At 36.9% G+C, this 288,134-nt stretch overlaps 1 long non-coding RNA gene, 2 other non-coding genes and 1 pseudogene across 3 annotated transcripts; 3 read left to right on the forward strand and 1 right to left on the reverse strand.

Annotated features, from left to right (window-relative positions):
* Window positions 1-121,229: 121,229 nt before the first annotated feature.
* On the reverse strand, window positions 121,230-243,495 carry LOC138813520 (uncharacterized). The gene is made up of 3 exons (XR_011367834.1): window positions 243,415-243,495; window positions 157,178-157,311; window positions 121,230-122,267 (listed from the first exon to the last, which is right to left on the reverse strand). It is a non-coding gene; the product is annotated as an uncharacterized lncRNA (long non-coding RNA).
* LOC138814390 (U6 spliceosomal RNA) lies at window positions 216,625-216,731 on the forward strand. The gene has a single exon (XR_011367970.1). It is a non-coding gene; the product is annotated as a U6 spliceosomal RNA (small nuclear RNA).
* Window positions 225,859-226,854, forward strand: LOC138813591 (small ribosomal subunit protein eS1-like; annotated as a pseudogene).
* LOC138814369 (small nucleolar RNA SNORA33) lies at window positions 235,162-235,287 on the forward strand. The gene has a single exon (XR_011367954.1). It is a non-coding gene; the product is annotated as a small nucleolar RNA SNORA33 (small nucleolar RNA).
* Window positions 243,496-288,134: the final 44,639 nt, after the last annotated feature.

Here is a 288,134-nt window from a genome sequence, read left to right on the forward strand (position 1 = left end):
CTTTTTCTTTCAGTTCTGCATCATGTAATGATGAGGATATGACCTGATCTCAAGATACATATGGAGAATGCATCATTAGGTGATGTCCTATCTGAGTGACGATTACAGAATGAGCTTACATAAACCTAGATGCCTAGAACACACAGCACTTGTAGGCTCTGTGGTACAGCTGATTGCTCCCAGGCTACAAACCTGAGCAACATATTACTGTGCAGAATAGTGTAGGCAGTTGTAACATCACGGTACATATTTATGCATCTAGACATATCTTAATAGGAAAAAGATGCAGTAAAAACACTCTGTACAAACCAATACTCCTGTAAAGAGTACTTACTCAAATGGAGTTTGCAGATTGAAGTTGCCTGGTGTGAGTCAGGGAGTGCATGATGAGAGCAGGTGAAGGCACGGGATATTATTGCATACTACTGGAGCCTTTATAAATGCTCCATGTTAGCCGGGCGCTGGTGGCTCACACCTGTAATCCTAGCTACTCAGGAGGCTGAGATCTGAGGATCGCGGTTCAAAGCCAGCCTGGGCAGGAGAGACCGTGAGACTCTTATCTCCAATAAACCACCAGAAAACCGGAAGTGGCGCTGTAGCTCAAGTGGTAGAGCGCTCGCCTTGAGCTGAAGAGCTGAGGGACAGCGCCCAGGTCCAGAGTTCAAGCCCCAAGACTGACAAAAAAAAAAAAAAATGCTCCACGTGTAGGCTACATTGAATTTATTTTAGAAAAATAACTCTGGTGTGGTCATATATACTTTTAATCTCTACATTCAGAAGACTGAGACAGAAAGATCAAGAGCTTGAGTCTAGTCTTGGCTACATATTGAAGCCTTGCCTCTCAAAACAAAATGTTATCTGGGTACAAGTGGCTCACTACTGAAACCCTAGCTACTCAGGAGGCTGGAGTCTGACATTTATGGTTTGAAGCCAGATCAGGCCTAAAAGTCCATGAGACTCTCATCACTAACAAGCAAATTGCTAGAAGTGAAGGTGTGCCTCCGGTGATAGAGGCTCAGACTTGATTGGAAAGGCTAAAGGAGCATTGGCCCCGAGTTCAACCTCTGGTACTAGTATACACACACACACACACACACACACACACACACACACACACACACATTATTTTTCCTTTAATGATAAATTAATTTTAGCTTCCTGTAACTTTTGAATTTCAGAAACTTATTTTTTTAACTTTTTGTTTCTTTTTAATGACATAGAACTAAAAACAAATTGATTATGCAACCTCACAAAACACTTTTTTATTTTAAAATTATTTTTCTTACTTTTCAAATATCTTTGTTAAAAAGCAAAACATAGAGCATGAATATTGGCCTTCACCTACCCAGGGTCAGGAGCATCGGTAGCACTGTCTCCCACCTGCACTTATGTCCCACAAGAAGGTTTTCAGGGGCAGTGGCACGCATAGAGCTATCATCTCTAATGACAACACTGTTTTTGGAACACAGTCTGAAGGAAATGCCTGCAGCTATTTTATAGGTAAGCTTATTTTTTCCTAAGGAGAAAGAGTATACTCTAAAATGATGAGGAAGTATAGCAAAATAATTATACCAGCCAGTATGATAGGTGTTTATTATCATGTACGATGTATTGTACCTGATTGTATGTACCATACTGTTAGACAGCCAGAGCCACTGCAAAGGTGTTATTGAGCCATACCAAGTATTATGACAGCTACTGTGTAATTAGGAGATACAGAATTCTCAACTTCATCGTAATCACAAGAACAATAATCAAGCATGCAGTCTGTCATAGATGGAAATGCTGCTATGTGATTAATACATGTCCTTATTTCCCTCTGTATTCTTCTGCCTAGTTTTGTCTGTATTTCTTTAGAATTCTTGTTTTTCTCCTGTTTTGTTTTCTTTCTCACCTGTTTAGTATCCAAAAATTTGTTTAATTCCCAACATTCTTTCTTAGTCTATTACTTCATATAATTGATCTTTTTTGCTATTTGTTTTTCCTCTCTGTCTCGTACTTCCAAAGAAAACCACAATCTTTTCAAGAATGAAACACAATCCTGGAGAAGATCTGAGTAAGAACTCAGAATTCTTTTAGATAATTCCTTCTTTTCGATGTGTATACCAAATAGAATTCTCTATTTGGGGAGTGGATGTATGCTTTCCTGAATGAATTTACATACTGAATATACAAAGATTCAATAAACGTATGACAACATAATGTAAATATTAACTTATGAATTATGGAAAATGCATGAAGCAAAATCTAAATATTTAGCAAGAATTAAAATGGGCTTGAGCATGGAGAAAATGATGCTGGAATTCTGAATAGGAAATTCTGACACAGGAAAAAGAACTGAATACATTTGCTTCTCCCTCAAGTTTATATGTAGAAGCTCTAATCGCTAATGTGACTACATTTAGAGATAGAGCCTTGTGAGGATGTAATAAATGTTAAATGAGACTGTGAGTGTTAGGTGGTAATTTAACAGACTGATGTCCTAATAAGAGGAGAAAAGTAATAGAGTCCCCAATATCTTTCTTTCCACCATATGAGAGCACCGTGAAAAAATAGTCACTGGCAAGCATAAATGAAGTTTCTCACCAGTTGCTGGACTGGTCAGTGCCTAGATTTAGGGCTTTCAGTATTTAACAAAATAAATTCCTATTATTTAACCCACACAGTTGACATATTTATTAATGGTAGGGCAAGCAGACAAAAAACAACTTCTGAGGTTCATATTGGACTTTGATCTCCAGAATTGTTAAGACAATGAATTTGTGTTAAATTCTAAATTTGTGGTTATAGGAAATTGTGGTGATGGGAAAACTAATTGCCTATCATTAAATTTCCAACAATATCTTAGCTATCATATCGTTTGTCATCATACCATGCTATTTTTTATCTTTTAATTATCTTAGCATATAACATGTTCTAATTGGAGTATTCACATAGACTGTAGATCAGTAATGCAGTAATAGAAGTGACATATGGCCCATAATTACAAGCATAGTACTATACAGTTGAAGGCAAAGCTCTGAAAAAGCAATAGTTTAACTAGGGATACAGGTGGACTCATTGCAACAATGAGATGTACAAGTCATTATGTTGAAAAACGAACTTTACAACTTTTGTGTGGGGGGGGAAATTGGGTGGGGGGAAGGGGAGAGTATGGGAAAGGATGAGAAGGGAAAACAAAGAGGAGGCAACAATGCTTGATAAGAAATGTACTCGTTATCTTGCCCATGTAATTATAACTCCTCTGTACAGTATTCTCACAATAAAAAAAAGCATTATTGCTCTCATTTGGTAGTTTTGAGTTGTACACATTTTGCTTCCCCCAAAAAAGTGCTTTTCAAAAAGACAATGATATAACAGTTTTCCTTTCTAGAATAATCTGTTGATTTGGCAACTCAAATTCTGTAAAAGTGTTTAGAAAAATCAAATGATATGGTAAATCATTGCTATTTGCGGGATGCTTCACACCTATAATTTTATCTGAAGGCCATAAATATTTTTCTGCTTCTTGTGAAGCACGCATAAGGTGCAGAATTAGCATTTAGAAGAACATCAAGGTGGAACATCTACTTTGACAGAAACTAAGAAAAATTTAATACAAATACAAAAATCTAAAATAATGCTAATGAAACATTTTGACATTAATCAACAGCTGAAAAACCAGTACGTGCAAAGATAAACCCTCCTGGAATCAAACAGTCCAAGAGTTTGGAAGTTTGTAACTTAGTTGTTCTCAGGCTAAGATCTTCTAGTCCTACCAAGTAAGAGTTAAATAGCTTTGAGCAAATATTTTAACTCTTCTTTAAAATTTAATGACCTTCAATGTACTACATTAAATAACAACTCATTTTAATATTTGGTAAAATATTATGTTTTATCTTATGTTTATCTATGTAAAGCATTTTATATTGTATTACTATCATTATAGTATTTTTGTTAGCTAATAGGTTTTCTTTTGTTGCTGTTAACTGTTAGTTAACTTTATTTAGCCAGGGACCAGTGGCTCATGACTATAATCCTAGCTACTCAGGAGACTGAAATCTGAGGTTCACAGTTCAAAGCCTGCCCAGGCAATGAAGTCTGTGAGACTATATCTCCAGTTGACAAAAAAGCTGGAAGTGGAGCTGTGGCTAAGTGGTATAGTGCTAGCCTTGAGCACAAAAGCTTAGGGATAGAGCCAGACTTAGTTCAAGCCCTAATTCTGGCGTGCTCACGCATGTGCACACACATTAATTATATTTATTATCTACTATTATTATATACCAGTTGTTTAATTGTAGTAGTATTGTATTAGTATATATCAGTTGTATTAGTTATCTTTTGATGTACCTTTAAAACAACCCTAAAAATACACTGGATTAAAATCATTTATATGTATTTAGTATCAAATTTTATATGTTGGTCCAGTGGTTGTTTTTAGTCAGTTGATGCAGTGGGTTCTGCTGGATTTGTGCCTGTTGTTGGATTGCTTTATTCTCATTTCTGACAGGTTGTCTATCCGGGCAGAGGGGGATTAGCCTAGTGATAGACCAGAGGAATCGTCATCCAGAAGGTTGGCCTGGATCTCAGTATTTGGTGGTCATTGAAAAGCTTTCCAGGCAAAGTAAGATGGCCAACATCATTGTATATATGATCTATTGACAGGACATTTGCTTGTCAATGTCCCATTGGCCAAGTAAGTGTCTACCTAGTACCGGGAGTCATGAATGCAGATGTAATGACTTTCTTCAGCTTCAGACTCACTTGTGATGTTTTACTACACATCACCATGTAGATATCTTACATATTACTCAATCTGATGTATAATATCTAAAGATAAGCGTGCTCCTTCTCTAAGAGCACACAGACAGGTGGACAGATGATAGATAGATAAATACATACATACTACTTTCTAATAAGTCATTCATGTAAAACATTAGAATTCATCTATGACTACTGCTTGCCCTTTCTTCAATATCCAGGCATTTATTCATTGATTTTGCTTGTATCCTATGCAAGTCTTTTTAATTCATCTAGTCTCTTCCTCTCCACAACTACTACCCAAATCCAGGCCATTCTCACCTCTTTCTGGGAGATGGAACTTGTCAACTGTAGTAGTTGTAGAAGTTGACTCCACACTTCTATCCACAACCCTTCTTCTATTCAATCTTCTCCCATAGTACACAGTGCATATTATGAAATACAAATCTAATGCATTTATTGCTGTATGAAAAATCTATACTGGACTCATAGGTTTGGAAAACTGAGGGTAGGCGAGAGGTACAAAACTCAGAAAACTTTTTCAGGAGAGAAGGCAATAATAAATTTGTGGGGGGGGTGGGTGTGGGTGTGTGTGCATGTGCGTGTGTGGGTGTGTGCATGCATGAATGCACATGTGTGACTATTTTTAGGTGAGAAGATATGAGGATGCTTGTAAGTAAGTAGGGATTCTTAGAACGAGAGTGTTTGCAAGTAAGTGGAGCTTCTTGTAATTAGGATGTTTATAAACAGAGATTCTTGGAATGAAGGTCAGGCAGAATCACGGGAACAACTTCCAAAAAGCGGCTAATGAGGTGAAATACAGAACATAAGAATGGATGTTATGTTGATTGAGGTCATGCAGGTTCAGAAAGACAAAGGACATATGTTTGCTCTCATCTATGGATGTTAGATCACATGCAGGGACATGTACATATAAACAGCATCAAACTGACTAAAGGATGTATGCAGGGGTAGGTTTTCATGGTGTAACTCCTTTGAACCATTAACAGGAAGCTTAGCAAAAGAAATACCAGGAAGTTGAAATGAGTCTTGTCTGAGAAGGGTAGGGCTTAAGAGAAGAGGATGGGCCGGGCGCTGGTGGCTCACGCCTGTAATCCTAGCTACTCAGGAGGCTGAGATCTGAGGATCACGGTTCAAAGCCAGCCCGGGCAGGAGAGACAGTGAGACTCCTATCTCCAATAAAACCACCAGAAAACCGGAAGTGGCGCTGTAGCTCAAGTGGTAGAGCGCTCGCCTTGAGCTGAAGAGCTAAGGGACAACGCCCAGGCCCAGAGTTCAAGCCCCACGACCGACAAAAAAAAAAAAAAAAAAAAGAGAGAAGAGGATGGACAAATTGTGAAGGAAATTGGGGGTGAATTCAGAAACAAAACTCAATGTACCTGTGTAAAAGTGGAACTAGGAAACCTGAGGTAGATGGGGTTGAGATAGACGTGGGGGACATCAGGCAAGATGCAGTCTACTCATAAATGGACATGGTGAATTGAAATCCCTTTATACAACTATTTAAAGATAATAAAAATGATGAAGTGATTTTAATTATTCAAACCTTTAAACAAGAAATTGGTTAAAATAAAGTAACAAATGGAAATTATAGAAGTGAAAATGCAATAATCAAAACATTAAAAACTTAGTGCACTGGCTTTGTAGTAGAGTGGTAGTGATGGTGGATAGGCTCTGAATCTCAAGGCAGAATAAGAATTCGTACAGCCTGAGTAAGGGAAAATATTGATTGAAAAATAAAGAACAGATCCTCAGGGATCCATAATACAATAAGAAAAGAAAAAAAATCATTCTTATCCCTTAAGTCCCAATAAAAGCAGGAAAGATGAGAAAATAAAGCACTTGAAAAAAGAAACAAAGGCTGAAATTTCTCAAAAGGACACAAACTAATAAATAAATCCACAAAATTGAAGAAACCGATATTAAGACATGCTATTATTAAACTTCTGAAACTAATGACACGCAAGAGATCTTGAAAAAAGCCAAAGCAAAATGACATTTCCTGAAACGATAGTGGACATAAGGAAAAGCACTTGTCACATCAAATACCTGCCCATTGCAAATTCTATATCCAGTGAAACTATCCTCCAGAAGTGAAAGGGCGATAAATACATTCTCTGACTAAAACCAGAGGCACTTGTCCCTAGCAGACTTACCTTAGAAACAGGCTAAATAAAAGTTGATTTTTAAAAATATATTGTGTATCGATCTCTGTAGCAACTTACCCTCCATTATTGTAAATTCCATTGTAGGAAGCTACATTCTGACAGTTTCAGCAACATCGAATGAAGTGAAATGGCTGGGCCATCCCAGGTGCAATGGGGAACGGAGGATGGGGAGCCTGAGGCTCAGCCATTAGCACCCAAAGGAGAGAATGCACAGGTCTTCAGAGTAATGAGCAGGAAATGATCAAGAACAGGGAAGGGAACAAAGGACCCTGGAGACTGAGCCAGAGCAGAAATCAGATTAACACAGCTGGTAGGGTGCTTAGCAAAGCACTGTGAACAGGAGGAATTTCACAGTGGAAAGACCGGAGTAAAGTCTCCATTGCAGATCCTCTTCTGAACAGCCAGAACAGATGTGATGTATGGAAATGAAAAACATGCAAGCTGATTGATTTTAAGTGAAAGGTAGCCATCCAGTTATCAAGTTATTTTACCTACTAGAAAAATAGACGAAAACATCAGCGATTACCCTATGGGTATCTTATTGCTTCTGTGATGACAACACTCTCAATTTCTTTCTAAAATAGTCACATCTTTTACTCTTTGTCTTTATTTTTTTATTGTTTTTATAAAGGTGATGTTCAGAAGGGTTATAGTAATGTAAGTCAGATAAAGAGTACACTTCTTTTGAACAATGTTGCCCCTTCCCTCTCCCAGTTTTTCTTCCATCCCCACCCACAAGTTGCAGAGTTCATTTTCAACATAGCATCTAGAGAGTGCCACTGCTGCATTTGTTCACCCTTTGTCCCTCCATTTCTGTGATCTTCCCCTTACCCTCCCTAATACAGGTAAACTGATTGTATAAAATAATATTTATCAAAAAGAACTCCAAAAAGTAGAAACAAGAGGTATTTTTCTTGGTGGCTGTTGTTCTTTTCTTTTTGTCTTGCTTGTTCATTAAATCTTTTCTAAATATTCAAATGACATATTTGAAGCTTAAAGAAAAAAGTAAACCAAATAATTAGTTTATAATAGTTATTTTCTTCTAGTATGCCAAAGATTTATATGCTGTCTCTTTTATTTGAGAAAAAAATACTGCTTCATAGTAAAACTTTTTGCAATTTAACTACCAGAGGAATTTTATGTTTTGCACTAAAAACACAATGCATTTTGTAAGCTTGTCATTTTATGTACAAATGTTTGTTTTCCATCAAAGTGAATATGTATCTGTCTGTGATATACTCAATAAAATCTAATGAGAATATTTGAGTTTATGGAATTCCTGGTATATAACTTGTGGCACTTCAATAGGTAATGAATGACTACCAAGTGCCTTCTGAGTCACAATACAATAAAACACCTCCCACATATGCCTAAAGTAAGTAGATCTATAGCCAAGGAAAATTCATAATTTGTTTAAGTCATGTAAGTTTACTTTAGGAGAAAAATAGTTTTAGCTCAACTTTTAAATACCTCTTCTTTATAATAATATTGAAATCACTATTATCTATCTATCTATCTCTATCTATTTATCTTCTGTCTATTACCTTATTCTCTTTCCCTCTCTCTTTCCTAAGCAGCTATATGGCCAATTTCAATCACATATATTTCTTAAATCCTCTGTTTTACCTCATATTGCTATAGTCGAATGATCATCATTTGTTATCTTACTATCACAGTATATTTCTCAAAACCCTAGAGCCCTAGTTTTGTCCTTCAGACTGTCCCCAGAAGACTAAAAATATAAAAAAGGTCTTCTGTTGTTACTGTAGTAGTTTTGAGGCAGGATATTGTTATGTAGCCTAGGCTGGCATTCAGTTGTATATTCCCTTGTTTCAGCTTTTTTAATATGCTGGGGTTACAGGCATGTGGAGAGGGTGTGGAGAGGGCTTTCTAATGCATTGGTCTCATTATAAGGCTCAATAAGTTCCTTTTGTAACATTTAAATCCTATCACATGGTACCAAATACTCCTTCTGGTATATACCTCAAATTACAAATTCTTTTTGTCTTTCGTCATACTGAAATACTTCAACTTAATCATTGAATTCTACTTCTCCATCACGTAGGATTTTCTCTGTACATATGACTGCATATCTTAGCTATAGTGGTACTGGAATAAACATGGGTGTACAGGTATCTCTTCACCATGCCACAGGATGAACAAGATGGTGGACTAGAAACTTTCTTTGTTAGACTGAGTGAATTAGAAGAGTCTGATCATGAAAGAAAGACTGTATTTGGAAGAGTAATATGGAGGAAGAGCACTATGGAACACAAAGTACAGCTGAAAAGTGTGTCAAGATAGGAGAGCAAATGAGCAAACAGTTTGCAGCTCCAGCCGTGGTACCCCTAGCAGGGAAGAGATGCAGAAGCCTGTACTACAAGGTAAGCCTGGGGGGCCCTAAACAGACTTGCAAATCTCTACCTCATACAAACCCCATGTTGGGGAGCATGGGGTTTGATGGGACCTTGAATCCCCCAATGTGTCAGACCAGCATTAAAGAAGACTACCATTCAGAGTTGCATGAGGTGTCTTCTAGAAGGAGGGCCTCCTGCTGGAGGCACTCAGATTACATCATCAAGTACAAGCAGCCTTCGGGTAGGCAGGCTTCAAGACAACAGCATAGCTAGAGGTTAGGAAACCAAGAAACTATCATTGATCAGGGAGTTAGTTGTGGGACACCCAGTTAGTGTCCAGGTGGAAGCCACCCTTCCTCCCCCTGAGTTGGACACACAGAGGAGATTTCTGATTCACGATCAACAGCAGTCAGTGGCTTTGCATAGCACTGTGAGAGCAACTTTGTTGTCAGAGGACCACGTCACTGAACAAAGCATGTGAATATTGACCGTGTTTTTCTATCAATCTTAAACGATATTTTAGTAACTTTTAAAATAGAATGCATGTGAAGGTAAATTTGTGAATTTGTATTCTCAAATTACCCAGTAGTCCACAAGTTTAGGAACTGTAAGTTTGCCTCTGTTTTCTACCTGATATCTCTTTGAAACTTTGGTCTTGTTCTTTGCAATGTAGATATAAGAGTAGAGAAGTTGACTACAAAGGATACTACAAATGGTGTTTGCATAAAGGGTGAGAGTGTTTTCAATAACAATCTGATATAGATCAGGAAGATTATGGTAGAACTAAAAAAGGATCCAGGAACAGTTTAGCTGGGATTCAAATAAATTGAACAAGAATATAATATATTCATTTCTTTTCCTCATGATCAGACTATTCCATTACAGAAAACAAAATAAAAGATAAATTAAAGCATTGGAAATCTCCATTATCTACTAACCTTTAAGGTCTTGTTTACCTAATTGGATTATAATGAAACATAAACAATGAGTGTCTGCCCATGACATTGCGCAGATGTAGCTATCAGCTGGGTTCCATTGCTGGGAAAACTTCCAAGAGAAAGTTCCCGAGATCACTCACAAGATGCTAATTCTCTCCCTGAGGGAGTCAATATTTCTAAATGACAAATCCAAAATGATGAATTATATTTCAAGGTTAACTCACTGTTCACTAATTAAAGACATGATCTTCCTTTGGAAACTATGGTCTGCTTCTACCTGACTATTTTTAGTGTTCACTTAATTATATTTACATTTAAGCACAAAATGTGTCTAGCTGAGTGTCAGTGGCTCATACCTGTAATCCTATCTAGTCAGGAGGCTGAGATTTTAGGATTGCAGTTCAAAGCAAGCAGGGCAGGAAAGTCCATGGAACTCTTATCCTCAATTAACCACCAGAAAACCAGAAGTGGTACTGTGACTGAAAGTTGCAGAGCCCTAGCCTTGAGCAGAAAAGCCAAAGGACAGCACCCAGACCCTCAGTTCAAGCCCCATGACTGACAAAAAAAAGATGTCCATAAATTTCCTCCACCTATTCCCCAATGCCTAGCAGAGTGTCAAACACATAATAAGTGCTTGAAGAGTGGATATCAATGAATAGATATCTATTTGGAAGTTTTTTTTTAAATTTCTCCATTTCACAAACATTATAAAATGAGGTTTCCAAAGCACTTCAAAGTAATATTTCCCATACATTATGAAATAAATTAGATGTCTGACTTAATGGCCATCTTGAAAATAAATAGGAGTCATTTTCAAGTGAAGGCCCTGTCTCCTGTCTCTCATCATAAAAATAATGGCCCTGAGCTTCACATGTCATGGAGAGATTTGTCTACCCAGTGGAAATGCCCATCAGTAGGTAAAGCACTGGAGAAAAGTATCTTAGTCCACTGTTTTTCTACTATGTTGTTACCTTTTGTTTGAAGTGGTATAGTAGCTCTCAGACTAGTCTCCCTACACTCATGTCAATGTGTTTTTCTTGAGTCTAAAAGTAGCCTTTTTTTAAAAAGGCAAATCTGGTTTTGCCACTGCCCTGCTTCTGGATTTAAAGGCTTTCCATTCCTCTAAGAATAGATATCACAACCCAATGGCTATCAGTGACCTGCTCCCCCAAGCCCTGCCACCTACTTCTTATCTAGCATCACACTCCCTCCCCTCCACTCAGCCATGATGGACTTTGTTAAAATTGCCTGCTAAGCTCTGGGCACCCAACCCTAACCCAGTTTGCTTCATGGACCTTGTGTCCTGACCCTGCCAAATTGTCAGGCCTCAGCACCCTGTCTCTTCTTCAAGAAAATTTCGTACTCCTCAAAGTTTGCATTATATTTCCAGGAGAACTGGAAGTATTTCCTCTGGTAGAGCCAAACATACTCATATTTGTTCACAGGTTTCATTGGTGTTCACCAGCCTCACACCTAGTCTAGCTCATTGATAAATCCCAAGTGCCAATCATGTGCACAGCACTGACTAGTCATGACTTAACATATGTTGGAATTCAGCCTTAGGCTGAAGTAATGATTCTAGAAAAAACTGATTTATGTGTTTCTTCTGGTCTTAGATAACCTTCCCATAACTCTCAGGAAAAGCCCCAAACCCCTAAGCCTGGAAGTTGAACTTTCCTATGTCCCGCCCTACTGTACCCTCAATATTTTGCTTTCTTCCGTAGATTTATGTTTTATGTCCATTAAGCTTGTTCTATTTCTTTCCTCTCTTCCCTTTAATATTTGCATACTCTGGAATCTTGTCTGCCACCCCCTTTTTCTACCCTGTTTTAACTTATTCCTTATTTGGGACTCCATTAGGCATCAGCTAAAAAGAATGCCATTTCTGAATTTGATGTTTGAGAGAAAATAGCTGAAATATGTATTATATTTTGAAAGTTATAATTACATGCCAGTACATTATGATTATTTATATATGACTATAACAAAGAATGGTAAAAATTATTTGAGATAAACATGTGTTTTTGTGCAAGATTATGTTAATTTGATACAATTTTTCACAACCAAATGTTATTTGTAAAAATTGTTGTGAAACCTCATCAAGTCATAAATATCTCTTCAACAGGGACAACATATATACCACAGCATTAGATTTCTGTGCACAGAGCTGACAGACCATAGATAAGGTCTCATTGATTCTTAGTGACTTCCTGAATATGAACATTGCCAACATATTCTTTAATAAAGTTCACATACATTTAAGATTCACAATTTCTACAAGTCACACTCTATATTAATTGTGTACTCTCCCAGGAAACGTAAGTGAAGCCATTTTTTCAATAGCTGAATTTATATAAATGTTTCATATTTTAAAATGTTTGACTTTATAGATTGACACTCCATGGAAACATTTGAGCAGCTTAAATATGTTTAGTGTAGGAAATAAATACTTGGGGGAGAAAATCTACAGTTACAGAATGTGTGATTGTAATACAAACAATAGAACAGGTGGATAATCATTTGGTATTCAAAAAATGAAATTCTTTTCCAGGTTGAAGCAATTATACATTGTAGACAGTTCAGAAAAATCTAATGAGGAATTGAAACCTCATTAGATTAATAATATCATAATATAAAGTTAATTGAATAGAACATCAGAAGTTTATTATGTTCTCATAAATATGTGTATATGTGTGTATGCATATGTATGTTCAGGCAGATAGTTATAGTAATTTTAATATTTCCTCTTTTAAAGCCATATTTTATTTATTAGAATTATCTTTTTTTAAAAATTTTATTTTATTTTATTTGAGAACATACTGTACAGAGGGGCTACAATTACATGGACAGGATAATGCATACATTTCTTACCAAGCATTGCAGCCTCCTCCTTTTATTAGAATTATCTTAAGAGACAACTATCTAAGAAGTTTTTTTCTCTCCTTTAGAAAACATGTGCAAGGGGCTGGGAAGGTGGCTCAGTGGTAGAGTGCTTGCTTTGCATGCATGAGGCCTTGGGTTCGATTCCTCAGCACCACATAAGCAGAAAAAAAAAGCCGGAAGTGGCGCTGTGGCTCAAGTGGTAGAACACTAACCTTGAGCTGAAGAGCTGAGGGACAGCACCCAGGCCCAGAGTTCAGGCCTCAAATGTATGAGTCAAGTGGAAAAGGTCAGATAATGTGATGTCAGGAAAATGAACCCTTAGATGTGTATTTTAATGTTTTTTTCTTTCATGCATGTGTTTCTAACGCATTTATAAGATTATCTCTTTGTTGCTTTGTATGTCCCTCCCCCACAGTATAACCCCTGCTTTCACTATATTTGATGTCAGTATAACTTGTGGAGGAGATGGGGAAAAACGAGTTGTTTAAGGATACAGGTGGACCTGTTGCAACAATGAGAAGTACAAGTTGTCATGTCCAAAACGAGCTTTACAACGTCGGGGGGGGGGGGGAGGAATAGGATTGGGATGGGGGGGAGGGGGGAGGCTGGGAAGGGATGTGAAGGGTAAACAAAGGAGGAGGCTGCAATGCTTGGTAAGAAATGTATGCATTATCCTGCCCATATAATTGTAACTCCTCTGTACAGTATGTTCACAAATAAAATTAAATTAAATTAAAAAAAAAAGAAAGAAAAGAAAACATGTGCAAAACATAGTTTTTCTTTGAAAACAAAGATTACTTAGTACATAAGTATTATAATTATATTCAGTTTTTTGACTAATTATCTAATTTTTGAGTACTCAAATAATGCCTACAGTCTAATATTATAAGTAGCAAAAATTATTTCTCAAAAAATTCTTTTTTTTCTTTTATTTTCTCTTTTCTGTATTTGAGATTGAATCAAGAGCTTTATGCAGGCCAGAGAAGAGCTCTACTCCTTCCTCTGACAAAATCACTAGCCCTGCATTTCTTAAATAATCAGTTTACATTATTGTTGCAATACAGGTGTCCTAAAGGGGATTACAATTACACGAGTCAGGTAATGCATACATTTCTTTTCATATAGTGTCTCAAAACTTCTGTATACAATGTTTGCCTGTTGTGTTAGCATGTTTACCTACATGTGTAGCTATTAGTTTAAAAATTGTGCACTCTGCTAATTCTTGGGAAATTAATGTCAACCAGCTTTCTCTAATAGCAAAGAGGATAAACTTTAATCATTTATTTGTTAGAACACCACTGAACAACTTATGCTTGTCAAATATTATGGCAACTTCATATGGAAAAAGTAAACTTTAAGTTTAAAATAAAACAACAAAATAAGAAAATCCATGCCATTTATACATAGTTGAAAAGGGTTAACTGAGAATAATGACTACATTGTTGTTCACCTATGATTTTTCTTTTTGAAAATATTCCCCAAGAGAAACATTCTGTGCTGAAATAAATAAGAGCTACTCCTACTTTTAGGTACATTGCATTTACATACACATGCATACGCAGCACACACACTAGAGTGGACACATTCAGTTTCCAGTACAGCCATAAAATCAAATATATGGTACATTCATGAAATCTAATATCTAAAAATGTCTAAAAAGCGGTTATTGTTTATTTGACGCTGAATACCTTCCTATTGGATGAAAACAGACAATATGGAATTCTGAATTTGTAAGTGTTCACAAACAATGTAAACAAGTAAAAAAATCAGGAATCACTACATTTATTTCTCTGCATGTGTGATGAAAGAGTTCATATTTTTCTTCTTCAAATAAATCATTTAAGATAAAAATGAAATGCCAGTAATCTGTGTTCTGTGTATTTTAATGATGGCAGAGAATGGAGCATTAGCATTAGCAAGTATCTGTGGCTGAATAGAGGATAAATAAATGTAAATCTTCTCTTTACAGTTTTGGTAGCAAGCAGATAATTGTGTTCATCATGCTTCAGAATTACATGTGCCTGTTGAGAAAGAAATCTAGACATGATGGAAGAGCCAAGGATTCGGTTCCGATGAGGTTTCTGGTAATAATTCTTACAAGGAGGCATTTTGGTAGAGGAATGGACACTTATTTGCTTCTGTTTGGTCAAGATGGACTCTGGGGCCATTGTGAAGCGGTGTCAAGCACGGTATGAAATATTACCAGTAATTGCAATAGGCAATGAAAGTATCTCAGCATACTAAAAGTATACAATTTGCTAGAATACCAAATAAGTAATATACTATCTCTGACTTTTGTAACTCCTGAATTAAATTTTAATTACAATTTAACAACCATAGACATATTCATGGTAAAATTTTAATTCCAATAAGAGTGTCAGCTGCTTACTACTTATGAGCCATCATAACTTAGTTCCTAAAATTAAGTTCCAGTTTCTTCATGTATAATGTGAAGATAAAATCATAATGAATTCACATGGTGTCTTGAATGTTGAAAAGTGTAACATATTTAAAGTATTTAGCAGTGTGGGAGGCACTTAGTGTTTCAGAATTATTACTTATTACTTGACGCTAAGTCAAATCATCTGATCCATTATTTCTCAATACCATTTTCAGTAAAATACATGTGATATTTTATTGTACATTAAGAAGTATTGTTATGGTTTCATAGATATTTAGACCTTGTAAAATGCCTGTATTCTTTGGATTTTTAAGTACAAGTATTATATAACAAAGACAGTTTTTTCATATTATGCTTAAAGACCATGAAACCAGTTTTATAAAAGAAAATCACACTTCTAACTATGCCTATTGTACAAGATTGAATAGGTTGAAAGATAGATGGATAGATAGATGATAGATAGATATGCGTAGACATTGAGAACTAATTTTTAGAACGAGTTAGTTAATATTTCCACTAATTTACATGGTTACATTTGTGTGTGACAAGAATACTTAAAATCTATTCACTTTGCTAATTTTAAGTATATAATACATTATTAAGAATAGTCATCTCATCCTGTGATTCAACCTCCAGAATTCATTCATTTTACATAACTGAAACTTCCTGCCCTTTAACCAATATTTCACCATTATGCGTTTCTCTAGTCCCTGGTAACCTGCTAATCAATGTTTCTATGAATTCAACTTTTTCCAATTCAACAAAAGTGAAGGTACGTGCAGTGTTTGTCATAGTGTTGGACTTATTTCACATAGTATAATGCTCTCTGGGTTCAACTATGTGGTTTAAATGCCACGATTTCGTTCATTTTTAAGCCTTAATAATACCTTATTTTATGTCTATTGAATGTTTTCTAAAGAATTGAGGCAATAAAATTTTATTTGAGTTGGGTGATGATGGCTCATGCCTGTAGCTACTCAGGAGGCTGAGATCTGAAGATCATGACTTGAAGTCAGCCCAGGTAGGAACTAAGTTATGATGGCTCATAAGTAGTAAGCAGCTGACACTCTTATTGGAATTAAAATTTTACCATGAAATGTTTCTATGTCTATGTCTGTTAAATTGTAATTAAAATTTAATTCAGGAGTTGCAAAAGTCAGAGATATTATATTACTTATTTGATATTCTAGCAAATTGTATACTTTTGTTTTAGTATGCTAAGATACTTTCATTGCTTATTGCAATTATTGGTAATATTCCATACTATCCATCTTGACCAAACAGAAGCAAATAAGTGTCCATTCCTCTACCAAAATGCCTCCTTGTAAGAATTATCTCCAACAAACTACTCAGAAAGGCTGTGGCTCAAGTCATAGAGCACTAGCCTTGAGCAAAATGAAGCTCAGGGACAACACCCAAGCCCAGAGTTCAAGCCCCAGGACTGACCCCCAAAAAATTTTGGAAAAATAATAGTATTTTGGTCTATATCTCCATTAAAATATAAAACATTTTAAGATATAGGTTATTGTTTGTGGTATTAAAAACAGTCATCCTGCCAGGCACCGGTGGCTCACACCTGTAATCCTAGCTACTCAGGAGGCTGAGATCTGAGGATCGTGGTTCAAAGCCAGCCCAGACAGGAAAGTCTGTGAGACTCTTATCTCCAATAAACCACTAGAAAACCATTAGTGGCACTGTGGTTCAAGTGGTAGAGCGCTCACCTTCAGCTGAAGAGCTGAGGGATAGCCCAGAGTTCAAGCCCCACAACTGACAAAAAAAAAAAAAAAAAAAAAAGATCATCCTCTAAATGTGTCAAATCTGTTTCACAAATCTACTAGATCATTATTACACAATGAGAAACTTTGTTCTTTTATATATATATAATATATATGTATATATAGTAAAGATACTGTACAAAGAGCTTACAGTTACATGAGTAAGGTAATGAATACATTTCCTATTGAGCATTGTTACCCCCTCCTTTGTTTTTTCCCTACCATTCCTTCCCACCCACCTCCCCAACTTCTCCCTCTCCCCATACCCAAGCTGTAAAGTTCGTTTTCAACATAGTGTCTTGTACATCTCATTGTTACAATGGGTCATCCTGTATCCTTGTTTCAGCATTTTGTTATTTCCCTTCCCCTCCCCAAATTAGAAACTTGTATATACAAGATGCAGAGCAGTGAAAACAGGTTATACCATGGGGGAAGGACTTAATCTTTTAATAATGGTATTTCTCACTACTTTTTTTTTAATAATCTGAGACATTTAAAATCTACAGAGGGAAACGGGAAAACATACAACAGCAGGACCCATCAACTGCACTGGTCATTGATCAAAATGAACTCAATGGCAGCGATGGGAGGGAGGGAATGAGCAGGAAAGAGGGAACAGCTGACACTAAGCTAAAGGAAAGAAATGTACATATCACACGAAGTGGAAGAAATAATTATATTATCAAAGCTCATAGAACTCATAAACTTTATAGACCACGATAAAGACAATTTGCCCCATGAAGGTGAGAATGTGTTTGTGACTTTAAGTATCACTATCCTACCATACTGTGAAATTTGTGAAATTTATGTAATCATTTATTCACAAGAAAAAATTGCTATAATTTTTTTAGATCTACAGTTTTGAGAGGAAAAGTTTCATACGTTAAGGCTCTAAGTTTAAATGATTTACCTGTAAAATATTCTTAAATTTAAGTTCTACTTGCTCAGTCTTAAAAATTCATTTTAATTAGCTTCATCAACAAATTATTTCAACCCAAATACAGGTAAAGCCATCTTCATGGTTCATGAACAGGTTATGGTCCGAACTTCAGTGTTTAAAATTTAGAAACAATTTTCATAGGAAAGAGATCCATAGTCACGTGATTAAGAATACAATTTGCCCTGTTTCCAGGAATGCAGGATCCTGAGTCCTTTGTCAAGCAAAGTATATTGGAATGTCTGAGGGTGGGTGCCAAGAATTTCTAGTTTAGACAACCTAGGATATTTCCTCATTCAAATATCAGATGAAAGAGTTTATTGTACGCTCTTCGGCTTGGGCGATTTTGTGAGTGAGTAGGGGCCTGAGTGGGAAGGCAGTAGGCCTCAGTGCAATTCCTCTGCAGTGAGCAACTTGTGGCTGAGATAATACAATTTTTGTCAAAGTCAGAAAGTTCTGAGGCTCTGGAGGAAATTCTATTACTTCAAACTTACTTCTAGCCCATCCCTGGAGGGCATGACTCTGGAATAAGATACCCAAGAAGGGATCACTACAAAACAGAAAGCATAAAAATGATGCCCTGAAAACAGATGATTGCTTTATTTAATTACTGCATTGATGTCTCTCTGAATTATACAATGTTTCTGGGATGGCCAGTAAACAAACAGTTCTAATTAAATTAGATGATGAACAGGCGTATGCCTGTTTTTATGTTTACTTTTTTGTTTACCTTTTTGGGGGTCAAAAACAGAGACATATATCAAAACCTTGTGTGAGTCAATCAGTATCATCAAATTGAAAGGCAGTGATCATCACACAGTAGATGCACAGATGCCGTGAAAACACTTCCCAGCAAGCTGGGGATGTTTATCTTATGAGCCTAGCCTTACACTTTACTGATTAGTGATCAGCTATAAACTGAATCACTAACATACATTCCTTTATTCTTCATGGTTTGTGTAATCATCTGCCTATAGATAGAGGGATAGGAAACTTTTTTTTTTCTACCAAGGGCCATTTGGTTATTTGTAACCTCATTCCAGGGCCATATAAAATTATCACTATAAGCAGATGGGCCCAAAGAAGCTGAGGAGAAACATATGGGTCTGTAGTTTCCAGTACCAAATGATTTTGGGGCCTTGCACTGTTCACAGGCTAAAGGCTTCCCATTCCTGCAAGACAGAGCAGATATTACCACATCCTTGAATTTTCAGCCTTAAAATCAAACAAGTGGTCTGTTTATTTCCTAGATGCTGAATTGTCAGCATTATTTTTTTGTCAGTGAGGTTGTATGAATCTGACCCTTTAAAGTCACCTTATACTATTTGTATTGAGCCTTTTCTTTAAACTTTTTTTTAACATCAGAGTGAAATTGAATCAGAAACGCCATATGACCACAACTCAGGTCCTCCAGATACTGTGCTATAAAAGTGGGGTCCCATTTATCATTGGGACTAAGGTAGCCTTGATTGTAGTTAAAAGTCTTTTGGAAAGAATTGAATTGAAAAGCAGGTGGCCTAAGATCTCTGCAAACAGAGGCTAGAAGACATTTTGACAAGAAAAAGCAGATAAAAAAGACAAGCAAAGTGATTTTTAATTTATACTGGGAAAGACACTCAACTATTTAAGAGGCTCTCGGTGACCATTCATTAGTTAATCCTAATCACCTCTTGACAGACTACATCAAAGTTACTACCATTTATTACAGCAAAACTTGGAAAACTGTAAGATGAAGGGGCTTCAGCAAGACTTGAAAGGTAATGAGTGGCACAGGAAAAATTAGAACTGAGTCTCTGTTGGGCAATTCTGCCTGGTGCCCACCAGCGCAGAGTCTCTATAGTATGTCAGCATACAGCCCCAGGATTGCAGAAAAACATTCTGAGGAAAGCCAGCTCCATAAGAAAGGACAGATCAAAGCTACTTGGAAACCTAAATGAAAGGCGAAGTCCACACAAGCATGGCAATAGATGCTATCTCCGCCAAAAGCTTTATGGAGAGAAAAGACATGTTTCACTTTCTCCTGAAAAGAAGAAAATAAATAGTTGATCTCAGAAAGGGTCTCCAGATTTTATCCACTCACAGGAAGAGTAATAGACAGGCATAAGACTTTTTAAAAAAAGCTTTTATGTTGGTACTGGACTTTTTTTCAGAATAATTACATCAATATTTTGAGACAAATAGTGTATTGGGATCATCACAAAAAAAGACATTGCAGTTTTCTTCAAGTCAGAATGGGAGAAGCAGCTGCTCTCTTGTAACGGAAGCTCGGAATTGGTGAGCTATTTGGTGTTCTATTTCACAGTACCAACCAGTAAATTTCCAGTCAACTTCCTGAAGACACATGATGAGACAATGCTGTGGTAGGAAAGAAAATTAGACAGAAGTTTTCTAAAAAGTTTATTCAAATAGTCTCAGCATCTAGAAGCTCCTAGACAGGTAAAATTTTTTCTAGCTTTATAATATTTTGGGTTAGGGATTACTTGAGAAGAAATGATGGACCACCTACTTGCATCAACATAGGTACCAGATATATTACCAATTTAAGTAATAAAATAAAAGTACTAGAAAAAACACACATGATTCTAAATAATTATGAAATGGAAAATTTTTCTTAAGCACATGACATAAATAGGCATAAATGATGACCATTGATAAGCTATTATGTAACTATAAAAACAAGGTAAATAAAACCAATAGGAGTAATTTGGAAAAAATTTATAGAACATCAACAGTATCATTAACATCATTAATATACAAAATAAAATTCTTACAAATCAATAACATAGACAAAATTCTTTAGAAAGATATATCTCTTAGAGGAAATATATTCAACTACTGAAAAATACCTAACCTCAATAGAAACTCAAGAAATTTAAATATTAAAGTACAGAATACATATATGATACAAAAATTAATTTTGCAAAGAGGAAAATATTAATAGGTAATGTTAACATGTAGATACATCAAAGTTATACCCTAAAAATAGAATTGTTTGTTAGTAATAAGTGTTTCAGGGAAAACAACAGTAGAATTGTCAAAAGCTTAAAAGGTATATATGCATTTGGGATCAGATCTGCTAGTTAAATTTTATTATTGACTTACCAAAGGAAAATCTAAGTACAAGGATGCTTAACACAACACTCTGTACAGTATTATAGATAATAAATAAAATCGTGCTTAGCTTACTTTTGAATAATATACTAATTAAGTGAAATGCAGAACTTATCTTTTAGATAAAGTGCACAACAGTAAGTGTTCAGTATATCCTCTCATTCTACCTTCTGAATATATCCTCAATCATAACTGTCTTTTCATCTCCACTGATCTTATCTAATCACACTCTAATACAACCCTAATTATCCTCTACTCCAACTACCATCCTTCAACCTGGGCTATTGCAATGCTCTCCATCTTAGTTCCTCTTTCACGCCATATTTTACTTATAAGTAAGTTACTACGAGTCCTCACAGTTTATATACATGAATGGGACAAGATGCATCACTCTGGTTATTTTGCCCTATTTTTGTATATTTTGACATCTTAATTTTTGTCTCTCTTCAAAGTAATCACTGTTTTTTTTATTATAAAGATACTGTACAGAGGGGTTACAGTTACATGAATAAGTGAATGAGTGCATTTCCTATTGAGCATTGTTACCCCCTCCTTTGTTTTTCCCCTACTATCCCTTTCCTCCCCACCTCCCCAACTTCTCAACTATTTATTGCTACATCCCTAGCATCTAGAGTAGGTCAATAAGTACACATATGGTAACAAAATATAAAATATATATATTCAGTGAATAGTATTCATTCTCTTGGTGAACTGTACTAGTAGAAAGAGCCTGTCTCAGATACATATTAAGAATAAGGTAAGACAAACACTGGTACTCACACCATAATCCTAGCTATCCAAGAGGCTGAGATCTGAGGAGTGAGGATCAAGAAGCCAGCCTGGGCAGAAAAGTCCCCGAGAGACTCTTATCTCCAATTAACCACTCAAAAACTGGATGGAAGTGGTGCTATGGCTCAAATAGTTGAGTCCTAGCTCATGAGCACAAAGAGCTCAGGGACTGAGTTCAAGCCTCACAACCGGAAAAAAAAAAGAATAATGTAGATGAATTGAACATACAAATATAAACAAGTAGTTTTTGGTTTCTAGCTACTCAATGATTTGGTATAATACTAATAAAGTACTAGTCATGGTTTGCAGAGAGCTTCCCATACTACCACCTGATCCTCAAAACTATACAGACAGGTATGACACATATCCCTTTTCATAGATGAGAAAATCTTGCCAAAAGGTTAAGGCTACTGGCCCTTACTCAAGCAGAAGTGATGTGGCAAGATAACAGTAGGTGAAAGCTATTGTGTTTTCAAGGTATGCTCAGTTCTACTTAAGTTCTTAGGAGCCACATCAATGATTCCCACCAGAACCCACTTAGGATCTTATGGTCTCTCTGCTCACAACTGAATGGGGAACTGACATTTAGGTAAAATTATGAATGAGTTCCCTTAGGATTCAAAAGTGAGCAGTGTGTTTTCTTTTTTCTCATTTGTGATTCAGTTGCTTCACTTTGGCCTTGAGGTCATCTGTTCTACTTTCTCACCTGCACTGTCTCCAATATGGAGCCTTCCTTTTAGATAGAATTGAAATTTTGGAGAAACACTGAATGCACTTGAGTAGGATATGAAGTTACTCTGCTCAACATGTTAGAGAAAGAAGAGGTAACATATTTTTAGAAGTTTCCCTGTAGAACATTTTAAATATCATTCAACATTTAATGCTCTTTCCCATAGATATTTATTTTTTCAAATACAGGTAGAGACCGTGCTCACAGAGACCACAGAAAACATTGTGTATTCAAATGTTTGACATATTAGATTATTGTTGCTCACACATAGTAAGAAAATGTCTTACCTCAGATACTCAGTTTCTTGTATTACACTTGGAAACAGCAAAGAGTTGAGTCTTATTCTGAGTAATTGTATGATGTACTAAATGATTAACATAGATTCATAAACCAAACTGTTCCAAAACCATGGTGTAATAAATGATCATTAAAATGAGATCCCATAGCAAATTCTCGGGTGATGAATTTTACATACATTTGTTTATTTACAATATTAAAGAGAAAGGAGGGAGTTTGGGATTTTCTGTCTTATTAATGAGATTTTCTGGGCTTTGATTACTTCCTTGTGGAATTTTATTTTTTGTAAAGGTGATAAGTCACTAAACATATGCTGTGTGACTCATGTTGCTTGGTGAAAATGATAAAATTGATGAGCCCAGATGGCCCCTAGCAAACCAGACAAAAGCCCCAAAATTGTAATAATGCCTGCTAATCAAATGCATGTATTAAAGAGGTAGGTCAGAGGACTTTCTCACAATCAGTCATTCATTTACCAACAAGTGTTGTGTGCCTGTATGTACTGTGCTATGAATGTAAACCTGGGACTCAGGGATGAGTAAGAATCCTAGACTTAAAAGAGTTTATATTCTATTGTACTCAAATTTCTCTTCATAAATTCAATTTTTATTGTGGGAAAATGCATACAACAAAACTGATCATTATAACCATTTTAAATAGGTGCTGCTGAATACATATATAATGTGCAACCATTATGATCATCTGTTTTTGTAACTACTCACTTATAAAAAACAAAATTCATTCCTATTCTCCCCAGACCCAACAAACACCATTTTACTTTCCATCTCTGATGTTTTTTAATACTTGAAATTTTCACATTAAGTGACTCGTAGAGAAAGGAGAAATGGAAGCATGGAGAGTAAATGATACATGTGTGACAAGTGCACACATTTTGATCTTGCTGGTGACAGAGCTTACTTCATCCTCTTTACAGAGTACTTCCAAATAGTGATCTTTCATGAGATAATGAAAAAAGATAAATAGGTAGTATTCCAACAGAGATCTCTCAAATACAAAGCATTGTTCTTCCTATGCATTAAACATTCAGTCAAAGTTAATGACTCGGTAATATTTTTATTTATATATTGGTTTTTATTATAAGAAAATTCTACTAATTGCAGATTAGAATCAAGCTAACTAGAATTTATCAGGAAAGGATCATTATCATCTTCCAGGAAACTCCCATTGAAATATTTACCATCATGTTCATTTATTTTATTACCATTTTTATTATGCAATTGCATAATAAAAGGTATGAGATTTCATGACACGAAATAGCAAGTGCTGGTGAGGGGATGAAGTAAAGGGCGGTCACTGCTGGTAGGTAAATTAGTACAGCCACTATGGAAATCAGTGTGAAGGACTCTCAAGAAATTAAGCATACAGGCTGGACTCCGGTGGCTCACACCTGTGATCCTAGCTACTCAGGAGGCTGAGATCTGAGGATTGCAGTTCAAAGCCAGCTGGGGCAGGAAAGTCCATGAGATTCTTTAATAAACCACTAGAAAAATGGAAGTAGTGCTGTGGCTCAAGTGGTAGGGTGCTCACCTTGAGCTGAAGAGCTCAGGGACAGCGCCCAGGCCCAGAGTTCAAGCCTCTCGACCCACAAAAAAAAAAAAGAAAGAAAGAAAGAAAGAAAGAAAGAAAGAAAGTAAACATAGATCTAGCTCTCCCACTTCTGAATACATATGCAAAGAAAATGAAATCAGTATACCAAAGAGATCCCTGCATGCCCTTTTTTTTTTTTTTACTATTATCTTTAAACGGTTGTATAAAGGGATTTCAATTCAATATGTCAGTGTGTGATTGCAATGCATCTTGGTCATTGTCACCCCTTCTAACATTCTCCCCCCCCAACCCAATCCACTTTCTCAATATCATTTTCCTATATCATTGTAGCACTTTTCATTATACCTAAGATGGAATGAAGCAAGATACCCAGCAACCATAAATAGAAAAAAAATGTTATGTATGTAATGGAATATTATTTACTGATCAAATAAAAGTAATAACCTTTCAGGTAAAGCAAAATGGATGTTTTTTAAGTGTATTACATTATGCTTATTTGTTTGTGCAGTCCTAGGTCTTGAACTCAAGGTCTGGGCCCTATCACTATTCTGTTTTGCTCAAGTCTGGTGCTCCACCACTTGAAAGCAAAAGGTTTTTTGGCAGTTAATTGGCGATAAGAGTACCATGGACTTTCTTGCTCAGGATGGCTTTGAGCCATAATCCTCAGATCTCACCCTCCTGAGTAGCTAGGATTACCACCAGTGTCCAGTTTATTCTGCTCATTTCTTGTTGGTAAACAAGCATTATTTATTCTATTTTGTCTCTCCCAAAGAGAAAAATAAGAAGTTATTCTTTTCTGTGGTTTGATTTCTCAATGCTTTGAATCTGATTAAAGTAATTTGGCCCTAATCATTGCTATGAACATATAAACATTTCAAAATAATGGTGCCATGATATTAAGTAACAATCAGATAAGGTGTTAGAGGTCCCTGTTAGTCCCCTGTGTAAGGTATTAAGAGTATATATTCCAAAAGAGGGAGTCCTTCCCAGATATGCATACTAATAACTATTTATTGTATCACTACTAGATGTTACTAGATGTTGTTGTTTTGCAGGCTAGGAATGATGACATCTAAAATCCATTAGTCTCCCAAAATTTTAATCTATTATTTGCCTTCATTAGACATTCTTATTGGGGAAGATTCTGGTAGTAACCCTCAAGTACTATTTTCCCTCCAAATGACAAACAGTTATCAAAAAGGACAGCAAGAGAATTTCATCTCATTAATATTGAAAACATTTAAAATTTAATGGTTTGAATGTCATTACTCAGAAATATTTAGAGAATATAAATAGGTCAATGACATATAATAATATTTCTACTCACCTATAAGTCTAAAATGATCAACATTTCATTAAAAAAGAAGGAGGAGAAGAGGAAAACAAGGAGGTGATGGAGGATATGGAAGAGGAGGAGAAAGCAAAATGGTATAGCTACATTCTGTGTAACTAGACAAATAATATTTCAATATCTTTTGCCTTGATTTTTTGTCACCTTTCTGAGTCTCTTAGCAACCATCATTTTTATACTCAGAGACAAAGATAAAATAGTCTGGTATGAGATACTGGGATAGTTGTTAGTTTGTTTTTCTTTATAAATCTAGATTTATTGTGGTTAGAAACATGGGGTAAAGGCAGGTTATACAGTCTCCTTTCTGAGATGGTAAAGAAAACAATCTTGAAACATAATTGGAAGCAGAGCAGTGAAAGTATAATCTTCATATAGAAGGAACACAGGGCTCCCAAGCTTCCCTAGAGCTAATTACTGCTAAATTGACAAAACTAGCTAGAATTGCTTTGATAGTGATTTTGATGTGCTGCAGATCAATGTAATTTTATTAGTTCTGGGTATTTAGAGCCGTGAAGAGTTTAAGTTGTTTCTCAGCGCTATCAATAATAAAATTTCAAAACTACATGATTAAAAAAGAGAGAGAGGAAGTAGAAAAAGTATAAGAGGAAAACAGATTTGTTTCTAGACTAAGTAGCCTCTGCTGTCAACCAAAAATTTACCTTCTAGTGTTCCTAGAGCTGCTGTTGACATTGAACAACCAATATTTGTGTGTGTGTGCATGTGTGTGTGTGTGCGTGTGTGTGTGTGTGTGTGTGTGTGTGTGTGTGTGTGTGTGTGTGTGTATGTGTGTGCCTGGGCTTCAACTCAGGACTATGGTACCCTCTCTTAGCTTTTTTGCTCAAGTTTAGTGCTTTACTACTTGAGCCACATCTCCACTTTGGGCTTTTACTGGTTAATTGGGGCTAAGAATCTCACCAACTTTTCTTTCCAGAGCTGCCTTTGAACTATGATCCTTAAATTTCAGCCTCCTGAGTAGCTAGAATTACAAGGATAAGCCAACAGTACCTTGTTAGAATCTTTAAGAAGGGGACCTAGTGTGAGTTCCTTAGACTAATGGAATGAAAAAAATGAAATGCATTGTGGGGTCCTAATACCTTTCTGGTATCTTCTTTCTTTTTGTTTCTTGGCCATGAGGTAAGCAACTTGTTCTACCATCTATCCATGAAAAATCCCTCCTCCAGAGGCCTAAAAGCAATCAGTAAATTTACACAAATTTTTGTTCTCAAATTGTGAACCCAGAATGAATATTTTCTCTCCATAAGTTGATTGTCTCATGTATATTTGTCATAGTGATAGAAAGCTGGCTGACACACCTACTGTTACTGCTTTTCTCTCTCTCTTTCTCGGTCTCTCTCTCTTTCTCTCTCTCTCCTTGAGAAGAAAAAATGCCTATCACACTCAGGGATAAATAAGCATGTATTTGAGGAAACTGAAAAAATAGACAGAGATTCTCAGCATGTATATAATTTATGTCATGCGCTCTGATATGACATTTTTGTAAGGTGGTGGAAGAAACTAATAATTTTACAAACAATCATTATATAATTTGAGATAAATGTCAAGAATGAGACTTACTATAATGATGTAGCCAAAGCAGCAACCTAACAGAAACACAGTTAGAAGAAATAAAATTTATTTTAGTAGACCAAAAAGGACAGTAAAGTTTTACATGGAAATGAAAAAAGTTCCAAACAAGTGTAACATTTGGAAAGCAAAATATCTTGAAATGTCTTTGAAAGTATAGATGAATTTATTGCATGAGACAAAAAAAAGCATTAGGAAAAATTCCAGGGTTTTATATTTTTATGTCCTTTGAGAAATGAAATGAGTTAAAACAAACAGGTTGATCAATTCAATAAAATGTCATTCAGTCTTAAAAAAGGAAGAATTCCTGTCACATACTACAATATGAATGGATTGTAAATGCATTAAACCAGTTAGAAAGAGACATGTACATTTTTCTACTTTCAAAAATCAAATTCATAGTAGAAAACAAAATAGTTACCAGGGCTTATAAGGAGTAAGAGGTATTAATTGATATAGAGTTATAGTTTTGCAAAATAAAAACGTTCTGGAGAACTATTATATAGCTTTTTTTTTTAAGGTCGTAGGGTCTTAACTCTCAGCCTGGGCACTGTCCTTCAGCTCTTCAGCTCAAGGCTAGAGCTCCACCACTTGAGCCACAGAGCCACTTCTGGATTTTTCTGCTTATGTGGTGCTGAGGAATCCAATGCATGCAAGGCAAGTGTTCTACCACTGAGTCACCTTTATTCTAAATATTACCAAACTATACAATTAAAATTGCTTAAAGATGGTGGAGTAGCAATAGGGAAACAATCCTAATTGTCTGTAATCAAATAGAGACTTAGGGTCCCAGCAGGCACTTTACCTCAAAAGTAAAGTCAGTCAAACTATAAATGGACATCAGTCAAACTATAAATAGACAGAGACACATTCTGGCAAAGAAGAATTTACACCAAGGGCACACAAGGACAGAGAGCAGCGAAGTGACTAATGCTGCACAGCCATAAGGCAGCTCAGGATCCTATCCAGCACTGACCATGTCACACCTGACATCACATCTAAGGGAAAAAAGACAGAAAGAGGATCTTGACATCTACATGTCCAGATGCAGACATCTCAAAGGACACTGCTGGACAACTCAGTACAAATTCGAGGAACCATAAGTACTCCATTGGCACCCCTCCTTGGAAGATCAGCTTCTTGGTAACCCAGAGCACCCAGACTAGGTCTCCACCAAAGAACTGAAACCATATTTGAAAAAGGAAAAGAAGCAAACTGTTTTCCCACACCTCCATGGCTACTTGAGACAACTCCACCCCTGCACCAGGGAACTACAACTCCCAACACTCCCCAAAACTCCTGCTAGTGCCAGCAAGGCTCCTTGGAGCTGCACATAGCCAGGGCAACCAATACTAGGTTGTGGGCCTGCCCCCATACCAGGAAACATGCTGCAAACAGAGTCATCCCCCAACCTAGACTGTCTAGTGGGAAAAAAAAATCCACACAGCTCCAGTAGCAATCAGAGTAAACTTGCAACTGTGAATTAAGGAACTGCCTCTAGTACAGCCCTAACTCAGATTTAGAGATGGGCTGCAGACCACTGAGGGAAACAAAAAGGGGTCAATCCTATAGAAACAGCAGTTATAGAATACTTATCTTTGACACACTGACTAGAGAGCCTCTCTGGTTTTTTTTTCCTTTCCGTGAATCTCCCAGTTAGATGTTCTAGGTTTATTCATCTGTTGATTTGAAATATTTATATGTGTGTGTATATATATACACACATATCTGTATATATATATGCATTTATGTATGTATGTGTATATGCACACGTATATATATATATATATATATATGTATAGATGTGCATAGATGTATATATATGATTTGAGATATGTGCATATATAAAATATGCTTGTTACATATACACATCCTATTGTTCTTCATATTGTCTTTCTCTGTTCAAAATAGAATTATATTTAGATAGAAGAGTGTCAGCGATTAACTTAACACTTTTTAGTGTAGACAGGATTTGCTCAGGTATTTGAATCAATTTCTATTCAACTTCCTTCTTCAATGTAGGATATGTATTTTTCTACCCCCATTGCACACACTCTATGTCCTCTCCCTTCTTTTCTCTTCTAACTCTCTTATAAACTTATACTCCTTTCATACACACACACACACACACACACACACACACACACACACACACACACACATGCTCAACACCACAACTGAACACTGTATCAACACTCAGTGGTCTCAACAAGCTCTGATCCCAGCCATCTAAATTTCAGCGAAGGATCAAAACATTAGCTGCCTTCAACTAAGAACACAGAGAATTATTGTCTATTCAGAAGATCACAGATGCTGAAAAGATAAAACCAGAGTCATTAAATGGGCAGAACACATCAAGGAAATGCTAAAAATATACAAATCCAAGGAAATACAACTCTAGCAGAGAAAAGCCAGACAACAGAGCAGACAAACAGGGACCTAGAAGACACCTCACAAGATGCATTAAAAACTGCTGATTTCAATTGATGAAAAGTTTGAAAACATACAAAATATTATTTGTGAGTTTGATGAGACTAACCAAAGAATAATGGAAGAATGCATGGAAAATAAAAACAAGAAGCTAAGTGAAGTCCAGGAGATAGCCAATGAGTCCACTAAATAAGCAGCTCCACAGTTAAAGATTAAGGAAAAGATAATAAATTAACTAGGTAAAGATGTCCTTACAAATCCTAAAACAGAACTCCAACAAAGAGGAATAAGCCCTTAGAAATAACCAAATATAAAAGAGTGAAATAAAGAATAAAGTAGAAAGTCTCTGGCATAGAATAGATGATATGTAAGACTGAGTATCAGAGGTAGAAGACAGAGAAGATATAATAGAGCAAGAGGAGGTAATTAAACAGAAAAATCCAAAGAACAAGAAAGGAGCCTGCAAGTTCAGGACTCAACCCAAGGATCAAATATGTAGATGATAGGTATTGAGGAAGAAGATGAGCAGGCAATTAAGGGGATAGGAAACATGTTACAGAATTCTAGCACAGAAGTGCCCCAATATCCTTGAAGATACAAGAAGCCAAAGAGACCCAAAAGACCAGACCAGAAAAGAACATCTTACTGCCATATTACAATCTACACAGAATCAATAGAGACCAAGCAAAGGATCCTTAAACCTGTCAGATTGATTACTTATAATAAAAAAAACTATCAGAATAATTAGAGATTTCTCAGCTGACACCAAGAAAGCAAGAAAAGCTTGGCACGATGTATTCCAAACACTAAAGGAAAACAATAATCAACACAGAATACTAACCCAGCAAAGTTCTCCTTTATAACAGAAGGACAAATAAATACTTCCCATAACAACAACAAAAAAGATACAATTAATTTTACCAAACCAGCATTACAGAAGATACTTACAAATGTCCTATCTACAGAAAATCAAAAAGAATACAATATGGGCAGAGACAATGTTCCTTATAAGAGAACCAGATAAAGATAGTAAGAATACATGAGGCACAGACTCTAAGAAGGCACGTAACATGGAAAATACTGTCAGACACTTCTCAGTCCTAACTCTGAATATCAATGGATTTAACTCTCCAATTAGACATGGAGTGACTAGTTGGGTCAAAAACCAAGACCCATCCATCTGTTTACAAAAGACACAACGTACTGATAAAAGCAGACACATTTTCAATGTGAAAGGTTGGAATACAATCTTTCAAGTAAATGACTCCCATGAACAGGTCAGAGTAGTAATCCTAATATCATATAAAATAGATTTCAAATTAAAATTAGTAAGAATAGACAAAGAAGGACATTACCTATGAATAAAAGGAAGTCTGCTCCAAGAGGACATGACATTTCTACATATCTGTGCACCAAATACTGGAGCACCCAACTTCATCAAACAAACAATACTTAACCTAAAATATATAGATCCAAACACAGTGATTGGTGGTGACTTCAATATATCATTGTCACCTCTGGATAGATTACCCAGGCAAAAATTCAGCAAAGAAACCTCAGACCTAAATAATGGCACTGACCAACTAGACTTGACAGACATCGTTAGAATATTTCACCCAGCAGTAACTGAATACACATTCTTCTCAGCAGTCCATGAATTAGTCTCCAAAATAGATCCTATTTTAGGTCACAAGCATATCTGTGCAAATTGAAAAAAAATTATAATTATTCCTTGCTCCCTGGCAGACAACAGTGGAAAGGATTAGAAAAAGCAGTCATAGAAAACTCTCATACATGGAGTTTGAAAAAAACATTGTTGAATCATCAGTGGGTTATTGAAGAAATTAGAAAGGAAATTCAACTGTTAATGGAATTTAACAACAACGAACACACAAAATACCAGCTTCCCTGGAACACAGCAATGCCAGTACCCAGAGGAAAATGTATAGCTCTGAGTGCCTACCCCAACAAATTGGAGAAATCTCAATTCAACACTTTGAAAAAAGGAAACAAGCAAAGCCTAAACAAGTATGATAACAAATAATGAAAATTGCATAAGAAATAAACAAATTAGAGATTAAAAAAACATAAAAAGAATTAACAAAAAAAGAATGATACCTTACTGTTTGTAAAGAAATGGACTTGGAAAAAGTAATGTGAAATGAAATAAGTCAGGCCCAGAGGGACAAAGAATATATTTTTCTCTTCATATGTGGAAGCTAGATTTAGCTTACAATCTCACAAGTAAATACATTGGGTGCTATGCACCTGTATACAAATTTATTAACTGAAATATGGTATATGCAAGAGAGATCTCGAATAGTGTAATTTTTTAGAACTATAATATAGTGCAATTTGAATTATTTTCTAATTCATATCCTGGCTTGTTTTGCCATATGGCATTTTTCACCACTTGACATAAATTTTTTATTTACTTTCTATTTTTTTCTACCAGAATTGTAAATGACATCACAAGATAGGGTTTTGTTTGTCTTATTGACTGTTCATTGTTTTAGAACCAAGTTCTGTGCTAGAGTCATCTATGTCCACAAAAATACTTTTCCCAACCTCCATCAGTTGTTTTGATTCCTATTAAAATAAAGAACAAAATATTATTTAATGCTGAAAAAATTTAACTTTTGACAACATGGATGATAATTTACATTACTAAAAAGGAGCCTGGTAGATTATGTTTGCTTTGGACTGACTGTTTGCTCAAGACTAGCACTGTACCTCTTGAACTATACCTCCAACTTCCAGACTATGTTTAAAGATAGAATCATCTGAAGTTATGAACTTTAAATAATTGATTTATATAATGTCATAATACATTATATTATAACAAAACACAAAGTATGTAAAATACATATTCATTTCACAGTTTTTTCTTGCACATAAACCTATCCAGAAAACCTTACTTTGTTCTTCATATTTTAAAGTAGACATTAGATTTGAGATATATGTTGCTCAGTGGTAGCACACTTCCCTACCAGGAATAAGCCCCTATATTCAGCCTCCAGGATGAAAATAATAAAAAATAAATAAAATAAAAAAGTAAAATTGACATTAGTGTATTCACTGTAACCTTTCAAATCCAAGAGCACATATAACCAAATCCAATGATTTTTTAAACATATTTACAAAAACAAGTGTTTGCATTTGCTTGAGAACTCAAATAGATTCAATTCATATTGCAAACCTCTTTCATGTTCCCAGTCCTTCACTCTAGATATAATACCCTCCACAGATGGTGGATGTCATTTGATCCTGGCCCTTTCTAGCAAATTCACATATGTCAGCAAATGAGCTTAAAACAACTCCAGGTTTCAAATGCAAAACATTTGTAAATTGCACTGATTCATAATCAGGACAACATAACAAACTATAATCTAGTCATTCTCAGCGGGCCTTATTCAGCAGAAAGAAAAAGCTATAGAATAGAAGCCAAGAGAGGATGTTGAGCTTGGCTCTTCCAGTACTAGATTTTGGATATTCAATTACTCACATGTGGAAAGTACTAGAATGCCAATCTTGATGAATAAGAATGCTCATCATTTCAGAATACAGAATAAAAGACCAGGCTTGCATATTAATATAAAGGCCTGCCAAGAAAATCAACTTCCAAAAATCTCTATTACCCAACATGGAGCCAACACTTTTATAGGCAACATGTACATTATCCGCACTAGTTTTGGTTATTAATTCAATATCATTTTTATTCATATGTTTGTATCAACCAAGTTGAAAACTAGCTGTACAGGAAAATATTTATATAAAGTTCAGGTCTGGCATTAGGAAGAAATTTGAAATGAAACTGATAAAGAAATAACAATATATTTGTAATAACTACTTATATATTTATCTATATTATCTATGTATGTCTGTCATCTATAACCTACCTATCATCTATCTATCTATCTATCTATCTATCTATCTATCTATCTATCTATCTATCTATCTATCTATCTATCTATCTATCTATCTGTCTGTCTGTCTGTCTGTCCATCGTCCGTCTGTCCATCCATCCATCTGCCCATCCATCCATTGGTCCATCTTTTCTGTCCTCCTTTTTACTCATGGGTGATTGCACCATGCTTCCTTGTGGGCAGGAAGGATGCCCCATGCAGAGGCTTTGTACTTTGAAACCCATTTGATTTTACAGTTTTCTACTTAATTTCATTACTAGTTATTGCAGAAATAGCTTTGTTTACCCCTCATGGAAATTTTTGGTGATTTACTCTGGCAACTACAGTCAACAACAAGTTTTCACCAATTAACTTTTGAACATCCATAGGTGTTTTCTTGTGTCTAAAAAGAATTTACTCTAATAAGGTCAGGATCATGGTTACCAAGCAGCTTGTTAAAGCAATGTCATCCAACTTTCCAGTTGATGTGAAAAAATGAAGAAATTTTACCGTGAAAACAAAGATATCTTTCAATTACTCAAGCACTCTGTTTTGGGAGCAAATCAAAAAAGGGCAAGCCTCCATCAGAAAGAATGACATTGCCTCATTTGTTAGGAAGTGGAAAGACTTGGAAAAAATTATATTAAGTGAAGTAAGCCAGGCCCAAAGAAACATAGGTCCCATGGTTTCCCTTATTTGCAATAACTAGTATATGTCTGAGTCAAGCAGAAAAGGTCAGATAAGTTGATGTTAGGTGAAATGAACCCAAGATAAGGATTCAAATGTTTTGGTTTTTCTTTTCTTTCTTGCGATTGTTTCTAACATATTTATAAGGGGATTCCTTTGTTGTTTTGTATGTCCCTCCCCCACGGTATAACCCATGTTTTCAAGGTATTTGATGTTGGTATAATTTGGGGAGGGGAAGGGAAAAAACAAATTGTTTAAATAGGGATACAGGTGGAGCCATTGCAACAATGAGATGTACAAGACGTTATGCCGAGAGGGACAGGGATGGGAAAGGATGGGAAGGGATGGGAAGGGGAAACAAAGGAGGAGGCAACAATGCTTGATAAGAAATGTACTCATTATCTTGCCCATGTAATTGTAACCCCTCTGTACAGTATTTTCACAATAAAAGAAAAAGAAAAAAAGGGCAAGCAGCTTATCTATATCTGTGCCACAGAATATTAAAGTTGAATGCCCAGTCCATCACCTTAAAAATAAAGACAAAAATGAGCAAAAGTTGAACGTTGTTTTTCAAGAAGCAAGTCTCTGTTGTAATTCTATAATATTTAATATCCTGAAGAGAATGGCTGTGGTTGAAGATAGCCTGTAAGTTCTCAGAGATTCCAAAATGACACATGGCAGCAGAGTTTCAGCAATTTAGATTAAGTTTGGCTGTAACAGACAAAAAGAGTGTAGATAAGGAAAATAGGAGGTTATTACTTTTTTCTGCTACAGAAGTCCAGGGGTGAGCAAGTTAGGGCTGATGTGGTAATGCCATGTTATTGCCAGGGACCCTGATTCCTTCCTTTCTACATCATCATGTTGATACAAAGTGTCAGCTATTTCTAAGGTGTTTCCATGTTCGGAGTGACAGCTAGAGATCCAGCCCCATTTTGGCTTTGAGACCAGATGAAGAACAAAAGATGGAATAAAAAAAATGTCCCTCCTAAATAATTTGAACCCATAAGCAGTCTTCCTAAAATTTCACACATTTCCGTATTTCCAGTCTACCTGGCAATGACTTATATGAGCAATTACTTATGTGACTTCAAGAGAACTTGAGAAATGTCCCTACTTGTTTGTTTGTCATTTTTTAAAATTCCAGCTGGTGACTCCAGCCTGCATGATATTAAAAGTTTTGTTAGTAGTCAATGGAGAGAATGAATTTCTATTCTGGTAACTAGAAGCTTCTGTCCCGAACCTACATGGAGACAAGATCTTGAAAAAGAAAAGGCTTAGTTGTGGCCTTCAGCTTAAATTAGGTAGAGAAAAGAACCAGATGTATAGTGCTATTCCTTAAAATCTTGACCCACTATGAAAAAATACCATTTTTCTTTGCCCATTTTTATAACACCAGAATGATAACAAATTTGGAACTGTTTTCATAGTGTTTGTTGTAGGTTCATCCTGTAGGTTTCTTTTTTTTTATTGTGAAAATACTGTACAGAGAGGTTACAATTACATGGGCAAGATAATGAGTACATTTCTTATCAAGCATTGTAGCCTCCTCCTTTGTTTCCCCTTCTCATCCATCCTGTAGGTTTCTTAACTTGGTATATTTGACTGGCTAGTATGCCAAATATGTGGATAATACTTTGTCTACTTTATACAATTAGACGTGTAGATCCATGATGCATACCCAGGTACTTACACTTCAGAGTCTCATTCTTCATCACCATGCTGTGATACTGTATTTCCTGTGCTGTATCTTTAACATAAGCAAGACCATAGTGAGTGAATTAACTTCAGTCCTGGGCAAACCATTTAAGATGTCAGCATCATTTGTCAAGATAAGTTATATTTTTGTAAAGATGTTTAAATGAATATTAATATAAAATTATTTTTTGTTTTTATTATTTTAAGTAGTTTTACAAAGGAGTTGTCATTCAACTCAACAATTTGTGAATAAAATGTGTCTTTCTCATTGTTATCCTTTTAATATTCTTACCTGTCCCTCTTTTCTTACTTCTATTTATTTTGTAGGATATACACTAAATTATTGACTTCATTTTCCCCTCAAAAAATTTCTTATGAAAAAAAAATCCCAAACTTTAATGAAAATATGAGCAAGTGAAGCAGGAAAATAAATTCCCTATGACTTTTGGTCCCTTAAAAAAATACTTGCATAATTTGTGGAGGGGAAGGGAAAAAACAAATCGTTTAACTAGGGATACAGGTGGACCCATTGTAACAATGAGATGTACAAGTCATTATGTCCTAAAACGAACTTTCCAACTTTGGTGGGGGACGGGGGAGGTTCGGGTGGGGGAGGGGGGAAGTATGGGAAGGGATGGGAAGGAGAAACAAAGAGGAGGCAACAATGCTTGATAAGAAATGTACTCGTTATCTTGCCCATGTAATTGTAACTCCTCTGTAAGGTATTTTCACAATAAAAAAAAAAATACTTGCGTACAATCTAGGCTAGGGTTTATCAAGAACAGCACTATTGACAATTTAGCTAGAAAATTCTTTTTCATGGGAGTGATGCTGTTCTGTACATTGTATGAGGCTTAGCAGCATTCTGAAAGCATTCAACAGATGCCAATGACATCCACTTAACTTTCAACAAGCAATGATGTCTCCAGATACTGCCAAGTTTTCCATAAAGGATAAAGTCACCCTGTTTGAGAACTGATCTAGATACATCTGCTTTATTTTTCCAGGATTATTATTATTGTATTTTTATTGTTGTTTTCTATTTTTGGTAGAGAGGATTTTGTTAAATATAATTTCAAAGCTCTAAACCTTCCACACTTTTTTGTAGCACACTTTCATCTCAGAAATGTATTCAATGATTTTATGAGTGTTGTTTATCTATACAAGCCTACTGAACCTATATAATGACTTTATCCTTTGAGCCACTGTGATTTAAATAGTCCTCTGTAACTTGATTATTTGCTACTTGAGGAAGAGCAAGGCACTTAGGTGAGTTGAAGTGCTATTATTTCTCCATTCGACAGCAATTAATTTTTCCATTTTTTACTTTACAGATTCTTATTATTCATACTGAAGCTCCCAAGACTCATTAAACAAACAGTTAGAAGAAAAAGGAAGAGAAGAAACAGGATCAGGAGGGGTAAAGGGAAGAGGGAAAGAAAGCAAGAGCAAGGGAAGAGGACCTGGAAGGGTGTACAGGTGCACAGCATCATTTCTACTGTGTATCTATGGGTTTTGGAGCCTCCCTGACCTAGCTGTAAATCCTGACTTGTTCTTACCTCAACTGGGTGATGTAGGACAAGTTAATAATCTCTTTGTAAAATGTGTTCAATAATTCAAATCTCTCATGGGTTCTAGGCAGATTAATTAAGATAAAAGTGTCTGGAATTGCTCCAGACCCAGACTGGCCATGCATATTAGTTTCCATTATCTTTTCCTGTTTGTGTTCTGATGACTTCTTTCCTCACTGAATTCTGGCCATCCTTTTATATGCTCCTGGAGCCTGGGAATGTAATGTAGAACAGCTTATTCTCCACACAAAATTTAAGTTGGTTGTGTTTATGATTATTTATGCCTGATGTTACTGTGTAGCTCATCAATTCCTCACTAGATAAAGTTGTTCTAGTCTTTGACTACTGAGATAAGTGGATCTCATACCAAGAAATCTTATCAGATTTCCAGAACGCAGGACAGTAGAGTGAATGGAGGAATGGTTCAATATTAGAGTTCACAATCGTAGGGGCTGGGAAGGTGGCTCAGTGGTAGAGTTCACAATCGTTCTCAATCTATTCTACTTCTAGTTTAGATAATTGATACTCTGTGTATTCTTCTACTATATAAAAATTGCTTACTTGAAGTATTTATCTAATGTGTTTCACAATGAATGTCTGAATAATCATTTTTTCTTTTCAGATTGAGAAATGTACATTGAAATATTCTTCAGAAACTTTGTCAGAATGTCTATAGTTTATAATTGTTTATAAGCTTTCTATTTAACATTATATATTGTAAGCTAAATTTATTCAGCAATATCTATTATTCTTTTTATCTCTTGATCTCAGCTCTTTTTCACACTTAAAGCAATGAAATTTCAATGTTTTCTATTTAATGGTGTGCTTTGCTTAAGCTAAAATATAATGTGCTTTAAAATAATGCTGTTTCTATGAATAAAGAAACTTCAGAGAATGGCTATAGTATATTCAGAGGATGGGTATAGTATATAACACTTGAAATAATACCATCTCACCACACCATTCAATGTCCACTTAAATAACCTGTCAAAACTGTTAGGTAAACTCAAATTATTTGCAAACATTGACTTTTTAAAAATACATTTATCCTGGGAAGCCATAAATAACACACTCAATTTACTTAAATAGACAATCCATTTAATGAATCAGTAAAATGTAGACAAGCAATTTTACTTGAGTTTATACTACATGAGGGAAAGAAGCTATAAATGCAACATCAGAAAAAATATTCTGTCAGGGCAATCAGAGGAATTTCATGATTGGAAATTGGAAAGAACATGGTGCTAGAAATTCAGATGAGTAATGTATGCCCCAATAAAAAGAAAGAGGTATTATCACTGTTTGTTCCAGGTTGGGCAGTCAGCCAGGTAGACTCAGAGAAATAGATTAGCATGGAGGAAGTTTACGGGGAAGTTCTCTTGGCATTTATACCTGGAGAGGAAAGGAAATAAGCAGGATTGGGCAGGGGAATATTGTTGGCTATGATGCATTACAATTGCAGGTTATAATTAGACCTATTGGGGTGTTTTTCATTAAAATAACACTTGAAAAGTTTTCAGGAATTCAGTGTGGTGGCTAAACCTTTACACCTCAGAGTCAAGGGCTCATGACCTAACGTGGTTTTCACAACAGAGGCAATTCTGAAGAGGGATGATGGATGAAAGATGTTAAGGTACACCCAACAACAGAAACACTGTTCCTTCATTTCTAAAGGAGAATCTAGATGACACACCACAACAGCAACTACTATTCTGCTGCTTTTTTCTTTAATATTTTTCTTAAACTCTTTAATAAATAAATGCTTATCATCATCAGTGTTTCCAAGAGAGATATAAAATAGGCTGCTTGGAAAAGCCATACACTTAGGTTACAGTTGTTTTAATGACTGCGACTCTTGTCCAGTGCAAACAGTTAGCATATGGAGACAGTGAGGTATGAGGAAGTGCTGTTTTAGAACAAAAATCACAGTGGTGTTTTATCTACACTCAGGTCTTTATGCCTCCCATTGTTGACCCTATAAAACCCTACACATAGAGCTTCTTTCTCACTGAGTCATAGTCCATTTTCTAGCAGTCTTAGAATAAATAGATCTACAGGTGTAGATATCACTGTGAGAATCCCTGCATACAGCCCTAAAAATGTAGAAAGAGCAATGCACTGGAGCCAGCAAGGCTGTGGGATGGAATTGCCCAAGGCTTCAGAGCCTACATCTCACCACTATGTGTATCAGATGCTGGATAGGAAACTATAGAATTCAATGTTCTGCCCTGCTGGGTTTCAGTTTTGCTTTGGTTTGACCCCACTCTCCCGCCCTTGTTCTTTTTCTGTTCCTGCCTTTGAGAATAGAAATGTTTGCCCTGTGATTGTTCTATTAGATCTTAGAAACACAAAACTTGTTTTTTGATTTCTTACAGGAGATCAAAGTTCTCAGTTTGCCTTAAGTCTGAGTGGAAACTTTGGAACTAGACTTCTGAGCAATGTTGGAACAGCTAAGTCCTGTTGAGATGGACCATATACACTGTACAAAAGAGGATAAGCATAAGCTATCAGAGACCAGAGGAAAACTGCTATGGTTTAGATCTGAAGTATCTCCCAAAGCCCCATGTATTAAAGATTTGCTTTCCAGAAATAGTACTACACTGGGACAATTTAGGTGTTGTAGAAACTTTTGAGAAGTGGGACTAGTGGGAGGTTAAAAGTCCTGGCAGGAATGCCCTTGAAGGGGTTTGTAGATCCCTAACCATTTTGTCCTTTTCACTTCCTTTGCTATGAGATGAGGACTTTTTGTCTGCTTTCTGCTCCCCACCCAATATATTAGGCAGCTACAGACCCAAAAGCAATGAAACCCATTGACCATGATGTAGAAACTCTGAAACAGTTATCCCAAACAAATAAGCAATACTCTTTTACTTGTGTAAGTTGAGTATCTCAGGTAACTTTTTTATAATAATAGAAAGCTCACTATCACTGACTATTTCATCCTCTTAATTGCTCTGATGTGTCAGAATTAGAGCAAGTGTTGATAGCATGTTTATAAGCGTTTATGCATTTCTCTAACCCTGTGAGATCCATTTAGTTGCTGTTCTAGAGTAGTATTCACCTAGATTGTTACACCTGGAATGAATCCCTTGAGGGTTTAGGGTCCCATACATTCTGCCACAGGCATTTTCTGATATTACATAGATTACCCAGGACACTGAAGGATTTCTGGCAAAAATAATTTTTATGATTTCTTATCACACATGAAGCAGTCCATGTAGTTCCCTCTCTACATCTGGGTTCAGTTTCCAAAATTAAAATACTCAACCCAAAAGTTAGAGAGAGGCATGGTAACTAAACTATTCCAACCTCTTCAAAGAGAAACCAAAACTTGTAAACAAGCTTGGTATAGAGTGGTGGCACATGTGTAAAATCCCAACAGTTGGGAGTGTGAGACAAGAAGATTGTAAATTCAAGGCCAGCTTTGGTTAAATAGCATGCTCACCAAACTGAGATCCTGTCTCATAAAAACATTTAAAAAATTAAGTAAATAAATAAACACAAAAATGGAAACCAAATCCAGACTTACCAGAAAGTATACCATGGTATCAAAAATATATTCACCAAGGCTGCCTTACAAGTCTCAGTATGGACCTGAATGTTCATCGTAGAATGTCCACAGAGTGTTCTTCTTGCCTTGTGTACTCTACCTTATCAGCCATATGAAACGAAGAAATCATCCATGGATGAATGTTGATAAATGGAATTTCAGGAATACCTTAGCTCCTATAGATCGGAACAACAGACATCATGATGTTCAACAGGTAGAGCTGTTAGGGATAGTATGTCTGATGGTAGCCACTATGAACGATATTGACTAGGCAATGTGGAGCATAGACACCAGACAGCCTGATCAGTTACAGCCTGAACTGTTTGTTGAAGGTGATACATAATGTACCAGCTTTCAATTTGCTTTGAATCTTGAGAGTTACAGATTTGGGGTAATATTTAGCCTTTTAAAAAGTTAGTCATGCATATAGTCAGAATATTTGCCCCCTACAAAAAAAGAAAAAGAAAAGAAAACCTTGAAATTAAACATGGTGTGAAAATGTTTGAGTGAAAGGTGCTCGCCCAGCCAAAACTCATTTAGAAGGGAGATCCATGTTTAATTCTAAGGCAGAAGGCATCCTACTTAAATGGATAGGTCAATCGGATTTTTTAAATTGAATGACAAGGTAATTTTGATGCTCTCATCCTGGGTCGAAGACCAATAGGCAAGTTGCCCAACTAGAATGCTGAGTTTGGCAGACTGAGCACACAGAAATTGCTTAAATCTTAACCCCACAAAGTCAATCACTTTTGCTAATTTAATTATAAGCTCTTCCCTAGCAGGTGAAATCTTTACCCACAGTCAACATTATTCAGCACATTTTACAAATTCTATTTCATTTTATTGAAGCATGTTTCAGGAAGTAAGGGAGAAAATAAAGCAAAATGTATCTAAGACTACATACCCCATAGACTAGATTCAAGTGGGCCCAAACTCTTAAGTTTCATGACATCAGTTCAGCAGATAATATTAGCTAATTAAATTTTAGAATGAAGGTGTGGAAGGTGAGTCTCAAAACAGATTTCTAATATCCCCTAGTCATCTCACTGGTGGCTACATTAGAAGGAAATTGGTCAATGCATTCTTCTATGGTCACTTAATTCAACAGACAACTGAAACATGAGTGATGGAAGATGAGCATTCTGATAGCGACATTTTGATTTCTGCAAATCCTAAGGTTCACTCTAAATCCTGATTCTCCCTCTGATTTGAGGCAGCCTGTCACTGTGAAAAATACTACAAAAATATTAAAATCCTACTTTCTCTCATAAAATACACATGTCTAATTCAGTGCTTCATGAGACTAATATATAAATAGGGGAATGCCTTTAGAATTGTAAAAGAAGAACATGCCCTAATTTCTAGATTCTGCTAGACTTCATTTATAAAATATGAAGGCTGCAATGGGATGATAACCAAGACTTCTGAACTCTATCAAGCAGCGATTTCACATTTACAGCCTCGAAGAGTCTTAAAGATATGGTGCTAGTTCTTCAATCTACGACCTTTACAACTTGAAAGGAGGGGAATTGAGGAGAGGGAGAGGAAGTGGGAGGGAATGAGGGAGGGGGTCACAGTGTGAGACAAGAAATGCAATCATTACCTCATTCATGTAACTGTAATCCCTCTGACATCACATTTATAAAACAATCTATGTTCTTCCCTCTTTTCACCGCCAACTAAGTCCAAGTTCCCATTATCTTTTTTAAAAAATGGTTATTGTAAAGGTGATGTAGAGAGGGGTTACAATTATATAAATCAGGTAATGAATACATTCTATTTTTGAACTATATCACCTCTTCCCTCATTTCCTCCCATTTTTCCCCTCCAGACTCTCCTCCCCAACAAATTGAATAGTTCATTTTCAACATGGTATCTAGTGAGTATCACTGCTGCATTAGTTTACCCTTTGTCCCACCATTTCTGTGCTCTCCAATACCCCCACCAAAACAGATAAATTTAAATATAAGACAAAAGGTACAGAAATCAAAAACCACCACAAAGGAGAAAACAAACAAACAAAAAGCAAATAACAAAAAAATCTTGCTTCCGTTCTTGGAGTTCATTTCAATAAACATGACTTTATATAATCATTTGATAGCTAGTGTGTCTTTGTGATTCTCTCTTAAGAATATCCTCCTTCGGTTTCACAGTGTGAATGTTTAGAGACCTGTTTAATTTATCATGCCCAAGTGTAATTTTCTATCTTTTACCATCCATTAAGTTTACTTGTAGATTATAGGCACATTCTTATTACTCAAATGAGGGAAACCATGCAACCTATGTTCCTTTGGCTCTGGCTTGCTTCCCTTAGTACAATTTTTTCCAAGTCTTTCCATGTCCTTACAAATGGTACAATATCATTCTTTCTGATGGATGAGTAGAATTTCATTATGTATATACACCACATTTTCTTGATCCATTCACCCGCTGAGAGGCGTCTGTACTGATTCCATATCTTGGTGGTAACCATGCTGCAATGAACATAGTTGCGCTGGTAGTTTTAGCCCAGAAATGGAATTGCTGGATCATAGGGAAATTCTATGTTTAGTCTTTTGTTCTGGGCTGTGTGGCAGTAACTTTTTCTGTTTTTTTTTTTTTGTGTAGTCTTTTGTGGAAGCTCCATACTGCTTTCCAGAGTCATTGAACAAATTTACCTTCCCACCAACAGTGTAGTAGTTCCTTTTTGCCACATCCCTACTAGCATCTGTTATTGTTAGTTTTCTTGATAATGGCAATTCTAACTGGGGTGGAATCTCTATGTTGCTTTAATTTGCATTTCTTTTATGACTAGAGATGTTGGAACATTTCTTCATGTGTCTATTGGCCACTCTTACTTCTGAGAAATCTCTCCCTAAATGTCAGCCCAATTATTAATTGTGTTGTTGTTCATTTGAAGGTTTATTTTTGTGGGTTTAATTTATTGAGCTCTAAGTATATTTTAGATATTACGCCCTTGGAAGTGGCGCTGTAGCTCAAGTGGTAGAGTGCTCGCCTTGAGCTGAAGAGCTGAGGGACAGCGCCCAAGCCCAGAGTTCAAACCCCACGACCGACCAAAAAAAAAAAGAAGCTAGATATTACGCCCTTGTCTGATGCATAGCTAGTAAAAGATTTTCTCTCATACTATGGGCTTTCTATTTATCTTGTTAGCTATGTCCTTTCTCTTTTGGAAACTCTTCAGTTTGATGGAATCCCATTTATCCAGCCTTTCTTTTGATTTGTTGTGATTCTGGATTTTTACTTAGGAAGTTTTTACTCCTGCCTAGCAGTCCTAGAGTTTCCACTAACCATTCCTGTAATATTTTCATGGTATATGTACTTATTTGAGATCTTTGATCCATTTGAAATTGATTCTTTTGAAAGGTGATATATAAAGATTTAGGTTCAGTTTTCTGCATGTGTACAGCCATTTGTGCCAGCACCATTTGTTGAATAGACTGTCTTTCTTCCATCGTGTGGTTTTGGCTCCCTTATCAATTATTAGGTGGCAGGTTTTATTACTCTGGCTTTGTAATTGAGTTTGAAGTTTAATATTAATATTTTTCTAACACTATTTTTCTGGCTAAGGATCATTTTTGCTATTTGGGGGTCTTTTATTATTCCATTGCCATTATGTTTTAGTGAATTTATAGCAATACATTTCTAGCTGCTCTGAATATATTTGGATTCCAATTATCTGGCTTTCAACTTCTCTTTCTACTTTCAGTGGAATCTTATTGTTTTAAGGGTTGAGGTTCAAAGATTGTAATATAACCTAAAAGATTCAGTGCTATCTGGACACTCCCAAAGATTTGTCAAGTTATTCCATCACAGTTTTGTAGTGATGCTTAATTTTATGTGCCAATTGGGTTAAGGAATAACCAAATGATTGAGTTACACTTGGATGTTGGAGCTTCTAATTCTCTAGTTCTTTTTTTTAAATTTTTTTATTGTGAAAATACAGTACAGAGGGGTTACAATTACATGAGCAAGATAATGAGTACATTTCTTATCAAGCATTGTTGCCTCCTCCTTTGTTTCCCTTTCCTATCCCTTCTCATCTCCCCCAGCCCCCCCCCCCCCCGCAAAGTTGTAAAGTTCGTTTTTCGATAACGACTTGTACATCTCATTGTTGCAATGGGTCTTGTGTCTTCACATTTCCTACTTAACCAGCAGATTTCAGCAGATTTTACACCAGCACCTTTTTCCTGCTTCTCATGACTTTGGTCATGAACTAGGAGTTTTACCATTGGCTGAATCCTATTACCAGCTTTCTTAGTTTTCCAGATTTCAAAGGGAACATTGCAAAACTTCCCTGCCTACATAATTGTATGAACCAATTTCCATAACAATTCTTCTATCTACATATTTATAAAATATCTTATTCATTTATTTCTCTAGAAACCCTGGAAAATATACTTGTCAAGTACTGCATCCAGTTTTATTGGAAATCCTCCACATCTCGGGGCCTTCTAACAGAAGACTGCTCATTAATGTGCTAATTTAGACTCTAATCTCCTTTTTACTCATATGTACACACACACAAATCTGAAGTTATTTTATATATAATATTTACTTTTCCTTTCTGAAATATTTTCTATTTAGAACTTGATTTTAACATGCAAATGTATTGTAAGATTGCTGTAGGATAAGACATTTTGTATACATTTCTTCTTGCTTTTAAAAATCAAATACAAAATATCTGAGAAGTTAATCGCAATGCCATTTGAAAGTTCAAAATTGCTATGCATGGAGGCCTGGGGACAGGTTTCAACAGAGTTTTTAAAAAAATAAAACTAATTCAAAATAGTTTGAGAATTCAAGGCTCAGAGCTGATTTGTATTTTCTTCTTTAAAATGCTAGAGATTTTACACTAGACAGTGTTTAGAGCATAGCAGCAGAACCAGCATTTCCATAAATTGGTCCACTTGAGGGGATTTTGGAGCTTGCTTTCCTAACTTTTCTAAACTGCTTGTTTCAGAGGGTCAAAAAAACTCAGGGTTCAAAAAAGTGATCTACTGAGACTGTGGATTTGTCACCATGGCAACAAGCAAAATAAATCAGTAAGCAAAGCCCACCTAAAAGATTGTTTCTTGTTTCAAAACAATGTACCAGAGAAACAGAACTCTTTCAAGACAGGTTCATAATCCTCTTGTAAAGAGGACCAATATTATTTCTGATCTTCTGGCATTATCTTTCTCTGAACTAAAACTCAAATTGTTGAGATGACAGACTATCAGTTGTGAGAAAGATCATTCTTTAACTACCCTAAATTGCAGTGCCACCTATTAATGCCAATTTCTAATCTTAATATACCAATGATTCAAGATCAGATTAAGTAAAATTGGAAGTTAATTACTGTTCATCAATTTGAATTGAAATATTGGAAATGAAAGAGAATTTAATTAGCAAGTAGGAAACACCGGACAAATATAAAACCCTTTGTACTCCACCAAGCAGGCTTAAGAATGTAGATGTCTAGACAGAAAGCATCAACTCACTGATTCTAGAATGAAAGGAATTAGACCAGGCATTGGGAGTTCCACCTTCTCTCATTGTTAGGAAGGGCTCTGCTAATGATACATCTAGACAGCCTTACAAGGCAGACAGTGATGTGGATGAAGATGGAATAGCTAGCTGCTAGCATCAGAGCTCTTGGCAGGCTAGATGGCTCAACACAGGTTTATTTTCAGTAGAATAAAGAGACCTTGAAGAATACATGGAGTTAGTGATAAGAAGGCTCACTTCACAAGTGGAATAGAAGACTGGGTTGGAGAAGTGCTTTATGATCCCAGTCTCAAAATGAATTTACAGCTAAGAAATCTTTTCTGCTCCCAAGACTGGCAAAATCTTGAATTGTAACTTCCATATTTTCATAGTGCTAATATAAAGAAGCCAACACCTCTTACCTTGTTGCCTCTCTCCTTTGATTATCTGAGTTGAATTTAGGTTAGACTTAAAGAAAAGAGTGGTCTGTCTCATTTCATAGTGAGGGTAAATATACAGAGGAGAGCCAGAGAAGAAGAAGGTGCTAATGTCCTATAAGGAACTGGTAGAATGTCCACCGAAAAGGCTGGTTAAGTCCCAGTGGTGGCAATTTCTTTTAGAACATGCTTTTCAATAGTGACCACAATAACTTTCAGTTTCCATGCCTCCCAAGTATTATTACTCCACATACACAAGTATATTCTATTTCCTGTAGAACTCAACTGGCTACAGCCAGCAAGAGGTGATGTGTGAGATTTCCCAGGTAAGGTCATAACAGGCAAGACGTTCTGCTTGGATGTCCTTCACATGAGATTCTTGCCCTTGGAAGTCAAACATCAACATATGAGGAAGCCCAAACTCTCCCCTGAAGAAAGACTACATCTAAAAGATCCATATCCAGAGGATTCATCACCATTGATTATGAGCCTTCAGATGAATAAGATATTATCTTATGTCAGTATTACAGAATAAGACAAATCATCCCCACTCTCTTCTTTCCAAATTATTAACTGAGAAATACCTGGACATGATCATTGTTCTTTAATTGAGATAATTCAATATTCATCAAAAGTAAATCCATGGGCTGCAGCTGGAATCTAATTTGTATTAGAACTACTGGAATATTGTTATAGATAGAACATATAATCTGATCTATATTGAAGGATATCTCTTCAGATGAGAATTTAACAAATGCATTGAAGGTGAAAGGAATAGAAGAGACTTAAGAGCTCTACTACATGCACTTTTATTGTGTGAGTTCTGGGGTTTGAATTCAGGGCCTGGGCACTGTCCTGTCCTGTTCTTCACTATATCACTTGAGCTACACTTTCAGGCTTTTTAGTGTTTAATTGGAGATGAGTCTCGTAGACTTTCCTGCCAAGGCAGGAGAGTCTTGTGAGAACAGCATACTGTACTGTACTTACATAAACTAAGATGGCTACCACATACCTAGGTAATATCCTCCTTGGGACCATCATCCTATCTGTAGTCCACAATGAACAAAATATCATAATATATAACCACATTGTCACTTGACTCAAAGGAAAGAAATAGAGACTTTAGAGGAATTCCATTAAATTCTTCTTCTTCTCATCAACGCACTAAAGTAACATTTTAGAGATCTACATATACTACTGCATTTCTCTATTAGATAAGTAAACCAAAAGGACTATTACAGTAAAGATTATGTAGGATTTTCTCTATCCTCTCAAGATGTCTATAAATGAAATAGTTTGCTGAGCATATTGATAAAAAGCTTATGATAACACAAATTAGGAATGAAAGAATCCCAGGGGGCTGGAATATCAGAGTACACATATAATCTGCACATATTACCTTTTTAATAATTGCCTACAAAATGACTCTGACTGAATTTCCAAAGTGCACAGGAAGTACTTAGGAAGCCAGGAATTTAACTCTTTGTCTCCATATCTGTTTTACACAAACACATTTCAGAACATCAGAGAAGAACACTTGTCATTATAGACCATGTGGCCAGCCCAAATCCACATGGATCAATGCTCCTGGTTATTAACATTTTATATTGTCATTTGCCCATTTTTGTTACATGCTTTTTAACTGCCATTTTTCTTCTCTACTTAAATAGTAGTTTTTGTAAATGCACAGAAAATCTGACATAACACTTTTTTTTAAATTTAATTTTATTTTATTTGTGAACATACTGTACAGAGGGGTTACAATTACATGGGCAGGATAATGCGTACATTTCTTACCAAGCATTGCAGCCTCCTCTTTTGTTTACCCTTCACATCCAACACTTTTTTTCTTTTGCATTGCAAATTTAAAATGAAAGTCATGATTGTGTTCTAAGCCACAGTTTGAATTAGTTTTTTTCTGATATGATGCTGGCTTTTTTGAAAAAAAAAAAGTCAAGTACCACTTTATCAAATCATCATCCATTTACCTATTGCATTTGAACAGGAGGTTGGATATAAAGTATTTTAAATTTTCTACACAATTATTTTTTTAATGGAGAGCTTGTTTTTTTCATTATTATTTAGAATTAAATTTACTAACACTTATGTGGATATTTAAAGCTCAAATTTTAAAAATAGGATAAGAAAAATAAAGGAGAAGTGTTAAAAGCGAGGTAGAGAAATAGGAATCTTCACAGTACACCTTCCTTCAGAAAACAAACAACATAATTGCTGTAGAATGTTGTATAGTTTCTCAAAAAAATTAATACAGAAGTATAGTATAATCTACCATCTCATTTTATCATTTAAAAGAATTGACACCAGGAATTCAAAGAGATAAATGAACTCCTATGTTTCTTCAACTACTCTTCACAATAATTGAGATGTGGAAACAGCCTAACTACCCACTGGCAGATAAATTAATAAAGAAAATGTGCATACTATAGAGTATGTTATATTTGCATACAGTGGAATACTGCTTAGCCTTTCAAAAGAAATAATTTCTTCAATGTGGAACATAGATTAACACTGAGCACATATGTTAAGCAAAATGTTAGTCAAGCCTGCGGCTGGTGGCACACACCTGTAACCCTAGCTACTCAGGAGTCTGAGATATTAGGATCACAATTTGAAGCCAGCCTGAGAAGGAAAGTCTGTGAGACTCTTCTGTCCAGTTAACCACCAGAAAACCAGAACTGGAACTCTGGCTCAAAGTGGTAGAACATTCGCCTTGAGCAAAAAAGCTCAGGGACAGCACCCAGGCCCTGAGTTCAAATCCTACCACCACTACCACCACCAACAAAAAAAAGCCAAAGAAAGACAGATGTGGCATTTGAGGCATATATAATCAAATTTGTAAAATCAGAGTGGAATAGTGGCTTCCAGGGATATATTAAAAAATAAAGTTACTTATCAATGAGAACAAAGTTTCAATGAAGCACAAATAAGGCTTAGTGACACTTGTACAACATTGTACTTATAGTCATAAAAGTATTTTGTTAGGGGCTGGGAAGGTGGCTCAGTGGTAGAGCGTTTGCCTTGAATGCCTGAGGCCCTGGGTTCGATTCCTCAGCACCACATAAGCAAAAAGAAAAAAGCCGGAAGTGGTGCTGTGGCTCAAGTGGTAGAGTGCTAGCCTTGAGCTGAAGAGCTGAGGGACAGTGCCCAGGCCCAGAGTTCAAGCCCCAGGACCGGACCCCCCCCCAAAAAAAAGATTATTTTGTTAAAATTTTATTCCAAATGTGAACCTCATGTTAACTAATTTTACCATAATAAAACAATTTTTAAAACAAGTGATTAAAATACATTTTACTCTCACTTTGGTTTTAAGTTTCACATAGAGCTCCTAATATAGGTACATTTCCATTGTTCCAGTTTCCTGTGTTTGTTAGCCTTTGCTTTTCAAGGTACAAACAAGAACTAAATTTTTCCTTATAATTTTCTCAGTTACGAAAGCTCAGATCTTTTTCTAGACAATTTAATTAGAATCCTCATACTTTTGAGTGTAATTCACAAAATTATCTTGAAAGTATGAACATTTGTTTATTGTCAGGCACTGAATATTAAGTGGTAAACATGCATTTCACATCCTTGTGGATTTCTTCTGATGAAAAGATAGTGGTAATATGCAAATAAACATATAATTCATGATTACCATGTTTTATAAGTTATATAGATGGAAAAGGCAGCGCAGAATAGTGTTTGTAAGCGTTACATTGCTATAACACAATACCCAAGATAACCATCTTAAAAAAATAAGAAAAGTTGTATTTGGGCTTATACTTTGCAGATTTCCCACCTGGTCTATTCGTTCCCATACCTGTTGTTTTTTTGACTTTATAAATTACTACACTGTTGAGTCATTCCTCACTAATTGTAGCATCTTCCTCACCATCTATGTAAAAAACACAGATATATGTATATATGCTTCTACATTATACATATATTATATATAATGCTATATATACATATATAACACCTACTTCTGCATAGGAAAATATCTCTTCACAGGCATAACTAGATGAAGGATGAGCATGACATTCCATTCCATGCAGGTATCTGTGCTTCTGGAGGCCTTCAGGTGGGAAGTGGAGCTTGGCATAGTCCTAAGACTAAAAAGGGGTATAAGTACAGTGGTCCAGTAAGAGAGGAAGATTAGCTAGGGGCTGGTAGATAGAGGCCATTGGTGTAAGTATTTGTACCACCTGATACAAAATTGTCAATTTGTTTGTGACATATACTAGGATATTATTGAGTAAATCTAAGAATAATAGAGAAGGGGTAACAAGTTTGACATGAAATGTAGTTACTACCTTACGTATACAATTGTAACTCCTCTGTACATCATCTTGAATATAAAAATATAAAATAAAGAAGAATAGAGTGAACTAATGCATTTATTCCTTTAAATGAGTTATTCCTCTGGCTTCTAAGAGCCAGACTGGGGATTGCAGGGCAATTTATCTGGTGTGGTAAAAGGTCAGGAAATACATCTTTGTTTTCATGTGATTTGACTTAAGAAGCAATGGATATCACAATACATCAACAATTCTGGCTTATCAGTGTATGTTGTTTAAATTACTTGTGATTTGTTTGTTTTATGATTTTGTTGAAGGCTAGTATTTAAATGGGGATTTAGTTCCTATTGTCTCTCTGAAAATCTATAGTCATAATATCACAAATATGCTTCAATATTTCCTTCAGTAAAATTTACTGTACACATATCATGTGCTAAAAATATACAGAGGTAAACACATTTACAGCTGTTACTCTCACTCTGTTTCTGATCTCTGTCACGAATGTTGTCTCTATACTTTCAGAGTCACTACTCATTCACTGTTCCATCTTTTCCCTTAACCATTTCTTAGAACTCTTACTCAATGAGGCTTACTAAGGGAGCTTTTGGGCTGAGCTAGTAGTAGGAGTGGGGAGATTTCATTTCACACTTTATTAGGCCCAGATAATTAGGCCCAATACTTAATGCTGACTCTGGAAAATAAGTAAGATTGATAAAAAATGACTGAAATACAATTTTTAAAGTGGAAAGTAAATATTTTTACCTGCTGTCTTCTAACTAGTTATAATGCTTTCTCTCTCATTCTGTGACTCTATCTGTAGATATATCTATATGTAAGTACAAAGAAAGAGCATAATATACTGATCAAAAATTACCAGTTTAATTAGGTCTCTAAAATTAGAGTGTAATTTTGCATAAATAGGATTTTGATTAGGTATATATGCAAATTAAAAGTTTTTTTGCTGGATGGATTCACAAGTATCTCCCTTACTAGTTTTTATTTTTTGTTTTGTTATCACCACAACTGCATAAGATCGCCCTGAAGTTCCATTCCTTTTTCCATGTGTCTGAGCATCTGGGCATCTTCTGTACTGCAAAATGCTGTTTTCCCTTGCTATGCTATCAATAGTCAAGAATGGTCAGTGTTGATAATGATGGGAGAGCTAGTAAAAATATTTAGTGTTTGACCTGTCAACTCAGAAGTATGCTTCTTAGATAATAGAACACTGATGTACTTCATTAGTTCATACTACAACAAAGAAACTCTTTCAGTATGCCATCTTTCAGTGTCTGCCATCTCATTAGTTCAAATTTGGAGGACGGTTGCCCAGTAGGAAGCTGGCAGCTGATGATGCCTACGGGATCAAGTTGAGGAACTAAACACTCAAGACCTGTCAAGGTAAAGGTCAGTGGTTCTCAACTGCAGATGTACATTTAACTAACGCTGACATTCATTGGGGAAGCTCGGGTTGATCTGAACAGATCTAAAGTGAAAGGAGACTAGGCACAGATGTTTTGGAAACTTCCTCTCAGGGGTGCTTGTAATATGAAGATTTGAGAAACAATGGAGTGGGGGACTCCAGTTTAGGAAGAATTTTGCCACTTGTTTACTATGTCCTACAGAAAAGTTTTAGTACTAGGGGCTACAATTTGATATTGTTCCTTTCACCTGCTCCCCTATCTCCAGAGAGGTCAGAGAACCAATAACATCATCCTCTGGGAACTAGTTAAGTATTTCAATTCTATCTTCAACTTATAGAAACAGAAGGAGACAAAGTATTTTTAGAGGAGAACCTAGGATTCTGAGTATTATCAAAGTCTTCTGCATCATTCTATGTACACTGAAGTTTTAAAATAGTCCTTTGGGTAAGGTAGTAGTTAACCTAGATAGTCTAACAGTTAAATCTCTGCCCATTACCACCATTAGTTAAACAGAATTTACCTTATCAGGCTGGGTGCTGGCGGCTCACACCTGTAATCCTAGCTACTCAGAAGGCTAAGATCTGAGGCTCGTGGTTCAAAGCCAGCCGGGGCAGGAAAGACCATGAGACTCTTATCTCCAATAAACCACTCAGAAAACTGGAAGTGGTACTGTGGCTCAAGTGGTAGAGTGCTAGCCTTGAGCTGAAAAGCTGAGGGATAGTGCCCAGGCCCACAGTTCAAGCCCCACGACTGACCAAAAAACAAACAAACAAAAAAGAATTTGCCTTATCAAATAACCATGTTTATGTCTTTTCTGGTTTTCTGTTCCTTTTCCACAGAATGGAGTAGTTGAAATAGGTATCCTCTTACTATTCTAAGAGCATTCCAAAAGTGGTGTCATAAACATCCACGTACCAAGGTGGTCCATCTCCCAAATAATGTTTTGTAAATATTTACATTCCTTTCTTATTATAATCCCTGAAGCAAAATGACTCCTTCCAAACTCCTGAATAGATTTATATAACTTGCTTTTTCTCTATTATTCAAAATTTGATTCAGAGAACTAGATTCCCAAGTAGTTTCCTTTCTTATCTGAGGGACAAAATTGGCATTAAGAAAACTAATATTTTACATGCAACTACTGAATGACTGAGACTACATGAACAGTAGACTCCACATGAATGCTGTGACTTGAGACTCTCCAAGCTAACTCCTTTCTGTTCAAGGAAATCATCTATATTCTTTATCAGGTCTGTAATATTCTTTCTTTGTTACTCTCACATCTGGTTGTCTTCTTTGATATGCAAATGTGTTTTCCATCCCATTTGTGGATGGAAAACATCCACAATATACAGCGCAAAACTCTCATTTTTTTTTGGTCAAATGTGTTTTGTTTTTTGATGAGCTATGCCTTTCCATTTTCATGCATTATGGATCTCATCCCACCAAGTTTCAATACTCTCTCTTTTCAATTGAAATTGAGATCGAAATTTTAATCTGAGATTTTGAATATTAGGATTTAGTTACCTGGATCTTCACATTGATGAATTAAATGCCCAAAAGTTAAAAATACCTTTCTGCCAATGAAATTGAAACTCAAAATTCAAAGAGTTGGATTTGAGTAACTGTTTTATGGCTTTTCTTTTCATAAAAGAGTCACTATTTCACCTACTAATTACAGACAAATTTTAAACTAGCTATTTTTATCCTTCAAACTGTAGTTTAAATACCTTCCTCCTGAGCTACTAATTATCCCACCAGGAGCACAGAAATGTAATCCAGAATGTGAAATGTTTGAACGATATTTCTCAGCACAAGGTATGTAGGTTTCTGATTTAAGACCCACTAGTACTTTGCAGATTCCACCACTAATAGAGTGCTTTCACAACCATGTTTCCTTTCCAAGTTGTGCCATTAAGAGCAGTTTCCTTGAGGTTCTCAAGCATTAGCTATGTGTGAGTCACTTGAAGATGGCCATGAGTTTCTGACACCATCCTGATGACTCTGCTTTGACCACATTTAGAATGCCACTGTTTATTTATCTCTCCTTAAAGAGATGAAAAATGGCCATGAAAATGTCAAAATTGCTTTCAACTCTGCCAAACATTAACCCTATATGTCCATCTCACTTGTTCTCCCCATAGTAGGCAGAGTGATCATCTTACATTTTTAAATCATTTACAATCATTGAGTCTGGTTGCCTAAAAGTCTTCTGAATGTTGCCTTTGCTATGAACATAAATAGCACTCTTCTACCTCTCTGCCCCAGTATCTGTGCACAATGAATGTGCATTGGTATGAGTATAAACCCAAACAACAGAACCGAAGTTAAAAAGAGTGGATAATAGCTTATTATCTGCAGCAAGGAAAACACTGGGTGAGTTCCAAAGCCATACTTTCTCCAAACAAAAGAAGCAAAAGTTTTTCTTTATTCAAATATAAGAAACTACAGAAAGGATGGGCTCGCTATTTTAATATGTTCTGTTTAAGGTATATATTTCTGATTATGTTCAGTTCAAGACTATACTGTACATTTACATAAAGGAAAATGGCAGACACATCTCTGTGTTTAAAAGAAAAGATAGGGCCAGGCATCAGTTGCTTATGCTTGTAATCCTAGCTACTCAGGAGGCTGAGATATAAGGATTGTAGTTTAAAACCAGCCCAAGCAGAAAAGTGCCAGTGAGAATCTTTTCTCCAATTAACTATTCAAAAACTGGAAGTGGTGCTGTGGCTCAAAGTGGTAGAGTACTAATCTTGAGCAGAAGAGCTCAGGAATAGCATTGGGCCTGGAGTTCAAGCCCCACAACTGACAATTAATAAAAATAATATAAAAAGAAAGGATAGTTGGGTGCCACTGGCTCATGCCTATAAATCATAGGTACACGGAAGGCTAGAAATTGGGGAATCACCATAGAAGCCAGTCTGGGTAGGAGAGTCTGTAAGACTCATCCCCAATTAAAAAGCTGGAAGTGACCTGTGGCTCAAGTGGTAGAGCACTAGCCCTGAGCACAAAATCTCAAGGACAGCATCAGGCCCTGAGCCCTGAGTTCAAAGCCCATAAGCAGCATAAAAGTGAAAAATGGAAAGAAAGAAAAGAAAATATAATGGATGCTATTTTGGAAATGCTTAGTTTGGAAAGGCTTATTTGGAAATGTTTAATTCACTTATTTGACTCTAGGTTGCCTAAAAGAATGAAGTACACGGGACCTGGGTTTCTTTGGGTATGGTTTACTTCCCTTAATATAATTTTTTCCAAGTCTTTCCATTTCCTTACAAATGGAGTGGTATCATTGTTTCTGATGGAAGCATGCCGTTACACACACACACACACACACACACACACACACACACACACACACACACACACACACACACACACACACATACACACAAACACAAACACACACATAATTTTCTTGATCCATTCATCTACTGAGGAGCATCTGGGTTGCTTCCATCTTAGCTATGGTGAATAATTCTGCAATAAACATAATTGTGCTGGTAGCTTTAGTATGGCCTTGTATGCCATCATTTGGGTAAATGCCCAAAAGTGGGATTGCTGAACTATAGGGGAGCTCTATGTGGAGTCTTTTGAGGAAGCTCCATCCTGCTTTCCAGGTGGTTGAACAAGTTTACACTCCCACCAACAATGCAGTAGGGCTCCCTTTTGGCCACATCCACTCCAGTGTCTGTTGTTATTAGATTTCTTGATTATAGCCATTCTAGCTGGGTGACATGGAATATTAATGTTGTTTTGATTTGCATTTCTTTCATAGCCAGAGATGTTGAACATTTCTTCATGTGTCTATTAGCCATTCTAATTTCCACTTCAGAGAAGTCTCTAACTCTTTAGCTCACTGATTAATACGACAGTTGTGTTTTTGAGAATTTGTTTTGGGGGGATTTAATTTTTTGAGTTCTAAGTATATTTTAGATATGAGACCCTTGTCCGTTGTATGTATGGCTAATGAAGATCTTCTCCCAATCTGTAGGCTTTCTATTGATCTTGCTAGCTATGAACTTTGCAATTCCATTTAGCTAACCTTTATTTGATTTATTGTGTTTCTGAATGTTTATTAAGAAAACTTTGGCCCGTTATTTGCAATAATTAGTACACATCTAGGATAATTTTAGTAGATGAGCAGAATATGACCATATAAGATGACACTAAGCGAAATGAACTCCAAGACATGGACACAAGAGGTTTTTCTTTGTTGTTGTTGTTTTTAATGTACTATGTGACTTTTTGTTTCTTTTGTATGTTCTTCCCCCTATGGTATATCCCCTGTTGTCATTGTATTTGATGTTGGTACCCTGGTATTATATATATATATATATATATATATATATATATATATATATATATATATACACACATATATATACATACATATACATATATATACTTATACATATATATACATATACTTATATATATATATATATGTTTATTTGAAGGGGAACAACAGAATGGTGAGACAAAGAACCAATGCAACAGCAATATACACAAGACAATATGTTGGAAATGATCTGTACGACTTGGGAGTGGGGAGGGTGGGTAGAGGGAAAGTAGGAGAAAAATGAGGAAAGGGGTAACAAGTTTGGCAACAAATGTGCTTATTACCTTACTTATGTGATTGTAGCCCCTCTGTATATCACTTTGGCAATTAAAAAAACAAAAATAAAAAAGAATGAGGTACAGTAAACTGGTGACCTTGGCTGGTTCTTCATATATTTCTCCAAAGACATTTTGGCTGAAGAATAAAGAACACCTATCAAGGTAGATTTTTAAAGTGGTATCACTGTTCTCCCCCTTACATACAGGACTTTGTCCCTAAAGAGGTCTGACTGGCTTAAACACCTAACAACTCCAACATGGATTATAAGGATCAGCATAATCTACTTCCTTTATTAGCCTCATTTCAAGTGCTCTCTCTCTTTTCTGGTCCTATTTAATCAAACTCTTCCCCATTGTGGGCTTTACATATGTTGTTTATTACCCAATAATGCTCTTCTGGTAACTATGAGGCTGTCAAACTGCTATTCCTATGTCATAGTATAGAGATCCACCTCTTCTGAGAGGTCTTCCTTGTCCCCCACATTATCAGGGATCTTATTTATACTTAGAGTAACACTCCTCCTTTACCTAGAACTGAGAGTTTTCTTATGAAGTATTACTTTCAGTGCTAAATAAAGACAGTCCTGGGAGAGCCAGGACTATTGATCATGTCCCAGCTGAAAATCTTACCATTCCTTTATAGCATCCTCATAATTTATCAATATACATTTACTTATATTATTTTGAGTCTACCATTATACCATTATCTTTGTAAGCAAGGAAAGACTTTTTTCAACCTGCTTGTCTCTAGAGCCTAGTATCTCACTTAGCATGAAGTATCTCCTCAATAATTGCTGTTTTCGGCCACCTCTGCTACAAAGAAAGATGGAGAAAGCAGACATGAAAGTTTTGGAATAATCTGTCTTCATAGGGATTATTAAAGCTTTTTTTAATTAACTATAACTCATCAATTTTATTTACAAACCCATTCCAAGATTTTTTCTTTGCTCAGCTAAGAGAGGCTATAGTCAGAGAAATACCTATATATATACTTGATTTAGTGGCTAATACTCAAACTGTTCTTTAATAATAAAATTTAGCAAGTAATTAAAGATGCATCCACATACAATTGTGGGGGCTAACTAAGCAATACACATTAAAGTCTACTAGACAAGTGTTCAAGCAAATAGATCACAAGCAAATTACATACTCATAGGCACAGAGTTGAGTTTCAAGAGTCTGTTAACTTGAAAAACTTGAACAGAGGTTTCCCAAATAAGTCTAGCCTACTGAGATGAACCAGGATAACTTCTTTTTTTTATTAAATTAAAGCTAATTAGAAACATTAATCATATCTTCAAAATTGAATCTTACAAGAACCTAAATTAGTGTTTGATTGATTATACAAAGGATATGTACATCATTGGTATATGTATATGTATGTACTTGCTTAGCCATATGACAAGCCATTGGCTATGCAGTATATATTTATCATCTTTTTCAAAAACTCTCTGCTTTATGAAATCAGTAGCTTCATATTCTCCATTTTATCACAGTGTCATTTAGAAAAATAAGCATTCTATCCCAAATCATTCATACATAAAGTGGTTGAGTCAAGGTTCTGGTTTGGGTCTTTCTGATTAAACAAAGAAAACTCTTTAACATATATCTCTGTCTGAAAAAATTAGGGCTAAATTCTATCAACAGGAATATAATTGCTTCAATATTTCCTTTTTCCTAACTCTAACCTAATAGGAATATAATAATAAGAATTACACCCAAATTCTAAAAACAACATGAATGTGCTATGTTAGGTCAATTCCTACTTTGATTCCATTTCCATGTCCAAAATTTATTTTCAGTTTCACTGTAACCTTTCCCCTTTTCTAAACTCTCTCCCTAACTCTGGCAAGAACCCTAACCCTAACCCTAATCCTAGTTATACCCTATATCTCCTAGTAACAAAAACCTACTTCATTCATCTTAGCTTTATTTCCACTTTTAATTAATAAGTTGCCATTTTGAGCCAAACCTTCCTCATTTTTTCAACCTTACCCTAACCCTACAGAATCCTGAAACTTAATCCCTAACCTGTTCACTCAAAATGCTAAATCCTCAGAAAAAATGCTCTTTTTTTTTTTTTTTTTTTTTTTTTTTTTGGAGTTCAGTCATGGGGCCTGAACTCTGGGCACTGTCCCTCAGCATTTCAGCTCAAGGCTAGCGCTCTACCACTTGAGCCACAGAGCCACTTCCGGCTTTTTTCTTTTTGCTTATGTGGTGCTGAGGAATCAAACCCTGGGCCCCATGCATGCAAGGCAAGCGCTCTACCACTGAGCCACCTTCCCAGCCCCAGAAAAAATATGTTCTTGTTTCCATATATTCTAACTTGTACTGGTTGCCAGTTCCTAAAATCAGCTTTGCTTTGACTCACATTTGCTTTGACCCACCCATTTCCAATCCTTACTTAAACCCCTAAGTAAAACTCTAAACCTGAAGCTATCAACCTGAAGCAATCCCAATTTCTAACCATTAGGAAACTACCTTAGGTTGCACTTGTTCTTACAACTTTTCTAGTTGTCATTCTAAAAGTTTAATTAAGTTATACCTGAAACCTTTCTCATTCCCAAATATAAACCTAAAATCAACTGGAAATCTAAAATATACCTGAACCTAATGATCTTAAATATCAAACTCACAATTTTTTGTGCTTCCTAACTATGATTAATCTCATTATTCTTGAAATAAATTAGTTATAACCTAAATGTTTACACCTTCCTAAGCCTAACTAGAGTGTTTTGTGTTACTAGGAGATGTGGGGCATAACAAGGATGAGGGTTCAGGCTAGGGTTTTGGCCAAAGTTAGGGTTAGAGTCTGGAAAGGGGTTATGGTTTGAGTGAAAGTAAAAGTATATTTTTGACTAGAAGTGGAATCAAAGTTAGGATTGATCTAGACTAGAGCATTCGTGTTATATACATTTGGGGTAGAATGAGGACTAGGTTTGCTTACCATTATATAACTGTTAGGGTTAGAGTTAGGAAAAGGCACGTATTGTGGGTTTAACTGCAACTTATTTTACAAGTATGAGTTCAGACCAAGTTAGGATGGAAAAAAAAAGAGTGTATTTGAGTTAGTGTGGGTAGGTATTATTATTGTGAGTGTAAGGGTGAATTTTGCAGTTAGGGTTAGAAAAGGGTAAGGACTTGGGTAAAAATGCATTATTATATTAAGAATTATACCTCCACAAAATGCAAAGAAAAAAATGGAAACTAGAATATTTCCCAGTTAGGATTCAGGGAGAGTTAGAGATCAGATTTGAGTTCGAGGGCTGGTGAGGGCTAGGGGGAGAAATGGGTTGGGTTTTGGGTCAGTGTGAAACTAATTCCAGGAAGAAACAGTCCAGTACAAGTTTGCACCAATGGAAACAAGATTCTTATTACTGGTAGTCCTTCACATTGTTAATGTAAAGGTTAAATTGAAGGAGTCTGTAAGGGCATGTGTAGGTTCAATAAATGAGGAAGGACAGGTGGAGTTAAAGTTTGCAAAAATGAATATGAGAGTATTGCTTGCTAGTATTAGATGTGGGTTATAATTAGGATTAGGGCTAGAGTTTGGGTTCTGGCCAAGGTTAGGGTTATATGTTGGAAAAGGGTAAAGTTTCTAGTGAAACAAATTAAGTTCTAGACTTACAACTGGCAGATAATTCAAAATTGAAGAAAGAAGAAAAAGAGTATTCTTGTTTGTTTTCGGATCCTGGTAATACTCAGGACAGAATTCTCAAGGTGTTCCAGTTCTGCTTGGTCTTAGGAGGGAGTAAATTTTTAGGGTATGACTCATTTTGTTTCATGAATAATGTCTTGAATCAAAATTCAGTTTAAAAATTAAAAATCAAAATTCAGGTTTAACATACCTATCAGGAGGGTGGCAGTGAACTCTATAAGCCTTTCTTCCTCTGGTGAAAAATAGATCAGGTTTCTTTCTTCTCCCAAATGTCATAAAGGTTTAACTATGGTCTGGAAAGGAGGTCAGTATTTCAAGTTCAATTTGGTTTTGTAGCCTTAGGCATGATGACAGGTCTCATAGTTTGGTCTGTTTAGGCACTTTAGGCACCTGAGATGCTGAGGAGGCAAAAAAGAGAGAGAGAAAACATTCATGCTGGTTTTAATGGGCAAGAAGACAAGTGAATTGATGTATCTGAAGACAAAACTTTTTGAACATAGATCAACATGCCTATTTTTAGAGTACATTCTGACCCAAGGGTTAAGCCAGAAAAGGGCACAAATTATAAGAAAGATGGCCAGTCTTTCAGCCCATTTTAGACACTCATCAGCTATCTACAGGTTCAAATGAAGAGTGTTTACAGCACCAGTGACTTGGGTTTCTGGAAAGTTATACAGGCAACTGTTATCATAACCTCTATATCAGAGGTGTTAGCAAAGCAACTGTTATCATAACCTCTATATCAGAAGTGTTAGCAAAGCTAATGGACAATACAATGTTTGTCCATCTCTGTGACCTCTAAACTTGGTGGATTTTTAAATCAACTATGAATTAGTGTTAGAAATTTTGTTCTGGTGGTCTGTCAGACATCTGAATTAATCTTGTAAGCTTCTTGAGGGTATTCTGTGAGAGAAAATTTTCCATAAGAACAATCTTAAGACCTAGGGTTCATTTCCTTTCTCTCCTTTTCAATGGTCCCTGTCTCCAATTAACTTTAAAGAATTAAAGGAAATATGAAATCATCTCTGTTTCAGTGGTGAGATGAGACTTTGGTTTTTCCTCTTCTTCCTACTTAATCATTTGTAATACTTCCTTCAGCTCTTAGGAATGGATCTATTTTCATTTGTTTGTACCTGTGATGTGTAGAAACGGAAATTTTAGAAAGAGTTGCACAAAATGTTTTTTCCTGAAAAAGTAGAAAATCACCTTTAATGTAAGTCATGGTTTTAGTTCTTAGACCTTTATCATGTCACAAACAGAAACACAGATAATTTTAAATGGTGAAAATGTAATAATTCATCTTGCGAATTAAAATATTCATTATTTTAACTTTGAAATTACTTCTTACAGCAAGTCTTAACTATTCTGCCACTAATAAATTGGAAAGATCCATAAGTAAAAAATAAAATATTCATTTTGCTAACATTATAAGCTCGATTTACTAACCAATTTAACTGTAAGCTGCTGAGTTTGCAGTATTTCTTTCATTCATTTTTATTTTCTCTGAAGAACTTCCCTGTTCTTACAAGCTAACATCTCTAGAAAATAATGTGAAGGCAAAAGAATTTTGCCAGTGTTTACAGATGCAATCAAACCCCAGAAAGAAGAATCCTCTTTAACACATGGGAAGAGTGGCTAAATATAAATGACAAGTGGAAAGCAGAAAGCATGAAAGGGATGACAGCCACTGAAAATGAAATTAAATACATATAGGCATAGGTGAACTTTGACTGAAGACAGGTTTTTCTTGCAAAGAGAGTGCTTTGCAGTCTCAGAGTAGGGGGAAAAATAATCTCCTGGCAAGCAGTTACATTCCATGGTTGGCAGGAGATTGAATAAAGTCCTTCCGAACAGTATCAAATGTCTTTAGTTTCACTCAGCTTTCAACCTACAAGACTCACATAATAATAATTGGCTCTGGATGGCTCAACAAAGATGTCCTGTGACAAAATTAAGATGAAAATAAATTCCTTCCTCTTCCTCATTCTGGAGAAGGGAAACAATAGTGAAAGATACACACAGTGAAAAGTAAGCCATTCAGCAAGAACTAGTTTCTTCAACTCCTAATCAGAAACACTTAGGCAGTGTTTTTGGCAAAATGCATATTGACCTCCAGGGGGAAAACGTGGCTAAGCTATTATAGTAGAAATTGCACTTTGTTCAAAATAGAGTAGATATCTAATGAATAAATGAAAGCATTTCTGCCAGCAGGAATTCCTTTGGACTATCAGTCAGTTGGCAACACTGCTTCAAGTTTTGACAGAGGAGCCCATTAGTGACTTTCCATGTGGGTTTGGTGGAAAATAACTAACAATAAAAAGGACAAGCCACACATCTAAATGAACCAGAAAGCAGGATTTACTCAAATCCTTTCTCTTCTTGGAAAACTCAGAAATAAGAAGGATATCAAAGTCACTACCATTTGAATTAGATACTGAAATCCTTGCCTCCCTGGGATCTGTCACAAAGATGATTCATTCAAGTGACCTAACAACCAAATTAAAGAATTAATTTGAAATTCTTTGCAGTTCAAATAGAAGCTGGACTCAGAAAATAGATTTTGATGGAATGTTTCATTATAAATACCCGTTTGGGAAACATAAAAGTAAAAATAAGTATTTGCTCCAATATATTTTCTCTGAAAGATTAAAAATGTTTCTATTTTTTTAAAAAAAAGTGTTTCTATTTAGAACAAATACAGCAACATTTGATAAAACTGCTCCAGGTCCAGTTTTTGGTTTTGTTTTGATGATAAAGAGCATTCATTGTGAGTTTATTTCTTAGGGTTATAAAACAAAATGCTCAAAATTAGATGACTTATAGTCACAGAGATGAGGATAGAGGTCCAACATTAGGATGTGGAGAGGTTCTGAAGTGTGGGAAGGGTAATCTGCCACATGCTCTTTCCTGGTTTCTGGTGGTCTACAACCCTTGGTGTGTAGGAACATCTCTGCAATCTATGGCTTCATTTTCTGATAATGATCTCTCTGTATTTCTGTTTTACTATTATTTTCTGTTTTCTATGCATGACTGTGTCATACCTAACAGTTTATTATCTTGTTTTGTTTATTCTTCTCTACTTACACACACATACATAGGCATCAAGAGTTATGTATGTGTGTATTTACATACATATATACATAGTTGTAAACATATTGTACATATACATATTATATATGCAACTATTCTGATGAATATATGTATACACAACAGCATAAATATATATTGATATATATTACATCTATACACACATATATATTGATCTCTATTAATCAGTTAAAGGTTGCTTTATTCATGTGTGTATTTGAAAGTTATAATCACCTATTCTTGAAAAGATTTGAAGAAAATTAATTTTTTCACAAACAAAATATTTTATTGGTAAGAAAATAGAGAAAATAAAAAAACATTTTAATGTTCAAAAAATTAAAGGGAAATCTACTGTATGATTTTAATATAATAGAAGATATTTATGCATGATGACTGAACTTCAAACAAAGAATAAGACCAATATAAACATATCATCAAAATCTAGATTTGTACTCCCTTTTATAAAGATCTTTTGAAATACCCAAACAGTTCTCAAGGCTTAATTCTTTGGAAACAGAAAATGATGTGGATTGGTGATTAGGAAGAATGTTAACACTGGTGAAAGTAAGGAGATAGATGCAGGTTTGGATAGAGACAGAAGAATGTAATATGTGATACAGGACCTGATATAGTAACCAAGCCCGAGCCTCTATGACAAGAAAATTAATTTTCAATGCAATCAATGTTTTAGTTCTGCTGTTAATACTGGTCATATTTTGATTTAGATTTAATGTCTTTTAAGCCACTTTGAATCACAAAATTATTATTTTTGAACTAACTCACTGAATAATATTGGGTATACTAATTAACCTCTCTACATATGCCAATTACATCAAGATGGAGATCTATCTGTCTGTCTATCAGAATTTATTACAAAGCGTTAACTAATGCAGTAGTAGGGAATAGCTAAGCACTTTAAGTCCAACTCAACATAGAAAGGTAACAAGTAGGCAAGAACCCTCTGAACACATGATGAAGTTTCTTGTTAATCTAGAAAAAGCCTAAGCCCTTTTTTAAAAAGGCCTTGAAAATAAATCCATCCTACCCAGATCATCTAGCACAGTTTCTTTTTTGAATGAATTAAAGATAACTAATTAGAAACGTTAATCAGATCTGCAATCTGATCACAGCAGCACTTAGAATAGTGTTTGATTGAACAACTGGGCGATAAAGTTTCTTGCAGCAAGAGAAACATATATTCTATGAGGAAGCTTTAGTCTGTTATCTGGACTACATGTTTATACATCAAAGGCCATCACAAGCAGGTTAGATCATAGGCATGGTGGCTCATTTTGCCCCATTGAGGTGATTAGTGACATTATTTACATTGTTACATTGACCCTGTCAATACCTATTCTCACCTACAAATACCACTCCAAGGAGTTTAAAATCCAGTAGTAGTGCCATAATGCCCAGTGAATATGAGTGATACAGAACACTGTATACATATGTAATTTTTCTATACATACATATCTATATTAGAGCTTAACAGTAAATTAGACAGTGGAAGAGATTATTAATACTAATAATCAATGCATTAATTATATTATAATACACATTTTGTCTTTCTTTTCCTCTCTCTCTGGTTCCCTCCTTTTCTCTTTCCCTCCATTTCTCCTCTATTCTCTCAAAACATAATAATTTTGGTCCTGTACTTTGGATCATAGCCAGGGCCTTCCACATATTAGACAGGCACTTTAAATACTTTGCCACTAAGCTACATTCACAGCTCTTCAAAATACAGTATCTTGTTACTATATTCACCTTTCCTTGATAATTTGTGATAATACCTAAAAGGAACACTTGAACACTACAATATCTTAGACTTGATTTTATTTCCATGCTTTGTCTTCTACTACAAAGACTTAGAGGCCCCTTTTATTAGATGCATTGACAATTCACTTGGACCCATAGATATTTAACAAGTAATGCATGGTAAAAAGCCTGATATTGCTGCCTTCCTTTTGTGTCGATGTCTTTATTTTGTATTTTAAAACTTGTGATTCCTGCTCAACTCTGTACAGAGTCACATTAAACATTTAGGGAATGCTCCTATAAAGTTGGTAATCCTTTCTCTTCAGACATGAACATACCAGGAAACAAGTGGCTAAAGTAGTTCTAAGCTGACCAGTGACATCAAAATCTGCATATTATCAGACATCAACTTCTGCAGCATCCTGTTCAAGAGTACCAAAATTGGGCCTTAAAGTCTGTGGTCATTTCCCTATACATGAAAGACCTAACACCATCATAGCTTCTGATTTCATTCTCTCTTGTATTAACATTGGATTCCAGAAACAGTGAAGTTTTGTAAAAGAGGTGGTAAAAACCACCTCTCTAAAATGACAGCAATTACTCCATAGTAGGAAATGAGGGTTTCCCCCACCCCTGTACCAAGAACAAGGAAAACTCCTTGCCCCTTAATGGATAAAAGACTCCTCCGTCTATGGACAGTAGAACTTCACAAATGTAGGCCTGAAATAATGATCAACCTGACCACAGTTTGACAAAGACTGCCTAAGTTTATATATTACTTGCAGTCTGCTACAATTCTTCTCCTTTTTAAACTGTAGCTCCCATCAGAATCCCCAAAGACATACTCTCTTCATATATCTATGTTAAATATATTCCCCTCCCTGCTTTCCAAGAGGATTTTTTTTCAATTGTGTTTCTGAGGCAAATAGCTGGACCTGGTTTGTTGTCACCACAGGTGCAGACCTCTGGACTATAACTTTGGTTATCTTCTATTGCTCTTCCTTTATTATTTCTCAGGTTTCTCATTTGCAAGCATGAGGGCATTGCAGTCATCATTTGCCCATCAGCACTTTGCTAAGACAAATGGGGTAATATGTTTAGAGTATACTGGACTCCTTGGAAAACACACATATACCACGTTTCGTCCCTGTTTATCTTTACATTGAAAGAAATGAAATAAAATGAGCACAGCTGGAACTTGAGTTAGAGTAGGAGTCAGGAGCTGAGGCAGTCATTTGGGATAAAGAATTTTTCTTACTTTGGAGACAGATTTTCTGAGATCCTGAACATTTTTATTCCCTGTGTTCCTCCCCCCCCCCCCCCCCCGCCTCACTTCAAAACTTACAATATTCTCATAGTTTCCTTGTGGCATGTTAAGATTGTATATTAGTAGTAATTTATAGAAACTTTGTTATAGAAAATGGAACTTAAAAAGTGGCAAGTAAGAATTCTTATGTGTGTGTGTGTGTGTGTGTGTGTGTGTGTGTGTGTGTGTGCATATGTGCACACATGGTTGGTACTGGGGTTTGAACGTAAGGATTTGTAGTTACTAGGCTGGGGCTGTACTGCTTAAGCTACATCTTCAGTCCTGCTCTTTGCTAGTTATTTTGAAGATAGAGGCTACAAAATGTTTCTTCTTAGACTGGCCTTAAACTCAGATCCTCAGTTCTCAGCCTCCTGAGTAACTAGAATTACATTCATACAGCACTAGCATCTGGCTAACTATTTTAATATTTTTACTTGAATGAGGTCATGTCAACTGGAAAATAATAGAAGCTTGTAATAGAAACAATGGTCTTTAGCCAGAATTCTTGATCTGCATTTCTTTACATACTGCCAGGTGGCTGTAAGTGTCCACTCATGGAGGACACTCCATGCCAGCTCGATCTTCTGTCTTAGCATCACATAACAAGTGATTTCAAGTCTCCACCCAGTTGACCCTCCTACTGAAAATCATTGACATTTACTTTTTCAGATGTTGCCAGTAACTTTAGCCCTTTCTGCCTACAGCTTCCTCTTCTTTATAGATATATAGGGATTTAATCATTACCTTTAAAGAGAAACGTGTTATCGGGACATGAATAGATGTCACATCTGCTCTGCCACTGCTGGCCAGGAGCCTAGGCCAGCAGCCAGTGGTCTAGATCGAGAGTCCAGGCACACCTAGAAGGGGGAATATGTGAGGGCACAGTGGTAAAATGATGCCAACGTAAAGTGGAGCAGCAGCTGGTATGTGGAAGGTGCTGTTAATGTTCTAAGGATGAGCTGAAGGTCAGCTTTGAAAAGATATTCCATCCAATCAAACTCAAATTTGAGAAGTTTTTGTGGTTGCCATGCTTCAGAATAGAGAGGAGGTGCCACATACCTCATGGTATTAAAAACAAAAATTTTGAAAATGAACATTTGCTTTCCCAATTTTAGATGTGGACCAGAGTATTTTACATGCATGTGTATGTCTGTGGTATCCAACTATTTAAGTTGGGGGAAAGAAATCATTAACATTTCCCAAAATGAGTGCTCAAAGCTTCATGAACCAGAGTTTCCATATTCTCATCATGAGGATAAAAGGATACATATAATGCCTGAGTCCCCTCAGCCCTCAGAACATTCCTGCTATTGGAGAAGATCACATCTTACCCTCCAGCGCCTCGTGAGGAACAGCCTTCAAGGTGGCTTGGTCTCCTGGCAAGGTAACCAGATCTGGAAAGATATGGAAAGATTGGTGGGACTTTTCCTCTAGTTCTAAGCTGTGCCCTCAGGTGGGGAGAAGAAAAATCTCCTATTTCACTTCTGCTATATTTGGTCAATTGTCTGCAAAACCTGAAGTCTTGTGGGGTTCATCTTTTAAAGGTTTCTTTGTGTGTAAAATGAAGATGGATCTACTGAAGTGGTGTTATCTTGCCCAATCAATATAAATGGAACTAAGTCATCTCTTCTTGCCCCAAATTTGTCTGTTATGGGAGACTTTCCCTTCCTTAGCTGTTCTGTGGGAGATAAATTATTTTCTCTAGTGCTTTACTCAGCCTTGAAAGTTCAGCCAGGGAGGTACACACATGGCTATTCTAATTCCCTAACACCAGCAACTTTTCTCCAAAGAACCAGTTTTCCAGCAGGAAGACTGGCCCTAGAGTGGAGAGGGTCTCCAGTGGCTCCTACACCCAGACATTTAGTAACTACAGTTGGTAACTACAGTTGAACAGCTTGATTTCAAACGCTTCCTTGTTACTAGTTAATTGTATGAACTCTCCGTCTAGTCTCTCTACTTAGAAAGCAAATACAATCATTTCTATCCCCTAAATTGTGATAGTGAAGGATGATGAACACTAATGTGTACCACAGATATGCAGAACACTGAGCATGAAACCATGGCAGCCTAGCCTCTACCCTACTAGTCATTGTCTGAACAGCTGTTAAATTCTGCCATCAGCAGCATTATTCTACTTATCTGGAAGACAAGAAAAAAAAATGAAGCTAGCATACATACAGACTACCAGGAGGGCTTGGCAGGGGCTCATATAAAGCCCTAGCTTTCCCTACTCTATCAACTCAACATCCCCAACAATATTTGAGAGAAATTTTAGTTTCAGGGAGAATGTAGGCTGTAGATGAAGCCATATAAAAACTGTTTGTGACTATTATTAATGTTGGCTATTAGGCTTTATGTACTCAGAACCATTGTGGCCTACAAAACATCTGTTGCATATTTATTCAACTCAGCCTATCCACAGGGATTTTATAGTCAGTCACCATTTTGCCCAGAGAGCTTGCTTAAAATGGAAAGACAGAGAATACTTCAGCCAGGCCATATGATTTCCAGGAATCAACAAGAAGAAATAAGCTTGTAGATTTATTTTCCCTGTCTCTCTCCTTCACAGCTGTCATCATTTCATCTGGAAACTTAAGTAGAATGAAGTAAAGGAATACTCAAATAGAAAAATAAATCCACATCACCCAGACTCAAACATATTTTGGTTTATTTTGTCTCTACTATAATGATATAGGTAATATATAGTTTTACAACTTAAAAAACACACATAAAAGACTAAACTATGACACATTTTTACAATTAAATTCTTTCCCTTCTTAATTTCTAGCTCTTGGTTCAGTGATGACACTGTGCCTGCAGATAAATTGTTTCATGAGTAAAATATTTCTTTGCTTACTTAAGAAATTCTATTGTGGGACAGAAAAGACATTTCATTGGAAGTCAGAAAACCTGGATTATAACTCCAAAATGACCTTGTACTAATTAGATGACATTCCTTGAAGCTTCAATGGAAAGATCTGGCACTGTCTAGTTCCATTTCCATTGCTAATGCTTTAATGATTTGTTTAACCAATAATGTAGCAGGATTGTAGTATTAATCATTGTCCCTTGAGATCTAGTAAATGTAAAGAGGTTTAGGAAGTAGGCAAAGAAGGAAAAAGAGAAAAAGAGGGGAAGATGCAGGAGAAAAGGAGAAGATAGAGATGAGGAGGAAAAAGAAAAGGAATATTTCTGCAGTTGTCACAGAGGAGTTCCAGCTCCAAATTCTAAGGTGTTTGTCTCTACACTTCTCACATTCTTATTTATTCAGTTTTCAGCCCTTCATTGTTGTCTCTCTAGATGAACAATATTTGGCTAATGGCTTTATCTTCTCACTCTCCCGCTGCTTCTTTTGCCCCAAATGTCTATCTTTCTCTAGTTTATCAACCCAACAACTCTTCATCTGGCTTTAGCCACAAGTTGGAAACAACACAACGGGCTAACATCCACTAAGGACAATGTAATATTTAGACTTCCTCCAGACACTCAGTTACACATTTTAAAATGAGAATGCCTGAAACTCACAAGTGAGGCCGAGTACAAAGTGAACGGCAAGAATTCAAGCCTGAGAGCAGAATTTTGTGCCCACCCTCGCTGGCCCCCTTGGCGTACTGGGATGCTGTCCCCCTGGCCATCTATCAGAAGTCCACATGGATTCCCTCAAGCCCCTCCCGATTTTCTGCATCTGAGCACAAGGAAGCTACCAAACCAGTATCTTCTCCCACAATTCCTTTGAACTAAATCAATGAAGATATAGACAAGACAACTTAGCCAAACAAAATTAATAATCAACAGACTCCATGGTGATGACCTGTGGGCCTGTGTTTCTTGAGAGTGTGAGGAAACAGTATGTGGCTTCTTCATACATTGGAGATGGGTAAACATTCACAGCAGTGAATGTAGAGGATGACCAAAATCACGAAAGTGATTTCTTAGCCTCCTGTTTTGCTCCTGTAGTCTACTTCTTCACAGTGAAGTAAGTACTCAGCTATAGAGTGACACAACTCACGTTTCTTTCTTCCTCCTCATTCTTTCTCAATAGTTATGACTTAGGTTACAAGCTTTTGTCATAGCCACAAACATAAACCATAGACCCCAACTTTCTGACTATATCACAGGAAAAAAAATATTTCTTACCTCCCCAAACAATGAAGAATCCATAATAGAGTAAGACTGTGACCAAGGTCTTATGACCATAAGACAAATGACTTAATCCTTGGTTATACCAGAGGGGATATTATTACTTCCTTAACCATATATTTGAAAGACAGAAGCCTGAGCTCTCTGCTCCTGCTTCAGAGTACAATGGCCTATAAAAACCACTCACACTCCCTCATTTTCATGGATTTTCCCAGGGATCTTGTTCCAGAAGTTTTGGAGGTATGCTGTCTGGTCATTTCATCTCGATTACTCCTTCTTGCATTTTTTTAAATCCCTGAGACTAGTGTCTATATGTGCTCCAGAAAAACCATTTATTTACAATATTCGGAGTCTATTGGATGAGTTTATGATGGGGTCCATAGCTCCATAGCATGTAAGAGAGCAACAATAACAGAGAGAAACATTCTTGTTTGGAAAATGTAGGACTAAAGATACTGGATATCTGAAGTAGGTGTGGTGTTGAGACAGACAAACCTAGAGAGGGTACAGTAGCATAAACACTTTGTTTCCTTTGTTTTCTGAGACACTCTCACTGAAATGGCATCTCCCCTTCCCCATGATTCTCCACCTATTCACCGTACATTTCTCTTCAAAGCATTCATCAGTACCTAAAATAAAGGGTCTACAAAAAATAAGAACCTATGGGCTGGATTCGTTTCTAACAGAACGTTAGTTCTATTTGCAAACAATATACTTGGCTGTATTTTAATGCAATTTCCACACGACTCTTCCAGGTGATTTATCTCTAATTTTAAAGTATTTGTTCATCTGAAAATGTGCAATGGAGTATTTTTTTCTGCATGTCTAGACTTTGGAGGCAGTTTTTTAGTATATTTATTATAGTACTAATTAATCCCAGGAATATCTCAGCAAGAGGAAGGGGGGTTTAAAAGCACATTAGTATGGATACATGTTTATTTGAGCTCATCAGTAGCATTAGTTGTTACATCCACAGTTATGATTGGAATATATAATCTCAAGTCCAATTAAATCTTAGTCTTCTAGTCCCAGCAGGCTCTCGTATCAACTAATTAACACAAAGGTCATTGTTCTCATTTTTAGAATACCAACAGATTGAAAAAAAATACACAACACTGATTAGGCTACTAGGTTTGGGAAGACACAGCAGGGACAGAATCTTCTGCTCCATGAGAAAAGAGGAATGAGCTCTTTCTAATCATGTCTCCACACAGCTAGAATTTAACAAAGGGGCAAGAGCAACATTTCATAATATCTCAGCATAGAGATCATTGTTGTGATCACATCTAAGATTTGTAGAATCCCCAAGATTCGCTTCAGGATGATAGTCCAGTATCTCATCTCAATTATGAGATAGCTCATTAAACAAATGCTTACCGCAAACCTTCTGTTAGATTCATGAAGGTGTGGTAATACCTTGTACAGGAAAGAACCCCTACTCTTTCAGAGACCAGAACTAGGACCAACATGATAGTGCCTATCTATCATGGGAGCTGAAGGTGGGAGATCATGGTCAGATGGTAGCCCTGGGTAAAAACTCTACCTGAAAAACAGACAAAAGCAATAAGTATATAAATACATAAATTACATACAGAAGATGAAAATAAATGGCTAGGGGTATCACTTAAGTAGTTGAGCACTTGTTTAACACATATAAAAGGCTCTGAATTCAAAGCCCCAGTACTACTCTGGGGCCAGTAGCTCTCTCTTGTAATCCTAGCTAAGGATCAAGGTTTGAAGTTAATCCAGTGACAAATCAGAGACTCATATCTCCAATTAAGCATCAAAAGGTTGGGAGTGAAGGTATGGCTTAAGTGGTAGTATACCAGATTTGAGAAAAAAAATCTCCATAAGATCATGAAGCCCTAAGTTCAAGCCTCATTACTCTATCTTTCTGTCTCTGTCTCTTCTCTTCTCTCTCTCTCTCTCTCTCTCTCTCTCTCTCTCTCTCTCTCTCTCTCTCTCTCTCTCTCTCTCACGCGCACACACATGCGTGTACACACACACACACACACACACACACACACACACACACACAAAACCCCTGCTCCCCCTCCTAAAAAGTACTACAAAAAAGAAAATGTAAACAAACTAAAAAACTGTTGAGGTAAGATAGTTGTGCTATGAAATAGGATGGGATACACACTAGGAAAATGTGCATGTTAGTTTCTAATTTTCAACATAATAGATAGAAAAGGGGAAATTAAGAAAAGATTTTTTTGAGCTGAAGATGCAGGGTGAGCTTGCTATTAAACCTAGTATTATAATGGAGTATCTCATATAGAAAATAAATGATCAACAACCTTGCTGCAAGTTGAAATATTCAGTCTAGTCTTGAGAATGGGTAGGACTAAATATGCAGAAATGGAGGAATATGTGTGATAGCACTTGAACACCGACATAATCGACAGTCCCCAGAGCTGTTGAAGTTTATTCACCCAGAGCTACTTATTTCTATCTTCATTCTGCTTCAGTCACCTTTCCTATAGATGAACTTCAGCTTGACAATGGCAGTATAGATTCAGGGAGAATTCTCACTAATGGAGGTAGAAATAAGTGGCAGGAAAGAGATCTATTTAAGGCCCTCTCTGAGAAAAATACAGGAAGCTTTTCTTTCTCAAGTCTACATCTTCAGTGAAATCAGTTGTAAATGGACTTTTATGGAACACAACTGACTGCAATGAGATCCTGGCAGAACATTCCTATCCTGGGTGAAATCTTTCTCATCCAAAGTTATGTCTTCTTTGTCTTTTCTGGCAGGAACCACACAAGGGCCTTAACCCCCTACAGTAAGACAGTCTGTAACCTAATTTTATCAGTGAGCAGAAAATCTCAAAAGCTATGTACATATGAGCATATAAGATGATGCTAAGTGAAATGAACCCCAAGCTATGGACACAAGAGGTCTTTCTTTGTTGTTGTTGTTGTTTTTAATGTACTATGTGATTTTTTTTGTTTCCTTTGTATGTTCTTCCCTCTGTGGTAGATCCCCTGTTGTCACTCTACTTGATTTTGGTACCCTGCATCTTGTATATACATTTGTCTAATTTAGGGAGGGAAAGGGGAATAACAAAACGCTGAAACAAGGCCACAGGATGACCCATTGCAACAAGGATAGTATATTGGAAATGAACTTCACAACTTTGAAGTGGGGGAGGTGTGAGGAAGGGGGAGGAAGGAAGAGGTAGTGGGAGAACAACAAGGGAAGGGGTAACAATGCTTGACAAGCAATGTGCTCATTGCTTTACTCATGTAACTGTAACCCCTCTGTACAGCATCTTTACAATAAAATAAAATTTTTAAAATTCCTTTGGCAAAAGGTACAGGGTTAGGAAAGAAGGGACAGTTTTAGATGAACCTCTTATTAGACTCTCCCTCAATTTTCTCTCTCATGTATTAGACAGAAATTTTCTGAGTCTTAGATCTAATTTTGCTGTTCCCCTGGTCAAAAGCTTCAATGCTTTTAGGCATCTTTGTTAATGAATTCTAAGTCTTGTTATGATCTGCAGTTTGGATTCTATTTGCCATTCAGAAAGAAATCACAAATTAGCAAGGAGAATCATAGATCTAGTATTGATAGTCCTGGAAGCTTGGGAGAGGAAAGCTTATAGACTGTGCTAACAGAACCAGAGGCATATAACCCAAGCCCTGAGGACTATAGACTTACGGTTTCAGCCCTTAGATATCAGAAACTAAAGCATCAAAGGCTTACTGTTCCCAGTTCTGATTGCCATCAATGCTATACTTCTCAGCTAGAGAAAGCCTCGTTTCTAACAGCAGCTAATGACAGTGACAGCCAACAGCAGTGAACAACACCTGCTAGTGTTACAGTTCCTCAGGTGTCCATACCCTTACAGCAGCAAGTATTACAATTTTCAAGACTAGGGCTTAGACCTCAGGGCTTGGCAGTTCCCTGGAATATTTCAAGAATTCTGTCCCAGCCTGGTTTTCCAATATCTTCTATATACCAGTCGAGGCAAATTTCATTCAACTACACCTTCCTGTCAGAGCAATTCTGAGCTATCACATATTTTCACTTTCTGAATTTGAAATTTCCAACTAGTTAATATGTTTGCTTTAATTTTGTTCCTAAAATGTGACTTACTACCTCCACCCCCTACAATCTCTACCCTCATCTGGCTCTTTGGGACTCTTCAATTGCCCTTTTGCTGCTACTGCTATTTCTACTATAGCTGTTAACACTCTACTAATTCCTCTTCATGTTATCAGCGCAGCCTAAACATACTGGTTGTATAGCTGGAGCGAGGTAGAGGGTTGCACTAATCAGGGCAGATACCTTTATCATAGAATTTCTGCAAAGGGAAGTATTCCTTAGCTTTCCTGGGTAAAAAAGGATTATAGCTCATTAAGGCTTGTCTCAGTGTGCTACTTTCAAAGCAATTAAAGGCAGTCTGAAGTAGTCATGACTGGAGCGTGAAAATCTCAATGTTTGCAGTGGTCTGCTGCAGATTTGGATTATTTTCAAGGCAATTATGAATTTTCCAGAAGAGCCTTACTGCCAGTATGTAAGAAGCAGTATGGTCAATCAGTAAAGGGGCTTCCTGGCAAATAATTCCAAATTTAAGTCTGCCAGACATAGAGGAAAGTTTTGTCAAAGGGCCCACTCTTGAATTTGAAGCATTCACAGAAAGAATCAAATGTATATTTACAACAAGCTCTCAGCAAAAGCTCAACATAGAGCTAATAATTCCACTACCATTTAACACTACTTACTAATATTTAATGGTGCAGGTTAAGTATCAGAGAGGCAGGTTCCCGATCTGTCCCAGCCTGGCTTTCCAATATCTTCTATGTACCAGTATTAAGCTATATGTCAAGGTTAATCTCATCCAACCACACCTTCCTGTCATAGCAATCCTGAGATATCACATGTTTTCATTTTCTGTATTTGATATTTCCAGCTATTTAATATGTGCTTGCTTTAATTTTGTTTCTAAAATGTGACCTTATCTTTCAGTTTATAACTTAGCCATTCTGGAAGATCTGGAAATAATTATTATACCCCACAGCCACTGTGATACCTGCCAATAGAAAAAGCTGGGTGTGATGGCGCACATCTCTCTTCTAAGCTATAGTGAGAAGTAATTAGCAAGGGCAGTTCAAGCTAGTTTGAACAAAAAACAAGGCCTTAATAAAGGGAATACATATGAAAAAAGCTTCTATATTATATTTAAATGTAGTAGTTAATGTATTATGTATGTGTATATATACATATGCATGTGTAAAATTATACATGTATATACAAGTAAATATATGTATGCACATAATACCATTTGTGGTTATTTTTCTTACATGTATTTGATTAGTAAAGTATATACACATTTTTTAAGAATACAGACCATGACTTTTGTTTCTTCGTTATTTAATTTAACTCATTTTCTTAAACTTAAATAAAAATTTAAAGAGCAGTTTCCTACAATTTCTTACAAACTCCCAGGAATTTTAAACCTGTTTCATAATAGTTGTGTGAAACTAAAGCCAAGTCTTCATGCCCAAATATACAGCATTATAATATGCTTATTAAAACTTTCTACATTTAAACTAGAAGATTCTTATCTAGAAATTTTAAGTAATACTCATGGATATAGAATACCACTATTGCTGTGATATATCCTTTATTAAACAGTATTGTGTCACAATAAGAGTTTGGGGATATTTCTGGCATATTCAAAATTTTCTAAGTTATACCATTGCAAACTATCATTTCATTGTTGAAAGATGATATTTACAGAGCACATAGGTATCTATACTGAGCATTTTTCCCTGCTAGTTTTTATTCCTTTTGAAGTTTTAATAAAGGTATAAAACTATTTGTCTTCCTACCTAAATAAAAAAAGGTGCTGCTTATTTTTTAGGAGGGAAAATTTCCTTTAGTATATACACTTTTTATTCTTACCAGCCTAATTTGTTCTAAGGAAGAATTCTGCATGCCAACGTGAATCAAAAGACAAGGAGAGTAACTCAAGATCATCGACTCTAAGAAACATTTTTACGTCATTGGAGCCAATGGTGTAGTGTTGGGGGAAAGACTACAGATCTTGAGTCATCCAGTCAATATTTAACCACAATTTAGTGTGTGAAATTGTGCTAACAAATATCATTTCTGTTTCTCTACTCTAGCATCTTTGCTCCTTTTATGTATACCTCTGAATAACAAATTACAACCCAAATAGACTTTTTAAAAGAAGGACTCGTTTCTTAATCTAGTATTATTTCCCTAACTTCTTGATGTGTTGGGGAAGTTTCCTAACGGATCCAATAGCTCTTCTTTGTATCTCTGTTGTTGTTTGATTTTGTTTTTCTAATATCTCTGGGACTCATCTGACTGCCAGAATTTCCCCTGTAAGAGGGTGAAAGCATGAAGATTTCAGAGTTCTCAAAGGTACATCTCAACATATTCTCTTCAAGGGGTCTTTCCAGTTCAGACTTAACACAGCAGGAGTTACCTATGCAATGTATTTTTGGCTTAAATTTTATTCTTACTGCATTTTGTTGAAGAGGCTTATAAGAATTGAGAGCTTGTATTTGTCTACTACTATTATTTGGATTATGACTCACATAACTAAAAGTATGGCTGTCTTAGAAGCACATTGTTGCTCATGCAACAGGGAGTTCGTGCACACTAATGCAGGTTGTTTCCTTTGTCAAGACTAAAAAGAAAAAAATTAAATTTTATATAGCATCTAATTGTCTTGGAGCAATTCACAGATTCGCTTCAATTCCAAATTATACATAAATAAATACTAACAAAAATTAACTACTAAATACAGATATTCTCTCTCTCTCTCTGTCTCTCCCCCCCCCCCCCCCGTCTCGTAAACAAACTATAACCATTTTCTATGGCCAGCACTTATCTGTTCTTCCCTCTGACCTTGGGCTGCTTCTCAAGCCATTTTACTGTTTGCAACCTCTCTCTCAATTTCAGTTTATCCTCAGGTGCTAATTAAAATGGCAGGTGTTAAATTGATCATTAGCACATTTCAGCTACAGAAATCCCTCAAGTAATTGTTGGGTTTCTCCTGCTATAACCCCTTTCTCCAAACATTTTTCTCTAGTGCTTTTTAAGAAATATTTCATGTACTACTCACTCAAACTTAATGATACCTAATTAAGCAATGCACACATAATGCTCCTACTTTTAAAAATATTTAATTTTATTTAATATTATTATTGTAGTAAGGATACTTGAGATCAACGCTCAACAATTTTAAGTATTGATAACAATAACACAAGATCATATAGAAGATGTCTAGAACATACACTAGAAACAAAAGAATCACCTAGTGTATTGCAAGTACATTAAAAAAAACACTAGCAAGAAACAAAAAAAAACCTCTTGTGTCCCTGTTTTCACTGGATTTGATGCTGATGCTCTGCACTTTGTATATATATTTTTGTAATATGGGGAGGGAAAGGGATATTGCAGAACGCTTAAATGAGGATGCAGGCTGACCCATTGTAACGCTGAGATATACAGAACACTATATTGAAAATGAACTTTACAATGTCGAGGTGGGGGTGGGAGGAGTTGGGGAGGTGGGGAGAGAAGTGATGGTAGGGTGAAAATAAAAGAGAAGGTAACAAAATAATGAGGGGATGTGTGGGACTAGGGGAGATAGGGAGAAAGATGAAAGGGTTGAGAGTAATCAAGATGCATTGTAGTCATAAACTGACATGGTGAAGGGTAACCCCTTTTACCACTGCTTAAAGATCATAAAATATGAATTATAAAAATCTCAAAGAGGGTATTAAAAACATGCACTATTCCAGTCAAAAGTATAGCCAATGCATAAGGGATTGAGCATGGCTTCATTTCAATAAAACGTTATTTACAAAGTCAAAAACAAAGATGTCTAGAATTTACTCATCTTAGCATAACTGAAATATTACACCATTTGAACAGTATCCTCTTCTATTTCCCCTCCCTCCAGTCTCTGACAGCCATCATTCTACTCTCTGAATCTATGAGTTTGACTCTTTTAGGTACCTCATGCAAATTAATTGCTGGGATTTTTGAGTGTCTAGTTTACTTCACTTAGTATGAAAACTTGCAGTCTCATCTACATGTCTCTTACTGTAGATTTTCTTCCTTTTACAGGGAAATAATATTCTATTGTTTATATATGGTATATTTTCCTTACCCATTCATGTGTATATGAACCATGTTGCTCAGGTTTACATATCTTGGATATTATGAATAATGTTGTCATAAACATGGGAGTGCTAATATATCTTTGATACGTAACAAAAATGAGATTATTGGTTATTATGCTAGTTTATTTTTTAAGGAAACCCCACACTGTCTGACCTTTCCCCTCACATATGAATACTTCAGTAACAATCCAACATGCACTATGTTAGAAGTCAGAGGAAGGGTGCGGTTGGTTTCATCTAGGCAGTAGGTGTTGTCAGAGTTTGGTCCCTGAAGGGCCAGGTGAATGGAGAGGAAATTGAAAGATTGAGCTCTTCCTGCAGCCAGTTCAGTGGATGGCTAAGGTACTTAAATTTTAGCAACTAAGTTTGGCACTATGTTTGTATTTTTAATTTTTCACCAGATCTCTCAACTTCTCTTAGTGTTGCATTCTCTAGTTCATCTATATTAGAATTGTCTGGGAGCTAGCTGGATGCCAGTGGCTCACATGTATAATCCTAGCCATTCAGGAGGCTGAGATCCAGAGGACTAATGTTTGAGAATTATCTGAGCAGGAAAGACGCTGAGATTCTCTCTCCAATTAACCAGCAAAAAAGCAGGACTGGAGGTTTGGCTCAAGTGCTAGACAAGCTAGGCATGTTCAGGGCCTCCTGTATAAGTAAATAAATACCTGGGTGCTGTCAAAATTCACTAATATTGAAACGAGATTGTAAATTAGTCTGGAATATGTCATGGGTTTTAATATTCTTAAAGCTTGTGTAGAAAATATATAAAGTGATGTTGAAGACTACTGTTCTGCCTCATTTTACCCTGGCAGCTAGGTGAAACATAAATCCGAACCAAGAATAAAATGGTGGCAGCAACTGTTCATGTGTGACTTTCACATTGTAGTTGAGTACTGCCAGCCACACAGAAAAGCTCCAGCTTTACACTGCACCATTAATATCCAATGAGTGATTTCTAAATATGATCCACTTACTACTTGGCTCTAGCCAGTCAGTCTGGGAAACCTTCCTCCTTTGAAGAGGGGCTAGTACAAGCAGAAAGGACCCAGAGTTTTTCTCCAACACCTCCCTGTGAGTGGGGGAGGACAAAAGCAAGATCATCAATCCCTTGGGACTACTATGATTTGTCCCTAAAGGCAGGGTCCCTGTCCACTGTTACTGAAAGGCAGTAGACACTTAAAGGAGGGTGGCTAAGTTAGTGGGAAGTCTTTAGGTTATTGAAATCATGCCTTTAAAAAGGTTGAGGTGCCCTGGCTCCTTCTCTTCACTCTCTCTTTTTTATTCACTCCCTGATGGTGAATGGATTTTTTCTACCATGCATTCTTGTCATGATGTGTTGTGATACTTTATGCCCTAAGCAATTATGGACTAGTACAAAAATAGTTGATTACCCAACTATTTTTGTAGAGACAAAAGCTGACTAATATAAGAAACAAAGATGACCCTAGCAAGAATAGAGACAGAATAATATACTCCCATTAGTTCAACTGCTTTCATCTAATTTATTCATTAAACCAGCACATGCAGGAAAACCTGTTCATGGATTAAATAGTGCCATAGCCTATTTGAATATTCGTATAATTTGTTAAATAAATCAAAGGAGAATTCTCTCCATTATATTTCTGGACTGAAAGAGTAATTGGGATCAATAGGACTAAGAAGAATTTTAGGTAATCCATTTATAGAGAAAAGCTTCTCTGAGTCATATCTAGACTTGGGCATCAAAGTTTGTTATTAATGAATGTATCTATTTCTTAAACCAATGCTAATTGAGCATGTCTTCATGATGAGATACAAAAATAGGAGTCCTGTCCTTGAAGCATTTACTGTCATGGAGGTCAAGTAAATTATGTGGAAGAGATGTCAAATTTGTAAGGTCCACTTCTGGATGGCTAGCAGACTCCACCCTCCTCGCAGCAAAGTCTCCACCCAGTACCTGTGTTACCTAGGCAACTGGGACACCTGGAAGAGGTCACATCTGCATCCACTGAGGTCACATCTGAATTTGATGTGGCCACACCCTTCTCCACCCATACCCTAGATAAGGCCTAGCCCAGGCCCAGGCTCTCCCTCTCTGTTCTATTCTAGCTCTCTCTCTGTTCTTTTCTTGCTCTTTCTGCTCTCTCTGCTCTTTTCTAGCTCTTTCCTCTCTCTTTCCTCTCTTTCTCAGCTATCTCTCATTCCCAGGCCTTTCCCAGCCACGTGGAGTGCCAACCTTGCCTGGTCCCAGCAGGTCTACTAAATAAGCCTACCCCTTACCTGAATACCACGTGCGTGCTGGTGCTGTTCTTACTCGGTTACCTCTTTTTAAAAACCTAACAAAATTCTATCAAAGAAAATGTGGATGGAACCTCAGGAGGAAGTAATCACATTATATACAATAATTAGCAAATACAACAAGCATGCTTACTGTTACCCTATGAGGCTCCTGTTGATTCTAGTTATAGTTTATAGAGGAGGAACTAATATACAGTAAATAAATGGAATTTTGTAATGCCACACAGATTACTAGAACTATGAATGAGCCAAATCGATCATTCCCAGAGTGGAGTTTATATTATTATTTTTAATATATTATTGCACTTTAGTGCCTGATTGTGTGTGTGTGTGTGTGTGTGTGTGTGTGTGTGTGTGTGTGTGTGTGTGTGTAGTGTATGCATGCATGCATGCACAAACAAGGGTATGTGATAATATGATCTTTTTTCCCATATGGTGACAGAGGCAATCGTGGAAGAAGATGCTACAAGAGAAAGAGGTAAAAGACTTAAAGAGACTTAAATAACCTTTTTAGGTTTCAGTCAGCAAGCAGTTATCTATCAATTAAGTGAAGAGTTCCAAGTAGCCAGGAAAGCACAGCAAGAAAAGGTAGCCAGAGGCTAGTTTGTGATGTGCACAATATATCATGCTAAAATTGGATGTAAGCCACAAGAAATGCCAACTGCTTGAATAAATCTAAGTAAGACAAATCCATTTTGTGTTTTAGAATTTTGAATGAATGGACTGCAAGGATTTGAAAACGGCATCAGAAAAATCAATTAGAAGATTTTTTAAAATTAAACCATACTGGAGAGAAGAAGATTGGAATCAAAGTATGAGTATTGAAGTTGAAGAATGAAGAGGGATAGAATATGTTGAAGATTAAGAAATTCTGGCATCAGAAAAGGGAGTAAGGGAAAGAAGGAAGTCCGGGAACAGATTGCATTCATAATTTCCCATACCTACATTCAGTTATGCAGCATATATTTATTAATTACTTTCATCTGACAGCGGGTAAAGTTTTGGGAGATGAGGGGCTCAGGCTATCTCTGTGTTTAGCAGCATATCAGAGCTGGGTATTAGTATATATACTGAAGGAAACAACTCCAGAAGAAAATAGAGAAAAACCAACCCAAAAGGAAGAAAAGGGATATTATTTTAGTTGGGAAGGGGGGGGGTGTGAAGTCTTAGCTGAGAATAGGAGATTGGAGCTGAAAACTGAGTAATACATCTCCTATGAAAAGGCACTGGCAGGGAGATTGAGAGAAATTAAACCACAAAGACAAAAATCTCTAAGTAGGATAGGTGCATTGGTCCAGGAATAGTTTATCTGAGGTTGTTTAACATGTACAAGGAGAAGAAAGCCATTATGAAGTCAGATGTAGCATAGAAGTTCCACACACTTTGGGTGTCCACAATCTGGACACCCAAAGAAGGAGCCTGGATTTGATTCTAATGACAATGCAAACCTTTGGGAGCTTTTTAACTGGATGGAATGTGATCTAATTTAAGGGAACAAAAAAAGAGAAGTGAGTTTTGGAAGGGAGATAAGATAGATAATGCCAAAAACAAACAAACAAACAAACAAACAAAAAGATAGATAATGCCTTTGGTTGTGTTAAGTTTTGTTAATAAGACATCCAGGAAGGGATGCTTATTATGGACTCGAGACACAGGAAAGTGGTCTAGGTTAAGCTATAAGAAAATACCAATACCTTGAGAGAATCAAAGTAAGACAGACTTGTATATGTTTAATATAGATGCCATAGGATTTGGGGTAGAATGAGAGCAGAACAAATAATAAGAGTTGGAGAACATCAAATTTGGATAGACAAAAAGAAAAGATATCTTGGAGAAGATGGCTGGTTCCCTGGGACAGTTATTAATCTTGATTGAACAGTATTCAACTCTATGATTGACATGTAAGTTTTTTTCCTGCTTTACTATGTTGAAAAGACAGAGTGCTTAATTTATGGTAGTTACATTGCCTACATTTTAATCACAATCTATAAAACCATAAATAGGCAAAGTGGAATGAGAAACTGAAAGGACATGAATGAAATGATTTAAAAGTCTGGATCCAAGACAACTAAAGAAAAAATAATAAATGAAAACATAGATTATATTCGTATTTGCAAAGTCTAATATTACTAAGATGCCAACTGTCTCCAAAAACACAACTAATCTCAAAGCTACTCTAATTTTCAACATGTTTTTGTAAAAATAAAAGAAAATAATAAGTTGATTCTGAAATAGAATCGAAGATAAATGAAATGATATTGAAAAAGACCAAAGTTGGAGGGCTAATAAAATTTGAAGAGTTATTGTAAGGTTACAGTTTTAACATGGTATTGACAGAGACAGGACGCACACACACACACACAAACACACACACACACACACACACACACACACACACACACACAACAGAGTGCATAATAAAGTATCCAGAAATAGCACAAAGGCACAACTGATTCTCAGCAAAGGTGCAAAAGTATTCAGTGGAGAATAAATTGCCTTTTCAAAAGCCATGACAGAACTATTGGAAAACAATATACAGACAAATGAACTTTACCCTATTCCTTGAACTATGGCTCATAGAGTTAAGTGGAAAACCTAAAGGCTAAAACTAAATTAAAGCTTAACTTTCCAGGAGACTTTTCACAAATTCATTGATAAAACTCTCAAATCCCAATTCAATAAAAAAAAAAAAACTAATGTTCACCAAAACTAGAAAATTCTACTTACAATGAAAAGACAAATCAAAGACAAAAACCCTATTGATTTCAGATCACATATTTAGGGAGGTATTAGATTATATAAACTATAACTATAAAATATAAACTCATAACTCAGCATATGTCTTAAAATTTTTAAATAGATACTACTGCAGCTTCCAGGAGATGTCTACTAATTTTGATTGGTTTCAATGAAATTTAAAACCAATCTGAGATTCCACTGAACAAAAAACAGATTTCCCAAAATTAAAAAGATTCACCACAGCAAATACTAGTGAAGCAATTGAGATGTTCATTCCTTGCAAGGAGAAATGAAAGGTAGTATAATCATCTTGGAAAACAGTTCAAAATTTCCTAAAATATTTAAACTTTCCATAACTTTCAGTTATTAAGCTGCTAGACACTAACCCAAGGTGGGAGGGATTTGTCTACACAAAGACAATCTAAGTACCAACAAGGAAGTAAATGAACACCTGCCATCTTCATATCATAAAAACTACTAAAAAATTTAAAATTTTAATTTTTCATTAAACAACCAGATGATAAATACTAAGACAATTATAAGACATTTTAGAGATGAATAGAGTATATCTTATATGATTACAAACATAGAAAATACAGCGTAATGGGTCAAAAGCAGATAAGTAGTGGCTGGACACAAAGAAGAAAGGACAAGAGGAAGGAAAGAGGAGGCAATTACAAAGGGAAATGAAAATCTATAGGAGATGTAATGGATATTATTTTGATTATGTTAAAATTCCAAGGTTATCAGATTATATTCCTCACATGTGTGCAGCTATTTTTATGTCAGCTTAAAAAAATTCTACCTCAACTAATCCACTTTAAATCATTTAGGAAAATTGGAGCCAAAGAAAATAATTTTAGAGCTACAATTAATTTAAAAATTAATGAAACATAAAAATGGAACTGTAATTATATTAAAATTTATTTTAGAAAACAACTTACATGCAAAAGTTTTAAATGAGCAAAAAACTCATTACTACCTCACCATGTGATTTATAAAAACTAAATGATACAGAGAGCATAAATCTATGCATATAAAAGAGTGAATATGGTGAATATAATAGGATATACACACATTCATACACACAATCCATTTTGTGGAGACTAGTTAAGACTTAGTAGATTTTTCTATTTATAGTCAATATAATATGATATCTAATATTTACATTTTCAAAAGTGTGCTTATTTCTATCTATATAAGCAGGAAATATTAAACAAAAATAACCATGAGAAAGCACATGCCTTGGGAAATACAGGTAACAAGAACTGCAAGATTGATCAACTCCAATGGCTGCATATAATACTAGGTCACAGTCAGTCCTCCACTAAGAGATCGTTAATGCTTAAAATGATGGATATTCCAATTACCTAAGTTGACCAATACATAATGTATATCTGTATGAAAACATCCTATTGTACCCTGTAAATATGTACATTCTATGACAAACAAAATAAAAATAAGGGCTAGGTGCAATGACACGCATCTATAATGCCAGCTATTTGGGAGGTAGAAAACAGAAGAAACACAGCTCAGGGATAACTCTGGAAAATGTTTTTAAGAAATCACAGAAAAGAAACTGGACATGGTGTCACACATTAGTCAAGAAACATAGGAAGGAGGATCATGGTCTGAGGTGGGCCTGAAGACAAAAAAACTAGACTCTATCCAAACAATACCAAGAGTAAAACAAGACTAGGAATGTGCTCAAGTGGTAGAGTGCTTGCCTAGTAAGCCTAAAGTCCTGGGTTCAAACCCTTTACCATAAGAAAAATAAAACCCTAAGTAAAAATAAAGCAATAAATAAAAGAGTATTGATGAGAAGAGATAATCATTGCTTATTGTTTAAGCATACAAAAGCAATGTATGGCTCTATTAGTTATAATCATGAATTAATAAGGAATGTTTATGTTTTATTAATGCTTACAGGGCACATTATAAATCCTAATAAGTCAATGAATTATACCGTTATTAAAAAATGATGTTAAAGTTCCATGTAATTTTAGGAGGAGATACCAAAATACAAAGATTCGCCTAAAGATCAGCAATCAAGTCATGTACCTCAACCAAGAATCAGTTGCTTAATTAAGTCATGACCTCAAGCCACTCTGAAAAGCTTCTCTTTTTCTCCAGGCCTATTAAGTTCTACAAGCCGAGGATGATATCAAAAGAATACTCTTGGAACTGAACCCCAGGCAAATAAAATAAAAACAGCTATAAAAATATAAAAGTATTTTAGACATATGGAAATAAACAAAAAACAAATAAGCACATAATGTGAATATTTTAGCATTAGTTTAAGTTTAGGGAATGTGTTTTGAAATTATTCTCTTTTCATGTATTAACAGGCATAGTAAAAGTATAATTGAAGTTTAAGTGGTCCAAGAAAAGGTAATCAGACTTTTAATCAATGTGAAATGTTGGCAAGAAGTAACTTTCTACCTTTTTTCATATATCAGATATATAAGTATAAAATAGAGAGCATTAAAAGGGTACCATAATCATGTCTTCTTCTGATTCCAAAGCCTTTAGAAATCTATAATCCCTGTCTTCATAAAGCCCAAAGATGACCTTGTCCACTTACTATAAAGGAAGGTCAGACCCAAATGTTTACAAACAAGACCACACTAAAGCTACCAGCACAACTATGTTTATTGCAGCATTATTTACCATAGCTAAGATATGGAACCAACCCAGATGTCCCTCAGCAGATGAATGGATCAAGAAAATGTGGTATATATACACAATGGAATTCTATGCCTCCATCAGAAAGAATGGCATTGCCCCATTTGTTAGGAAATGGAAAAACTTGGAAAAAATTATATTAAGTGAAGTAAGCCAGGCCCAAAGAAACATAGGTCCCATGGTTTCCCTTATTTGCAATATATTAATATATTAATATGTATGAGTCAAGCGGAAAATGTCAGATAATGTGATGTCAGGAAAATGAACCCTTAGATATGTATTTTAATGTTTTTTTCTTTCATGCATTTGTTTCTAACGCATTTATAAGATTATCTCTTTGTTGCTTTGTATGTCCCTCCCCCACAGTATAACCCCTGCTTTCACTATATTTGATGTCAGTATAACTTGTGGAGGAGATGGGGAAAAACCAGTTGTTTAAGGATACAGGTGGACCTGTTGCAACAATGAGAAGTACAAGTTGTCATGTCCAAAACGAGCTTTACAACGTCGGTGGGGGGGGGGAGGGGGGGAGAAGGAGAAGGATTGGGATTGTGGGGGAGGGGGGAGGCTGGGAAGGGATGTGAAGGGTAAACAAAGGAGGAGGGTGCAATGCTTGGTAAGAAATGTATGCATTATCCTGCCCATGTAATTGTAACTCCTCTGTACAGTATGTTCACAAATAAAATAAAATAAAATTTAAAAAAAGGAAGGTCAGGATAGAGTCCAAAGCTTAAAGTGTATTCCCCCTCCAGAATCATTTGTTCCACATCTTTCCCAGCCTGGTGAACAACAGTAAGAAAACAGGTGACTACAAAGAGGTGAACACAACACACAAAAAAGCATGTTAACACTCCCCCACCCCACCCAGTGTTAAGAAAGATACAAAGGTGGAGTGAGCTATCTATATCAATAAAACACCTGTCAGTTGGGTGAGCCAAATTTAACATGTAGTATATTATTTCACTTACCCCAAGTTTCTCACCAACTTCAAGAAAGCTCCTTTACTTTTGCCTTGAAGCATCATTGATATTTAAATGATGCTATCAAACTATTAAAAATTATTTTCCTAAAAAATAGAGAAAAAAGAAACAATTATAAAAAGAATACATTTAATCATTTTGACAGAAAAAGAAGAAACTGAATTTTGTTGCCCACTGAACAAATTGGAGGCCATGCAAAGAATTATGAATAAAATGAAAATGATCTTAGAACATGGAGGCAAGAAACAGAAAAGTCAAGAGGTCTTTAATAAGATTCATAGAACAGGAGGATTAAAGTAGCAAAATTAGGAGACTGGAAGAAGACTGTTTTTAAGGAATGGACTGGTGGCCTTTAGTATTTCCATGGTCAGGTAATTCTAGGGAACAATACTATCCATAGAATGGTAATGGGAATTTGTTGCTGGAAAAAAATAGGATAATGCTAACACATATATAAACATTTTTCAGGCTGCTAAACCTTCCAGTCCTAAAAGGGTAGAGACTATAATCAGTAGAATAGAGTAATGAAGATGGTCAGCAGGGAAACCAGCTCATCTAAGGTCCCATGAGCAGAATCAGGAGTTCATCACCTGGTACATCCTTGATGTATGTCTTGGATGAGCTGAAGACAGGTTGGTGTGTCATATTTGACTACAGTGTTAGGTGTTGATCCTTCTGTATGATTCAGGTAAGGAAGTTGCAGCAATCCTTGGTCTCTTCTATTCAGTAAGTTCACAGGCCTGAATTTTCTGATATTGATTTGATACCTCTATGTGTCCATGCATTCTTGATTTAATTTGACAAGTATATAAGTGATCATCTTTTATTTGTATAATTAGTTACTTATCAGTCTGCCTGTGGTTTGTACTGGGCAGATGGGGTTGTTTACTTGCATAAACAAGAGGCAGAGCCATTCTGCATCAACATTTGTATTTAAAATAAAGCAAACTGCTCTTTTATAAAACTGAAATCACTCAGAGCAAATCATAGCCTGAAAGCCTCTGTTTTATATACTATGGAGTGAGCTGGGGCCAGGGCACACTCTGTTTTCCACATGTGGAATGTATAAGAAAGAACAATATAGAAATCCATGCTATGATGTACTATAAGCATACTTAAGGAAAAAGAAGATGAGAGTCTTCAAATATTACATTTGGAAGATACATCAGTTGTTTTGAAATAATCCTAGCAATAATAGTCAGTAACAAAGGTGACTCCAAACTAAGACTGAACATAGAGGTGCTCTTGTAGAAATATTTTTTATTCAAGGTTGGCATTCCTTTTGTGCAAGGTTCTAGTTTAGGCAGTCTTTTGTAATAATTCTTATTATCAGGAAAAGATAAATGAAAGCCCTTTCTCATGGAGTTTTACCTCTACTTTTTAGGGTTTTTATAAGTGCTTCCAGTTTGATTCTGACATGTTTCACAATGACCATTTGCTGGGTACCTATGTCCATGATGAATTTATAGGTACTTTAATTTAATAATATCATTTTGAAGCTCAAATTGTAAAACAATTGCAAAAATGTTAAAACTTTCCTAGCTAAATGTAGCAAAGCTGGCATGAAACATCTGTTTCTGTTTGTTCTCTTACATCCTCAGAAGAGGATGCACCAAGGCCAGATCTCTCATACACAAAATCTTCTGGAAAGAATTATAATCACTCAATATTTACATCTATCTCTTAATCAGGGTATAATATTTTTCACTGAAGTAAAGAGCAACTACTGACAGTTTGGAATAGAAAAATAGGATAGGTTGAATAGAACTCAATAGCCAAATGAAGGATGGTCACATCTGGATAAAAAGTAAAAAGAGGAAAAATTGTTTTTATTTCGGAAAGGGTAATAGGAGAGCAAATTTTGCATACTTAACTGTTTTTCCAGAACTTTCACAAATCAATGTCTAGTAGAAGATACACTGCCTAAATATTTTTAAAGAGTTTAGGAAAGATGGAAATCTCAATTTTCTCCAAAACAATTTAATTTGTACTCCAGTCAAATTCTTTTGCCTCTTCCTGGTTCCACACCATCTTTTCAGGAAGAAATACGAAGAAGAAAGTTAAAAACAAAAAACTAGATATATTATTGTTCTACTTCATTCATCCTTTGTCTGTGATGTTAATGATAATCATGGAATTTAGGATCTCCTTGAAATCAATGTTCTTAGTAGCAGTCAAGTATTTTTTTAGCCGCATTGAACAGGGTATTATGTAAAATTTAAGGGCTCTGTCCACACACAGTTACAAAGCAGAGGTGCAGGAAACATTCAGAATAAAATTCATAGATAAATTAAAGCAATTGCTGCTATAATTCCTTGACCAAGAGTTCCAACTATAAAATACATTTCTGTTCACAAATAGCACTTTTACAAATATACTCTTGAAATGTAAGAAAAGCTAATATTTCAACTATATCTCTGTGGTTACACTTTTTACACTTAAAGAGTAAACTCATACTAAACCAATATCAACAAGACTGCTGTGCAGTATTCTAGAATAAATGATTCCTTTGGTTCCAATCTGCCTTCTCAGTCTAGAAATTATCTTAATCTGCAGAAACCAAATAAGGTCTAGTTTTTGTACCAAAAACTGTGGCATTTATATCTTGAACAGTTTTTGGTCTCATCTCTATCAAAATCCTGACCATTCTCCATTGCTCAAATACCACAGCCTTTATTAATCCTTTCCTGCTCATTTACCTAGAAGTTGTCCTTGACCTCCCTAAACATTATTTATGTATTTATTCAAATGACATTTATTAAATTTTGTTATATTCATTGCATTGGTGGTAAGCATAAATTATTAAGGGAACTTAAGAATTTCTCTCAGGACTTCACAGATAAAGCAAACAACAAATGAATATAACATTAGAATGGTAGAAATAAAGTTAATCTTTTTATTTTTAACCTGTATGATACTCTTGTTGATTTTTTTGTTTTTCAAAGAGACTATACAATAAATATCTTGTTTATTTTTTTTAATTTAAAGATCTTAAAGATAGGGCATATGTTTTGTTCATCATTATATGCCTGCATTACTGTCTCTCTTTCTTTCTTCTCTCCCCTCTCCTTTTTCCTCCTCTTTTCTTTATTCCTTCCTCCTCCTCCTCTTTCTCTCCCTTCTTTTTCCTCTTTCTTTATTTCCCTCTTCCTCTTCCTCCTCCTCCTCTTCCTTTTTCCTCCTCCTCTTCTTTCCTCCTCCTCCTCTTCTTTCTCCTTCTCCTCCTTTTCTTTCTCCTTCTCCTCCTCCTCCTCCTCCTCCTCCTCCTCCTCCTCCTCCTCCTCCTCCTCCTCCTCCTCCTCCTCCTTCTCTTCCTGCTCCTCCATCTACTTCTTTTTCTTCCTCTTCTCCTTCTTCTTCTTTCCTCTCTTCCTCCTTCCCCTTTCTCCTCCATTTCTACCCCCTCCTCCTTCTTGTACTTCTTCACCTCCACTCTCTCCATCCAGGATCTTTCTATCTTCCTATGTAGCACAAGCTGACCTTAAACTCACAATCCTCCCTCATCACCTTCTACAATGCTGGATTATACATGTTACCTGTAAACGTTGCTTTCAAAGAAATTCTAAGTCATAAGTTCCTTGAAATGGAACACTATAATGAGTATTGATATCCATAGATGCAACTGAGATTTCCCTTCAGAATCTCTCTTCAGCTTTGGGAAGCTAAAGGGATCCATGTGGAAACCAAACAATTGAAACTAATACATCCAAATGAATTCATATCAGTTCTATATAAATTGTGCTTAATGTCAAATTATGCAAGTCACTAACATAATTTTTGTAAGTTCTGTTAATAATGCGAACTCATCTTATTCTGAAAAGATTCTTTAAACCACACTGGCTCATGCTAGTAATCTTAGTTACTAAGGAGGCTGAGATCTGAGGATTGTAGTTCAAACCAGCCTAGGCAGGAAAGTCCATGAGACTCTTATCTCCAGTTTACCACCAAAATGCCAGAAGTGAAGCTATTATTCTGGTAGCTTCTTTTATTTTGATAGCATTTTAAAGAACATTTCATCATCTGAGTGCAAGTGGCTTATTCTTGTAATCCTAACAGACTGAGATCTAGAGATCATGGTTTAAGGCCAATTTGTACAGTAAAGTCCTTGAGACCCAAACACTGCTGGAGGGAGGAATCAAAGTGTCAGCCTGGAAAGTCAGATGAGGAAGTTTGAGGCTTTGATTCTAACCTCAGTATATACAAGCACCCAGAAAACCCAGAATAGCAATTAGCATCTTAGTAGCTGCAAGAATAGAAGTAAAACAGGAATAAGAATACGTTTTGTTTCTTTGGGCCTGGCTTACTTCACTTAATATAATTTTTTCCAAACCTTTCCATTTCCTAACAAATGGGGAAATGTCATTCTTTCTGATGGAGGCATAGAATTCCATTGTGTATGTATACCACATTTTCTTGATCCATTCATCTACTGAGGGGCATCTGGGTTGGTTCCATATCTTAGCTATGGTAAATAATGCTGCAATAAACATAGTTGTGCTGGTAGCTTTAGTGTGGTCTTGTTTGTAAACATTTGGGTAAATGCCCAAAAGTGGGATTGCTGGATCATAGGGGAGATCTATGTAAGTCTTTTGAGGAACCTCCATACTGCTTTCCAAAGTGGTTGATAGGTCCCATGGTTTCCCTTATTTGCAATATCTAGTATAGGTATGAGTCAAGCGGAAAAGGTCAGATAATGTGATGTTAGGAAAATGAACCCTTAAATATGTATTTTAATGTTTTCGTTTCTTTCATGCATGTGTTTCTAACGCATTTATAAGATTATTTCTTTGTTGCTTTGTATGTCCCTCCCCCACAGTGTAACCCCCGCTTTCACTATATTTGATGTCAGTATAACATGTGGAGGAGATGGGGACAAACAAGTCGTTTAAGGATTCAGGTGGACCTGTTGCAACAATGAGAAGTACAAAATGTCATGTCAAAACCAGCTTTACAATGTCGGTGTGGGGGGGGGAGGGGAGTATGATTGGGTGGGTGGGGGGGAGGCTGGGAAGGGAGGTGAAGGGTAAACAAAGGAGGAGGCTGCAATGCTTGGTAAGAAATGTATGCATTATCCTGCCCATGTAATTGTAACCCCTCTGTACAGTATGTTCTCAAATAAAATAAAATAAAATAAAATAAAATAAAATAAAATAGAATACGTTTTGTTGGGCGGGGGGGGGGGGGTGTGGAGAAGAAGGAGGCACACAAAAAGATGGTGGAAGAGTGAGCTATTGAAGTCATTATGGTCCATGTGCAGTAAGTAAAATTTTAACTATGTAACTTGAGAGTAGAGATAGGGTGGGGAAAAGATTGGAGAGAGGGTTGGGAAGGTGGCTCAGTTGTAGAGTGCTTGTCTTGCATGCATGAAGTCCTGGGTTCCATTCCTCAGCAATACATAAGCAGAAAAAGCCGATGTGTCACTGTGGCTCAAGTGGTAGAGTGCTAGCTGAGCTGAAGAGCTGAGGGACAGTGCCCAGGCCAAGAGTTCAAGCCCCACAACCAACAAAAAAAAAAGAAAATATTTGGGAGAAAGACAGAAGGGGTGACATTGATCAAGATATGTTGTAATCTTGTATCTTGACTTGTGGACTTGAAAGCTTTTTGTATAACTAAATAACAATAATAACAACAACAATAATAATAAAATAATGATGACTTTTCCTTTGGAATGTAAAGGCTAAAGAAGACATTCTTATAAGAAAATTAAAATCACTATTTCTATCTGCACCTAGAACTTGTAATCTAAGATGAAAAGAATGGTACAGGTGTCTGATGTACACATGAACACTGGAGAAGGAAATTATGTTCAAAGGCTCTGTGCTCCTCTCTGCACAAGGGAAGACATTTTAAAATAACAGTCTACTAATTCTGCTCACACTTATATATATAATTAAATACTGGTGCTTAGGAGGGCATGGAAGACAAATTTTTGCCATGACCTAAGAATTGATTTGTACCTTTTAACATTCGAGTCTATGATTTCCTTGTGATACAGGAGTTTGGCTTTAGAATGCTTCCACTGGTTGTTAGGTATTCTTCAGAATAAATTGTTCTTTAAAAGGACATGAAAATAAAGAAGGTACCAGAAGCAACTCCACAGTTTTATAACCTATCACTATGTTGGATGTAGAGAAGTTCAAGTTAAAAATAATGTTGCACCTGAAGCCAATTAGAGGAGAGAAATCATTCTTTTCTGTGTGAATGCAATTTTGAAACGACAAAGGGTGTGTTTAGTTGGAAATAGATGCATTGTGAAGTCTGTTCTCCTGAACTTCAAAATCTGCGATATTGGAATTGAGACTAGCAAAACAATTGAGATACTGACAAGAGTATCAGGCAAAACAAGGGCTTGTTTAGAGCAGAATAGCTAAATCAATATTATGATTTAGTCTAATTATTATGTACGTTAATATTGCCAGGTAGGGTGTATTAGTACAAAAGCTTAACAATTCTAACAGTCAAACGTGTCAGTAAGGTTAAATTAAGGGAAGCTGATGTCTGAAAGTTACATAACATCTTACATCAATTTGCCAAGTCTTCAAAAAGTCAACAGCATGATAACACGGAATAGTTTTAAAGTAATACCAAGGGGATAAGAGAAAAAACTCAAAGCTCATTTACAAAAACTGATTAGTAAAAATAGAACTTATTTTCTAATATTAATTCAAGTTAGGATGAACTCATTCTTAGCCCAGAGCTGGAGATAACCTGGCATAAGTAAGTTAGGAAATTATTAGACCACAACTGCATACTAGGAAGTTGTGAGAGATCTGAACAGGGCCAGAATCCTAAGTAAGGAGGATTGGTGTAAGGAACTCAGGCAATGGGAAAGAACCTGTGGAAAGCTAACAGAAATTTGAAAGATGCCAGGTGAGTGATCTTAGGTTCATTGAGCTACATGAACTCTTCTAAATACTCTAGACATTTTTGGAAAGCCATATATCCTGTCCAATAGTAATGATGACCCAGTTCTTTTCAAAATATAATTGTTGATTTGGACAGTCACTGCTGTTTTGCTTACCCGGTTAAGGGCACTTTATTAGTCAACTTTTCTTGCTGCGACAAGTATGCTAAATAATTATAATGAAAGAAATATTTATTTTGGCTCATGGTTTCTGAGATTTTAGTCCATGATTTTTCTTTCCATTGCTATGGGTTTGTAGTCAAGCAGAATATCATGGTAGCAGGAAGGCACAATCAAATTGCTCCCCCACCCCCACCACGCCCTCCACGGTCTCTGCCAGGAAGCAGATAACAGCAGGACTCTGGATAAGATATAACTCACAGAAATGACTCCAATGACCTACTTTCTCTAATGAGGCCAGAAAGTTTCCATCATCTTCCCATAATGCCATCAAATTACAAACTAATCAGCAGATTAATCCAATTTATATTAGGTAATATTTGCTTCTGTTTACATATAGCAATTTCTAGCTAGTTTAAAGTAATATATTGATGTAACAAGAGTACCTTAGTAGAAGATAGGACTATAGCTATATTCTTATCTTGTAAAGGTGATATCCAGAGGGGTTACAGTTACATAAGTTAGGTAATGGTGCATTTCCTTCTGAACAGTGTTACCCCTTCCCTCACTTTCTCACAGTTTTTCCCTCCCAACACTGCCCCCACAAGCTGTATAGTTTATTTTCAACAGTGTCTAGTGAGTATCACTGCTGCCTTTGTTCATCCTTTGTCCCACCATTTCTTTGCCCCCATTTTATGTTCCCCAAATGATAAAAGACAAAAGGTACAGGGGCTGGGAAGGTGGCTCAGCGGTAGAGCACTTGCCTTGCATGCCTAAGGCCCTGGATTTGATTCCTCAGCACCACATAAGCAAAAAGAAAAAAGCCAGAAGTGGCGCTGTGGCTCAAGTGGTAGAGCTCTAGCCTTGAGCTGAAGAGCTGAGGGACAGCGCCCAGGCCCAGAGTTCAGTTCCCACGACTGGACCCCCCCCCCCCAAAAAAAAGACAAAAGGTACAGAAAACAAAAAACAGCAACAAAGAAGAAGAACAAAACAAAAATAAAAATGACAATAACAAAAAAAACGCTCTTGTTTTCATTTCCTGGATTGTATTTCAATAAACATCATTTTATGTGATCATATGCATATAGCTATTGAGCCTTTGTGATCCTCTCCTAAGAATATATTTCTTTGGACTCACCCTGTGAATGTCTAGAGTCCTATCATGACCAATTGTATCTTTTTTTGTCTTTTATCATCTAATATATTTGCTTGATTTATAGGCACATTCTAGTTACACACATAAGGGAAAGCAGGCAACCTATGATCCTTTGGGTCTGTCTTATTCTTGAAGGTGTACGGGAGACTAGGATTTTCTACATTCACATTCCTGTTTTCAACTTGATGCTGATAAAAGACATGAGCAAATCCATTTCCAGAACCATATTTAATTTTTAAAGTACAATGTTAGTAAACCTGGGGTCATCGACAAGAGAGTTGGTTGAGAAGAATAAGTCCATTCTGTGTCCCAGTGGAGCCTATAAGTGCCTATCTTGTTCCACTTCAAAGGCCTTTTCTTCTAAAGTCTCCATAGTTGCTTGGCTGAAGTTACTCATTAACTTTTCTGTCTTTGATAAACATTTTGGTGTTTAGCATTCTATGCTCTCCCAACCTGACTCCTTAAAAGACTACCTGTTAGCTGTACTTAGAACCAGTAATGAGATATTGGTCAATTATAATTAATTATTAAGCATAAAAATGTAATTGCATTTTAAGTAGATAATCAATGACAATACAGTCGATGTAAATGTATATCTTTCTCTGTATATCTTGCTCTGAATATGAATATGTACATATAGATGGCATAGATATATGCTAATAATCAAATATTCACATCAAAAACTTTGCATCAAAATGTCCTGAGCTATAAATAATGGCATTTATTCTATTAAAAGTATTAAGTAGCTGGGCACTGGTGGCTCACACACTTCTAGCTACTCAAGAGAGCTAATTGAGATATGATTGAGATCTGCAGATTGTGGTTAAAAGCCAGCATGGGGAAGAAAGTCCATGAAACTCTTATCTCCAGTTAATCACAGAGAAAGCCAGAGTGGTGCTGTGGCTCAAGTGGTAGAGTTCTAGCCTTGAGCAAAAGATGCTCAGGACAGTGCCCAGGCCCAAAGTTAAAGTCCCAGGACTGGCAAAAAAATATATTAACAGTAGCTGATGGATAACATGATTTTTGTCAAGCAATATAGTGTAGACTCTTACTAGAGTCATAAGCATTGAACTAAGATTAATATCTGTGAAAATATATAGTTAGAGAAATGGAGCATGGTGTTTTATGCAGAATCTTGCTTTTACATCTTTTTTCTGTCAAATTCAACTCTTAGTTTCTATATTTTGTTTGATATTTTTGTTTTTTAATAGTAACTTTGCATATGGATGGTATATATTTGAATTCAAACATTAAATATTTTTACTCAGTCTTCCTTTTCTTCTTTAATTGGTTTTTAATTTTTTATCTGTTTGTTTTGCAGCATTGGAATTGGACCCAGGCCTCAAGCTTGCCAGAAAAGTACTCTATCACTTGACCTATATTGCCAGCATTACTCTTACTATAAATATCAGCTCAACTGGATGCCCCTAACACTCAGGCTACCTTCATTCTTTATCAACACATTCTTTATCAACCTTCATTGATCTGTACTTCATAGCACATCCTTTTCTCTCAGTGTTTGGAATTCTTAGCAATCTGTGCAAGGAAGCACCAAAGATTTTTATGTATGCCAGCACAGAAGCCTTCTGAGGATCATACTCTCAAGAAAAAGAACAAAACAAAAACCAAAAGGTGAGAACTAAATATAAGCAGCAATTTATGTATGCCATGCATGCACATAAAAAATTTCAAATGGGTAGCTCTCTGAAGTTTTGCCTTCACATTCATTCGAAAATTGCTTTCTTTTTTTTTTTTTATTGTGAGAATACCGTACAGAATAGTTACAATCACATGGGCAAGATAACGAGTACATTTCTTATCAAGCATAAGAAAATTGCTTTCTTAAAGAATACTGTACCCGGCTCTTTTCTAGCTCTTTCTCAGGTCTTTCCTTCTCTTCTCTTTCCCAGCTCCCTTCTCTTTCCTAGCTCTCTCTTTCCCACATTTCCCAGATGCTCTCTTTTCTAGCTCTTTTCTCTCTCATCTAGCTATTTTCTCTCTCTTCCCCAGCTCTCTCTCTTTCCCAGCTCTCCCAGCTCTCTTTTCCAGGCCTTTCCCCACCGCATGGAGGACCAAGATGGTCTGGTGCCAGCCGGAAAGATGAATAAACCTACCCATTACCTAAAAAAAAAAAAAAAAAAAGAATACTGTACCCAGGGCTGGGAAGGTGGCTCAGTGGTAGAGCGCTTGCCTTGCATGCATGAGGCCCTGGGTTCGATTCCTCAGCACCCCATAAGCAAAAAGAAAAAAGCCGAAAGTGGCGCTGTGGCTCAAGTGGTAGAGCTCTAGCCTTGAGCTGAAGAGCTGAGGGACAGAGCCCAGGCCCAGAGTTCAGGCCCCATGACTGACCCGCCACTCCCCCTCCTAAAAAAGAATACTGTACCCTTTGTCTTGTATATAAGTTTATCTTATTTAGGAAAGGAAAGGGTAATCACAGAAACTGTGGGACAAAGGGTGAACCAATTCAACAGTAATACTCACTAGACACTATATTAAAAATGCACTTTTCAATTTAGTGGGAGTCAGGAGGAGGGAAAGTGTGAGAAAATCAAGGAGGGGGTAACACTGTTCTAAAATCATTACCTGATTTCTTATGTAACTGTACCACTCTGTACATCACCTTTACAGTATTTTTTTTTAATAACAAGAACACTTGTAAAAAATAATTGTGAGACTTTCTTTTCTTTTCTTTTCTTTATTTGCCAGTCCCAGGGCTTGAACTCAGGGCCTGGGCACTGTCCCTGAGCTTCTTTTGCTCAGGGCTAGCATTCTACCACTTGAGTCACAGCACCACTTTCTGCTTTTTCTGTTTCTGTAGTATTGAGGGATCGAGCCCAGAGTTTCATGCATGCCAGGCAAGCACTCTACCACTAAGCCACCTTCCCAGCCCCAAGATTTTTTAAAATAATAAACATTGGATTTTTTTCTCATCCCATTCTACATGTCACACAGAAACCTCACCCTAATATCAATATCTACCATGTGCTCAATGAAAAAAGGAACAATAGATGTAGACAAAGGAATCATGTGAGTGAAGAGAAACATCTCTACAGAACTTGGTAGCTTCTGGATTGTTCAGCCACTATGTAGAGTACATGAACACAATTGTTGAATCATTACCTGCCCATAAATTTTGTTGCAGTATGTGATCAGAAACTAGTAACATGGAATGATATACTAACCTCTGTGAGCCCAAAATCAAGGACTAACGTGTTGTTCTCAACATTATATTAGTCCTCTTTACATTACTACAATGGAATATCAGGTATGCTTAATGATGACTCCATACTCCTGTGAACACTATAATGTCATCATCTAATGTCTAGTGGCTGTGGTTTCTAAAAGAAGCTTTCAGTATCTACCAGATCCACTTTAAATGAATTATTATGGCACATTCATGTTTTACCAGCACCATGTTAGCTGAAATTTATACATAAATAAAATAGATGAAATTATAATTTCAAAACAATGCTATTTTCTTGCTTAGTGATATTTTTGAGCTGTCACTGTTGGAAGAAGCATATGTTAAGTAGAGTCCTAGAAATGCTATTATCTTTAATTGAGAAACTAGCATATAGCCCTTTTTAAAAGTCTATGGGTTATATTATTTGCTTATGTCCTAAGAGAATAATTACTGGCTTAAAATTGAAAATGTGGAAACATTAGGAATGTCACAGAACCAATCAGCAGAGTGTTCCTTAGACTTACTGGTTCACATGAAACAATGATTAAAGAAACAGAGAATTCCTTTGACAGTTAACTTGCAAAGATTCATTCTCCAGGGTGTAATTAGCCATCCTTAGGAATAGAGCAAAGGCTCTATAAATAAATGACTGCAACTCAAAATTCAATCAAGATGATAAAACAATGAGAGGCACACCTGGACTTTAAGTCCTTTTAGTAGAAATCCAAGTCAAAATCAAAATCATTACAAAATTTGGAGAAAGGCTATGCGATCAGAATGTTGATAATAAAGGAGGTACTCAGCTAAAACTTTAACCAATCTAATAGATATCACAATGCTTCAACAAATTAACTCACATAAGCTACACTATCTTACAGGCATTAAATATTTTAAAAAACAAAGCTAATTCTTCTTCATCTCAGTCTGCTTATAATTTTACTTTTTGGATAGGTTGGAAAAGTCTTAAACTACCAAGCCAACAATACTTTTTTGTTTATTCATCCACTTAGACATTAATGCAACAAATATATATTGCCAATATTTCTGTATTCTTTTCTAGATTAAGCTAGAAAAAACTTCTACTTCTATTGACCAAATTTTCTTTTCCTGAGTTTTTCTTTAATCTGCCAGTGAGGTAATGTCCCAGAAAATTTAGAAGGTTCTAGAGAGGAAAAACCATTACTCTCTAGCAGCTGCCGCACAGGTACAGAGTAGAAGTAACTTCTCAGCAGCTTCCAGGTAAGCTGGTAAAGATCAACTACATTGGTGCTACCAGCACATAGATAACATTAGGTTCAATAACATGGCTTCTTGAGTTTTTTCCTAGGTGTACAGACTTCCTCTATGTATCCAGACATTTCATCAGAATTCTTAAAGCACTGCTACATTTTCTATCAAATCTTGACAGATCTTAGTACAGTTTGAATGCATTTTGCCTTTAAAATATATATTTGGTAATCAGAAAATTATATTCATGTAGGCAAAAGTTATATATGATCAGGAAAGGTTTTTGGACTAAAATATTCTTACATTCAACAATTGCCATATGTCAGGAGCCAAAAGGTGAGTCTCAACATGACAGGCTTGACTATCTCACTGGAACATCTTGAGGCTGAGTTTACAGAATCCTACCCTAATCCTGCACTAAGCAAACATCCTGCAACTGCTAATGACCACCCTTTCCCCCTGCCCTAAGCAAACATCCTGCAGCTGCTACGGCCAATGAAAAAGCTTCCTTAACGGCCAATGAAAAAGCTTCCTTATTCCAAGCATATAAATACCCCTATGTGAAAAATAAAAAAAATTTTCAGCTTGATCAGAATCCCTGTCTTGCTGTCATTCTTTGTGTCTCTTGTCCATTCCTTCTCGCTTAGGTTCACCGCCCTCGTTGATGTCCTGCGGGTCGGGACAACTGGCACCCAACGTGGGGCAGGAGCCTCTGACTAAGGAAGGAATGCCGTCCTCCGGGAAAACTTGGCCAAGTACAGTCCAAGATCGCCTCGACAGACCCCACCGAGAGACAGATCCAGGAGGAGAGTGAGGACGACGCACGGTGAGTGACCCACCATGGGACAAGCAATATTGTCACATGATCTATTTCTGTCAGACCTCAAGGAGGCCCTCAAGACATGGGGGACGCGGGTTAAGAAAAAGGACTTCGAATTTTTCTCGTACATAGAGGACTTGTGTCCTTGGTTCCCCCTTGAAGGAACCATAGATGCAAAAAGATGGCAAAGAGTAGGAGATTGTTTAAAAGATTATTATGAAACCTTTGGTCTGGAAAAGGTTCCTGCTACCGCCTTTTCCTATTGGAATTTGATTAATGAAATTTTTAAAATGTTCTCTATTTGAAAATGGAATTTTAAAACTTGTAAAAATGGGAGAGGAGGTTCGCCAACATGCCTCTCGGCCCCCCGCGGCTTGCCCATCGGTTGTATTAGATATGCCTTCTGGTCAATTTACTGAAAATCCTGTTCAAAAATCTAAAACCTCCCTAAAATATCTTGAAACTCCCTCTCAAAAGGTAGATGAACATTTTTATCCTGTACTCCAGGCTGCCCGTTCCCCTCAGGATAATTTAAGTCCCGAGGAGGAGGCCACCCTGGAAGAGGAGGCAGCCCAATATCACCAGCCTGATTGGCCCCCCTTACTCAGTCACCCCTACCTCAGACTAAACCCTCTACCCCAAATATTCCGCATTACTCCTATGCGCCCCCTCCCTTTTGTGACCCGGCCTTTCAAGGGCCCACTGCCCCTCCAGATCCAGATGTTTTTTCTCCCCCCCCCTTTACCTAACCTGGCACCTTTACACGAGGCCCTTCAACATAGGCAAGAACACCTTCAACTTTTAAAAGAACTGCGGTCCCTTGATTATGAACTCCTCACACTGGCCTTGGCCGATACGCCAAAAACGCCTGATAAAATTAAGGTTAGATCACGCCATCAATCAGTCCTCGCCTTTCCAGTAACTCGGAGCCAGACAGATAGGACCTCAGAGGGTGAGGAGGACGAATCAGAAGAGGAGGAAAAGGAGGTGAGGAACAGGATAGTGGGGATGAAGAGGAACAACCCACCCAGGGAAAAGGCCAACAAGAATATAAGAGGCTTAGCCTTCGGTTTGTTGAAAAGCTTAAAAATGCATGTGCCCAATATGGCCCGACTGCCCCTTATACGTTAGCCTTATTAGAAAACCAAAGTGTGTGCTGGCTCACCCCTAATGATTGGAAGTTCCTGGCCTGCACCACCCTTAATGGGGGTGATTTTCTTTTATGGAATGCGGATGTAGAGAGACCGTGCAAAAAAATTTGGCTAAAACATCTTCAAAAACCTGGACCTATACTAAACTTTTGGGTAATGCGCCCTTTGATACCAATGCTAAACAGGCGCGCTTTCCTACCGGACTTTTGGCACAAATTCAAAATTCTGGCCTTTATGCTTGGAAGCGTCTCCCTCAAAAGGGATCGGCTACTACTTCCCTGGCAAAGGTTAGACAGGGGCCAGGTGAACCCTACAGTGACTTTGTCTCACGGCTTAACTTGGCGGCAGAAAGGCTTCTTGGGCCTAGTGAAAGTGAAAGTGCCTTTGTTAAACATCTTGCCTTTGAAAATGCTAACCCGGCATGTCAAGATGTCCTCCGGCCACATAAAAACAAGGGTGACCTCTCTGAGTTCGTCAGGCTTTGTGCTGGAGTAGGGATCGCTCACGCCATGGGGCTCGCCATAGGTGTTGCCTTTACCAACGCATTTCAAAGTTCAGTCCCCGGCTCGCATACTTGTTTTAATTGTAAACAACCTGGTCACTTTGCCCGTGAATGTCCCTTTGGCAAACAAAGTCAAGGGGCAATGCCCTCCCAAACTACAGGTAGACCATTCCCTGCCACTCTTTGTCCCAAATGTGGTAAGGGACGTCATTGGGCCAACGAATGTAGATCCAAAACAAATGTCCTTGGACAACCCATTCTCTCTCCTGTTTCGGGAAACTTCCCTCAGGGCCAGCCTCTGGCCTCAACTATCCCCAAGACAAGCCCAGGGGCCATAGGGTTTGTCCCCTCCCAAAGTCCCGGTCCTACACAAGCCCCTCCACGATTGCCTCCTTCCAGCAGGCAACCCCAGGCAGTGCAGGACTGGACCTCTGTGCTGCCACCGACACAGTAGTAGACTTTGTACAAGGACCTCAAATATATCCACTGGGACCCTGGGACCCCCTCCATCTCATATGTGTGCCCTTATTCTTGGAAGAGCCTCTGCTACCTTACAAGGTGTCCAAGTTTTTCCTGGTATGATCGATAATGATTATACAGGAGAAATAAAAATTTTGGCCACGGCCATTAATGGGATTGCAGCTATTCCAGCTGGAACTAGGCTTGCACAATTGGTACTGCTCCCATTAAATTCAGGGGGTTCTTCCACTACTCAGACCACACCGTGAGGAACTGCTTCTTTGGGGTCTTCTGATGCGTATTGAGTTCAGCCTATCACTCAAAAAAGACCCACCCTCACCCTGTGAATTGAAGGAAAGGAGTTTCAGGGAATTTTGGATACTGGTGTGGATGCCACAGTTACTTCCCAAAAATATTGGCCACCAAGTTGGCCCCTTACCTCATCCCTAACTGACCTTAAAGGCATAGGGCAGTCAAAAAACCCTTTGGTCAGCTCCAGGGTTCTTAATTGGACTGACAAAGAGGGCAATAGGGGAACTGCTACTCCTTTTGTTGTTCCTGACCTCCCTGTTAACCCATGGGCCCGGGATATCTTGACCCAGATGGAAGTCATCTTTGCTAGTCCCAATTCTGTGGTTACACATCAAATGCTCCGTATGGATTTTGTCCCTGGTATGGGTCTTGGAAAATCAGGACAAGGAACCATTGAGCCCATCCAAGCTACCCAAAAAACAGATAAACATGGGCTTGGGTATTCGGATTTTTAGTATCGGCCCCAAAGTGCCTGCCAGAATGCTTGATAAAACAGGTTAATGGCTTACCACAACCCAGGGGAAACCTTCCCCCTGAGGATGATTCCTTTTCTCTTACAGATGCAGCTAGAACTCCAGACATGGACCCTCCTGTTTGAATTTATTAAATAACAGATTGATCTCTTGGCTTCTAAGCCCATTCAGGTTCATCACCATCTCCTTGATATGGCAGACCAAGGCATTGAGATCTAGGATTTACCCCAGGTTTTTAATTAGTGTTTTGCCATGAGCTTGTTCCAGTGGGAAACCTCCCCCACTTCTTTTTTCTTATTTAGAAAACCCTTCTCCTTATTCACAACTCCTGACCATTCAATGGGCAAGACCTATTGTGCCCTTGCCATAAGGGATAGGTTCACCCCTCCTCCTATAGGCCCCTCCGCTTGGGGGAGGATGCACCTATGGGAAGAAGAAAAAAAGCTCTAATCAAGGGTGCAGGTAAGACTGCAGAGGGATGGATCCGTGAGATCCCAAAACCCAAGACCCCTGAGTGGCAAGCTCTGGTGCATAACGGTTGGCATGCATACCCACAAGCCGTCTCCTCAAAAAACAGGGCAAGGCCTGTAAAATTCCCCTCCCAGAGTGAGGACGCACACTCAGGAGTGGAGAAAAACCCTGGGCCCTTAGAGGAACAGAGCCTCTGTCACCCCCTTAAAAAGAGCAGCCAACAATTGATGGTCAATTTTCTAAATAAGAAAGAGGGAGATGTCGGGAGCCAAAAGTTGAGTCTCAACATGATAGGCTTGACTATCTCACTGGAACATCTTGAGGCTGAGTTTACAGAATCCTACCCTCATCCTGCCCTAAGCAAACATCCTGCAACTGCTAATGACCACCCTTTCCCCCTGCCCTAAGCAAACATCCTGCAGCTGCTACGGCCAATGAAAAAGCTTCCTTAACGGCCAATGAAAAAGCTTCCTTATTCCAAGCATATAAATACCCCTGTGTGAAAAATAAAAAAATTTTCAGCTTGATCAGAATCCCTGTCTTGCTGTCATTCTTCTTGTCTCTTGTCCCTTCATTCCTTCTCGCTTAGGTTCACCGCCCTCGTTGACGTCCTGTGGGTCGGGACAGCCATATAATCAAATTTTGCATGTCAAGGATAGATAAGGATGTAATAGATTTAAAATACTGTTTATTGACCCATGTACATTGTATTACAAAAGAAGTGAGAAGATTCCTTTGAGTATGTTATTTTGTAAATCACAACACAAGTTTCAGAGACATTCTTGATACTTTAGGAATTGCTTAATGCCTTCCCAAATCAATTAAAAAATTTTTCTCATTTATAAAATCGTCTTTTTAATTCCAAGTTGATTAGTCAGGTTTTCCCACCAGATTCTATAATTTGTCTATCCAAGTTGGAGGGTATTTGTTTTGGTTTTGGTTTGTTTATGGGGAAGTTTAAAATTTGAATCTTTTTGTTTGTTTGTTTTAAGGGAAAAAAGTAATACAAGGAGACATCATTGTTTCTTCTGACTCATTTCCCACATATACAGATCCATAGATGGGATTCTAAGGGTTATATAGGGAAAAGAATTGAAGTAGACAAGATCTGCTGCAGCTGTGGTAATCACAACATGCAAATAGGTAGAAATTCTACAGGAAAAACATCCTATTAGCAGCCGAGCAATTAAAGTCACCTCTCTTAAAAGCAGATGTAGAATGTCTTTGTTGCATTTCCATGCATGTGTGAAAGGACATGAAGTTTGACAAAAGTCATCATGTATAATGATTAATGTATTGCATTATAATAGTCATTATACCTAATAATGATAACCATTGTAATGATATCAGTATCACTGATAAATCTATATGGCAATGAAGTCATTCATTGTCGAAAGTAGATTTAAGTACTACTTCTTGTTTTCAGAAGGCTCAACCTCCTTCTCACAGATCTTTTATGATTATTTCTTGGGTCTCTTACTAAGATTAAAATACCTTCTGCAACTGGAGCCTTTTTTCCAATTGGACCATTAAAAGGATTTCAAAAGCACATCCTTGCTAAAGTGTTTGGCCAAATTATTGTGAAAGGGATCTCGAGTCAGCCAGTCTTGTTTGCCATCAAAACATGTCTTCAATTTTTCACTGCAAACTCTTTGAAAATGCTTACTCAAAATTTTAGGTTCATAGAACTTCCCAAATATATGTCATCCTGAGGTAAACCAAGACATGTCCTGGCTGTCCATCATGTATCGGCTCCAAACTAATTACTTGTCCCATGTATTACCCATCATTCATTATGAACCTCCATCATCATTTCTCTTCAGATGACTAACCACAGCACCCACCATTCCTCCTGGCTCCCACATCTAGTTGGCTTCTATTCCAATTTAATGTTCCCATCAGTCTGGATTTTAAACAGCCTTGTTTGTAATATCCAAAGCTGATCACTCTAAGGAGGAAACTGTGACTGATGTGCAAATTGTGGACTGCATTATGCATTGCATTATTCATTTTCATTATTCACACCATGGTGCATTTCCTGGCAGAGGGCAGAGAATTTTGAAAATGTACATTCCCGGTGGTGTCAGTGCTTCTTAATGCATGCAATAATTTCCTAAGTTTGATTTCATTAGGGTTCATCTAATTTCTGCCTGGTTTGTGGCCTATTGTCCAATGTGGATTTGAATAAATAATAGTAAAATCTACTAACAAAACTACATTTCCTTATGTCTTCCTAGCCAACACCTCCTACTGTCTTAGTCTGATTTTGCTGCTCACAGAATACCACAAACTAGGCAATCTATAGACAACAAAGGTTTATGAGGCTGGAAGTGGCTCTGTGGCTCAAGGTGGTAGAGTACTAGTGTTGAGCAAAAGAGCTCAGGGACAGCGCCAGTCCCTGAGTTCAACCCCCACAATTGACAAAACAATATACATAAATATAAAACAAAAGTTTATGAGGCTCAGAGTTCTGCAGGCTGGGAACAACAGCAACAACATGGTAGATAGAGCACAGATGAAGGCTCCTTTATGGCAGAAGTCCAAGGAAGCACTCATAAGGCTGAGAAAGAAAGAATGGAAACTTAACTAAGCCTTTACCAGAGCCAAATGCAAAGACCAAATCACCTGTGGAGACAGCAGCCTTCATTTATTTGTGATAGACAAACCCTTCTGGCCTATGTGGACCTCTCAAGGTCCACTTCTTAGAGCTATTACAACAGTAATGGAATTAGAATGAAAAATTAAAATCACAACACCTAGCAATTTTTAAAAAAAGAAAAATCAGAAACTAATAAAACTAGAATAAAGCTATGAGGAGGGTAAACCCTGAAAGGTGCTATCATTTCCTGATGAAAATAATGTTGATTCCTCCCTCCCTCAACCTAGCAACCAACCACATTAATTTGATGCTCATTCCTATTGTCTCAGATTTAGAGAATCACAGATGCTGTTCATAGGTGCTTGATTGTAATATCGTAACTAACTTCACCTTCTTTGTAAGACATAGGATAATTCTTGGGGCAATCATTTTTTATGCAAATGCTCAAGCATTCTATTTTGCTTTGTTTTGTCTTTCTCTGCACTGCTCCTTGGCTTTTCATCTTGTGGAAATGTTTTAGATAAGCTTCTGTAACAGAGATGCTGCAATGTCTTACCTAAAAAAAATTCCGTCCCACTGACTATAATTAAGGTTTAGAGAAATCAAAGATGCACTTTTTCTTTGTAGAAGAATTTCTGTCTTGATGATTATTTCAAGATTGCCAGGGTCTTGACTCATCTAGCTTTTTGTACTTCCCTTTGATTTTTTTAGCTTCTATTCAGAAAAGATCAATTCCCCCTTCTTTGAAAGTTCATGTCTCCTGTAAGGTCACCTATAAACACCTTTGGCTTTCTCTTTACTCATAACTTATTTGCCTACTCCGAGATTGCTTTTTATGTCTTTCTGTGAATATTTAATATGGAAGAAACCCTGTCTTGCTTGGCATATTATTTATTCGCCAGAAGGAATCTATCAGCATTCTCAATGGAAGGCATGGCATGTAGCACATTGCTCACAAAAATTCAGACTTTAGGTAATGAGAATAAATAAGCACTTCACTGGTAACAATCAGCTTTATACAGTAGCTATATACGGTGCAAGTCTCCATCCATTTAATGAGAAGAGAATGTAAAATAGTGTGAGCATGAAATCATGTTAAGTAATGATAAGTAATGATGACTAAGACACTATCTCTACAATCAAGAAGTTTTGGTAATACTAACTAGGTGTTCAAATAGACCCTACATGAAGTATAATACATCTTCAGTAATGGTGTGTGTACCAAGCATCCTCAGTTGAGAAGTTAGGGGGCAGATTTTCTGGAATTCTTTACAAAGAGGGCAGTAATGGTTTCAGACTTGCACACTATAATTTAAAAGGAGACTATAACTTTACTTAGTGTAAGGAATATATAACTTCTGTACAGTGGCTTTCAATAACCATGAAACCTGTGGGTACCTGATTGTTATAATGACATTCTGCTTATAAAGTTAATCTGCTCAAACTAATCCATATTCTTATCCCTAAACTCTAATTTTCAGATACCATTAATTTTATCTAACTTTTAAAACCACAAGAAAACAAGTTAGCTATGAGAATTGAGGAGGACAGATCAAAAGAATGGAGTGAAGAGAATTTTATTGTTTATTATGTAATGAATATCGACATAGCTCCTCTTCTAAAAAACAGAAGAACAAAGCAAGGGTTGTCTTAGATCCTTTTCTGGCAGCAGATTTAGATTGACAGGAAAATAGAGGGGAAAAGCAGAAAGAAAGAATAAAATAATAAATACAACTGTTCCTACTTTTCAATTTTGCCTACAGCCAACCCTGTTTTATAAACCTAAAATTGTAGACCTCACACATTGTTGAGTGAAAATAGTTTCCATGTATAATAACTTACAATTTAAAAGACTGTGCAAACTTCATAAATGTGTGCAATTTATAAAAATTTCTTTTACATCCCTCACTTAAGATATGAAAAGAAAGTTCATTATAAATAAAGTGATGTCAAGTGCTTAATTTTGCAGTGTAACAGTAATTATTGTGTGTGTAAGGATTTGGAGAGCTATTAAGTTATGTGATTAAAATGTTTTGTTTTCTTTGAATATCCTTTCTTTGATATCCTTTAAATATAAAAATCAAAGCATGGGTGAGAACAATTTTCCCTTCTTGATAATATGTCATATTTAACAAATGAGAAACATATATAGTTTGACTGATAGACAGCTGATAGAGGGATGACAGATGATAGAGAGAGAGAGAGAGAGAGAGAGATAGATAGATAGATAGATAGATAGATAGATAGATAGATAGATAGATAGATAGACAGACAGACAGATAGATAGAACAATATCACTCAAAACTTTCACTGCTTTAAAAGTCCCAGATGTAGGACTGCTTTCCTGCCAAAAGAAAATTAGCATCATGAAAGCCTCCTTCTCCAGTGATATTTTACCTATTTGCTCACATTTGGGACTTCTTTGTGGTTATGTCTTTTGCTGGACTTGCCTGATTTGAAACGAAGCAAAATTTATAAGCACAGAATTCATTTGGAGATATTTGTTTCAACTGTTCACATACCCAATGGACTTCTATAGTTCTCCAAAGCTCCAGGGAAATTCTGAAGGGAGGTCTCTGTTGTCTCTATGCATTTCAATACTTTATATATTGGGGTTTGTATTTAGGTTTCTTGGAAACTATGGTTCCATCTACTTGCGAGCACAGTTTTATTTCTTTTTAGTTTTGCACTTCAGTTGGAAATAGCAGATAGGTGGTCATGAAAAACAGATGGGAGCTATCAAAAGTTTATACTGATGACACACTTTTATGAAGAACTTTGTAAGGTTGAGTAATGTAAAAACAACAACAATTTACTTTGTTACAACAGGGCAGATAATGAAAAGATTAAATTAAAATAGAGAACACAAGAAACATGCCTAAAAGTAAATGGTGTATTAGAATTATTTCCCCAGGGAAGATATGTAGTTCCCAGTGCTACAACTATATACAAAATAGTCATTTTCTTTATGACATGAATACTTCAAAAGAAAATATTTGTAATTACATACTTGGGCAAAATGTGCGTTTGTGTGTGTGTGTGTGTGTGTGTGTGTGTGTGTGTGTGTGTGTGTATGTATACACATTATCCCTATACAGCTACACTATTCCTATAGTTTATGAAACTCTACTCCCTAGTAGTACTATATGCAGCCATAGAATTGGCTTGCACTTTTAATTTATTAATGAAAACCAATATAATTCATTTTAAAATAATAATTATTTTAAAAATGAAGTTCCTTAGGATATCAAGACATTTTCTAAACTTGGTCCTCTTGATCCTCAGTAAGTAAGTCTTTGATGGATACAGGGTGCTCACTGTAGGAAAGAATTTATATGAAAACATTCAGGGAGAAGCAGTTGTTAAGTAACTGTTTTCTTAGATTCTGAATGCAAATTTCTTTATCACTGCCTTTCATTCGGTGCTTTTTCCTCATTTGCACATTTTACCATGTAATGAAACAGTCCTACAGCCCCAAGGGATTTGAGGTAAACACAACTTGTAATTTCAGAACTCTTTGATTATTGTGATACAGATGAATTCTTTAACGGATGTTGATTTTTTAAAATCATTGTAAATGTATATGTGAAAAGAAAGAAGTCCTTCTCAATCTTCCCAATGGAGGATTGAATAAAAAAACTTTTTCAGTTCTCCCTAAATTAAGCTTCTTTAAAACTCCATCTTTCTGCATGCCTATACTTTAGTTCTTTAATGGCTTTAATGTGGCTCTATGTGGCAGTGATCAGAAAATTATCATTTTGCATTACATTGTTGGAATGTCCTGTTAACGTTTCCTCAAATAGGAGAGATTTCTCAGCTATATTAACCTTAAGTTTTTAATGACTATTTAAAAAGTTCTCAACTTGATATCCTATGATAAATATACTTGAACCTGTTGATATATTATGAGTGTATATATGTTTGTGTGCTATGGATGAGTATGTATTTACATATGTCCTTGATTCTGTCTTTTAAACACATCTACATAAAATATATTTGTATTTATACATACTCGTATATAGGTATTTATGGAATTGCTTCTCAGTGTAGACTTTAACACACTGGGTATACAAAATAAGTAATATTTCTTTGCTTCAAGAGGATCTTAGTCTGGTCAATAGAAAAGAAGCAGATAAACACATTGATTGATCGAAGCAGAGAAATATGTTGATAATGAGAGATGCTACCATTAAACCCTGTCAACTCTTTGCAGGACAAAGGATTGTGGTGAATAAAGGCTAGGAGAAAGAAGAATTTGTTAAACCACTGCTAGTTCAAGGTAAGGAACATCAAGTTAATAGAAAGTAATTACAACTCCACCCTATAAATAGCAGAGCATTCTGGAGCTACTAAGGGAAATGTGTGTGAGATTTCTTTTGTGTCACTATATTGGTTCGCCATTTGGGTGATTTCTTTCAATGTTGCATACTTCTTTTAAAAGTGTGATACACTTGGAAAATTTATTCAGACAGCAAAAGAGTACAAACTCTCCATCACACTGAACACCACTGTTCCTGGGACTAAGGGGAAATATAGTAGTGTTGAAAATTGAGACTTTTTGTCAATATTCTCTTCCTCCCAATATTGACATCCTCACTCCCAAACCCTGATTTTGACATTCTGACATCTAAACAAATGCTTTTTTCCCAAGATATTGTCTTCTATATTATTTACTCTGTTTTCCAAAGATCTGTTCCTCCATTCTGAGACATCTACCCACAAATTAATCAACTACTAATTTTTAATAAATACTTCTCGTTTTTGTAGCATTGTATGAAGTTACAATGGATTTCACAGCTCCAGTGATTTCCTGAAGCTCCAAGGACCTTTCTGTGAACTACTGATCAGTGTCAAGACTTAGATTTTATACTAGGCATAATTTTGCTGACATATAATCCCAGCTTCTTGACAGAGATTTAATGTTCATGGGCTGAGGCAAAGAAATTAGCTCTAGCTCAAGAAGCTGGTGTGTAGTGGTACACACCTGTGGTCTCTGACAGCCAAAAGGCAGAAGTAGGAGAATAGAAATGCAAGTGCATTGCAGTAGGTAATATGAACCCTAATTGATAAACAAATTAAAGGACTGGGGCAATGGCCCAAATGGTAAAGTACTTGACTAGCAAGCATGAAGCTGGAGTTCAACCCCAAAACCAGGAAGAAAGGAGAAAAAGACAGAGAGAGACAGAGACAGAGAGACAGAGAGACAGAGAGAGACACACAGAAAGAGACAGAGACAGAAAGAGAGACAGAGAGAGATAGAGACAGAGAGACAGAGACAGAGAGACAGAGAGATGGAAACAAAGAGATAGAGGAAAGGAAGGAGGGAGAGAGAGAAGGTGAGGGAGAGGGGGAAGGAGGGAGGGATAGAGAGAAGGAGATAGAGGAGACAGAAGAAAAGAAGAAAGAAGGAAAACAAGAGGAAAAGGAGGAAGATGAGGAGATCAAGGAAGATAAGAGGAGAGAGAGAGATTGAGAGAGAGAGAGAGAGAGAGAGAGAGAGAATCACAGAAGCTGAACCAAGAAAAAATAAGATGTGGACAGGATTCAGAATATATTTCAGAAGCATTATTCAGAGGATTTTCATAAATTAGAGAACAGTTTGGGGGGTAGGGTCAAGGGATGGAAGAATGGAGAATGGAAATCACAATTCTATTATAATGTTTAGTTTGAGATGTCCTCAACATCACAGTGAAGATCTCATGGAAAATATGTGTAAGGTCCGCTCCTGGATGGCGAGCAGACTCCACCCTCCTCGCAGCAAAGTCTCCACCCAGTACCTGCGTTACCTAGGCAACTGGGACACCTGGAAGAGGTCACATCTGAATTTGATGTGGCCACACCTTTCCCCGCCCATACCCTACATAAGGCCTAGCCCAGGCCCAGACGCTCTCTTGCTCTCTTGCTGCCCCCTTTTTTCTCTCTCTGTTCGTTTCTAGCTCTTGCTGCTCTTCTCTTGCTCTCTTGCTCTCTCTCTTTCCCAGCCACGTGGAGTGCCAACCTTGCCTGGTCCCAGCAGGTCTACCCCTTACCTGAATACCACGTGAGTGCTACTGTTCTTACCCCTCTCTCTGCTCTTTTCTCTCTCTTTCCTCTCTTCCCAGCTCTCTCTCTCATTCCCAGGCCTTTCCCAGCCACGTGGAGTGCCACCCTTGCCTGGTCCAAGCAGGTCTACTGAATAAACCTACCACTTATCTGAATACCACGTGCGTGCTGGTGCTGTTCTTACTCGCCTACCTCTTTTAAAAACCTAACATAAATGGTGCCGTGACTCGGATAAAGGCTTAAAGTCAGGATAGCTGGGATTTCTCTGTTTTTTTTTCCCTCGTTTTTCTTTTTCTTTTTTTTTTTGTTCTTCCTTTTTTGCTCTGAGGAATACCCGCAGTTCTGACGGCCTTTTGCGAACCCATCTGTCTGCGGTGGAATCAACGCATCGATACCATTGCTGCCTTCACATCCACGTCCACACTTCTCTACTCTGGTGAGTGAAACTACTCTACGGCTCTCTGTTACTCAGTCTCTGTCCAGACGTGGCGCTACGCCAGAGAGCTCCTACGGCCTTTAGCTGAAAGGCGGTCACCTCTGAAGCCGAGGACGCTTGGCTTTGGGGGCTTGGCCATTTCTCTCTAGAGGGCTCTGGGGGAAGTCGGGACGCCGCTTCTGCCTGGTCAGCTCTCCTTCACTCACCAGACTGACTCTCCTACTCATTTAATGGGGTGCTACGAATCACGCCTGAGCCGTGAAACCCCTTTGAAATGTCTCCCGCGCTCCCTGGAAAGCCAGAGAGCCTCATTTTTATGCCATTCTCAGAAGCACAGTTTTTGCTACTGCAATGGTAAATGGTCAGAAGTTTAATTTCAGGCTCTTTGCTCTCTCTGCCATTCATGGGCAACTTTCTACCCTTTTTTTCTACAACTTTTTGGCTTGTGCCTTGAAGAGTGCGACGCAGGCTGGGTCCCAGGGACCCCCCTCTAGGTTCCCTCTCAAAGGCTAGCCAATGTAGGCTTAATCTATTCAGGCTTTCTTTGCATTCTTTCAGAAATTCGCCATCTTGAATCCGCCATCTTGGCCACGTGGTGGGTTAAGGGTTTGGCCCCATCTGACCCTTAACCTTCCACTAAGTTTACTACTCCATCTATTCTAAGGTGCCTTGCTAACAAGTTGCTGTTTTCACAGGCCCTAGTAACTGAGGCCCAACCATCTGATGTGCTTTGTTAGCAAAGATGTCTAAATGTTGTCAAAATTTTAGGTTTTGAGTTTTGCCTTTTTTGTTTTGTGTTGTGTATTCTACTACTGACTACATGGTTCTAAAATACTGGGCATATCTGTGCTAAAATTCTCATCACATCTAATGAGTTTTGTCATTTCAAAATATTTGTTGGCAATTCTTGATAAGAACCAGGTAAGCTCTACTTATTCTACTTGATCTCCTTGTTGCTTTAATTGGAAATAATAAAGGGCTTTTGTGGCAAAGATTTCAGTTCAAAGCCAGCTCGGGCTAAAAAATCCCTAAGACTCCGTCTCCCAGCTAAACTCTGCAAGTGGTACTATAACTCAGTGTGGCAGAGTGCTAGCCTTGAGCAGAAGTGCTCAGGGACAGTGCCCAGGCCTTGAGTTCAAACCTCCTTAAATACTAGTGGTACTATAACTCAAAGTGGTTCAGTGCTAGCCTTGAGCGGAAGCGCTCAGGGACAGTGCCCAGGCCTTGAGTTCAAATCTTGAATACCAACTGGGACAAGCCATCCCAGCAACGAGCACCTAGACTCAGCCAGTCTAGGGAACAAGGGAACGTTGAAAGGAGTAAGAGGAGATGATGTCACATCAGCTACTTTGTGCCTGCCCTTTCAAAATTAACCTGAGCCGGGAGGTCAGTAGAAGTAAGAAGCCTGCCCATCCAATGTCTATACCTGTCTACCTATTAACTGAACAGGAATTTATATTCTTGCCTTTGTCACCTGACTTCTCTACCTAGTCGCCAGATGTCAGAAGTAACTAGGGACATTTCTACCAACATTTTCAGCCCCAAGTCCTTCCTCTTGCCATTTATTTGCTCTCTAGTATTTTTTTTCCAGCCCCTCAATGCTCATGAGACTTCTCCAGATTTCATCTAAGGACTCACGCCACCAAGGGACAGCTGCTGCTCACTGCCTTCTCTGGGAGGAGACCAAATTCCAGCCTTTTACCCCTATTGTCGACGCCCCTTGTCAGCAGGAAGTAGCCAGAGAGAATCCTCGCCCTATTTCATGATTATTAAAAGGCTGGAATGTAAGGTCCGCTCCTGGATGGCGAGCAGACTCCACCCTCCTCGCAGCAAAGTCTCCACCCAGTACCTGCGTTACCTAGGCAACTGGGACACCTGGAAGAGGTCACATCTGAATTTGATGTGGCCACACCTTTCCCCGCCCATACCCTACATAAGGCCTAGCCCAGGCCCAGACGCTCTCTTGCTCTCTTGCTGCCCCCTTTTTTCTCTCTCTGTTCGTTTCTAGCTCTTGCTGCTCTTCTCTTGCTCTCTTGCTCTCTCTCTTTCCCAGCCACGTGGAGTGCCAACCTTGCCTGGTCCCAGCAGGTCTACCCCTTACCTGAATACCACGTGAGTGCTACTGTTCTTACCCCTCTCTCTGCTCTTTTCTCTCTCTTTCCTCTCTTCCCAGCTCTCTCTCTCATTCCCAGGCCTTTCCCAGCCACGTGGAGTGCCACCCTTGCCTGGTCCAAGCAGGTCTACTGAATAAACCTACCACTTATCTGAATACCACGTGCGTGCTGGTGCTGTTCTTACTCGCCTACCTCTTTTTAAAAACCTAACAATATGGATATGTGAATCTTGACCTCAGAGAACAGAAATAAATTTGAGACTCAACTACAGTCAAATGGTATTAACTCCATACGTTGAGGATAGTTTTGCAGAAATGGAAAAATAAGGGCAAAAGAAATGGGAAGAATTCCAAGCACTGAGCTCCTTGTCTTTATTATCTCATGTAAATGCTCAATATGCTAATGATTTAGATGTAAAACAGAGACCTGGGTAAGAGCGATAACTTGACCTACAATTTTTACTTGAACAAAGTAAAGATTTAATCTCTATTCCAAAGTACCAAAAGCTTTTCTTAGCTATAATGCTACAAAAGGAACTTTCATCAATGCAATGGTTAAGAAGTAGTTTTTGTCTTTTTTGAGATCAAGCAAAACATATTACAAATGACAAATGGAAACATAGAATAATGGCCAAACTATGAATAAAAATGCCATGAGTAAGGCATATTATAATGCATTTTACTTTGATCCTTGATAAGTCCTAGCTGAAATGGGGATTATGTCATTTAGATCTTAAAAGATTTAGCTGAAGAATCTGATAAATGCAAATCCATGATTGCAGTTATCTTAAAATAACTCACTCAATTAGCAGTAAGTATGTGTAGAGGGGGCAGGGTATGGCAGTGGAATCACTATATGAATGATGCATAGCTTTTGGCATGCTAACAAGGGCTATAAAGCAGGAATGGAGGATGTCAGCATGCACACATACAATCACACAGCTGTTGCTTGCAAATTGGAAAGAAAAATATTACCAGGCAAGCATTAGCAAAACTAAACCAGAATTTTAGGACTGCCAGAAACCCCCCCCCCAAATTATCAGAAAGAAGAGAAAGAAGGAAATGAACTAAGAGCTAAATATCTGATTGCAAGAAGTTCATGCAAAAAGACTGCATACTTTAAAAGACTTCCTTAAAATATATAAAAATTAGAAACAAAATAGTTTTATAAAATATTGAATTTGACCAAGATGTCGGTTTTTGCCTCAGACAAAATCCAAAATCTGAATATGTTCCATTATCATGCAGTTCCTTCCAGACAAATTGTTTGATTAAAATTTAAAAAAAAAACAGAAAAATAGATTTCTACAATGATCATATGATCACCCCTACAGTAAAGTCTGGAGAGTGGGAAATTTTCGGTTATTTGTGCATTTATTCTAGGCAGACATCCTGATTTCTAATCCCTGCTCCTCTTGATGAACTGTGTAAAATTGGCCAAGGCAATTACCCAAGCATTACATTCCACATATCTTACAGATATGGGTGGGAAGGTAATAGAAGAGAGAATCAGAAACAGAAAAAGAAAAAACAAAATAACTCTGGTGTGACCTTGCAACCAGCCAGGGTTGGAGATTTTACTGAACCAATGAGTTTAATCATTACTAGGGTCCAAATTCTCATCTTTCCTGCATTAAAACCCCTTCCTTGCACTAGAACAATGAAGGAAAGTCATTGGATCTGTAGTTTGATCTAAGAAGGTTTTTAGGATGCCAAAAGCTAGTTGGCACCCTATCAATGTTTCATAAAATCACATCTTTGTTTCCTAAGAAGTTTTTTTTTTAATTTTTTTTTTTTAGTGTTCTCTTTTTGATCTTCAGTTCCAATGATCATTCTGGAAATGTATTTGTGTATTTTGGGCTATCCCTAATTCATCCACATCTTTCATCTCTGGGAGAACATCAGCTGGATTTACAGGAAAAAAAAGAATATTCTCTCAAAGATGAAATCTAAACATTTTTCTTATGAAATGAAATGTCTCTCCTCCTGTTTTTTTCGTTCTTATTCTTTTCTTTTTTCTTTATTTTTACAAATGTACACTATCTCTCAAGTCATTTTGTAGCTATTGAGTATTCATATTAAGATGTGTGAATTAACATTCGTAATAACTTTGTAGTCTTATTTTTATATCTGTTGATGACAATAAATGGATTAAAATGATATAACCCTAAGAGAATAAATACCAGCTGGGTGCCGGTGGCTCATGCCTGTAATCCTAGCTACTCAGGAGGCTGAGTTCTGAGGATCATGGTTCAAAGCCAGCCCAGGCAGAAAAGTCTGTGAGACTGTGACTCCAATGAACCACTAGAAAACCAGAAGTGGCTCTGTGGTTCTTCGCCTTGAGCTGAAGAGCGCAGGGATAGTGCCCAGGCTCAGAGTTCAAGCTCCACGACTGACCAAAAGAGAGAGAGAGAGAGAGAGAGAGAGAGAGAGAGAGAGAGAGAGAGAGAGAGAGAGAGAGAGAGAGAGACAGAGAGAGAGAGAGACAGAGAGAGAGAGAGAGAGAGAACACATACCTCTAGAATGATAATTCATAATTGCTATTCAGGACTGTTGCCATAATTGTAAAACAAATTCCTCTTGCCTTCAAAGAAATGATGAACTGAATTTTATCAACACCACCTTGAGCTAGAATCCACAGTTTTCAGGTGTCTTCTCATCTTCCTTGTTTTTATCTATCTTTAGTAGATTCCTTAAAGATGACACCACTGACAGCTCCCACAGCACACTAATGCAATTGTCTTCAAACCAGTCCTGTCATATTGATGCAGCACTACGTATGGCATATTAGATTTAGGCTTAAAGTATTCAATACAAGGAAAGACGTATCACTATCACTATATTAAATTCCTTCCATAGCCAACAAACCCATTATCATCTTTTAAAGCCATAGAAAGTTAAGATTAAAACAAATGGAGTAAGTTTTAAAGACAAGCAAGAAAGCTATAATCTGGCTGAAACTAAAATGTTATGTTTACATCTTATAATATAGCCTGGTGGGTCTCAGACTCATAGTAGTTATAGTACTTATAGTATTTATAGATTTACTGTATATTGTGGGCCATTTCTTCTAGAGCTTTGCACTACAGTTGTGCAATCAGTATCTATCACAGGAATAACAGCTTTCCTTTCCCTGCAACTTCTAAGTCTCTTCCTAGGCCTGAGCCCTGACCAGAACCTTCATGAAGTATGAAGAGTGTTGCAGTATTGATTTACTTTTGTCATCCTTTTGTCCTTACCTAACCTTCTTATATTGATCATACTTAGTTATTGACCTCATTTATCTTCTCATGTGACCCCTGCCAAGGAATTGTCACTCCAACATTTTGCCACGGCTCATCTTTATAGTAATTTTCTGTCTACTCTTTCACTGCTGTTAGTGTCAATAGATAAACCACAACAACCAGGTTTTTTAAAAATCAGCTATGATTTTTAGGCCTGGGATTTGAACTCAGGACCTCACACTTGCTAGGCTACTTCTTGAGTCATGTCTCCAGTTATTTTTGTTCAGATAAGGTCTCACTAACCTCAGACTATGATCCTCTTACCTACAGACTCCCTTAGTATATTTACAGTTAGTTTATTGGTTGAGGTGAAGGACCCAATAACTTTTTGCCCCAGGCCAACCTTGAACCATGTTTTCCCCAATCATTGCCTTCCAAGCAGACAAAATTAGACACAAACTACAACTTTCTTAGCTTTGATAGCCTACTATTTCTCTCTGACTCAAAAGTCCAATTTCCTATATCTTTATCTTACTGGATTTTCAGGAAACAACAACAATAACACATTGTCCAATCCAATAACTACCAATAGCTAAGTTCTGAATAGTAAAGTTCTTTTAGAGTGGCTCAATAAAGAAAAAAAATGGTTTTTGTTCCAATCCTGAATTCAGATTCTGACCTCACCATTGATTATATTTATGAATGTGCAAGTAACCCAGTGTCTCTGTTATTGTTGTCATCATTGGCCCAAGGATTATTGTTATAATGAAGTATCATTCTATATGGCAACTGCCCAGCAGCAATTAAGATGATATGTCTCTGTGTTCAGTGTCAATAAATTTCTTACCTTTTTTCATTTCAGAATATAATTTTCTTCTTGTTTTCAAATTCTTCTACTATTTATTTATTTTCAGCTTGGAGTATATAAATCTTTTTAGAGTTAAATATGATTCCAATTGGAGAAACAGATTTGTTTGAATATCTGCAAAATTAGCTATTTGCTCCATTTGTTACTTTTTCCAAAGTATATTCACTCAATCTTTGCTGTGCGAAGCAAGAGAATAGAATTGTAACTACAAAAAGACAAAGAGAACTAAGGCAGATATAATTAATATAATAAAGATAATACACTATTTTGAATTGAAGGAAAGATATTTAGATAAGTAGGTAGATGATGAATAGTGATAGGTTTTATTTTCAGTTTAATTATTTCTTAATTAAAAAAGAGGTAAGCAGTATAACTCACAACTAATTTTAAAAGTCAACTTTAAAGTAGAACAGCAGCAATAGTAGCTTAACTTTTTTATTATTGTGAAAATACTGTACAATTACATGGGCAAGATAATGAGTACATTTCTTATCAAGCATTGTAGCCTCCTCCTTTGTTTCCCCTTCCCATCCCTTCCCATCCTCCTTCCCTCCCCCACCAAATCCTCCTCTCCCCTCCCCCCCACCAAAGTTGTAAAGTTCATTTTTGACATAACAACTTGTACATCTCATTGTTGCAATGGGTCCACCTGTATCTCTATTTAAACAATTTGTTTTTCCCCTTCCCCTCCACAAATTATACCAACATCAAATACAGTGAAAGCAGGGGTTATACCGTGGGGGAGGGACATACAAAGCAATAAAGAAATCATCTTTTAAATATGTTAGAAACAACCGCATGAAAAAAAAACATTTGAATACACGTTTTAGGGTTCATTTCCCTAACATCAACTTATCTGACCTTTTCTGCTTGACTCAGATATATACTAGCTGTTGCAAATAAGGGAAACCATGGGACCTATGTTTCTTTGGGCCTGGCTTACTTCACTTAATATTATTTTTTCCAAGTCTTTCCATTTCCTAACAAATGGGGCAATGTCATTCTTTCTGATGGAGGCATAGAATTCCATTGTGTATATGTACCACATTTTCTTGATCCATTCATTTACTGAGGGGCATCTGGGCTGGTTCCATATTTTAGCTATGGTAAATAATGCTGCAATAAACATAGTTGTGCTGGTAGCTTTAGTGTGGTCTTGTTTGTGATCATTTGGGTAAATGTCCAAAAGTGGGATTGCTGGGTCATAGGGGAGCTGTATGTGGAGTCTTTTGAGGAACCTCCATACTACTTTCCAAAGTGGTTGAACAAGTTTATACTCACACCAACAATGCAGTAGGGTTCTCTTCTGTCCCACATCCCCTCCAGCATCTGTTGTTATTAGAGTTCTTGATTATAGCCATTCTAACTGGGGTGAGGTGGTATCTCAATGTTGTTTTGATTTGCATTTCTTTTATGGCTAGAGAGGTTGAGCATTTCTTCATGTGTGTATTGGCCATCCTTCTTTCCTCTTCAGAGAAGTTTCTCTTTAAGTCTTTAGCCCACTTATTTATTGGGCAGTTGTTTCTGTGAAGATTTGTTGTTGGAGGATTTAATTTTTTGAGTTCCAAGTATATTTTAGATATGAGACCCTTGTCCATTCTATGGCCAGTGAGGATCGTCTCCTAATCCGTGGACTTTCTATTGATCTTGCTAGCTATGTCCTTTGCCACCTGGATTGGAAAGATCAACATTGTGAAAGGCTATCTACAAATTCAATGCAATACCTATCAATATTCCAACCTCATTCTTCAAGGAAATAGAAGAGGCAATCCAAAAATTCATATGGAACAATAAAAGACCCCGAATAGCAAAAACGATCCTCGACAGAAAGAACAATGCTGGAGGAATATCAATACCAAATTTCAAATTCTACTACAAAGCCATAGTAATCAAAACAGCTTGGTACTGGCACAAGAACAGACCTCAGGACCAATGGAACAGAATTGAAATCCTAGAAATGAACTCACAGACCTATAGCCATCTAATCTTTGATAAGGGAGCTAAAAAAAATAGAATGGAAGAAAGACATCCTTTTCAGTAAATGGTGCTGGCAAAATTGGTTAATCACTTGTAGAAAACTAAAGCTAGATCCTTATATATCACCCTGCACCAGAATCAACTCCAAATGGATCAAAGACCTTGGAGTCAAAGCAGACACTCTGAAAACATTACAGGATGGAATAGGAGAAACCGTAGGTCTTGTTGGCACAGGCCAAAATTTTCTTAATAGAGACCCAGAAACACAACAAATCAAAGAAAGGTTGGACAAATGGGATTGTATGAAGTAGCTTAACTTTTATTGACATTTTCTTTCATTTTTTCAGTCACCTTATTTCATTTGTATTCCAGCACTCAGCAAACTTATGTTCTGACTGATTACAAACAGCACATGAAACAGAGGATGCAGATGTGTATATTAAAATATATTTCACATGTAGGAAGAAAAACTAAAAACCTATTGTGAACTAAGACTCATCATTTCAGCATAAACTATTAGTTTACTGCTATCACTGTGAAGTCAATAACATGTGCTCTGAAGAAGACACATAAATAGACATGTGACATGTTGCTATTAGTCACCCTGAGCAGCTGAGTAGAGCTGGAATCCAAACACTCATTTCTTACGAAGGCAATGTAGGCAGATGCCTACGTGGTGTAATTTGAAGATGACATTTTTGTTTCCCTCCCCAAAATACCTCCATCAAATTTTATTCTTTTAACAAACTGATCTTGGAAAATGTAAATATTCTAGAAGGCCTATGACAGCAGGAGAGCCAACAAGCCTTAGTCTATATTTTTTGTAAATTATATTTGTATTATCTTTAAGTAGTTGTACAAAAAGGTTACCATTCTACATGTCAGTTTATGAGTATAATGCATCTTTTTTTTTTGTTTAGATTTGTTTTGGGTTAGCTGTAGGGCTTGAACTCAGGGCCTGGGCACTGTCCCTGAGCTGTTGTACTCAAGAATTGCATTCTCCCACTTTGAGCCATAGCTCCCTTTCTGGTTTTCTGGTGGTTAATTGTAGATAAGCCTCTCATGGACTTTCCTGCCTGGGCTGGCTTCAAACTGCAATCCTCAGATCTCAGCCTCCTGAGTAGCTAGGATTACAGGCATCCTTTGATGCAGTAGTAGAGATTCAGAACTTGAGAGTGGACATGTTCTTCCATGACATTTAGTTCAGTTTCTAGCCCCATCTTTCGGCCCTTATTTATCTCAGACAGGGGGTCTTCTGAGGGGGTCTTTGGCCAGTAGATAACTCTACTGGCAACCATCTCTTTGGGAAGAAAGATTGTTTGGAGGCACAGTGACAAAGGCCATATCTCTGGAACTTGAGTTGGACCAACATGGCACAGCTAATGAAAGTTCCATCCCATTCTGGGTGTGAAAACAAGCAAATTATGATGACTTTTGAGGGATATAAATCAGCATCTATTAAAAAATAAAATGCCTGCTTATATAGTTGTTGAGACTGATTGCAATAATGTCACAATTGTCCAGGGCCGTATCGAGTGAGCAGTCAAAACTTAAATGTTGTTTTCTACTCTATCCAGTGTCCTTCTTACTAATTTCTTCTAGTTTTATGTCTTTCTTTTAGCTCCCCTCTCCTTTTCTCTGTCCTTCCCTTCTTCTCTTCTTTGTTTCATTTTACTTTATTTACTATAGTTAATAATAATCTACCATTGTCATGACAATGTGAAAAAAATCATGAAGCTACTTAGACATAACTTGTTTTTCTTAAACTGATATTAATGCCTCTAAAGACCAATTTATTCCTAATACCCACAATCTCTCTGTATAATCTCTAATAAACTTCTTCAGAACTTTGCCTGATATTCAAATGAGTTTTTCTTCATTTCCTTTTCTCTTTCAAAACATGATAGTACTTGCTTTTATCCTTGCATTTATTTCATAAATTAATTTGTCATTACCTCAGTAATGACAGTAGATAAGGTCTAAAATGTGATTGCTATAAGGATATAATTTATCTAAGATTTTTCAATGGTCTTACCATGTTATTACTCTGTTCTTCATTCTCTTCTACCTAGCTTACTGATTTCAATATGAATAATTTTCCTCAAGTGAAAAAAGAGTGAACTCAGTTTTTCCTCTATCATTTGTTTGTATTGGACCATCTGTTCCAAAAACTTAAGGTACTCCTTTTTTGTTCAGTTTTATTCCAAACACACTTGAATAAATCTCTTTAAGTTCTCTGTCATCTTTCTGAAGTCTTGTTTTCTTGTTTTGATATCCCTTGGAATAGACTCAGAGTATCATAATACTCCTACAGATTCATCTCTGGGTAAACTTTCCTTTTCCTCTTTTGTAGTTCTTGATAATCCAGTCTCTCTGCCTTTGTGGCTCTCTTAGACATTGTGCCTCTTTTTTAATACGCATTTCTGTATTCAAACAAGTATTTTAAAATTAAATTTAAATACCCCCCCCCCGGAATTACAACATCTTCCTTGGATCTGACTTCGGGGAATCATGTTCTTTCTTTGCTAGGCACCAACTATATAAAAATCCTGGGTAAGTTATAGATCTGTGTGGTTTACAATACTTAAATAGAACTGTAAAAAAAAAAAAAAGGTAGAAAGTATGATATTCTCTTACTATAGTTCGCTCAGCAATTGCACAGGCCTAGTACATAAATGTATTTTGTGAGAACTTATTAACCTCAACCATTGAATAAACACAAACTTTGAGTGTTTGCCCTTGGCCTTGTGCAAAGTTCAAGTGCTTGAGTCTTCTGCATACTCACAAAAGTCTGAGAGTAAAACACAGGATATAATTATTCTTGTTCCTAATCCCTTTGCTCACAAACACAGTTCATCTGCTGTCTTTTTTAAGTATGAGTTTCTTTCAAGTAGATGATTTAGATGATACAAGACTAGGTACCAAAAAGGAAACAAAAAAAAGATTTTACCAACAAACTCCCAAACTCCTTCACTTATCCTTAAAATAAGAGGTTGGGGAAAAAAATACAAAAGCAGCTTATATGTGGTTGGCTCCACTTTCCTTCTCCAAAGGCAGTCATTGCTGTTTCTGAGGAGAGAGACTAGTTGTGACCCTTGGAAAACGAGTTACCCTCTTTAAAAGCATCAAGTTCCCACAACTCAGTTACACTGGATTGTCCGCGGGTTCTTTCTGCTTTGTCACTCACAGTTCCATACACAAGGAACACAAAGGCCTGGGCCCTTGGCCCATGAGATCCACAGCTTCTAAACTCAACTGCTCACTGGAATCTATTTCTTTCAAAGTTTCTAGTCAATATGCCGCTGTACTAAGGGTAAAGGCCACATCTGACTCCACTTCTACTAAATTATTCTCTAGAGGGAAAAAAAGCGTTCTGGTTTTGTTTTTATAGACCCAGAGGCATATCAGTTCCCATAGGGACAGTTGTGTGATTAAGGCAGTTTTACTTATGGAAAATATTTTACTTGTGGAAATGCTTTTGTTCCATCTTTCTCTATGAGGTCAGAGGAGACCCTGGTTTATTTTCATTATACCTATGTCATGGAGGTATAACTATTAATAAACTAATGTTTATTACGAAAACTTCCTTACCAAAACCTCTTCAACCCAGGCTCTAGAAAGCCTGTAAAACAACTTATCATTGGCCAGAGAAATGTTTTTCCTTCTTTTATAATAGGGAATAGGGAGTTTTCTCTCTAGCTCTTATTTTTAACTTTAAATTGGTATTTCCTTACAAGAGTTATACTGTTTATCACAAATGAGAATGACAAATGAAAATAAGTATTTGAGAGGAACAACAGATCCAAAATCAATAGCTGGTAGAACCAACAAAAATTATAAGGGAACATTTTAATTAATTTTTCCATCACAGAAGAACTATATCTACCTATAACTTCCTGCCCCACAAAAAATAAATAACTAAATAAAATGCAGTGAGGAAATCTTCTCTTGAAGAAACTATTCCATTTTGTTGAAATCTCTCATTTAGTCTAAGCTTTTCTTACAGAATTCAGTGATTCCTATTCTCTCTTCCCTCTGATTAAATTTCGTGGGCACATCTGTTACATAATGTATTGTGATTACACACCACTGCTAAAACTGTTTACAGAAAGCGTTTCATATCTCTTGGAATGGCTTCCTCCCAGAGAAACCATGTGAATTCGTTACAGTGTGTAAATGCTAAAACAGCACTAACTTATTAGAGCAATCTTCACAGCTCTAGACCCTGCATTTTATATTCAGATATTAAAATCTTTCAGAGGGACTTTGGCCCCTTTTCTTCCCTATATTGGTTCATTCGGATCTCCTGGTCCCTGGTTTTGCTGCTGACACATTTCCTATTTCTAACATAAATGTGTGATATTTATGGATAGACAAATGATAGGTAGACAGAGAGACTGATAAGAGATCTGACTCACTTGAAAACTACTCAATAAGGAAAAGGCTTATAAATTCTAACAGACTCCTTATTTTTTAAAAAAGAGAAACTACCAATGTAAGTCAATTACTGCATGAATTTGTACTTTACACATATTGGATCTACCAATGAATTTACCAATGTAAATTTAATTAATGCATGAATGTGTGCTCTGCACATATTTAACTGCTATATTATAAATTTGTATAATATAAATAATGATTCCAAAAATAGAATAAATTAAACTATTGTGTATAAATGTGTGCTCTACCAAGTGAAACTCCTTTGAACAACACACAGTTAAAAACTCAATGTCAGGAACATAAAACTGGTCCTATTTGAATGTTGATACTAGTGGCAGGAGTGGCAGTAATGGAGAGGGAGAAGGAAAGTGAAGATGGTCAAGATGCTTTATGTACATGTATGAAAGAGAAACAGTGGAGCTCGTTTGGATTGGGAAAGAAAGAAGAGTGGTGAGGAACAGTAAAGAACAGATGAGTGTGATCAAGGCACATTGTATGCATAGATGAGCACGTCAAAATGAAACCCGATACAACTAACTGATGTGAATAAAATAGGGGAAAAATAAAAATTAGAATAAAGTCATCTGTCCAGTGATAGATTGCAACATAACTGCAACGAGGAAAAAGACCAAAGTCCTCTGAGGGCAAAGGAAGATGGCAATGAGGCCCACAGAAAATATTGAAACAAGGTTGTAACCATGGCATTCATTTTGTCTCAACCAAGAAAACTTTCACTCCCCTTGTACCTAGTGCTTTTTTCAGGGTTGTGCCAGCTTCACTGTGGTTTCTACCAGGAAACATGATTTGAGCTCTCTCGCTCACCCATTTTCCACATTCAAATATCAGTGAATATATCTACCCAGTAGGTCCAAAAACAGATCCAGAAGTCTAGCCCATGGCGGCTAGGAGCTGTAGATTTTAGCTTTCTGTTTTCTGCAATGTAGGGAGGTATTCAAAACTATAAATACATTGAGCAAACCAGCCCACCACCTTGTGGTTTTCTTTACTTTCAACAATAAGCCTAGAATTGAATAATATGACTCACTTTAAATAGCACACATGTGTTTCCTTTTTTGTTTGTTTGTTTGTTTAACCGGTCTTTGGGCTTGATCTCTGGACCTGGGTGATTTCCCTGAGCTCCTTTGGCTCAAGGCTAACACTCTACCACTTCAGACACAGTACCACTTCTGGCTCTTACTGTGATTAATTGGAGATAAGAGTTTAACAGACTTTCCTACCTGGGCTGGCTTTGAACTGTTATTCTCAAATCTCAGCCTTATGAGTAGCTAGGATTACAGGCATTAGTTATTATCACCTGGCTATAAATATCCATTTCTTCACTTATCAGTATTAAGTGGGTATCTCTTAAGCATAAAATGTAAAATATCCTACTAACTTTAATATCTCTAAATAGGAAATGTGAAACAAATGCATTACAACCTCCATGTTTTCTTCCTATCTTTCCACTATTGATCATATTGCTATTTTTAAATAACCAAGGCTTGAAGCCTTTCCATTCTGTCATATAATAGGTATCCACTAAAGTGATTGTAGGTTATGGCTGTTTTCCATAGTTATGGATTTAGATATGCTGACAATCCTTTTGTACTACTGTATAGTTTTCTTTTTCTGACTTCATTAAGTTCATATACCTCATGTTTGGCTGTGTTTAAAGAACATGTATGACTACCTGGCAGCATATTTGTAAATAGTTGCAATAATATATAAAATACTTCATGCATGGTCACTACTCCTATTTTTGTGACTTTTCCAAACAAAGGGAAGCAAGTTAAAAAGACAAATTTGAGAGCAAAAATAAGATATATTAGTATACAAATTATGCCACAATGTAAATTCTGAACAAATTCTGAACTAGACTTTCTGAGATACCATATTATATTATGATAGCCATTTAGATAACATGTCATTTTGTGTCTCAGTCTAGTTATCTAGTTTAAGAGGCCTCAGTTCAACCATTTATAATTCAAAATAGCACAGTTCAGAAATCCCTTTAGCCTTTTACAGTCCTATCCAGATGAACAACCTGTAACTATTTTTAGAATCTAACTTTTCCTTCTTCCAGGTGCTGTTTCTTGACATGTTTCCTATGCTGTCAGTTGATGTACATGGCAGTAAAAGTCAATTAATTATAATATTAATCGAACAAAACCTCTCACTAAAAAGAGAAATCCATGGCATGCTTATCAAAATCGATGAGCACTGATTTTTATCTACAGTTGCAGAGTGGTAATGTCATTGAAGGTCTTTTGCAATATGTAAAATTAAGAGCTGAGTTTATTTGTATTTAAGTCCAGAGTCCTATTTTGGAAAACCCTATTTTGGAGCTATTTTGGTTATTTGAAAAAAAGGAAACCTGATTGGAGTATAAATATATATACACACATATATATATGCATATGCATACACCGTAGTATAATTTTCTCATAGCTTCTAAATTAAAATGACTGTGATTATTGAAACTAAAAGAAAAAATTTTACTTTTTAAAAACCACTCATGCATGCCTATGAGTTATTTAATAATGGTTTTACAGTGGTTAGAGGCTTCTAAAGCCATAGTCTGGAACATCCATAATTGGATATCATGGTTTTAGTTATATGAAATATGACTCAAGAAAATGTAAAACACTTATGAACCAACAAAGCAATCATTTCCCAAAACCCCTGAATCACTGATATTGGAGATGATGGGAATAGAGCAGTGGATATTAAAATATAAAGATTTGATCTGGGTGCTTGTGGCTCATACCTGTAATCCTAGCTACCCAAGAGGCTGAGATCTGAGGATGGCAGTTCAAAGTCAGCCCTGGCAGGGAAGTCTGTGAGTCTCTTATCTTCAATTAACCAACAGAAAACCAGAAATGGAGCTGTGGCTTAAAGCAGTAGAGCACTAGCCTTGAGTGAAAAAGCTCAGAGACAGCCCCTAGATCCTGAATTCAAGTCCCATGACCAACAAAAAACATAGACAGACAGACAGGCAGGCAGATAGATAGATAGATAGATAGATAGATAGATAGATAGATACATACATACATACATACATACATACATACATACATACATACATACATACATAGATAAATGAACAATATTATTGTAGAGAGATTAATACCTGCAGTTACATATTCTTCCTAAGACCACACAAATTGTGTTAGTTCAAGTAACAATTTCAAAAGAAAACTGTTGCCCACTAGCTCTGACTTTGAATCCCATTAAGGGAAGTGATAGCAGGAATGCTATTACAAAATTTTTAAACAAATCCTAAATTTCTTGCAGAAGAATGTGTTTTGCAAATTAGATTAGCATAAAGAAACGACTTTAGAGCTGGGAAAGTGGCTCAGTGGTAGAGCACTTGCCTTGCATGCATGAGGCCCTGGGTTCCATTCCTCAGCACCACATAAGCAAAAAGAAAAAAGCCTGAAGTGGCATTGTGGCTCAAGTGATAGAGCGCAGCCTTGAGCTGAAGAGCTGAGGGACAGCGCCCAGGCCCAGAGTTCAAGCCCCACGACCGGACCCAAATAAAAAAAAAAGAAACCACTATATACAATCATAGCAACCAGCTCAGGAAAATCCAATCCTTAGAAAACAAATAATCCTAATCCACACAAAGGATGTGATTCTATTTTTAATAATCTGTGGTATTTGTATGAGATTGAACTTGAAAGGAAAGCTCAGTCATTTGCACGTATGCTTGTGTGGAACAAGCTCTTGCAGCTATTAGCTGTATAACTGTGGGGAAAATTCCCATCTCTATAAGCATCCTACTGAGGTCATTCTGAGGTTCATAAAAGAAAATTCATGGAAAAGGATATAACTCTGTACAGATGGTATTATATTGTTTATGTTTTGAAAGAAATGGGACCAAATAATGTCTAAGCACACATCTATTAAATAGAGAAGAGTAAAATACTTTAAGGAAACACTTAAATCCAAATGCCTCAGTATGGATATATTTAACATTTTTATCACAATTTTCTTACTCTAGTTAAGAGAAGTTAATTATCAGCAGTGTATTGCCTACGCAGTAGTTTATCAACAGTGAAACTTAACACTCTCATTTGTGCTAAGATTCACTGATGATCGGTGGAATTTTAATTAAAGTGTAAAGTCTAATGCTACAGGCAAAATTGTTGAGATTTTTCTCTATATATTAAACCCAGGAAATAAAATTTGAGATATATTTCATCATACACAGTTATTATGTATCTATTAAATTAAAAATTTCAGAAAGAACTGCTTTAAGAAAATTTCTAACCATGTAAACTGAGTACTCATTCAATTTGTAGTATGATGATGTTGTGATACAACCATAGCTTCTATTTATGACTAAAAAGTCATTTGTATTTGACATTAGCTTCTTCATAATTATAGCATTATTTTATACCATTAAAACACTAAAATTATAAATAGAGGCTATAAAACATGAAGATAAAATCCCTAGATATAGGGATAATAAAATCCCCAAATAAAGATTATAACTTAGATTATTTTATGCATTCTATAATTTCACAAGACACATAAATTTACTTATGTATCCACCAAACTTTTCACCAATTGTTTCATAACATGAAATTAACTATGATAGATCTCTTGGGTAAATGACTATAGACTGCTTGTAATATCTGCAAAGACAAGCAAATTGACTAACTTGAAAAATTGGGCTTTTTCATATAAATTACCCAGAATTGGATCCTTATGCTAACTCAATTCCTCAGATAACACCAGCTCTATACTTTCTTTTACCTTTATAAGCACTGTCTTTCTTAATTTTGTATTATAGACATGGAGTGAGCCTTTTCTAGCACTGAAATTCAGCTTAAAATAGGCACTAATTTTAAATGGAAGTGTAGGATCATTTAGAAGCATTTCTTCTGCTGCTTTAAATGTATAGACTGATTGCATAATGACAAAAGTAGTCAGGTTGTTTAATTGGATGCAAAAGTACTCACTAGGGCAAAATCAAGAGTCTACTCAGGTGTGTCAGTCATTTGACGGTTCATACTAACCACACGTTCTCCCTGAATCTGTGACACTCCTTGTTGGTTCTAAAGCTTGCTCTTCACATCAACATTCTACTAGTAAAACATACATACTATACTCTTGTTGATAACCCAAATTTAGGAAATGTCCACATGTGTAGAGACATAATAACTGGACTCTGCTTAGGTATCTGATTTAATTAAAATTTAATTTTAAGACAAAAATATTCTCCCACCTTAGGGCCTTTGCATTTGCGGTTCTCAGGCACAGGTTTTATTTTTGATAATCAGGGCTAGGTTCTATACTGACCATTTAGGAAGGTCATTCTAGACTATTTGCTACAGTGTAACTTCATCCAGTCCTTACTAAATGCAACACCCTGTTTAATTTTTTTCCTGCTAGTTAACATTGCCATGCATAATGATTTATGCTGTTTTCTTTCTCTCCTCACTAGACTGTAACCTCCATGAGGACAGAGATATTGTTTCTTTTACTACTAGCATTTAAAAACGTGGTCTGGAATATGGGTAATGCTCAGAAAAGCTGAATAACTAAAATAAATTGACTAAGGTTGGCATGTGCTGAATATTTAAAACAAATTGATCATCTATTCATATTTTATTGATCACCAACAAAATTGGTCATAAGGATTTAAATCAATTTATGAAAGAAGGGCAAATTTATGACATGCAACTGACTGTTTACTACAATAGTCAGTCTAGCCACATCTTTGCCTTGCTACTAACCTGTGTCTCTGCACTTTCCCTTTCTCTGCTTCTTACAAAGACTTCCATTGGACTTCAAGTTCTAAGTCAGTATGATCTCGACATTTACTTTTTCTGATTTAATCTGAAGAAATAAATCATATCCCAAATACAGCCACATTTTGAAATTTGGGTAGATATGAATTTTTGGAGAACATTTTTTGGTTCATTGCAATAGTTAACCTGCCTATGTAATAATCTTCTCCCATATCCTATAGATTTTACATTTGGGAGGTGCGGTCTGCATCTTTTTTTTTCTCAATCTGAGTTAGAGCATGATTTCTTAATCCTGCGTAAAATGTTCTCCTCCGTATCTATATCAATTGGTTAAACCCTGTCGTTCACTCAGTTGATTCCTTTCATTCATCAAACCTATTTGCTTTCAACATTATACTATACCCTAAAGACTCAGTTACTTGATATTTTTCATTCCATCAGCCTTTACTCCAACTCTTTTCATATGGTAGGTTGGAAATTATAAAACTATTAACTTCAAAATATGGTGAGCTATCAGGAATTTCACATTGTTTAGTAACATATAGTTAGCTTCAGTCCTTCCGTCATTTCTTTCCCAAGCATCTCAATGCTGTGTCAACAAAATTATTGTCCATGTCCCGTTCTCTCATATTTGGTGTTTGGAAAATCAGACTGATGCTACTTTACAATCGTGGTTTCCACGAACTCTTGTGTGAGAGCTGCTGGGAGCAGCTCTTAGTCATCAGTTTCGTTGTTCTTCACAGTGACTATTTCAAACACTCTCCACTCTGTTCCTAGCTCCTACCTCCCACCACATCCTTCACACTCATCATGCTACCTGTCCTCCCACTCCTTAAAGGAAAACAAAGCCAACAAATGGAAATTTTCATGTTCTGTAATTCTATTTTTAAAAATGGATGCATGTACATTTTCTGGTTCCCACCCTATCACAATCATATCAACAACCTCCACTTTTTGGCTTTTCCACTTAGCAAACACTCACTTCATTTTCAAAGACATTCCTCCACTGATGATATCCTGGGTGCTAGTTCCTTGGAACACCTACTTCCTCAGCATTCATATCTTTATCAAGCACTTACTACAGACTCTGGGTAACAACCAATACTGTGAAGTTAATGAGGGACAAGATATGTAACTGCCACCGTATTCATGAAAGCCATAGTCTATTAAATGAGAAAATTGACTATGCTCTGCACTCATCAAGTATTTGTCTCTTCATTCTGTTTATAACATTTTTAAAAACCTCTTTTGTTAATTCTATCTTTATTCTATCGTCTCATAGCTTTCTTTAATTTTTCACACAGATCTTCAGTTGGATTTAGCAGAAATTTCCTAGGATCCAAGTCATAGAGATAGTCATTTTCTTTTGTTTTTCGGTCATGGGGCTTGAACTCTGGGCCTGGGCGCTTTCCCTGTGTTCTTCAGCTCAAGGCGAGAGCTCTACCGCTTGAGCCACAGCACCACTGCCAGTTTCCTAGTGGTTTATTGGAGATAGGAGTCCCACGGAGTTTCCTGCCTGGGCTGAGCTTTGAACTGTGATCCTCAGATCTCAGCCTCCTGAGTAGCTAGGATTATAGGCGTGAGTCATCGGCGCCTGGCTCTCATAGAGATATTCTTTACACTTTCATCGATCCCTAAGCCAAATTTTTCAAAATGACTATCCAGTTGGTACATCACCATTTCTTAAAAGACTAGTAATTGAGGATGTAAGTTTTGATATAATATGTATCAAATACAAAATTTTCATATCTATTTTATTCTGGATCTTCTACTAGCATTTCATTTTGATACTTATATTTTGTACCAGTTCCATGCTATTTGATTAGAGAAACCCAAAAACATATTTTAATATGCAAAACTCATTCTACTCCTGATATATCTAACTTTATTGCTTCCTTAGTTCTTCCTGTATATTGTTTCTAAAAAATATTGGGCAGTGTATATTAAAAGAAACGGGCTGAGAACGTGGCTTAGTGGTATAGCGCTTGCCTAGCATGCAAGAAGCCCTAGGTTTGATTCCTCAGTAACTCATAAACAGAAAAAGCTGGAAGTGGTGCTGTGGCTCAAGGGGTAGAGCACCGGTCTTGAGCAAAAGAAGCTCAGAGACAGTGCCCAGGCCCTGAGTTCAAGCCCCAGGACTGGAAAAAAAAAAATAAGCCTGAAGTACGTGAGGTTTATTGATAGAGCATTTGCATATGATGTGTGAAGCCCTTGGGTTCAAACCCTGATATACATATAAAAGAAAAGAAAATAGTGGTATTTTATTGTAACTACATTTTGCTTATCAATTAACTTATGGAGAGTTCATATCTTGATAATGTTGAATTATTTGATCCAAGAACAAACAGTTTTCATTTTGTTCAAGGATACTGTTGTGTTTTACAAAGATGGGCATATAATTTTTTGACTTTTTTGCTAAATTTACTTTTAAGTATTTTTATGTTATTGTTGTTAACAGGATTTTTTTCTACCTTTATATCTTATATCTGGTTATTTTCTGTAGATATGGAGTATTGATTTTTGTCTTTTAATTTTCTACATTACTTCCTTCCTAAATATTCTTGCACTTTTTATTGGTTTTATCATTGGTTCTGTAGATTTTCCAGATGCATTATCATATCATCTGCAAGTAATTTTACTTCATCATTTTCAATTTTTATTTCTCTAATCTTTTTTATTCCTTGGTTTTACTGGTTAATTTTTACAATAAACATTACATTGTACATTACATCTTTTGATATATTGGTAATTGTTGCCTTATTCCTAGCCACAGTAGTAAAGCCTCATTAAATAAGACATTAGATTTAGAATTGTTATGTACTTTTTTGTGAGTGTTCCAGTACTGGGATTTGAACTCAGAGCATGGGCACTCTCTCTGAGCTTCTTTGCTCAAGGCTAAAGCTCTACCACTTGAGCCACGGCTCTACTTCTAACTTTTTGGTGGCTATTTGGAGGTAAGAGGCCCAGACTGGCCTTGAACCTCAATCCTCAATCTCAGCCCCCTGTGTAGCTAGGATTGTAGACATGAGTCATCAGCTCCTGGCTAATGTTATGTATTTTTATAATCTTTGGAAGTACCATTATGTCCTAATTCCATATTGTTTTTTTTTGTTTGTGTGTTGGGGCGGGGGAGGGGGGTCATAGGGCTTGAACTCAGGGCCTAGGAGTTGTCCTTAAGCTTTTGTGCTTAAGGCTAACACTCTACCATTTGAGCCACAGCTCCATTTCCAGAATTTTTGGTAGTTAAAGATAAAAAGCCTCATGGGCTTTCTTGACCCAGCTGGCTTCAAACCACAATCCTTAGATCTCAACTTTCTAAGTAAATAGGATAGTAAGTGTGAGCCACTGACATAAACTGGCACCCAGCATATATATATATATATATATATATATATATATATATATATAATAGATACTGAGTTTTAGGCATTAGTGGAGACAAATACACATTTTTCTTTTTAGATATTCCAGCCTGTTGAATTTTAGAATTAAATATTCTAATTTTGAGTCATACTGGTATTTCTGGCATAAACATTACTTGGATAAACCACCACAGAACATGCCATAGGTCAATGATTTAAGCAACAGAAATGTAATTCTTGCAGCTCTGTAGCCTGGAACACCAATAGTCAGGATGGATTTTATTTTGAAGCCTTTTCTCTTGGCATATGGATTGGTTCACTGTATGTTCACATGACTACTTCATTGTATATTATATATGTCTCTTCTCATAAGGATTAAAATTCCATAGGATCAAAATTAAGCTGTTTAAGTTTAATTATTTTAATATAGATTCTATTTCAAAATACAGTCTCATTGGTGAGTATAGTTTCAACATATGAATGGTGGGTGGGGACTCAATTCTAGGGTCCATAATGTTCTGTCTCTGGCCCTGTGAAATTCATATCCTTATTGCTTGCAAAATATATTCATTCCATTCCATCAGTCTCAAATATCTTAACTCATTCAAGCAACCACTCTAAAGTTTAAAATTAAAATTCTTAAATATCATCTAATATGTGGATAAGACTCATGATATAATTCATCATAAAGGAATTTTTTCCAACTGTGAACCTAAGAAATCAGAAAATGTGTACACTTACATAAGAAAATATGAGATAGGCAGAGGACAAATATTCCCATTCCAGAAAGCAGAACAAGCAAGGAAGAAAGAGGAAGGGAAGGAGAGAAAGAGTGAGGGAGTGTAAAAGGAGAAAAAGAAAAGAAAAGAAGAGGAAGAAGGGGACTGGGAAGGTGGCTCAGTGGTAGAGCGCTTGCCTTGCATGCATGAGGCCCTGAGTTCGATTCTTCAGCACCACATAAGCAGAAAAAGCTGGACGTGGCGCTGTGGCTCAAGTGGTAGAGCGCTAGCCTTGAGCTGAAGAGCTGAGGGACAGCACCCAAGCCCAGAGTTCAGGCCCCACGATCAGACCACCCCCTCCCCAAAAAAAAAGAAAAGAAAGAAAGAGGAAGGAGGAAGGAAAAAAGGAAAGAAGGAAGATGGGAAGGCAAAGGGAGGAGGAGGGAGAGTGGAGGAAGAAAGGAAGGAAGGAGGGAGGGAGGGAAGGGGGAGGAGGATGGAAGGAGAAAGGAAGGGAAGAGGAGGAGGATGGGGGAGGGAGGTAGGGAGGGAGGAGAAAGTAGGAAAGAAATAATAAAAAAAAAAAAAAAGGATGGCTCTCAGTAAGCCTGAAATTTAGCAAGGCAAAATCCATTTGCTCTTTAGTGTGGAAAAAACGTGTACAAAGTTGTGCCCTTGAGGTTCATTGGAACCTTCCAGGCTCTGTGACAGAGTCTGCCTCGTGACAGAGGACTATTTCTGACCTCTGACCCCTAGAAGGAAATAGTCCTGCCTAGGCTTCTGAGAAATGTGGGAGGGCTGATGATATCCAAATCATCTAGAGTTTCCTCCCCGCACTTAAGGAATGGCACACATTTGTAGCCGAATCGTTCTGAGGTATAACCTGGCAGAATCCCAGAAGTCTGATAGCCTTGCTTTTCCAGGCCTGAATCTCCTGTCCCCACAGTGCAATCCGGCAGTGCTTCTGCTGGTATGCCCCATCACTATTCTGGGTTTCTGCTGAGATAGCTAATCAAGTCCCATAATTTCCTTGTCAAATGACTGTTCAGTCATATCTCTAGAGTGAGTCACTTCTGGCATTATGAATGTGCTGTGAATTTTCAAAATCTTCAAGTTCTTTTTCATTTTTGCTTAGCAGTAACTTCTTCAATCCATCTCTCACATCCCAACATTTTCACTCTACAGTCAGGAGGCACCAAACTGATTCTTCAACATTTGTTTTTAGAAATCTCCTCAGGTAATTGTAGCATTTCATTGCTTACAAGTTGCAACTTTCACAAAACATAGAACATGGTGCAGACATGGCTTTTTTTTGTCACTTTATAGTAAGAATTGTCTAGCTTCCAGTTTTAAATAATCTGTTCCTTGTGTCTGTCTGAAACTCTTACTTTTCTTTCTGGGTTCTGACTCAAATTTCCTTTAACCTCTGTACTTCTACACTCTCTGTATAATAATCCATGTTTCTTTCCAGAGCATTCCTGAAAATTCCTCCAGCCACTCTTACTATTTCAAAATCTACTTTCACGTTTTTTTGGTATTTAATGGATATCATTTCTCAATACCAAAATTTGTATTGGTCTACTCAAGCTGTATAAGAAGATATCACAGATGGAATGGCTTAAGAACCGGAATTTATTTCTCATTGTTATGAATTAAGGTGCCAGCTAATTGACTTTGGGATGGGGCCTTTCTCCCTGCAGATGGACATGTATCACTGGGTTCTCATACAGTGGAAAGAAAAGGAAAGAACCCTCGGATGTCACCTGATATATGGGTATGTAACATCACACCAAGGTTGTGCTCTCAGGATACTATCTAACCCTAATCACCCTCTAAGGAATTATCTAAAAATACCCTCAACTTCCCGGATAGAGTATATGAAATTAATTCAGTTTAAAACAGAAACAGTGTATAATTGGTAATATTCTAGTATAATATTTGGGTATATTTGTTAAGCATTTGTTTAAAATTTCCAAAATTCTTGCATGGAATACAAGTGATAATTGCCTTTGCATTATATATGTATCACCTCATATATCAATATTATTCTTGCTTCAGAAAAGAAATTCAATCATTTCTATCACTTTTTACATTTCAACTTGTCTCTATTCATTTAGTAGAATTATTTGGTGAAATCAATTGATTTTTCACAGCAACTTTCTAAAGTACCTCCTTTACAAGATAGATAGATAGATAGATAGATAGATAGATAGATAGATAGATAGATAGAAAGATAGACAGATAATGCATTTTATTGTAAAAATACTATACAGAGGGTTATAGTTACATGAGTAAGTTAATGAGTACATTTTTTATCGAGCATTGTTGCCTCCTCTTTTGTTTTCCCCCTACCATCCTTTCCTTCCCTACAACTTTATATTTTATATAAAATTTTTACCTTAATCCTTCTAGAATTTCTCTATGTGTATGACACATAAACACGTATGTGCTTGAACTCAGGGCCTTTGAGTGTTCTTGAACATTCTTGCTCAAGGCTAACACTCTATTACTTCAGCTTCAGCTTCCTTCTTTTTCGGTGGTTAATTGATTATAAGAGTCTCACAGACTTTCTTTCATGGCCTGGCTTCTAATTGTAATCCTCCGATCTCAGCCTCAAGAGTAGCAAGGATTATAGGTATGAATGGTGCCTAGCAATGTCCAGTCTTTATAATAGTTAATTTTGGTAAACTAAATTTTGTTCTAAAATTATTTATTTATATAAAAACCTGTCTGGAGACTATATTTCTCTGATCTATATTTACTCTGAATTAGAAAAATACTATATTGTGACTAAATTACAAAAATAAAGAGTTCTTTTTTTTAAAATAAAGAGTTCTTGTGCTCAACTATGAGAGTCTATATCATGATGTGGCTTTCATTATAATAAGCATAATTTTATTAACTTGAATCTTATTTTATTTTTATAAGATTATACCTTTTATAAGATTATACCTTTGCCCCAGCTCAAAAACTTGTCTTCTCCATACTACTATAATTAATGTAAATATACTAGGTATTCAACTCATATTCACTATTTGAAAAACAATATGGACCTTAATAGATGTTTAAAACTTATAATAATATTTTATTGGCATACACCATGCTAACACTCATAATGATCTTTTGTTGGCATACCCCATACTAAGAACAAAAATTGACTTAAGTAAACATACATGTGTATAAAACTTTAGAGCATAGCAGTTATATAATTTTATATTCTCTTCAAATAACTCTCAATAATATAGTTAAAGAGTAGCAATTGTCAAGAAGTATGAATAAGAAAATGATAAATTGACATTTGAAAGAGTGAAAGTTTTACACCATTAACTAGAGACCTATGTATGAATCAAAAAATTTCCAAAGGAAATATGTATGAACCATGGGGAGTTCAAGGGCAAGTACATTTAAATCTGAAAGAAGTTGACTGTCATTGTGTGCCCTTGTCAAAGACTGACTTTTGCCTACTTTTACTCAATAAATAAGTGGCAGTTTGCTATTACATAGTAGGATTCCAGAGACAGCTTAAAGCTTTCAAAATCTCATTAATAACAGGACCCTTCAGTTTTATGGAAGGTAATCATGTCTTCAAGTGGATCTTGTTGGCTCATTTTCACACTGGGTATTAGTTTTATATCTGAACATGAAAACAAGGTAGAAGTATTACCATTTAGGTTACAAACTAAACACTAGAACTGCACTTCTTTGAGTTACTATTCCTCAGTGGGAACTGTCTAGAAAGGTTGGGGAAAGAGGTAACTTGAAGATAAATTTCCCATTATTTTTATGGTTTATTTGTTAGAGTCTCCTTAAAGCAGAGGATATAAAAATGCAAATCTCTTCAGTGAAAATCCTAAACAATTTCACATAGTATCATATGAGTGAAAAGTTTGTCCAAAAAATGGTAAATTGAGGTACTTATTTTAACAAAGAAGAAAAGTTGGTCAACTTGCTATTGATCTAAATGTGCTTTGTCTCTTTTTGGTAGGGTTTTAGTCTGGTGTATTTAAATAGTAATCAGTTGAAACTAATGGGCTATTAATTTTCCAATTTTTAGAGACATTTTACTGCACAAGAATATGAAATTTACAAACTGATTGAGATTAGCCATGTCAGAATGTTTCAAAAGAAACTAATTACATGAAGCAAGTTTTTAAAAAATATTGAAACCCTTTACATTGAACTTTTGTAGCATTTAGACAATGGAAAGAAAAGTTTTTTTTAAAATAGAATTAGCCATCATGGAGCTACAGAAACATAGCCAGGTGTCTAACTGTAAGGATGACACAGAGCATGTGTTATAGTTTATACATCCCAATATAAATACTTTCCACAATCACATAAATATGTGAATACCCAATAGTTACTATAAATAAATTCAGTGAGTATTTCAATAATGTCACATATCTGCCTTTGAGTCAGAGAAGACACACAACAAGAAAATGTTGATCATTCTTCTGTCAAAATATTTTCACAAATAAGATGCTTAAGATATAACCCTCTTAAGATCTTTAAAAATATTTATAAATTTTGACATTGTTTTGGATTTGTGGGCCCAATCTGAGCCTAATCATGGTGCTAATAATTATTATTCTCTAACTACTTATAATGTAATTTAAAAGTGAGGAAGATAACTGTTTCTATATAGAACAGAAACACAACTTTCTATCTACAGAAACCCAGGCTTTCTATGCTCTAAATGTTAATGGGTCACACTCTTTACCATCCAAGGACCCAATTTAAACACATAAGAGCAGTCATCAAGTCAGGTGAATTCCACTTTTAAACATCCATTCTTATTCTTCCCCCAAGTCCTCTATCAGCTTGCCTACTTTCCCAAGAACTTCCTTTCTTTTTTACTTTAATTTTATTGTAAGGGTGATGTCAGTGGGGTTACAGATACATAAGTAAGGTAATAGTACATTTCTTGCTGAACATAGTTACTCCCTCCCTTGTTTTTCTCCTACTTTTCCTCCCCCTGAACTCTTCCCCTCCCCCTCTCCAAGGTTGTAAAGTTCATTTCTAACATAGTGTCTTGTGAATATCATTGTTGCATTGGTTTACTCTTTGTCTTTTGTCTCAACATTTTGTTATTCCCCTTCCCTTCCCAAATTAAATAAGCATATATACAATACCCAGAGTACCAAAATCAAGTACAGTGACAACAGGGAAAAACCATAGGGAAAAAAATAAACAAAAAAGAAATAACTTCATATAGTACATTAAAAATAACAACAACAAAGAAAAACATCTTGATTCCATATTTTGGAGTTCATTTTAATTGGCATCATTTTTTTTTGGGGGGGGGGATCCGGTTGTGGGGCCTGTACTCTGGGCCTGGGCGCTGTCCCTCAGCTCTTCAGCTCAAGGCTAGTGCTCTGCCACTTGAGCCACAGTGCCACTTCCAGCTTTTTTCTTTTTGCTTATGTGGTGCTGAGGAATCGAACCCAGGGCCTCAGGCATGCAAGGCAAGTGCTCTACCACTGAGCCACCTTCCCAGCCCTCAATTGGCATCATTTTATATGGTCACATGTACATATGCACTATTGTGATTCTCTACTAGAATTAGCCTAGACATGTACTAATTATTACACATGAGGGAAACCATGGAGCCTGTGTTTCTTTGGGCCCAGATTACTTCACTTAATATGATTTTTTTCCCCACGTCTTTCCATTTCCTTACAAATGGGGCAAAGCCATTAATTTTTAAATTCTTTTTCTTTCATCATGTCCCATTCATTCTATCCTCAAACTAATAAATTTTAAACATATCTCACCACGATGGCAGGTATCAACTCAATGCAACACTAGAATTGGTGTTTCAAATAGTATAGTGAAGTTTTTCCACTTCTTGCTTAAACAAAACTTCATCACTATATTCTTTATGTCTTCCTTAACTCTTCCTTCAACACACAGTCACTAATTACCAGGTGCCAGGCTTGTGCTATTCCTGTGGAATACACCATAATGTATATCCAAATATACTGGCTTCTGGCTTTCAACTATTTCACCTCCATGATGGAATTCCAAACAAGTATAGGAGTAAATTAGTAATTAAATTATAACAAAGGCAAGTAGATTATAATTAAGGCAACCATGATATGAGAAAGCAACAATTTCACTTAAGCTGAAAAGGCTTAGATTGAAAAGGAGCCAAACACCAGAAGGGGATGGGCAGGACATCCAGACAAAGACATGTACACACCCCACGTCCATAAGGGGAGAGGTATAATGAACCTGAGTGACCACATTCAAGCGACAGGAAAAGAGGTACAGAAGCAAATTATTGCTTGTATTCATTTTCAGTTGCTGCATAATGAATCACTCCAAACATGGTGGCTTAACACAATGTAGACGTGTTGTTTAATGTATAGCATTTGTGGGCTAAATGTATGAACATAGCTTTATGGGCTACATGACTCAGGAACTTAGCCTTACAAAGACATGTTCATAAGTGGTGGCCAGAACATTTCTTTCTAGACTTCTGCTTACATGGTTGTTATTGGTGCTTACAGAACTGAGGTTCTCATTTTCTTTCTGGTTGACAGCAATGATCTACTTTCATCTATTGGAGGTCATCTCCAAGTTCCTTTGCACATGACCCTTTAACATGGCCCTTTATAGCCTGCTGCCTTCTGCAAGGCCAACATCTTGCTAGGATGGAATCTTATGCAACCAAATATAGAGTGACTATCCTATTATCTTTGCCAGATACTATTGGTTAGATGGCCACTCTTTCTACTGCATTCAAATCAAGACTGTTTACAAGGTGTGATTCACTTGGAACCATGTTAGTATTATTAGCTTCTACAACAGAAGTCAATTACATAAACCCCTGGAAGGAATTTAGATAAATTTTAAGTGAGATAGGAATTTGGGGAAGGAAGGAAGAAAGAAGTAAGGCATGTAGTTAAGAAGAACTCAAATCATGTCACAAGGGACTATGAGAAAGGGAGAGCTGAATCTTATATAGAGCCACATCTCATAGACTGTAGGATATTATGGCTGACTGATGAACACAGAAAGAGATGACATCAGAAAAAGGAAGATAGGTAATGGCAGGGTATGATGAAGAAGAGCAAACAGCATAGATATATGAAGTATCAAGGATGCACAGGTTCAAAATGGATTTGAATGCTAGAGTTATTTTAGACAAGCTTAAAAGGGACCTATATAATCAGCTGTGTTGGTATAGTTTCCACAACCCAGCTTCCCTAGGGCAGAGTGATAGCTTCCCTAGGGCAGGGTGATAGCTTCCCTAGGGCGAGACTAAAAATTCACTCTGAGAGATACAGTGCTGCTACCTCCATTGTTAGCTGAGGACTGCTAAGAATTAAGACAAAGACTAAGAACACTTGTCCTGTCAATAATGCACCTCTACAGCTGGAGGAGGAGCTTATAGGATAGACTGCATAAGCAGTAGCATCACTAGTTAGCTTACTTTGTCCATGAATCATCAACATCCCAAAGACTAACTGACGCTGTGGACATGCAGGGAGCAGGTAATACTAGTTTGTGTGCTTCCCAGTGTACTTAGGAGAAGAAAACCTTGTCCAGACTTTTGGTCTAGACCCACCTGGCCCACTTCCATTACTCAGGAGCTTGGCTGAAGACTAGAGAAGGGAAAGGATTATTTCAGGGACTGATAGTTAAAGCCAATGTTTTATTATCCTCAGGGGTCATACTGCTGCTACTTTGAAAGATAAACCTGGTCCTGATGACAAGAAGAATGTCAAAAGAACTCAACAGACCAGTTAAGGAGATCACAACTTCTAGATAATTTTTTTCCTTGCTTTGTAGTGTCTACTTGAACTTTGATCCTCCTGCCTCAGTCTCCTGACTGCTGGGATTTCCAGAGAACTACTTTTAATGCATTTTGAAATTTTTGAACTGTACAATATCCAAATGTCAAAACAATTTTCTTTCAAATAAATTGAATCCTAGTTAGTTTACTTGCAAGGACTCTTTGGATAGGTGACAATTTTAATGACATTTCAAAAGAACTAGCTGTCCTACTTTTATTTTAGAAAGTTCCAGTCTTAGGCAAAAGGAATCACATGTAATCTGCTAAACAGAAGTTTGTTAATTCCACTGGGACTTGAAGCTTGGTTTCTGTTTATCTTTGCATTTCCAGAATCCAACATGTCCTTCACAATTATTGTTAAAAGAACAAATAAATGCCATACTCCCAAGTGATATTTACATTCTAGCTTCAAGACCGCCAACTCCAGAAGTGGTGCTGTGGCTCAAGTGGTAGAGCACTAGGCCTTCAGTACAATGAGGCTCAGGGACAGAACCTAGGCCCTGACAATCTTAGAAAAAAATTGTTTGAAATTCCAAGTCTCTGTATACTCATTGCAAACAAATAGCGATAAAATTAGATAACACACACCCAGTACTGGGTACAAAATAATTTATCAGTCAATGCTAAGTGCTATTAATCTTAATGCTAATCATTTTGAGGACTTCTTTATCCTTGCTCCATCTCACTTTTTAGTCATCTGGTGTAGGTGTGAAACCTTTGCTTGATTTCAAAGGAAGGAATATAATGATGTTCTTTGAGCATTTATGTACCTGAGAATTCACTTTTATTGCCTTAAGAATGGAAAATGATTTCAATGAGCAACCATTTTTTCAATTGCAACCCATTTTCTAAATATATATCTATATCTATACATACAGATATAGATATAGATATGCTTTTATTCTTACTTCTATGTCAGAGAAGTCTGGAACTGATGTTCATTTTTTAATAGGCTTGCATTTCTACATAAAGCCAGAAGAACTTTTTTAATGTATGATATTTTTTTGTCTTGGTAAGACATCATCTCTTTTACTTATTTTACCTGGAACAGTATGGTCTTGTTTCAAAACTCTACAGACTTTTACAATTTGTATTTTTTCTCAGACTGTATATTTTATTTTTAAAATATGTTTTTTATTGTGAAAATACTGTACAGAGGGCTTACAGTTACATGAGCAAGGTAATGAGTGCATTTCTTTTTTCGGGGGGAGGGGAGGGGTCCAGTCGTGGGGCCTGAACTCTGGTCCTGAGTGCTGTCCCTCAGCTCTTCAGCTCAAGGCTAGCACTCTACCACTTGAGCCACAGCGCTACTTCCGGTTTTTTAGTTTTTGCTTATGTAGTGCTGAGGAATCGAAACCAGGGCCTCAGGCATACAAGGCAAGCACTCTACCACTGAGCCACCTTCCCAGCCCCAATGAGTGCATTTCTTATCCAGCCTTGTTGCCTCCTCCTTTTTTTTTTCCCTACCATCCCTTCCCTCTGTATATTTTAATATTTTTTTCTCTTGCAAATTTCCATTACACATTTATAATGATTTCCTTGTTAATTCCTTACTGTATTTTCCTCTTTTCAACTCACATATTTTCATTTCTATTTGTTACCTATATAAAGCATTCTATTTGTATTTCATTGATGTTATTGTGTCTATACTCATATTGATTCTGACTCCAAAAATCAGGTTTTTTTTTTTAATCCTTTCTTATTTTGGCAAAATTTTACAGACATAACTTTACTCTCTATCTCCCCCTATATACATATATAGGTATAGAGCTATGGATAGATATATTCTTACATAAAAAATCTATGCCGTTTTTCCATTGGGCAAAGACTACAGATTATTTTTTATCTACTTTCTATTTACGTAAGGTGTGGTCCTATCAAATTATAGGCTGAGCTTCTGTGCCTGGCTCCAAGTTAGTTCCAGTTGTGAAACTGCTGCCTGGCATGTGTTTATTTTCCCCAGTGGCAAACTGAGACCTGTAGGAGCTTCTTCAATCTTCATGCCCCTGATATCTGTCACTGTGAACATATGGTGCCCATGGAGAAGTTTACTCATGGACTCTTGCTTTCTTGCGACTGCTTACTCATCCAGCTCTTGATTTCACAGAGACATATAGCTACCAGGGCTCACTCCCTCACTGCAAATAAAAACAGAAGTGATGGGAGATAGAGATGAGAGGATTCCCAAACGTTAGAATCTAAAATACAATGCTGAAAATACTAGTACAGCTTGCCAGTGTGTTGATCATCTCTCCATAGACACACCAATATGAGTTATGTATAAACCAAACTGTCTTCACAAGAATCATGGGAGTCAGGTGAAAGTTATGGTACACGACTTTAGAATCCTAATAAGAAAAGGCACATTGGAGCAGGTAGGGAAAAAAAAAGAGTTACCTAAGTCACTCCTCCTTCACCTCTAAGCGAATGAAGCTCAGAGAGTGAGGGCTCCCATTTGGACAAAGGAGAAGGAATTCAGTCTGAGCCTTATACTAGAAACCCAGTTCAGGCTGGCCACAATGAAGCCTAGTGCCAAGCAGAGCCTCAGGATCCTGCCAGCAGATTGAGATTGAGACTCTTGTCTAAGATTGAGATTTAGACAAGGGACAACTGGAACCACTCCCACCCTGAAATTGACTCTACCTACCAGGAGCAGTGCAGGCATGTTATCAGAGGACTTGGCTTTGTAGCTCAGTGCCAGACCTGCCATGGTGAGGCACAGCATCAAGAAGAAATCAAAGACCCTACATCCAAATGAAAAGTGGCTTGGTACAGCATCAGCCATGAGTCTAGTGCTTCAGCCTGCACCTTTGCCAGTCTTTGAGTAAGTCTGGGGAGTCCCTCATATCGTATTGCATTGGTCCTTGTATTCTTGAGACTCAAGTACAACCTGGGGTGCATCAATCTGGGGGGGGGATGCAAAAGCTATCCCTACAACCCTTCCTCAGTCCTTGGGAAGAATTGTGTTTCACTATGCCTCACTGCTAGCTGAAGCCTAGGCCTGGGTAGAGCACTGAGGTTTGATGCCACAGCATGGCCTGAAACCAGATTGCCTTTGCGGATATGGAGGAGTAGATAGTGAGCACAGAACATTGCCTTAGAACACAGTGCCAGCCTAGTGGGAGCTAATACTGGGCAGATCCCAATGCCCCCCCCTCCCCAGGACAGTGTCAATGGGTGCAGCCTGGGGAGCAGCCAGTGTCAAGGGAGTCATCTGGCCAGTCTTTGGAGCTCTTATTCCAGCCAGCCTCATGTGTGGCTGGCTGTAACAATCATGAGCCACGTGCATACTCCTATAGTAAGAGACTCAAACCCCAAAACTTAATCATGAACTCAGAGCCTGAAACAATGTTACATCATCATCAGTGGTCAAAGATTACCCATACCCTCTCTCTTCAATCCCAGGTAACACAACATGGAGATGGTAATTGTCTGTTTGGGGAAACAAAGGGAGGTGAGGTGCTACATTGTGCCACAAAGCTGGGGGTTGATCGCTCTGTACCCAGCCTTGGGCAGAGGCACACTGTGCTTACCCACAGGCCAAAGACTGTGAATAAAGCTTTGATTCATTTCACATGAACTAATGATGTTCAGCTCTATAGGTATCATTGTAGTGCATCAGAATTTGACTTAATTTTAGAGTTGAATAGTACTCCACTGTGTTCATGGACCACATTTTCTTTATCCACTTGCCAGCTCACAGATTCTCAGGTTGCTCTTCTTTCTTACATATAGTACCACAATCTTTTTTTTTTTGCCATGTCATTTGCAGCTGATAAGAATGACTTGTGGAGTAGCAAGAGTACATTTTCAGGGACTCCTCTGGTCTAATACATTGACTGTGGAAAAACATAGGCTTGGGTTACCCTCTAGTGCTGAAATAGAAACAACACCCTAAAAGAAGTTGGGTAATAAACTTGGATTTACAGTGTCATCTAGTGTTAAAAATCATGGTTGGGGGGAAAAGGGGAGTGGGAGATGGGAAGGGATGGGAATAGGAAACAAAGGAGGAGGCAACAATGCTTGATAAGAAATGTACTCATTATCTTGCTCATGTAATTGTAACTCCTCTATATATTTTCACAATTAAAAAATCATGGTTAAAGAAAATAAGGAGCCTGCTTAGCATGTCCAGAAAGACAGAAACAATCAAAACCAGATTAGGAACACTGTATTAAATATCTGATCCCTCAATGCCTGAAAGTCTACAAACCAGCAAGCGCCAAGAAGTTTTCAAGTAAACTTTCATTGGTCAAAATAAGATACCAGGAAGTGATCTTGTAATAACCTATATGGGTATAATTTGATAAGAAGACTTTAAAACCGCTATTTTAAGAAATATTGGGAGATGCAAGAAGACACAGACAGATTTAATACTCTAATAGAGAAACTAAAGAGAAAGATAAAAGCAATATTTTGAACTCAAACAGAAATCCTTAAGCTGAAAACCACACAATGTAAAATTAAGCAAGATACAGCAATAGCATGATATATCAAACAGAGGGAAAAGTTAGTGGACTCAAAGACAGGTTATTTGAAAACACAGAAGATGACAAATTGTAGCCCTCACTATTCATAAGAAACAGGAGCAATCGGAGTATCTATAATATGGTGAATAGATAAAGAAAATGTCTAAAAAAAGTCAAATCCTGATAGGTTGCAGTAATATCTATAAAGCTGGAGATCATTATTAAGTGAAATAAACAAGGCACAGAAATTTGAGTATTACATGACCTGATTCATAAGTGGATCTTAAACTGGCTACCAGAGGCAGGGAGATAAAGAAAGAGAAATGAAGGAGGAAGTCATGGAGAAAGAACAATGGCTATTGCTACAGAAATGTAACGGTTTAAGATATAGATATATATCCTGTTTTGGTAGGAGCAAATAAAGTTTAGTTTGGGGGAAAACTCTTAAATTCATGGGAAAAATGAGGTGATATTATAGGGAGATCCTCCCTCTGTAATTCTGTATCTTCTTCTAGTGGTTCCCTAGTAGGACTTCCTGTGTTTGAATGGTAAGTTTGTTATAAGTGATGAACTTTTATTCATCCTGGTAGGTAGGGTCAATTTCAATGCAGGATGACTATAGATAATGACAATGTATGGTATATTTAGTGCTAAATATATAAGAGCTATCAAGACATGAGAACACATAAACTTACAAGTGAAAGAAGTCAATCTGGAAAAGCTTCTAACTGTGCTGTAAAAGACAAAATTATACACACAGTAACAGTATTAGTGGCTTGTTAGAAGTTAAAGGAGAAAGATGAGCATGGGGAATTTTTAAGATACAACATTACAATGGTAGATATGTACATGCTACCATATCTTTGCCAAAACTCATATCATGTATGATGCATTTACATATAAACTAAGGACAGTGGGTGAAAATAATGTAGGAATAAAAGTTTATCACTTATAACAAACTTACCATTCAAACACAGGAAGTCCTACTAGGGAACCACTAGAGGAAGATACAGAATTACAGAGGGGGAGTCTCCCTATATTTTCACATCGCTTTTCCCATGAATTTAAGAGTTTTCCCCCAAACTAAACTTTATTTGCTGGTCATTGGTGGTGTACAACTGTAAGCCTAGATACTTAGGAGACTGAGATCTGAAAATTGAGGTTCAAAGTAAGTCTAGACAAAAAAAAAAAAAAAGAACCTGTATGGTTCTTATCTCTGATTAACTAGCAAAAAATAAAAAGAGAAGCAGATGTGTGTTTCAAGTGATAGAGTCATCAGTCCTAAGGGAAAAAAGCCAATCAATAGTATAAGGCCCTAGGTTCAAGCCCTGATACTGAAACAAAAGTAAATACATAAAATAAAACAAAATAAAGTTCATTAATTTTTAAAAGAGGGAAAGAGCAGTGGGAAGACCATCTTTGAAGGACACCCAGAACTTGTCACAGTCTGGATTTTCTCTTATTTATTCTATGTCTCCCCCAATTCCCCAGTCTCCCCAACACTTCCTTCAATATCAGCTTCAGTCTAGCTCCTGGACCCAAGTAGCACACTATTATTAAACTGTCTATTCTAAAAAGGAGTGGAATGAGAGGAGCGGGTAGGACTATAACCAGAGGAAAGGCAGTCACAAAGTATGTCAGGCTCCTATTTGCTGTGATTTTTAAGATAATATGGTATGAAGGAAAATGGTGTGCCTGTCTAGGCTTTTGTGAAGGGCTCTCAATCTGTCAGGGCCTTTTTTAAACACAGATCCCAAAGCACTATTTTCCCTTACAGGATCTCATTGTAAACTTCTCAGGCTTACAGTTGAAATCCTTTTGCATTTAAAGCAAATTTGATTGTTGTTGATGTCTGGCTACGTCCTCAGTTGTCTTTGAAATCCCACTGTGGCCAGTTATTCAGCTTCCCTCCCTGTCTTTCATTGTGTAAATGCAGCAATGAATCAAAGTCAGATTTTTCTGAAAACTTCTTTATTTACCATCAGATTCATTTGTTTCACTTCTGTTCTCCAATCTGGAGATACTCTATTCACTTTAAAGCCAAATCTCAGTCTTAGTATTAGTAATAAGAGAACCAAATGATTCCATCAGGTGGGGAGCTGTCTGGGAGATGTAGAATACTAACGAGAATCCCTGTGCATCTATGCCCTAGATGTTCACAGTTCTCCCTCAGCTTAACAACCAAACATGCCATCAGATACTGCCAAAATCCTCTCAAAGACAAAATTGTCTATCACTTAAACTCACAAAGATCTCCATGTCATCTTAGAGACTTATTTGATAGTTCATTGACCAGAATAACATGAAATATGGAGCAGTACAAAAATTTTTGTTTCAGCCCACCAATTGCTATCCAACAGGATATGTTTTAATTAGTCATTAGTGATTCACCATTACACCTAGTAGAGAGTTCTATAATTTCTCACTCTACAATGCACAGCCAGGCCAGTCTGCCTGAAGACAATATAAAGATGCCCCAATGCACCTAAACGGTACTCTTTACTTCATGGAGCCTACTCAACTGGACCATTTACTCATTATAGCTCTTCTTGATTCACCTTAAGCCAATTCCTTGTGCAAGAAATTAATATATTACTCTTTTGAGTGGAAAATTTTCTGAATTCTTGGTTATATGGTTTCCTATGAACACATAATAGAAAACTTAATATTGTGAGTTGTTCAAAGAATGAAGAGCATTAGGAGAGGAAAAATTATTATTTTAAATCTGGAGTCTGATAGACCCTCATAAAATCATTTAACTACTAGTTATAAAAATAGCAATGTCAAACAAATCTATCCCTTGGGTGTTCTTCTATGTAGAACTATGTTTCTTAACTATTACTTCAGAGGGTTCAAACCTTTTAGTTCAATAATAAGTTAAAGGAAAGGTAGTTAAGCTTTAGAAATATTTAAATGTTCTCTAAGAGTTAAAACATGAGGCAAAATCAACTGTATTTAATTTTCTATTTCCCACTCTAGATTACACTCAAGCAGATAATTAATATGCTCTTCTAAGTTTGCTCTTTATCTAAATTGGAGGTGTGATGAGGAGAATGCTACAAAGTAAGAAGTAGATCAGCCTCAGCATGAAGAAAGAATAGTGGGTTTTTTCTTTGTTGCTGTTATTTTTAATGTACTATGTGATTTTTATGCTTCTTTTGTATGTTCTTTCCCCTATGGTATAACCCCTATTGTCACTGTATTTGATTCTGGTGCCCTGCATCTTGTATATACATTTTCTAATTTGGGGAGGGGAAGGGGAATAACAAAACACTGAAACAAGAACACAGGATGACCCATTGCAACAATGAGACATACAAGACACTATGTTAAAAACAAAGGAGGGAGTAACAATGTTCGATAGGAAATGTACTCATTATCTTACTCACCTAACTATAACTCCTCTGTACAATATCTTTACAATAATTTTTTTAAAAAAGAAAGAATAGTGCTTGGTATCTGCCACTTTTCCTTACAACCCCTCATTCTTCTTGCAAATAAATAATTTGTTAAATACAAATTCCTTTGGAATTCTAAGAGAAACATACAGGCTGAAAAGAGTCTACCATATACACCCATGTTCATCTATTTTGTTTACACATAATGCATAAATCTCATGTCTCTATTAAAAGGCATCAGTTAAAAATAGACAATAAACCAAACAGTATAAAGAATACTAAAGAATCCTAGTCATTCTAAATTAATATTTAGCATACAAAATGTGTGGTAAGATAGATCTTTTGCCTTGTGCTTTTATTTCCTGAACATACCCAAATAAGTGTATTTCAAATAAGGGAGAAAACACATTCTGATCAGAAACATATAATATTTTGCCTGATGAGTATTATTCTCTAATGGTAAATTTACTTGCCATGAGGAAGAAGCTATACACTAGAAGAAATTTTCAATACAAATATTTCCTCAAAATGTTTGCCAACTTTTTCCCATCTTCCATCATTATTTACTATTTTAATGACCTTATTCCACTCGGCACTATAAATTCCAAGTGTTCAGGGGCCATATCTCTGGCTGAATACAGCATCTCATGACATCTTAAAATACGAAGTACATAGTGGGTATTTAATAAATGGTTGCTGTAGTGTGCAGTTAGAACCCTAAGCCACATAAGAAAATTCAAGAAGTTACACATCAGTGGGCATCATCATGTTGCTACTCTAGTTAAAAGTCACTACTAAGTAAAAGGACACTCCTACCAAGATACCAGACATATGGAGCCTCTAGAGTGGCCAGATTTTGTGAAATACCTTCTATCACCACCATATGGCATAGAAGGACCATCTAGTACAGCTCTGCCCAAATTCTATACTCACCCCTGAAAAAGAAAGAAATTGGTACATATAGTACAATGGATACTGTTTTTTATTTATTTTTTTTTTTTGGTCCGGTCGTGAGGCCTGAACTCTGGGCCTGGGCGCTGTCCCTCAGCTCTTCAGCTCAAGGCTAGCGCTCTACCACTTGAGCCACAGCACTACTTCCAGCTTTTTTCTTTTTGCTTATGTGGTGCTGAGGAATCGAACCCAGGGCCTCAGGCATGCAAGGCAAGCGCTCTACCACTGAGCCACCTTCCCAGCCCAATTAAAGCCACTGGAAAGCCAAATTTTGACCTCAAAAGTATAAGACAAAATATTCAATAATATCTCTGGAGATGGCAAAATATGTGCTCAAAGATCATATGGATATGTGGAAAATGACTTGTTAAAGCCTGATACCCAGAGGATGTTGATTCAATGTGGAAAGCTGAAACCAAGTATTTTTCCTTATCTCTTCTCTATTGATACTTTTCCTGAGTAATTAAGACACATTTTATTTACAAAATAGAAATGACATTATATTTGAAGGACTATGTAATACAGTACATGGGTATTACCCTCTGGAAATAGTTCAACTATCTAAAACATACTACAGTAAGAATTAGAAACTTTCAAATTAAGAAAATAGCCCTGTATTCCTAATACAGGCCATTTTTAAAATTCCAGAATTGACATTTTAAAAAAACAAAAGTCTAGATCTTAATATTTCCAGTTTCATGTTACCTCTGTCACATTTGATATATTTACCTTGAGTTATAATTTGATTTATACCTATATTTTATTTTTATCCATATCAATATTACAAATATCCATTCTATTGCTTTTTATATTTTATTAGTTTGCCTTCAATCTTGTTTATAAAAAACACTATAAGGAATAGTAAATTAATAAGTTTTTGCTTTAACATCTATACGATGAGGTTTGTATCACAACCCCTATCAGCTTCAAAAATATTTCTTACCTTGAGCAAGTTATGTAACCATTCTTAAAATGGGGGTGATAGTACCTTGAATCTCACAGAGCCATTTTGAAGATTAAATACTTGGAGACAGTTTGCAAACTGTAGACTTCTAGATAAATGATAAAGCACTAGCCATTGTGTAAGTGTGAGAGCTGGGGAAAGGGACCAACTCATCTGATTCCCAGAGTCATATGCTTTTCAGTCATGCTTCATACTCTTAAACAATATACTAAGGCAAACTTTAGGGGGAGTTATGGATGCCTCTGGCATTTGTGGACCAAGGCAGTCCTTCAACAATAACTGAATGAAAGAAAAAAATGGAATCCAGTAGTCACACTTTTATGTTTATATATGTTTGTCTCTACAAAATTTTTTTGTCAACCAAAAGGCCAAATAAGCTAGAAGCAAGTAACATTCAAAGTTAAATAAATTTATAGAGAAACTATAGTAACTATAGCATATGGAATCTACATGGAAACTATACCATTCACCTGCATTTTTATATGTGTTTGTTTAAAAATCAACCCAAAATGTTCACACATTGTAATTTTTGAATTTTTGGATTCTACTCCTTCCTCAGACTGCTTTATCATTTTGTTGTGGGTTTTATTTTTGGTTGGGTTTCTTTTCACCATTTAAAATTACAATTTCACACAATTTAAAATGGCATGACTTGAAACTAGAGACGGTCACAGAATAAACAAAAGGAATTTTGCTATAAGGCAATGAAGCAAAATGGGATTATACAGGATTTGATCATGGGATGTCCTCTCTGCTTGTCCATCCCAAACCAGTGCTTTCTCAGAGGAAATCCCATTAACAAGTGCACACAGCTGCTTTCGAGATTTTTTGAATATGTGAAAATATACATAAGTGCAATCACATTTGTAGTGTATTCGTAGTGTAGACATGTGTATGTGTATATGGCTGTAACTACTTTTTTCCATAGGAAAGCTTAATAAATAGAAGTGGGTTTAAAGTTTACAAACTTCCCTGCTGGTTTTTCCCAAATAAAAAACAATTCACTAAATGTACAAGAGTAGAAAAAATGATGAAAATGGGTAGAGAGGGGTAAATAAGAGTGGAGAAGAGTGAAAGGGTACCTCTTCGGTTTCTGTTACAGAAGCCCTTTCGGAAGTCCATGGAAGCGACACTCCTTGCCATTCTACATGTGTGAGCTGACAACTTTTCTACTTTTCATTGAGCTAATTCAAATACAGGTTTTGCAACTGAAATGATTCAAATCAGGAAAAAAATCCACAAGGCAAAGAGACCAATGAAATGGTCTCAGGAAACAAGTGACCTACGAGTTTTCCTCATTTTTCTTCCAGCCTTGTTCTCAGTATTCCCACTGAGGTTAGATGAAGAAACTCTGAACAATTTTCCACCAAGGAAACTTCTCTTATTTGGTGAATTGTGAGTAAGCCTATAGCACTAAGGCTACTTGCTGATTTGAGAATTTCTTCTAAAATTGATCCTCTAAAGACCCCTTGGACTTGTAGTTTTCACAAAGATTATATACCAGGTATGTTTTCAGTGTCTACTCATAGACCCTCTTTTCCTGAGTCTTAGAACCAAGGAGGTATGGCTTAGAGGATCAACCAGTTATAAATAAAGAATTCTGTCCTCAAAAACTGTTCATTTCCTTTTCAGCAGGCCCTTATAGGACTAAAGCCTTGTTTCTCTTCCAGTCATCCTTCGATCCTTAAACTAGTCTCCTTGACATAAAGTTTATGCTGCACTTTGAAGTTTTTGTTATGACAATAAATATCACTAAGCACATTTTCTCCAAAAGGTGACCTTCAAAAGGAATGAATCCCATATATCCATTATGTGTCATTCTCCACAGCAAGAAAATGACATTTACCTTACAACATAAACTTTGATGACAGATTTATTCTGTTATCACAAGCACAAATACACACAAAGTTTATGTACTGATTCCAACTGGCTATGACACATCTGTGAGTAAGAGATACAAAATAAAAAATAATCATGGAAGCAAATACCCTTAAAAGCTACTTCTAATTTTAATAAACATGACTCTGACAATTATATTTAAACAAGGTTGGTGACTACACACATTGAACATTTGTCATGTTTTCAAAATACTTAATGCAATTTTAATATATGATGTAATGTTCAAAAACAATACCATTATTATATTTCTCCAATTTAATTATATGCAATGTGAACATAAAAGTTGGAGAATTTGCTGAAATTTTAACAGATCTAGTTACATACCATTGCTCTATTTGAAAATACAGGAGTAACTATTGACATTACCACCTAACAAAATAAAATTTTAAGGGAAAATAATTGAATTAAAGATTTAAATACAGAATACCTTATTACCTGTAATGATGTCAAAATGTATGGTATTTTCCTGGTGACAATCTGTGCTTGGCTTTGGTCTTATGTACATTTTTTTGACTGGTTGAGTTACCAATACAACAGTCACATATAAACTAAAACGTATGAATATTTGGTACCTCTCCCAGTATAGAGCAGACCTAAAACAAAACAAAACTGAGAAAGTATGAACAATGTTTTTCAATTTAATATATTTTGAAGGAGATAGAAATATGGAACAATATAAAAGCAAATTGATGTTCATCTGTTCTTGCTACAGCATAAGACCATACTCCCCCAAGCTTTAAGCCCACTACAAAATATTATGAGACTATGACTGACTGCCCCAATGTGAAAGATTAGCCTTTGTCCCTCCCAATAGAAAAAGGCATTTTGTCACTTCCCTTACCTTGGATAGGTATAACAAGTGCCATCCCTATGAAAAATTCTGGATGCTTACAAATAAATAGGAAGCAAGGACATCCAAGATTTGGGACGCTGGACCACAGTAACTGGATGAAAAAGCACCTTCAAGAGGAGATCCTAGAGAAAGAGAGGGTAAGAAGTTTAGTAAGAAGTCTCAAAAGCATGAAGTTGAGCCAGGCGCCAGTAGCTCACACCTGAGGCTGATATCTGAGGATCATGGTTCAAAGCCACCCCGGGCAGGAAAGTCCGTGAGACTCTTATCTCCAACAAACCACTAGAAAACCGGCAGTGGTGCTATGGCTCAAGTGGTAGAGCGCTTGCCTTGAGCTGAAGAGTGCTATGTGCCCAGGCCCAGAGTTCAAGCCCCACGACCACCACCAACAACAACAACAAAAAGCATGAAGTTGGACAATGATGGGCACAGTGGGCAGAAGTTCCATCCTCTCTGAAAAAGAGTGAGCTCTATCATCTACAGGTCAAGATGGAAGCAATCACCAAGCCCACTGCTGGTCTAATACTTGGCACCAAAAATTTGCCTCAATACCTAACTCCCAAGTGGCTCTGAGAGCTATGAGTTAAGCCTGCCCCCAAATCAGGTGATTTCCACAGCTTCTCCCACACATAGAAAAGTAAATTTATGGGCAGGTCTGAAAACACTGAGACCCAACTCGAGGTCCATCGGGACTGAAGTCCCTACCCTCAGAATGACCAAATGATGTGGTCTCCACGTGTGGTTTCTAACTCCTCCCACAGGGAAAGGAACTGGTGGGAGAGTTCTGAAAACACTGGAACACATCCTCTGGAACTTCATTCCTGTGTGTATATTTGCTGCTGGTAGGGCTGAGCAATGCAAACACACTTTGGAACCATGTGATCTTCATATCCATCTTCCCACTACTGGGAGGAAAACTTCAGTATGGAGTCTGAAGGAACTGTGAAAAATAGGCAGAATGCCTTGCTCTCATATGTCTATCTCCTCATTCCAAGGAAGAAACCATCGCTCTGTTCACTCTATCAAATCTGACACACATGGAGCACCCTACTAAGTTTGGGTGTTACCTGACTTTGGGGATACGGATTAAAAGGCCTGTGGAGTAACGGAGGATCTGCTTAGCTAACAGGCAGGCTGTGGAGTTCCTCCTGGGCAAAATCAGCTCTTGATACATGTACAAGGGAAACTTCTATAGTAAAGAATCCTGTTGCTAACATCTGACACTTCTATGTCCATGATTTATAAGTTTTGTCTTTTAATGTTGTACCTGAGGACTTGCATATTTCTTTCAAACATTGTTTTGTCTTTTATTCTGTCTTCAACTGCAAATATGAACGGACAGACCATGGCAGACCTCTGGGACAATATTTTTTAATGAATAATGGGCATAGAAGAAGAAGAGATACAGGCTCAATTTATAGGAATATACTTAATAAAGTAATATAGACTATTTCCCAAAGTTTGAAAAAAAATAGTCATGAAGGTAGAAGAGGCTTTTAGGAATCAAGACAGACAAAACCAAAAGAGACACTCCTTTTGGTATATTATACTTTAAAACATTATACATACCAAAAGAACAAGGGTAGAATAAAACTGAAAGAGAGAAATGCCAAGTTGGATATAAAAGAAAATCCATCAAAAGAGCAGTAGATTCCTTAACAGAAACTTTAAAAACAAGGACATGGAACAATATAGTTCTATCCTTGAGAGAAAAAAAAAAAACAAGGTCCACGTTATAATTCTGTATCAAAAAAATTACATCTTCCATAAGGTCATGCACAAAAAAATCAACAAATGTACATCATAATTAAATGACAGAAGAGGTCAAATGGAGCTATAGACCTCTGTAGAATATTCTACCCAATAGCAGCAGAATATGTATTTTTCTAAGAATCTCATGAAATTTTTTCCAAAATAGATTATGAGGATATCAAGCAAGCCTTTACAAATAAAAGAATGTTGTAATAGCAAGCTGTAATTAGAATAAAACTAGAAATCAGTATTGTAAAAAGGCTGCAAAATATATGCAAATTAATAGAGACTGAAAAATTCACTTTGATCAGTGCATAATCTAAGGAATAAGGGAAGAAATTTTTTAACTCTAGAACCATAAAAATGAAAACAAAATACAGCAAAGACAGTGGTGAGGAAAGTTTCCTGTGTTTACTTTCTGATGTCAAGAGAGTGGAAAATAATGAAACTAGATTTCAGCTTTAAAGAGAATCAATCCTAACATACACTCAGAAAACTAATAATTAAAAATCTTTTAACAGAACAGAGTGGAATTAGCAAGTCTTGTTCTCTGAAAATTTAATGAATTTCTGAAACTATAAACAAATCAGGAGGGAAAATAAATCTACAGACTAATTTCTAGTAGAACAATAGAAGTATACAATGTTTTAATTGTCATCGTACAGTGAGTAATTGTATAAAAGTGAACTGTTAATTCTGACTACAAAATGAATTATAGAAGGAAAAGAAAATCTGAAAACTAAGCTGAGAAACTGTTTTCACAACCATTTTTAAATTTATTCTCCTGAAAAGACAGTAATTAAGTCTATAAGTCAAGCAATAATGCTTACTATCACAACTATAACTTTTTCATTGTTTGGAAGATGTGTCAGTATAGTAAAATACAAAGCAAACATATGGTTTGTGCAGAAAAATAAAACATTAATATATGTTTACTATTGATGTGATATTCTTAGAAAATTTGGAGTGATTACTCAAAGTTATTCTAACTGAGCTAATGGTAGTCTAAAACAATTAAAGTGATCTAATGTAATCTAGATTGAAATACTCATGTCCTTTGCAACTGGGATTGCTGATGATTTACACCTTAGTCTTAGGGGAACACACACAGGAAACAAAGTTTTAGGAACATTTGGGCATTGTGCACATTTGGAACATTGTGCTTCATTTTTATATGGTGCACACTTGTTCTATACAACAGTCTGTGATTAGATATTAGGGTAAATAGGTGAGTATATTTAGCAAACTAATGCTAAATTATCTCTCCCCCTAGCATACTTGTCAAGTATAGTCTGAATGACATATATTAGAAAAAGAAGTCATTCAAAAGTACTAACATTTTCCAAGAACATTTGGGTGAAAAGCTATACGCTTATTGACAGTGGACATGAAGAAACTCTCCATAGAAAAGCAAAGTGGGCCTCATGCCATGGCCATGACTTTCGGCCTCTAAAAATTTGAAAACTCATTTATTTTGCATTAACCTACTGTTTCTTATGGAGAATTTGAACTTAACTCTGCTTATAATCCCAGTTTATAATTCCAGCTACATGGAAGTCAGAGATAGGAGGATGATCATGTGAAATGAGCCTATCCAAAATTAGCTACTTTTAACTGTAGGCTATTCACTCATTTTATTTAGAAAACAATTTGTCTGTGTGAAACAGAAGGGTGAATTAGAGCCAGTGTTCTCAAGTATTTTGATATCTGCTTCTACTAGGCATCCTGTAAGTGTAGTAAATCAATGACCACTTCCAAATACTAATTGTATCTTTTTATAAGATCACATACATATGAAAATTTCATGGCAACATCCATGTAAAGCCAAGCAATGACCAATTACTATAGAAGATTTTTAAACTCTAAATGATAAGCCAGAATAGACCAGCTTGATGATCCTCTTCCTTAGCCAATGGCACAAGAGCCATGATACAAAGAATGCAGTACCTTAAACATCCCAGAATTCTGGAGGTCTTTAATTTAGAACTCTCCTCCTTATAGGAACTTAAAACCTATTTTCTTTTCACATGCTTGTAGACCTTATTACTTAAGTCTATTCATTGCTACCAACTACAATGTTGGTCCAAATACCTCTAGATCCATTTTATTTTCAAGTTCTCTTTCATTACTCATTCCCAATAATCTCCTATGTTATTCTACATTCCTTTATATAGATTATATTGCATGAAACATGCCTATGCATTTTATGTGAAGGCTATATTAGAATAATTTATTTATTGGAACTTACTGAAATAATTCTTATATGCAGTCTCTTCCTTCCTTCTTCCTTCCTTCTTTCATACCTTTATATATTTCTTTGTTCTGAAAGGACCCATGAGAACACCTTAAGATTTAACCTGTCTTGATCAAGACAATTTGTCTCAGGCTACCTGGAGTCCAAACTTTTGCTTTATTAGAATCTTTACACCACACACATTATGGAGGAATTATTTGGGTGAGGGGATTTTTGGTGTTTGTTCTATTGTTCTTTTTTATTTAATTTTTAAAATTTTTTATTTTGATTATCAAAGTGATGTACAGAGAGGTTACAGTTACATAAGTAAGGTAATAAGTACATTTCTTGTCAAACTTGTTACCCCTTCCCTCATTTTTCTCCTACTTTCCCCTCCCCCATCCCCCCCCCCAGTTGTACAGATCATTTCCAACATATTGTCTGGTGAATATCGTTGTTGCATTGGTTGCCCCTTGTCCTTTGTCTCACCATTCTGTTGTTTACTTTCTCTTTCCTAATTCAGATAAACATATATACAATACCAGGGTACCAAAACCAAATACAGTGACAACAGGGAATACACCATAGGAGGTAGAACATACAAAAGAAATAAGAAATCACATGACACATTAAAAACAACAACAAAGGAAAACCTCTTTGTCCATGTCTTGGGGTTCATTTTGCTTAGCATTATCTTATATGGCCATATATATATATGGCTATTGAGTTATGTGTGCTCATCTGCTAAGATTATCCTAGACATATACTAATTATTGCACATAAGAGAAACCATGGGCCTATGTTTCTTTGGGTCTGGCTTACTTCACTTAATATGATTTCTTTCAAAGTCTTTCCATTTCTTAACAAATGGAGCAGTGTCATTCTGACAGAAGCATAGAATTCATCATATATATATATATATATATATATATATATATATATAATATTTTCTTGATCCATTCATCTAATGAGGGGCATCTGGATCAGTTCCATATCTTAGCTATGGTAAATAATGCTGCAATAAACATAGTTGTACTGGTAGTTTTAATGTGGCCTTGTTTGTAATAGTTTGGATTAATGCCCAGAGTGGGATTGCTGGGTCATAAGGGAGCTCTCTATGTGTAGTCTCTCTCTTTTTTTTTTTTTTTGTCCATCCTGGAGCTTGAACTCTGGGCTTGGGCACTGTCCCTCAGCTCTTCAGCTCAAGGTAAGTACTCTACTACTTGAGCCACAGTGCCACTTCCAGTTTTCTGGTAGTTAATTGGAAATAAAAGTCTCACAGACTTTCCTGCCTGGGCTGATTTTGAACCATGATCCTCAGATCTCAGCCTCCTGAGTAGCTAGGATTACAGGCATGAGCCATTGGCGCCTGCCATGGGGTAGCCTTTTGAGGAACCTCCATATTACTTTCCAAAGTGGTTGAACAAGTTTACATTCCCACCAACAATGCAGTAGGTTTCCCTTCTGACCACATCCCCTCCAGCAGCTGTTGTTATTAGCGTTCTTGATTATACCATTCTAACTGGGGGAGGTGGAATCTCAATGTTGTTTTGCTTTGCATTTCTTTTATCGCCAGAGATGTTGAGCATTTCTTTATGTGTCTATTGGCCATCCTTCTTTCATCTTCAGAGAAGTCTCTCTTTAAGTCTTTTAGCCCACTTATTAATGGGGTGGCTGTTTCTTTGAGAATTTGTTTTGGGGGAATTTTTTTTTAGTTCTAACTATATTTTAGATACGATATTAGATATTTTGTATGACTAATGAAGATCTTCTCCCAATCAGTGGGTTTTCTATTGATCTTGCTAGCTATGTCCTTTGCCATGCCAAAGCGCTGCAGTTTAATGCAATCCCATTTGTCCAATCTTTCTTTGATTTGCTGTATTTCTGGGTCTTTATTAAGAAAACTTTGACCTATGCCAAGGAGCCCTAGAGTTTCTCCTATTCCTTCCTGTAATGTTTTCAGGGTGTCTGCTTTGACTTCAAGTTCTTTGATCCATTTGGAGTTGATTCTGGTACAGGGTGATATATAAGGATCTAGCTTTAGTTTTCTACAGGTGTTTAACCACTTTTGCCAGTGCCATTTACTGAAGAGGCTGTCTTTCTTTCATTCTATTTTTTTTTGGCTCCCTTATCGAAGTTTAGGTGGCTATAGGTCTGAGGGTTCATTTCTGGGTCTTCAGTTCTATTCAATTGGTCCTCAGGTCTGTTTTTGTGTTTTGAGTACTGTGGCTTTGTAATAGAGTTTGAAGTTTAATATTGTTATTCTTCCAGCTGTTCTTTCAGGTAAGGGCTGTCTTTGCTATTTGGGGTCTTTTATTGTTCCATATGAATTTTTGGATTGCAGTATTATTCTATTTTTCTATTGCTAATTTGCTTTATGACTGTTTGGTTGTTACTTTTCTCTCTAATATTCTATTTCAAAATTGAAAACAAATTGTACATGACAGTCATTTAAGCTAAAATACCATTTTTGTGTTGACAGGAAACAGTTGTAATCTAATGACAGATTATCCAAAAAAGCATAGCAACAATATGATGGTGCTCGATTATCACTTTCCCCACACCACCTGGGATGTCAATGCCCAATAATAGCTTGTTCATTGATTTATTAAATAATCATTCAACTGGCATAAGTTCTCAAATACCTTCCATATATCAATGTCTCCAGCTAACCAAAGTGCAATTTATATTTAAATGAAACAAAGTCAAGTGTTTGCTAAAACTGCATATTTTCAGGATGATGATGAGTCAAATTATTCATTGTAGTTTGTTCCTGATAAGCATCTACATCATGTTATTTTTTGAAATGCAATTTGGAAATTCAATATATTTTCCTACTTTGTCCTTAAATTAATGATGACTACATTTTGGGAGAAATATTTATATGTTCTCAGCCTTTTAAAAGCTAGATATAAATTATAAAACTATAGGGAAAAATATGCGGATAATGTGTCAGTATACAAAAACAACTTGACTAAGGTATATGTAGGGGAGAATTTCCATGGTATCCTTTGAACAACTTACAGCTTAACAAAATAAATACCAAGAAGTTAAAACAAGTTTTGTTAGAAGTATGAGGTCAAGGAGAGAGGGGCAGATGAATAGTGAGAATGGTGGACAATTACAATCAAAATGTTCAATGTCCACATGTAACTTGAAACCACTCTGTAAAACCACTCAACAACAATTAAAAAAAATAAAATGTGACAAGGTATTACATTTAGGACTGTCAAACCGAAACTGAATATTAATCATGGAGAATATCTTTGTTTTCCATAATGTGGTGTACTATTTTCTTTTCCTATTGATCTGAATTGATTCTTTTCAACATTATCAGGGGCTTCTAATACTAGTTATATACATCTGAAAACAGGCAGAACATTTCTCATAATTAAAAAGAATAATGGCACCTCTTTATTCAAAGAGTAATGTCTTATGTTCCTCAATTTCCAAAATCAAGAAGTCAATGTGAGTAGTCCACATTGACATTATCAAGCTCCCATGATATCTACAGAATAATGATAGCAAGAGAGGAAAAAGGAGATAAAAAAATAAGAGGGCACAGACCACTAAGGATAGCATATTGACAGCTTAAAGTGGTAGCTAGAATTTTTGACAATGAAAAAGATGATAGAAAAGTGCAGAAGTAAACATCTTAAAAATGCATCCATGTGGAAGTGGCACTGTGGCTCAAGTGGTAGAGCACTAGCCTTGAGCTGAAGAACTGAGGGACAGTGCCCAGGCCAAGAGTTCAAGCCCCATGACCAAAAATATAAATAAATAAATTCATCCATGAGAGATTACTCAAAGGAGGGTCAAATGATTGTTACTCATGTTCAAAATACTCCATATAATAGTGTTATATACTGAATTGATTTTGGAAACATTTTATCAAACTTGGTCAAATTTTAAATAATAACTCAAATGTTTTAGAATGCATAAGGATGTTTTTCCTGAGTTCCTTATATTAAATAAGAACATGTCATTTCTACACTGATAAAATAAATAAGCATCTTATCTTACCGTTTCAAAGTAACCCATTTAATACTGTATTTTTAAATGTCAGGTAATAACAAAGAGTTTCTCTTTAAAACATTCAACCTCAAAATCTAGGAAAGGATCCGGGCGCTGGTGGCTCACGCCTGTAATCCTAGCTACACAGGAGGCTGAGATCTGAGGATCGCGGTTCAAAGCCAGCCCGGGCAGGAAAGACCGTGAGACTCCTATCTCCAATAAACCACCAGAAAACCGGAAGTGGCGCTGTAGCTCAAGTGGTAGAGCGCTCGCCTTGAGCTGAAGAGCTGAGGGACAGCGCCCAGGTCCTGAGTTCAAGCCCCACGGCCGACAAAAAAAAAAAAAAAAAAATCTAGGAAAGGATAAGTATTACTAAAACATTTTACAGAACTATTCCTATGTTCCAGATACTGTGAAGTCCAGCTATATTATAAACTTTTCAAACTGTTCAGTGTTTCTAAAGAAATTCATGTTCAAAACATCACATAATATCTAATATGTAATATGGTAAATAAACATGTCATTGTGTCAAAAACATTTAAAGTATTCTCTGTTACATATTATTTTCAAAAACATAAAACCCTTTTAACAAAGCAATTCATTGTTTGATATATAATTCTAAAGCCTGCTGAGAGGGTATTTTCTGTGCTATTGTCTCTTGGTTATTCTTCACTAAAGAAGACAAGGAAGGGCTGGGAAGTTGGCTCAGTGGTAGAGTGCTTGCCTTGCATGCATGAGGCCCTGGGTTCAATTCCTCAGCACCACATAAGCAGAAAAAGCTGGAAGTGGGGCTGTGGTTCAAGTTGTAGAGCACTTGCCTTGAGCTGAAGAGTTGAGAGACAGTGCCCAGGCCCAGAGTTCAGGCCCCCACCCCAAAAAAAGAAGAAGACATGGAAGATTATTAACTTCAAGGCTATCCTCACAAAGCATATATGCAGTGTTAACACCTGCACACTAAGTTTGTAGGACTGTAGTAAAGACTCTAGAATCCCACTTTACACATTGTTTGAGCTACTTCAGACTGACATATTGCTTCACACATCTGAGGAGACTCTCCTGCTGGCTTAGCTCTTCAAGTAATTTCTGAGATATTTGGAATTTTCTCAATTCCAGTAACAGAAAATGAGCTCAAACCTGACATTGCTGAATCAGACTCAAATGGGTTCAATGGGTGGTCCCTCTCTTTCTTTCTCTCCCTCCCTCCTTCCTTCCCTCTCAGTCTTCTTCCTCTCTTCTTTTGTATACGTATGTAGGGTTTCTGCATCTGTAGCCTTTTTTCCTAAAAAAATCATACATATCTTGGGTGTACAATACAATGCTCTTATACATACAAATGTAGTGAATAATTATTACAGTCAAGCAAATTAACATGCCTAACTTCTGACACACAGTGTCTGTCAGGTGTTCTCCAGCTGTGGATTGTACTTGCCTTCACAAGATGAACAGACAAAAAAAAAGTGAATGACTGCAGAAAATCCCAATTTTCAACCTGAAAATAAAGAGAAACGCAAATTCCCCATTAGTGTTCTTGTCCCCATGGAACAAGAGACTAAGGATAGATGCATCTACAAAAGGAGATCCTAAAATGACAAGGTTTGTCCCATACTGGATCATCCATCCACCACTGCCCCCTTTGGCACAAAAATAAAGCATCCTTGGGACATCTCACTAGAGTATTGAGGAAACAGGAAATGAGGTGGCCATGGCTGATTCTAGCAAAGAAGTGGCAGCATGTTAGACAGTAAAAATATGTTGACATCATACTTTCTTCTAAGTAACTGAATCAACTCTGTCTTACCAGGACAGCACTAAATGAGAAAATCTCTACATTATTTTTGCCACTCCTGGGGCTTGAACCCCTGGCCTGGGCATTGTCCCTGGGCTCCTTTTTGCTCAAGGCTAGCACTCTACCACTTAAGTCACAGCACCATGACCAGATTTTTCTGTGATTAATTGGAGATAAGAGTCTCATGGACTTTCCTGCCTGGACTGGCTTCACACTGTGATCCTGAGATGTTAGCCTCCTGAATAGCTAGGATTACAGGTGTGAGCTGCCAGTACCCAGCAATTCTCTACATTTTATGAACACTTTAAGTCCCGGTGACATGTAATTCTTATATAATACAGGATACTATGTTTGAAGAGATGATTCTGACCATTCATCAGCCAGCACTGCAGATCTTCCAGGAATGCCCCATTCTTCTTCCCTGGAGTATGGGATCAGAACGGGGAAGGAGTTGTAGGCCATATTCCACAGTAAAACACCAGTTCTAATTCCCAGCTGCATGAAGGGTCTGAGATTCAGTGTTCAAATGAAATACGTGTGTTACCAAGAAACCTCAATTTGATTAAAAGTTTCTAAGACTTGGCATTTTCATTTTGGTGTTGATTCATGTAGGACACCCAAATCCAGCAGAAAATGCCCAAGGCTAATTCCCCTTCAAATAACTAATTCATACATCTTCCTTTAGATCCCTGCCAACACTTTGCTTTTACTGGAGAGAAAGAGAACAAGAGGTTTAGAAAAAAAAAAAAAAGGTGATCTAAGAGCACCAGGAAATGAAGAAGTAGGCAGGAGAGGAGATAAACAGACAGATTTCAGGAAGCGTTTTCATGTGTAATTTGCCAAGGTATCAAAGGTGCACAAAGGCTGGTATGTACAGTTTGAAAAAGGGAAAACACATAGAGAAAATAGCACCTAAAGAAAATGAAGGAAACTCAAATGGCTGGATACAACCAGACAGGTTGGAACTGGTCCAAGTGACCAGAAAAGTCCCTTTCGTGAGCTAATGAAGGATGATTACTGTAACAAGTGTAACACACATGGTCTAGTGAGACTTGGCTCACTACCTTCAAGGTCTGCATGTCCTATGGGTCTGTGTGTATCTTTTTTTTTTTTTTTTTTTTTTGTCGGTCATGGGGCTTGAACTCCGGGCCTGGGCGCTGTCCCTCAGCTCTTCAGCTCAAGGCGAGCGCTCTACCACTTGAGCTACAGCGCCACTTCCGGTTTTCTGGTGGTTTATTGGAGATAGGAGTCTCACGGTCTCTCCTGCCCGGGCTGGCTTTGAACCGCGATCCTCAGATCTCAGCCTCCTGAGTAGCTAGGATTACAGGCGTGAGCCACCAGCGCCCGGCTTGTGTGTATCTTTTTATTTCCCATTGTCTTCAGTCATAATTTCTTCCCACTCAAGGTAATTTGATTTGAAAGCCAGGATTTTCTTCGAAAGATCACAGACTAATTTGAATCTTGAATGCTCTGCGACATAGTAGGAATTAAACCATAATCTATATGACATTGAGTTGCTTCGATACAAGTTTCTTCCATTATGATGGCTTTGTCATAAATCCAAGTCAAAAGGCACTGCTATGTTCTGAATTGTTGTGCCAACCCCAAATTTACATATTGCAATTTCTAAGTCCCTATTGGGAGGCATTGGGGACTTTCAGAGGTGATCCTGTGTGCTGAGCCTTATGAGTAGACTTTGTGTCCTTTTCAGAGAGGCCTCTGTCACAGAAGGACATAATGAAATCATAGCCATCCACAGGCCAGGCCCTTCTTAGACACTGAATCTGCTGGCACCTTAATTGAGCACTTCCTGTCCTCCAGAACTATAAGAAAGAAGTTCTTGCTGTTCATCAGCAACTCTGTCTGTGCCATGTTGGAATCTCAGTGTGAACTGATTATGACAGTCACTTTTACTTCAAGGGTATGGACCTCTAGGTATATCAATTGGAAGCCTTAAGCAAACAGTAGGCATTCCTTTTTTTTCTAGGATGACAGCTTTATTTGCCTAACAGATGGTGTTCCCTTCTCAATGGTCCCTGAACTCCAGTTTCTGACCCAATAGTCCCCTACCACTGACAGACGTGTGTGTAGTTTCTAGTCATCTCAATAAAACATTTTTAGAATGGGCAAGTGTTGTCTTCAAAAAGCAAATTAAAAAATGTCATTTCATTTTACCCAATTCTTCTATCAGGCTCTTGCTCCTCAATCCTTACTATCTTTCTAACCTTTGCTGACAGATATTTCCTCTGTGTATAGCTTTTCTAGTAGTCTCTTGGATTGAATTGGTATATATCAAGCTAGTCCAAATCTATAATTTTAATACTCCAGAAGAGAAGCTCATGTTGATTCGAAATCCTTTTGCTTTCTCACACTCTTATGTTTTAAGTCCAAAGTCAACAAAACATAAAATGATAATTATCTTTTAATTTTGTAAATTATGAAGCTTGTCTTCCTAATGTAGATGAAAATATTCAATCTGTAAACTTTTATGTGATAAATTATTTCATAGTAATATGGCTATTGTGATATGTAGAAGAAATAGGCAACTAAATATTAAAAATCTTTCTGTTTGCTTCCAGTCTAGGAAACAATTCTACACCACTTACCAGCATTTCTATTCTTAGAAATCTAAGTTACAGATATATCAGAATATATATGAAGATAGTATCCAATGATACTATCCACACAATACTGATTTCTGTAATTGTATTAGTATCTGAAGTATCTAACCAATATGCAGTCTATAAATGTGTGCACATGTGTATATGATTCTTTGCAAGAAGAAATGGATAGTGTTAAACAACACATGCCTGTATTTTCTTCATGTCTTGAGTTGTCCATGAGATCTGGTGAGAATTTTGACCAAAATCCTAAATGCCTCAGCCAAAAATACTGTCCTATTTCATCCAGTGTTGACTGTATTCTGCAATAATGTTGTTTACTCAGCTGGGGCCTCTTTCTTCCATTTATTTTGTGCCCAGCAAACAATATTGACACTACTAGGCATCAAAAGTATGCAAGTAGTAATCTTGGATCCCTTTCATAGAAAAAAGGGAAAATCATTAGGCTAGATGTTAAAGGGAATGGTTTATCATTGCTGGAGCTGCCTTCTGGGAAATGATATGAATGTTGCAGGGTAAAGAATAACAGGTGATTTGAGATTTGTGGAACTCCTCTGACAAATGAGGAATGTCATAAAAATCACTGCAGCCTGTGATGATTGACCAAGTCTTTTATGGAAAGTGTCTGGAAGAAACTAGAGCAGAAGACAGGTTATGATTTTAGATGATGTGAAGAGAAAGGAATAACAATTGCTAAAGAATGAAACCAGAATACATCTCCATAGAGACTGTGTTTCAAAGCCTCCTTTGTTCTTTGTAGTGCTGATTCCATTCGTTCTGACATTTTAGTTTATGTATCTCTACAACTTAGATCCTCATAGGAACTGTATGTACAAGGATTTCCAGTCCAGAAAAAGAAGAAAGGAAGGTATGTGTAACAATAATAATCACTAGAATAATTAAAACTAGCACTGAATGTATTCATACGCAAATATCCTCAAAATATATATTTTAAGTAATACAAAAAAATGTTCAGGGAAAAAAAGCAGTATGATCTTTTGTTCTTTTTAAAGTCTACAACTAGGAAAGGTGGTGAATTAGAGATATCCAGAACTTTCCTGTGTCTCCATGAGTCCAAAACATCAGATGTGTGGCTGCAGACATTAACAGGAAAAAGAGAAAATAAATCTAAAAGAGATATTTTGTATTTGCAAAAGACAGAAAACCACCATAACCCTGAGTACTGAGTGAAACAGTAGGGAAGGAGAAAGAAAATCCCCATCATCAACAGGGATTTAAGCATTCTGCAAAATCAGTGTAAGACAGAACAACTATAATCTACACAGCAAGTAGATGCTGCAGCAAAGAACCCCTGCACTGCTTCCTAGCTTGCTTATGGGTGCCATGCCAGGGAATTATCTTAAAAGATGGGTTTCAGTCACACCTTTGGCTTGGAAGAGCAGAAGACTTCGTGTGTGTGTGTGTGTGTGTGTGTGTGTGTGTGTGTGTGTGTGTGTGTGTGTGTGTGTGTGTGTGTGTGTGTGTGTGTGTGTGTGTGTGTGTGTGTGTGTGTGTGTGTGTGTGTGTGTGTGTGTGTGTGTGTGTGTGTGTGTGTGTGTGTGTGTGTGTGTGTGCAGGACCTGGGGATTGAACTCAGGGCCTGGACTGTCACTTAGCTTTTTGCTCAAGGCTGCCATTCTAACACTTGAGCTCCAGTTCTTGTTCCAGCTTTTTGCTGCTTACTTGAAAATAAGAGCTGCAGACTTTCATCCCTGGCGTGGCTTTGAACCATGATCCTCAGATCTCAGCTTCAAAAAGTTTTTGGAATCCAGTGAAAACATACACACCAAAAAGCGTGCTAAGAAGATTGTGGGGGTAATTTCTATTTTTCAGTTTTTCAAGGAATCTCCATACTGTCTTCCATAGTGGTCACACAAATTTATATTCTGCTTGTGGAACTTTTTAAAGACAAACCTTTTACTAGAAGAATTATTTGTGATATTCATCTAACCACAACATGAGATATTTTCCAATCCATAAAATTATGTCTAGAGCAATTGCACAATTGGTTAGTTAGATAACAGGATGCTTATGAGTGGCATTGATAAAATATGTCACAAACAGAAAAAGGGGAAGGATGAAAGCACACAATTGAGTTTCTTCATATATGGCAGAAAAGAGAAAATGAGATAAGAAATTTACTTTAGGAGTATTCTGTTTTCCTGGTAAAAGTAAATATACTTAAGATTCCTAATAAAAAAGGAAAATTAGATTATCCAATCATATAGGAAGTGGCAAAGCAACACAGATGGGGAAATTAGAAAAGCAAACCATACATTGTAATTTATTTGTCTACTTTAAAGTACAGTATTTTTTTTCTTTCTAGCCAATATCAGGCTTTTTCAAAGTACCCTAAAATATTATATTACTTAGTTTATAGTATATCTTAATAAAAACTTGTTCAAATAATATTTTTAAATTATGAAGAAATATGACATGAACTACTCAACAAAGAGTACTGAGAAAATAATAAATCTATGTTCTAATCACATTATAAAAACAAATCAGAAGCCAGGAACCAGCAACTCACAGCTCTAATCCTAGCTACACAAGAGATTTTCATTTTAAGCCAGCCCAGGTAGAACAGTCTGTAATTCCATCTCCATTTAACCAGCAAAATTACAAACTAGGGTTGTTGCTCAAGTGGTAGAACAGCAGCTATGAGCTATGAGGGTGAGAGTGAGAGACCTGAGTTCAAGTTCTAGTACCAGCACACATGGGTGCATGTGCACACACAAATACACACACACACACCTATCAGAATATTGCTAAAGAAACAACTATTAAAATCATGAAAAATTGCTATGTGAATAGCACAAAGTTTTTAAGAAGCCAAAATCATACTACCAAAGAAAGTAAATTTTTTCAAGTCAATACAGTTAACTTCAAAAATTAAATGACTACATTTCATAAAAAGCTAGCAAACTATATATTTTTGGCAGGCTAAGGGGAAACAAATTTAATGTAGCTATGGCCTGGGTTAATATACTGTAACCTCTTATTAGCCAAAAAAAATTAGATTCCAAACTACCACGCAGAAGTCACCAACTAAAAATAAAATACTAGCAATAATTTTAACAGGACATAGAATGTTGGCACAAGAGATGTGACTGTCCTTAATATCCTCAGCTCAGAGCACAAGTTTCCATATCCTTTTCAGGAACATATCCACTACTATATTAAAACTTGAAACTTCCAATATGCATAAACCACAAATTTCCCCTTGAGAGAGTTAGTCTAAAACACAGAAAAGCAATGAGTAAAACAAGCATCCAGGTTTTATTAGTTAATAATTTCTAAAACTAAATACAAATAAATTATGTACACATAAAATTAGAAAAATGTCTAAAAATTAGAAAAATGTCTAAATCCACTTTTTTTTGTTTTTTGTTTTTGTTTTTTTGTCGGTGTGGGGCTTGAACTCTGGGCCTGGGCACTGTGCCTCAGCTCTTCAGCTCAAGGATAGTGCTCTACCACTTGAGCCACAGCGCCAATTCCAGTTTTCTGTGTGGTTTATTGGAGATAAGAGTCTCATGGAATTTCCTGCCCAGGCTGGTTTTGAATAATGATCCTCAGATCTCAGGCTCAAATACATGTTTTATAAGACATTATGTAATCATTAAATGACATCTACTAATTTTTAATAATGTAGGCAATTGTTAATATATTGTGAATTAAGCATAAAAGTATTATATCTGTACATTGCTTATATAATACTATATTTAAACATAATATATAATGGCATATCATGTCTTAAATAAAATTTCTATATTATTTCTCTGTACTACCAAATTGTAAGTCACTTGAGGGCAAAACATACACACACACCCCTTTTCAGTCTTCACAGTATATATTTGTAATACCTTGTATATGATCTGTATATTTTAACAATTTAGTGAACTAATCAAATAAGCACTTATTAATACTTGAAGGTTGAAACAAAATTCATCAAAAGCCTAGTAATCATGTAATAGTGTGGCTATGGATTTTTAAATCTCTTCCAGGCTTTTTATAATAAATTTCCATTCCATAAAATATCAATGAAGCATCTCTGTTACCAACAGGCACTTGCAAAAAACAAGACAAAGCAAGTTTTGCTTTCCATTAAGTTTTGAAGTTGAATAGATAAACTCACATTGCTGAAGTAGTACAAACTGGTGTTTAAAAGATTTTGGGCATGGAGTTCAATAAAGCCTACTGTCCTTTTATTACAGGAAAAAAATGTATAACTACAGAATCACCAAAGAGAGCAAATCAACCAATAAACAGTGCATAGAACAAATCCTCCTCAGACAAAATTCAGGACTCAGTGACTTACATGATGCCATTCACACACCAAGATGAACTTGAGTTTAGTCTAGTTAAAAATCTGTTGAATTGAATTGGAGGAGGGGCAAATTTTATGCCCTTTTTTCACTCCGTGTGAATTCTGCATAGAACTGTGTCTTAGCTCCTAGCAAACAGAAAAAGTAAAGTTTCACCTATTTAAAGAGTGCCCAAATCTCTTAAAATATCCTCTAGTTAGTAATATTATGGATTTCTGGGGACACCTGAGTTCTTTAGTAATTTCTACTAGTAATTTGATATATCAAATATGCAACAAGGACACATTGTACTCATAAACTGCTTTGTTCACTGGCAAAAAAAAAAAAAAAAAGAGCAACAACTGCTTAAAATTGCTATATGAAGGCCTCCAGGCGGGGTGCTGGTTGCTCACACCTGTAATCCTAGCTACTCAGCAGGCTGAGATGTGAGGATCGTAGTTCAAAGCCAGCCCAGACAGGAAAGTCTGTGACTCTTATCTCCAATTAACTACCAGAAAACTGTAAGTGGCTCTGTGGCTCAAATGGAAAAGCATTTGCCTTGAAGAGTTGAGGGACAGTGCTCAGGCCCAGAGTTCAAGTCCCATGACCGACAAAAAGAAAAAAGAAAAGGCTTCCAAGGAGGCAAAATGATCTAAGTCATTACATATTTCACAGATAGCATAGTATATTGTTATTGTACTAATATTAATTTCATGAGCACTTTTTGTTACAGACTGGCTAATCTATTTTTTCATTTCCTATTATTTGGATCAGGTCTCTTGGTAATTGATGTCCAGGCAATGTCACATAAGATGGAGGATTTTGTGTGCTTATGAAACAAACAAAATTTCTAGCCTGATACCTGTGTCAGATAATGCACCCTGCAGAGTGCCATTTGGCTCATGTATTTTAATCATTTCAAGATGATTTTAGATGTAGATGTTCTTTTGTTTACTGTGATTTATATCTATACTGTTGCTTTTGTTTAGTCCACAGTTCAAATGAGTCACAGTATTCCTAAAATTAGTGACTCTTTAGGGTTGAAAGGGATATGGGGGAAGACAGGCAATTTCTGTGACTGTAGCATATTGATAATAACATTTATGGGTTTGGATGGGTAATGTAGTGGTAGAGTGCTTGAATAGAATGAGGCAGACTCTGGGCACCAACTCCAGCTACACAACTGGAAGTGGTGAATGAGTAAAGGAGTTACATCTCAAATGCAAGTTCAATTGGAAATCAAGAAAAAGTTGCAACCCTAGCTTCTCAAGAGGGTAAGATCTGGAGGATCACAGTTTGAAGTCAGCCCACACAAGAAATTCAGAGAGACTCTCATCTCCAATTCATCAGCAAAAAAGCTGAATTGTGGTTTAAATGATAAAGTGCAAGCCAAGAGCTAAACAGCAAAATGAGAGTATGTAAGCCTTGAGTTCAAGCCCCGGTACTAGAACAAAAGTAAACATAAAAAAGAATTTAGTTAATAAAATTTTCTAATATTACCAGCTTTGAAAAGGTTGACATTTTAAGAAAATAGAAAAATGTTGGCAGATTGAAAGTAGTATCTGTGCTTTTCCAAAGGAACTGTGTACAGCAGGGTTAAATCTAACAGTATGTCAGACACCTGTTCACTGCTTTAATAATTAAAGGACATCTCAAGTAGCTTAACGTCGGGGGGGGGGGAGGAAGGGGGGAAGGAGAAGGATGGGGATTGGGGGGGAGGGGGGAGGCTGGGAAGTGATGTGAAGGGTAAACAAAGGAGGAGGCTGCAGTGCTTGGTAAGAAATGTACGCATTATCCTGCCCATGCAATTGTAACCCCTCTGTACAGTATGTTCACAAATAAAATAAAATAAAATTTAAAAATAAAAAAAATAAAAAAAATAAAGCTAAAAAAAAGAATTAATGTTGTTGACAAAATTATTCACTCTTAAGAGATCAAATCATAAAGTAAAAAATATGGGAAGAATATTGTTTATGATCTTTTTTCTAGGCAAAAATACTAAGTTTTACTTACATTTTAAATGTATTTATTGGTTTTCTCATACTATCTTTCTTCAACTTACAATAATTGGTGGTAACAAATTGCATGTCATGCTAATGCAATTGGAAATTGGAAAAACATCTGACAAAATTTGTTTGCTGGCATTGTAACATTATTAAACACATCAAACTGCAATATTACAATGTAGAAATAAAAATTGTACATAACATCTTAAATTCTATTTATTACATTTTACTATGCTTATTGAAGAAATGTAGTCCCAATTCTGTACTAGCCAACAAAATAAAGTTAAAAAAGAAAATTGAAAGCATTTTTAGATTCACCCCTCAGAGAAAATCACTTAGCAATTTATATTGACAGTGATATGTTATCTTTGACTTCCACATAAATAAATATACAGAAAACCCCAATGCATATGTGAGCACACATATTCACATTAGTTAAAATCACAATGTTTCTTGTAGACCCTATAATATAATTATTTTGTTCAGCTAATATTTATTAAAATCTTACTTTAAATGACTACATCATCACAATAATGTACCATAACTTTTAACCTGTCAATTGTTTGCTTCCAATTGTTCACTCTTACAGAAATCCTTATTCAACTTTCTTTGCAGACTGAGTATATCTGAAAAGTCATGAAAACAATATGACTAAGGGGCTCTTGGTAAATTTCCCTCTTAAAGAGTCCCACAATTTTTACCCTGTGAATAGAAGTATATATCTCAGTCCTCATCAACAGTATTTTATCATTTTAAAAAATATACACTGCAGGGCTGGGAAGGTGGCTCAGCGGTGGAGCACTTGCCTTGCATGATGAGGCCCTGGGTTCTATTCCTCAGTACCACATAAGCAAAAAAGAAAAAAGCCGGAAGTGGCGCTGTGGCTCAAGTGGTAGAGCCCTAGCCTTGAGCTGAAGAGCTGAGGGACAGCACCCAGGCCCACAGTTCAGGCCCCACGACCGGACCCCACCCAATAATAATAATAATAATAATAATATATATATATATACATACACACACATTCATATATTTTAGATAAGTTTTGTTTGATTTACAGGTAAAGTAAGTGATAGATATAAATATGGTTTATGATAAGACCAAGAAAACTGTAACTAAGGCATCTGAGCACAGATTAAGATTGACTCCCACCTGAAAAAGTAGAATCTTTTACATTCCTTTGGCATTGTGCCTCATGCTTTCTCAGAGCCCAAACAAATTGTCTGTTTGTGGTAGAGAATGAGTGGGAAACACAAGCGAGTTTTTTTTTCCTCCCTACTCCTCTTGTGATATAGTATTTCATTGATGTGTAAAGTACAAATAGTTCGCTGACAGAGTTGCACTGATTTTGTCCTGTGCTAAAGATTTTATCTTACTCAATGTGAGCTCACTGTATCAGAAGGCAGAATAACCAAAACTAATTTAGATAGGATCCTGCCTCTAATTCAAAAGCTTTTGGAAAAAGCCAACAAAGTTTCCCTTCTAATATGCTAATATTTAAATAAGAATACTTAATAGTAGTACTCAATAGACACATTACAACAAACTTGAATCAAAGTGCAATCATCAGTCCCAACTGGTTAAAGAACATTCCTATGTTTGATCTCTTTCACTGGAGATTTCCAAAGCTATAGAATAAAAGCAATTTTTCTTACTATAAATTTACATTTCTTCTTGTACAAAGATAGGCAATATTAATACTAAGTATTGCAACTCCACTCATTTAGATCAAGAAGAATTCTGAGTGAACAGTATGGACCACCAGGATTAGAGTGATCCTTTGACAATGTTTGCCTTACATGCAGGAGAAGAAAGCAACTACCACGTATTTGTCATCCCTCCTTGTTACCCCAGTATTCAGGAAAAGACATAAATGAAACCCCTGGACTGGTGTTCTTATAGACTTGATTATCTGTAAATACTGTCTCAGATACTGTCTAAGGATATCTGACAGCAAAATAAATGCTTTCTTGAAGCTTCCCTACCATGGGCTTCATTTTTGTAGACTTTAAGAAAGGGAACATTTCTTGTATAACTTTTCAGATTTTTTTTCTTTTTGAACATTGATATCAAAATTTTCCTCCAACAGTTAAAACACATGATTCGGAGGTTATGCTTATAGTATCATTCATATGGAGTAGCTGACATGAGCAATCAGCACAGGTGTAGCTATAGTTCTTGATCCATTTTTCTTATTAGAAACATTGATGGCAACCACAGATGGCTACAGTTAATAGTCTTATCTGCTAATAAAATCTGTTAAATAAAACTCTAATCCTCTGTGGCTTATTGCTATAACTCTAGCTACTCGGGAGGCTGAGATTTGAGGATTAAGGTTCAAAACCAACCCAGGCAGGAAAGTCTGTGACACTCTTATCTCCAATTAACCACTGGAAAACTGGCAGTAGTATGTGGCTCAAAGTGGTAGAGCACTGGGCATGAACAAAAGAGCTCAGGGACAATTCCCAGGCCCTGAGTTCAAGCCCCATGACAAAAAGAAAAAAGAAAAAAACAAAACAAAACTCTAATCCCAAATTAAAGTTGCATCTCTCAACAAACATAAATGAAAACCCAATATGACCTTTAACAAATGCTCCTTTTTCTCAAGCAAAAGGTATACTTTAAAAAAATATGCAATGTACTAGTGGGCCCCATAATCTTAACATTAGCTAGCATAGGTCACAGGCTTATAATTTCATGGTCTGACAGTTCACTAAACTACTCTATTGTTGCTCCTATTTAGATAATAATTTCAGCAATCATACATCCTAAATGAGTATGATTGAATAAATTGAGTGTTATTTTTGAAATATCTTCATATTCAATCCATGTGTCTTTATCCAGGTATATTCCATCCACACATGAGTATTTATAGCACACATACTTCAAATTTCAAGGCACACATCAGCACCATGGAAGAAAATAATTCATTATGACATCTGTGAAAACCTTCAGAATCTATTCATCCAGCTCTGCTAACACTTTACAACTGACAGACACAGCATCAATGCCTGATGCCCCTGTTTTGATTATCCTATCACCAATCCTCTGGTGAAAAATCCTCTGCTTTTCATTATTCCCCCTTCCCATTTATCCTGCATGCAGTAAGTCACCAAGTCTTTTCCTTCATTATAATTATAGTGGTTGATTACTACTCTCATTCCGAATGTCCCACCCTAGCCAACTTCTGAAAGGAACCACCAAATGAAGAGGAAATCCAACCATAAGCCCTAGTCTGTACTCATTAGGGTACAAAAAGCACATGATTGTTGTAAGATATACAAAATCCTGACAGATTCCCTTCAATAAAGACAGTAAGTCAAAGTTGTCTCAATAAGCAGTTCTCACCAGCTATTGTCATACCTGTTAATAGGCTAAGGTCTGAGGTCAGTGATAGAAGCAGATTCCAGGACTTCTGTGTTTCCTTCTCTTTCATTCATAAACAACTATTTTTAGAAAAATGTATTAGGTAAGGCTCTTATCTAACCTTGAGGGAACCTCTTGGGAAACTCCTTAAAACTAGGCTAGGAAGGTGGCTCAGTGGTAGAGTGCTTGCCTTACATTCATGAGGCCCTGGGTTTGATTCCTCAGCACCACATGAGCAGAAAAAGCTGGAAGTGGCTCTGTGGCTCAAGTGGCAGAGCACTAGCTTTGAGCTGAAGAGCTGAGGGACAGTGCCCAGGCCCAGAGTTCAGGCCCCACAACCGACCAAAAAAAAAAAAAAAACACCTTATGAAAGAACAGCTTTTTCCTACCAACTCCAACCTTGAACATTAGTATTGGAAAAAGAGTGCTCAATATGAAACCTCAAAAAAGAAAAGAAAAGAGGTCCATCTTCTTGACATCCTAGATGAAATAAGCTATTTGACATATAGTGTCCAGATTTTGTCAGATGCAATGATCTCCAAGAGAAGAAATCATAGTCCTGGGAGAAAGGTCTGTTTCTAAGAACAGAACTTTTGGTGGAATTTCATTGTGGTAATGAATCATTGTGAAGGAGGTATGTCAATGAGACCTACAGATGCAAGAGATGATATCTCATGGGCAGATCCAAAAATGCAGTCTCAAGAACACAGATCCAAGGCTGTACTGTCAGGATTAATAACCAATTGGTGTCATTATTTTCAAGCTAACCCAATGGCCACTTGTGTGGAATAAAATTAGAATACATGCACTGGCGATAGTAACTATCTTGAAAGTGGTTTAAATGTCAAGCCTATCTAACTTCAAGAAGAATGAGGAGGCCTTAAAAGGATCACAATCCAAATTTGTCCAAGCTCTAGCCGCAGAGTGATAGCAGAGGCAAATGAAGATTTTAGGTTTGTTTTACTAAAGTAATGGGATTTTCAGGGCAAATTTTGCATTCGAGATTCCCAGTAATATCTTTAATGGGAATGTGGGTGATATTTATGTAGAGCAAAACAAATACCTAGGTGCCTACTCATATTTATATAAAATAATATACATACTTAAGTGAACTCCAAGATATGGAACAGAGACTGCTTTTTTTTCTTTCTTTTAGTTTTTGATTTTTGATGATTCTGTCAGCTTTGCCTTATGTATGGTGTATTCAAGTGTACATATTAGAAGGATTTGGGAGAGGGCACAGAACTCAAGGGAAAATGGGTTAAAAAGTACAGCAGTGGAGCTCCCTGGACCCTGCTGAAAGTGAAGTACACAAATCATGGGTGGAGATGGGCGGGAGGGATTGGGAGAGAATGAGGGAACAGGAGACACTGTATGAAAGGATATGTACTCATGACCTGACTCAAGTAATTGCAATCCCACATGTACACCACCCTTATAATAACAATAAAGCAAATCAATAAATTAAAAATACTCGTTTCCAATCTCTGATGCAAAGAACAAGATGTAAGCTGGATCCAGAATATTCGGGGTGCTCTCTATATTTCTCTATATTTTCCTTTTTATTCCTGAATTTTTGGTAATCCTTATTTTAAAAAAAACCAAACTGTGTCTTGGGCAAACTGTATTAGAACAAGAACAGGGTCTTTTCTCTTCATTTACACCAGAAATTTAAAAGACAAATTCTCCCCATGGTGGATATAACACAGCCAGCAAATAAGGGAATTACGGAATTATTTATATGTGTAGAACATGCATTCCTGCATGAGATTCTTCTCTAGAGCCAACCTCAAAAGGCTGAGTTTCTCACAATCTGCCTGTGTCCACTTAATTATTTACAATACACATCTCATCTCCTTATGAAAGCAATAAAAGACGTTGACCATAATAAAAAAGATACATAGAGAGATTTTTAAAGATCATAAAAAGATCCCCCCCAAAATCATAGACTCACTTTTTACTTGGAATCTAATTCTCAGTTGGCCACATGATTAGAGCAAGTGCTTTCCTCAAACCAGTGTTAACCAAGTAACATACAGCCCGATAGATGCTAATGCTATTTAGAATCTCGATTGTTATAAAGTATGAATGGTCATCATGTGTGTCCAGCAGAACTCATTTCCATTCTCTTATTATTTATTCATGCATTCAATAAACATTCATTGAACAACTACTTTAAACAAGTTTCTCATTTGGGACTTATATTCTATTTAAAAAGTCCATCCACAGTACACATTTCCTTCTGAAATTTTTCCTGTGTGTCTGGAGAGTTTCTCTTGCAGAGGAGATACAGTTGCTTCATTTTGTAGTTCACTTCCCGAGAAATTGAGGTTGTCAAATGGATAAAAGATTGACGAGTTGCTGGTATTGCTATTTTGTTAACATGGAAAAACTCAGAGAAAAATTTCACCTGCATTTTAAAAGTGTGTTTAAGAGACAAGCAAACATGGGCAATCAAAATAAAAGGAAAACAGTAGATACCTGATGCAGGACATTTCTTTCATTTTTTTTAAGAGAGATGATAGAGAAAAGCTCTCAACTGAGAAAGTGGGGTAATCTTGAAGAAAAAAAAACAAGAAAAATGTTAGACAAGAGAACAGGAAAACAGAAAGGTGTCTACTGTCTACAGTGTCTACAGTCATTTCAGTACTGTACAGGAAATGTTTTGCACTGCCCTAGAAAAGAATGAAAGTCAGCAAGGGCAGACAGCTGAGATACCACCACCATTCCTGAACTATTGACAAGAACCTTAATATTGGTATATCAAAGCTATTGATCCCTAAGTGATCATTATTGATCATTATTGATTATTCCTGCTACAAGTAGATGGACTCCTGTGCTTGAGCCATTACTTGGTATGATGAGTAAAGTTAACATGCCTTAGAATGAGAAGTGAGCTGTAGGTGAAACGCAGGTGCAAAATAGAAAGCATTATTCCTCAAAACATTCTATTAAAATACTTCTAAAGGAAATACTTACATTGTATTTCAAAAATCATGGTGAAATTCCCTTGCTCTTAATACTAAGCCTATTTAGAGGTTTTGCCTTAAGGTGGTGAGAGGTATTCTGCTTTGCCAGAAAAAGAATCAAGATGTGTGAGTATATGTGTATATGAAAGAGCTGTTGTCTTAGCATCAAGCTCTAAGACGATCAAGGGGGGAGATAAGAGTAAGTTCTCATCTAAGAGAATGTTTTAAAATAAAATAAGACAATGGATGTCACTGAAATCCTATAGCCTAATTATTTGTTTCACTAGCAGAAAAGAATTCCATGTAGATTTCTTTTTTTTTTCCTATTGTTGTAACTCATGGTTAGTTTTCCACTCTAAGCTTCCTAGTCTATACTTGGTCTGTAGAATGAATTGCATTAAAAGTTAAGTGGTTTGCCTTAATATAAAATTAGTCACTATGTAATTACTGAAAAGACATTTGTAATTGTAAAGGAAACTACAAAACTCTTTAAAACACAATCCATACTGAGAAAATGTTTCTTCTCGGGTATCATTTTTTTTTCCACTCAAACTGCTTTGAGGCTTGCTATATGTTGTGTAGGTTTTAGTAAACAAAGCAAGGTTTCAAATGGCTTTGTGAAATTCTATAATTTGTCAGAGAATATATTTTTGACAATCCTTTTCATTGTTCTGCTTCCAAATTGCATTTCCCCCACCCTGAGCACTCTATACTTCCCTCCACAGCAAGGGCCTAGTGAACCATTTGTTTACTATATATTTATTGATTAGTGGAGTTCAGCATACTGCCTGGTAAATAGTTTTCTAGAAACACCACTAAATGCATTTTAAATGTATGTCCATCCTGTAGGCACCTCACATTCTTGGAATAAATAACATCTGAAATGATTCTATTTCTACATAGAGTCAAAAAATTAGAAAATACCGTAGAAATTGCAGAGAAAATGGTCTTGAAAGCTCAGAATAGGAAGAAAACCCCTTTGGAAGAGTATGAGAAGTACTTCTGATAAATTAGATTGTTAGGATTGGGCTAGTGATTCTTCTATTTTAGCTCTGTAAAGACTGCACCAAGTCACCATGGGCTGAAGTGATATAGAAAAGTATAAGCACATGATTGTAAGATATGTCAAATATGACATATGGGAATTTCAGTTGTTAGCACTAGACAAAGAATTACGTGTGTTGCTAAGACCTCAAGAAACAATAAGAACAGAAAAAAAGACAAAAGAGAAAAGTATCAACTCCATGATCATTGTGTTTGCCTTCTTCAACTAGAGTCTACAGAGCTTCTGTGAAATCTAAAGCAAATGCAAGTCAAACTTACTGTTGAGTTTTATCACAATTTAGTCATTGTTTTTTATGTAAGTGTCATGATAAAAGCAAGCAAAAAGTGGTGGTACTTAATTCTGGTTGAAGACTCCCCACAAAACAAGCGAAACTCAGTTGAATGATTCAAGGCGGGTATCAGAAAAGAAGCTGATTGCAGTAGAGATTTCTTACAGTTATACATTCTGTCACTGAAGATTATTAACTATAGATTTATTTGAAATTGTATTATTAGCACTTGCTTTATAAAAAAAAAATGTATGCATTGCCAGGTGCTGAAGGCTCATGCCTGTAATCCTAGCTACTCAGGAGGCTGAGATCTAAGGATGGCAGTTCAAAGCCAACCCTGGCAGAAAACTCCATGAGACTCCAGAAAACTAGAAGTGGCACTATGACTCAAGTGGTAGAGGCTAGCCTTGAGCTGAAGAGCTGAGGGGGAGCTCCCAGACCCAGAGTTCAAGCCTCAGGACCAAAAAAAAAAAAAAATCATGCACTACAAATATTTAGTGAGTCAAGTTTGTTCACATTTATTTTCTACTTCTTTTTCACCCTGGATTTTCTCAGATAGTTTTCTCTGCCTGGTATGTCAGACTTCTCCATCTTCACCCACAAAACTTCCACCCATCCATCCATCATAGCCTACTTATTCAAAATCCATCATCATAACTCAACCGTTGCTGAACTCTCTTAACAAATTTCTCCCACTTCTTTTGAGCCCACAATGTGCTTTCATTGTACATCATTGTCATAATACTTACGACATTTTTTCTATACAATTACATTTAAACTGGAAATTATATAAGGATAAAAACTGTGTTTCATTACTAGTTTGTCCTATATTCGATAAGAATAATGCTTCATACCACCAAAACTTGAAGTGACTTGACAGGATTGTTCCAAGAATTAACTATAGATCAATATTGTCTTTATAACTGTGTGTGTGATTGCTGGAAAGACATGTTCATACCTCTAAAGGCAACTACAAAAGTTTCCAATACCATTTCTATGCCAAGGGAGCATTTATTTCTTTAGGGTATTACTTTTTCCAAGCTACTTCCAGTTTTTCTAGGTATTTATAAAGATGTTTAGAAACAAGAAAGGCTTCTATGATATCTGTGTGTGCCTGCATGCTTATTAGAAGAGTAGAAACTCAGAGTCATTTTGCAAAAAATATGTTTCCATCCCTAGGATAATTATTGAAAAAGTGCAAGAAATTGTAACTGAACATAATAAAACATTAAAAGGATGCAATATAAGTATTTGTCCAAACTTACAAAGGGAAGAAAAGGAAACAATAATATAAGAAATGAAGTGAGATAAATAGAACATAAATATCAAAATGCACTGGCTGATGAATCTGAAAGCAACACTAAATATGTTGTCTGTAGAAAATAATCTTTACATTAGGAGTTACAAATGGGATGAAAGTAACGGAAACCCAGCAGTAAATAAGAGTGTTTGTAACTATTCAAGTATAAATATAGACTTTAAATTCCAGTTTAAAAAAAAAAAAAAGGATCCTGGAAGTGGCGCTGTAGCTCAAATGGTAGAACACTAGCCTTGAGCTGAAGAGCTGAGGGACAGCGCTCAGGCCCAGAGCTCAAGCCCCATGACTGACAAAAAAAAAAAAAAAAATCTTAACAATGACAGTCAATGAGGCTGGGAAAGTGGCTCAATGGTAGAGCGCTTGCCTTGCATGCATGAGGCCCTGGGTTCGATTCCTCAGCACCACATAAGCAGAAAAAAAAAAGCTGGAAGTGGCGCTTGGCTCAAGTGGTAGAGCGCTAGCCTTGAGCTGAAGAGCTGAGGGACAGCCCTCAGGCCCAGAGTTCAGGCCTCACGACCAGAACCTCCCCCCCACCCCCCAAAAAACAATGACAGTCAATATAGCAAGAAATAACAACTTTAATTTAACATATGTAAAACAAACCCTGACAAAACTAAAAAATAAATTAACAGTTAAAATTAGTGAGTCTACTACTAATCTCGATAGGTTTTAAATATACCAAAAAATAAGGAAATGATGTACATGGTAGCAATAATTAATAATTGTTGTTAATAAAGTATATTGTTTACTCACTACACACACACACAATATAATACATGTAATTTTTATTTGTCCATTTTATCTCAGTAAAACAAGGAGGCTGAGACAGGAGGATTACTTGGACTTCAGGACCAGCTGGGGCAACATTACTAGACCTCATCCCTTAAGACTCAAAAACAAAATAATTTTGGTACAGATATAGAGACTTGGAATAATACTGTAAACTAATTTAACTCAATTAATACCTACAGATCACTCCTAACCATATAAGTAGAACATACAAGCTATCCATGTCAAGCAGGAAAGATTATACAAGGCCCCCATGATTCACACACTTGTAGTCCCATCTACTCAAGAAGCTAGAATATGGAGGATTTCAGTTTAAATCCAGACAGGCAGCAAAATCTGTAAGACAGTCTACAAAACAACCAACAAATGCAGACCTGAAGACATGGCTCAAATAGTATAGTATCAGCTATAGTTCAAAATCTCTCAAAAGAGAGAGACAGAGACAGAGAGAGGGAGAGAGAGAAATGAAGGTCTGTCTGTCTTTCATTTTGTATCTGGAAGTGTCTTAAGGCAATAGTATATTTTCATGTTATTGTAAACTGGCTTTCATTATCTATCTGGAAGTGTTTTAAGGCAATAGTGTATTTTCATATTATTGTAAGCTTTAAACTATATGTACAAATATAATTTTAAAAATTCACTGTAAGGTACAAAGTTATACAACTCAGTATTATGTATTGTCATCCAACGATTTAAAAAATGTTTTACAGCACAATAATTCATATTATAGCAAGTACTACTATAACCATTATCTTATGGCCATGAAGCTAATTCCAAGCCCAAGCACTCAGTGATAATTTATTTAAAGCAGGAAGTTAGATGGATACATCCAGAGAGAAAATACAGACTTTGAAGGAGCCTTTCAAATTTGTATTTTCAGAAATTTCCTGACAACTAGATGGAAAATCAGAAATTGTCATTTAGTGTGCAACCCTGCTTCTATTACTACAGGAAAAAAAGAAGTATGAAATGCAAGCCCCAAACCAAACTGTCATTTTTTTCCCTAAAGACAGGTGATATGTTGATTACCTTACTAGTAGTCAACAATGTACACATTTATCCTTCCTTATGGTCCATCCTTAACCAACAACATTGAATAGCTATCCAATAAATAACGCATTACAAACATGCTTTCAGTATCGACTCAGAGCCAAGATGCCAGTGAAAAACTAACGGATAAGACATATGCTATGCCTCAAAGGCACTCACAAATAGCAGGAAGAAAATAATTCATGAATTTGCATGCATAGAGCAGAGCTCTTTATCTCTGTATTTAGAATGAGATAGCTACAGAAAATTTATATCCTTTCCCTTATTTGAAAGTGCAGAATTTTGCTATGACCAGATTACAAAAATATTCTTTTTGTTTTAAATCAGGAAAGCAACTCCATTCATAATAGCCCCACAAAAGATAAAATACCTAGGAATTAACTTAACCAAAGAAAGTGAAGGACCTCTATGATGAAAACTTTAAAAACCTGGAAAAGGAAATCAAAACAGAACTTAGAAAGTGGAAAAACCTCCCATGCTCCTGGATTGGAAGGATCAACATCATGAAAATGGCAATACTTTCCAAGGCTATCTACAAATTCAATGCAATACCTATCAATATTCCAACCTCATTCTTCAAGGAAATAGAAGAGGCAATCCAAAAATTCATATGGAACAATAAAAGACCCCAAATAGCAAAAACAATCCTTAACAGAAAGAAGAGTGCTGGAAGAATATCAATACCAAATGTCAAACTCTACTACAAAGCCATAGTAATCAAAACAGCTTGATACCTGCACAAGAATAGACCTCAGGACCAATGGAAGAGAACTGAAAACCTAGAAATGAACCTACAGACCTACAGCCACCTAATCTTTGATAAGGGAGCTAAAAAAAAATAGAATGGAAGAAAGACAGCCTCTTCAGTAAATGGTGCTGGCAAAACTGGTTAATCACTTGTAGAAAACTAAAGCTAGGGGCTGGGAAGGTGGCTCAGTGGTAGAGCGCTTGCCTTGCATGCATGAGGCCCTGGGTTCGATTCCTCAGTGCCACATAAGCAAAAAAAAAAAGCCGGAAGTGGTGCTGTGGCTCAAGTGGTAGAACGCTAGCCTTGAGCTGAAGAGGGACAGCGCCCAGGCCCAGAGTTCAGGCCCCAAGACTGGACCCAAAAAAAAAAAAAAAAAAAGAAAACTAAAGTTAGATCCTTATATATCACCCTGCACCAGCTCCAACTCCAAATGGGTCAAAGATTTTGGAGTCAAAGCAGACACTCTGAAAACATTACAGGAAGGAATAGGAGAAACCCTAGGTCTCCTTGGCACAGGCCGAAATTTTCTTAATAGAGACCCAGAAACACAACAAATCAAAGAAAGGCTGGACAAATGGGATTGCATGAAATTGTAGAGCTTCTGCATGGCAAAGAACATAGCTTGCAAGATCAATAGAAAGCCCACGTATTGGGAGAAGATCTTTACTAGCCATACAACAGACAAGGTCTCATAGCTAAAATATACCTGGAACTCAAAAAATTAAATCCCCCAACAACAAATCCTCAAAGAAACAACTGTCGAATAGATAAGCGGGCTAAAGACTTAAAGAGAAACTTCTCTGAAGAGGAAGGAAGGATGGACAATAGACACATGAAAAAATGCTCAACCTCTCTAGCCATAAAAGAAATGCAAGTGGGGGGGAGGGGGCGGGAGGCAGAGGGAGATGGGAAGGGATGGGAAAGGGAAACAAAAGAGGAGGCAAATGAACCCTAAGATAAGGACACAAGTGGTTTTTTTTCTTGCTTGTTATTGTTTTTAATGTACTTATAAGGTGATTTTTTGGTTGCTTTGTATTTCCCTCCCCCACAGTATAACCCGTTTTCACTGTATTTGATGTTGGTATAATTTGGGGAGGGGAAGGGAAAAAACAAATTGTTTAAATAGGGATACAGGTGGACCCATTGCAAAAATGAGATGTACAAGATGTTATGTCAAAAAATGAACTTTACAACTTTGGCAGGTGGGGAGGGAGTATAGTTGTGGAGTTGGGAGGGAAGGGATGGTAGGGGAAAAACAAAGGAGGAGGCAACAATGCTTGATAAGAAATGTACTCATCTCTCTGCTCTTTTCTAGCTTTCTCAGCTCTTTTCTTCTCTTCTCTTTCCCAGCTCTCTTCTCTTTCCTAGCTCTCTCTTTTCCACCTCTTTCCCAGATGCTCTCTTTTTTAGCTCTTTTTTTTCTCTTTCCCAGCTCTCCCAGCTCTCTTTCCCAGGCCTTTCCCCACCGCGTGGAGTGCCAACCTTGCCTGGTCCCAGCAGGTCTACTGAATAAACCTACCCCTTACCTGAAAAAGAAAAGAAAAGAAAAGAAATGTACTCATACCTTGCTCCTCTGTATGGTATTTTCACAATTAAAAAAAAAACATTAAAAAAAGAAATGCAAATCAAAACAACATTGAGATTCCACCTCACCCCACTTAGAATGGCTATAATCAAGAACTCTAATAACAACAGATGCTGGAGGGGGTTGGTCCAAAAGGGAACCATTATGGACGTTCCTCAAAAGACTCCACATAGAGCTCCCCTATGACCCAGCAATCCCACTTTTGGGCATTTACTCAAATAATCACAAACCAGACCATACTAAAGCTACCAGCATGACTATGTTTATTGTAGCATTGTTTCCCATAGCTAAGATATGGAACCAACCCAGATGCCCCTCAGTAGATGAATGGATCAAGAAAATGTGGTATATATACACAATGGAATTCTATGCCTCCATCAGAAAGAATGACATTGCCCCATTTGTTAGGAAATGGAAAGATTTGGAAAAAATAATATTAAGTGACCTAAGCCAGGCCCAAAGAAACATAGGTCCCATGGTTTCCCTTATTTGCAATAACTAGTGTATGTCTGATACAAGCAGAAAAGGTCAGATAAGATGAAGTTAAACTAAATGAACCCCAAGATAAAGACACAGTGGTTTTTTTTCTTTCTATTGTTTCTAACATATTTATAAAGTAACATGTGATTTTTGTTGCTTTGTATGTCCCTCCCCCATGGTATAACCCCTGTTTTCACTGTATTTGATGTTGGTATAATTTGGGGAGAGGAAGGAAAAAAAACAAATTGCTTAAATAGGGATACAGGTAGACCCATTGCAACAATGAGATGTACAATATGCTATGTGGAAAAATGAACTTTACAACTTTGGGGGGGATGTAGTTGTGGAGATGAGAGGTAAGGGATGGTAGGGGAAAAACAAAGGAGGAGGCAACAATGCTTGATAAGAAACGTACTCATTACCTTGCTCATGTAATTGTAACCCCTCTGTACAGTATTTTCAAAATAAAAAACTTATTTTTTTAAAGTATTCTTTTTTTTGTCAGTTGTGGGGCCTGAACTCTGGGCCTGGGCACTGTCCCTCATCTCTTCAGCTCAAGGCTAGTGCCCTACCACTTGAACTATCACACCACTTCCAGCTTTTATCTGCTTATGTGGTGCTAAGAAATCAATCCCAGGGCCTCATGCATTTGAGGCAAGCACTCTACCACTGAACCAAGTTCCCAACCCCCAAAATATCCTTAATTGTCAAACTTTACAATTTAGGCCGGGGGGGGGGGCGGAAAGCAGAGTGTAGTTGAGGAGGTGGGATGGAAGGGATGGTAGGGGAAAAACAGAAGGAGGCAACAATGCTTGATAAGAAATGTACGCATTATATTGCTCATGTAACTGTAGCCCCTCTGTACAGTATTTTCACAATAAAAAAAACTTATTTAAAAAAAATGTCACCTAGAATCTGCTTCCTTGATCACTATTCACTATTTCTAGTGAAAAGTGCATGTCTAGAAAGTTTTTATCTGAACCTTTGCCAAATATGTATACAATTGTGAACAAATATATTTGTACTGGCTAATGATGATATATCCATTGTATTACCAGATATAAAATATTTTGCATTCATTAGGAATTTTCAGTGGGAAGAATGACTATCTCTAACTGGGTAGAATAAATGACTATGTAAATAGAGGCTTAAAATGGATTTGGTCATAGAGGTTGGTTGTGATGATGACATAAGAATTTTAATGGGATGATGAAGATTCAAGTCTGATCTGAATGGGATAGAGAAAGAAAAGGAAATGAGAAAGTTGAGGCAGTGAATCTAGATAGCTCCTTTAGTGAGTTTTTTTCTATCAAGGAAAACAGAGAAATGAATCAATAGTCCAATCTAAGGAAGATCAGAAAGAGTTTTCTCAGTGATAAAAAAATACATTCTCCTGTCACAACACTATGTGTGGGATATCGTAACTTTGTACAGTGTCTGGCTATTTTATTTAAGGAGTCATTTTTTGTAGTTTGAGGTTTAAGAAAAGATGCCTATTTGAGTTCTTCTATTGACCTAAATATTCAAATGCTACATATTCATTCACATACACCTGAAATCAGTGTCTGGCTCTCAAAGGTTAACATAAAGTGATCCTCGTAGACTCAGGCAACCTGTCAAAAATGCAGCCTTCAAACTGATTGCTCCAGAAACTGAACACCACACACACACACACACACACACACACACACACACACACACACACACACACACACACATACACACACACACACACACACTCATCTACACAGTCACAACTTGTAGTCCCCTAGGCAGATATAGAAGCTGAATTAAAATTTGATGCTCTGTCTGGAGGTTTGAGAAGATCCCTTGTTTTTTTTATAACTTGGAAGGAAATGTCATTGAGCTCATGAAAGTGAATTTGAGGTCAACTTGAGAAACATTTTAGTTTGTTTTAATCTTGAAGTTTTTAGATATGAATGCTATTTACATGCCCTACAGTAAGTTGATTCAAAAGATTATGTCTTTGTTTTCAATTCCAATAAAATTCCAATTCCATATGATCTTAGTTTGGAATAAATATCACTTTTTTATGTTATTTCCAGAATGTCATTCTCACTCTTTTACATTCACTATTAAATTGAGACAACATAACAGTTTTTTTTAATAGTCTGTATTTAAATTGTTGGAAAATTACCAAATGCTACAAAAATTCCTAAAATAGAAGTTTAAATAAGAAATAATTTTACAAATTAATTCATGCCATCCTGCTTTGAGATTTTAGACAATTGGAGATTTATTTGTAAGTCAAAGCTTAATGGTTGAGAGTAATAATATACCATTCAACATCTGCCTATTATTTTCCTTGGAATCGTTAAAGTTTCATTCAAACAACTTCAATTTTATTTCTTTATATATAACATTCTAATCAAATAAGCAACTAAGGGCAGTGTATTGATTTCAAATATTCTTGTATATTCATTTCTGTGGATTAAGTCTGCTCTGGTGGCTATAATACAGAATGAGTGGCTTCCATAAGAAGTGATTTTACCTACTTCTGGTAAGCTACAGGTCTAAGACCAAGACAAAGACTCTCAGCTTCTCTATGGACAGCCACTTTCCTACTGTATCTTACTTGGTGAGAGAGAAAATGAATTCTCATTCCCGTAAGGGCACTAATCTATCCTGGGGTCCCATCCTCATCTATCTCTACCTTCCACATGTGCTGCTTCCACATACCCTAATATTGGGGGTTAGGGCTCCAACATACGAATTTGGGAGGCCTACAAACTTTCAGTCTTTATCACTCACCATTCACCTTCCCTTAGCAGAACTATGAATAATTTATATCACATGTCATCATTTATAACACATATGGATTGTCAGATACTTCTTTGTCATAATCATTCACATTGTACACATTTCTCTGTTTGGTCTCATTCCTATGCAAGCTGTGACTGTTCATTAAAAACAAAGGTAGGAATTATGCTTCTAGCCAGACCACATAACTGGAGGCCAAATACTCCAGGATATATTCGAGGGGGTTGTTTTCTTTTTATTTGTTGGTATAGATGCTGTAATTCTTCAAAAATCAATATCTAACAATGAATTGTAAGAATTTCCCTTCCTCTAGTCCTTAAGCATTAAAGCTGGTATTGAATGAACCAAGTGACTGAATATTATTTAGTAGCTTCTTTCTTTTTCGTTAGTTCTTTTTTAGTAGCGTCTTTCTTTTTTAAAAAAATAAAAAGAGATTTTGCCAAGTATAAGATTGTGTTGTAGATCTTAAGAAATAAATTCTGACCTATCAATTGTTGGCTTTTGTTGCTATTCTTTAAAGAAAAGATGTTTCTTTATCCTGAGAAATCTAAATCACAATTCTGTGTTCACCTCATTTTCCTTAGGTCCAATATCTTCAGATTAAGCAGAAGAGAGGAAAGTAGATTTTAAATATTAATCACTCCAAGCAATATCCAAGCAGAACAAATCACTGAGAGGCAATTTCCAGCTTTTACACATTGTTCTTGAAAAGACTTACTAGCAGCAACTCAGCAGGGACTGTCTTTCCGTGGTAGGCATTGTGATTTTCTCTACCCTTACACTCAGATTGCACAACCAAAGAACATGTGCATGCTTTTTATCATTAAAAAAAAGAGACCTTATATGTAAAAACACCCCCCCATACATATAGACAAATAACAGAGTCTTCTCCTGCCTAAGAAAAATGATGAAAAATAAGGAAAGGAGGGCCAAAGGAATGAATAAGGCTGGGAGATTGGATTAGATTGTAACCAGGGCATCCATTGAGTTTAAAGTTCTTTCCACATCTGGTCACACCAAATCACATATCTATTCGTCTCCCTGTCACTCACTGCAGGTTGGCAAATCAGCCTTGGCTGACATTAACCCAGGAATTGCTAAGCATTATTGAACTAGGTTGTGAGAAAGAATCTTAAAACGAGACAGTTTTACGCGTAGCTGAAATGTAAAAGCAATCAGCCTATCAATGCATTTCTCCCAGTAGTTGGAATGCCATGACCAAAGGATATATTTACAGTGAAATATGAGAACAAGAAATATCTATGCATAGGATTTCTAAGAACAAAGTGTCTATAGAGAATCTATTTTTGACAGAACAGGATAGAAGCTTCCATGGGTTCCTCTTTTTATATGTTAATGTTTCTTAACTTTATATTGAGGGCCATGTTTCTATAAGTCTATGAGTTGTAAGATTTCTCAGAATATAGAAATATTGAAGTTCTTTCTTCTCTAATGAATCCGGAGTATCTAATTAATCCCCATTCCAAGGACAGCTCGGGGGCATGTGTGTACAGATGAGACAAAGTGTCTCATGACAAATCTTTGCCTTCTTGACAGAAGGACCATATCTTTCACTTCCTTTACCTTCCACTGCATATTCTGTGCAAACAGCTACTCATGTGATCACAGGAGTTCCAACACCAGGGTGGCCAAAGCCTGGGCACTGTATGTTCAGCAGGAATAGGTTTAAAACTCAAAAGATGGACCTGTGAGTTTCAGAGTTGTTTTCATGATAAAACTTAACAGTATGCCTAAGCACTTCTATATAAAAGTTCCTTTCTTTTCTGGATTTATTCAAAAAGAGTTTACAAACACTTAAGGACAAAATGTTATTCAATAGAACAAAAGCTTTTCTAATTCATAGCTCCTCATTGATAGCTAATTGATAGTTATTCATAATCATAGGCAACTATCATTTTTATTTAGTTTTCTGTAATTTTCTTCTCACATAACTATTAACTTGCTGTTTCAGTTCATTATCTTTCTCAGAGTTTCAAAAAAAAGATGATAGATTTCCATGAGCATCATTTGAAGCGGGGAAATATCCATTATAAAAGTAGTATTCAGTGGAGAAAATATGGATTGAGCTGGTTTAGTCAGTGTTCAAGTGAATCTTTAAATTGAAAAAAAGGAACTCATAATTTCTGCCTAACATTGTTTTGATTATTTTGCACAATATGTTTAAGAATGATCATGAAAGACCTCAGAGTCAAAGAAGACACCCTGAAAACATTACAGGATGGAATAGGAGAAACCCTAGGTCTCCTTGGCACAGGCCAGAATTTTCTGAATAGAGACCCAGAAACACAACAAATCAAAGAAAGGTTGTATATCTGGGATTGCATGAATCTGCAGAGCTTCTGCAAGGCAAAGGACATAGCAAGCAAGATCAATAGAAAGCCCACGGATTGAGAGAAGATCTTCACTAGCCATACAATGGACAAGGGTCTCATATCTAAAATATACCTGGAGTTCAAAAAATTAAATCCCCCAACAACAAATCCTCAAAGAAACAACTGCCCAATAACTAAGTGGGCTAAAGACTTGGAGAAACTTCTCTGAAGAGGAAAGAAGGATGGCCAATAGACACATGAAGAAATGCTCAACTTCTCTAGCCATAAAAGAAATGCAAATCAAAACAACACTGAGATACCACCTCACCTCAGTTAGAATGGCTATAATCAAGAACTCTAATAACAACAGATGCTGGAGGGGATGTGGCCAAAAGGGAACCCTACTTCATTGTTGGTGGGATAAACTTGTTCAGCCACTTTGGAAAGAAGTATGGAGGTTCCTCAAAAGACTCCACATAGAGCTCTTCTATGACCCAGCAATCCCACTTCTGGGCATTTACCCAAATGATCACAAACAAGGTCATACTAAAGCTACCAGCACCACTATGTTTATCACAGCATTATTCACCATAGCTAAGATATGGAACCAACCCAGATGCCCCTCAGTAGATGAATGGATCAAGAAACTGTGATTGATATATAATACACACACACACACACACACACACACACACACACACACACACACATACACACACACATACACAATGGAATTCTATACCTCCATCAGAAAGAATGACACTGCCCCATTGTTAGGAAATGGAAAGACTTGGAAAAAATAATATTAAGTGAAGTAAGCCAGGCCCAAAGAAACGTAAGCCCAATGGTTTCCCTTATATACAATAACTATCATATGTCTAGGACAAGCAGAAGCAGTCAAAAGCTAATGCTAATCGAAATGAACCCTAAGATAGAGACACAAGAGATTTTATCTTTCTTGCTATTTTTTTAATGTACTTATAATGTACTGTGTGATTTTTTTCTTTGTATGTTCTTCCCCCATGGTATAGCCCCTGTTGTTACTATATTTGATTCTGGTGTCCCGCAACTTGTATATACATTTTTCTAATTTGGGGAGGGGAAGGGAAATAACAAAATGCTGAAATAAGGATACAGGATGACCCACTGTGACAACAAGATGTACAAGATACTATGCTGGCCCTGTTGTCACTGTATTTGATTATGGTGTCCTGTATCTTGTATATACATTTTTCTAATTTGGGGAGGGGAAGGGAAATAACAAAATGCTATAATGAGGATACAGGATGACCCAATGTAACAATGAGATGTACAAGACATTATGTTGAAAATAAACTTTACAACTTTGGGGGGGGGAGTGGGAGGAGTTGGGGAGGAAAGGGATGGTAGGGGAAAAATAAAGGAGGGTGTAACAATGCTCGATAGGAAATGGACTCATTACCTTGCTCATGTAAATGTAACCCTTCTGTACAGTATCTTTACAATAAAAATATACATTTAAAAAAGAAGAAAAAAGAATGATCATGAGAAATTTACATGTAATATTCACAGTTCTCAAGTCACATATAGAGTTCTCCTTTGGTGATTAAAGGAAGTTTGCTTTGGTGCTGTTTATACTTTATATCCAGCTCCATCTGGCTCAGTCTTGCAAAGTACATTGAAAGTTGGAATCAGATGATATCATTATGTACGAAGGTGTCTTGCCAGAATGATAGTTACTCCTGGTATAACCAAGACAGATTTCTTGATTCTTTTTCTTTTTTTAAAGGGCACACCAGTAAGAATAAGCTGGAAGTATTTGTTGACCTATTTATTCCTTCAACTGACCACAGCTTTCCCTCCATCACATTACATTTCTGATACCTTACACACTGGCACATGTACACCAATTGCCTGAGTAGCCATAGCACTACACATAATCCTTTCAAAAAATAGCATGACTAGAAAGCTTCTGTTTTACTCACGAATACCTAAGAAGCAAAGATTAGTTTTCTCCCGTAAGACTTTGACTTTGATAAATTCCACTCAATCTGAGCTTAGTAGTTGGACTTACACATCATGGACATTGGTAAATTGTCTATAAACCTGTTCATTCAATTGTTGCGGAATCTGTTTTCCTCAGGAGTTATGATGGTATCTCCTAATGTTTTTGCCACTGTGTGTTGTATTTAACCAGACTGTTCATTCACTCTCAGACTTTGAAACAAGTCGAGAAACTCATCAGGCATCTTAAAGGAGTTATGAAATCCATAATAATTATGAACCAACCAAACCTCAGATTTCCAGTTGATCTATTGTTTGCATACACACAAGGTCTGTTGAAATAACCTTCAGCGTGCCACCAGGTTAAATTATAATGTGCCACAGAACCTAAAGGAAATGTCAAGGTCCAAAGACATTTGACAGCTCTCTGTTCCAGGAAAATCGAAAACAATTTTATAACTAATATTTTAGCATTTTCCCTTTCTAAAATCAGTGTAATATTATTCTAAGAATTGTACAGCCTAATTATTATAGTCACATTATCAGCTTTGAAAATATCTCACATAGCTGTCTGTAGTTGTTTCAAATGGCTTTTAGAGACCTGATCTTGCTTCATTGATATACAGAGCAACATCAGATAATTTTTTTTTGAAAATTGATTTTTCCCTCTTAGTAAGATTGCTAAATTATTCTGTTATCTGGGGGAGAAGCAGTACATCCAAAAATTTTTCTTAGGGAATAAATTACAATGGCCGCACCCATCAATTACTTCTTTCCAGAAGAGTTCAAACTTCATTTCTATAGGGTAACAACAGGTAGAGGGAGGGAGCTCAGAATAACAAATCCAATACCCACTACTCTCCACACTCAAAGTGCTCATTTAGTCTTTAAGGTATCAGAAATGTAATGTGGTCAGTTGAAGGACCTGGAATAAACAGATCAACATATACTTACTTCTAGCCAATTATTACCAATGTACTGTTTTTTTGGGGGGGTTGGGTTTTTTTTTTACTGCACTTTTTTTTATTGTGAAAATACTGTACAGAGAGGTTACAATTACATGGGCAAGGTAATGAGTACATTTCTTATCAAGCACTGTAGCCTCCTCCTTTGTTTACCCTTCCCATCACTTCCTGTCCTTCCCCTACCCCCCTACCCAACCCTCCTCCCCACCCCCCCACTAAAGTTGTAAAGTTCATTTTTCCACATAACGACTTGTACATCTCATTGTTGCAATGGGTCCACCTGTATCCCCATTTAAACGATTTGTTTTTTCCCTTTCCCTCTACAAATTATACCAACAATTATACCAAATACAGTGAAAGCAGGGGTTATACCATGGGGGAGGGACATACAAAGCAACAAAGAAATAATCTTATAAATGTGTTAGAAACAATCATCTGAAAGAAAAAAAAAACATTTGAATACATATCTTAGGGTTCATTTCTCTAACATCAACTTATCTGACCTTTTCTCCTTGACTCAGTCATATACTAGTTATTGCAAATAAGGGAAACCATGGAATTTATGTTTCTTTGGGCCTGGCTTACTTCACTTAATATAATTTTTTCCAAGTCTTTCCATTTCCTAACAAATGGGGCAATGTCATTCTTTCTGATGGAGGCATAGAATTCCATTGTGTATATATACCACATTTTCTTGATCCATTCATCCACTGAGGGGCATTTGGGTTGGTTCCATATCTTAGCTATGGAAAATAATGCTGCAATAAACATAGTCATGCTGGTAGCTTTAGTGTGGTCTTGTTTGTGATCATTTGGGTAAATGCCCAAAAGCGGGATTGCTGGGTCATAGGGGAGCTCTATGTAGTCTTTTGAGGAACCTCCATACTGCTGTCCAATGTGGTTGAACCAGTTTTCACTCCCACCAACAATGCAGTAAGGTTCCCTTCTGTCCACATTCCCTCCAGCATCTGTTGTTATTAGAGTTCTTGATTATAACCATTCTAAATGGCAATGTACCATTTTTTAAATAAATAATAAAAAATCAGGGCTTTACGTGAACTCTCTTGATTTTTAAATGCTGGATTCGTTTTTTAAGTGATGTTGAAGTCAAATAAAACCCATCTGAAGGTCACACAAAATCTCATTTTCATTAACCCAGCTGTTCCCCATGAGAAGCCAAGTGACTGAGAATAAATTAGCACCATAGGGTAAAGTGACCCCCACACAGAAATACAACCCACCCAGTGAGCAAGGTGCTATAGAACATGAATGATAAAGAAAGAATGGAAAGAGAAAAGGGCAAAAAAACTGAAGCATGTTTTACTGACACATCATATTGTACATGTTTATGAGCTACAAAATGATATTTGATTCACACATATACTGAGTAGGGAACAAACTATAATAATTAGCTTTTCCATTGCCTAAGGTCTTTTATTGTTTCTTTATAGTGAGTACATTCAAATTCTTCTCTATTAACTCTTGAAATATAAATATATAATTACATGGTCATTAATTACATTTAGCCTGCTGTAACAAAGAATGCCAGAATGTATTTCGTCTATCTCTTATAACATTATACCCCTTAATCAAACACTTTACTTTAGAGTCAAACACAAAACTGTGAGAAGAGGAATTTGCCTTTTATGCATATTCTGAACTTATCTGGTACAATTTTTGCATGTCAGATTAAAAACCAATTAATTGCTTTCCTTTGATCTGAACAGTGGAACTCTTTGTAAGAAATGCAACCATCTTTCTCATACATTAAATACTTATCCTCCACAATCATTCTTATAAACCACATGCTTAGAGAATGAGCAGACCCTACTGGCTAATACACATGTAACAACTGAGGGGCTGAAAGTACAACCAGCAATTCCTCTGTATCCAAATGGTCTCAGCTGTCACTAAGCTTGGATTTAGCAAGTTTTTGTGGTTTAAAGAAGAAATTCATAGTACTTCTCTTAAAGTCATTATGAACATTATCTCCATATGTTGAAAGGCTTAGGGTCTATACTGAGATACAGATATATAATACATATCTGGCCACGAGCTACTGTTTTTTCTCAGTGCTAGAGATCTTAGAGTAGAAAATATAAAAAGGGCAGACAGGAAGGAAAGTAAGATACTGGTAACAGTAGGGCAGAAGATGTAGATGATAAGGGAAAGTTCATAGATGGGGCCAAGGGATGGGCCTCAAGCAAGTAGAAGCAGGAAATTTTTCACACATGGCACTTTCAGGTTTCAGGTGAGTATCCGTACCCCATAACAAGGTTAAAGGTGGCACATCTCCATAGGCTGCCCTTTAGCAGTCCATTGCATAGGCCCTCTGGATGTGCTTGACAGACCCCGAAACTAGGAGAGAATTTACCACCAGATGGCACCCACAGCTCTTTTTTTTCCTCTTTCTTTTTTTCTTACCATGATACCGGAAGGGCCCAAGAGATCACTCAACTTACAATTTATGGAGCAAAACCATTTCAAAAGGTTTACCTTGATTTTCTGGCTCTTCAGACCAGCTCCTAAAATAATTATGCAAGATTATAGTCAGAGTTATAAATTCGAACTCTGAATTTTAAATTTATTTATTTAATTTTCAAATTTCTTTAATTTTATTAGTTTTATTTTACATTGCTGAAGATCACACACAAGGCCTCAAACATAACTAGACAAGTGCTCTCCCACTGAGCTACACCCTCAGCCCCTAGCTCTGAAAATTTTAACGGTATATTCACATCTATCCAGCAAACATATAACCATGTGTAAAGACACCCATTTAAAAAAAAAAACTTTAAATAGCATCTGCCTTATATATGTTGTACATTTAGTACTGCTATGACAGAATATCACAGAGTGCCTGATTTATAAAGAACAAAAAGTTATTCTCATATAGCTCTGGGGCCTAAAAAGGCCAAAATCAAGACACCAACATCTAATGTATGTCTTCTTGCTGTGTTTTTACATGTTGGAAGGCAGGACAAAAGAGAATTCACACCTCCAAGCCTTTTTCTGTAGTTCCATTAACCCATTCATGAAAGCAGAGACCTCATACCTTAAATACTTCTCAAAAGGTTCTACCTCCAACACTGCTTTATTGGGGAGACACAGGAATTTGGGGACACATATTCAAGTGAAAGCAAATGCTTACATTCTAATATAAGAAACATTTCAGGACAAAAATCATTACGAGTACATACAAAGAGCAGCATATTCACTCACACTTTCGCACCAACTATTAAGTAATAAATTAGTGTGAGGATGCCTCTGGATTCCTCAAATGAGGTAAGTGAGCTTTTCTGATAAAAAGAAGGACATATTTTATAGAACTTCGCTCAATACATGAAGAAAAGTTTAAGATACTTTTTCAAGCCTTGATTTTTCAGTGCTTTATAATTTTTCCAAGGACTGTCCTACTTATTTTCCACTGTGTTGAGATCAGTACCTCCAATGGTTGTCACCCTGCATGAGGCTGAACATAGGTACAGCTAAACCCATGGACAAAGCTAAACCACTGCCTTTATCTCATCCATCAAATATAGTTTGCCTTTATCCTATTTTAGAAACATACATACCTCCTAACCTCTCCAAGAAATACTCACTTCTAAACATTAAAAGAAATGCCTTTCTTTCTCACGGAGGAGTAGAACTCCATTGTGTGTACATACCACATTTTCTTGATCCATTCATCCCCTGGGAGGGAGGGGGACATCTGGGTTGGTTCCATATCTTAGCTATGGTAAACAATGCTGAAATGAGCATAAGTGTGCTAGTAGCTTTAGTGTGGCCTTCTTATGTTCATTTGGGTAAATGCCCAGAAGAAGAATTAATGGGTCACAGGGGAGTTCTATGTTTAGTCTTTTGAGGAACCTCCATACTGCTTTCTAGAGTGGTAGAACAAATTTGCATTCTCACCAACAGTATAGTAGTGTTCTCTATTGGCCACATCCCCACCCGTATCTGTTATTGTTATTTTTTTTCTTTTTTTTTTAATTTAATTTAATTTTATTTGTGAACATACTGTATAGAGGGGTTACAATTACATGGGCAGGATAATGCGTACATTTCTTACCAAGCATTTCAGCCTCCTCCTTTGGTTTACCCTTCACATCCCCTGTTATTGTTATTTTTGTTGTTTTTTATTTGTTTGTTTTCTTCCAGTCCTGAGGCTTCAACTCTGGGACTGGGTGCTGTTCCTGAGCTTCTGTTGCTCAAGGCAAGTGCTCTACCACCTGAGCCATAGCTCTACTTCTGGATTTTTTTTAAGTAGTTTATTGGAGATAAGAGTCTCACAGAGTTTCCTACCCCGGTTGGCATCGAGCTATAGTCCTCAGATCTCAGCCTCCTCAGTAGCTAGGATTACAGGCTTGAGCCACCACCACCCAGCTGTTATTGCTAGTTTTGAGGGTTTGTTTTTTTTGTTATTTAAATAATAGCCATTCTAACTGGGGTGAGGTGGAATCTCAGTGCTGTTTTTGATTTGCATTTCTTTTATGGCCACAGATGTTGAACATTTCTTCATCTGTCTATTGGTCATTCATGGTTCTTCTACTGAGAAGTCCCTCTTTAAGTCCTTAGCCTATTAATTGGGTTATTGTTTCTTTGAGGGTTTATTTGGGGGGGGTATAATTTTTTGTACTCTAAGTATTTAAGATATGAGGCTCTTATCTGATGTATAGCTGGTAAAAATCTTTTCCTATTCTATGGGCTTCTATGTATCTTGTTAGCTATGTTCTTTGCCATGCAGAAACTCTTCAGATTGTTATTGTACTATTCATAAGGAAATGGAAAGACTTGAAAAAATTATATTAAATGAAGTAAGCTAAACCCAAAGAAACATAGGCTGCATAGTTTCCCTCATTTATGGAAGCTAGAATGTGCCTTTAAATCTACAAGTAAACACACTGGATGGTAAAAGACACAAATACATCAGGACTTGATAAATTATACAGGTCTATAGACACTCACACAGTGAAATCAAAGAAGGATCTTTTAGGAAAGAGTCACAATAGCACAAGCTATGCACATATGATTCTACAAAACATTTATCAAAATGCACTTGAAGAAATGGAAAAGAAGTTTTTGTGTTGTTGCTGCTGCTGCTATTTTTGTTTTCTTCACCTTTTGTCTTGTTTCTAAGTTTATCTGTTTTGGGGAGAGTAAAGGGAGACGCAGAAAGTGTGGGACAAAGGGTGAACAAAAGCAGCAGTGGTACTCACTAAACACTATGTTGAAAATGACCTATGCAGCTTGTGAGTGAAGACAGGAAGAAAAAACTGGGAGAGAGCAAGGGAAGGCATGACACTGTTCAAAAAGAACTGCACTAATTACCTTACTTATATCACTGAAACCCCTCTGCACATCACCTTTACAATAACAATCTATATATATGTGTGTGTGTATATATATATATATATATAAAATAAAAAATAACTATTTCTATGTAAAAGGGGAAAAAAAGAAATGTATTGTGCTTACTGATATGTTACTTTAAAAATGAAAATCCATTACATAGAGATTATTGCTCTTAAAATTCATGGTACACAATATTTATTGCAGGGCTGATTTTTTTTTAATTTCCCCTTCCTGTTTAGATGTTTTGCATTCCAGCCCAACCAATCATTTTGTTATTATCTCAACTCACAGGCCCAGTAGCTGTTTCTGTGCTGAGTTGCATGGATCCAAGAGGAGGTTCTGAGAGGTAGGCTGGTATTCAGTAGCCTAGGGCGGGGCACTGAGAAGCTGGCATTTTGGTTCACACAGATTTCTGTAGGGGCTTGACTTATCCAAATTATCTTTTCTCCTCCAGAGCTGGAAAGCAATTGTTACCAACCAAAATGTCTCAGAGAACAGAGCACCAAGTCAGGATGATACTTTATCATTTCTGTCTGATAGACTTTGGAGAACATAGAAGCACAAGGAACAATCCAAACTCAAACACCATGAAACTTTGTGAACTCCAATAAATCATCCTTCAAGTGAAGAAAATGTCTCCCTCTCTGATGCATACCTCAATTCTGAAAATCTGTTTCTTCCGGAAGATTATAAATGATACATTGAGAAAATATGTCATGCGCTTGATTTGGGGTAAGCACTTTGCCTTGCAAGTACAAGTAAAAGTTAATGATTTCAGCCAGGCATGGGTGGCTCATGCCTGTAATCCTAGCTTCTCAGAGGCTGAGATCTGAGGATCATAGTTCAAAGCCAACCTATGCAGGAAAGTCCCCATCAGACTTTTTTCTTTCTTTCTTTCTCTCTTTTTATTGTGAAAATACTGTACAGAGGGGTTACAATTACATGGTCAAAGTGATGAGTACATTTCTTATCAAGCATTGTGGGCTCCTCCTTTGTTTCCCTTTCCCATCCCTTTCCATCTCCCCCCCCCCCAACCCCTTCTTTCAAACTTTTCTGTGTGGCCTGGTTTCAAACCTCAATCCCTGAATCTCAGCCTCCTGAGAAGTTAGGATTATAGGCATGAGCCAATAGTGCCTGACTAAAATTTTATTTTTCTATTGCTTAAGGCTAAGAGTTAGGAGTATTAAATTCAAATCTTGACTAAAACTATCAATTGTCATCTCAAACTGCTATATACACTCATTTTGTCATCTATCAAACCCATCAGACTTTTATCTCCAATTAACCACTCAAAAGCCAGAAGTGGTGCTATAGCTCAAGTGATAGAGCATGCACCTTGGGTAAAAGAAGCTCAGGAACAGCACCCAGGCCCAGAGTTCAAACCCCAGGACTAGGGAAAAAAAAGTGAATGGTGTTGAAAATACTTTTGAGTTTCTACTAGAGCAGCTTCCAAGATGGCTGACTGGTTTTCTTTAGAGAACTGAAGTGGAAATTGATCTTATAACGAGAAAGCTGACCACTTACAAATTCCCCGTTAGCAGAGCGTTAGTGTTTCACCTCTGCAACCCTAGCTACTCAGGAGGCTGAGATCTGAGTATCACAAAACAGAGTTCAAAATCAGCTCCAATGGGAAAATCTTTGCAACTCTTATCTCCAGTTAGCTTCTCAAAAAAATAAAAATAAAAAAAATAAAGCCAGAAGTAGAAGTGTGGCTCAAGTGGTAGAACATTAGCCTTGAACACAAAAGCTCAAAGACAATGCTGAGGCCCTGAGTTCAAACCCCAGGACCAGTACACTCTCTCTCTCTCTCTCTCTCTCTCTCTCTCTCTCTCTCTCTCTCTCTCTCTCTCTCTCTCTCTCTCTCTCTCTCTCTCTCTCTCTCTCTCTCTCTCTCCCTCTCTCCCTCTCTCTCTCTCTCTCTCTCTCTCTCTCTCTCTCTCTCTCTCTCTCTCTCTCTCTCTCTCTCTCTCTCTCTCTCTCTCTCTCTCTCTCTCTCTCTCTCTCTCTCTCTCCAGTTAGTTAGATTCTGGAGATTTGGCCCTGTTTTAGATTCTTCTTTCCCCATCACTAGACTTTATTCTGTCACACCATGCCTTGTCCTTTCTGATTTCAGGTATTACCTCAAAGAAACATACCCAGATTTGCATAAACATAAATTTAACAGGAATTAACATTTCTCAGACCAAAACCTTTTTATTTCCTTCTGCAGTAAACCAATAAGTAATGACAGCTCCTGAAAGTGGATGTGAATGGCCTGAGCCACACTGAGCTCCCACGGGCACACACACTACAGAGTCATGTCCCCCAGGCCACACAAACTTCCACAAATACAGTAGTGGTACTCACTAGACACCCTGTGGACAATGAACTATACACCTTGTGGGTAGGGATGGGAGCGAAAAGCTAGAAGACCATGAAGGAAGGGGTGTCATAGTTCCAAAGAAGTGTACTCGTTACCTGACTGCTGTAACTGTAACCCCTCTGTACACCACCTTTAAGATAACAATAAAATATATTTTAAAAGAAAAGAAGAAACACGCCTAATTGCTGGGCGTCAGTGTCTCATGCCTATTATACTAGCTACTTAGGAAGCTTAGATTTTAGGATCATGGTTCAAAACCAACCAAGGCAGGAAAGTGCATGAGAGTCTTATCTTCAATTAACTACCAAAAAAGCTGAAAATAGAGCTGTAGCTCAAGAGGTAGAGTGCTTGCCTTGAGCATAAAAGCTCAGGTGCAGTACCTAGGCCCTGACTTCAAGCCCCAGAACCAACACACAAACACACACACACACACACACACACACACACAAACACACACACACACACTTCTAACTTGTGATTCTTAGCACATCTCCAGGAGAGCACTTCAACCCCAAGTGAGAACCACCAACCTTAACCAAACCCCTTGTTTTATAGGTGGTGAAATAAGAAACAAAGAATTTAATCAATTGGTTTGATCAATTAAAGAATAAGTTAAGATTAGAAACATAAACTTCTAACTCCAAATCATGATCATCCTTAGTGAACAGATTCCTCATGATATAATTATAATCATACATTGTTATTTAAAAACTTAAGATAGTCTATCAGACTCCTTAAGTATGTTTAAAATTAAAATTATCTAGAGCTATTTTGTAGTGCATTGCAGCTCCCTTGACAAATGCCTGACCTGCAATAATGAGACTGTCTGCCCTGGAGATCACAGGAAGATGACTGGACACACACCTCCCCATCAAGAGTCATATGCAAAATGGGACTACTTTTCATCTGCTTAAATTCTTGGTCTGGGATGTACCTCAGTGGCAAAACTCTTGCCACGGTTACAAGTGCAATATCCTGGGTTCTATCCCCAGTACTGAAAGAGAAAGACAAAAAAAAATTCTCATGTTTCCATGGGATGGTTAACTTGATCAAGAAATGAACAATGAGAAATACATATGTAGATTATGAAATGAGATACAAATGTTTGTATTAATATACGGTATTACAATGAATTAAAGTATTCTAACATTATTTTCTCTCTTATCTGGAGCCTTTGATAAAGATGAGCATTCAGCAACACATTCTCTCACCTCTTCTCCATTATTTTTCTTTCCTGGAATCTTCTGGGAATAATTATCAATTTTATTTTTCAAGGAAGAGTCAGTACTATGGTTTTATAATCTGTACTTGCTACATTCCTTAGGATCTACTAAAATATGAAAGTTAGGTATAGTTTTATATTCAGGTTGTTTCCTAGGCTTTCTATTCTGTTCTGTCTCCCAAAGAACCATAAAAAAAAACACAGTTTGGGGACAAAAATATGTCCTAAAAACACATACAAGGAAGACTTTCATTTGGTCCCTTGTTAGTGGATTATGTACCTGAGTATGTGTATCTGAAAATAAGAATCAAAAATTCAGAAGATTGACAGCAACTGAGTCAATTTTCCACAGTAGACAATTTCAGACTTTTCACTGACACAAAATCAGAAAATAACAAGATGTGAACACCACAGGAATTTCAAAAATGCTCACAGGTCCCTACTAATTATAAAAACAAGTCTTGATTTCTGAGATATAATTAAAGTGTTCCACAACAAATATTAGGTTCAGTTCTTGCTTATCTCTCCACTGGTTGACACTTTTTAATAAGGCAATTCAAAGGTATGTTAAGAAAAATACCAAAATTTTATCCGCATTCTTTTTTCCTGTTTTTGTTTACTGGATTATTTATTCATGAAACTCTAGTTGAACTTTACTTTTTTCTGCTTCATATTCTTTATTCATAATCAGAGTGACAGTGATTGAGGACCAGAAATACAAAAATAGGTAATTTTATGATTGAAGAACAAAATGTGTTACTATATAAATAAATTCTTTCATTTTTAATCACAAGCTGTATTTTCCAGAAAGTTTTTCTAACCAAGTATTTCTTTTGATTTTTTATTTCTTAAACAATTATTGTATAAATAGTATATGAATGCTATAACCAGAGTAAGACAATCTGCTATACATATGAAGAATAATAAAGTATAACTCATACACTCAGAGATAAAGATGGCAGTTGTATTTGTTCTTGTTGATTTTCTGAGACAAGGATCTTGCTTTACTGCCAATCTGAGCTTGAATTTCTGACTGAAATAATAGTAGCGGACCTGTTACAGATGTGTGCCACGTGCCCAGGATGATTCATTCATTAGCCATGGAACTAGATGTGTACCCAGCTGCATTAAGATCATACATGGCACTTGAACAATCATAAAAAAGGACATAGGACAAAACAAAAACCTGACTTAATATTTTAGGGGTCTATAAGTCTGTCTTTGAAGAACATTGTAAAATACTAAACCTGAAGTGCTATTCCTTATATGGTATTGATTATAGACAATATGACTCAAAATAGTCATTCCTAATGAAATACTTGTCCAGGAATATAATTTTCCATGGAATAAAAGGCCTTTGTGCTCCCAACAAATATGAATTGTTCGAGAAAAGAGAAAAACTGAGGTCACTTTCTGTTTTATTAGTAAGGCAGCTAATAAAACTTCAGTTGGGGGAAAAGATAAGAACCCTAGACGAGGAAAAAATGGGACTCAGCTAAGTTATTAAAAATTGAAATAAAAATTCTAAACAAAATATAAGCAAAACAAATCGAATAATATTGTATATCTAATAACACATACATGCATCCTAAAGCAAGTAAGTTCATTTAAAATGTAAAGCATTAGTTCAACATTTAAAAGTGTTTTTATATAATTTGCTAAATTGTTAAAGAATTGACTTGACTATTTCAATGATTTTTTAAAATTAATTGCTAGGTATATTTATGATTATTTATAAAAAGCAAAAGCAGCCAGATACCAGTGGCTCATACCTACAATCTTAGCTACAGAGGAGACTGAGATCTGATGTTCATGGTCAGAAGCCAGTCCAAGTAGGGAAGTTTGTTAGACTCTTATCTCCCATCAATCACCAAAAAAAGTCTGAAGTGGAACTGTACTAGCCTTGAGCATAAAAGCTCAGGGACAGTACCTAGGCATTGAATTCAAGTCCCAGGACTGGCACACAAACACACACACACACACACACACACACACACACACACACACACACACACACACACACACACACACACACACACACACACACACACACTTTATTTATGGATATATCTGCATATGGTAACATTTTTTTAGAAAACATAATAATCATCGACCCCAAATTTAGGACCACCGTCAGTTTGAAGAATGACAGCAAGAAAAGCATGATATAGGAAACTTTTTATATATTGCTATTGTTTTGTATATTATTGAGGTGTGCAGAAGCTACCTCAGTATTTTATACTATTTCCATAATCTTTTTGTTAGTTAGAGCCAGTCACAAATAATAAATTTACCACATAAATCATTTTAAATATTAGAAAATGCAGAACTCCATAAAGACGTAAAAGCAGATTGTTTACAAAGACAGAAGAAATTCTTCAAACCTCTTTTCCTTTTGGCAGTACTGGAGTTTTGAACTCAAGGCTTCATACTCACTAGACAGGCACTAAACCACTAGTCCATGAGACTAGCCATTTTCTGCGCTGGTTATTTTTGAGATAGGGTCTTACTTCCTTTCTGCTGTGTGTCCAGCTCTTGACCCTTTTGTGTTACTTTGTCCACTATATCTGGGATGTGGAGAATACTCTATCATAATGATTTTTTCCCACTGTGACAAAGTCTAACAGATTTCTTCCTAAGCTGGCTTGGAACCATGATCTTCCATATCTTAGCATCCCAAAGAGCGTGGAATAACCAGGGCATGCCAGTGTACCCAAATATTGATCAAAAAGTACTGTGTTATCTCTCCACTTCTCTTCAATCTAGTATTAGAATGCCTAGCTACAGCAATAAGACAAGATGCAGACATAAAGGGGATCCAAATAGGGAAAGAAGAAATAAAACTCTCCCTCTTTGCAGATGACATGATCTTGTATTTAAAGAATCCCATAGACTCCACTCCCAAAGTACTCAAGCTGATTCAAAACTTTGGCAAAGTAGCAGGTTATAAAATTAACCCCCCAAAATCAATGGCTTTTCTGTATGCCAACAATGAGAAAAGTGTGGCTGAAATTAGGAAAGCAACTCCATTTGTAATAGCCCCATAAAAAATAAAATACCTAGGAATTAACTTAACTAAAGAAGTGAAGGACCTCTATGATGAAAACTTTAAAATCTTGAAAAAGGAAATCAACACCGAACTTAAAAAATGGCAAAACCTCCCATGCTCCTGGATTGGCAAGATTAACATCGTGAAAATGGCAATACTTCCCAAGGCTATCTACAAATTCAACGCAATACCTATCAAAATTCCACCCTCATTCTTCAAGGAAATAGAAGAGGCAATCCAAAAATTCATATGGAACAATAAAAGACCCCGAATAGCAAAAACACTTCTCAACGGAAAGAACACTGCTGGAGGAATATCAATACCAAATTTCAAACTCTACTATAAAGCCATAGTAATCAAAACAGCTTGGTATTGGCATAAGAACAGACCTCAGGACCAATGGAATAGAATTGAAAACCCAGAAATGAACCTACAGACCTAAGCCATCTAATCTTCGATAAGGAAGCTAAAACAATAGAATGGAAGAAAGACAGCCTCTTCAGTAAATGGTGCTGGCAAAATTGGTTAACTACATGTAGAAAACTAAAGCTAGATCCTTATATATCACCCTGCACCAGAATCAACTCCAAATGGATCAAAGACCTTAAACTCAAAGCAGACACTCTGAAAACATTACAGGATGGAATAGGAGAAACCCTAGGTCTCCTTGGCTCAGGCCGAAATTTTCTGAATAGAGACCCGGAAGCACAACAAATCAAAGAAAGGTTGGACAAATGGGATTGCATAAGGTTGCAGAGCTTCTGCAGGGCAAATGACATAGCTAGCAAGATCAATAGAAAGCCCACCGATTGGGAGAAGATCTTTACTAGCCATACAACGGACAAGGGTCTCATATCTAAAATATACTTGGAACTCAAAAAATTAAACCACCCAACAACAAATCCTCAAAGAAACAACTGCCCAATAAATAAGTGGGTGAAAGACTTAAAGAGAAGCTTCTCTGAAGAAGAAAGAAGGATGGCCAATAGACCCATGAAGAAATGTTCAACATCCCTAGCCATAAAAGAAATGCAAATCAAAACAACATTGAGATATCACCTCACTCCAGTTAGAACAGCAAAAATCAAGAACTCTAACAACAACAGATGCTGGAGGGGATGTGGACAGAAAGGAATCTTACTTCATTGTTGGTGGGAATGTAAACTTGTTCAACCACTTTGGAAAGCAGTATGGAGGTTCCTCAAAAGACTTCACATAGATCTCCCCTATGATCCAGCAATCCCACTTTTGGGCATTTACCCAAATGTATACAAACAAGACCACACTAAAGCTACCAGCACAACTATGTTTATTGCAGCATTATTTACCATAGCTAAGATATGGAACCAACCCAGATGCCCCTCAGTAGATGAATGGATCAAGAAAATGTGGTATATATGCACAATGGAATTCTATGCCTCCATCAGAAAGAATGACATTTCCCCATTTGTTAGGAAATGGAAAGGCTTGGAAAAAATTATATTAAGTGAAGTAAGCCAGGCCCAAAGAAACATAGGTCCCATGGTTTCCCTTATTTGCAATATCTAGTATAGGTATGAGTCAAGCGGAAAAGGTCAGATAATGTGATGTTAGGAAAATGAACCCTTAAATATGTATTTTAATGTTTTCGTTTCTTTCATGCATGTGTTTCTAACGCATTTATAAGATTATTTCTTTGTTGCTTTGTATGTCCCTCCCCCACAGTGTAACCCCCGCTTTCACTTTATTTGATGTCAGTATAACATGTGGAGGAGATGGGGACAAACAAGTCGTTTAAGGATTCAGGTGGACCTGTTGCAACAAGGAGAATTACAAAATGTCATGTCAAAGCAAGCTTTACAATGTTGGTGTGGGGGGGGGGAGGGGGGTATGATTGGGTGGGGGGGAGTGGGGAGGCTGGAAAGGGAGGTGAAGGGTAAACAAAGGAGGAGGCTGCAATGCTTGGTAAGAAATGTATGCATTATCCTGCCAATGTAATTGTAACCCCTCTGTACAGTATGTTCTCAAATAAAATAAAATTAAATTAAAAAAAAAAAGTACTGTGTTAATGAAATTATTCTTTGTCTAGTCTGGCCTCAAAGTACAATCCTCCTGGTCTCAGCTCAATCACAGTGGTATAGTTTACACTAATTGATTATGTTCAGAAATTATCAAGGTAATTCTAAAATGTAGCAGAAATAATCATAGCTTCTTCTCATTTTAAGCATGGCTGTGTAAATAGGACTGGGTAGAGCAGGAGTCCAAAGTAGAAATAAATTCCCTACAACTAACGGGCAATAACAGTGCATGATTAAAGGAAATATCAGAGGTCAACTAGAGCTAATGATTTGCTACATCTCCTAGAAGTCGGCTACAAAACAGGCTGTCAGTATTGCTAAGAGCTAAGAGTCTTTCCAAATGACAGGCTCTCAAAAGGTCAAGTGCATGCAAGAGCAAAATGTAATCCTTTCTTCATAGACCTTAATATCTCCACTAGATAGTAAATACTACTTGTTAAGAGAATCTGAATGTAACAAGGCTATACAGAAACATAAAAATATATATACTTTTTTAAAGTTATAGAGAGCTAAAACAAATATATGTGGTGTGAATATATATGCACATATATGTATGTCACATGTACATACTGTCACTGAAATCTTTACACCAAATTGCTATTCAATTATTTCTTTCATTGTTATTCAATAAATAAAAGCAGTCTTGACTGCATAAGATGTTAATGGTAATGATTATTAGTTATGAGCAATGAACACTTGAAAGCTATTCTTAGTATAAATTTGGCTAAGCTCAGCATGTCAAATTAGAGCAAAGTATTTTATCGCTTTTCTTCCTTTTGTCACACTCTGACTTCCTTGCTGTTCTTTGCTTTGTTTTGTTTTAGCTCTCTATAACTTTAAAAACGTGATATATATGTATATATACATATATTTTTTTTTAATGTGATATGTGGGACAGAATAGAATCTAGACCACAAAGGAATCGCAAATAGCTCCCAGCCCAGCCCTGTCTTTCCTGCTGGGGAGACCAAGAGCTTGCATTCACCTCTGCAAAGTAAGCCAGGAAGCACCTAAAATATAACTCGGGACCTAGCATGAGATAAATGCATGCCTCCTGCAAACATTAAAGCTCAGTATTGGTGAAGAAGTGATTTCCATAGCAGGACAGGATTTTCCTTCCCATAACTCAGAGAAAAGCAGGGATTCACCATCTTATGGACAGTCTTTTTGCTTCAGAAAGACCTGTACAAAATATCAGATCTCATTAGCAAACAACCATCCACCCAAGGCCACCAGTTTTTCAGAGATACATGATTGGGTGCTTGGGAAAAGAAGAACATGATCTGTGAAGCACCTAGCCAGAGACCAGATTGCCAACAGGACAAGGAAATATCATCTTTGCAGCACATGGGTGGACTTTTGGCTTCAGACAGAGCTTCCCAGTGTGTAAGCTTACAGTAGAAACCAGTCAACCACCTGAAGGCCTCAGTATCACAGAGACAAGCGAGTAGGGGCTGTGGAAACAGAAAAACACTGTTCACAATACTCACAGCCATCAGAGGGGAAGAAGGAGAGGCCACCTCGATCCCAGACAGACTTCATCAGATGACCATTCATTTGTCCAAAACAAAAAAGCAAAAACCAAGCCTGTAGCATGAGCAAACAATCTACATAAGACGCCAGCAGGCAAATACCCACCCAGCTGCTTCAAAACTGGAGGCATTCCATTTTCGGTATCACTACAAAAGATACTTTGTGACCCTGAAGGCATAAGTGTGACCATTGTTTGAAGACCCACCCTCTCTTACTGAATGACAACCACATCAGTCAATAGAAGACTGAACAGCAACCAGCATTTTGACATATTGTACTCAGAATCCTAACTTCCCAGAGACATGATTCTTCAAACACGTAATGAAACTAATAACTGTTATTAAATGAAAAGAATCGATGTTACAGATCAAAACATGAAGACATAATGTTTTTTTCAGTTCCATTGCATTCTAACCATATTGCTTATTTTCTGTTCAACTCAACAATTTATTAGCAGCTAAGGATAATACGTGACTATCTTAATCCACAATCAGTTTACTTAACCTATTTGATTCCTGGGCATATTATTATCTATTAAACTAAAATTTGCTTTAGAGAAGAACTTATATCACCAAACAAGGGTAGTGCTATTGAAGTTTCTATTTATAAGTCAGGTGTCTATCCATGGTGCTATGTGGACTAAAGTTTTAATGACTTCTTATTTCTCCCAGGTTTTGTTACATGTTGCCTGAATCATTAAAATAATGTCCAAGGTATTATAATGAGTAAATACACAAAATACTACTGTTTAGATGTAGGATCCTAGGAAGGTATACACAGTAATGTCAAGGACACTAAAATACCTATGAATGATGCACATTTGTACATACGTCCACAGCCCTTTACTCAAAACATATTGGAACATTCTTAAATATTTCCCCCCGCACCCACAAATGATTTTATTAGTAGACAGAGAACATTTCCATTGTTCTCTAGTTTTTTTGCCAGTTCTAGGGCTTGAAATCAGAGCCTGGGTGCTAACCCTGAGCTTCTTTATTTTATTATTATTAAGTCTCCTTATTGTGAAAATGCCATACAGAGGGGTTACACTTACATGAGCAAGGTAATGAGTACCTTTCTTATCAAGCATTGTTGCCTCCTCCTTTGTTTCCCCTTACCATCTCTGACCTCCCATCCCCCTACCACCCCCAACAAAGTTGTAAAGTTCATTTTTCAACATAACGTCTTATACATCTCATTGTTGCAATGGGTCCACCTGTATCCCTATTTAAATGATTTGTTTTTTCCCTTCCCCTCCACAAATTATACCAACATCAAATACAGTGTGGGGGAGGGACATACAAAGCAACAAAAAAATCATCTTATAAATGTGTTAGAAACAATAGCAAGAAAGAAAAACCTTTTGAGTCGTTATCTTGTGTTTCATTTCACCTAACATCAATTTATCTGACCATTTCTGCTTGTCTCAGGCATATACTAGTTATTTCAAATAAGGGAAACCATGGGACCTATGTTTCTTTGGGCCTGGCTTACTTCACTTAATATAATTTTTTCCAAGTCTTTCCATTCCTAACAAATGGGGCAATTCCATTCTTTCTGACTTCTCTGAAGAGGGAAGAAGGATGGCCAATAGACACATGAAGAAATGCTCAACCTCCCTAACCATAATAGAAAGGCAAATCAAAGCAACAATGAGATACCACCTCACCCCAGTTAGAATGGCAAAAATCAAGAACTCTAATAACAACAGATGCTGGAGAGGATGTGGACAGAAGGGAATCCTACTGCATTGTTGATAGGAGTGTAAACTTGTTCAACTATTTTGGAAAGTAATTTGGAGGTTCCTCAAAAGACTCCACATAGAGCTCCCCTATGACCCAGCAATCCCACTTTTGGGCATTTACCCAAATGATCCTAAACAAGACCATACTAAAGCTACCAGCATATTGCAACATTATTTACCATACCTAAGATATGGAACCAACCCAGATGCCCATCAATTGATGAGTGTCCCTGAGCTTCTTTTGCTCAAAGCTAGCACTCTACCACTCTGAGCCACAGAGACACTTCTGGCTTTTTCTGTGTATATGGTACTGAGGAATCAAACCCAGGGCTTCATGCATGCTAGGCAAGCACTCTACCACTGAGCCACCTTCCCAGCCCTGTTCTCTAGCTTTTAGTTGTCCAAAGAGAGAATCTTCTCACCCATATCTAAATCAAATTATATCCAAATGAGAGGATAGAGGAAGAAAGACCAAATAATGGGCTCAATAAAATAATGGCAAGATTGGTTAGTGAAATAAAGGAACTGATATTTTTAAATATTCCAAGAGGATCTGAACAAACATCTGAATTAATTAAAAAGGCAATATAGGATTTGAGAGAGGAATTAAGAGAAGGAAATACTGAAAACAAATCAAATCAAAATCTGGGAAATAAAAAGCTCATTAGCTCATACTAAAACAACATCAACAAAAAAACCTCAGTGGAAAGCCTGGTAGTAAGGGTAATAAGATAGAGGGAGTTGAAAACAGGATATCAGAGGTTGAAGATAAAACAGAGGAATTAGATCAAACAAAGACACTGAAAAACAATTAGAACATAAGACTTCCATTATCCCCTCAAAAGACCAAGAATATGAATAATGGGGATGAATGAAAAAATAATTTTAAAAATTAAGGCATTGAAAACCTATCCAACAAAATAATGGCAGAAAATTTTCCCACCCTTGGGACTGGGATCCATGTAATACAGGCTTACAGAACTCCAAAGAGGCAAGACAAGAGAAGAAATACGCCAACGTACACTATAGTAAAAACACTAGGCATACAGAATAAGGAATATTAATAGGCACTAAATACAAGAAGGGGATGGAAACACATAATTCAAACCCTGAATTGATGGAGAAATAAAAACCTTCCATGATAAACAAAAGCCAAAGGAATTCATGACTACTACACAAGATACATAAAGAATGCTACTCACAGTAGAAGAACTAAAATTATCCAGAAAAGACAAAGAAGTTCACTACATATTAATAAGAGGAATGATACCATTAAAAGGAAATTATATTGTTTATAAGTTGTTTATATATACACACATATATATTTATGTATTATATGTTTAAGTGTATGTGTATTTGTATACATATACACATATTTGTATATATAGATATATAGATAGATATACAGAGATATAGATAGACAAATAGAGATATACAAAGATATACACAAAATTCATTAATTGAACACTTCTGGACTTACTACTATGAATGGACCACAACATAACAATTGTATGAGATTTTACTAGCCCACAGTCACAAATAGGTCATTCAAATAAATCAACAAAGAAATTTTAGGATTAAATAGTACCATTGAAAAATGAAATTAAAAAGCATTTATAGAGTATTTTTCCTTTAGGAACATGATACATATTCTTCTGAACAGTCTCTGGAACTTTTTTCTAAAATAGAAATATCCTTTTGGGTGCTCACTTCAGCAGCACATATACTAAAATTGGAACAATACAGAGAAGATTAGCATGGCCCCTGCACAAGGATGACAGCCAAATTCATGAAATGTTCCATATTTTTAAGCAAGAAGAGCCTGGAATGATGTATGCCATGCCCTAAAATCAAACAACTATCAACCAAGAATACTGTACCCACCTAAACTCTCCTGCATAACCGAAGGCCAAATGAAAACCTTCCATAGCAAAGAAAAACTGAAACAATATATCTCCACCAAACCAACCCTACAAAAGATATTTAAAGATGTCCTACATATAGAAAACCAACAAGACCACAATAAAGGCCAAGAAAACACACCCAAACTGAGAATCCAAGAACCATAGGAAGAACCCAGTAGCTGTAGCCCCCAAGAAGGTGGATTAAATGGCAGGAACTCCCAAATACCTCTCAGTTCTATCTCTCAACATTAATGGACTTAACTCTCCAATTAAGCGACATAGACTGTCTAGTTTGATTAAAAAGCAAGATCGTTCTATCTGATGCCTTCAGGAGTCACACCTTGCCCATAAAAACAAACACATTTTGAAAGTGAAAGGCTGGAAAAAAATTTACCAAGCAAACAGCCCCCATAAACAGGCAGGAGTTGCAATCCTAATCAGATAAAATAGATTTCAAATTAAAATTAGTGAGAAGAGATAAAGAAGGTTGCTACATACTAATTAAGGGATCTCTCCTTCAGGAGGATATTACAATTGTAAATCTCTATTTGCCAAACAACGGGGCACCCAAATTTATCCAAGAAACATTACTTTCTCTCAGATCTCATATAGATCCAAAGACATTAATTGTTGGGGACTTTAACACACCACTATCCCCACTAGATAGATCAACTCGGCAAAAACTCAACAAAGAAACCGCAGACCTAAACAACTCCATAGATCAATTAGATTTAACAGACATTTACCGAATATTTTCACCCAGCAGCATCAGAATACACTTTTTTTCTGAGCAGCACAGGGAACATTTTCTAAAATAGACCACATTTTAGGTCACAAAGCAAACTTGTTCAAATTCACAGACATTGAAGTTATACTTTGCATTCTCTCAAACCACAAGGGAATAAAATTAGAACTCAACACCAAAAGTCACCAAAGAAAGTCTGGTAACACATAGAGGCAGAGCAACACACTGTTGAATCACCAGTGAGTCATGGAAGAGATTAGAAATGAAATTCAAAGGTTCATGATGTTCAACAAAAATGAACACAGAAATTACCAGCTCCTCTAGGACACAGCTAAGGCAGTACTCAGAGGCAAGTTTATATCTCTGAGTTCCTACATCAACAAATTGGAGAGATCTGAAGCCAACAATTTGATGAGACATCTGAACCACCTTGAAAAAGAGCAGCAAGATAAACCTCAATCCAGTAGATGGAAATAATTAAAATTAAATCAGAATTAAATGAATTAGAATACAAAAAAACCATAGAAAGAATCAACAAAACAAAGAGTTGGTTCTTTGAAAAAATTAACAAAATTGACAGACCCCTTAGCAAATCTTCTCAGAAAAAGAGAACAAACTCAAATAAATAAACTCAGAGATGAGAATGGAAATATCACCAAAGAAACAACCAAGATTCAGTACATTATAAGGGAATACTTTTCAAACCTTCATGCTAATAAGTTTGAGAACTTGGCAGAAATGGACCTTTTCCTAGCAAATATCAACATGCTGAAACTAAACCAAGATGAATTAAACCATCTTAACAGGCCCATATCAAGCATTGAAATAGAAACAGCAATAAAAGACTTCCCATCTAAGAAAAGCCCAGAACCAGATGGATTTACAGCGGAATTCTACAAGGCCTTCAAGGCAGAGCTCACACCAATACTCCTCCAACTCTTCAATGAAATTGAAAGAGAAAGTTCACTACCGAACTCTTTTGATGAAGCCATCTTAACCCTCATCCCAAAACCAGGCAGGGACTCATCAAAGAAAGAGAACTATAGACTCATTTCTTTGATGAACATCGATGAAAAAACTTCTCAACAAAATTTTGGCCAATGCCTTCAAAGCAGAGCTCACACCAATTCTCCTCCAACTCTTCAACGAAATTGAAAGAGAAAACTCACTACCGAACACATTCTATGAAGCCATCATAACCCTCATCCCAAAACCGGGCAGGGACTCATCAAAGAAAGAGAACTATAGACCCATTTCTTTGATGAACATTGATGCAAAACTTCTCAACAAAATTTTGGTCAATCGACTTCAACAATCCATCCAAAAAATCATACACCACGATCAAACAGGATTCATTTCAGGGATGCAAAGCTGGTTCAATATACGCAAATCAATTAATATTATTCATAACATCAACAGGAGCAAGAACAAGAACCACATGGTTATCTCAATAGACACAGAAAAAGCATTCGACAAGATCCAACACCCCTTTATGATGAAGGTTTTGGAAAAATTAGGAATCCATGGAACATTCCTCAATACAATAAAGGCTGTATATGACAAACCTACAGCCAGCATTATACTCAATGGTGAAAAACTAAAGTTCCTCTTAACTCAGGAACAAGACAAGGATGCCCACTCTCTCCACTTCTCTTCAATCTAGTATTAGAATGCCTAGCTACAGCAATAAGACAAGATGCAGACATAAAGGGGATCCAAATAGGGAAAGAAGAAATAAAACTCTCCCTCTTTGCAGATGACATGATCTTGTATTTAAAGAATCCCATAGACTCCACTCCCAAAGTACTCAAGCCGATTCAAAACTTTGGCAAAGTAGTAGGTTATAAAATTAACCCCCAAAAATCAATGGCTTTTCTGTATGCCAACAATGAGAAAAGTGTGGCTGAAATTAGGAAAGCAACTCCATTTGTAATAGCCCCATAAAAAATAAAATACCTAGGAATTAACTTAACTAAAGAAGTGAAGGACCTCTATGATGAAAACTTTAAAATCTTGAAAAAGGAAATCAACACCGAACTTAAAAAATAGCAAAACCTCCCATGCTCCTGGATTGGCAAGATTAACATCGTGAAAATGGCAATACTTCCCAAGGCTATCTACAAATTCAACGCAATACCTATCAAAATTCCACCCTCATTCTTCAAGGAAATAGAAGAGGCAATCCAAAAATTCATATGGAACAATAAAAGACCCCGAATAGCAAAAACACTTCTCAATGGAAAGAACACTGCTGGAGGAATATCAATACCAAATTTCAAACTCTACTATAAAGCCATAGTAATCAAAACAGCTTGGTATTGGCATAAGAACAGACCTCAGGACCAATGGAATAGAATTGAAAACCCAGAAACGAACCTACAGACCTATAGCCATCTAATCTTCGATAAGGAAGCTAAAACAATAGAATGGAAGAAAGACAGCCTCTTCAGTAAATGGTGCTGGCAAAATTGGTTAACTACATGTAGAAAACGAAAGCTAGATCCTTATATATCACCCTGCACCAGTATCAACTCCAAATGGATCAAAGATCTTGAACTCAAAGCAGACACTCTGAAAACATTACAGGATGGAATAGGAGAAACCCTAGGTCTCCTTGGCTCAGGCCGAAATGTTCTGAATAGAGACCCGGAAGCACAACAAATCAAAGAAAGGTTGGACAAATGGGATTGCATAAAGTTGCAGAGCTTCTGCAGGGCAAATGACATAGCTGGCAAGATCAATAGAAAGCCCACCGATTGGGAGAAGATCTTTACTAGCCATACAACGGACAAGGGTCTCATATCTAAAATATACTTGGAACTCAAAAAATTAAACCACCCAACAACAAATCCTCAAAGAAACAACTGCCCAATAAATAAGTGGGCGAAAGACTTAAAGAGAAGCTTCTCTGAAGAAGAAAGAAGGATGGCCAATAGACACATGAAGAAATGTTCAACATCCCTAGCCATAAAAGAAATGCAAATCAAAACAACATTGAGATATCACCTCACTCCAGTTAGAACAGCAAAAATCAAGAACTCTAACAACAACAGATGCTGGAGGGGATGTGGACAGAAAGGAACTTTACTTCATTGTTGGTGGGAATGTAAACTTGTTCAACCACTTTGGAAAGCAGTATGGAGGTTCCTCAAAAGACTTCACATAGATCTCCCCTATGATCCAGCAATCCCACTTTTGGGCATTTACCCAAATGTATACAAACAAGACCACACTAAAGCTACCAGCACAACTATGTTTATTGCAGCATTATTTACCATAGCTAAGATATGGAACCAACCCAGATGCCCCTCAGTAGATGAATGGATCAAGAAAATGTGGTATATATACACAATGGAATTCTATGCCTCCATCAGAAAGAATGACATTTCCCCATTTGTTAGGAAATGGAAAGGCTTGGAAAAAATTATATTAAGTGAAGTAAGCCAGGCCCAAAGAAACATAGGTCCCATGGTTTCCCTTATTTGCAATATCTAGTATAGGTATGAGTCAAGCGGAAAAGGTCAGATAATGTGATGTTAGGAAAACGAACCCTTAAATATGTATTTTAATGTTTTCGTTTCTTTCATGCATGTGTTTCTAACGCATTTATAAGATTATTTCTTTGTTGCTTTGTATGTCCCTCCCCCACAGTGTAACCCCCGCTTTCACTTTATTTGATGTCAGTATAACATGTGGAGGAGATGGGGACAAACAAGTCGTTTAAGGATTCAGGTGGACCTGTTGCAACAAGGAGAATTACAAAATGTCATGTCAAAGCAAGCTTTACAATGTTGGTGTGGGGGGGAGGGGGGTATGATTGGGTGGGGGGGAGGGGGGAGGCTGGGAAGGGAGGTGAAGGGTAAACAAAGGAGGAGGCTGCATTGCTTGGTAAGAAATGTATGCATTATCCTGCCAATGTAATTGTAACCTCTCTGTACAGTATGTTCTCAAATAAAATAAAATTGAATTAAAAAAAAATTTTGGCCAATGGACTTCAACAATTCATCAAAAAAATCATACACCACGATCAAACAGGATTCATTTCAGGAATGCAAAGCTGGTTCAATATACGCAAATCAATTAATATTATTCATCACATCAACAGTAGCAAGGATAAGAACCAAATGGTTATCTCAATAGATGCAGAAAAAGTATTTGAAAAGATCAAACAACCCTTTATGATGAAGGTTCTGGAAAAATTAGGAATCCATGGAACATTCCTCAATACAATAAAGGCTGTATATGACAAACCTACAGCCAGCATTATACTTAATGGTGAAAAACTAAAGCCATTTCCTCTTAACTCAGGAATGAGACAGGATGTCCACTCTCTCCAGTTCTCTTCAATCTAGTATTAGAATGTCTAGCTACAGCAATAAGACAAGATGCAGACATAAAGGGGATCCAAATAGGGAAAGAAGAAGTAAAACTCTCCCTCTTTGCAGATAACAAGATCTTGTATTTAAAGAATCCTTTGGACTCCACTCCCAAATTACTCAAGCTGATTCAAAACTTTGGCAAAGTAGCAGGTTATAAAATTAATCCTCAAAAATTAATGACTTTACTGTATGACAACAATGAGAAAAATGTGGCTAAAATTAGGAAAGCAACTCCATTTGCAATAGCCCCACAAAAAATAAAGAACCTAGGAATTAACTTAACCAAAGAAGTGAAGGACCAAATAAAATAGACTGTGAGGTCCAGGAAGATGGCGGAGGAGAAGCTAGAGGCTAAACAAGCTCAAGCATAGAAAGCAGTTTTAGAGTTCCAGTGAACAGTCCTAAGCCAGAGAATCACACCAAGTGTGCCATCACAGGACAGAGAGTTAGGCCAGAAAGGGAAAATCCAGGCAAGGAGACAGATCTGAGCACTTGCCAGCAGCCACTGCTGCAGCGGCAGCAGTGGCGGCAGCGGCCTTAGCCACCATACCTGCAAAACAGAGAGTCTGGGACAAAGGAGCCAGACGCAGCGGGCGAGCGCATTCTACTCAATACCAGCAAGAACTGACAAGGAGCGGACATCTTCATCCTGCAGTTCACAGACCAGAGACGACCCAGGAACCAAGACTCAGCATGAGTAGAAGCCTAAGGTCCTCACTCCTTCTCAGGGAGCAGAGGAGGGAAGGCCACCCTCCCCCCCCTTACCGGAGATCTCCATCTTGGATACTGACAAAGCTCAGCGGAGCTGCTAGCTCCAACTCAGGCCTTGGAAGAAAACTAGAGTCATTTAGCAGGTCACAAGAACCTAACCTGACCTGCTAGACTCAGCTCCACCCAGGGAAAAGTCACCCAGCTCGGGAGCCAGCCCCAGGAGTGGCTTTCTTCACTGGGTAATCAGAGCCAGAGGCTGCCCCTCCCTTTAGCAGCCTTGACAATCAACTGAAATTCAGTAAACATAAACCCTGAGAGTGGCTCTAGGTGGGCTGTGAGTTTCTCACAAACTAGCCTCCAGGAAAAGCTACTGTTTGCTGAAAGGCCTCAACTCTACCCAGAACCTAGCCTCATCACAGCAACTCCAAACTTGAGGAAAAAGCCATCTCTCTAATTTGTGATACTCAAAGCAGGTCTCCCTCCCATTGAACTAACCTGGGAGGAGGATCACAAAATCCTGGGTAAAGCAGAGCATTTTTCTACCTGTTCAAACAAACTGACTTAAGAAACCAACCAAGCCACAGGAAAATCAAACACCACAAGCAGACCAGAGACTCCAACAAGAGGCTGGTTACAGACACAAGGGAGATACAGGATTTTCCCAACCCTCCCAAAAAATCAAAGAAGTGAAGGACCTCTATGATGAAAACTTTAAAAACCTGAAAAGGGAAATCAAAACCGAACTTAGAAAGAGGCAAAAACTCCCATGCTCCTGGATTGGAAGGATCAACATCATGAAAGTGGCAATACTTCCCAAGGCTATCTAATGTGATACCTATCAATATTCCAACCTCATTCTTCAAGGAAATAGAAGAGGCAATCCAAAAATTCATATGGAACAATAAAAGACCCCGAATAACAAAAACAATCCTTAACAGAAAGAACAGTGCTAGAGGAATATCAATACCAAATTTCAAACTCTACTACAAAGCCATAGCAATCAAAACAGCTTGGTACTGGCACAAGCACAGACCTCAGGACCAATGGAACAGAATTGAAAATCCAGAAATGAACCTACAGACCTATAGCCATCTAATCTTCGATAAGGGAGCTAAAAAAATAGAATGGAAGAAAGACAGCCTCTTCAGTAAATGGTGCTGGCAAAATTGGTTAACTACCTGTAGAAAACTAAAGCTAGATCCTTATATATATCCCTGCACCAGAATCAACTCCAAATGGATCAAAGACCTTGGAGTTAAAACACACACTCTGGAAACATTACAGGATGGAATAGAAGAAACCCTAGGTCTCTTTGGCACAGGCCCAAATTTTCTTAATAGAGACCCAGAAACACAACAAATCAAAGAAAGGTTGGACAAACAGGATTGCATGAAATTGCAGAGCCTCTGCATGGCAAAGGACATAGCTAGTAAGATCAATAGAAATCCCACAAATTAGGAGAAGATCTTCACTAGCCATACCGTGGACAAGGGTCTCATATCTAAAATATACCTGGAACTCAAAAAACTAAATCCCCCAACAACAAATATTCAAAGAAACAACTGCCCAATAAATAAGTGGGCTAAAGCCTTAAAGAGAAACTTCTCTGAAGAGGAAAGAAGGATGGCCAATAGACACATGAAGAAATACTCAACCACCTTAGCCATAAAAGAAATGCAAATCAAAACAACATTGAGATATCACCTCACCCCAATTAAAATGGCTATAATCAAGAATTCTAATAACAACAGATGCTGGAGGGGATGTGGACAGAAGGGAACCTTACTGCATTGTTGGTGGGAGTGTAAACTGGTTCAACTACTTTGGAAAGCAGTATGGAGATTCATCAAAAGACTCCACATAGAGCTCCCCTATGACCCAGCAATCCCACTTTTGGGCATTTACCCAAATGATCACAAACAAGACCATACTAAAGCTACCAGCACAACTATGTTTATTGCAGCATTATTTACCATAGCTAAGATATGGAACCAGCCCAGATGCCCTTCAATAGATGAATGGATCAAGAAAATGTGGTATATATACACAATGGAATTCTATGCCTCCATCAGAAAGAATGACATTGCCCCATTTGTTAGGAAATGGAAAGACTTGGAAAAAATAATATTAAGTGAAGTAAGCCAGGCCCAAAGAAACATAGGTCCCATGGTTTCCCTTATTTGCAAAAACTAGTATATGTCTGAGACAAGCAGAAATGGTCAGGTAAGTTGATGTTAGGCAAAATGAACCCCAAGATAAGTATTCAAATGGTTTTTTTTCATGTGATTGTTTCTAACATATTTATAAGATGATTTCTTTGTTGATTTGTATGTCCCTCCCCCACAATATAACTGCATTTGATGTTGGTATAATTTGTGGAGGGGAAGGGAAAAAACAAATAGTTTAAATAGGGATACAGGTGGTTCCATTGCAACAACGAGATGTACAAGTCGTTACGTTGAAAAATGAACTTTACAACTTTGGTGGGGGAGGGAGGTTGGGAGCAGAGGGGGGGAGATGGGAATGGATGGGAACGGGAAACAAAGGAGGAGGCAACAATGCTTGATAAGAAATGTACTCATTATCTTGCCCATGTAATTGCAACTCCTCTGTACAGTATTTTCACAATAAAAAATCATAAAAAAAAAAAGAAATATCCTTTTGGATGCTAGTGAACTATGCTAGAGGTTAATATCTGATGATAATATGGTTCAAAGCCATCCCAGGCAGGAAAGTCTCCTTGGCACTCTTTTCTTTACCTAGTCATCAAAAAAAAAAAAAAAAAGTCAGAAATGGAGCTGTAGCGCAAGTGGTAGAGCATCAGCCTTGAGTAAAATAGCTCAGGGACAATGTGCAGGCCACGAGTTTAAGTATCAGGACTAGCATTTCTAGAAAAGGAAGGAAGGAAGGAAGGAAGGAAGGAAGGAAGGAAGGAAGGAAGGAAGGAAGGAAGGAAGGAAGGAAGGAAGGAAGGAAGGAAGGAAGGAAGGAAGGAAAGGAGGGAGGGAGGGAGGGAAGGAGGGAGGGAGGGAGGGAGGAAAAAAAAGAAATATCCAAGGGTAAACAGCAAGTCTGAGCAAATACAAGAACATTATCATTCTTTGTCTTCTATCTGACCACCAGGGAGCCAAACTAGAGTTCAATAGCAAAAGATTCTACAGAAAATATTCAAGCCTTTTGGCTCTCTGCCCAGTCCCATGGCAGTCAGCAAGAATAAACACCTTACAAAAGGTGGCACAAAGGGAGCCAAGCAGAAAGTGGTTGATCCATTTTCTAAGAGAGATTGGTATGCTATGAAAAGCACTGCCCCTGTCCAATATAAGTAATATTGGGAAAACACTAGTCACAAGCACTCAAGCAACCAAAATGACATCTGATGGGCAGCGTCAGGGTCGGTATTTGAAGTGAGCCTCACTGATCTGCAGAGTAATGAATTCACACTTAGAAAATTCAAGCTCATTACTAAGGATGTTCAGGAAAGAACTGCCTGACCGACTTCCATGGCCTGGATCTCATCCGAGACAAAACCTGCTCCATGGTTAAAAGTAGAAGACCAAGGGGAGGGAAGGGATAGTAGGAGAAAATAAAAGGAGTGGGTAACAATGCCTCACAAGAAATTTTAACTCACTATCTTACTGATTTAACTGTGACTTCTCTGTACAGCATCTTTACAAGAAAATAAAATTAAAAAGGAAAAGAAAACAAGCCAAACCTAAAATATTTTTTTAAATGGCAGACCACAATGGAAGCTCCTGCTTTTGTCAAGACTGAAGATGGTTATTTGCTTCATCTGGTCTGTGCTGGTTTTACTTTAAAATAATGCAACAATCAAATCTGCAAGACCTCCTAGGCTTAGCATCAGCAGGCCTGCAAAATCTGGAAGAAGATGATAGAAATTATGACCAGAGAAGTGCAGACAAATGACTAGGAAGAAGTAGTTAATTAACTGATTCCAGACAGCATTGGGAAAGACAGAAATGGCTTGCCATTCTATTTATCCAACTCATGATGTCTTCATTAAAAGAGTAAAAATGCTGAAGAATCCCAAGTTCAAATTGGGAAAACTCACGGAGCTTCATGGTGAAGGTAATAGTCCTGGAAGAGCTACTGGAGACGAGACTGGTGCTTAAGTTGAGCAAGCTGATAGATATGAACTACCAGTCCAAGAATCCATTTATAATTCAGAGTTTTAAGAGTGACAAATACAAGGCTTATTTGTAAAAAAGAAAATATTGAAACATATGAAGACTGAATGAACAACACATTGTAAACAACATGGGGGTCACTTCAAAGGAAAGAGAGATATGGAGAAGTTCCTAGACACTAATGAAAATGAAAATACACCCTACTAGATCCTCTCAAACAAGAACCTCTTGGACAAGAAACAAAAGAATGGCAATGGACATTCTATTAAGTGTGAAGTGTTCTAATCCTCCATAGAACTATTGCAATCAGAGGTCATGTAGAAAGCATAAAGTCCATGAGTGACAAGAATCTGGTACAAGATATGCCCTGAACCATTCAGACCAATCCAAATCCTTTATAACGCTTTGGGTTACTAAATCTTCATGAAGGTAGCAAATTACACTACATACAAAGTTTTAATACAGAAAGGCTAGTGGAACCTGCAAACATTAAATTTCTAAACATCCAGAATAATTAGTTAGAAAATGAAGTTTAAAATTGGATTCTTACTCGGCATTAAAATCTACAATGCATCCAGGAATTTAACAAGAATCTATGAAACCTTGACCAAGGTCTGAACCTTTTTGTCCTTCTCAAATGCATATAATGAATCGCTAATCCTTAGAGTGATGGTATTGAGAGATGGAGACTTTGAGAGGTGACCAGGTCTTGAGAGTAGAACTCTCAGGAATAAGATCAGCTTATTTACAAAGAAGCCTCAGAAAGATCCCTTATATCTTTTTGCCATATGAGAAGACAGAGAAAAGAGGCCCTCTAAGGACCACAGAGGGGTTTCTTAAAAACGGGAGCTCTGCTGTGCTCTGATCTTATATTTCCAGCCTCCTCAAACAAAGACTAAATTAAGCCCCCCAGTTGCCAGAATTTAGATATAGCAGCCAATGAAAAAAGATAATTCCCTGAATAATAATAAAATTCTGAGAAAGAAATAGATAATCCAAAATAATGGGAAAACATTTCATGCACTAGAAAAGGCTGACTTGAACTCGCTTACACATAAAATAACCATATGCTTACATTTTTTGAGAAACTTAGCCAACTGCAAAATATGTTTAAAACAATAAATGCATGAGTAATTATTTTTCCAAAAGCAATATACTTTTGGAGCAGGAGATAGATGGATAGACCAATGAGATAAAATGTTAATTAAAGATGAAATGCATACTAAAAGGGGAGAGTTATACATCAGATAGTATTAGAGAGATGCCTCACTACTTAGAGTTGGCAACCTGATTAACTGAATAAAATAACTACATATAATGCCAGAGGAAAGAAGGCATGATTAGAACATATATTTTGAAAATTGTGAAAGTTACAGCTTTTATAGCTCCAGAAGAAATGCAAATGAATCTTTGTAAATACAAAAAGATGAAAGACCTCTTTCACTTTCAAATATACAATCAGTAAGGCAAATTAGAACAGTTTATATCAGAATTTAAAATTTTTCATGGATGAAGTTTGGGAACTTTGTGGTGTACAATTAGCCAGTTATACAAAAAAGGTAAATGATGTATGAATGCATTTGGTATGTGGGTATCAAATTTACAGAGTATTTCAGGAAGTATTACAATAGCTGACAGGGGCTTGGGCCAACTGCTCCCACACTAGGTCTCCTGGCTCTGAGCTGTGCTTCTTAAGGCTGTGTATGTGTGTGTGTGTGTGTGTGTGTGTGTGTGTGTGTGTGTACTGGTAATAGGATTTGAACTCAGGGCTTGGACACTGTCTTAACAATTTTACTCAAAGCAGGTCCTCTATTACTCGAGCCATAATTCCACTTCCAGTGTTTTGGTGATTCATTGGAGATAAGAGTCTCATGGACTTTATTGCCCAACCTGGCTTCAACTATGCTCCTCAGATCTTAGCATCTTGAGTAGCTAGGATTAAAACGTAAGATGCAACCAGCCTTTTTTACTCTCCTTTGCAGCAGATAGAAACCAAACTTTGAGGGTCATTAATCAAGTTCACAAAGTTGATATAATATCTCTAATCTTGCTTCAGTAAGCTTGGTTGGCAAGTGATTATCACAGCTCTGAACAAAAAAAAGAGGAGTAAACTTAGGAGAAAGAACTTCCTATTACTCTTTCATTTACTAAGAGACTTGCTAAATCTAAGTCTCCTTGGTGTTTACTATTAAAGAAGGAACAGAAAAGATCTTATGGGACAGTTAAGGCCTCTATAGAAATAAGGTAATGGTTAGTTGGTGACAAACATCAAAACCCATTATATTTCTTAGAGATAAGCTGGAAACAAGTGCCTATCAGGCGACCAGCTGGTGACCACCCAAGGAAAAAAAAAAAAAGAGGAGTAAATATGTCTAGCATACATGTAGCATGTCCACATCTTAGGCAAAAGTTCTAAAACATAATGAATTATTTCTGAATACATTTCAACTTTTGAGAATAAATCCTCAAAAATGGTAATAACAGCTCAGAAACTTAGATAGGAAGGCTGACATGTATGTGTAACATCGTCCTTTTATTGTGTGTAAATGAAACTTAAAGTCACTTATTGTGCTAGCAATTTAAGGATGAAAAAAATGTATAAGTTATCAAGTTTTATTGATGCACTGGTTATATAATGGAGAATCAGACAAAGCCCCTAACCTCATCAGGTTTACATTCTAATAGAGCAGAGGCAATAATCGTCATAATCACATTATTATTAAAGTATTTATTATTGTCATAAAAGAAACAGGGAAAGGAGAGTAGGAGAAAAGGTGGAGGTAACAATATTCGACAAGAAATATACACAATACCTTACTCATGTAACTGTAACCCCTTTGTATAGCATCTTTACAATAAAATAAAATTAAAAAAAAGAAACAGGTGCAGAAGTAGGGATTAATAGGGTTAAGAGACTTTTTAGACAAAGTGTTCAATAAGGCCTCTCTCAGAAAACAATGTCAAGCTATTTCCTGAATGATAAAGAGCCATTATTAGATCACATTTTTAAAGGAAACTATAAAAGAATGTTCTCCAAGGAAACAAAAACAAAAGATAAGAAATGAGAGTCTGGAATCCAGAAACAAGGAATGCTAAGGATCCACCTAAACAATGGGCAGAGAAGTCAGCCAAGTTAGATTATGGCAGGAAGGTAGCACGCTCTAGAGATGTATTTCCAGGAAAAAATTACAAGTAACTGATAATTATATGGTAGACCTATGTTGAACATAGAGAATAGTAAAATAATGCAAATATTAACTCGAAGAAAGAAAAGAAAATGGAGTATCATGGTAAATCAATAATCCAATAGTAAATTGAGACAATCATAACTTAAGCATTGCTATTGAGTGTGTGTGTGTGTGTGTGTGTGTGTGTGTGTGTGTGTGTGTATGTGTATGTATGTGTGTGTGACTAAACTAATAGCGGATATTTACATCATGTTTCATGTCCACTTTTTCATCCAATCATGAACCCAGTAACCGTTACTTCCCATAATCTTCTTTATTTTCAACCCATTTTAGGCCTACTAAAGTTCATGTGAAAAATAGTGCTTTAATAATGCGAAGATTTTATAACTGAAGCCTGTTTGTTACTAATGGTTTGCCAAAAATGTCAAAATTTCCAGTGCTCTCATCTAATTACAAGCCACCTCAGAGAAGACATTTACAAATTATGTGTAGTATCTAATGTTTAAACATGCAGCCAATAATTTTATTTATAAAATTAAGGTTATGGCATCTCAAGAATATTTCTGGAATTCTAATTAACACAAGCTAATGAATTGAGTACAGGGGCCAAGGACGCCATTTAAAAAACTAATGAAAGGCCAACCGGATATAATTATCCTTGAAACCAAGAGCACTCAAACAACCAGAGCTATTTTAAAGCATGTGACAGTGACATGGTATATAGAGAAGAGGACTTCATCCATTTAGAACAGTGCTACAGACTGAAAGCTTTCTGAGAGCAGAACTTTTGCTTTGTCCCCATGTTCTTCATGGTTGTCAGAGTTGTTCTGTGTGTCAGTTGTGCCCTAAATGCTTGCATTTAGTCCCTGAACTTATCAAATACCAGGTACACAGAATCTTAATCTTCTGAATGTCCACAAAAGCTATAGACCTTCCTTCTCTTTTCCACCCCATCATTTTCTCCATGCCCAATGGATAATTCATGTCACTTTGTGCCACGCCTACTCCAGTGGAGTCTGCTTAGCATGGGAAACCTGCTTTCAGACCTGAGAATGGGGCTTCAAAAAGGCCTACTCCCCGAAAGGCTGGCAAACCCCTGGGAAAGATGTGTTTCTGCTTTTCTTTTCTTCACTGTATAAGAGTGCCTATTAATCTTTTACTGTTTCTACTGCTCTTTGTACTTACTCATTGTCAACGTTCCCTTATTCAAAGCTCTTTCTTAAGAGTGTTGATGACTCCAATATCTGATGAGTGTCTTAAAAATATGACTAACTCACCAGAGTTAAATGCTACCCTGAAACCCCTCTTATGGAGGCTAGTAGACAAGTCATAAGTAAATATAAAAGTATTGGGGGTTTCACGAAGTCACTTCAGCAGAAGAAATTGTTTGTAAGAGATTTGCAAGAAGCTGTAGGCTCGGCTAGAACAGAAAGAATGTATGGCAATTGCTGAGATAACTACTTAGGAGAAAAAACTTCCTATTACTCTCTTTTGTTTACTAAGAGACTTGTTAGATATAGGCCTCCGTGGCGCTTACTATTAAAGAAGAAACAGGAAAGATCTTATGGGACAGTTAAGGCCTCTATAAAAATAGGTAATGGTTAATTGGTGACAAACATCGAAACCCATTGTATTTCTTAGAGATAAGCCAGAAACAAGTGCCTATCAGGCAACCAGCTGGTGACCACCCAAAAATGAAGCCATGCAGCAAGATTGTGTAACCTTTTGCCCTTTTTCATGAAGACTTCTGTTATAAAAGTTTGTTATCCTCTGCATTAAATCGCACTCAGCATCCACTCCTCTTGTGTGTGAGTTGTCTGTTTGCCATCTCCCCCCCTATTCCAGGTTCCTCCCCTAGGTGTCCTCCATCGTCCCGACAGAGCCGTTCTGCGTCAACTTTATAAACTTGATATAAAATCCCTGGTCCTTCACACACACACACACACACACACACACACACACACACACACACACACACACACACACACACTGCTTCAATCTTCAATTCTAACCTCTTCTCCAATTTTCTTGCCAACTATTCGTAAATATTCATCTACACATGCTGCCTCCAATTCCTTACCTCCCCTACACAATTCACATCTAAATAAGTTTTCTACATACCACATCCCCTTGTCCTTGCCAAGGCAGCCAGAGACATCCATTTGTAGGTAACATTTTTAATCTCTTATTCAAATTATCCCCAACAGTTACACATTCTCTCCTTCTTGACACTATTCTTCTCTCTTGACTTTCATATACCCACATGTCCTTGCTATGACAATCACTTAGCTGTTCAGACTTTTTATTCCCCTTTAGATCTCTAGAGCCTTCATGTTCTGGCCAGACTCCCCTAAACATGGAGCTCTCAAGTCATTCCTCTATTCTTTAGATTCTTTAGTGTCTTTAGATACCACATAGATATGACTATTGATTCCCAGTACACTATCCTGCACCTCCAACTGCCTGCTTCTCAATTTGGTTCTACACAGGTATTTCACATTTCACATGCTTCCAAATAAACTTTAGAAGTTTTCCTCTCAGTCTTTAAAGTCTCTACTCTCTACAAAACAGAAACCTAAGGATGATGTTTTGTCTCCCAACTCCTTGCTACACCCAGAAATTCACTGGACAAGTTCTGATAATTCTACCCACATATAATTCCTGACTCAGCCAGTTTTCTCCATCTTTTTTTTTTGCACACATCTTCTATAGCAATGTCTTCTATCTCCAGAACAGTTTACTGCTAATCTGTCTCCATAATGACAGCCTTCTGTCTCTTAACTCCATTCTTGAAATCTAAACAAGATATAGCATTTCCCTGCTTTGTCAACTTTTGGTTGTGCCCAAAATAAAATACTGTGCCCAAAATAAAATACAAATTCCCAGTCCTGCATGATCTGCACCTTGCCTGTCTCTGCAGCTTCCCAGTGTACCACTGCCTATCATTTCGCAATTTGAGCTCTGCCTTTTGAACTCACCAAGCTCTCTTTTACCATAAGATCCCTGTACACATTGCCTAAATCTATCCCATTTGGGAAGATTTTACTGAAATTGTTATCCAACTTCATTATTGCTTGTGATTTACCTATCATCTTACTTCAAAGACCACTCCTGACCATCATATATGTACATTTTTCATTATCCTCCAGCTCTATAACTTTTTTTGTCTCTCTTAACCTCATAAATTAACTAGTAATCATTCATTTATCCATTTCATTCTAAATATTTCATTGTTTATTTCAAACACCCTGGGGCAGTCTATAAGCCAGATGCATGTACCAAATTAGGAAATGAATATTATAACATATGAATATACTCATTATTAAAATGTTACCAACTTAGCACTAAAATCAGTGGATGAGAGTTTGGTGGCAAAAAAGATATTTAAATAGATTTGGTATTTTCTCTAAAGATACTATAAAGTTTCACAGAGACAAAATATATGCCTTTACAATGGAGAACTGTGGCAAACATCACCTTAACAAGGAGACTGCCATCATCTCTAGTCAGACAAAGTAACACCTACATTTATATAGACTTCATCACTCTTGTATTAGCTATATCTTTCTCATCATATGCAAATATTAACTCTAAGCAGGAGGAGATAGCAGACAAATTCAGGCATATTCCAGTCATATTCTACAAAATAACAGCTCTGTGTTTAGTAATAAAAAGTCATAAAAAAAATCACAGGATAGTCTAAGGGAAGAAGACTACATGAAATGATAATTAAATGCAATAACTAATCTTCAATCAGATCTGGGATTGGAATTGTTTTCCTGTTCTTCAGTTTATTCTCTTGCTCTTCCCTTCCTTTCTTCACCACAGATGGTCTCCTGTGGGTGAGGAGAGCACAAAGCGACCCAAAAGTATTTCAATTCAAAGGAAATGTCATATTCTCAGTTTTTGAAAAGATCCCTCAGAAATTATTTTCTCCCTCCCCCCACAAAAAAATAGGGCACTGAAAACATGGAAACAAATTGAAATGTAGATCAGCGAGTGAATGGCAGGTGAGTAAAATAATCTTGAAATAACAGTTTAAAGAGTGACAGGAAAGGATTAAAAAGTGTCACATAGCTGGCTGTCAATGTCTCATCAGCTCTAGATTGGAATGTGAAAGAAATAAGGAAAAATAAAGGTTAAAAATTGCAGAATGCAGTCACAAATAAGGTTTCAGCAAGCAAGTTTCTGTGAATTTACCAGGGAAAATAGACATTGCTTTCGCAATAATTCCGGGAACTTGGGAAAATAAAGGAGGAAGATGTCAGGCAGACTAAACTGGCGTGGGCCAGTAAACCTGGATGCTTACCCTTCCCTCTTCCTCCCTTTCCGGACTCCTTCTCCCCAAGTTCTGAACTGTGCTGATGGCACTGACAATCTTTGTCCAGATTCTCATAAACCAAGAGAGGAGCCTGGATGTGCAATTCAAATCTGATGACACCTTCAAACCAATGAATGATGCCTCTTGGGACTCATGCCAGATTTAGAATTTGCAACCTGTCATTTATCAATTAAAAAAAAAAGTTCAGGCATAGAATTGCAAATTCTGGAATGGAAAGAGGAAACTGAGATTTCCTGGATCATTTCACTTGTCTTCCCATCTGCCCAGGTGAAAATACAAGAGATTCAATGACCTAAATTACATTTAAAAACTCTTAAGCTGTACAGTGCTTTGCTTACAAAAAGAAAGACAATAGAATATCATTTATTGTTGTCAGTTCTCTGGTGAACTTAACTTCCCAGAGGGAACACAATTTGAAATAAAACTTGTCTCAGGTGCATCAGTTTGACAAGAAATTATCAGCAGCCACATTAATAATACATGAGAGGCTTACAGAACAAGAAATTGAAAATAGGAGTGGAAGTAGGGAAGATTCAGCATTTGGACAGCATGAATTATTTTAGGACTCAAGAAACAGTGAATAAACTGTGCTGACCATTGTGTGCTCTACTCAAAAAATGATAAACAGATACACACATATGACCTAAACATTCATGCCTTAATAGATTCATTAGTATTTAAAGTAAAATATTAATGAATCAATATAAATACCATTTTGTATTGGAATATATTTGAAGATATGTATAATTTTAAGAAAGAGGGATGGTTTTTAAGGCACTCCTATAATATTATTTTAGTTTTTAAAATACTATAAAACAACATTGGTAGACAGCCAATGGATCTGCTTACATAAGTGGGTTTATGAAAAGATTTCAATAAAGCTGGTAATAATAATGCCATGGTACCAGCCTGAAATCAAAGTCATTAAGGTCCCTGAGAATGGCTACAACAAATTTTAATGCTGGGAAGCATTTTGGTAAGACTTCAGTACTATAAATAATGCTAAGAACTTAACTGAAACATCAAAATGTTAATAAATTGCATGTAAAAAAATACCCTGAACATTTGTAAAGAAAGACAAGACTGACAGTTTCCCTAACTTAAACTGGTCATGGGGACATTTCCAGGTCTGCGTTGCAGTTTTGCCTGCTTTTTTGCCATGATCATAAAAGAAAAGCTTGACAGATAAAAGAAAGCAGAACAATGCGTGCTCTAGACCAGTTGAGGCATTGACTTGAACCAAATTGCAAGAATCAAATCTGATTAATTGAATTGAAATAACTTGATTTGAGTTAACATTCCAAGCAATTAAGCAACGCTTTAAACTTTGACTATAGAAGAAAATAATGTGAAATAGAAAATTAGATAAGCCCTAGTTACAAAGCCAGGAAGATTTTTTTTTAAAAAAAGCACTATATAAGAGTTTACCAGGAGTTCAGTTCATAGCCTGGCAGGCTGGATGGCAATTTTCCCAATGGAGTGCTCTAGCTAGAGATGTATATGTGTGCAGAAAAGGGCAAAGCTTTTAGGGTGTGAAATCATACACACCAATTATTATTTTGTTCGTGTCATTATTAAATTGAAAGTATCTATTCCTTGAGTGATTGGTAGAATTTGCCTGTAAAGGCATCCTAATAGGCCTGGTGCTTTTCTTGTTGAAATGATTTTAATTACAAATACTGTCTCATCTGCTTTTTTTTTCCTTTTTTTAAAATAAGTTTTTTATCGTGAAACTACTGTACAGAGGGGTTCTTCTGCTTTTTAAATGTGAAGATGACAAAGGTGGATTTTTTTCTCTTTTATTTAGCATATGTTAATGATTAAAATAGTGGGTTTCATTAAGATATATTCTTTTTCCTTTTTTTTTTTATTATGCCAGTCTAGGGCCTTGAACTCAGGGCATAGGCAATGTCCCTCAGCCTTTCCTGCTCCAGTTTAATGCTCTACTCCTTGGGCTACAGCTCCACTTCCAGCTGTTTTGGTGGCTAATTGGAAATAAAAGTCTTGAGGACTTTCCTTTCTAGGCTGGCTTCAAACCACCATCCTCAGATCTCAGCCTCCTGAGTAGCTAGGGATTACAGGCATAAGCCACCAGAGCCAGGCTTATGTGTATATAATGTACTTCAATTATATTCACCACTCTCTTGTCCCCACCCCCACCCTCTCTGCTGGTCTTTTTCCTCTTTCCAAATAGCTTCTTTTTCTGTTTTCATGTCTTTTTTTTTAAATGATGATTTTGTCTTTCTTAGTCTTGCATATTTCATTTAAACTAATGATATCCAGTTCCATCTATTTTCCTCCAAATGATGTGATTTTGTTCTTTTTATGGTCAAAAAACATGCTAAATTTTAAGACCCAAAATACCCTATTTTCTTTATGCATTCATCCATTGATGGATACCTAGACTGCTTCCATGAGTTGACTGTCAGGACCAGTGCTGTGACACACATGGATATCGGAGTATTTTCATGTGTGCTGACTTCAATTCCTTTTGGCACATACTCAGGAGTGGTGTAGCTAGGTTTGTTTTCTTCTTCTTTTTCTTTTTTTTTTCAGAAATGGGGCTTGAACTCAGGGACGGGAGAGTTAGCACTGCTCATAAGCTGTCTAGCACTCTACCACTTTGAGCCACAACTCTACTTCTGATTTGCTGAGTTTTAATTGGAGATAAGAGTCTCTCCGACTTTCCTTCCTGAACCAGCTTTGAACCAGGATCCTTGGATCTAGCCTCCTGTGTTGCTAGGATTACAGGTGTGAGCCACCAGTGCCCAGCTCTATTTTTAGTTTTTCAGGGAACTACATACTGATTTCCATAGTGTTCACACTAATTTAAAATCCCAACAATTCTTCCACCATACTCACCAGCATCAATGAGATATTTTTTGTTTTTGTTTTCCTTATGATAGCCAAGCTGGTTATGATGAGATAGAATCTCCATGTAGTTTTGGTTTGTGTTTCTCTAGTATTGTTTTTCTAAGGCTTCCACTAATTCTGGTGGAGTTTTTTGTTTGTTTGTTTGTTTTGTTTTGTTTTGTCAGGATTCTACTCATTGCTGAATTGGTTATTTAACATGTCAGTTCAAAGCTACTATCAGTTACTTTAAGAATCCTTGAAGTTAACTGGAGTGGGTAGTTAAAATATATTTTTACATTTGGTCAAAACAGTTGACCCAGAAAGTTAGTGTAGACTATTTTAAGCCATTTGCGGGGTGGAGGGGAATGTCTCTTTTCCCAGAAGAAACTTGAAATTACAGATCAATTTAATACACATTATTAAGTCAAGAAGGTATGTTCTTTGTATTTTATGGACTATATTCCAACTATAACTTTTGCACTATACCCAGCAGAAATATGATATTTAAACTTTCCAGAGGCACTGAATAAAATGTAAAGTTAATTTTATCCAAATCTGGCAACAAGCTGAATTTGAGAGGCTATACATGAACAATTACATTTGTGTCTTTGCTTCCATCCCCAGCATATGTACCTGGTATATTCTAGCAAATATTTGTTAGATTAAATTTAATTAATACAAGATATTGATGGTGGGGGAAGAAAGAGTCTATAAAACTTTTTTCAGAGTCTGGTTAATTGTGGTAATTTTTTTCTCAATACATTTATAATTTTATCTAGTTAGCATTTAAATTAAAAATAAACAGAAAGTCATTAAATTTCCATTTGGGAAATAACATCTCACTCACACACATGCATGAATATATTCTCTCATACATACATACTTGTCCTTGGCATCTTGTTGTTGAGAAAAATGAAATGTGTCCATTTTCAAAGTGGATTAAATGGGTTTGGAAATGTCACTTAATGTATAAGCTAGAAGAAAATTAGTTTAGTCATTTAAATTCACACAGGCTGAAACTCTATTGGTATTATTTGGTTGGTTGGATTTTGCAGTACTAGAGATTGAACTTGGGCTTGGCAAGTACATTACTATTTGAGGAAAGCTCCTAGTTCTACTGCATTTTCCTATATTTGTTTAGTTTTGTTTTGTTTTTCTGGTTGTGGGACTTGAACTCAGAGTCTGGGCACTGTGTGTGAGCTTTTTCACTCAAGACTAGAGCTCTACCACTTTGAACCAAAGCATCACTTCCGTTTTTTGAGTGGTTAATTGGAGGTAAGAGTTTCACAAGGACTTTTCTGCTCAGGCTGGCTTTGAATCCTCAGATCTTAGCCTCCTGAGTAGCCTGGATTATAGGCATGAGCCACTGGTCTGGGCCAGGCAGAGTTTTATGCTAAAATCTATGCAAACTGACCTTAGTCTTCCTAACTGCCTCCCACGTAGCAGGCATGTATCACCATACCTGAATTATTCTTGAGATAAGATCATATTAATTTTGGCCTATATTGCTTCAAACTGGAATCCTTCTGCTCCACATTCTGAGTATCTGTGATATAGGAGTATGCCACCATGGCTGGCTCATCTATATGCTTTGTGTGTGTGTGTTCGTGCACACACACACACATGTGCACACACAGAGTGCACAGAGTGCACACACACTAGTCCTGGAGTGCTAACTTTTTTAACTTATCAAAATGAAACATCTCTATCTTGTATTTTCTTTTTTTCTTTCTTCCCTCAGGGAAGGGAATAAGACAGAGAAAAACCAAACTTAAATCTTCTTCATGACACCAGAACTTTTCTTCTCAGTTTCTTTGTCTAAAACCTATTTTTGGAGCTTCTGTAGCTCTGCATTTCTAGGTCTTCCACCCCTGCTTCTATGCTGCAACTTTGTACTTTAGTACTAGAGTTGTATGTCCAGCTGAGAAACTACAACACAAGGGCAAGTTGTGGAGCTGATGTAGGCCAATTCTTTGCTGCTTTTTCTGGTTTTATCTTTCCTAGTGTACTCCTTCTATAAACTAAAGTAGAATGGGGAAAGAAATTCTATTTTTCTCTTCTTCTTTGTATTTTCTGGTGTGGTAATGGAGATTAAACTCAGGCCTTACATATGCTAGATAAGCATCTACCACTTAAAGCATGCTCCCATTCATTGTTTTAGTCTGTCTTTAGCTTTGGTCTCAGATGTTCATCCAGTCCAGCCTCTGGCTGTGATTCTCCTAGCTATAATGCTCAGGTTGCTAAGATTACAGATTTGTGACACCATACGCTGCCCAAGGAATGAATCTCTTTATATTGATACAAAAAAATTCAACTATGTCCTAGGCAAACTCCAAAGTGTTTGAAATAAAGTGAAAAAAAAACCAAAAAATGAAAAACAAAGCCACCTAGGGTTTGCAAAATCATACTCAGTGCAATGAGTTAGAGGCAAACCACAGTGTGAAGTTTTATGCTACCAGTGGGAGAATTAAAGAGGAAAAAGGCTGAGGCATTATTTTGATGGTAATTGACATACAAACTGCCCAATTTCAGCACTAATTTAGTTCAGCAGTTTGCTTTTCAGTCAAACTTGGATATTCTCCAAAACATGTTAAGACAAGGCAAAACTGGTTCTAAAATAGTTTTTGCTTAAGTCTGCACATACCCTAGATAACCCTCCAGAGTGATTCGTAGTGCTAGCTGCCTTTCCTACCCTAGAATTTGGAAGGGTAAATTTCAAATATATTAAAGTCATAAAAGTTACTTTTACAATTTCTGGAAATAATGTGATAAAATGTTGTGGTATTGCAACAATGCTCAAGAAAGTATCTTAACAAAAGCAAAACCCTACTCTTGACTATAATAAATGTTATATTGTTCAGTGTATACATGTATAAGGTAGGTCTTGTTCAGGGGTAGTACTCAAGGGGTAGAGCCTTCCTAGCAAGGACAAGAAACTCAATCCAAACCCAAGTACTTTCCAAAAAGTAAAAATTTTAAAGTAGACTACATTAACTCTTCTAGTTTTCTTTCTTTGATTCAGAGTGGTTGGGTAATTTCATGTCCATATATGCATGGTATTCTAATCTTATACTATCAATTTTAGAAGATTTAAACAATAATAAAAGACATTTCAATTTAATAAAGTAGAAAGACACTCATTCTTCTTATGATTCTTAAAAGATGCAGGCATACACACAGAGTAACTACTGTAAAATATGTATCTATGTGTATGTGTATATATGTATAATTGTGTTATTGTTCATAATCTGCATCAGAGTCTAATCTCTTAACACAGAGTTCCTTGTTCTATATCTGACTCCAGCTCCATTGGCCAGCCCAGTGATGACTGAATTGACAATGACTAGCAGCTACCTTGCACAAGCATCAAGAAAGGACATTTAAACAACTAGCCCATCCCTCAATGTTTTCCCTGTCTTTTATAGCCACCTAATTACTGGACACAACAAAGTTGACGAAAAGTGTAAAGGATTCTGGTTCACTCATCAGTAAACCTAGCCTCATTAAAATCTTAATGTAAGATCATTTATTCATTCAGCATCAGCTGTCCCACCAAATACTGGTATCAGATATATTAGTTGTCAATTAGTTGTCAAAGTGAATGTGTAGGAAGCTAAAGCCACAGATCTGATACCTATGCTGTGCAAATCATCCCTTTGATAATGAAGAGAACTTGCCTGGACACCCATGGCTCATATCTATAATCCTATCTACTCAGGTGGCTGAGACCTTAGGATTGTGGTTCAAAGCCAATCCCAGTAGCAAAGCCTATGAGGCTCTTAACTCCAATTAATTTTTAAGAAAGCTGGAAGTAGAGCTGTAGCTCAAGAGGTAGAATGCTAGCCGTGAGCAAAAATGCTCAGGGACAATGCCTACGCCCTGAGTTCAAATGCCAGGACTGGTACAAAAACTAATAATAATGAGGAGGAGGAGAACTCATCCATGAGCAGGATTGGAATTTATCATCAAAGAATATACAGGCTATAGAAAGAAAATAAATTTATAGATACATATAAATATATATATAGTTTTAGAACGTTGGGTAATAGCTTACATAAACTTATTTTCCTTTTAATTTTCAAATTTACTTACTATAAATAACTAAACCATGATGAAGACAGTGAAACTATTTTATAGCCTATTATCATGGTGGGTACATATTATCATACATTTTCAAAGCCCATAAAATATTCACCACCATCAGTGAATCCTAATGTAAACTCTGGACTTTGGCCAACAATGATATATCAGTGTAGGTCAATTGATTTTAACAAATGTACCACTGTGGTGTGGGGTCTTGACAGAGAGGAAGGTTCTATACATGTGTAAGCCATGGGGTTTAAGGGGACTCTGAGTGTCTATCCAGATTTGATATGCACCTAGAAGTTCTCCTTTTTAAAAAAAAAAAAAAAAAAAAAAGAAGTTCTCCTTTTAAAAGTTTATTTGAAAAAAAAGTATACATATATAATTTGTATAGAGAAATATATCCATCATGTACACTTGATTATTCATAAATCCTTGTAAAACTCTTTAATAATTTTCTTACTATTATTCTAGATGTGAAAATTCTAACAAATGACAGGTTCATGCTAAGGACAATGCCTTTTGGAACATTTGTACTAAAGGATGTTGAGGTAGACAGATAAAATGGTATCTATACTTGCCATAGTCACCTTGTTGCCATTGCCCATAGATGCACCAACATTCTAAGACACCCTCTCCTAATTCCTTGACCACCAAAATTCTCATGACCACCAAAAGAAACTGGGAAATGTCTGATGAGCCAGACAAATGGGTTTCACCTCCTAATCACATGTTCAGCACAGTATACATACAGCACTTCACTTAGTTGTCCTTAAGCAAACTTTAGAAAAGACCCCTATTTAAAGCTTCTACAAGTATTACATTGTATTACTAAAATGCCAAAAGAAACATGTCCAAAGTCATACAGAACCAGGATTGAAATGCAGTCTGCCAGAGTCTCCACAACCCCTACTCATTATTCCTATGCTGTTTCCCCTACAGTTTAAACAGGAAAGTTGGGAGTACTCAATTCTCTAAGAACTGATCACTACCAACATGTAAAATATAATCTTTCAGTATCTCCTGGCTCGTGAGCTATGCTGCATTGCTCACTGTCACTAACACGTTCTGCCTCAGTATCTCTCCTTATGATGCTCCTGTGACACAGAGGGTTTATCTTCCTCATCTCTCTCTCTCTCTCTCCCTCTCCCTCTCTCTCTCTCTCTCTCTCTCTCTCTCTCTCTCTCTCTCTCTCTCTCTCTCTCTCTCTCTCTCTCTCTCTCTCTCTCTCTCTCTCTCTCTCTCTCGATGCCACTGATCTTTAATTAGTAAGTCTTTATGCAAATGTTTTCTCAGCCAAAAGCATTCTGTAAACTTCGACGTTGGGATAGTTTTCTTTTCCACATCTTCTCAGTCTGTTGTATGTTTTGCCTGTTTCTACCCATTACAGTCTATCGATATCATCTATTAACTGACAGAAAACAATAAGAGTTTGAAAGACAAAGAGCAGAATTTTAAATTGCTTTGTGTTGAATTCCTTGGTATTTATCTGAGTATCTAGTACCTAAAACCTTGTAATCATCGTTCCACATCTCTGCAGGATGACTTTAAGATCTCTCTGCAAATTCCAACATTTGGAGACAGTCAAGTCTTTTAGATAAAATGGTATACTGGCACGTAACATTAATATCTCCTCTCAGGTAGTTATATAGCCTAAACCACCCTAGATTATATATAATACCTAGTACAATGTAAATGCAAGTACAAACAATGTAAATTCTAGTACAATGTAAATGTGTAAATGATTGTTGTATTGTTTAGGAGACAATGATGGAAAAATGTGTAAATGGTTGTTGTTCAGGAGACAATGAAGGACAAAGTGGTGTGCATGTTCAGTGTTGACACAATTATTTTCTAGTATTTTTAGTGCATAGTCTATTGAATCTATAGAAGGGGAATCCAGGGCTACAGGGGCTGACTCTATATATGGAGAATTTTGCTCTGGGGCTATGTAGATAAAGATTAAGAATCCCTGTTATTTAATTAGCATATGACCAAAATGACCTTGAGAGGTCATTTACTCTCCACAGTGCCACTCACTCACTATCCCTGAAAGCTGTTGCCATATACCCTCCTATGACTACTGTGATATTTAAAAATAGAAGAAAAAGAAAAAGAAAGCAGAATATGAGTAATCTTTACCTTATCCAACAGAAAACAGCACAAAGGAAACAAAGACATCACTGAGCTGTGAACTTCAAGGCAGATATGTAGAATTCCTGCCCAAGCTGTGCGCCACACTACACTGAGCCTGTTCTCTACAGGACAAGTTAAATCAGACTTGTAAAGTACAAACAAACATACCCACAAGTCAAGTAGGCAATGTGCTGTTTTCTGTGTCAAAGGACACCAACATGCTTGTGAAACACGGGCACATTTGCCTGAATTGGCTACTTCATCCTCTTGAAGTACCCATGACTCCTTGTAGCAGCTGGGTTCTTAGGAAATCTGGAATAAAACTAACTGAATTGTTACAGAGGCCGGTGACATTTAGCTAGTTCTACAAAAATCACTGCTTGGACTTGAAAAGATATATAGGCTAAAAAATAAGGCATTCAATCTAAGCCATTAACAAGAAGAAAAGGAGAATTGGAGAGATATTGAAGATCCCACAATAAATATATTTCCTCTGGAGTACTAAAATTAAGGGTCTTTTTGATACAGTCAGCAAGACAATAGATACTGATTCTTGAGGCATTAAGTGTAACTGGGAATCATTTTTAAAATATTGCTGTTTCTTAAGATGCTGTGAGCAGATACTGAGTAAAAGAGTGTTTAAAAAAGAAAGTTAAGGTGACACTGCAATATGTTTATGGCCAATGCATTGCCATTGAAGTAATCTACCTCTAACAAACCAAACTGTAGTATCATCATTTGTTTTATTTTCCAAAGAACATGTGTAGCCTGGTTTGATTTGTGCCAACTATGTAGTTCTACATCAATTAACTGTGATCAGAGAAATCATTCGCATTGAAAGAAGAAAGTGGCATGAGCTGAAAGAAAATGTGTAAGTAAATGCAGCTCAGACAAAAGAAAAAAAGAGAAAAATATCTACTGGCTGAATTAGAGTCAACACAAATTACTAAAAAGCAAACATCTTTTGGTGTTAAAAGTATGAAACTCTTCAAAGTCAGAAAGAATACTTCTTTTTAAAAAAAAAGTTTATCAACATTGAAGTAAAATAGAAAATAAGCTCAGTATGATACATGCTCTGTTCTTGCTTCTCCACAAGTGGACTACAAATAGACGAATATGTACAAAACAATTTCTTCCCTTTCATCATTATGGAGTTGTTGTATACAAATGAAATCAGAGAGTTCATTTCCAGTGTGCACTTGCATCTAGATGAGGCCCAATCTCGTGTGTGTGTGTGTGTGTGTGTGTGTGTGTGTGTGTGTGTGTGTGTGTGTTACTGTGTGCACAAATTTTTGATACACAGACTAGCCTTCTCCGTGGGTTCTTCCCTTTCTGCTGGCTCATTTCCACTGGGAATGAGCAGAGGAGTTGAAGAAGCCAGCAATACTGAAATGCCTCTGGGAAGCAAGCCACCCACCAACCAAAAACAATTTCATGAAAGAGAAATAAATTTCTACTTACACTAAACCACTAAAATTGGAGGCCTATTTTTCACAGCAGATACTAACCCAGAAATTAATTCCAGAAGATGTTGAAAAAGCTAGACACTGTGTTGGAAGACAATTCCTGGATTTAGTAAGGACTATAAGAAAGAAATGAGCATAGGCAAAAGCTGGCTGGTTTGAGAGGCAAGAAATAAGTGGACAAAAATCTAATTCCCTCTAGTTCTCATACAGATAGGAGATAAAACTTAAAAGGACCCCAAGTAACAAAAAGCCTACTTAAACTTTTCAGCTCAACTGAATTTAGTCTTATGGAAAAGAAACGTTTAGGAGTGTTGCTTTCTTAGTCAAAATTACTATTTTTAGCAACTTCCCTATAGCCCCTATTAGAGTAAAAAAATAGGTATGAAGCTTAAAAATCAAATAAATGATTTATGTTGGAAAACTATGCCCAGGAAAGTATAGTAGCAAGTGGGATGGAGGGAAACTCTGGCAATGCCACAATTTGGAAGCAAATAAAGTAGATGTTTGCTCAAGAAATCACATGCAAATCTTGAAAAAGACTTTGACCATTCAGACTTTCAAATACATCCTGATGTTTTCCCTGGGCTGAGAATTTAGTGACCAGGAACAAATACCCACACTTCAGCAGGGCCAGTGGAGAGTATCAGGCAAGAGAATGGCACTGGTTGGAGATTAATAAACAGCTTTAAATATACTATGCGATTTGTTTCTTTTGTATGTTCTTCCCCCTATGGTATATCCCCTGTTGTCACTGTATTTGATTCTGGTTCCCTGGTATTGTATATACTATTTATTTGAATTAGGGAAGGGAAAGGCAATGGTGAGACGAAAGACAAGGGGGGAACCAATGCAACAGCCATAGGTTGGAAACGATCTGTACAACTTAGGGTGTTTATAGGAGGAGGGAAAGCAGGATGAGAATGAGGGGAGGGGTAACAAGTTTGACAAACTATGTACTTATTATCTCACTTTTGTAATTGTAACCCCTCTGCACATCCTTGACAATAAAAAAAATACTACTCTTAAGTTAAAAAAAAAAAAAAGAAAGAAAAAGAAAAAAGAAAAGCTATTCCCAGAGTTAAGATCTGGAATCCAAATGAAGAAATTCTGTTTTGGTTGCTTCCTGCCCATCAAGATTCCATGACTACTATAAATCTACAATTATTGTATTTATCAGTTTGCTCTTTTCCAAACTGGGTCCTTCTCCTCTACTGCTATACATTGTGTTACGTGTGTGCAGAGGGGTGTGTAGAGATAAGATACTTTATACTTTAGCCCAATACCCTTCAGTTCTGAAGAAGCCATGTCTGCATCTGATGGAGAGAATGAAATCTATCTATAGATATTGAATTTTGACACAGATAAAAGGAATAATGTAGGTCATCTCCCTTGTGAAGAGAAGTAATCAGTTTGATATAGAGGAAGAAGAAAAAAATAGACTGTGGTAGCCAGAGAGAAGACCCTGGCAGACCTGGTTAACTATCAAGAAAAAATAACAATGCTTCCTCCACATTTAATAATTTTCTTTTGTACAGTGAATAACCAGATTTTGTCAATGGGACAGAATTAAAAATAACACCTGTGCCTTACAAGACACAGTTTTGAAAGAGGAAGCTAGATATTCTCAAAGCTCTGTTTTACTTCAGTTTATATAGCACAAAATACATGGAATCCCCAGGAATGGGTGAACCCTAAAATGGAAAGCATTGTGTCCCCAGTTACTGCATAAAACAAAGATGCACAGCAACCAGGGACACTTACAAGGACAAATATTTGAGAGAAAAGTCAGCTTCCATTACATTGGTGGTTACCTAGAGGAAAGAAAGTTGACTTATTTGGTTTTCTCATCTAGAATTTGTTTATGATAATTTCATGCTTCAAGATGAAAGATGAAACACACAGAGGTACTCTGCTACCTGCCCTCTCCAAAATAGCACTACTAAAATAACATACCAATGAGAAGTAATCATAAACACAAAGAAGGACAAGAGGGGGACTGATATAAATAAAGTGAGAATTACAATTCTGGGAGAAGTGAAATGGCATTTTGGAAAGTAGATGAATTAGCAAGAAAACTCATGCCATAAAAACCCTTAGAAATGCCTCTGAAGAAAGAGCTTGATTCAGTCCATCTACTTCTCTAATTTAGACAAAGACTAAACTCTAAAGACTCAGGATGCAGGCACAAGAGGAGCAGCTGAGAGTAGGAAGTCATTCTTAAAACAAGTTGACCAGTGAGAGTTCTTCCTGCCACCCCAGCCTCCTCTAGTTGAGAGCCACTGGGCAGCCAGTACCTCTGCAGGATGCTCTGACCCTGGACATCAGGATTGACAGATCCCTTCTGAGGAAATTCATAGCAAGTCACCAGAGAGTCCCTGCATGTGCTGATGGTTAAGAGTCCCTGAGAGGAAAATCCATGTTCCAGGCAGCCATAAACCCACCTTTGATAAATTCCACTCATATACAAAGAGCATTTCAATCTAAACATATGCCCAAAGTTCACTGGATATTTTAGAAAAGCCTGCAAGATAAATAAGAAGGATCATGACAGACAAATAGCTACAAGAGACTTAAAAGAAAAGAAAATTCCCAGGAAAAAAGTCAACAAACAAAAAAACTAAGACTTCAAAAGACATTTTTTTAAAATTTTTCAACATTTCCTTTATTACTTATTATTTGGTTTATTTATTTTAATACATATTTTTATTGTAAAGATACTGTACAGAGGGGTTACAGTTAATGAGCAAGGTAATAAATCTATTTCCTATTGAGCATTGCTACACCCTCCTTTATATTTTCCCTACCATCCCTTTCCTCCCTACCTCCCCAACTCCTCCCTCCTCTCTCCCACCCACCTTCCCTAAAATGTTGTAAAGTTCATTTTCAACATAGTGTCTTGTACATCTCATTGTTACACTGGGTCATCCTGTATCCTTATTACAGCATTTTGTTATTTCCCTTTCCCTCCCCAAATTTAAAAAAAAAATGTATATACAAGATGCAAGGCACCAGAATCAAATACAGTGACAACAAGGGTTATACCATGGGGGAGGAACATACAAAAGAAACAAAAAAAATCACATAGTACATTATAAGTATATTAAGAAGAACAACAACAAAGATAAAACCTCTTGTGTCCCTATCTTGGGGTTCATTTCACATAGCATCATATTATGTGGTCATATGTAAATAGCTTTTGACCTCTTCATTTCATCTAAATTCAGGAATGAGACAAGGATGTCCACTCTCTCCACTTCTCTTCAACTTAGTATTAGAATGCCTAGCTACAGCAATAAGACAAGATGCAAAACATAAAGGGGATCCAAATAGGGAAAGATGAAGTAAAACTCGCCCTCTTTGCAGATGACATGATCTTGTATTTAAAGAAGTCCATGGACTCCCCTCCCAAGTCACTCGAGCTGATTCAAAACTTTGTAAAGTATCAGGATACAAAATTTACCCTCAAAAATCAATTGCTTTCCTGTATGCCAATAATGAGAAGCGAGTGGCTGAAATCAGGAATGCAACTCCTTTTGAAATAGCCCCACAAAAAAATAAAATATCTAGGCATTAACTAAAGAAGTGAAGGACCTCTATGATGAAAACTTTAAAATCCTGAAAAAGGAAATTAAAGCAGGAAGGCAAAAGGCATTTTTTTAAAAGATAGGGTGAAATGATTTTTTAAAACTATGGGATAAGAGAACTATCAGAAAACTCTTAAGAAGGTAGGAAAAATGTGATGACAAAAAAAAAAAAAAAAAAGAATACAATCACAACAGAAAATATAGTTAAGGAGTAATGCCAGAAAGTAAAACAGAGAAAACAGAAGTGGAAAGTGAGAGACAAATAATAGGAAATTAATGAAGCAGTCTATGATGTCTGACAGCTATTTGATACCTTTTTCCAGAAAGATAACAATGGGAAGAAAGTGGTAAAATATATAATACAAGTTTTTTAAAAGAATATGCATCCAGATTGAATAGGCACAATTTTAAAAGCCTAACTAAATAAATTTCAAAAGAAACAGCCCAGTGTATTTTTTAACTATCCAGAGTGTTTACTTATATATTTAAAGACACATTCTAGCTATGACAAATGAGAGAAATCATGCAACCTATGTTTTTTGGGGTCTGGCTTACTTCACTTAATATAATTTTTCTAAGTCTTTCAATTTCCTTATGAATCATGCAATCATTCTTTCTGAGAAAAATGCACTGTGACACGATAAAGTATACAGGTCTCTAGGCCAAAGGAGGGTATTCTTAGGAGAGGAACACAAAGGCACAATGCCTAAGTGCATCTGATCAGATAAAATACTATTTATTGAAATGAACTCCTTGAAAAGGAAATAAAAGGGTTTTTTTTCTTTTTTGCTGGCTTTGTTTTATTTTCTTTTTGTCTTGTTTTGGTTTAGCTGTCTTTGGGAGGGTCAGGGGACACAGAAATGGTGGGACAGAGGGTGAACAAACACAGCAGTGTTTGGGGACTGGAGGGAAAATCTGGGAGAGAGAGAAGGAAGGAATGGCATTGCTCAAAAAGAAATGTACTCATTAGCTGACTTGGACAACTGTATTCCCTGTGTACATCACCTTTATAATAACAATAAAGATGCAAGAAAAAGAAATAGCTGGGACAAACCCTACTGCATTGTTGGTGGGAGTGTAAACTTGTACAACCACTTTGGAAAGCAGTATGGAGGTTCCTCAAAAGACTCCACATAGAGCTCCCCTATGACCCAACAATCCCACTTTTGGGCATTTACCCAAATGCCAGCACAACAATGGTTATTGCAGTGTTATTCACCATAGCTAAGATAGGGAACCAATCCCAATGCCCCTCAGTAGATGAATGGATCAAGAAATGTGGTATATATACACAATGGAATTCTATGCCTTCATCAGAAAGAATGACATTGCCCCATTTGTTAGGAAATAGAAAGGCTTGGAAAAAATTATATCAAGTGAAGTAAGCCAAGCCCAAAGAAACATAGGCCCCATGGTTTCCCTTATTTGCAATAACTAGTATATGTCTAGGACAAGCATAAAAAGTGAAAAAACTATGTACATATGACCATATAAGATGATGTTAAGTGAAATGACCCCAAGACAGGGATACAAGTGGTTTTTTTCTTCCTTGCTATTGTTTTTAACATACTTATAATGCACTATGTGATTTTTTTTTGTTTCTTTTGTATGTTCTTCCCCCATGGTATAACTCCTGTTTTCACTGTATTTGATTCTAGTGCCCTGCATCTTTTCTAATTTGGGGAGGGTAAAAGAAAAAACAATTGTAAAAACAAAATGCTTAAATAGGGATACAGGTTGACCCATTGTAATAATGAGATGTACAAGACACTATGTTGAAAACAAACTTTACAACTTGTGGGTGGGGAGGGAAGGTGGCATTGGAGAAGTGGGGAGGGAAGGTGGCATTGGAGAAGTGGGGAGGGAAGGGATGGTGGGGGAAAACAAAGGAAGAGGTAACATGCTGGATAGGAAATGTACTCATTACCTTACTCATGTAACTGTAACCCTCCTGTACACTATTGAAACAATAAAAAAACGTATTTTTTTAGAAAAAGAAAGAAATAGCCTGGACCATGTTTATTCTGGGAATAAAGAGAAGATCACCAGGAAGCAGTTCCTCAAAAGGGATGGGGTAGAGTCAAGGAGGAAATGGTAGATAAATGAAGAGGAGAGGAAGGGGGAAATGCAGACAGAAATCCAAGGGTATTCTACAAAATTAAGAAGAGTGAGGGAAGAAGTGGGTAAGGGAGGGATGGGTGAGAATGTTGAAAGGGATGACATTGATCAAGACACATTGTATTCATAAACTGCTTTGTTAAATGGCATTTATATTTGTCTAGTGAATGAGTGGATGAACAAAATCAGTATTATATTTTAGTTAAAAAAGATTTCAGAGACAATGAAAAAGCTCACATACTAAAATACAAGAAGCAGAACAGCAATATGTCAGCTACAAATTCCAGACAGAAGTGCTTTCAAACTTCAAGAGATAAATGCATTTCACCTTATACTTCTGAAATCAATCAATAGTACAATAAAGTCATTAGTAGATAGATAATCCAGAACTCAATATTTGCCTTCATACAGTTTGGTTTGTTAATCACAGACCTAAGTTAAATATATAACCTAGCAAAACAAGGAATCAGGCCAAGGAAAAGAAGACACAAGCTAAAAGACAGAGAATCCAATACAAGGGAAATAAAAGTTAATATATGAAACTAATAAATTAATAAATAGTCCTAAAGAGCACGCAACTTTTCACCCTTAGATAAAAAGGCACTGGAAATTGACTTTTCTAAAATTGATAGGCACTGCTGGGTTACAAGAGAGTTGGGAATAAGAAAGCATTTTTCTAAGAGTCAGAAAGATTTTCAATAACTCCCTCATTCACATGGTATAGATGGCAGAGCTGAAATTCAAAGAGGTGAAGTCATGTACTTCTTGGCAAAAAAAATCTGCTTGCTTCTCCTGAGGGAAAACTGGGTACACATAATTAGGAGGGAATAGGGCTACAGTCCGGAGTACAGAAAAACTTCTTAAAACATGCCTTTCCCTTCTTTTTGCATTGAGTTCAGTTTGGCTCTAAGCCCAAACCAATTCCTATTTTCATGAGCAAAGATACATTTTGGAGTTTATTTCTGTCAATTTCCTCAGGCATCAGATAATTTGTGTTTAGCTAAACTACTGTAGAATCGCATTTCTCTTATTGTATAGCTTTTGTAGGAGTAGCCATAAACTTTGGGCACGTTTTTTTTTTGTTGTTGTCCTCTCAAAAATAATAATTGGCTTCTCTCCATTCACAATGCATTCTATTTTTATCCTGAAGAATTTTATCACCCATAACATACATGCAGCTTTGGAGAGAAAGCAAAGATTTGTTGCAGACCAATAAACCCTTTCATTTGCCTTTGGTTTGTGATTGTTAAACACATACAGCCTAAATCTGCTTCTGTTAGGAGAGCCATAATTGCAACCATTTTAATTTTAAAATGGATATCTTCTTTGTTCTTCAGTTTACATGGGATACTTTCTTTGTGAATCTTCTACTTCAAGAAAGTACTGCTGTCTAGTGTAAGACTATATTCAGAGACTGTTTATGGAATATCTTCCCTTGTACTTCTAGCCAGATGGATTATATGACAATTTATTAACAAATTAACTTCCTATTTCCTCTGCTCAGAAAAAAAAAACCTATTCAAAAAAATAGGCAAGGTAACTAAAAAGTCTTCTATTTCTTTTTTTTTCTCTAAGTTTCAGGGTTTTAAGAATGTGTTTAGAATGCATATAAACGATTATACCATGCTCACGCCTACTATTACCAATCTTTTTTTTTTTTTTTTTGGTTGGTCATGGGGCTTGAACTCTGGGCCTGGGCACTGTCCCTGAGCTCTTCAGCTCAAAGCTATTACCAATCTTTTATTAATCTTTGTAAAACAAACATGACTGGTTAGTACTATAATATTGTGTTAGTGGTTATTATTTTCAATGATAACAGTGGCATTCAGTGGGAGCCTCATGTGTGGGCTCAGAAGAGGATCTAAAGATATAATCTTTAAGATGAAGCAGTTTCTTTAATGATGTCAAGACATTTTCCTATATATTAACCCATTTGCTCTTCACAACCACCGTCAAATGAATAGGAGACTGACACTTCCATTTGTGAGTGCAAAAACCTGAGTTTCAAGTCACCTCCCCTAATCACAATCCCACTGTGAATGAATCACAGAGTATGGGCTCCTGAAGTCAAATCTCTTGATTCTACAGTTCACGTGTTAGGTTGTGAGTGTGTTAGTTTTTTCATCAGATGGCAAATGCCTGAGGGAAAGCAACTTAAAGGGGAAAATTTTCATTTTGGCTCATGGTTTGACACTTTTTGAGTTAAGGCAGAACATCCTTGCAGAAAGACCTAGAGAAGTTGTTTCTCATCCCATGGTTGACTGAGAGCCAAGAGGAAGAAAAAGGGGTCAGGGTCCCGACAAGTCCTTGAAAGGCATGTCCCCCATGAGTTACTTCCTCCAAGGAGATCCTACCTCCTCAAGTGTCCATCACCTCCTAACAGCACCACCCACTGGGAATAAAGCCTTCATCACATGAGCCAAATCATAACATTGAGCTAAAAAAGCAAACAAACAAAAAAACTCTTAAGGCAGAAGTTTATAGGTGCTTACTTAAAAAAATCCACTCAAAATTTTTGTAAGAAGGGGAGTTATGAGAGTCGAGGCCTTGAGTTCATATCCTAATAGCAGCAGCACACACACCAAAAAAAGCATATCTAGACTTTAAAAATTATTAAATATTTCATCATTTGACAAAAGCAAATGCTCATTTTGTAAAACAGATGACATCTAATTCATTTTTTCATAATTATCTATTATAAATATGAAGATATTGCAAAACACTTAGTAACATTTTAATTTAAAAAATAAATAACCTGCTTTTTTCCATTGGCCTAGAATAACATGTTTTACTTTTACAAATTTGGATTTTGAATACTGTTGTAAATAATTTACATGTTCTTAATCCCAGTAAATATATTATTGCATGTTTTCACTTCAGTTTGTATTATAAATATTTTCTGTTACTATTGTACTATTTTAAGCAATATTAAATGACCATACATGTAAACAGAGAGAGTTTTTTCCAATTTTTGAAGAAAATCAAAATAAGATTAGTCATTTGAAAAGTATAAATATTGAAAGGTTAATATCAGAGATATCCATGTTGCTTATTTTAAAAGGCTGTACAACTTAAAGCCTTGGTAGTAATATAGGATCCCATCTCTTTTGGCACAACTTGTGTTTTTAATTGTCCAGGCCAAACACTTTGCCAGCCTTCTTGACTCTTCTCTTTTCTCTCATCAGCAAATTCAACTGGCCCTATCTTCAAAATTTATTCTGAATCTGACCCCTACTTAACACTTTAGAGATCCCTATGCTGCTTAGAGTCTATTCTATGCTGTCTGCTTCACTCAGAAATGTATAAGGGGCATTGAATCAGGAAGAACTAGATGGCTACTATGAAAATTAGATTAGGGATAATGGTGGCTACAGATCAAGGTGATATAGATACTGGAGGTGATGAAGAGTGGTTAGATGTTAAGCACGGAACACACTCCGAAATTAGAGTCAAAAAATATTCTAATAGAAATGAGATGTGAGGGCTGGGAAGGTGGCTCAGTGGTAGAGTGCTTGCCTTGCATGCCTGAGGCCCTGGGTTTGATTCCTTAGCACCACATAAGCAAAAAGAAAAAAGCCAGAAGTGGCGCTGTGGCTCAAGTGGTAGAGCGCTAGCCTTGAGCTGAAGAGCCTGAGGGACAGCGCCCAGGCTCAGAGTTCAGGCCCCACGACTGGACCAAAAAAAAAAAAAAAAAAGAAATGAGATGTGAAAGGAAGGTCTCTGTTTAGAGAGAAAAATGTGGAAGATGATAAAATATAAAGAGTATTTTGACACAAGAGACTAGATGAGATTCAAGAAAGTGGGTATTACTAGCAGGTGGCCTTGGGTTCCATTCCCAGCAACACACACACACACACACACACACACACACGCATGCACATGCACGCACACACACATACAGAGAGGCATTGGAAGAGTACCCCATCAAATTATGCAAAAAATAATTAAAATAAATTAAAAATTCCACTGACAAAAAAGAAAGTGAGTATTAATAAAGAAAAGAATCACAAACTAAGCTTCAGTAAGCTGTGTTACTAGGAAGAAGTGAAGGAAGCAGAAAATAAACCTGAGAAAGAGCCATCAATAAGATAAAAAGAAAACCAAGTAAGAGTGGCATCCTGACAGTCAAGTGAAGATAGGAACGGAAAACCCACTTTCAACCAATACTGCCAACAACTTAAAGGACAGAAAGCCAAGAATTGAGCAGTAGATTTAAGGATGTGACCTTAAGACCTTGACAGACAAATTTTAAATGCTGTGGTCAGATAAAACCCTAATTGAGATAAACTGGAGAGAATGGAAGATGGAATGTTGAGTTGATAAGTAGTGACAGTGCCTTTATAGAATTTTTCTACAATGCATAGATAAGAAATTGGTAGGAGAGGAAAGAGAAAGAGTTGTTAAGGGAGCTTTTAAATTCATTTTCTTTGTTTTTCAAATGAAAAAAATAGCATATTCATGAGTGTAACAATAATGTGTATAAAGGAAATGACTCTCAATAGATGATTTAAAAATAGACCCAGTGACAGTATAGGAAACTGACTTCAGTTTGGAGCATCAAACTTTATCATTGGTTGCAAGTAAGGAAGCACAAGTTACTCTGGAAAATACTGATGGTTGGTGGATAAGTGGGTATGAAAGTCTGTGATACGTGTCCTTTGATTTTCCAATTATCTTAGTAAGATTAGAAGCAAAGATATAAAAGTAGAGAAAATGTGTTGTAAGATTTACAGCCAGATATGAAGTTGATATAATGTCTAAGAAAATAGGAAGACTAATGATTGTATATACTCCCACAATTGCCTGGTAGCATGAAGAATACATTGAGTTTCATTATCACTTATTTAAAGGAAGATAGGTCCATGAAAATATATTTTTCCCTCCAGACATTGTCAGTTGTGTGACTTCAGTTGTGGAATGTGGAGAGTTGACTTGAACCAAGATTTTGCCAAGAAGAAAAGAAAAACAAGAGCATTTAACTTGGAGCATGATCAGTGGTTGGAATAATGGCCCATAGGCTTCAAAATAGGAAGAGAACAAGACAGGATGAACAGCAAAAGATGAACAACAAAAGAAAGGAGGTGACGTCAGTGGATTAGAGATCTCAGTCGATCAAAGGATACTTGAACAGGAATTAAGTTTGTCGAAGGGGTATAGTTATTTCACAACACCTTGATTGCATCTAGCCTCATCTAATCTAATGGCTTTATGAATAAAGTAAAAGCTATAACCTGCATTGGCTTTAAGACATTGCCTCTCCTGTTTCTACTAGCCTCTACATCTCATCTTACTACTTACTTTCCAACTTCATCTCTTAAAGTCTCCTTCATCTCCCCAGTCATCCTAACCTCAGGGCTGCTCTGTGAGACACAATCCTAACTTGAAGTCTTGATTCTGATTCCTCATGGCTTCTTTCCTCTCCTCCTTCAAAGTTTTACTCAACTGTTGCTTCTCCTGTCTTCACCACCATAATTAAATTTATGATTCACACCAGTTCTCAGTTCTCTCAATCCAGTACTACTGCTTACTTTTTGTCACTTATTTCCTTCTGATATATAGTATGGTTTATATTCCCTAATGCCCAAATTTGTTTCACTGGAATGTGAATTCCGTGGAAACAAAACGATTTCTGCCTTAATAACATGTTGCTCAACATCTAGTACATTGCGATGATACAATTAAAAGTATTATGAGGGCTGGGAAGGTGGTTTAGTGGCAGAGTGCTTGCGTAGGATGCATGAAGCCATGGGTTCAATTCCTCAGTACCACATAAACAGAAAAGGCTGGAAGTGGCACTGTAGCTCAAATGGTAGAGTGCTAGCCTTGAGCAAAAGCTCAGAGACAGTGGTCAGGCCCTGAGTTCAAGTCCCAGGACTGGGGGAAAAAAAGAAAAGGAAAATGTATTATGAATGAATTGTCTTTATTCATTTCCATCATTTAATCTTTGATCTTCGATCTGATAACTATAAATGTGATTATAGTCTTACTTTATTTTTTGAAAAACTTTTAAAACTTGCCTGTATATCCCCTGGGATTGTAAATATTGGCACTTTGAAAAAAAGGTCATGGTCAGTCACCATGATACACACCTATAGTCCCAGCACTTAGGAGGGTGAGGCATTGGGATCACTTGAATCTAAGAGTTTAAGACTCTCCTGGGCAATATCATGACATCTCATCTTCAGAAACAAAAGACAGAGAAAGAAATAGAGACAAAGAGAGAGAGAAAGTCCCAGAAATTATAAGTTGTACAGATAACTCTTTAGAAGATATTATGTAACATAAATATAGAGCTACAATATAGACATTTAGAGATATAAAATAGATTAATAGCCACTATTTTGAGCACTTCCAAGAGAATGAGTTCTACCCAAAAAGGTAGTTGAAGAAAACTTTTGGGTAAATTTGATTTATGTGTTCTATAACTGAAAGCTAAAATGTTTATGAACAGTATAGTTTTCCAATCCAAATTTAGTATATTGCACTAAAACTTCACAGAAACATTGATTTTTTTGAGCTGATACTGGGAGAAAAAATCAAGAAGTTATATCAAAATACACACTTTCATTTATGAAGTAAGCAAACAAGTGAACTTTTCGCGCACAAGTATATTATTATCTCTAGGACTGTTTGCACACTGCTGCACTCCAATGATAACCTGTTCCTCCAAAAATCTATTCAACTGATAATTACCTTCCTGCAGATAGTATAGAATAAGGTCACCTTGAAAAAATAAACTTGAGAGAAAATAAATATATTACCAAATTAAGCTCATGTTCTCAAAGAACAACAAGATCTATATACAAGTTCTGTAACCTAGTTAGCAAATGTTTGCCACTAAGGAAAAACCTCCTGCTCCTGGATTGGGAGGATTAACATTGTGAAAATGGCAATACTGCCCAAAGCTATTTACAAATTCAATGCAATGCCCATCGATATCACAACAACATTCTTTAATTAAATAGAAAAAGAAATTTTAAAATTCATATGGAATAATAGAAGACCCTGAATAGCAGAAACAACCCTTAGCAGGAAAAACAGTGTTAGAGGAATATCTATTATAAATATCTATTATAAAGCTGTAGTTATAAAAACAGCTTGGTACTGGCACATGAACAGGCCTGAGGACCAATAAATAGAACTGAAGACCCAAAAATGATCCCACAGCACAATAGCCAACTAATCATTGATAAGGAAGCCAAAAGTATCAGATAGAAGACAGACAGACTCTTCCTAGAGGGATGTGGCCCAAAGGGAACTACTACACTGTTGGTGGGAATGCACACTGGTGTAACTACTCTGGAAAACAGTACGGAGGTTCCTCAAAAGACTAAACATACAGTGCCCCTATGACTCAGCAACCCCACTCCCAGGCATTTACCCAAACAATAACAAACAAGGCCAGACTAAAGCTACCAGCACAACTATGTTCATTATACCATTATTTACCATAGCTAAGATATGGAACCAACCCAGATGTCCCTCAGTAGATGAATGGATCAAGAAAATGTGGAATATTTCAACAATAGAATTCTATGGTTCCATCAGAATGAATGACACTGGAAAGACTGGAAAAAAAACATATTAATTGAAGTAAGCCAGACCACATAGGCTCAATGGTTTCCCTCATTTAATAATTAATATGTCTAGGATTGTCCTAGTAGAAGCTCACAATAGCTCAATAGCTCTGTACACATGGCCCTATAAAATGATGCTAATCAAAGTAAACTCCAAGATATGGAAACAAGAGGGGGCTTTTTGTTGTTTTTAATGTACTATGTGAAGTTATTTCTCTTTTCTTTCATTTTTTCCCCTTAGGTTTATCCCCTGTTGTGACTGTTTTTTATTTTGGTACCCTGTGTCTTGTGTATACATTTATCTGATTTGGGGAAGGGAAAGGCTTTATAACAAAATGGTGAGACAAAGGACAAAGGGTAAACCAATGCAACAATGATGCTCATAAGATACTATGTTGGAAATGAACTTTACAACTTGGGGGAATGGAGTTGGTGGGGAGTGAAAATGGGAGAAAAATGAGGGAGGGGGTAACAATGTTTGACAAGAAATGTACTCATTACCTTACTTATATAACAGTAACCCCTCTGCACATCACCTTTACAACAAAATTAACTTTAAAAAGTTTCCCATTTAGTTATGAGCTAGCTATGTTGAAATAATCTTACATGTAAACTAGGATTGAACCAATAAGTAAACAAGAGATAGGCAGGCTTCTCTCCTGTCTGGGAAAGAAGAGTCAAATTAGAAAAGGAAGAATGTTCCTTGCTTCTCAGGAGGCTGAGATGTAGGATCGAGGTTCAAAGCCAGCTATGGGAGGAAAGGCCCTGAGTTCAAGCCCCAAGATGAGTGTGCACACACAGACACACAGATACACACACACCACAGAATAAATAAATACTCATGAATACACACACACATATAAAACATGAATAAACAAATAAATAAATGGTAGAGATGATACATTCCTTCTTTACTTCACATACAATACAACCTTGCTGTCTTTCTTTTTTTTACATTTTTTATTGTAAAGATACTGTACATCAGGTTACAGTTACATGAGTAGGGTAATGAGTACATTTCCTATCGAGCATTGTTACCTCCTCCTTTGATTCTTCTCCACCATCACTTCCCTCCTCACCTCCCCAACTCCCCCAACATTGTAGAGTTCTTTTCCAACATAGTGTCCTGTATATCTCATTGTCACAATGGGCCACCCTGAATACCCATTTAAGCATTCTGCTATACCCCTTCCCCTCCCCAAATTACAAAAATGTATATACAAGATGCAGAACACCAAAATCAAATACAGTGAAAACAGGGTTTATGCTGTGGGGGATGAACTTACAAAAGAAACAAAAGAATCACATAGTGCATTGTGAGTACATTTTTAAAAAATAGCAAGAAAGAAAAAAAACACTTGTGTCCCTGTCTTGGGGTACATTTTGCTTAACATAATCTCATGTGGTAATATATACATAGCCTTTGACCTCTGTTTGTCATAGACATGTACTAGACATTGAAAACAAGGGAAACCATGGGACCTATATTTCTTTGGACCTGGCTTACTTCACTTAATATAATTTTTTCCAAGTCTTTCCATTTCCTAACAAATGGGGCAATGTCATTCTTTCTGATGAAGGCATAGAATTCCATTGTATATCTATACCACATTTTCTTCATCCATTCATCTACTGAGGGGCATTGGGGTTGGTTCCATATCTTAGCTATGGTGAATAATGCTGTGATAAACATGGTTGTGCTGGTACTTTGGTATGACCTTGTTTGTGATCCTTTGGGTAAATGCCCAAAAGTGGGATTGCTGGGTCATAGGGGAGCTCTATGTGGAGTGTTTTGAGGAACCTCCATACTGCTTTCCAAAGTGGTTGAACAAGTTTATACTCCCACCAACAGGTCTTCAGCTTAACATTCTTTTGATTATTTTGCACAATATGCTTAAGAACAATCATGAAAGACCTTGAAGTCAAAGCAGACACCCTGAAAACATTACAGGACGGAATAGGAGAAACCCTAGAGCTCCTTGGAACATGCAGAAATTTTCTGAATAAAGACCCAGAAACACAACAAATAGAAAGTTTGGACAAATGGGATTGCATGAAACTGCAGAGCTTCTACAAGGCAAAGAACATAGCTAGCAAGATCAATAGAAAGCCCACGGATTGGGAGAAGATCCTCACTAGCCATACAACAGACAATGGTCTCATATCTAAAATATACTTGGAACTCAAAAAATTAAATCCCCCAACAACAAATCCTCAAAGAAACAACTGCCAATAAATAAGAGGGCTGAAGACTTAAAGAGAGTCTTCTCTGAAAAGGAAATAAGAACAGCCAATAGACACATGAAGAAATGCTCAACTTCTCTAGCCATAAAAAAAAATACAAATCAAAACAACACTGAGATACCACCTCACTCCATTTAGAATGACTATAATCAAGAACTCTAATAACAACAGATGCTGGAGGAGATATGGACAGAAGGGAACCCTACTGCATTGTTGGTAGGAGTGTAAACTTGTTCAACCACTTTGGAAAGCAGTATGGAGGTTCCTCAAAAGACTTCACATAGAGCTCCCCTATGACCTTGCTCTCTTTCTTAAAGTACTCTCAGTGCCACATTCACCTTTCAGCATCTCCTATAATAAATTCACCCATTGAATTCCACAGAGCCAGCAGAGAAGTCCAATATGCCTCTGCCTCTGCCTCAGTGCACTGTCTTCTCTCCTTATGATGATTGCTGGTCCGTTTACCCAGCTATATCGGGGAATATCATGCTGCTTTTGTTTTGTTTTGTTTTCTGTTTTCTCCAGGTGATACAAGTGGCATTTTGGAAGTCCACTATGCTATAGAATGGCTAGGTCAAGTAAGAGAATAAGAAGGGAGGGAATGCACACACTTATAACTAATTGTTTGCATCTCCTTTGTGCTACTGTTTATCTTTCAAGCTCAACAAATTGATTTTTCCCTTGGGTCATTTCTGTATTCTCACTATATTCACTAGCCAAAAAGAAGGCTGCTTTCCATTGCCTTGCTCTTTCTATAGCATGCTCAAGGACTGCTTTGATCCAAACCTTCACTTCCCCAGGATCAAATCCCATTGCAGCTTCTAATTCTCACTGAGGCCTTCCCCACCCAGATCTCTTCCCAGGGAGCTGTCAGTGGAACAGCATGTACCTCCGGGTACATAACAGTAGTGGCACATCATTTACCAGAATAGACACAGAAAACAACAACTGCATGGTGTCCAATGGAGTGGGTTAATGATACAAAGACAGATGGTTGTATACTGACTAATGAGCCTGAGAAAGAATGCAGAATGTGAGCTGTGGGCCCAAAACACCAGCAAGAACAAAGGGCAGAAAAAGGGTCTTTCTTGCTTGTGTTACAAAGAATGACAAGATCATCACCAGAAGCATAAAACTACCACTTCACAAGAATGTAGATTTCAGGGGGCATCTGAATGGCTGGCACTAATTCACCCCCAAAAGCCATACCCAATAATAACAGATTGTCCCAATAGACAGCCAAGATTTCCAGCCAAAAATGAGAATCCAAGAGGTTCATTTCTCTATTCTTTCGAATTGGAGAACATGTTTAAAATGTTTCAGCAAATGTGAGAGGTCTGGTCTTCAAAAATCATTGATATGAATTTTTATTTCGCCCAATGCCCTGTCAAGCATTATAAAATTGTAGTCTAGAAGGTAGCACTTTAGTATGTGCTTTCTTTTCCCTGTGCTGGTTAAATTCTTTGCCATGGTTACAGAGTACACCATGCCCGAAAGCTAGGTTAAATTGGTTCACTCTTGAGTTCCTGAGTCATTCCAAATATGTTTAAACTAATTTCATAATTTCCCAAGAAAAGAAGCATCAGGTTTCTTACAAACTTCAAAGAATATGGAATTTTAAAAGAGCTAAGCATAGACAGCATACTAAAACAAAGAGCTCTGCTTTGCCAGCTCTATAATCATATTTTTCCAACTTTTCTTATAAAATTACTAATTAAAATTTTTCCAGCTTCATGATGAACTGCTCTTTTGCCTGTTGCCTAATATCTTCCCACTGGATGGACACTGGAGTGAATTCTACCCCATTCCCATCAGTCATATCATCAGACATCTGGTCATCAAAGGTATAAAGAGGTTTGGGTCTCCATTTTATGCTTCTTCAACTATGTTAGGCAGATGGTCTTTTACAGCAAAATGACCACATTCTGTTTGGTATCTTCTGTAGTCAGACAATCTATTCCATGTTATAGGATGAACGCCATTTAAAAATGATCCAAATGAGTGTTTGTATACATTGAATATATGGACAGGTCAGTATTGAATTGCTTTTCAATGAACTTCCAAATCAAGATAACATATAAACTTCCAAATGGGTATGCAGTTGTGTTGTACTTCCAAGCCTCAAAGGTCATGCCCTAACTCTTGTGTAAATGGTTCATTGGTGAACACACATCTTTTGTCTAGCTTGTGCAAAATAAGAAACTACTAACCTTACAAGTATAGTTACCTTAAGGGAAAAAAAATGTCTTCACGAATATTGCTGTGTGCCTTTTGAGGGGACATTTTTCTTTCATAACACATTTTCAAGATCAATTGTCTTTCCTAGGAGTGGCTTCCTATATCTACTATTCTGGGGGAAAGTAGAATAATGTTGGATATATTAGATGCTTCTTGATCACAGCCTCCAATTCTTTATCTGCATCATATAATATTCCTCCTAAGATTCTTATCATCTGCAGGAGGTAAAAATTCAAAGGTTCTCTGACTTGAAATTCTGCCAAAATATTCTGATTTTTCTCTTTATAGCTTATCTAATCATTATAGCTTTATAGCTTATCTAATAGTGTGGCTTGCCACACTATTTCTTTCTGGTTTCATGCGATAGCCAAAGAAAGATGGCATTCCTCTTTCTCTCGTATATGATAGAGTTTTGGAGAAATCTTCATATCTACAATAGTAATTTGGTATCATTAATTTTGTTGTTATTATCATTATTACTACTTCTTTTCATGATTAATATGTACCATAGAGTAGTAAGATAATTATACAAAGTTCCTAATATTATTCCAGTTTTGTTAAGTCAGGGACCTGCGTCTTGCAGAATTGCAATGGTTTGTAAATGTAATGGAGTTTGTTAAGGCTAACAGTTATAGCTCAGTGACACCTACCCGCAGACCCCTGTGGAAGATTCCACTGCCATTCTTTAGCCTTCTCCCCATCAGTTTTCCATCTTGTTGTTCCTGACACCCTAAGTATCACACCAAGGAAGCCGTCAGTCATTACCTTGGGGTTTCTGTCCTCAGCTCAGCCTCCTAAATTCACCATGATTGCATCACAATCTCACTTCTTAGACTCTAGACAAGCTTATGCATATCAATTTATCACTATAAAAGTATATTCAGAACCCATAAGGAATCCAGATTTTACCTACAAGTCAACAATAATTGTGTGATATTGTATTTGACAATCATTGGTAATAAAAGCAGAACTTGAAGTCAGGAATACACCACAGAAAATCAATAGTTTCCTTCGCTGTATTTCAGAAAGAGTATTTCCTGAACAGACCGTAGATCTTCGGCCCCAAGATGAGGTACTTGGGTGGCTTTTAGTCACTGTGACCAAATGCCCACAGGAGAAAACAAAGTGAGCACAGAAACATCTGTGCAATATCTTATCCAAAGGACTATAAACTCATAAGATTAGTTTTGCCAGTATATGTTTTCCTCAAAAGAAATCATTTTAGTAGCTTCCTTGAGTAAAATCTAAATGTCAATCACCTCCTTTAATAAACAACAGCTATGGGAAGAGAAGGCACTCATTTTGAAAAGGCATTCACTCATTGTGAATTGTCTATATTCAATATCCTTGCTGGAATTAAAGGTGGTTGAAGTATTTTCCAAGACAGATAATTATGTTTTTAATATCCTCTTATGCTACAGAGGGTTTGGGCTTTTCTGATCAGTATTCATTGATATTTTTGAAGCATTTTTACTTGGTTTGCAAGAAGTATAGATTACACTTCTCTGTATTCACATGTCATCATGAATACTTACTTATGTAATACTAGTACCCCACAGGCTCTTCCCAATCAAAAGTCTTAATTAAGACCCTGGATAAATAGTTTACAAAACTGGGCTAAGAGTATTCACCTTTCAATTATTAGGACTTCAAGTTCACCTTTCCAGAAGTCCTAAGTAGGGAAAAAGTGAGCAGCTTGCACACAATGGAAGTCCATGACTTCTGCTTTGTCATTCAACCATCACTCTGCTAATCTCAGTCACTGCTTAATGCCTCTCTGTAGGTCAAAGATGGTGACCCACATGTATGTGAATGTGAAATCATATATAGCAAGATAATTCTTAGGAGAATAGGTTGTCCTATTTCTATTCTCTTAAGCAAGGTAATATTTGAGAATAGAGACATGATAACATATTCCAGTATGGACCTTGTCAAAAAGAATAACCAAAATCACTAGTGTAGCTCTTGTAAACTTTTAGTAAATGACTAGTTTAGGAGTAGAGCTGTTCACAAAGGTTTTCTCATATTCGTTCTTCACCAATAATGAGGAGAGTTTGAGCTCTTCAGTTTTGAGGATTTAATGTAATTGTTTCAGTATATTAAAAGCGATTTCTACTCCTGGTAATAGTAGATCAAATATTGAATCCCAATCATCTTGTTCAGTATAATCAGAAATGGTAGGCAAAAATATGCTTGAGGTGACAGAGTAATTAAGTCAGCAAGGATTAACAAGTGAAGAAATAGCCCTAGGTTGGTAAGCCTGGTATTTGAAGCCAAATATCCACAGGAGCATCTGCCATTGCATTTTCCTTCTATATACAAACAGAAATTATTTCTAGAGGACAATAGCATTATCTTAGACTTCAACATCAGCTACAAATTGTAGATGTGATGTCAAGTGATCAACCAAAAATAGCCAGTTCCATAAGTGAACAAAGCAGCATGACCACAAACTAAGAAAAGGTCAGAGAACAAAAAATAGACTCAAATACATTAAAAAAAAAATAACAAGGTTATCAGATACAGACTGGAAACATGGTCCTAGCACACTAGAAGATAAAATTAAGACTAAACTAGGAAAAATAAATAAGTGCCAAATGAATATTCTAGAATTTTTAAACAATAGTACAGTTAATAGGCTTTACTGTATATTATGCAGAGTTGAAAAACAGGACAAAAATACATCCGTTAAGCACTAAGAGAAAAGGAAAAAAGTAGAGAATATAATATAAGGGATACAAAATTACAGGACACAAGTTATTGAACTCCTCAGGGAAGGGGGAAGAGAGGGAAATTGTAGGGAAAAGCAGGATATAAATGATTAAGAATTAAGCCATATTTTAAACCACAAACTCTATCAATTCAAAAAGAAGCACACCTCTGAACATAATTGTAAAACCGCTATAAGTCAAAGAGAAAGGGAAAATCTAAATAGTAGCCAGAGAAAGAAAAACCAACATGAACTCACTCTGGAAAGCTGACTTCTAAACAAAACAATAGAAACCACAAACCTGCTAAAAGAATGGCACCTACTGGTACAAGTACTTAAAAGATCAGAAAAAATGTAAAAGAACTAAAATAAAATGAAACTTCCATAATGGAATTCTATAGATAGAACATAATAATGAAGGTGAAGAATGTTCAAAGTTTTCTCTTTTCAATTTTTTGTGGGTCATGGGGCTTGAACTCTGGGCCTGGACGCTGCCCCTCAGCTCTTCAGCTCAAGGCAAGCGCTCTACCACTTGAGCCATGTCTTCCAGCTTTCTTTTTCTTTTCTTTTTTTTTTTTTTACAGTTTTATAACTTTGACTTTATTTTTATTTTTTCATTGTGAAAATACCGTACAGAGGGGTTACAATTACATGAGCAAGGTAATGAGTACATTTCTTATCAAGCATTGTTGCCTCCTTTGTTTCCCCTTCCCATCTCTTCCCATCTCCTCACCCTCCACCCCAAACCCCCTGCGTCAAAGTTGTAAAGTCCCTTTTTCAACATAAGGACTTGTACATCTCATTGTTCGATGGGTCCACCTGTATCCCTAGTTAAACAATTTGTTTGGCGGAGCTGGGGGGGGGGGGGAGATGGGAAGGGATGGGAAGGGGAAACAAAGCAGGAGGCAACAATGCTTGACAAGAAATGTACTCATTACCTTGCTCATGTAATTGTAACCCCTCTGTACAGTATTTTCACACCCAAAAAAAAGTTTGTTTTTTCCCTTCCCCTCCACAAATTATACCAACATCAAATACAGTGAAAACAGGGGTTATACTGTCAGGGAGGGACATACAAAGCAACAAAGAAGTCGGGCGCGGGGGAGGGGGGGGGCTCACGCCTGTAATCCTAGCTACTCAGGAAGCTGAGATCTGAGGATCGCAGTTCAAAACCAGCCCAGGCAGGAAAGTCTGTGAGACTCTTATCTCCAATAAACCACCAGAAAACCAGAAGTGACGCTGTGGCTCAAGCGGTAGAGCACTGGCCTTGAGCTGAAGAGCCCAGGCCCAGAGTTCAAGCCCCAAGACCGACCAAAAAAAAAAAAAAGCAACAAAGAAATCATCTTATAAATATGTTAGAAACAATAGCAAGAAAGAAAAAACATTTGAGTCTTTATCTTGGGGTTCATTCAGCCTCACATCAACTTATCTGACCGTTTCTGCTTGTCTCAGACACATGCAAATAAGGGAACCCATGGGACCAATGTTTCTTTGGGCCTGGCTTACTTCACTTAATATAATTTTTTTCCAGGTCTTTCCATTTCTTAACAAATGGGGCAATGTCATTCTTTCTGATGAAGGCATAGAATTCCATTGTGTATATATACCACATTTTCTTGATCCATTCATCTACTGAGGGGCATCTGGATTGGTTCCATATCTTAGCTTTCATGAATAATGCTGCAATAAATATAGTCATGCTGGTAGCTTTAGTATGGCCTTGTTTGTGATCATTTGGGTAAATGCCCAAAAGTGGGATTGCTGGGTCATAGGGGAGCTCTATGTGAAGTCTTTTGAGGAACCTCCATACTACTTCCAAAGTGGTTGAACAAGTTTACACTCCCACCAACAATGCAGTAAGGTTCCCTTCTGTTCACATCCCCTCCAGCATTTGTTATTAGAGTTCATGATTATAGCCATTCTAACTGAGGTGAGGTGGTATCTCAGTGTTGTTTTGATTTGCATTTCTTTTATGGCTAGGGATGTTGAACATTTCTTCATGTGTCTATTGGCCATCCTTTCCTCTTCAGAGAAGTTTCTCTGTAAGTCTTTAGCTCACTTATTTATTGGGCAGTTGTTTCTTTGAGGATTTGTTGTTGGGGGATTTAGTTTTTTGAGTACCAGGTATATTTTAGATATGAGACCCTTGTCTGTTGTATGGCTGGTGAAGATCTTCTCCCAATCTGTGGGCTTTCTATTGATCTTGCTAGCTATGTCCTTTGCCATGCAGAAGAGCAGCGATTTCATGAAATCCCATTTGTCCAACCTTTCTTTGATTTGTTGTGTTTCTGGGTCTCTTTTAAGAAAATTTTGGCCTGTGCCAAGGAGACCTAGGGTTTCTCCTATTAGAATGCCTAGCTATAGCAATAAGACAAATGCAAACACTTCTGGCTTTCTGGTGGTTTATTAGAGATAAGAGTCTCACTGGGGCTGGGAAGGTGGCTCAGTGGTTCGATTCCTCAGCACCACATAAACGGAAAAGGCCAGAAGTGGCTCAGTGGCTCAAGTGGAAGAGCACTCGCCTTGAGTTGAAGAACTCAGGACAATGCCCAGGCCCAGAGTCCAAGCCCTACAACTGACAAAACAAAAACTACCACAAGGCCTTCAGCCATACTTGCTGAAGAAACCACAACTGCCCATGAAAATTCCCCCAAGGTAATAGAGTAAACTCTGCAGAGACATCTAGGACTTGCATGTACAGAAATAGCAATAATGAGCCTGTCTCAAATGCTACTTCTGGGATGCTAATGATGCGTATTTCCACCATTCCATGGCAACAAAGGCTTCCATTACTAACAACCTGCTAAACTTGACTTCACTCTGATCATTCCCTAAAGGGCTTGTTGGGCACATGGAGTTCAGAGAATATGATCTCAAATGCAAGGAGCTGGACCAAGAGCCATTACCTGGGAAACAAATTAGTGACACAACTATTTCTAATAATGTCATACCACCCACCTGGAGCTTTTTTTTAATGGAAAAATTACAAGCTTCACATGAAGACTATCCTGTTGCAGTCCTATTTCTTCTCACCCAGTCAATTCCATCGATTTCATTATCCAATTTTCTACTACTCTGCCAGCCCATAATAGAAAGTCAAGAACTTGATCTGGAAATCAAAGTGATTTCCCCAGACACACTATGAACTTCCTTAACTTTGCTGGTTTCTGACTTTGCTTGGTTATTCATCCACCAAGAAAGACTTTAGGTAAACTGGAACTTCAATTTCTTCCTCCAATTTTGTTGTTAATGACTTCTGCCTCTGCTTCTATCTTTGCCTTCAGGTTTCTTGACCTTCTGTGCACCACTCTCCTCATTACTTCTGAAGAAAAACATTCAATGTAGCAGAAACCAGAGGAAGTCCACCCACTCCTGTTCAGATTTGGCAATCATGGGTATGAAAGTTGAAACTTTGCAGACAAAATATAATAATCTAAAAGAAAGTAAGAATGTGTTTTTTGTTTCCTGCAAAAGGAAGATAGAGTAATAAAATACCCTTTAGGGTTATATGTATAAGGTTCACTGAGTTAGTTGATGAAAATTCTCTGAAAGTATAGAGAATAGAAACTAGAAAGACAGCAGACAAAAACTGTGTGAGCCAACATTTTGGGATAAGGATTTATGAAGCAAAGAGTTAATGAATCAATCCTAGAAAAGCTTCAAAGTGAGACCTGGGCCTAATGGTGAAATTTACTCCACTTGTTGAATCATTGTTTCAGATGAAAAGCCAATGGTTGTAGAAAATTACATCTGAATTCATAATGTAAAGAAAACAAAATCCATGGGAAAATAGTGCTATTCAACTGTGCAAACATTAGACAGATCATGAAAATCACTGACATACTAATGTATTAAGTTACTTTTTAAACTATATTTAAAAGGTCATTTAAAAATCAGAGTGTGAAGCCGGACATGGTGGCCCATGCCTGTAATCCTAGTTACTCAGGAGGCTGAGATCTGAGGATCATGGTTCAAAGCCAGCCTAGGCAAGAAAGGCCATGAGACTCTTATCTCCAATTAACCACCTGAAAATCGGAAGTGGAGTTATGGCTCAAAGTGGTAGAGAGCTAACCTTGAGCTGAAAAAGCTCAGGGATGGTGTCTGGGCCTTGAGTTCAAGCCCCACAACTTAAACACACACACACACACACACACACACACACACACACACACACACACACACACAAATGAAAGTGTGAGATCTGACATAAACACATGGCTGAATACTTGAGTTTAATCTGGGAAGACAGCAGTTGCCAAAAGTAACTGCATATTTTCATTGGTTTTTAGTAAAAAAAAAAAAAAATAGAGAAAAAATTACACCTTTAAATGTGGTAACTATTATAAAAGACTATAGAAGACAAACCGGAGGTGTGATCCAAATGGCCAAGTGTCAGCCTAGCAATGTTACATCCTGAATTCAAACCCTTGTATTGCCAAAATTAAACAAAAATAAAAGAAATAAAGAAGACAGGCACAAGAACCTCAAAATTGAAGAAGATTACATAAAATATTATGCCTGAAATATGCCACATCAAGAACATACCCAGTATGGTCTCCATAAGCCTAGGCTTCAATATGTTATAAAAATGGGAGCAACTGCATTTTAAACATACTTGTAAAAATGCCATCTATGGCATTTCAATATACATGTCAATATGAGCCAGCTGAAAAGAGTATGAATGGGAGATTGTTTGTTGAAGGATTGAATTATTGTATCATATCCAAAGGCATTTATTTGAATTCTGAGATATCTCCCTTAGGCCAAACTAACATGATGCTAACAAGAAAGAAGCCATCTTTATGGAGAATTTCACTAGACATGTGATTGTTTTCATAAACATCATCACATTTATTCCAGAACCAGATGAAGTCTCCATTTGATAGTAAGAAAACCAAAGTGCAAAGAATAAAGCTAGATAGAAAGCAAAAGCAGAGGATGGGTAGAGTTTGGGGAAGACTGGGAAGAATTATGAAAGGCATGTGACATTGATTGAAATGCATTGTACTCATAAACTAACATCTGGAATTAAAACTCCTTTGTACAGTGACTCAAAGATAATTAAAAATAACTTGCTTAATAAAGTGGAGTTACTCCAAAACTAGTAAAGCAAAATCAAGAAGCCTTACATCATATTGCCTACATGACATTGCAGTCCAGTTATTGTGTAAAAAAAATATAAAGAATGGAGCAAGAATGGCACAAAAGCATAAGGAAGAGTATTATGAGGACCTGATTTGATTCACATACTAGAGAACACTAAATGTGATGTATTTAAAAATCAAGATTAATTTTTATCTATAAAGAAAGAAACGCAGTAAGGTAGTTTGAGCTCGTTGGAAGGCAACCTTTCCCCTATCTTGCTGTTCCCCTAACTTTACTGTGTGTCTCCTGCTGGGCTACAACCAGAAAACATAATAGGAAGGGATTTTAAAAATGTATATGACACACAGTACCCATACTGATTTTGAAGAAGCTTCCTAGAAGGTGTGTGTGCAGCACTTCCACTTATATCTATTGGTTAGAACTAAAACACAAAACACATTCAGCAATACAAGAATATGGGGATATGTAGTTATTTGTCTCATCACAGAGCAATTCAAAATTAGGTGTCATCATTCAGGAAGCTAGGTAAGAGATTTCGAGGAGGCAAATGCCAACTTATTGCTCTGATTTAAGCAATGATCTGACATATAGGTAAAGGAATGGGAAAGAATTCTAATATTTAGATGATTGCTAAGGAGAAGAAGATATTGAACCTTATTAGTAACAACAGAGTAGAAAGCAGAGGGAGAAACACAGAAGGCTACGTGACTATAGATCCTGGATGATGAAGAGAAATTTAAAACTTCATGAAAATGGGATTTTTAAAATTCAATGTTGCTACAATCATGTAATAGTAATTCTGAATTCCTTTGAAGTACTGAATATAAAGCATTCAAGTGATTTTAAGTATTTTTTTCTATAGGAGCCTATCCTAAAAATGTAAGTAATTCATAATAACAACAAGACTCCAATCATTACTCTTCAGCTTTCCTGATGACTACTGGAAAAAATACATTTTAGCTATTTGTGAATGTTGGAAGACTAGATTTGGAGATGAAGAAAAGTGAACATTCTTAGCATCTAGAGTTGTCAAGCTTACAAAGTAAGTCACAGCAACCTGAAGCCATTGCAGAGGCTCAAGGATAAATTTTTCTGGGACACCAAGATTGGCAATCTGAGCAAAAAGTGATTCACCTGCGTGAATGACTTGTCAACTAAGATTCCATCTGCTTTGCTCAAGTCTCACCTGGATAGAGAGGCCACCCTATAAGATGAGCAAATATGCAAATACATCTGCAAGAGAGGTAGGAAGTATGAACTTGCCAAGTCAGATCATTACAGCCTTAGGGCAGAAAGACTTTCAGAACAGGGATTGTGCCATTCTTTGTTTCCTGGTTGTTTGGCTCCCCATCTGTCACAGGTCAGTTTCTCAGCGTGTGTGGTGTGTGTGTGTGTGTGTGTGTGCGTGTGTGCGTGTGTGTGTGTGTGTGTGTGTGTGTGTGTGTGTGTGTGTGTGTGTGTGTTAAGTGTCCCAGTATTTGCAATTTGGGGCCTGAAATAGAAGAGAAGAGGGAAGTTCCCAGGATCCTTCTATTGTTACATCTGTCAAACTGCTCATTTCATACCCTCAAGTTATTAACTAACCACTTTCATAACGTTGGCTTTACCAAAGACTCAATGAAAGGCTAAAGGAAATGCACATGAAGTTTAATGTCCTTCTTTGCATTTTAGATGAGAAATGTTATATTTCATTGATATTTATAATTTGAAAAATTCTTGAAAAATGGAAGCATAGATCCCTTAACAGTCAGTTGTCCATTTTTTTCTTTGTTTTAAGTACTTATCACTTTAAGGTTTCACAGGGCAATATTACTATTGGTGTTTTAGAATCTGATAGAAATTTCTTTAATTTTATAAATTTCAAATTAATATACACCCTAGTTATAAATTTCACAGGTTTTGGATGTATTTATAGCAAGCCTTTGTTTTTTTTTAAACTGAAAGAGCTCATATTCCTAGATTTTTTTGAAAGCAATAACAAAAGGAAATTGGGAGGATATAGAATCAAGGTTTGAAGGAAGGAAGGAAGGAAGGAAGGAAGGAAGGAAGGAAGGAAGGAAGGAAGGAAGGAAGGAGGGAGGGAAGGAGGGAGGGAAGGAGGGAGAGAGGGAGGGAGGGAGGGAAGAAAAGAAAAAGGAAAAGAAGCCAGGAAGAGAAGGATGAAGGAAGAGAGAAGCAAAAGTGAGGACGAGAACTGAAGTGAATGTATTAGGGGGAGAAATACTTTTAAAGAAAAGGAAAGGATTTCACTGCCAGTTTTTTAACTCTCTGGATGGTTTCCTTGATTTCTTCCTCATTTCTAGAAAAACAGTGCTATCCTCATGTGTGTAATTTACTAATTACCTTCCTTCAATATTGATGGAGACAGAGTACGACTACTTGACTTGCTGAAGAAAACTCTGCAGGCTTAAACCTCTGCAGGGAAGGTTTCTTTCCAACATGCCTTATACCATCTGTTCTGCATGTGGTCACATTACTGATGTCCCCAGTGAGAATGCAAAAGGCTTTATTTTGGCTATTTGACTGATGTACATGTTGGACTTGGAATACTCTTGCATTTGATAAAGTAGCACTCATGGTACATTACAACCTGTCATTGAAAATGGATTGCTTCTTTGCTACAAAATTCATGTCCAAATACATTAGCATAAGAGAAATTGCAACAACTGGTACAAAACCATCATAAAAATGGGACACCTTGTATATAATTACTTCTCAGCAAACTCAGTATTCCTTAAAGATTCTCTCTGTTGCTTGACAATACTTATGTAGGAAGCTTGAAAGATAGCACACTCTTCCTCATTTTATCTTTACATTCAGGCTTCCATTGCAGTGCAAAGCAGCTTGTGTTTTAAAGTTCATTATTTTATTTAAATTTTATTTTATTATTTCCCAGTATGAATATTCTGTAACTTTGCATAGATACTCTTCCACAGTCAAAATTCCTTCAGATAAATGAAGATAATATATTTTATAGTGTCTTAAATAGAAATATCAAAAACAATAGAGGAAAATGTACTCATTACCTTACTCATTTCACTGTAACCACTCTGTAGAGTATTTTTACAATAAAAGGAGATTGTTTTTAAGTAATTCTAACCTCATCAAGAAAAAAGTTAAAGCCAGGTGCCAATGGCTTATGCCGGCAATCCTAGCTACTCAGGAGGCTGAGATCTGAGGAAGGATCATGGTTCAAAGCCAGCCAGGGCAGGAAAGTCCGAGAGACTCTTATCTCCAATAAACCACCAGAAAACAGGAAGTAGCTCTGTGGTTTAAGTGGTAGAGTGCTAGCCTTGAGCTAAGAGCTGAGGGACAGAGCCCAAGCCCAGAGTTCAAGCCCCACAACTGACAAAAAAAAAAAAAGTAAGAAAGAAAAACATTAAAAAGTAAAGAAGTTGCCAGGCAATGGTGACTCACACATGTAATCTTAGCCACTCAGAAGTTCTAAGGACTGCAATTTGAAGCCAGCCTGTGCAGAGAGTCTGTAAGACTCATATCCAATTAACCACCAAAAAGCTGGAAATGGAGTTGTGGCTCAAGTGGTAAAATGCCAGCCTTGAGAAAAATAGTTCAGGGACAGAACCCAGACCCTGAGTACAAGCCCCAGGACTGGCACCAAAAAAAAAAATACTTGAGAAACTGGTGCTAAGACATTTTCTTAGATATGAAATCACTTTCTAACTCTGCTTTCTATTTTATACCGCAAAAATGTGAATAAAATCAAACACATCTCTGACTTAAAATTTCTCAATAAGCAAAATTCCTTTTAAGATGACATTCAAAGTGGCTTTACAGTTTTTTCTCAAATCTTTGACAAACAATATCATGAATTTGATTGCATAAAATAACTATGATCAGTTTGAATGAAACTAGAAATAGAACAATACAGTTAATCCTATGTTCTGTGTAGAATAACAGAAGTCTGCTGACTTCTGAAATGGCTCAAAGAGCAATTTGTGCATAATACCAATGAGAGGAAGCTAAATATATTTCAGCAAAGCACAACAAAAAATGGATACATTATCTAAATCTTTTTAGATTTTTTTTAAAATAGCAGTGGTGCTTTGCCATTTTTGAAATTCTGCAATTAAAAAGGATACAGTTTAACAAATTTTTCTTTTTATTCATTTTTCCATATGTAATTCATGTTGAAAACCTGGTATAGATCTTTGTCACAGTATAAAATATTTTTTAAATGAGTACATATGTGCATATATGAACATTTATACTCCTTGAATTAAACCATATTATTTCATACAATGATTGAAACTTCCTACATAAGATCATACCAACTTCTAATATTTTCTTAATTATATAAAATTAAGAAAATTCATGGTCATAATGAATAAAATACCAAACAGTAGTAATTTAAAGTGAAAAATAGTGTTCTTCCCTAATCCATAAGTGAGGTGGCAAAAAGCATTTTTCTGTGGTTTACCTTTATATTTTCATATGAATACCATATTAACCGTCTGGTTGGTTGGAGAATATTAAGTGGAATATCATTTCCTTTGTGAACGCTCAGTTCCATGTAATATAGCATGCACTTATAACTGTTGAATCATCTGTGACATTCTAATTTTTAGCCTTTTATATTGAAAGACCCCAGACTCACTGGGATGCTTTCTTCAACGGGAGGGCACCCCAAGAACCAAGACTCCAAACCAGCAGATGCAACAAGCAAGAGGATTTTATAAAGCGTTTGCGCAAACGGGCTCCCTGTCCAAGGCAGACTGGAAGCCCCGAGCAGAGGTTACAGGAACTTTTAAAGACAAAAACCACAGCTCTGCTCGGGAAGTTTTGTAACACTTGTTGAAAACTAGTTGGTTCCCTAAGCGGGGAGGCTTTCTGGAGGGGAGTCCACATAGTTACAGGCTCCCTAGTTTGCTGGGCTCGCCAGATGGTCTTTATTTTGAGCCCCCTTGCTGAGAGTTTCTAAACAGGGATTTAGAAGAACATATCTATGTTTGCAGACCTTGTCCCTGGGCTGGCCTGCATCTGGACTTTGTAACTTTTTAACTTATTTCTGGGAGGGGAAGAGTCAGTGTTAGCGCAAGCAGGTTTACAGAAGCAGAATTAGCAGTTAGCATATTGTAAAATGGACATGGCCCATATTGTAAAATGGACATAGCCCCAATTTCAACCTTTCAATATCATTTTACTTCCACTGAACTTGTAGTATTTTTTTCTCATCACTGTTACCTTAACATTCAAATTGAACTTCTTGGTGTGCTTTTATTTAAGTACTCAATATAAATATTTATGTGGGAACACTTGGGTCACCTCGGCACTCCAAAAACTTTTTTTTTTGTTATTACTCTGATGACCATTCTTTTTATTTGCTTGACTTTCTCAAGTTCTTTGCCTAGTATATTAGGCCTCTGTAATTTATTCTTAGAGATATTTTATCTTTTCTTTCTTCCTTGGCACTCTCTGACAAAAGATAACTTTTACCTATCTTGTATCCTTAATGAAATTCCATTTTTAATTCTCAATATCTCTTTCAGTGTATGAATCATTTCATATTTTAGTTATATTCTCACACATTTATTTTGAGGGTTGGGTTTGGTTGTTTCTGTTTCCTTCTAATCCTATTTTATCCCTGCTTTATCCCTATTTGCTTTTCTCTGCTTGCTTGTTTAGACCTATCATTTGTACCCGAAGCATTTTCCAAATGAACATAATTGATGGAAACTCTATGTATCTAAATAGGGCTTTCTTTAGGGTGGGTTGCTATTATTATAATAGGAGTTTTCTCCTAATGAAATTTGTAAATGTTTTCTTTTCTTCCTATCCCTTGGGCCAACCATTTATTTATCTGTAGCCTATATGTGTAATATGGTGTAGCCAATAGGTATAATTGATAGTTGATAACAGTCAACATCCCATGAAGTACATGTTTGGTATTGAGGAAAAGGGATATTGACTTCAAGATACGTTGCCTATATTTATTAGAAAAGCATTGTAATAACCCGATTTAGTAAAAATAATAATAATAATAAGGCTTTTATAGCAATTTGATGAAAATTATCATAAATATGGAATGCAAAATTGTAGAATGATGGCATCTGGCCATTAACAGTGCACCTCAGATCAACTACATGACAGCCTCACTGTTGATATTTTGAATTTGGGACAAGGAAGGAAGCAGTAATTGTACATGTCCAGATACATCCTGAGGTCATTGTAAATTTGAGATGGATTTTGCCTCAACTTTCAGAATCCTAAGATGATAACTAAAATATCATACACTGACCACGAAACACTGTGTCCACCACAATGTTAAAAATAATCGTAAAAATAATATAAAATAAAATGACCCAAAACAATTATTTCACCTTCTGTCTCTACATTAGAAAAGCAACTAAGTCCAAAGGGCTAAAACATATGCTTTCAGTTCAATATTTTGAATAGCAATAAAACTCAATTCTTTAGACCATTTGACCTCACTTACTCAGGGTATAAAGTTTCAGCTGTAATTTGTAGTTTCAGATTCTTTTTTAAAAAAAGATTGAACATTCAAATTGGAAACATCTTTTGTAACTGGTAAAACTATGAACAAGTAATTTGAAGTTTCATAAAAATCTCAGTAGGTTTTTTCCCCTCAACTCCAATCTAACCTGAAAAAACATGAAAACTTTCCATGTAACAATGATCCTGTTGCAATCAGCAATATCATGATAATAATAATAATAATAGGAGAAGTAAGGACTTGGTAATAATATCATGAATTTTAGGATTCAGCAAATGAGTGTCTTCAATTTCTTCCCTAATGTGATTAGGGAAAATGGCACGCTTCTTTACATGGCTTGCATAAGCTAATTAGAACAAGAGCAAAAGATGACTTAGGGTGTGACAGTGCTTAGTGGTAGAACACTTGCTGAATACATGCCAGGTCCTGGGCTTATCCCTAATACCAATGAGAGAGAGAGAGAGAGAGAGAGAGAGAGAGAGAGAGAGAGAGAGAGAGAGAGAGAGAGAGAGAAAGAGAGAGAGAGAGAGAGAGAGAGTGCAGATACAGAGATAGAGAAAGTAACCACTAAAAAAAGAGCATTAGTGTTTTATATGGTATGTTTTAGTAGACAAGACTTTCAGAAGGACTGAAATAATGCACCCTGGGAGCCTCAGTAAAAAACATAAAAAAACATGATGAATTGGAAGTATAGCTCAAGGACAAAGCCCTAAGTTCAAATCCTAGTACCAGAAAGAAACAAACAAAAATGAAAGGAAGGAAAAAAGGAAGGAGGGAAGCTAAAATACATAATTACTTTCTATGGTTTATAAGTGAGGAAGCAGAGGCACAGAGATAAAGTACAGTAGCCCCAGTCGCAGAGCTAATAAGAGGCACAAACTGAATTCCATTCCAGAAAATCCGGCTCTGTTGCTCTATCCATCCCAAGGCCTTGTAAGTAGACATGGCTGACTTTCAAGGGGCCCAGAGCATGTCGGGATACGTTATCACCCTTTGTCTTTTTAACTTGGTGCCTAGTGTACTCAATTTTCTGATGAATTCAAGAAAATGTCTGACTATGTACAATAAGGAAGGGTTTAGGATAAAGTGGGAGTAGCTTTGACTTTAGCTTTATGATTCACTCTATATCACAGAGCTAGCTAAGGAGAAAGTTTTGAACATACGACAAACCACAGGCTGCACTGAGTCACTACCAGCTCAATGCATCATTACTAAGATGAACAAGAGTAGGCTCCTGTGGTTGGGTCAAATACAGTTTGTTTCCCAGAATTTCTGGAATCCTATGTTTTTACCAATTTCCTACATGGATCTAGAAGCATAGAAGATTACAGCATAATAGGAACTGAAAAATGTAAGTGTGGCTTCATTGCTTCCACTCTAAGAATGAGGGGGGAAAAGTCCTAATGTACAAAGTCAAATATTTTCCTTTTTATGTTTTTTATTGTAAAATATAGTATACAGAGGGGCTATAATCAAAGTCAAATAATTTCTTGAATTCATTAGAAAACTGAGACTACTAGGCACAAAAAAGGTATAAGGTAACAAGCAAGATGCATTGGGAGGAAATTAGCAACCATAAAAGCAGACAAGGAAACAAACAGGTTGGATGCTGGTAGCCCACGGCTGTAATCCTAGCTACCTGGGAAGTGTGAGATCTCAGGATCATGGTTTGAAGCTAGACTGGGAAGACAATTTGGAGAGACTGTTATTACCAATTAACCAGCAAAAGACTGAAGCCGTGGCTATGACACAAGTGATAAAGCACTAGCAGTTGAGGAAAAATACTAAGCAAGAAGATATCACCCTGAGTTTAAGCCCCAGTACTGGTATACACATGTACACACACACACATATATATACATATACACGCACACACACACACACACACACACACACACACACACACACACACACACACACACACACACACACAACAAAAAACAGCCAAAATTTTAATGAGTTCCAAAATACCAATTGTAGTAGTAAGGGACAAGTTTAGAATCCCTGAGAGCACTGGGCTCAGGGGAATTTCATTCACAAGCTCTTTTCTCCACAGAGCACTAACAACAGCTATTGGAGGCCAGCAAGAGACCAGCAAATAGCTGATCTTCTTTTTGTATATAGCCCCCAAAACTGCTTCACCAGACTTTCCTCACAGAATCAAAATAAGTGTCACAGGAAGGGACAGAAAACATCCTACCTTCTGTTTCCAGGCAAAAATCTGCTGCTTTGTAGGAACAAAGAGGGAGACGACCTTGGAAAATGTGGGTCATTATACTAAAGAAGGCAATCGGAAGAATCTTCTGGGAGGAATAACTGGGTTCAAAGCTCTCATAAGAAAATTAATAAGAATCATAATGTTCTTAAGATATTCAAGCATCAAAGCTATATGAGCCTCCATCAGTTTTGAAAACCCCCAATCTAAATCTCTATGGTGTCTCTCAGACCTCTATTACTTGTCAAAGGCCAGTATACTGAAACACTAGTGGAAAATAAGCACTTCTTAATAGCCAGACATAAACATATTAAATAAATTGCATTCTTCTGTGTATATTTTCTTTTCTGGTGAAAGGCAAACTGAGTTATGAGCCTTAAAAATAGCCAAACAAGGCCTAGGAATGTGGCCTAGTGGTAGAGTGCTTGCCTAGCACACATGAAGCCTGGGGTTTGATTCCTCAGTACCACATACATAAAAAATGCCAGAAGTGGCACTGTGGCTCAAGTGGTAGAGCGCTAACCTTGAGCTGAAGAGCTCAGGGACAATGCCCAGGCCCAGAGTTCAAGCCCTACAACTGACAAAAAAAATAGCCAAACAGACAAGGCACTCACTTGCAGTGAGATGTTATTAATCCAGATTCCCTTGTTATCATCTGGTACATTTGAAAATAACCAGGTTGTTTTTTTTTTCTTACTGACTACAAGTGGCATGTCCTCAGATGATGGGAGGACATTTCATGTTGGCTTTTTCTGTGACAGGTTTAGGAATGTGGAGTTTCCCTACATAGGCCAAGATCTGTGGATCATGATTGGAAGCCAGCCCACACAGGAAAGTCTATGAGACTCTTAGCTGCAATAATCTACCCCTCCCCCCCCCCAAAAAAGCCAGAAGTACAGCTATGGCTCTGCTAGGTTGCTAGCCTTAAGCAAAAAAAAGACCTCAGGGACAATGCCCAGACCCTGAGTTCAAGCCCCAGGACAAGCTTGCACACACACACACACACACACACACACACACACACATGAAGTGATTATAAATACCAATCTGTTAAGTAACAGATTAGTATTCCATATGATTGTGGATTTATACAATAGTGAATGCATTGTTATTCACAATGAGAACTCATACATGTATCAATTCTCAATGAACACCAGAAAGTAAATCATTGTGGGAAGTTTTAATGAATCATATTTGTTCCTAATCTTCAGACTTACACATAGCTCTCAATCTAAATCAAGAGCTAACTCATTGAATGACCTGCAGCTAACATCTGATTAATGCCTCTTAATTACTGGGAAGCAATTTAAAAATATGAAGAGCTGTATAAATGTTAAATGTATTATCTTCAGAGTCTCTGGGGCTTTCTTAAGGGCAGTGCAAACAAACCTTTGTTCCCATCTGCCTTTGCGTTTATTTTCTCTTGCTATGAACAATTAATTCTGTCTTATAATCTTTGGATTGTTTTCCTTCTCCTCCCCCCAACTCAGAGTCAATTCCACTCAGGACCTGAGGAGTGTGTGCTCTGTACCCTGCACTCTCGGGAGCTGTTTTGACAGCTTGCTAAACCATGACTTGTGCTTAGAAAACACATAGAAGCATGATTCATTAGAGAGAGCCAGAGATTACCCACAAATGTCATTATCTGACAAGTAGTCCACAACCTTCCTCTCGTGGAAGGAAACCATCGGAGCTACCACATAAAAAACGGAAAAGATAAAATAAACAAGGCAAAAGTAGTTACCAACTCTGAATACAAATTCAATCCTCTAAATTGCAAAAGAGCCAAACTCTGCTGTGAAAGGGAAGTTACTGCCACTCCCTTGGCTCTGTGGCAGACGGCTGCTGCCACAGATATGCTCGCCTGCTACCTCCATTCTGCCCAATACCGACCCACAGACAGAAAGATGCCTTGTCAAATTTCCCTCCGAAGAATCCACTGTATGAAGTATGAATTCACTGCAGCTGGTTCTGCTGGGGAGCCCAAGGGCAGAAACTGAAAAAATTAAGTTCGCAGAGCATAGCAACAACTGAAATCCCATGGAGTCCAACTGTGCTGACCTGCAGCTCATTCTCTGTATGCCCTCCTTTCACACCTGCCTAGGGCCTCCTTTCCTGTCTCTCTGTCCTCCACACTCTCCCTCTTCCCCATCTTTCTCAAAATCCACACTCCCTTCCTGGCACATCTTGAGGTAAAAGACTTTCTTTACCTAAGAATGGTTCATTCCTTCGACAGATGCTGGTGGCCCACACCTATACTCCTAGCTACTCAGGAGGCTGAGATCTGAGGATCACAGTTCAAAGCCAGCCCAGGCAGGAAAGGCCATGAAACCTAAAAGTGGTACTGTAGCTCAAAATAGTAGATCACTAGTCTTGAGCAATAAAAAGGCAGGGACAGCACTCAAGCCCTGAGTTCAAACCCCATGATCAACAACAACAACAAAAATTGCTTTGGTCTCTTCATTCCAAGTAATTGACTGGTTTCATTTTATCAAAACAAAACTTCTAAAAATAAATTTTTCTTCATCTTATTCAACTTTTTGTTTTTCATTAACCTATACTATCTTGGTATAGGTTGATATGTTTAAGCCAGTCTAAAGAGAAATTATACCACTATAGGATAGTTTCTAACAGAATCTGTATTTCTGATTTGAACATCTTCACTATTCATATTCTTCCTACTTCCAAAAGATATCTCGTACTAGGATGGAAAAATAATCACAAGGGCATAAAATCCAGGCAGCTTAGCTAAAGAGCAAGTGAAGCTGGAGCCACTTCACACTAGTCCTTGACTTCTAAACAGTCTTATTTTAAGGACATGCCTTCCCTCTGTGACTTACAGGGAGATTGCTGTAATGTGGGTTTCAGGGAGTCATTTTGGAAGAGTGCTACTCTGTGAAGCAAGTGCTGGGTATTATTATCAAATTGTCATTCAAGCATTCTGGTGGACAGCATGAATCACTTTTATTTGATAGTTATCAAAGGAGACGGGAAATTACCCACAAGCTCTTTATTTCCACTTGTCATCACTTCACAGAGCCTCTACAGTGAATCCTCAATTGGCCCAAGTATTTTACACAGAGAGAGAGAGAGCTTAGAAAAAATCCACATTGGCACACAGTCATGGCAGGCTCAGAGTCAGTAAGACCCACAGACTCTGTCCCTTAGCTTTCCCCATTTCCTCTTCAGGAGACCCTCTACTCCTCCCAGCCATACCGCCATCCATGAGCACATTTCTATCTCTCCACTCTTCAATTCTCACATCCACTTAGTATTATTACATTCATGTTGCGTTCAAACATCTAAACATATATAAAAATATTTAACATAGACCCCTCTATCCCAGAAGCACTAGATAATAAATACAAAGTGTTACTGCTGTGGTTGAGGTCCGTTGAATCCCCTACGAAGCAATTTACAGGGTGAAAGAGGCCATGGCAGAATCTGTCCCACCAACTCTTCCATTCTACAGCCCCAGGAAGAGAGTAATGGACACAAACCCAGCCTAGCTTCCCTCCACCTTCACCTAGACAATGAGGAAGCAGGCCTTATCCAGAAGACTTTTGGCCTCTGCTATCAGTGGCAAAGCGGACAAGTAACCTGTGAGCATTAGAACTATGTCTTCTGATGCTGTTTCCAGCCAGTGGGTAACACACTGAACCAGAAAGAAACTATTTCCAGATAAAATTTTAGACCAGGGCCTGCTTTGCTAGCTTAGTCCACTTGCCAGATTCCTTGCAACTCAAGTGTCTGTATGTAATAAAACAGAAGCAAATTCTTTTAACTTCAGTGGCCTGAAATGTGGCGTGAGAATCAAATCCAGATGTTTGATGTGTGCATTTGCCTATTTGTAGTGATAAAACATGAACTTGTGAAATCATGGCGAAACGTTTGATTTTTAATTGAAAAGTATTTAAAAAAATTAAAACAAGAGGTTTTTTGTGGCTGTTTTTGTTTTCTCTTTTTTTTTTTGTCTTGCTTGTGCATTTATCTGTCTTTGGGATTGTAAGAGGGAACACAAAAATGGAGGACATAGGGTGAACAAACGCAGCAGACACTAGACACTATGTGGAAAATGAATTTGTAGGTGGGGACAGAAGGAAAAAACTGGGAGCAAAGGAAGGGGTGACATTGTCCAAAAAGAAATGTACTTCTACCTAATTTCTGAAACTGGAACTCTTCTGTATGTCATCTTTATAATAACAATGAAAAAAGAAAATTAAAAAATTGTATTCTGGGGCTGGGAAGGTGGCTCAGTGGTAGAGCGCTTGCCTTGCATGCATGAGGACCTGGGTTCGATTCCTCAGCACAGAAAAAGCCAGAAGTGGGGCTGACGCTCAAGTGGTAGAGTGCTAGCCTACAGCTGAAGAGCTGAGGGACAGCGCCCAGGCCCAGAGTTCAGGCCCTACTACTGATCAAAACAAACAAACAAAAATTGTATTCTCTCTAGTGTCTCATCTATCTCATATCCCATGCTACCCAAGTTGGGAATTCTACTTGTCACCCCAGGCTGTTAGAACTAGGTCAGAATCTTTCTGAAAGCTCTGACTCAAAGTACTGAGTTCACAATTGAATTCACAGATGAATAATGCACTGCTGCCAAGCCTTGAGTGTAGACAGGGGCTCCTAGCTGTTTACTATTCACGCTAAAGCCTGCTCCAGCCTCTTCTTATCAGGGAAGCAAGGAGTCACTTGGGATGTCGTTGGGATTCTCCTCTTCTCTTGCATAAACAAAGAACTCTGGGAAGTCTAGAGACTGGTCTGACTTCTTCACTCAAATGTGGAGAATCAGAAAGCAGGCTGTGTGTGGCCTTTCCATCTCCTAGAGTGAGGATGATCTACTAACTACAGTGGACAATCTCACCAAATTTATTCTTTCAACAAACCCTGAAATGGAAAGACTTGGAAAAAAGTATACTAAGTAAAGTTGGGCTAGATCCATAAAAACTCAGGTTGCATGTTTTCCCTCCTTTTCAGTAGCTAGAATATACCTATAAATCTGTAAGTAAATACCCTAGGTGGTATGCAAGTGGTCATAAATTAATTAAATGAAGTATGATAGACTCTACGGAGAACTGAAATAGTATAATTCTTTAAAAAAACTAAGTCAAAGCCCAACAAAATAAGCACCAGGAAATGGGTACTTGTAAAAGGGGAGGGGAAGGCCCAAGGCAGAGGTGTAGACAAAGGAAGGGGGCATGCGGGGAAGAATGCAGGAAAGAATACAGTCTACACCACAGAATGGAGAAAAATGAGGGAAGGGGTGGATGGAAGGTGGGGAGGGAAGATGGTAAAGGGATGACACAGATCAAGATGCACTGAATACATAAACTGCTTTGATAAATGGCAAAAAAAATGTTCAATATGTAACCTAAAAATCAAGAAGAGTGAGGGAAGGGGTGGGTAGAGGAGTGAGGGAAGGGGTGGGTAGAGGAGTGAGGGAAGGGGTGGGTTGGGAGGGGTGAGAACGTAGAGAGGAGTGGCACTGATCACGATGCAGTATATTCCTAAACTGCCTTGTTGAATGGCAACTCCTTTTTGCAACTAAAGATAATAAAAATTATTCCAAACAAACGACAAAAAGAAACACTCAGAGCAGCCCTCTGTTCCCCTGGAAGAGGTATATTTTTTTCTGCTCTCCTGGTCAGGCTGATACCAAGGATACAGTCAGCGCACAGAGTCATGATATCTAGGCTTTTGTCACCAAAAAGTAGCTCAGCCAAGACTTCTAGGAAAATGCCACCTTTGCTCTTATATCTTGATTTTCCTTGTTTTAATTCTCTTTTGTTTGTTTAAAGAAAAATCTCATTTTAAAACAGTCATGGCTCTCAAAAGTAGGACACACCTACCTAACACACGTTCATAGTATATACCATGTCATTTGAAAAAGAAACGTGGTCAATTAAGAAAAGCATTTGGGAGCTTCTAGGCCCTGCAGGTACCAGCCAGCCCCTCTTACCAAGGCTTTCCATGTCACTCATACAATGCCACTGCTCAGAGTTTATTCTATCTCAAAGTCCAGAAATTATGAGACACCATCTTGCGGGGAGGGGCACAGAGGTTCAAAAGTAGCAGGAGCCATCAGCAATCCCATGACCCACTTAGAATATAATTTTTTGTCCTTGTGGCTTTATATTCAGACTCTAATTTTATTCAAACAGCCCCTGCTAAATGGTGCAATGGTGGGAAGGATATTTACAGTGAAAGGCGCAGCGCACCATGGGCCTAGCTCCCTTCACCTCCTGAGCTACACCCCCATTGTCCTGAAAAGAGCAGGACACGAGCCAGTAAAGGTGGCCAGGGCTACAAGTGGCTCTCTACAATGCCTGACTCCACCATTAGGGAGGCTGGCTGGGGAGGAAGACCTTGAGGCCTTCCGGGTGGCTGTGCCAGCCACCGCTCACCTGCCAGGTTATTCTCTGTAGGAGCCCAGAGCAGCAGAAAGCCTGCCCCACAAGCAGCAGGCTTTATGAATGCATCCATTTCGCCAGCTCAGCACAGCAGCGTGACTGGAGATAAATAAGTCTGGCAACCAGTATAACAACTGCCGTTACCACGTATGGACACTGTGATGCTTGAGCACCACAAATAAATTACTTGGACTAAGAAAATCAGGAGTCATAACTGCTAAGAGCCTGGTTGTTTGACAATGGATGGTAGCAGTGAAGAAGGGGAACTAAACAGCTCGTCTTTTATAGCACAGGATAAGGGGATTTTATTTCCTGAGAGAGAGAGAGAAAGAGAGAGAGAGAGAGAGAGAGAGAGAGAGAGAGAGAGAGAGAGAGAGAGAGAGAACAGGAAGGCTGACGGCTTTGTTCTCTGTCCACAGCCAGGGGGAAATGTGGCAGCAGGCACCTGGACCCTGGTTGAAGTGCTGGAAGAGATTAATGGCCTCTGTATTTAATCCAAAAATAATCTTTTTGTATGCAAGGTGCAATGCATTTAGCACCTTATTTTCTTCTGAAGATCTGCTGTCCACTTTATGTCAGCTTCTGTGACTGAGGCAGAACTCTGCAATCTCTCTTTGAAAGGAGAATTCATGCATAGAGTGAAGGGAGCTCCAATAAAGGCATCTTGATGGACAGAGCCAAATCAATAGCTGCTGGTGGTTGGAATCTACAATGTGTGTGTGTGTGTGTGTGTGTGTGTGTGTGTGTGTGTGTGTGTGTGTGTGTGTGTGTGTGTGTGTGTGTGTGCCAAATGGAAATATATATATATATATATATATGGAATGTGCTTATACTCTTTTTAATATGTTTTTATTGTAAAAATACTGTACAAAGGGGTCACCGTTACATGAGCAAGGTAATGATTACATGTCCTATCAAGCATTGTTGCCTCTCCCCCCCCCCCCACCTGCCCCTGCCTGCAGATTGTAAAGTTCATTTTTCAACACAGTGTCTTGTACATCTCATTGTTACAATGGGTCAACCTGTATCCCTATTTAAGCATTTTGCTTTTTCCCTTCCCCTCTCCAAACTAGAGAAGTATATAAACAAGATGCAGGACACCGATATCAAATACCATATCAAATACGGTGAAAACAGGGGTTATACCCTGGGGGAGGAACATACAAAGAAGAAACAAAAAAATCATGTGGTACATTATAAATATGTTAGAAACAATAGCAAGAAAGAAAAAACACTTGTGTTCCTACCTTGGGGTTCATTTCACTTAACATCATCTTATCTGGTCATATGTACATTAACTATAGCAAAGGAGATGCATCTACTCGGGTTACTAATGAAGTATTAAAACTTTCTTATTAAACACAATGACAGTTAATGTCATTGGTCCCAAATGGTTATAACTATGAATCCTTTAGGTTTCAGAATGGGAAGTACCAGAAGCCTTCACAAAGCATCCTGGTATATTCCAGCTCCCTCTCTTTTTCAAGACTATTTCCCTGTCTTGGAACTGATTCTGTTTACCAAGAATGTCTGCACCACATACTCTGCTCATTTCTCCCAAAGATGAAGCACTTTCTAGAGCCTCCGTTGTTCATTTGGCTCCATCCCCTCTGGAACTCCTCTGAGAGTGACCTGAGGGTCAGCAGATGACCTGCCTTGTCTGTGTGTGGCCCTAAAACAGCACGGAACCATGGCACTCAGAAACCATTTTATTCTTTTCACCTACTAGTTTCCGTGAGCTCTGTCAACCATGCCACCTTGAATCTTAGGAATCAAACAATATAGCAAAAAGGTTAAGGAGCCCAGCAGGGTTGGCTCACGCCTATAATCCTAGCTACTCTCTGAAAGTCCCCCTGAAACTCTTATCTACAATTAACCACTCAAAAACCAGAAGTGGTGCTGTGGCTAAAGTAGTAGAGCACTAGCCTTGAACACAAAGAGTCTCGGGGATAGCGCCCAGGCCCTAAGTTCAAGGCCCACAACCTACAAAAAAAAAAAAGTTAAGGAAACAGGCCTTAAGGGCTAAGAGCATGACTCTGCCTAGCAAGTGTAAGGTTGTGAGTTCAAAGCTTAGTAATGGGGCCAGGGAGGGGGGGGGTGGAGGAAGGAGGGGAATAAAGAAGGAGGAGGAAGGAGGGAGAGAAAGAGGGAGAGGGAAGTGAAGAATAGCTGGAGAGAGAAGAGGAGGAGGAAGAGAAGGAAAAGAGAGGGAGGAAGAGGGAGAGAAGGAGAAAAGAAAGAAGAAAGGGAGATAGCAAGGAAGGAAGCAATATAGCAAAGAAGGAATTAAAAAAGGAAGGAAGGAAGGAAAGAAGGAAAGAAAGAAGGAAGGAAGGAAGGAAGGATGAAGGAAGCAAAGAAGGAAGGAAGGGAGGGAGGGAGGGAGGGAGGAAGGAAGGAAAGAAGGAAGGAAGGAAGGAAAGAAGGAAGGAAGGAAGGAAGGAAGGAAGGAAGGAAGGAAGGATGAAGGAAGGAAAGAAAGAAGGAAGGGAGGGAGGGAGGGAGGGAGGAAGGAAGGAAGGAAGGAGGGAAGGAAGGAAGGAAGGAAGGAAGGAAGGAGGAATGGAAGGAGGGAGGGAGGGAAGG

This window comes from Dipodomys merriami, unplaced genomic scaffold (assembly GCF_024711535.1).
Source record: "Dipodomys merriami isolate MVZ:Mamm:240054 unplaced genomic scaffold, mDipMer1.0.p SCAF_6, whole genome shotgun sequence".
Classification (NCBI taxonomy): Eukaryota; Metazoa; Chordata; class Mammalia; order Rodentia; family Heteromyidae; genus Dipodomys; species Dipodomys merriami.